The sequence below is a fragment of the Crinia signifera genome, chromosome 3 (assembly GCF_055691185.1).
Source record: "Crinia signifera chromosome 3, ASM5569118v1, whole genome shotgun sequence".
Classification (NCBI taxonomy): Eukaryota; Metazoa; Chordata; class Amphibia; order Anura; family Myobatrachidae; genus Crinia; species Crinia signifera.
The window spans coordinates 236,722,152-236,972,952 of NC_139219.1; the positions used below are offsets into that span (position 1 = coordinate 236,722,152).

Here is a 250,801-nt window from a genome sequence, read left to right on the forward strand (position 1 = left end):
TTCACACAACTCCAGAGACCATTTTATTACTTAGAACTAGCCACAGATAAATAAAAGAACTCACAGCGCGGTCATATATTTTATTCGATTCAAAAGAGTGTATATAATAATTCACAGTATCTTATTGTAGATGCAATCTTTTATCAATTTAAAATCTGGTAATCCCATATAGTCTAATTTGTAATTTATTTCCACTACAAACGGTTATTCAAACACCACCCAAAAAAAGTCTCCATCCAAAAGGAAAAAAAATATTTTCAAATCTGGAAGGTTAGATATATTCCACACAATTGAACACGTCTCTTCATTAAATATATTCCATAAACCATACTACACCAACATACATATCTTCTCTTATCTCAAAAGATCTTCCAAAAAGACCTCTACGCTCCTCCCAAGATCTGCGTCTCTCATCCACATTCATTACACGCTCCCATTTCCGACTGCAGGACTTTCTTCGGGCTGCACCCACTCTGTGGAATGCCCTCCCAAGCACAGTAAGACTCTCCCCCAATCTCCAAACCTATAAGCGTTCCCTGAAAACTCATCTCTTCAGGCAAGCTTATCAAATTCCAGAACCAGTCACAGAACCTTGCATTCTGGTGGAATCGATGCAATAAAGAATACAGCTTGCGAGCAGGGCCCTCCTACCTTTTGACTGTCTGTAAATACCCTGTTTGTTGTCTCCTTTGTAAATCACAACGGAATATGCTGCGCTATATAAGAAACTGTTAATAATAATAATAAAAGGATTCAATTATACTTACGATAATTCCGTTTCTTCTGAGCTTCTCCATGGCAGCCATTACTCTGGGTATTCCCCTCTCTCTCCAGATTTAGACAGGTAGATTTGAAACTCCTGCCACATTGGGTATATGTCTGCCTCCTCCCCTTCCTCTCCAGTCTTTTGAGTGTCTCTAATATATATTATAAACAGGGAGGGAAAATTATAGGCTGCCATGGAGAAGCTCAGAAGAAACGGAATTATCGTAAGTATAATTGAATCCTTTCTTCCTCGCTCTCCATGGCAGCCATTACTCTGGGATGTACCAAAGCATAATAACAGGGGGGGACCAGTAAGAAAAATGACATAACGAAGATGATGCTTAAGTATATATATATTGTATCATTTCATGACAGCATGTTGTAGCACCACCTTCCCAAAGTGGGTAGGAGATACGTTTACATTATAATGTTTTGAAAAAGTATGTAATGAACTCCATGTAGCTGCTGCACAGATATCCTTTGCTGAGAGTCTCGCTTTGTTGGCCCATGATGTAGATATGGCCCTGGTAGAGTGTGCCCTCAGCTCTCTTGGAACCTCCAGGCCTCCTTCCTTATAAACGAACGCTATAGTTTCTGTTATCCAGCAAGCTATAGTCACCTTGGAAGCTGCTTCGCCTTTTCTTGCACCTGAGTGTAAGACAAATAGTTGCTTGGTTTTCCGATTTTCCTCTGATCTTTCCAGATATAGAGTAATAGCCCTCGGCATATCAAGCATATGCATCTTCCTTTCCTCTTCTGTCTTTGGAATTGGGAAGAAGGCTGGCAGAATGATCTCCTGATTCAGACTAAAGTTGGAAACTACTTTAGGGAGGAATTTAGAGTTTGTTCTCAACAAAACCCTATCATGAAGGATGTTGAGGTACGGTTGTTCCGCCCAAAGGGCTTGTAGTTCACGCACTCTACGTGCGGATGTGACTGCTGTAAGGAAGACCACCTTCCAAGTTACGAATTTCATGTGTACCTTTTCTAATGGTTCAAAAGGGGGTATCATGAGAGCATTAAGGATTAAATTTAGGTCCCACGGGGCCACAGGTTCTTTAATTCTAGGACGTTCTCTCTTTATTGCCTGGCAAAACTTCTTTATGAGCGGGTCATCAGACAATTTGCTATCCAACATAACTGACAGGGCTGAGATTTGTACCTTCAGAGATGAGGCTGCCAGACCCTTAGAGAATCCTTCATATAGGAATTGAAGTACACAAGGGATACCAGCTCTTATATTTTCTGGATATGATTTGGACCATTCCGTAAACTTACTCCATACCCTATAGTAGATTCTAGATGAGACCTTCTTTCTTGCTTTCAACAGAAACTGTGCCACCTGTTGAGATAAGCCCTTCTGAACTAGGATTGTCCGTTCAGTATCCATGCCGACAAGCTCAGGGTCTTGATGTCTGGATGTAATAACGGTCCCTGTTGAAGGAGATTTGGAATGATTGGTAGCCTCCAATGATGTCTGACTGCCATTCTCAGTAACGTAGGAAACCAACTTCTTCTTGGCCAGAATGGAAGTATGATGATTACTGCGGCTCGCTCTTCTCTGATCTTCCTCAGAATTCTTGCGATCATGGGGAAAGGCGGAAAGACATACCCGAGATTGAACCTCCACCTTTGATCGAACACATCTACGCCCTCTGTCCCTGTCACATGTTCCCTTGACATGAACCGATTCACCTTCCTGTTGTGTTTAGTTGCCATGAGATCCATTTGTGGATACCCAAACCATCTTGTGACTTCTAGGAACACATCTTGATTCAGTTCCCATTCGCCTGGTACAACTTGTTTTCTGCTCAGGAAATCCGCAAGCCTGTTCTCCTTCCCTGGGACATGTAGTGCCGATATGGAACGTAAATTTCTTTCTGCCCATGGTATAATGTCGGAGATTTCTTCCCAGAGTCTTACACTTCTGGTTCCTCCCTGGCGATTCACGTAAGCTACCACTGTCATATTGTCTGATCTTATCTTGACATGGGTGTCTCTGATATGTTCCTGAAAGAATCTTAGCGCCCTTACTACAGCTCTCATTTCTCTCTGGTTTGTGGACATTGCTCTTTCCTCTAGAGACCACAGACCTTGACAATTTATGTCCTGGCAGTGAGCTCCCCATCCTGTCGCACTTGCGTCCGTGGTTATAACCTGATACAGGGGTTGACTTAGAGATGTACTTCTTAGGTTCAACTGAGGGTCCAACCACCAGTCTAGGGATTGTCTGCTTTTTTGACTTAGTTCTACTTTGTACTCTAAGTCTGTATCTCTTCTCGTGAGGGGCCTCACTTCCCTTTGCAGAGTTCTCATATGCCATCTTGCCCAAGGTATTACCCCTATGGTTGATGACATCATACCCAGCATTCAGAGAATCTGTCTTAGTGAAGTCTTTTTCTGTGATTGGATTAGTAAAGCCAGATCCAGGATTCTTTCGCATCTGTCCTCTGATAAGTATACCGCGTGATCTACTGTATCTATAGTAACCCCTAGGAATTGAATTCTTTGACGAGGTTCCAGTTGGCTCTTTTCCTCGTTTATCAGCCATCCATGTCCTTGAAGTATTGCGATTGTAGTTCTGGCTGCTTGTCTTACTTCTCCTTCTGTTCTCCCGCATATCAGTAAATCGTCCAGGTAGGACCATATTGCTATTCCCTGCATTCTTATGAATGCTATTAGACTTGTTAAGATTTTTGTGAACACTCTCGGAGAGGCTGATAGACCGAAAGGAAGACACTTGAACTGGAGATGTTGATTTAGAACCATCAGTCTGAGGAATCTTCGATCTCTTATTGATATCGGAACATGAAAGTAGGCATCCTTTAGATCTATTGAACACATGAAGTCCATCTGATTTATGCCTAGAAGAATGACCTGTAAGGTATCCATATGAAATTTCTTTGCTTGGATGTTTAGATTCAGGTCCCTCAGATCTAATATTGCACGATAGGTTCCTGACGATTTCTTCACTAGGAATAGCTTGGAATAAAAGCCTCTCCCTCTTTCGTTCACTGGTACTCTTTCTAGTGCTTCTGATCTTAGCATTTCCTGAATTATAAGTTCTAATACTTTTATTTCTTCTGTTGTTGCAGGAGTTCTTGATTTTAGAAATTTTCTCCTTGACGGGATTTCTTGGAATTCTAGACTGTATCCTTGAGTAAGGATTGAAAGCACCCATTTGTCCTGAATTGACAGCTTCCATTTGTCCACAAACTTGGCCAGTCTTCCTCCTACTGGAACACACTTCTCTAAACAATAATTGTCAGAATCTCCTGTAACCTCTTCTTGTGGGCTGGCGAAATGACTGCCTTGTAGTACCTGAGTTGAACCTTCCATACGGTCTTTCCAGGCCTATAGCTCTTAGCTTCTTTGAAGTGTTGTTTGGGTGATTGACCCCGAAACCTCTGTCTTCTACCCTGCGGTAGTTTAGCTGATTTCCCTCCTGACATCCTATGAATAATGGAGTCCAGCTTACTCTCATAGGGCAGGGCTATAAGGCGATTTTTAGAATTGGAATCTGCAGCCCAGCTTCGCAGCCATATGGCCCGCCTAGCTGCTATACCTGCTGCCATGGATTTGGCTGAATACTCGACCACGTCAAGTGATGCCTCACAGAGGAAGTCTATAGCCTTCATCATAATGTTAAGATTCTTTATCAGATATTGTCTAGATATCCTTTCGTCTATGTCCGTCGCCATGTTGGTACCCCAAACTCTAAGTGCTCTCGAAGTTGAGGCCATAGCAACTCCCGCTTTTAAAGAGACCGTTGAAGTATTATGTAACTTCTTTAAGGCCATTTCTACCTTTTTATCCATACTGTCTCTTAAATTAGCCCTGTCTTCCAATAGTATAACATCGGATTATACTTACCGATAATTCCTTTTCTTCCTAGAGACCATGGCAGCCATCACATTGGGATATCGTCCCATTCCTTGAGTTAGACAGGTTACCTTTTTTCCCAGGCTCCTCCCCTCTTGGGTATATACCACTGCTCCTCCCTTCCACTGGTGTCTTTTCGAGTGTCTCCTTCTTCTCTGGGAAAAAAGAACATAAGGGAGGGCAAATAATGGCTGCCATGGTCTCTAGGAAGAAAAGGAATTATCGGTAAGTATAATCCGATGTTTTCTTCTACGATCCCATGGCAGCCATCACATTGGGAATACCAAAGCTAAATACACGGGAGGGCCCAGTCAAGTTATAATTCTTTTAATTATCCAGTACACCATGTAATACTTGACCTCCAAACTGAGGAACAGACACATTTAATTCATAATGTCTAGAGAACGTATGAACTGAGGACCAAGTAGCAGCGTCACATAAGTCCTTTATCGACGCCTTCGCCTTCAAAGCCCACGATGTCGCCGTAGCCCTTGTAGAGTGTGCCGTGACAATTGCCGGAACTTCTCTTCCTTCCAATTTGTACACGAATATAATGATCTCCCTGATCCACCTTGAAATGGTTTGCTTCGTAGGAGTCAATCCCTTTCTTGACCCCTCAGGGATTATAAATAAACTTTTTGTCTTCCTGATTTCCTCTGTTCTCTTCAAATAAGTAGTAATCCTTCTTACTACATCTAAACTGTGTAAGGCCATTTCTTCCTCGCTCTTGGGGTCCGGATAAAACGTCGGCAGTGAAATTTCTTGGTTCAAATGAAATTCGGAAATAACTTTGGGAAGAAAATGTGGATTGGTTCTAAGAACAATCTTATCAGGAAGAATCTTTAGATATGGCTCTTCTGCCCATAATGCTTGGAGTTCACTAACTCTTCTCGCCGAGGTAATGGCGACTAAAAATACAGTCTTCCAATTCAAGTACTTCAATGAGATTTCTGTTAACGGCTCAAAGGGTGGATTCATCAGAGCCTTTAATACTAGATTCAGGTCCCAAGAGGCTACCAGAGACCTTATTGGAGGTCTCATCCTCTTGATCGCATTCCCGAACCTAATAATCAATTGTTCTTCCGCCAGTCTTCTCTCTAATAGGACACTTAAGGCTGAAATCTGAACCTTCAATGTTGAATTGGCCAGACCATCCGCAAACCCCTTGTAGAGGAACTGTAAGACATCAGCAGTTGGGACCTCTTGTATCGCCTCCATCGATCCTCTCCAGTCGAGAAACGCTCGCCAGACTCTGTAATAAGCTACCGAAGAAACCTTCTTTCTTGCTTGGAGCAACAGAGAAATTACCTGGTCCGACAGACCCTTCTGCCTCAGATGACTCCGCTCAATCTCCACGCCGTCAAAGCTAACCCTGCGGGATCTGGATGTAGCAGCTGTCCCTGCATCAGGAGTTCTGGAACTACTGGCAATGTCCAAGGTTCTTGAACTGCCATTCTCAGCACTGTCGTGAACCATGCCCTTCGGGGCCAAAAGGGAAGAATTATTATCACTTCTGTCCCATCGTCCATAATCTTCTTTAGAACCTTGGGGATTAATGGAAATGGGGGGGAACACGTACCCCAAACTGCACGTCCATTGGACGGAAAAAGCATCTATCGCTGCTGTCTGAGAAAGAGAGTATCTGGAGAAGAATCTGTTCACCTTCTTGTTTAAGTGCGTCGCCATCAGATCTACTTCCGGCACCCCAAAACGACTGGTCACTTCTTTGAAGACTCTTCCATTCAGCTCCCATTCCCCTGGGTGAACCTTGTTTCGGCTGAGGAAATCTGCCAGTATATTCTGCTCCCCTGGGACATGAATGGCTGTTAATGACTCCAAGTTCTCTTCCGCCTAAGATAGTATTCTCGAGAGCACTGTCATGAGCGACTTGCTCCTGGTGCCCCCCTGGTGATTTATGTAAGCAACTACTGAGGTATTGTCGGAGAAGATTCTTAAATGCGTCCCTTTGATCGTCTGGGAAAAGTTTCTTATCACTCTCCATACGGCCTCTGCCTCTCACCAATTTGACGAGTTTGTACTCTCCTTTCCCTTCCACGTGCCTTGGATTGTTTCTCCCTCGCAATGGGCTCCCCAACCTAGTTGACTTGCGTCGGTTGTGATTAACCGGAATCTTGGTGACTGCAGAGATGTTGTTTTGTCTTCCAAAGCTCCTTTGGCCCACCAGTGTAGAGACCTTCTTGCTTCCGAAGACAGATTTATCTTCCTTGTTATGGACACCCTTTTCTTTAGAAGTGGCAGGATTGTCCACTGTAACTCGCTCATCCTCCATTGAGCCCATGGAACGACCCCTATTGTGGAAGACATCATCCCTAGTAATCTTGTGCATTCCTTCAAGGATGTTATTCTTGTTTTTGCAACTGAGTCTGAAAGCCCCTTGATCTTTATGCACCTCTCTTCTGACAGTGATATCTCGAACTTTCTTGAGTCTATTATCACCCCCAGAAACTTGATTCTCTGTGTGGGCGTCAACTGGCTCTTCTGACGGTTCACTAGCCACCCGTGCGTCTCTAAACAATTGATCACAATCTGTACATGCTGTGTCAACACCTGTTCGGATGGAGCCGCTATGAGTATGTCGTCTAAATACGGCCAAATAAGAATCCCTCTTCTTCTTAATAATGCCACCAGAGTTACTAACACTTTCGTGAAGACCCTCGGAGAGGCCGCAAGACCGAAGGGCAGGCACGTAAATTGGTAAGGCTTCCCCTTTATGCAAAACCTGAGGTACTTTCGATGCAGCGGATGCACTGGGACATGATAGTAAGCATCTTTCAGGTCCAGGGACACCATGAAGTCCCCCCTTCTTATTCCTGCCGTAATGGTCCTCATGGTCTCCATACGAAACTTTTTTACTATTAAGAATTGATTTAGTCTTCTCAAGTCTATAATAGTTCTGAACCCCCCCCCGTATTTTTTTCTACAAAGAATAGATTGGAATAAATCCCTGTCCCCCACTGGTTCCTCGGCACCGTTTCCACCGCTTTGATGGACAACAAATTGGTCAGAATCTTCTCTAATTCTCTTGACTCTAGGGCCGACCTAGGTCTTCTTGATACCTGGAAAAAATCTGTGGTGGGAATCTGGCTGAATTCCAAAGAATAACCCTCTCGAATTATCCTCTGTACCCATCTGTCCTGAATTGAAATGTCCCATACATTTGGAAATTGGGCCAGACGGGCTCCCACCGGGGGAAATAGCTGGTTGTCATTGTCTTCCACTTCTTCTATAATTCTGCCGAAAGGACTGTCTGGAGCCGGAAAAGGAGCCTCTCTGACTGTATGGCCTACCCGGCCTGTATGCTTTGGCATCTCTAAAGGCTTGCTTATAGGTACTTGGATACGGGAATTTATTCTTTTTATCCTGAGGAAGCTTTAGGGATTTGCCCCCCGTAAGCCTGTGAATCAGAGCATCTAACTTGGTGCCAAAGAGGAACGATCCCTCAAACGGTAACGAGACCAGACGGTTTTTGGAATAAGAATCAGCCGACCAGGATCGCAACCATAGAGCCCTTCTCGGTGCTACTCATGCTGCCATAGCTCTGGCCGCAAAGGAGGTAACATCCAGTGACGTTTCACAAAGAAATTCAACCGCCTTTTGAATAACCTCTAGATTCTTCATGATGTATTGTCTCGAGATCTTCTCCTCTATGTCTGTATGAAGTGTAGTACACCACATCCTCAAAGCCCTTGTGGCTGAAGCCATCGCTACCCCTGATTTCAAAGATACCGCTGTGGAAAGATGCAGCTTCTTCAATGAACTCTCCATTCTTCGATCCATTGGATCCCGGAATGAGGCCCCATCTTCCAATGGTAATGTAGTGCGAGATGTAACCTCTGCCACAGCCGCGTCTATCTTGGATATACCACACCATTTAAGAAATTCCTCATCCTTTATAGGATACATCTTATCAACACGGAATAATTTCCCTTGTTTTTTCTCCAAATTTGACCATTCTTTCACAATAGTCTCCTTCATAACACGATGGACCGGGAAGGAACGACCCTTCTTGGATCTGTCCTCAAACAACAAATCTGCCCCTTCTACGGGTGTGACAGTCTCTTTATAATTCATAGATTTATAAATATGCTTCAGCATATATTCCACTGTTTCAAAATTGAACGCTCTTGTATCCTCTTTGATCTCCCCTGGCTCATCCGAGGAATCCTTAAATTCCTCCCCATCATCAGAAGTATTATTCCCTTCATACGCCAATCTTGCCTGGTCTCTTGTTCTCTTAGACCCTTGCTCTAAATACTCCTCTTTGGCCACAAAGGATTTCTTCATCCAGTCCATTAACTTCTCCAGCATTATAGACTGATTATCAGAAGCTTCAGGCTGTGGTTCACAACTGTCACATATAGTTTTGTCAAGTGCAGCATCAATCACTTTATCACAAGCCATGCAGCGTATCTCTGTATGCTTCTTCTTAACAACTTTCTTCCTTGCTTCAGAAGGCACACTATAACAACAATAAAACCCTATTACTAATCTGAAAATAATACTCTAAAACTCCCTATCACAAAAACGAATAAGGCTCACCTCACAGAGGCACTGTTTTCTCTACTGGGGGAAGGCAGATCCATTTCACAACACCAATATCTGCAGCAACATAAAAGCCCATAGGTATATACAGATATACTGCGTTTAAAAATGATGATAGCAGAAAGTAACCCAGCGTCCTACCTTACAGCCGTTACACAGAACTCCACTGCTGCTTTGCCTCACAGCAGACACTGACAGGCTCCATCTTTTATTCAAGCAGAGCGCGCTGGGAAGCGTGCAAACGCCGTCTGGCGTACCGGAAGTGCGCAATAGCGCAAAGCATCCTGGAGCCTGTAGTCTCGGCGCATACTGCCGAAACCGGAAGTACGCTACAGGAAGACGCGACGCAAGGGATTCTGGCTCCTGTAGTCCAAATCCCAGCGTCCGCGCTGTAGCATCACACGCTGAAGCCAGAGTCCTGTAATCCCTGCTGTTGGAAGCGTGCACACGCTGTTTGGCGCTAGTGTGCTGGTGTCATGAAGGAGAGAGGAGGCTTACCAACTGCTCCCTGCTGTACTCCAGATGGCATGGACAGGAACCCTACAAGAGTCACGCTCCCAAGCTGCAACCACCCTGAGTGACCCCTGTATCTAAAGGTGAGCCCAAAATAAAGTAACCTTCCTGCCCTAACTAACAAGGAGACAGGAAAAAAAGACACCAGTGGAAAGGAGGAGCAGTGGTATATACCCAAGAGGGGAGGAGCCTGGGAAAAAAGGTAACCTGTCTAACTCAAGGAATGGGACGATATCCCAATGTGATGGCTGCCATGGGATCGTAGAAGAAAGTGGTTTTAGAAACAACTTCGGATACGGCAGCATCCAGCCTTGGGCATCTTACAATACTTATCCAGTAACTCATCCTTAAAAGGAAACATCTTTTCCACTCTTTTGTAATTGCTGAATTTTTTATCAACATTCTGCCATTGATCCAGCATTAAATCCTTAAACACCTTGTGCACAGGAAAACTTATATTCTTAGAGGCTCTATCCTCAAATAAGGAATCAGGTGTCTCTTCCTCCTTCTCCTTATAATCCATAGCTTTATATATGTATTTTAATAGGTTCTCCACCAAATCTAGGTTAAATGACCTCTCCTTCTCAGGTATTTCACCTGACCCTGGATCTGATGTGTCTGTGTCATCCACATTAAGTATGGGCTGATCTGAATCCGCATCACCCTCCAGACTAGCTTGGGATCTGGTTCTCTTAGTTCCCTGGATGTCTTTAAGATCATCCTTAGTGACCAAAGAATCCTTCATTCATTGCATTAGCCGAGTTAAGTTCACAGACTGTGATACTGTAGCTTGTCTGCACTGTTTGCATAGATTGATGCCTTTTACTGCAGGAAACTCCTTATCACAGGACATGCAATTACTCATAACATTCTTAGTCTTCGCTTTCTTCTTTGCAGGAGCTTTAGACACACTAAGAAAGTCAAGCAGAAAAAGACCTATCACTAACTATTCTAATACATGTGCTAGCAGGACCGCACCTCAATGAGGGCTTACCTCTCCACGGCAGTTTCAGGCATGCGGGGAGAAGGATTGGCCTCTGGATCCATGACCGCAGTAGCGCTGCTCTGGTGAGTACTAAAACCAAGATTCCAGGCATCTTTTAAACCCAGCGCCTGCTGTCTGCAGCTGCGCATTGCGCCCTTCCGGACGCCGTGTGTTTACTTCCGTCCACTAGCCGAAGTGAGAATAACTACACTTCCAGCTGACGGCTACTCCTCGCTTAAGTAAAGGGACCGCCGCGTCACTTCCGTCCTCCAGTCCCGACTTCAGTAGCCGGTTACCTTCCTCCATGAACACCGCGCTTGGACAGGTAAGCATTGGGGGAAAAAACGGAGACCACATCTGTAACTATGTGCCGCCGAAGATCCCAAAGGCAACTCAGAGCAGGACGCTGCCTGATGAGCACCCTCTTCTCCCCTGGGAGCCACCCATAACAGCCCGGCCACGCAGGGACGTATGGCTGCAAATACTTAGATAAGCCCGGACAAACAAAATAACAAACCTATCCTACCTAGTCTAACTTAGAGACAGGAAAAAAGACTGGAGAGGAAGGGGAAGGGGAGGAGGCAGACATATACCCAATGTGGGAGGAGTTTCAAATCTACCTGTCTAAACCTGGAGAGAGAGGGAAATACCCAGAGTAATGGCTGCCATGGAGGAAGAAAACTAGATTAACTTCATTAATCCATGACCATATGCTTATTTATTAGTCACAATAGTCTTTCAACAAAATTCGGGACAAAAAAAAGGAAAAGTGAAAAACTCATATCAACCTTTTGACTATCGAAATTCCCATTTTCGACCTAATGTTTTTGTCGAACTTTAGTGGTTGACCAAGTGTATGTCACCCTTCATAGTGTTGACCCGATGACCCATACCCCATTAGAGATCTATGGAATTTGGAGACTAAATCAACACCTTCATGTTCCTTAAACCATTCTTAAAAAAATATTTGATTAGTATTAGGTATTTGGGTTAGTGTTTTACAAGATGTGGTGTTATTTATACCACACTCACACTGCCAGTGTGAATAACCCAGCATTTACCAGGCAGTTAAATGCCAAGGACTGCAGCACAGAACCCCTGTTCTCACTGCTAGGCAAATTACCAAGTGAAGCAGTTCTACCGTGTAATTTGGCTTTCAACACGGGTCCTTTTTGCAGTGTGAATGAGTCAACCCGGGTCTGCATACCAGAGTTGTTCCGTTACCATAAAAAAAAAAAAAACCCCACGTGTTGAAGTCAAAGTGATTTGCTTGGCAGTGTGAACGAGGTAATAGTAATAAATTTGGGCCTTTTTTTTTTTTTCTTCTTTTAAGCTTTGACATATATTCATTTCTTCTTCTTCCCTTTTTTTATATTATTGTTATATGTCACTTTTCATGTCTGCCTTAACTACTGTTAGCTACTGCCTGTTTCTATCTCTGGGTGTAAAACTTGAAACTGTTCAATAAAAATTAAACACACACACAAAAAAAAAAAAAGTATATAATTTAAATAGGAGAGAGCTACATTGCTCAGCACCCTGCTGCACAGAAATATGTCAGCTCTGTTTTCTGAGCGATCTGTAAGAAGATTTATCCAGAATGCTGGATATTAATCTCCAGGCGATAGCAACACATGGGGTCATGCATTGCTATTGTTATAGCCCAGGGCTGGGCAACACTGGCCCTCCAGATGTTGATGAACTACACATCCCAGCATGCCTTGCATCAGTTTCAGCATGGCCACATAGCAAAACTAATGCAAAGCATCCTGGGATGTGTAGTTCATCAACATCTGGAGGGCCGATGTTGCCCAGCCCTGTTATAGCCCCTGCACACCTGCACACGGAGCGATGTAGGGGCATTTTCTAAGCGATCTAGTGAGATCACTTATAAAATGCCCTGAAATTGGGCGTGTGTAGTCCCCTTTTGGGAATCAACTTATTCAATTGTCAGTGTTCGTGCACCGATTCCTTGGCTAAACCATAAAAATAGTGTCACAACCCTGTATGTTGGTTGCCGCTAGAAATTTGTCCTGTCCCTTCTAAACAAAAATCAGCCATCATCGCTAGACATGCTGGTAAAACCAGCCGACGGGGACCTCATTTACAATGATGTGTGGGCCATACCCACTAGGAGATTTTCAACTGAAGGTCTCTCAAAACAGCCAAAATGAGCGATTTTCAGCTGAAAGTCATCTAGTGTGTATGGGCCTTAAGTTTTCCACAGTAGTTCATAAATATTAAAGCAGATTGATTGCTAAGAGCATCCTTAATTCTTTGGACCGTGAAATGTCTCCCAATGGGTTTAGCAGTAAATAAGCCAAGTCAATGTTTTTTTTCTTTTGTATCATAGGAATAATTTAATTTCTACAACAAAAAAGACTAATATAAAGTTTATTTGAAAACAGAGAAGTCACTTATGACAATTATTGTGATGAGAGTGGGTAGGTGCACTAATAATCAGGATTACTTCTTGGCGAGTTATCAATGAGGTTTTTATCGAGGGTCTCATACTGATACCATGGACCATCTCCGTTCTGCCTCATGTGACGGCGCGCTTCATTTTCATACAGTCTGATGAAGAGTTAAAAAAAAAAAAAAAAACAGTTAGAATATTTAGTCTATGTTCTACAAATATCAATGCACAAAAGTTAAAGAACAATTATGTTATTAGTTACATGGAATAACATGCCATGGGCACATATATAAGAAAAGCACCCATGAGAGCAATGGTGGCTCTCCTAAGTCCCAGAAAAATTACTTGTACAGTTAGCAAGTGCACTCATAAAAAAGGATAATGTATGGCAGCCATCTTTTTAAAAGCATTCCTACAGGTATCACAGCTTCTTATACCCCTTTCACACAGAGGCCCTTATTCAAGTCTGAATGCAGTACAGATTTGTTCTCAAAATGGGCAAAACCATGTGCACTGCAGTTGGGGCAGACGTAACATGTGCAGAGTTATATTTGGGTGGGGTGTGTTGAAACTGAAATCTAAATTGTAGTGTAAAAATAATGCAGCCAGTATTTACCCTGCACAGAAACAAAATATCTCACACAAATCTAACATGCTATACATTTTACATCTGCCCCACCTGCGGTGCACATGGTTTTGCACATTTTGAAAACAAATTTGTACTGTGATCAGATCTGAATAAGGGCCAGAAAGTGAAATTCCTGGGTGAAGCAGTTCCAACCGGGAATTTCATGGAATACACGGGTCCTTTTTCCGTGTGAAAGGGTAAATCCGGATCCTAGACTCAGGGTTCTCCGACCCTGCAAATGACCAGGGTCGGAGACCCGGCATTTAAGATCCGCACTGACCCTTTCATACAGGTGAAAACCCTGTGTAATAGAGCAGATTACCAGGTCAAATATGTTAGACCCGGAGATTAGCTGGCCTATGTGAAGGGGGTCGGACAGCGTGCGGCCGTATAACCCGGCGCTTCAAATGCCTGCTAATTGCAGGGTTATTCGGCCGGAGATGTCTGAAAGTGGTATAAAAAGGTAAAATTCTCACAATCAAAAGGTGAGGAATAAGTGGCAGAGCAGTTACCTGCAACAGCACATTAAATAGTAACAGTAAGTTATAAGTGGCTGTATCCTATAGATTGTAAGCTTGCAGCAGGGCCCTCCTACCTCCAAGTCTGTATGTTGTTACCCAGTTTGTTTTATCACTGTCTACTATTGTAAAGCGCAACGGAATCTGCTGCGCTATATAAGAACCTGTAAATAAATAAAATAAATAAGTGGCACCAGGAGTAGGATTAAATTGAAGAGCTACTGTATAGAGGAGGAGAATTCCTGGCTTAAGCTGCCCATACACGCTGCTATGAGGGCGTGCTTTCCGTGCTGTACTAGCACGGATCACATTGCATTGTGATGCAATGTGATGAAACCTAAGTACAAAAAGTATGTGCAAGCACATACTTTTTGTACTGTGCGATGAGGTGCCGCGGGAGTGCGCACCTCAAAGCACACATCGGGACAGCACTCATAGCAGCGTGTATGGGCAGCATTAGGACTGAGCAGTTTCAGTTGGGATGCAGTCACTTGTTTTTCTGTTACATAGGCTATGTACCCTACCATACTAAATTGTCCTCTGTCTCCACTACCCTCGCATTGACCTTCTTATGAAGATGTATGGAGGAGCTCCTCTATGTAACCGTAGAAGGAAAACATTTTGGGGGCAAATGTACTAAGCCCCAGAAAAAGAAAAAGTGGAGTGTGATAAACTACCAACCAGCTCCTGTGATCTTTCAAATATGGAGCAGATGACCTAGTACTTTATCCCCCTGCATGGCTCAGTACATCTGCCCCCTGGTGATCATGTCTGAGTAGGACATGATCACTGACCTGCAGAAATTAAATTGCTCCTTCTCAACCATCTATTTGGAACATCCTGTAAACTAAGTGTTCAGATAAAATAATCAATGTCGTAGGGCCCCGTGATTCCAGCAGGGGGAAGGGAGGAACCATGCTCATTATTTATTTAGTCATGTATTTTTTTTTTTTTTACCTTGATAGTAAGTTTAATTTATATAGCGCGGCGATTTACTGACACTTAAAAAAAACAGACAAAAGAAACCATTGAGCACACAGTAAGCATAATGCAGGAGGGGTGCAGCATTTTGGGTAATAACTTCCATGGGTTGTGTACTCCACCCTGACAAGGTACCAGGTGCGGCAGCCATTTTTGGCGCTCTGTGTAGGATTACCCTGGGTGGATTAGATTACCCCTAAAAGAAATTACCCAAAATGAGTGATTTCAGTGTATACTCAGGTCCATCTATTTTGCATCCCATCCACAAGTGCACCAGATGAGGCAGCCATGGTGGGCGCACTACGAAGGTTACACTGTAGGAGGCCACTTAATACAAGGACCCAATGCACATATTGGAAAGCAAATATTTGTGTAGTAGTATGATAAACCCTGTTCAGAGACATCCATGTGACCCACATCCTGCCCGCAGATAAACCATCTGAGGCAACCATCTGGGTGTACTGCACAGGTCAGCGCTGGCAGGGTGTGCAATCTGCGGAGGTACACATTACTGGAATAGCACATATTGTGGTAGATACATGTTGAAAGTGGTGGGGAAGAGGGAGAGGTGTGGAAGAGGGAGAGGGTGGGAAAGAGGGAGTGGGAGAGGGAAAGAGGGGGTGGGAGTAGAGGGAGAACATGAACACAGCTTTGCCGGGGACTGACAAAATATTTTGAAATCATTTTCAATCATCAATGTCCAGAAATGATCCCAGTAATTAACACACATTTCATAGACCTCTACAGACAATATGTGGAACTATATTTCCATTGCTGTTAGTAATTTACCTGAGCAAACGTTTTTCTTGTTCAATGTTTAATATAGCCATTTCCTTCTCGTATGTTTTTTGATACGAGTTATGCACATATTTGGAAATACAACGAGTTATTGGGTGCTGAAAAAATACATGAAAACTCATTACCTTGTAAGAAGTACAATACACATAGCACAGGTAACTAAAATCATAGAACAAATATAATTTCTAAATCAGAGGGCTGGAACATCTAGCCACATAATGTTACAAATCATTGAATAACACACAACATGAGTACCGAAGATTTTTCCTGGTACAATGGCACATTACAGGTTTATACTTAAATGGCCAATAAATATGAAGATTTTCTTGAGAAACCACCACAACTAGATGACTTATTTTTTAAAAGAAAAAGAGTGAGAAAGGAGTAAAATGTACTAAGATACGTATATGGTCAAGTTTGCATTTTAGGGAGAATTTACACTATTTTATCAGTTATTTATATAGTGCACAATTCTGCAACGCTTCACGGAGAATATTTGCCCATTAATCCTATTAAGCACGCCTAACACTTATCTTGTAAATTTGCATGTTTGATCTTAGAAAGAGCGAGAAGGTAATGGAGGGAGAATAGACCATCGCTCTACCATAACACAAAATTATCTGCCCAGGTGCCCTCTGGGAAAAGAAAGCGAGCCAACTATACATTGTGCAGTCTATTTACCTGAACCAAGTACCGTGAGTGCCACCTCTTCTATCTACATACATCCTGATAAGGCAGTATGCCATAGAAAGCAAGGATTATACTCACGATAATACCTTTTCTTCGGAATACTTCATGGCAGCCATTACATTGGGTTCATCCCTCTCTCCTCTCCAATTAGACAGGTAGTTTTTTCCCCAGGATCCAGCCCCTCCTCTATATAATCTGGCACCTCCCCATAGACCATAGTCTTTGACTGTCTCCGTCCTGATCCTAGGGAAAAAACACAAATAGGGAGGGCCAACAAATTTTTGGGCTGCCATGAAGTATTCCGAAGAAAAGGTATTATCGTGAGTATAATCCTTGCTTTCTCCTTCATACTTCATGGCAGCCATTACATTGGGATGTACCAAAGCAGTAGGGTGGGTTATACTATACTTCAAGCCAAGACTTGCTTAAGAATTTTACTTCCGAAACTAGGGCTTGCGACATCCAATGCATAATGCTTAGAGAAGGTATGCAAGGAAGACCAGGTGGCTGCTTGACAAATCTCCTTAGCAGAAACTTTGGCCTCTCTAGCCCAAGAAACCGCCATTGCCCTTGTTGAGTGAGCCTTAATACCCTCAGGAACTTCACGACCAACTTTTCTGTAAGTGAATGCAATTACTTCTTTTAGCCACCTTGACATTGATTGTTTTGACGGAGCCAACCCTTTCTGTGCCCCCTGGGGAATCACGAATAATGCTTCTGACTTCCTGAACCCCGTTGTCCTGTGTAGATATATCTTGATGGCTCTCAAGACATCTAATGTATGCAACTTTTCCTCTTTCTTCGTCAGAGGATCTTGAAAAAAACAAGGCAAAACAATTTGACTTAAATTAAACGAGGAAACCACCTTGGGTAGAAAGGACGGTCTGGTCCTCAGCACCCCCCGATCCGGGAAAATCTTTAAATATTGTTCTTTAATGCACAGAGCATGAATCTCTCCCACTCTTTTTGCTGAAGTTATTGCAACTAAAAATAACATCTTCCATGTTAGAAACTTTAACTTCGCTCTGTCCAACGGCTCAAACGGAGCCTCCATAAGTCCATTCAAGACTAAATTAAGATCCCACTGGGGGATTATTGACCTAACCCTAGGCCGGATTTTCTTGATAGCTTGACAAAATCTCTTACTTAAACTATGCTCTGCTAGTTTCTTGTCTAGTAGTACACTCAGCGCCGATATCTGGACCTTGAGCGTAGAAACCGAAAGCCCCTTGTTAAGCCCATCACAAAGGAACTGTAACACTTGGGGGATGTTTGCTTTAGGAAAACTGAACCTGTCCTTGGACCATGTTGCGAACACCCGCCACCTGTAGTAGATTTCTGATGATATCTTCTTCCTTGCTTGGAGAAGCACCTCAATGACCTCTGGAGATAAATTTTTGTCTCTCAACTGTCGCCTTTCAATTTCCAGGCCGCTAAATTCAATTTGTGAGGCTCTTGACAATTGACTGGGCCCTGCCTGAGCAAATCTTGAGTCACTGGAAGAAATACTGGGCCCGCAAATCGCCATGCTCTCTAACATGGGGAACCAAGCCCTCCTGGGCCAGTAGGGCAGAATGGCTATGACTTGGACCCCTTCCGTTCTGACCTTCCACAATGTCCTGTGAATGAGAGAAATTGGAGGAAACACATACCCCAGGTGAAACTCCCATCTCTGAGATAGGGCGTCCACTCCGCTTAGGGCGTCCACTCCGCTTGACCCCCAAGTTGGGTAACGGGAGTAGAATTGTGGAAGCTTCTTGTTGACTGCTGAAGCCATGAGATCCACCTCTGGTTGACCGAACTGCTCCACTATTCTCTGAAAAACTGAATCCTTCAGTTCCCATTCGCCCGGAACCACACTTGTGCGGCTCAAATAGTCTGCGAGCTGATTGTCCTCCCCCAGCACATGGAGCGCTGATATTGACAGCAGATTCTCCTCGGCCCAACACATGATGTTTCGAACCTCTTCTAAGAGCACGTGACTCCGTGTACCTCCTTGTCTGTTGACATAGGAGACGGTAGTAGCGTTGTCCGAGAAAATGCGCAGGTGCGCACCCCTGATATCTTCGCTGAAGAACTCTATTGCTTTCCACACGGCTCTTAGTTCCTTGTGATTGGAGGAAAACTCTGACTCGCGAGGGGACCATAGCCCTTGGCACGTTTTGCCCAGACCATGAGCCCCCCAACCCATGGTGCTGGCATCTGTGGTGATCACAGTGTAAAGGGGGCTTGCTAGTGAGGACTTCCTTGGTATTAGCTGATCGGCTTCCCACCAAACTAGAGATTCTTTCACTGGCTCTGAGATTTTGATTTTTCTTTCCAGCGGTACCAGCCTTTTTGTGTAACCCAGAAGGGACCACTGCAGAGGCCTCATCCTCCATCTGGCCCATGGGACTATGTCCACCGTAGATGCCATCATACCCAACAGGCTCATTGCTGACCTGAGTGGTATGCGATCCTCCTCGTATATCGTATAGATTAATTGTTGGATTTTCTCGCATCTCTTTGTGGATAAGGACATTTGGAACCGTACAGTATCCACCAGAACCCCCAGAAACTGAAGACTCTGTGTTGGCCTCAGACAGCTCTTCTCCCAATTCACCAGCCACCCGTGTTCCTGAAGAAACTGAATGGTGTAGTCTCTTGCTGTGATCACCTCTTCTTCTGATGGTGCCACAATCAATAGATCGTCTAGATATGCCCATATCACGACTTTCTTTTTTCTCAGTTCTTCTATCAATACCACTAGAACCTTGGTAAAAACTCTTGGTGAAGAGGTGAGGCCGAAGGGCAGACAGGTGAACTGGTAATGATCGTGACCTATGCAGAATCTCAGATATTTTCTGTCGTCTGGGGAAATGGGAATATGGAAGTAGGCGTCTTTTAGGTCGATGGAGACCATATAATCGTTCTTTCTTAATCCCATCAGAATAGACTTTGTGGTCTCCATGTGGAACTTTCTCTTCTTTATGCGCAGATTTAATCTTCTTAAATCTAATATAGTTCTGTAACCTCCAGAACTTTTGCTGATTATGAAGAGACGGGAATAAAAACCGGCCCCTTTCTCTTCTTCCGGGACTTTCACCACTGCTCCTGATGTGATGAGTCCTTCTAAACTCAAATTTAGAGCTTCCCTTTCTATCTTCGAAACTGGGAGCTCTGAAACACAAAATTTTGCCATACTTGGCCTTGACATGAATTCCAGCCGATAGCCAGTCTTGACTACCTCCAGAACCCATCTGTCTCGGACGGTTTGTTCCCAGATGCGAGCGAAACCCAACAGCCTTCCAGCTACCTGGGCCTGCTCCACCATGGGACCACCGTCACTGCTTCTGTGTGGTTCCAGAACTTTCACCTTTTTTCTTGACGTATTGACGAAAAAAGGCTCTGGATGTCCCTTGAGCGTATCTGTCCCGGACAGACCTGCCTGGCCTGTAGGACTTGGCCTGTCTAGAAGAAAAAGAGGAAAACCTCCCTCTTCTATCCTGTGGCAATCTCACTGATTTACCACCTGACATTTTTTGAATCATTTGATCCAAACGACTGCCGAAAAGGAAAGCACCCTCATAAGGCAATGTCGCTAGTTTGTTCTTTGAATGGGAATCTGCCGCCCATGACTTAAGCCACAAGGCCCTACGGGCCACCACCCCTGAAGACAGGGATTTCGCTGCAAAATCTAGACCATCTAGAGAGGCCTCACACATATAGTCCACCGCCAGCTGAATCTGGGTAAGACTTTTACAGATTTGATCACGGGAAACCTTTTCCTGTATGTCTTCCTGTAAGGCCGAACACCAAATCCTGAGTGCCCGAGAGAGCGAGGCCATGGCCACTCCAGATTTTAGCGAGACTGAGGAGGAAATATGTAATCTCTTTAGAGCACTTTCCATTTTTTTATCCATTGCGTCCTTCAGTGACGCCCCATCCTCAAGGGGAATAGTAGTACGGGTCGTCACTTCTGACACTGCTGCGTCAACTTTAGGTATATTACACCATTTAATGAATTCTTCATCCTCAATAGGAAACATTTTTTGAATTCTTTTAGTCGACCCAACTCTCTTGTCGACACCCTGCCACTCCTTAGCTAGGATGTCCTTCACTACTTTATGTACTGGAAACGATCTCCCCTTTTTGGATCGATCCTCAAACAATGCATCAAACTCAGACTTTACAGGCTGCTTATAGTTAAGTGTCCTATAAAGATTCTTTAGCACTGCTTCTACCAACTCCACATTAAACAGACGCTCGTCCTCCAACACTTTGCCTGACTCTGCTGACGAGCCACCAGACTCCTCCTTGTCCACATCATCATGCACAGACACATCCCCGTCATCTTTATCAAGGCTAGTCTGCGACCGGGACCTTTTATTCCCCGTATATTCCTCTTTAGAAATAAAATTTTTCTTCATCCAGTCTCTCATCTCAGCTAATTGTGCTGATATATTCATTCCAACATCCTTTTTTGTTAGACACTCTAAACACAGCACAGTCTCTCCGTCAAAAGCTCTATCACATCCTGGACAGACTTTAGTATTCTTAGCCACTTTCTTCTTGGGCACTGAAGGCACACTACAAAACAAGAAAAGATACTAACTATCTGACTAGACAAAACGATATGAATAACGTGTCCTCTATGAGAGGACTTACCTGGGCGGCGGTGTAACGTTTTTTTGAGAGGCATCCTCCATGGTTAAACTCCTGGTCAAAAACACAGCCCCGCGCCTGTAACACCGACCAGGCGCTTTTAAATGAATGCTGCACGCGCAGCCGGCGTCTCCCCCTCCCTGCCGGAAGTAGCCAGACTAACGCGTACTTCTGGGTAGCTGGAACGCACGCGGCCGTGACCCGCACGCCGCGTGCATCCGCCGGAAGTGACGCGCGCCCCTATGCGCAGCCCGAAGTCGGAACTGCCGAGGGAGTCTGCCCAGCGTGACCCGCTATGTATATGCCGGTGTATGCACCAACCGGACCACCGGGAGTCCGCAGCAGAAGACGGCCAGACACCTGACTTCCAGGTGACTACTCCTTAACGCGCGCCGACCACCATAGCGGGGAGGGGACGGGGAAGGAATGCCATGGGCTACCAGGTCACGTCCTTGCCACCGGCCCTGGACATACATAGGCTTAAGGCACCGCCAGCCTGACCGCCCAGGTCCCCGGTAGCATAACCAGCCTCCCGGGTTTCGCTCTAAAAACAACAAAGATAATACTAACTAACTACCTGTCACAGACAGAAGGAGACAGGAAAAAGACTATGGTCTATGGGGAGGTGCCAGATTATATAGAGGAGGGGCTGGATCCTGGGGAAAAAACTACCTGTCTAATTGGAGAGGAGAGAGGGATGAACCCAATGTAATGGCTGCCATGAAGTATGAAGGAGAAACCTAGACTTTGATGGCAGATAAGAACCACTTGACTCACAACTAAACCCCTTTTGAACCATTACTTCTGATGGAGGCTATTCCACTTGCCCACTAACCTTTTTGTTAAGTAAAATTTCCCCTCAACCTACCTTCCTAAGTTTTAAATGTATGTCATGAGGAACATACCTGGTAATACTCCCAGTGATTAGGAACATAGCCTTCTGGAGTCTCTGCAAACTCTGCCGGACCTGGTAAAAACAATATTGGTACCCATGAGGGAGACAAAGTCCAAGAACAAAATAGAAGAGTCACAAGTTTAGCTTTAAAAATAAAACCAGAGTCTCTGACCCCATATTTTTCTATATCACTAGGTAGGACTATTTAGGCAGATAATACAAAGATATGCGAGCAGGTGCCACCAGAACTATCCTTTGAAAATCCGAGCAGCAGAAGCGCTGCTTAGTGTATACAGAAACCTTGTCATGACCAAAGAGGCACCCAGTGTTTCTGATAGTAAGGCTGAGATACTTACAAAAATAACAGCTCATCTATTAGAGAAGTGGGGCTGGGTACAAAATACCGACCCACAACCCATGAAGACAGATCACAAAATCACCTTGTCCTCTCTGCCGCATCTTCTCCCTACCTGAGCAGGACGCTGTACCACCCCCGCAGCCATATATGGACTTTCTTTTTAGAAAGACACGAGACCGATGGGTCAACCACTGGTGGAGTTTCAACTCTCTTCCTGCCTTCAGCAGGTAAAGGGTAAGTAGCCAAAACCCTATGAGAGGTTTGGAATTTCTTATCTGGGTGACTTCAAGCCAATACTTACAGTCCTGTCGCTAGCTGTGCGGTGGGGCTTAGGAAGGATCACAACGTACGCGGTCAGCAGTTACATCTCCAGAGACAGGGGTGGCTTGCACCCAGGGACCCAGGCGCAAGCCACATGCATCTGCGGCCAGGTCCCGCCGGCAGCTCCCACGATGCTGGCAGGCAGGGGCAAGTTGCTGCCTGCCTGTCCTCACAAGATAACTTGCTGTTTTTCCTTATTAGTAACATTGTCCTTAGGAGCATCCACTAGGGCGTGCTGGGAGAATAAAACAGTGTCCCGAGCGTAGCGAGGGGACGCAGTGCTACGTTTCAGTGTCGACAGTCAGGATAAAAAAATTGGAAAAACCCCATGTGCACCTTTTGACTATCGACCTACCCCCCTGTCGACCTCATGATCCATACCCCTCAGCAGATACTGTGGGGCTGGTCGATATGTCTGCATTACAAATTAAATCTTACTGGAAAAGCACTAGAGAAATTGAGTATACAACACATCGCATCTCACACAGACAGCTAAATATTTCTATAAATCAGAATGGAAAAAAACTGCAAGGTAAACTTCTCATATAGCAGTTTCCCCCATCAGACAGCACAGGTGGTACATCACAGAAATCACCCTATACCTTCTTGCACTATGCAATCAAGTCGGAGCTTGAGAAACGATTCAGTGTACGAGTTTGTAGTATTAAGTTACTGCAGTGTTTCCCAACCCCTGACCTCAAGGCATACTAAGAGCCCAAATTTTAGCAATATCCATGCTTGAGCAGATGGTTAAATCAAAATAATGGAGGGACCAATTAATACGCAGTTCTCACTGCAGGCAAATGTCCGGGTCTAGCATGTCAACCCGGGAATTTGCCTTTTAACACAGGTTTTTCTGCAGTGTGAACGGGTCACATACCCGGATCTCATACACGGGTAAAACCCTTCTTTTTATGGGATGAAGTTAAAATCCCGGCGGTCGGGATCCCGGCGTTCAGAATGCCGACCGCCGAAATACCGACACTTTCTCCCTCCGTGGGTGTCCACGACACCCCTAGAGGGAGAATAAATTAGCGTGCCGAGCGTAGCGAGGCACCTGGCCCACTGCGTGGCGAGCGCAGCGAGCCCGCAAGGGGGGGCAATCCATGCCCCACCCCTTGTCGGGATTTTGGCGTCGGGATTTTGAACGCCGGGATCCCGACCGCCGGGATTTCATACTGAATCACTTTTTATCTGTGTTTGAGATCCGGGTATGCAGACACTGGTTGACCCGTTCACACTGCAGAAAAACCCGTGTTAAAAGGCAAATTACCGGGTAGAACTTCTTCACCCGGGAAATGCCTTGCAGTAAGAATGGGGGTCCGTGCCTGCAGTCCCCGGCATTAAGCCATGTATTTCTCACTGGCAGTGAGAACATGGTATAAGTCACCTGTTCCCAAGCATAGCTATTTCTAAGGCTGGGTACAAACGGACCTGGTGGGGTGCTGTCATCAGCAAGTGCATATACACACGCCGATACTGGCCACCACAAGCAACAGCCATTTTGCAGTCATACAGGTGAAGGAGGAAGTCGCTTGAGAGTGTGCATCGTCAGAGCACCATTGTGCTTACACACGGGAAAACCATTTCATTTTGGTTAGTCCGACCAATTCAACATTTTTCTTACAAAAAAAAAAAAAATCGGCAAAATAGTTTAACCCCTTCAGTGGCAGTTTTTTATTACCATCTCAACCCTCCCAGGGTGGGTTTTTAAATAAGTTGATCATGAAACTTCATCTTCCAAAAATGTACTCAGAATATTTTGCCATGAAGGCAGAGTATATAAGCAAAATTATATAAACAAATTCTAATACTTTCTTCTGAAAGGATAAATGAATCTACAGATTCATCTTCCATAAAAGCAAGAATTGCCTCAGCACACATTTTATTTGCTTTTTTTCTGGACATTATTCAGCTGGATACTTTGTATTGCACACACTGCTGGCTGTGGTAATGATACATTTAGCTACTTCATAAAGATACCTTTAGCTATAATAATGGTGCACACTGAGCAATACTGTTGAAAAGCCACAAGATGGCACAATAAGCACATTTATGAGGTCTCAAGACAATAAGCTCAGTCAGTTAATGAGTGTTAAGTACAGCTCGGAGAATTTCCGGGATTACAGAGTTCAGCATTTCCACTAAAGTGGTTAAAATGTTGTCCAGTGTGTACCCAGTTTAAAGGCGGTCAGCAGATTGCCTGTACACACAGCACAATGCACCAATATATCTTTAGGTGTTTTGCACAGACGCCGCAATATATCTGAACTTTGTTCAGACATATGGTTGGTACACACTGGCCAACAGACCAGCGATATATTGGCTGTTCAATTGAATGCCCAATATATAGGCCAGAGTGTATGCAGCATTAGTGTAGTGTACTTTGAAGACCATGTTGGGGAACCCCTAAGTTACTGCCTATAAAGAATACATAGGATGACATAATACACACATATATATATATATATATATATATATATATATATATATATATATATATATATATATATATACATACATACATACATATACATATACACACACATATATACACACATATACACATACATATAAAAAGAAAGAAAGAAAGAAAGAAAGAAAGTTTATATGGGGTGATCCGGCTCTCCCTGTATTTAGTATATCTGCGCCGGGTGCCCGCTCCAGTATTCATACAGAAAGCGGGGGGGGGGGGGGGGGGGGGGGGGGGATGCCTGATGAAATTGCTTATTAAAGAGCAATGAAACGTTGTCCGTAGAGGATGGCCTGAGAGTTGTATTTATTCAAGTCGCCTGGAGTGCTGATTTCTCTCCCCCCCCCCCCCCCGATTATATATATATATATATATATATATGTAGTAGCGGGGGTTTGGCGGCACTCGCAGGTTTTTGAAAAGAAGACACAACGCCTGTTGTTCGCTTAACGTTTCAATTCACCAATAGAATTTTCATCAGAAGCAATAAACATAAGACATGAACATACCTTTATAGACACCCATCACCGTCACCCTCTGTGCAAACAGCGCAGGTCCTCCTCAGACGCGTGCGTGCGTCTAGCCAGGTCGCATAGTAGCTGACGTCACGCTCCAGCGCTTTGGTGGTTGCCTGGTTACTGAAATAAAACAAATGTGTAAATAACTCAGAAAGAAAAATAACAAACAAACGAAATATAGCAGCTGGAGAAGGCATAAATCAAATAGACAAAATAGGGAAATGAAAACCGCAGTATGTGGATATTAAGCCAAATGATGCGCTATAAAATCATTGATAGTGTCCCGGAGACTCTGAGACGAGGCAACCGTGATAAAATCCTCTTGCAGAAAGAGGCAAGATGGACATATGAGCTTAACACGGTCAATCCAGCGGGACTCAATGAGCAGTTAAACTTAAACTGCTTTTTATGATCTATACGCCTGCTATTTTTGTATCATTTGGCTTAATATCCACATACTGCGGTTTTCATTTCCCTATTTTGTCTATTTGATTTATGCCTTCTCCAGCTGCTATATTTCGTTTGTTTGTTATTTTTCTTTCTGAGTTATTTACACATTTGTTTTATTTCAGTAACCAGGCAACCACCAAAGCGCTGGAGCGTGACGTCAGCTACTATGCGACCTGGCTAGACGCACGCACGCGTCTGAGGAGGACCTGCGCTGTTTGCACAGAGGGTGACGGTGATGGGTGTCTATAAAGGTATGTTCATGTCTTATGTTTATTGCTTCTGATGAAAATTCTATTGGTGAATTGAAACGTTAAGCGAACAACAGGCGTTGTGTCTTCTTTTCAAAAACCTGCGAGTGCCGCCAAACCCCCGCTACTAAATATATATATATATATATATATATATATATATATATATATATATATATATATATATATATATATATATATATATATATATATATATATATATATATATATATATATATATATATATATATATATATATATATCTCCTTTGCTGAAAGTAAATACCAGACAGGAATCCTTCAAGGATTAAGCACGTCACTGCAGCACATTCTTAGTGAAGAATTTCAAGTTTATTCGCCTCGACGGGCCGTTTCGGGGCACAACCCCTTCATCAAGAGACTTCCAAACAAGTACTTGTTTGGAAGTCTCTTGATGAAGGGGTTGTGCCCCGAAACAGCCCGTCGAGGCGAATAAACTTGAAATTCTTCACTAAGAATGTGCTGCAGTGACGTGCTTAATCCTTGAAGGATTCCTGTCTAGATAGATAGATATACATACATACACACACACCCACCCATACTTACCAATAAAAATATTGACGAGGGCGATAACCACACCTGCGGGTATTGCAGTAAGCAGCACATAATATTTCTGCAAAATAAAATAGAACTTTTATTTTCTTTAAAACACATGATAGATACAAATAGAGTGATTGCACACAATCCTGTAATAAAAGTATCATCAAATATCCCTAATTCTTTATGTAGTTAATCATCCTGCCATACTACTGCATAGTTTTGCATTCATTGGAGTATCTATATTTACTGCAGATGTTAATGTGCTATTGAAACACGAACAGATCATTGGAGAAAGGAGTGAAGAACATGTCAATTCTCCCTTTGTGTATTTCAGACACCAAAAAGTTATATATTTTAATACCAAAAATAGTTTTATAAAAGTAAACGGTTTACTTTTATAAGTAATAAAAATTATCAGCATAGAAAACAGTATGCATTTTCACAAGTGGGAGAGCTGTTCTTCCCTACCAAGGTAACGTAGGGTAAAATATCAGCCAAGTTACCACTGAATGGTCAGATTATGGGTGTCCACGACACCCATAGAGGGAGAATAAAATAGTGTGCCCTCCCTTGTCGGCATTTCGGCGTCTGTATTTTGACCGTCGGGATTCCGACCGTCGGCATTTCATACCAAATCCTGAACACTGCGAGAAGTCATCCCATGCACACTTACAACTAGCTGGAGGAATCTTTTGTCATAGTAGGTTGAAGGTCTGACCACGAACAGTCTAGGTCCATGGCTGTCAAATCGCACAGGCACTATGGAAATAGAATTACAGGGATTAACATTTTCGTTGACCCACAATAACATTTCCATTAAAAAACTTTGCAACAAAAGCATTCACCAATTCACTTGGAAAATGATACATGATAGCTGAATGAACAACATCACTACAGTACACATTTGCATAGCTGTTTGTGATACTTGAGAAACAAGCAAATTATTAACATTACATGGGTTTTGTTTAAAATACTCCATGGAAAAGCAATTCCCTCTTTAACATGTGAGGGGATGTGTACTGAAAACACCTCCCCTCGCAGGTCTCTGAAGCAGGAGAAATCATTTTAAGGCTGCCAACCATCAAATGATTTCTCCTGCCGTCGCATATAAAAGTCAGTGGAAACTTCCTGACATCAGCCGCCCGCTCCTGGCAAGCATCGGCCCGCCCACGTAACCACATATTATGCAATAAAATCATCCTGCTACCTCCTGAATGTAATTATGTAGTTGGTGGGTTCATATTATGACCCGTATTCAATGCGGCCAATGAGGGGGTTAAACGGTGAGGGATGGCTGAAAACAAGACAGCGAGGATTCCCCCAAACAGCGAGGCTCGCGGCTAATGGAGGGTGCCCGCTGCATTTAGCCCGCGAGCCTTGTTGTTTTAGTGGCCGCACACGCCATTTCCCCATCACAACAAAAACCTAGCGAGGGGGAAACGGTGTGTGCAGAGGGGGGGGGGGTCAGTTAAATACTGACCGTGCAAGCTATGATAGCGAGCAGTCCCTGCCACAGTGGAGCTTACACTCTATTGCCCTCATTCTGGTTGACTTGGTAAGCTGCAAAAGTCACAGAGGGCATACCCCGCCAAATCGCCATCGTATTCCCTCATAACCACATGAGGGGATGGGTCACAAAGACACATCCCCTCGCAGGTCTCGCTAGTGGAGAATCCATTCGATGGTCGCTGACCATTGAATGATTTCTTCAGGCCACGCAAATATAAATCAGTGGAGACCAACTTCTATTTGCAAGCAGGCATCCAACCACCCCTGGCACCACCACCCCCCCCTCCCGCCCACAATCCCATGGGAACGCCCAGCGTTTTCACTGCGACGCCCATGAAACGGTGGACATTCCCATGGGCACGACAAGGGACCCCCGACCACACTGCTCGGTGCAAACGGGCCCCGAATCGTTTTGCCAAGTGAGCCTGCACATAGGCTCAAGTCATTTGATGAGATCATATTGATCAGTCGTGCATGCCACAGGGCTACTCTGGCAGCCAATGCGGTTGCAGAGGACCCAGATTTGACACAGCAGCACTCACATCTTCGATGGCGGGAGGAATCTTATGTAGGAATGGCCATTGACTATTGCCGATTCAAAATCAATCATCGATGGCTTATGGCCAATGTCATATACTGTTGCAATCGATGGGAGAGAACCAGATGGTTTGCCTCCATTGATGGCACAGCAAAACTGATGTTTTGCTTCTTTTTTATTTTTAAGTGCTGAGACACAAAACATAGCGCCGCCCCCCAATACCTGTGAAGCCCCGCCCCACAGGCCAGTCAGTCAAAGAAGATGGATGCCCATCGATAGGAAAACTATTGATGGTCATCCATCACAGTTTATTAATATCGATGGCCTGTTGCAGTATCGCCATCGATGACAACTGCACCGATGGCCATCCCTAATCTTATGGTGCCCATACACTTGTGAGATATAGGGTACAATCATACAATTTCGATAAATTGAAAAAACAAAATTGCATTGATCGCAAGCCAATCGCATGTGTCAGCCGACACGATGCACGGGCACGTTGGTTAAATTTCGCATCTCAAGATATTATGTGCAGCACATAATATTTATCGCATTGCATGTGGGATTGCATGTGGTTTTTAAACACATTTGATTTATCACAATGCAATTTATGCGATCTGCCTGTTTATATACCGCGAGTAGCCCAGCCCTCATTAGATCACCCAATTTCAGGTCTCAAGGGGCATGCGATTTAGTGCATGATTGAATGGGATATGGTCATTGGCTCACCACCCAGTAGGTAGACAAGCATTAGGTCAGCACCACTAGGTCGACATGCAGTAAGGTCGACATGGGTTAGGCCGACAGGGTCATTAGGTCAACATGTGTTTTACATTTCGGCATCCATGTCGACACAATATGTGCCGACAGGCGGTATTTCATGCCCTACCATCCACTAGGACAGGCATGTTCAAACTGTGGCCCTCCAGCTGTTGTGAAACTACACATTCCAGCATGCCTTGCCATAGTTTTAGCATTACCTAATAGCAAAACTTGGCAAGGCATGATGGGACTTGTAGTTTTACAACAGCTGGAGGGCCATAGTTTGGACATTCCTGCACTAGGACATAATGGTAAAAAATAAAAAGCCATGTCGACTTTTTCACTGTTGACCTAATGACCCTGTTGACCTAATCCCTGTCGACCTAATGACTGTCTAACAAGTTGCTGGTGACCAACTGATCCACACCAGATTGAATGAGGGGGAAAAAAAGCACTTCAATGTGATTTATTGCACAGGGAGCTTCAAGGGAAATCATAGCGCGATATTGCATACAATCACACATATGTATGCACCATTACTCCTGCAGATGCCTCCTGCAACAAACATACCTCCCAACATGACCCTCTCCAGGAGGGACACAATGCTCTGTTTCTGGACTTCCCTCTTCATTTTTTATTGCTATCACCTGTGTGGAAACATCTTTCTTACCCATTAACCTGTTTAAAACAGGTGATGGCAATCACACATTACCAGGGAAGTCCAGAAACAGCATTGTGTCCTTCCTGGAGAGTGTCATGTTGGAAAGTATGACATTAGCATATTTACACATAACGGCATCATGACCATCTCTGAATTTGGGGGCCCATTGCCATATTGTCAATTGCCTCCATTATGGTATCCTTGGTGCCAGTTGTCATGCCCTGCCCATAGCTAGGCTGGCAGAACGGTGAGCGGTGCACCCCAGCAGCTAGTTATGGGCTAATGAGAGAGCCCAGCTGCAGCCTCTGCCGTACACACATGTTCAGCAATGTCACCACCAGCCCGGGACACCTCAATGTCAGGCGCCGCTCCTCCGGCCACCAAGGTCACCCCGCTCCCAGCCTCCCTCGGGCCTACCCGGCACCTTACCAGCAACCGCCGGCGGCGCTCTCCTCTGCAGGGCGCCCTTCCCGACCACCCCGCGTTGTAGCGGCTGCAGGCGGCTGAAAAACGCAGCAGCCGAACGGAGGAGGCTCATCCCCGCCATCTTAACTGAGGGCAGGAATTGTGGGCAGCGTCATCATCATGACATCAAATAGCAAGCGACTCACATTTGGCGACGCTTGCCTATTGGCCAGCTGATTACTGCACTCTTACTCATGTGCAGCTCACCGGGAGCGTAACCCGGCGGCTATGGCACTCAATACCCCCACCTAAGTATCTGTGTGCTGCAATGTATGATGCAGTCACTACCAGTGTCTACCACACACACACCCCGCATATCATCTCCGCCTGCTACGGAAGACATAACGGGTCCTTGCCCTCAATACACTACAGTACTAATCATGCCTGCACGGCTTGCGAGCGTCACTTCCTGTCGCAGAGCAGTGAGTGTAGGACATCTGACCAAGATGGCGGCGCCCGCAGTGAGGGGGTTGCTGTCTGGGTGCAGGCGCCTATGCGCCGTGTCAGCGCTGTCGCTCTCCTTGAGGAGCTTAGGGAGTCTGCCCAGGTAGGAAGGGGACGTGTGAGAGTGATCCGGCACGTATCGGTGTGTCAGATGGCGCAGTAGAGTGTATCTCCCGCCTGCCCTCTGGTGCAGGGTGACAGGGCTGTGTGCACTTAGTTTGCGGGCTAGAACCACGGGCATTTAGCACAGATGTAAGAGGGGCAGTTAGTGCAGCCTAGGGTGGAGTGTGGAAAATAGTAAGTGGACTATTCGACTTGAGCCATAGTTGCCTTTATTTCCAGAACGGCTTTCACTCGGAGTCTCACAAAAATTTGGTGGTGCTCCTGGAAGAGCGGACAAGTCTCCCAAAGCCGCCCTTAACCCTACTGCAGCCACATTCTTACCAAGTCAAGTGGGGAGTCCGTGTGGTGGATGATGCCATTTGTGTAAATGGCATCATTGTGGCATCATCCTCTGCTTCACATTTGTTAATTGTAACTTTGTGGGATGGGGCCATAAAGTGGGTATGGGTAAAAACCGGACAGAACAGGACCCCGGAATGCCAAACTGGACAGGCTCCATTCATCAATATATGTAATTCTGGAGCTTGTAGTGTCTTGTCCGGTGGGCGCTGGGTTGTCCCATCTGGTGGGGCCAGTGGCGGAACTTGTGAGTGGTGGGCCCAGGTGCAAAAGTACAATTTGGGCCCCACAACAGTGGGTGACAGAGGCACAAGCTGTTGGTCTGGGCAGTAGTGGGCCCCTTAGTCCTCAGGGGCCCCGGTGCTTATGCACCTGCTGCACCAATGGTAGTTCCGCCTCTGGGTGGGGCTGCTCTGACACCTGTCACCAGGGAGAGGAGAAGGGGGAGAATACAGCCTCCCTGCATGGTCTGAGGGTGTAATAAAAACCTGAATAGTCCGGACCACACGGGGAGGCTATACTCTCCCCTTCCCCATGTCCCTGGTGAAGGTTGTCACAGGGGCCCCCCGGACAAGACAGGCCCCCCCCCCCAGATGATGGCAGTCCAGTTTTTACTTAGTCCACCATAAAGATGCTATGTTGTTGCCGCAACCCTTACATCCCCTCCCTGCTGAGCTGACCTGGAGGCGTTCAGTATAACTGGGTACACGCCTATATATTTACCGGTCCAATCTGTCTGGTGTGGTCAAAAATCTGCCATATGCTTTGCTTCCATATTTACCAATCAGCCATTTCTTTCCAAATGCTGGAAAATGGACAAAAACTATTATTTTGACAAATCTGTCGGATCAAATTGATTTAACCAATTTGTTTTATTGACCATTGTCTATTTTCCAGCATTTAGGGGCATCTGGTTGATTGCCATTTTTCACCAATGCATTACAAGGTTTTTGTTCCCACTTGATTGGACAGATAAAGCTTTAGGCGTATACCCAGCTATAGTATGCTTTGAACTACCCAAAACAAAGTTTCAAATATCGCTGGATAACAGTACATAAAGCTAGGGTGCCGGACGGGTCCCGACAGTCGGGCATTCACCTGACGTCGGGATCCCGACTGTCAAAACACCGACAGCCGGGTTCCCGATGGCCGTCTAATATTTTCCCTCGTGGGGGTCCACGACCCCCATAGAGGGAGAATAGGTGGCTAGCATATTGAGCCACCATGCCCGCAGCGTGGCAAACGCAGCGAGCCCGCAAGGGGCATAGTTGCGCTCACCATGCTGTCTGGGTCCGGCCAGTCAGGAAAATGACTGTCGGGATCCCGACTGTCGGACCCCTATATCACACCCAGAAAGCTATTGGTGCCAATAAGTATTTTAGTTTCTTAAAAGGTGTCAAATATTTGACCTTTTGCTTTTTATTAACCGTCACAACATGATCGTAAGCAAGAGTCTAAATTAAAGCCTAAACTAATTCAGGGTATGAAAAATTGTTTATACTTGTGATTTTTTTTTTTTTCATTGGCATAAAGCTAATTTTGTTTTTGTTTTTTTATATATCTCATCTTTATTTAATTTTACATATAAACATTCATGTCAACATTTAAAAAAGTAAAGAAAAACAGAGAAACAAAGACATAAAAGGAAAAAATGCAAAGAATAAAGCTAGTTTTAATAATATCGGGGAAACACTCATAATGCTACACATATGCTGTCAGATTAAACTCCAAATCAGACAAACAGACCAATTATCTTATATGCTAAAACCATCCAATATCCTTACTATACATTGCTACACTTAAGCTGGGTACATACTATATCATTTTTCTGAACGATATGCATGATAACGATATCATTTTGCATATCGTTCATCGTGAACCCAGTATATTGTTAACGATGCGCTGTCTCGTGGACTGTCTCTGTTGAAATGCTGAAAGATTTTTCATGATGCGTAATTGGTGCTCTGATGCAGTTACACTGCAATTATTGTCCTAATCAGCTGATAATTGTTATAATTGCACCTGTTTTTTAGATTTTTTTTTTTTTATTGTCCTGTCATTATTGCCCATATTATGCTAATTAAATGCTTTCAAGTGCATGATTATTCATTGGGACAGGCGTATCAGGGGTTCTACATGGAGTCCCAACATTTTTACCTTAAAGCAAAATTTTTTCCTAGTTTTCACTTAAACCCCTTTTCCATCTACAAGCTGGATGGCACCCAGGATTTTGTACCAGCTTATGAACCCTTTTACACTAGAGTCCTCACCTGGTATAATGCGGGCCGGTGATGTCATCGTGAGGCGGGGTTCAGGTGGTGCTGGGAGATGAGAGCGTCTTCCAGCGCCGGCTTTTGCATTGCAGTGCATCGACCCAGGTTACCCGTTTACACTGCACAAAGACCCAGGTTGAACCTGTGGTTAAAATGCCAGGTCATTTCAACTGGGAGTGTATCCACTTGCCTACAATCCTGGGTTTAGCATGCTCCTGTGCAAAAACCCAGGATATTTAGGCTCGTGGAAAAGGGGTTTTACTCAGGGGCTACAAATCCATGTTAACAGTTTTCTAATTAAATAGCAAAATGTTGTAGCTAAATGTTTGCTGAATACATTGGCTAAATACTGGATGCACTGATAATTGTCTGTAGGTTAGCCCTAACAGCTTGTTACATGCTTTCTCCGTTGTCATTTTATGTTTGCTGGTATCCTAGCTTTCTGTTACATTGCCTGTTTTATTTTCCAATGTGCTTTTTTTCTGCCAATGTCACAGTGATGGTTTTTGTTCCTGCAATCATTGTTTTAATAAGCCTGCTCCCTGTGGTGTAGAAAACTGCATTATGCTTTCTTCTCTTCTAAACTGCACATGCTAAGCTCGACAAGCCATTGTACATGTTACAGAAATGAAAGCAAAATGATCTGTTTCAAACTCACTGGATGTGGAGAGAGTGAGATATAAAGACAGATTGGAGGTAGGAGCAAATAAGGACTAAGCTATCATTTTGATGGGATTTTAACTAGTCTCTCCATAACAGGAGAGCTGTAATATAGAATGATTTGTAGTGTTCATTCTAGCACTCGCCAACTTTGAAAACCCATGCAGTTCCTCTTACCTGCTTGGGGTGTCGCTGTATATCAGCACTGATATGCAAACCAGTCCTGTGCTAGAAACACCACAGCAGACAGCGAAACCCCAGGCAGGGAAGAGGAATTGCATGGGTTTCCAAAGTTGGCGGGGGCTAGAATGAACACTAGTTAAGGAGTAATTTGGTCCATGGAGAGACCTCTACTGGTCACTGACTGTACTTCACCTCAGAGGTGAGGTGCATTTAGCTCTATATATAGGCAATTTGCAACAATAGAAAATTACCTTTTCTGAATTACCACAGGATGAGTATCTTGTGCGGATTCAGTACTGAATCCCGGTGGTCGGGATCCCGGCGTTCAGAATCCCGACGCCGGAATCCCGACAGCCGAAATGCCGACAAGGGGGGGACGTGGATCGCCCCCCCTTGCGGGCTCGCTGCGCTCGCCACGCAGCGGGCCCGGTGCCTCGCTATGCTCGGCACACTAATTTATTCTCCCTCCAGGGGTGTCGTGGACACCCACGGAGGGAGAATGTGTCGGTATTTCGGCGGTCGGGATTCCGGCGTCGGGATTCTGAACGTCGGGATTCTGAACGCCGGGATCCCGACCGCCGGGATATTAACTGCATCCCTCTTGTGCATGTCATGTTTTTTAAATGATGAAAACCAATATTCATTCATTCAATGTCATGGGCCATGCATATGTGAATTTGACTAATGTAAATGGGATTGAGCTATTAGGAGAATAGCTATTTCTAAGTAGGACTTGTGTGTACTAGGTTTATAATATGCTAGAGTTTGATCAGCTTTTATTATTTCAGTGAAAAAAATACCTTCATGTCTTTTCAGTGTAATTCTCGGTGGTTTGGGTAAAAGAACACCTGAGAGTGCTTGGCAGCAGCAGCGCTTATATGTCCACTCATCTGCACCTCGAAGAGGACTTGAGGAGTTCTTTGATGACCCTAAGAATTGGGGAGAAAACTTTGTGAAGTCCGGTCAGTCAGCGTAATTATATATATATATATTTATATATATATATATATATATATATATATATATATATTAGTGTGTCTTGTGTTTGTGTGTCTCCATCTGTTGGCAGTGAGTGAAACTACATCTCTTTCATTCTCACACATGCACAATCACAGAGGCAATCACAAGGTAGCAGACTAGCTTTCGAAGCATTTGCTTTGAGCAGGCTTACAAGTCATTTTATATGATTATTATCCCATCATATGTTATTCATTGTAAAAATAAATGTACATTTATTTCCCAAAACACTAAAGCAAGAAACAGATGGCTCATCCTGTGGGAAAGTTTTCCTATAAAAGAATAGGAATAGTGAAAGTGCTGCTTGGGTTTAACATGTTCGTTCTTGGCAAACATAAGTTTGACATTTTTGTTAGATCATTCAGTTCTCATATATGGAGCAATTTGGGAAACTTAAAATATTTTAATTATTCCAACACATTTAAATGCATAAACCAACAGTGGGTGTAATTGGTAAATGTTCAGTCTGACTTGCAGAAAAGTATGTTGGCATCAGCCAGCAGAGGGCGCCGTGAACAACAGAATTGCACGTAGATCCAACACTGCACTATGAAGAATCCTGACTGGGGCTCACCCTTCCACTATGCTTGGGCCCTATTTAAGCCTCACTGGAGGCAAGCATTGCAAATGCACAGCCTGCCCCTCTCCTACCCAGACAGTAAGTGAGATGGATGGTGGGGGCTCTCAGTGTGCTGTGATAGGGTTCTGTCAGCCTCCTCTAATCTCTCACTCAAACCCCTCCTAGTTACCTAATAATGCTGCCCGGCAGTGAGCGGACTATGACAACATGCTGAAAATAAAATACTTCTGACAAAATGATCTAATATGGCACTATATTCTACTGGTAATTATGAAAAGGTCTGGGTTCACATTTAATATTACACTTTACGCAGGTATAAAGCAAAAAGTATATGACCAGTGTTCAAATGCTCTTCAGAGGATTAAAGACATATGTCACATGCTTTTTAACCAAAGCTGAAAGGCGGAGGCCTCCATTATTAGCCCTCTCAGTGTAAGCTCTTTGTTTTGTGATCTATATCATTCAGGTTATCCACTATCAATATGTTATGTTTATATTTGGAGGAAGATTCCTATTTCCCGTTAGTTTAGGCTCGTTAACTAGTGATGAAGCAGTTATACCTGAGAGAGAAACATCTGGTGATAATGAATGCACTCCTCCATGTGATATTTTACCCTCATTAGCACAAAATGTATCCTGTACTGTACCACAGGTGTTTAGCACCACCCTGTACTAGCTGATGAAAACAAGGTACTGTACTTGTAGCTGACTTGTAAAATTCATAGGGTGTGATATCGTTTCATCTCAAACAGTTCTATCACTTCAACATATTTATGTCAATTCAGTTACAGTAAATGCAAGTTTGCCCATAGTTCAGCTTTTTAGAGCAATTCACCCAAAATATTACATATTTTAAGGGGTGTACTAGAGGTTCTGCACTTTTTTACATGAACATAAACATGTTCCCTATCTCCTTCATGTGCTGGGATTGGGGAGGGGGTTCATGCATGAGTTCGGCATTGAATTGCAAATTACATTTTCTGTGCGAATTTGCAGTGAAAAACGTCGCACAGGTTCCAACGCTGTCATAATTGGATTGACCCCTTCAAGTGGAAAGAACACATTTAAAATGGAGAAATATATACATGCATATTGCTTATTTAATATGAACACTTCCTGGCATTAGTCTTGTCGTTAATCTGTTATAATATTTGTGTAAGAAGTCACAAATTCTACTAAATTGTTGTTCTGTTTTATTAAAGTTTGTTCAAAATATAACCAGTGATACTGTTTATGTGCTGAGAGTAAGTACATTATACAGAAATGCAGAAACATTTCCAACAAACTGAAGGTAATACTAGTATAACAGAATAGTTTATAGATTCATGCGTATAAATAGAGTTGTTGTCAGCAGGCAACTTCTGAGGGAAACTTATAACAGGGGGTCTCATTTCACAAGAAAGATAATACATAGTGGATATGAAGTACAGGTATGAGGTTGTTATATGGGATTCTTGGGACTTTGGGCCAGATGTGTCACGCTTCAAAAAGTGATAAATATGGAGAGTGATAAACAGCCAGCCAATCAGCTCCTGCCTGCCATGTCACAGACTGGGTTTGAAAAATGACGGGTAGGAGCTGATTATCACTCTCGACAACACTTTTTATACATCTGGCACTTTTTTTTGTTTTCACTTTAATCATTCCCTTCCGTTCCTCTCATTAATTTGGGTACTCTTTACCTAGCACGGCGCCCACGATCTTGATCGTGGGCATCGTGAGGTAAAAAATCGCGTCGGTCGCGTCGTATGCGGGCTAAAGATGCCCGGACGCGACGCGACCGACGCGATGTCCACGATTTCCCCATTGAAAACCATGTTAAACATGGACATCGCGTCGGTCGCGTCGCGGCCGGCCATAAATGTGCACACGATGGCCGCGACGCGATGCCCACGATTTGCCATAGGAATCAATGTTAAAAGGCCCGATGGACACGATTTTCATGTTAAATGGCTGAATGGACCCGATTTTACCATAGGAAACAATGTTAAATGGGCCTTAGAGCCCAAATAGTTACCCTGAACTCTGAAATGGCCCCCCCAATTGTTTACGCCACCCCACGATCAACGTCAACCCGAAGCGTGGCGAGCGGCGGCGGTACGCGTCCTCCGACCTTTTCATACCCCCACTATCCACGTCGGCGTGGAGTTGAGAATAGAATAGTGTGGCGAGCCACCGAGCCCGAAGCGTGGCGAGCGGACGCGGATACCTTCACAGGTAAACGCGCCCCTTCGCGGGCTTCACAGGTGTCCGCGTCGCCATGGACACCTGTGAAGCCCGCGAGGGGACGCGTATAGCTGTGAAGGTATCCGCGTCCCCTCGCGGGGCTCGCTGCGCTCGCCACGCTTCGGGCTCGGTGGCTCGCTGCGCTCGCCACACTATTCTATTCTCAACTCCACGCCGACGTGGATAGTGGGGGTATGAAAAGGTCGGAGGACGCGTACCGCCGCCCCTCGCGGGCTCGCTGCGCTCGCCACGCTTCGGGTTGACGTTGATCGTGGGGTGGCGTAAACAATTGGGGGGGCCATTTCAGAGTTCAGGGTAACTATTTGGGCTCTAAGGCCCATTTAACATTGTTTCCTATGGCCACATCGGGTCCATTGAGGCATTTAACAGTAAAATCGCGTCGGTCGGGCCATTTAACATTGATTGCTATGGGAAATCGGGAGCATCGCGTCGCGGGCATCGCGGGTACATTTATGGCCGGCCGCGACGCGACCGACGCGATTTCCATGTTTAACATGGGTTTCAATGGGAAATCGCGGGCATCGCGTCGGTCGCGTCGCGGCCAGACATAAATGTACCCGCGATGGGCGCCGTGATAGGTAAAGAGTACCTTAATTTGTATAGTGCTGTCAGTAGTATATACGTAAACCATGTTTGTGCAGATAACATTGTCACTAAGCAGCATGAAGAGTGTTTTTCTGTATGAGAGATGCAATTATAATATTTAAATATCCATGGCCACTTTTTTTTTCCCCTCTAGATAGTTATATTTGTAGCTCCGTACTTTTGCACCTTGCATATTTTGGTTGCATCAGTTTGTAAATCAGTGTTCTATGCAACAGTAATAATGTGTACGCCACCATTGCTTGGTCCGGTATTGTGTATAATATTTTTGTATTCCCATTATTTTGTGTAATATGTCATCTGTTACACAAGTTATGCATCAACTCTGTAGAAAAACATTACTTAAAATGGAAATATTTAAAATTTACTTTAATGATGTTTAAGATTTTTATGAAATAATAATAATCGCATATTTGTTGTCTTAACAGGTGACCTATGGAGCCTTGGCCATCTGAGAGGAAAAAGTAGTGAAGATTTACATAAACTTTGGTTAGTGACAGACCGTTATAGCATTGGCAGCTAATGGGAAACAATTCACATCCGTTAATACAAATCTTTTCAGCAATTAATTTAAATTTTAAGGGAACATTGTAAAAAAAAAAAAAAAAACTAAATATTATACAGAAATTTCTGATTTTTGATTATTATTATTATTATTATTTTGCCATGTCTTCTAATGGAATCTTAGTCAGAACACAGAAAGGTGCCAATATTCTGCAGGTGTTTTGTCGTGTTGCACGATGTCTAGGTCAGTCAGTGCTGTTTTTGCTAGAGTAAGCCATTTGACCTCTGTGATGTGTTCTCTGTAAGGTGAAAAATTTGGGAAGTCTTCATTGGTATCAGAGTATCCAATGATGCTTGCAACTCTGAATCGGCCAGAAATACAGGAGCTTTTTTCCTTAACCACATCTATGCCGCATTTGCCAATCTTTCCCCACTCCTATTGCTGCTACTGGCATAGTTTGTTCTGATTCGCTGGCGCTTGTGTTTGAATGCAGGTTCATTTAGAAGCTGTTTCTGCTTTACTTTACCTGGGGCTCTTCCCCATGGGCAGCTTCTGATTGGTTGTTGGAGCTTACAACAGTAGAAATAACTTTAGCGTTGTACCCTGATAGCATGCAGGATGCTTATAAGTCTGCTCATGAATCCTTTCACCTGTGAACTGCACCAGCAGCAGCATCAAGTGAGCGAACAGGAGCTGAACTGTCAGGGTGAGGAATGATGGTGGGCTGCATAACCTATTGTTCATCAGGGAACCCAGAGGGCTGTACATAGAATGAATTGGTAGTAAAGTTAATTTTGTTTTCATATACTTTAATATAAAATGTAATAAGAAAATAAGTTTTAAACGGCAAGCAAATTCATTATTTTATCCTGTACTTGAGGACTTAAGAATGAAATAATTACTTGAAATAAAATATATATATTCACAGTATATACTTGAGACAATGTATTTGTTTTGGTATTGCCTATACACAGTTAAAGTATACAATACCACATATGGGGGAATAAATTAGCCGAGGCTAATTTTTCACCCCAACGGTTATTCAGTTGTCCCCAATTGCTGGCACTTTCAGGGATTCTTTTTCACCTGTCCGGGGGCAAGTGGAATAAGTTCCCCGATAGGTTTCGTTTTTCCGCTGCCGTGAACGCAAACAATAGGTAACAATAAGGGGTAATTGATTAATAGGATTACCCGTTTGAGTGCCAACAGCTCTGTGCAAAATATACGCTGAAAATGCCAGCGTTGCTCACATTTGTTATATAAATTAAAATAAAAAAATGTGTAAAAAAAATAAATAAAAAAGATATTTCCTATATATAAAGTAAACCGTACAGTTATTATGATGAATAAAAATGTTTGCTTGCCAATTTTCACACCTATTTTGACTAATTTACTTGGCACTCAGAGGCTTAAACTCATTCTGTTTCCAGTACTCATGTGGAAGGTTTTCTTGATAGGCTCAGGCTTCTGGCTTTCCTTAATTTTTATCAAATGTTTTTAAATGATACGCTAATCTAGAAGTGTTCTAAAGAATTAGTATTTGTCCTTGAATACTCAGTAACTCATATTACAGAAATTACTTTCTTTTTTTGCCCATTTGTTGCTAGAATATAGGAAATAACTATGACGTGGTATGTATTGCAAGTGCAGTAATGTTCTGTTGTCTTCAGGTACGTGTTACTGAAAGAGAATAACATGCTGATGACTTTAGATCAGGAATCGAAGCGACAAAGAGTAGCTACACCAAGTCCTGAGCGGCTATACAAGGTATTCACATGGCACTTATCACATGCATTCTTGTCTCCATCCTCCACTTATACATATTTAGGAAACATTTCTGGTTTGAAAGTGAACCTTTATTTTTCCAATCATATAAGTTTAAAGCATAAACATCAAAGGTTTATACATAACAAGGAGATAAATGAGAAATTCAGACCAAACCTCATATTTGCATAAAATAAAAATAACATAGTAAGCAGGACACAACAATGGAATGTATGTCAGCAATAGCAAGTTCCTTTAAAAAAGTGAGAAGAAGAGAAAGAGAAAAAAGAAAAGGACAAGCAAATGGAAATGACACCACCATCATCGGCCTAATGAAGGAGGCAGATGAGTCTGCATACAGACGGGAAGTGGACAGACTTTCACAGTGGTGCGGCAGAAACAACCTGGACCTAAACCCCATCAAAACAGTCGAGATGATAGACTTCAGAAGAAAACCAAATGTCAAGGTCCCACTGGTAATTTCCAACAGAGTGGTGTCATGGGTATAGACCTTCAAATTCCTTGGGACAAAAATCTCTCCCAACCTCAGATGGGAGCCCAACATAACTTCCATTGTCAAAAAGGCCCAACAGCGGCTGTTCTTTCTGAGGCAACTGAAAAAATTCAACATTCCGCAGGAGCTGCTGCGGCTCTTTTACACCGCTATTGTGGAGTCCGTTCTATGTTCCTCTATTACAATCTGGTATGGAGGTGGCCAATGAATCTAACAAACGAAGCCTGCAAAAGAGTGGTGAGGACAGCAGAGAAGATTATTGGGACGGACCTCCCCCTGTAAGGGAACAATACTTAAGTAGGGTCAAGAAGCGAGCTGGGAAGATCGTGGCGGACAAACTCCACCCTGGCCATCCCATCAGGTAGACACTTTAGGTCCATTCATGCCAAGTCGTCAAGAACCGCAAAAAGCTTCTTCCCAATAGCTATTCAGCTATTGAACAATGTACTGTAAGATACTGCTAATCTAAACACCTAACTGCTCTATCTATCCTTGCAAATCCTAACATGTGAATTATCATTTGTATGCACAACTGATGCAATGTATGTATGTCCTGTTATCCCTCTTGTACCATGCTTGAAGCTGCACTGTATCCACAAAAAAATTCCTAGTATACGAGAGTATACATGGCCAGTAAAGTGATTCTGAAACTGACATGGAGGGGAATTCAGATAAGGATGAAAACCATGATTAATATAGTAGTATACAGATTGGGGATAAAGGAGAGGGAAGTGAGCTGGGGGAACTGTTGAAAGTAGTTACAATATTGGGGGTGGGGGAGAGCAGTAGAAGGGTACAATAGCAGAGTCTGGGACTGAGGGATTAGGAAACGGGGGGGGGGGGGGCGGCACACCTTGAGTACTACAACATCTTGACCATACCATGTAGAACTTGTTCACCATATTATTTTGGAGACTTTTTATGTACTCTGTTTTGGTAATAAATATTTATTACCAAATAATGTGTTACCTAACCAAAGATTTGGCTCTGATTTGCTATCTGAAGTCTTATTGGCTTGGTTATCATTTATTCTGTATCATTCAATTATAGTTTATTGCACAAAGAATTTTATGTTTTTTATGTTCTCTTCAGTTTAACACCATTAAAAGGAGACTAGAGAAATAAAAAGGGGTAGGCAATCTCCAATGGAATATGGAGGAGTGAGTGTGTCTTGAGAATGTTTTTGATGGGTCATTTTGAGAGGCTGCACATCAGCCATGCAAGTATTCAGTGTGTTGATAGGTGCAGTAAATGGTCACATTAAATCCAATCATGCAATAAAAGTACAACCACGCAAATGTCTGACCGCTTTACTGAATGTTTTCTATACCTTTAATATCTGTCTCAGGTGACCAAATCTATGGAGAATCTACACCAGGTATTAACTGAAAGAGAAACTGCCCTGCGGCTCCTGCAGACTGGTCAGGAAAAGGCAAGACCAGGGGACTGGAGAACAGACTGCTTTGGGGAGACAACATGGTATGAGACTGTTTGTTGTATATTCCAGCACACTAATAAGATCAGTTTGTGGTCAATGAGAGGCACAACTGTACACTGCCACATAATTGACCCTAAGGATGAAGGTACTGTAGGCACAATTTACTGAATTACAGTTTTGTTTCCAAATCTCTCTATAATAAACATTCTTCTTCCATCACTAGTGGAGTGTACAGGAAGGGTTACACTACACTTTATATTGGGATTGACTACCCATATTTCTTAATCTGCTGCTTGGCCTAGGCACACTCATATCAAAGCGCCTTTCCACGATATCTTGATATCCAAATTAACCCTAGAATGTCTGCGTGAGTGTGTATATGTGTGGTAGGGAATATAGATTGTAAGCTCCACTGGGGCAGAGACTGATGTGAATGTTCAACTATACTCTGTAAAGCGCTGTGGAATCTGTGTGTGCTATATAAGAAACTGTTAATAAATAAATATCCATTCTATTTCTTCCATCACTAGGGGCACTGGGGAACAACAGGTATAGCTGGAGATTTGGGCATCAAATAGATATAGAAATCTTTCTCCTAGCAGCCCGACCTGCCTCTCCGCTATACCCCACCACCAGTCCCGGCTAGTCTATTTTAGTCTTGTCTATTTTTCTATACCTTCTGCACTAATTTAATCAATGGCTGGTATGGAAGAATTCATACAAATACACAATTCTAAGCTTACATTTTTTTTTTAATTATTATTATTATATGGGTCAATGCATTAAATAATGTAAACTGCTCTATTAATACAATATGTTCACCTTTAAAAACATAATTATGATAGAGGAGTATAACTATGCTCCCGGCAGAGTGGACCCTTTGATAAAGCTCCCTGCTAGGAGCGAAACACGGATTACATTTTTTAAGGCATTGACCAGTATAATTAATTGATAAAAATAAAAATGAAGTTTATAATTGTGTATGTGTATGAATTCTTCCATACCAGCCATTGATTAAATTAGTACAGAAAATATAGAATTTTTTTTTTTTTTTTTAGTTAGGACTTGCTGTAGTCCATTATTATGCAATCACAAGCATATTAACCAGTCCAATACTGGAACATATTTCGATCATAGAAAAAGTATTATATTCGCACTGGATTATTTTGGAATGTGTGTCCCATCTTTAGGTGTGTGTCCCCTCCCCCCAGTAATACTCCAAAACATGCCCAATATTTCTAGTGCTTAGTAAGGTTCCCAGTAGTTAGCAATACCTGGTACTACTATTGGTCACCATGGTATACAGTAGTGTTGACTCTTCTGTTATTCTCCTGCTAAAAATCTGTTGCTACAAAACCCGGGAGCGACTCAGTGGAAAAGGGTGTTAACCCAAGGTTCAGTGACCTGGAAATCCAACCCGGCTAGCTTGCATGGTCAGTCCTGGGAAGGACACAGCTCTTGGTGCAGTGTAAAAAGGTAAATGGATGGGATGGCTTTACCACATACAGGCGCAGCTAACACCATCATCTCCCCCGTTCCCCAACTCCGCTGCCTGGGTGTCACTCTTGACTCCTCCCTCTCCTTTGCACCCCACATCCGAGCTCTGGCCCATTTTTGCCGGTTCTAGTTACGCAACATTGCTCCCCCCCTCTGCCGTTTTCTCTCACAGCGTGCAACTAAATTATCATCCACTCACTGGTCATCTCACAGCTCGACTACTGCAATGTTCTCCTCACTGGCCTCACTCAATCCCAACTGGCTCCTCTCCAATCTGTCCTCAACTCTGCAGCCAGGCTGATCTTCATCTCCCGACACACTACTTCTGCCACTCCCCTTCAACAAAATCTGCACTGGCTCCCATTCCCCTACAGAATCTTCTTCAAGCACCTCACACGCACATACAGGGCCATCTCTATTTCCATTGCTCCATATATCTCTAACCTCATCACCATTCATACACCCTCTATGGCTGCCGACGACTGTCGTCTCCTCCACCCTGATCACTGCTTCCCACGCTAGAGTTCAGGACTTTGCCCGTGCTGCACCCCTTCAGTGGAACACACTCCCTCGCTCCATTAGATTCTCCCTGACCCTGCAAAGCTTCAAACAGGCACTGAAAACTCGCCTATTCACCAAAGCGTACCCTTCCACTGCATAAACTAGTCCTGAGGCAGGTTCTCCAACCCCCTGCCTGCTTACATCCTGCTATCAAGCCACCACCCACTTGCTTGCACCTCATGTAATCTGTCTGTCCCCCTTCCTACTAGATTGTAAGCTCCTCAGAGCAGGGCCTTCTTCCCTCCTGTTGTCAAAGCCCACTTCTCTTTACATTTCATTCACAGCTCTCCCATTCTCAAACACTCAGTGACTATCATTGCCCACATACTCATCTACATCATTGGCCACAAGCCTCTAGTAGTACGTTGATCACTACTTATATTTAAGCTGTAATGTGTATTGAACTGTGGCGCTCTTTATCTGTACTCTATTTTTGTAATTTATTCAATGTAATGCTAAGTTTTTGTCTCCCTGTACTGTTCCTTTGTACGGCGCTGCGAAACACTTGTGGCGCCCTATAAATAAAATTGTAATATTAATAATGTATTAAGCCGGGTGAAGAGATAAAGTAGAAGGTAATAACATACCAGCCAATCAGCTATGTTTGGCAAATGACAGTTAGGTGTTGATTGTCTGGTGCATTATCACCACTTCATCTCCATCTTGTTACCAGGCTTAGGCCTAATGAGAGCTGGCACTAGGAAATTCTCATCTGGGTCACACCCAAGTTGGACCTGTATACAAAATCCCGGTGTGGTCTGGCATTTTAGTTCAAAAGGGGTAGAAGGTGCCCAGAAGGAAACCAGCAGCATTCCCTTCTTGTCTTTAGAGACACTACTTGCAGTGCTTTGAATGGTTACATATTAAGTGCTCAATGACTTAGGTCATCACCAGTGACCATAACCATGTGTCTTTGGGAAAGTTCTGATTTAATATATTATTTTCATGTTCAATTAAATAGTAACCCTATAGTTTCCTCCCTTACAGCTGATCTGTTTTGTATACTTTGATCTGAGTTATTACTGCCATTTGTCTTCAGTAGACAGAAAGAGGCCAGTATTCAATGAGATTTTCAGTGAAAAGATTCACCGCTGAGTGATAACAGCCGGATTCGCCCCCAAAAAAACTGTGAATCTGGAGCATTGAATACTGGACAGAACAAAGCCCACTGACACTTAGTAGGGAAATACCACGTCATCGTCAGACTCTCCATAATCACAACCCAAAAAGAAGATGGCATTTGATTATCGGGACAGTTCATGAAAAACCACCTGTATTTAGTTTGTGATCGAGTAATCTATAACAATCTGACTTTCATTTTTTCATTTCACAGGCATAGGCACAAGGAATGGCCAATTCCTTGGTATATGAACAGACGTCACGTAAAGCAGTCGTTTTTTGCTTTGCCATATGTTGATCATTATCTTAGGTAAGATTACTGAGACACCAAATGTCTTCAGAGTGTTATTATACAAGATGCAACTGTTCATTGTTACATGGATGCCTATAGATTATACTCCTCTGCTGCTGGTTAATCTGGATGTCCAGAACATTAGAGGTACACAAGATCAATCACACATTCTTTTTAAAACCTCATTGAATCATTAAAGTACATTCTGGCCAACCGTGTAGTCTTATAGCAGTGATGTAGTTTCTGAGGATCCATCTTACTGTTTCTATAAATCTGCATCACACATCACCTTGCAGGGTTGTACTTAGTGTTAGACACCATTAACAATGACTTTGCTGATCACCCTGGTGTTTTCTTTCAGGTTGAAGAAGGAGAAAGAACTGAAACTCGAGAGAAGGAAATGGAATGCTGCAAAGAAGCAGCGACTTGACCTAGAAAAGAGGTTCCCACACATAGCTAGCAAATCCTGAAGTAAAATGTTTGTGTAATTATGAAATAAATATTAGTTATGTATTTGTACCTAAACAACGTTTTTACATTCATTTTATTTTTATGCTGAAAAGGCCTATAACACACAACCCTTGCCTTTCATACATACGAGTACACTAATCTGTATGTATCTGGCTATCCATGTATCTGCATATATAGTAGTTTTCTGAAAAATGGTTCTTGTCACCAGTTGTGCATTATCTAAGCTACACTGTTAACACACTTACTATCCTTTAGTCCTGTCACAGAAATTTTAGTAGCTGGATTACCAAATAAGTTGGTCATACCCTCTTCTGTGTTAGGATAAGACACATCAAGCTGAACTTCTTCCCAGCAGATGCAAGAGACTGGTGCATCATTCTAGGGGGAGGGGTATGCAATGAGCCACCGCTATTTCCGACGGCGGCGGCTTCCTATTTATTGCCATTAACAACAGCATTGATGCGAGATCACAGCAGAACGGGCCCGACTTCAGAAACTGTCGGGCCGATAACGGACGGGGATTGTCGTTATCTGGGCCGCAGATCGACAATCCACGGCCGTTTTTGCGGCCATGCCCCCTTTGCACTCATTGGCAGGCGGGGCATTGAATCCCGTCTGCTGTTAAGCCGCAAACGGGCCAGGATCACGGCTGTCGGTGGGGATCAACAGCCATGATCCCAGATTGCATACCCCCTAGATCAGTGGTTCTCAAGTACCCCCAACAGTGCACGTTTTCCAGGTCTCCACACAGAATCACAAGTGCTATAATTAGCTCAACCTGTGGATCTTTTTAAATGTGCCTGAATAATGAGTGCACCTGCCGGGTGACCTGGAAAACGTGCACTGTTGGGGGTACTTGAGGACCAGGGTTGGGAACCACTGCCCTAGATCCATGGAGGGCCAATTGTTACAATTACCCATATGGAGCAATATACCCTATGTGTGTAGAAATAGTTTACTATTTAGAGCTGCAGTGAGATGTGGGTACTTATCCACATATGAAAAATTGGTACTTATATATTAGTTGGGCGCTCACTATAGTTAGTACGCTCATACGACCACTATCCATGTTGCCGTGGAGTGGATTTTATATAGTGTGTCGAGCGGACGTGGAAAACTAAGCAAATAGCTTAGTGGGCGCCTAACTAACATATAAGTACCGAAAAATTTGCCAAGCAGAAAGAGACACTGTGCTAAAATACTAAAGAACAATTTAATAATTCATAAGAATATAATAATAATAATAATAATAATTATAATAATAATACAAAACCGTTACATACAATAAAAATAAATAATAAAACGAATCCTCCAGGAGAAATATTCTGTGGATGCTGACGGGAGAACCCCTGATGATTATAATGCTACTAATTAAAGCAGTTATAGTCCCAAAGAGTGAGGTTATTTACAATTAGAGAAATAATGGATAAGATGCAGTTCATGCAGAGGCTCAAAAAGTTTAAGCAAGCAGAAAGGACAGTTGTTAGTTTTAGTCTAGCCTGCTTAGGCTGGAATTATTGCAGCATTAAGCAAATATGAGCAGATGAATATAGGTGCTATAGTTACCACTCCTTTAGATGATATTTGTGGTTATAGCAACGTTAGCACCATTATAAAATGAATACAGATGGACACCTGTTGTTTGGAGATAATAGTAGGCTCCTGTCTCCCGGCTTTCACTGGTTAGCACTCCAGACTGGCCATATCAGGGTCTGCCTACCGGAACGGGGTCTCCAACAAGATTTCCAACAACTGGTGCCTGAAAGAAAACGATCCAACACGTTTCTCCGGCTTCTTCAGGGACTATAGCTGCTTTAATTAGTAGCATTATAATCATCAGGGGTTCTCCCCTCAGCATCTACAGAATATTTTTCCTGGAGGATTCGTTTTGATATTTATTTTTATTGTATGTAACTGTTTTTTATTATTATTATATTCTTATGAACGAATTATTAAATTGTTCTTTACTATTTTAGTGCAGTGTTTCTGCTCTGTAATTTAGATAGCTATGCACAACTTACATGGAAATAATTGTCTATCTCCCTGTCTTTCCCAATTCACACACTTTATCCCCAGACTGAGGGGGGGGGGGGGGGTATGCAATCTGGGTCACGGCTGTCAGCCCCCGCCGAATCCGTGATCCAGGCCCGTTTGCGGTCTGATCGACCGCAGAAAGACAGACTGGATTCAATGTCCTGCCTGCCGCTCAGCGCAAAGGGGGCATGGCCTTTCTGCGTCCGAGATGTTGATCTGGCGATCTGCGTCCGGGATCGCGACAATCCACGGCCATTATCGGCAGAACGGGCCCGACCGCTTCTAGGCTGTTCTGCCGTGATCCCGCTTCAATGCTGTCGCTAAAGACAGCATTGAATAGGGAGCCGCCGCTATTTCCCACGTCAGAATTAGCGGTGGCACATTGCATACCCCCCTGAGACTTTATGTGGGTGCAATTAGTCTCATTTTAGATTGAATGGGTGACATTTCTCAATCTACTCTCTGGACTGTGCTGGAACACCTATCAAACAGGTTGATCCAGTCTTGTAAGGCTTATGGATTTCATAGGGGATTTTTTTCATCACAATACAGCAGTGTCCTTTTACTTATTATTAGTGGGGACATCTGCTGCTAAGCCCCTGGGATGACTTGTAAACTCTGGAATAGCAGATACATTTATAAATGACTAGGTGATGTGGCCTGGTTTTAACTGGGTAAAGGTTTGCTGGGAGGAACATTTTGACCCTTTTCTCTCCCTTAGCACCCTTTTCTATGCGCACAGGGAGTTCACCAACTTTCATATTTTCAAGAGCACAATGGTGATGCATTGTAAATGGCGACAGACATTCACCACGTACCTCCATATGTCAATCCCGAATCCCAGGATTACAAAAATGGGGTGGAAATGGCTTCTCTAATTGACAGTTACTGGGTCAATGTGAACAAAACAAGGATATAGCTCTACAGGTACAAAAGATAAACACCAGTATGATCAACACACTATTTTATTTTTTATTTTTGTACGGTTACAAAGCTTACTGGAGGGTTGGGGGGTGGGGGGAATCAACAATTTTTTGGTGTTGAACTAATGAAACCTGCCGATTTCAAACAAGATTCTTATTACTGTAAATCAGTAAATAGCCTGAGAAATATGCTTTTTATCAGTGACTAATGGTTTCATAATCTAGATTTTTCATTTATGAGTATCCCCTCCTCTCAATTTGAAATATCCACAGTACTTACGAGTGGAGTGGGAGTGAGCGGTATGTCCTTATGTGCGTCCTAATATTAAGGAGTAGCGGAGAAGTAGTGTGCAGTCAGGAATCGGGTCCCTCTGTGTCTGGCTGCTGGCTGTGTGCTGTCTTTGGGGTTCCCATTAATGCCTGTAGGACTGTTTCCTCCACCTGTGTCAGTACAGAGCAGATGAATGCTGAAGTCTGTGGGCAGTGTGGGTAGCTCCCAGTGGATTGCTGGTGGGGCAAAAGCATGAGGAGATGCTGATGACCCTGCCGATGGAACCGGAAGTGACACAAGGTGGTTAGTCTCCATGGCAATGGGAGACTTCTTTTTGCGCCATTTCAAATATTATTTTCAAATACCCCCAACCGGTCTGTGGTGTACCCTCCAGGGGTAGGAGTACCTCAGGTTGGGAACCGCTGCTTTAGGCCAAGACTACAGATCTGTTTAAATGCTCTGGTTGTTGGAGGAATCATCATCTTTTTATTTGAAAAGTGTTACAGAAATCTGCATCCCCGGACAACCAGCGTTCCAAAGCACTCAAAATACAGTTGCACATAAAACAAGGGAGGATGTACAGATAAGAGTCAAGGAATAGGGACGGTCCAGTCTATTCAGTCTGAATTTAGTGATGAGGTATTTAATCCATTTTACATTTTATTTATAAAAGATGAAAACAAAGGTTTGACTAGCGTGAGAGGGGTTGGGATATTTGGTCAACAGCATGTTGGTCGACAAGCATTAGGTCAATATGGGGAAAGTTCGATAGGTCAACAAAAGCATTAGGTCGATAATCAAAAGGTCGACATAGGGTTTTTAACTGTTTTTACCCGAATGTTGACACAGTCGACATGGACACAGTTTCCAGGGCACCGCATAGCTCGCTTCGCTCGGGATTCTTCGGGCACGGTGCCCACACTATTTTATTCTCCCACCACACCCTTGTGGATGGTAGGGCATGAAATGCTGCCTGTCGGCTCAAAAAACTGAAAAACCCACTGTCGACCTAATGACTTGACGACCTAGACCCATGTCGACCAACATACTGTAGACCCAATGACCGTATCCCCGTAAGAGTGCCAATGGCATTAAAGAAAGACGCTTCTAGAATGTTCCAGAAAACTCCTCATTAGTCAAGAAACAATGATAATCAGGGCACAGGTTGATATAAAAAAAAATTCACCCACAGGAATAAATTTTGAATTTTATTTTGTTTTATAAAACTATACAAGAGACTACTACTACTGAAAATGGATATAATTTCTAAATAGATTTTGATTAAACCACATATTAACTAAATTAGAACAATGCTGATATGCTGTGTAAACTACAGAAGTCATTGCTTGGTTTCCTATACAGCTATAAGGTGTATTCAATGCTATGGCGGCGAGCAGTGCTACTCCCTTCACTCGTCGTTTCCACCTCACTGGTTCCTTTCAGCGATGTGGAGATGGCGAGTGTGGCCATCAAAACGGTGGGGCTCACCACAAAATGCAGCAGACTCTCTGCATTTGTGGTGGACCTCGCTGTTTAAGGGGATCGGCGAGGATTCTGTCAAAACATTGAATACAGCAAGGGGGTCGAAAATAAGCCATCCTCGCTGTAAAAAAAACCCCTTGCCATCGCACTGAATACTTCTCTATGTCCGATAAGAAGCCACGAGAACTGTGTGGTGGTTTGGAAGAAATTAGGGGAATTTTTTGCCCACACACTGTTTGCCTCCTTCTTCATAGTCCTGCTTTGTAATCCAGTTCTCACTGAAGGTTTCCTGTTAAAAAAAAATAAAACATTTAAATACATAGGATAATAATTCATACAATAATATAACAAGGTTCTTTTATATGAGACCTGTTGTGGTAGTGAGAGAAGATCTTACAGAACATTGCCTTTTAGATCCTGCAGCCTGAAATGTCTCTGTACACTGCTTATAATGCTCAATTCTAATCATAATCTGAGAATAGTGACATTACTAATCCTCTATGCTAGATGCCATGCTCAGCATGTGTTCTTATTCTATAAGTGCCTCGGGGCAATTGCAGGGTTGCCCTGGGTTAGTGACTCAGGATTCTTAAGTGCATCGGTTTTGATCTGGTAGTTCAAACCCATTGGCAATTCCCCCCTCCCCAACAGTAAACTTGCTTGAGGTAGGCAAGCTTGGGAGAAGTGCTGCAGAGATTACTATGATGATCTATGCAGTTTTCTTAGGTTTAAAAGGTTAGAAGAATAAAAAAAAATAATAATAATTGCATGGATCTCTGCTCAAACAAGGCGATAATTGCACTTTATGGAGGTTATTCTGGTTGACTCAACCGCCCACCCCCCCTCCCCTCCCTCACACGCCACAATCCCCTGCACGGCTGCAAATGGATGTTTAGCATAAACATCCGTTCGCAGCCTTGGGTGCGGGGGAGAAATAATTCTGTGGTGTCTCATATCTACGGGCACCCTGTGCGGGAAGTTGGCAGGCAGCTGACCGCACCCATGTCATGGGGAAATTATCATGAGAACGCCCAGCATTTTCATGGCAACGCCCATGAAACGCTGGTCGTTCCCATGGGCGGATTCCCTGGCCCGCCCCCTGATGGCTCTGTTGTGTACGAGCACCCGGCTAATCATCGTGGCTGCACATAACTAACTATGCGCATGCATGGAAAAACGCTCCCCTGTGAGTACGCGCAGGGGAGTGTGTCATTCAGAATATAAGCCTATAAGCACTGAGAAACTGAATATGGGTTCTGTGTATCCAAGAGCAGGTTCACAAGGAGAGCTTACTTGTGAAACAAAAATGAAAGTAGTACCAAGAGTGAGTAATGTCAGTGAACATGTAATATATACAAATTAAGAGTTTGAACAAGAAGACGTGTGCAGTAGGGCATGTTAAGATCAAAATTCCTTCCAATGAAGTCTGAAAGTGTCAACACAATGAAGTAGCAGCATTATATATTACAAAACTAGTCCAAGATTGGCCACTATCCCACACGTCTAGCAAACATAAACCCTGTTACATATGCCACAAGATGCGCAGACTTCTACTGTACGTTTTGGTTTTAATCGATTGTCATCAGGCAGCATTTAAATGAAATAAAAATAGGAACTAGCTGGTTAGTCCAGGGTCTCACTGGTATTACACATTGGGGGTTATTCAGACCTGAATGGTTTGCAGAGACCTGCAATCATATAGCCGCTGCCCCACCATAGTGAAATCCCGCCCTGTGCAAAGCTGCAACTGGCTTGTGAAAATATTGCAGGTTTTCGATTAGCTGCAAATCGATTCATAACTTACCATCAAATGATTTTCCCAGTCTGTGCAGTTTGAAAGGAGACTTACTCGTACAGTACAGTAGAAACAGGCTGATCAGGGCCAGAGCTGATATCACACGACTTTCCTTCAAAAGCCTGGGCACGTCTGCATTTTTACTGACAATCCCAAAAAATGGACAGGTGACACCCACAAACGCTGCCTTCCTGTCAATCAACTTGCGTACAACCAGCATTTAAAAAATATGCAGATTATATCACCGTATGGCCTCGCACATGCATACTGCAAGCCGTATGCATGTGCAGTCATTCGCTTATCGCTCAGCCTGCGATTTTGCAGCAAAGCTGTCAGGTCTGAATATCCCCCACTGTCGTCAGGAATACAAATTGCATAATAAAACAATACCGCGCTCTTTATCCTAAATACACTATATACTGTATAGCTATACTCTCACCAAAGCAGCTATGGTAGAGCCGCCACGCCAAACACTAAGTCTTCTCCTTTGTACAGCTATCTCGTTTGTGAACATCCTTAGCTTCACTTTCTGAAATAAAAACAAACGTTTTATAGTGTTAAGTATATTGCAGTTTTGCCATTTATTTTTGTGAGGATTAAAGGTGCCCACACACGCACCGATCCCGGCGATGCTATGCGATGGGGTGCGCGCTCCCGCGGCACCTCATCGCACAGTACAAAAAGTATGTGCTGCACATACTTTTTGTACTAGCTTTTTATCGCATCGCATGCACAAGGCATACGATGCCATGCGATGTGTGCTAGTTAAGCACAGAACGCACGCCGGGATCGATGCGTCTGTGGGCACCTTAAGAATACGTAAAGTACTGTACATAGTGAAATAAAACTGCGTATCATCTAGTCTTATGTATAATTAACAAGGGACACTGCCCTGGCTATGGTGGGCTCAAAAAAATATGTATTTTGTGCACTTTCCGCATGGGGCAGCGTTACATTTACAGTAAACAATACTATAGATATGAGAAATGGATATAAAGCAAGTAGTGATGCATCTCCATTATGCAACCTGATTTAAAAGGTAAAAACAAACATTGGAATTTTAAAGGATACGTGCACCATTTATATAAATGTTCTTGGTTACATTTGCAAAATAGACCCCATGAGTTTATTTTCCTACAGAAAACAATGGGCAAACACATACCGGTGGTATTTTGCTTGAGAGTTCACTTGTCAGTCTGGCAGTAAACCCCTGTAACAAGCTATTTCCTCCTGCTACCATCACAGTGCCATACAATTTCTGTAACATAAAATGCATTATTACTATTACGATACATATTAAACACACTGTATATTATTGCAATATGCACGGCCATCATTTCATTAGTTATGTTCCAATCATTCAGACATATGAGAACATTGTATGTAACCACATATCTGATATTTGTCATAAACCACAGTGCAGAGTGTAAGCTGGGGAATGCATAATATACCACTCTCTTACATGCAACTCTGTATTACCACCCCCTCTATGTAACTCTGTATTACCACCCCTCTATGTAACTCAGTATTACCACCCCCTCTATGTAACTCAGTATTACCATCCCCCATCTCCTCTATGCAACTCTGTATTACCACCCCCTCTATGTAACTCTGTATTACCACCCCCTCTATGTAACTCAGTATTACCACCCCCTCTATGTAACTCAGTATTACCATCCCCCATCTCCTCTATGCAACTCTGTATTACCACCCCCTCTATGTAACTCTGTATTACCACCCCCTCTATGTAACTCAGTATTACCGCCCACTCTATGTACAGTAACTCAGTATTACCATCCCCTCTATGTAACTCAGCTTTACCGCCCCCTCTACGTAACTCAGTATTACAGACCCCCCTCTATGTAACTCAGTATTACCATCCCCTCTATGTAACTCAGTATTACTGCCCCCTCTACGTAACTCAGAATTACCGCCTTCTCTATGTAACTCAGTATTACCACTCTCTTACATGCAACTCAGAATTACCACTCTTACATGCAACTCAGAATTACCACCCCCTCCACGTAACTAAGTATTAACACCCCTTCTATGTAACTCCGTATTACCACCCCCTCTACTTAACTCAGAATTACCGCCCCCTCTATATAACTCAGTATTACCACTCTCTTATATGAAGCTAAAGGAGCCCATACACGGTCCGTTGTGTATGGCTCCGTTCTGTACTATGCGATGCGCGCTCCCGTGCATCACATAGTACGGTACAAAAAGTATGTGCTGCACATACTTTTTGTACTAGCTATACATCGGATCGCAGTGCATGCACACTGCATGCACTAGGGATGCGATCCGATGTGTGCTGTTTAAGCACACAACGGATCCGATTAACGGACCGTGTATGGGGGGCTTTAGTATTACTAAAATCGGTACTTGTGTAGTTTCACAGAAGCACTGACCGTGGATCGCATTGCATGCAAATCGATTGCGATTTGCCTACAATTTGCATGCGATGCAATTTAGCATACCCCCACTATCCATGTCAGCCCAAAGCGTAGCAGGCTGACGCGGTACGCATCCTCTCGACCTGTTCATACCCCCACTATACACGTTGGCGTGCAGTTGATTTTATAAAGTGTGGCGAGCCACCGAGCCCGCAGCGTGGAGAGCGGACACGTAAAACAAGCCCGAAGCGTGGCGAGCGGACGCGGAAGACACGTCAAGTAATCCACGTGCGCTCGCCACGCTTCAGGCTCGGTGGCTCGCCACACTTTATAAAATTAACTCCACGCCGACGTGTATAGTGGGGGTATGAACAGGTGGAGAGGACACGTACCGTGTCACCTCACGGGGCAAGCTTCAGGCTGACTTGGATAGTGGTGGTGTGCTAAATCGCATTGTATGCAAATCACATGTGATTTGCATGCGATCCGTGGGCAGTGCCACCGTGAAACTACACAAGTACCCTAAAATCATATGTTTTTTTGTGTTTCACGTGATGGGACATTTTATAAATAGTCTCCAAATAAATTAAATGGCTTTGTACTGTAACTACGGCAGCTCCTGTGTATAGAAGTGTCATACGAATACCTACAATGTATATTGAAATGTGGCATATATATACATAGTAAATAAATAATAGAAGCTATGTATATTAGACATTCCCTTGAACTCCCGAATAAACTGTATAGTGCAAACACATTTTACAAAAGATATCATCAGTGGCCACATCCAGTAGTATAACTGTCATTGATGATATCTTCAGACTGAGCTGCACGCACAGACAGGACATCGCTAACGACCCACGAGGGAGCACATCGGTAACGATATAGTGCATACAACACTAGATGATATACTGGGCTGAGTTGCCCGGAATGGGTAAGGGTATGGGAATTTGGAGTTAAGCACAATGTATAGTTAGTTTAGGTATAACAGATGGATTCAGTATTGAATCCCGGCGTTCAGAATCCCGACGCCGGAATCCCGACAGCCGAAATGCCGACAAGGGGGGGGGCGTGGATCGCCCCCCCTAGCGGGCTTGCTGCGCTCGCCACGCAGCGGGCCCGGTGCCTCGCTACGCTCGGCACGCTAATTTATTCTCCCTCCAGGGGTGTCGTGGACACCCCAGGAGGGAGAATGTGTCGGTATTTCGGCGGTCGGGATTCTGAACGCCGGGATCCCGACCGCCGGGATTTTAACTGCATCCCATAACAGATATGCTGCAATCCATAATGACAAGACAAATTAGGTCTGGTAGATACATTTTCACAATGTCCTAAATTACACTTTATATAAAATAATACACTTACTGATTCAATGTTATTGTCACACTTTCCAACACTTGTCTTCACAATATGACTAACACCAAGCGCAGTGTTGTCAGACAAACCCTGAGAGTAAAGGAAATGCTTGTTACTATTACTTACATATAATCTTATTGGCTCTTAATGCTATGTGCCCACATCTTACATTTATCTCTTGGCAGCTCACATTTTGAAACATAACTTTACCATAACACATAACCTAATAAGGTAATCACATCATACATAACCAAATAAGGTATATACACCTCCAAATACATCATCGATATACTTCCTTGCACTTTAGAAGTAAGGTAAACACATCATACATCACCAAATAAGGTATATACACCTCCAATTGCATCATAGTCATCCTTCCTCGCACGTTAGAAGTCACAGGTAATTACTATAGCTTTATAGGTACAAATTCCATGTGATAAGGAGATCATTAGTAAAGCAAATACCACCTGCTTGTGTTTTACTCTCAGGTTACAATTCTAAGCGGTTGAAAAACCTGTCAATTCTGACTATCAATAACAAGGGCAGAATAGGATTATACAATGCACTGGTTACCAGCCTGTTAAATTACAGAACATCATAACAGCGCTGGCGGCTGTATGTACATAACCGAACAAAGCAACACTTGGATTGCTCCATTGGCCGCCATTTATAACAGAGGATGATGGTAAATACTTCAATTTACTAGTATATGACAACTGAGTAATAATAAGTGAGAGGATATATGGCTAGTTCACATCCCATATTGGCACACTGTACCCAAACCCCCACAGCCAGGGCTGGCTCTACCATTAGGCAGCTGCCTAGGGCACCAGGATCTGGGGGGGGGGGGGGGTGTCTATGAGGATCCTTGTTGTACTTAATGCAGGTGGCATTAAGTACCCCCATACTTTCCCCTGAGGCATACTTCCCTGCTTTGCTATCCCCTCCTCATTGTACTATATTGTGAGTGTCAAATGGGGCCTCCAGGGAAAGCAGGGGACTTACCCACCTTCCCAAGGTGGGACTGGGAGGACCACCCAATTTTTTGAGAGCTTCCCTGCCATTCCAGAATATTTGTCAAGTATGCCTTGAGGGGTTGGAAAGTGGGTATTGGTGGCAATATTGGGGAGAGGGGGTGGAGTAAGTTGAAGTTTTGCCTAGGGTGCTGTGAAGCCTTACACCGGCCCTGCACACAGCAGCATGACTCTTGTCCATTGAATGGGCCCTAGGAAGTGGGGCCCACTGGGGGATTTCCATGTGGGCCAATCCAACCCTCTATGAGGATCTTGCCCATAAATAGCTCAAACCCTTTGTCACTTGTCATTAGTCATTATCTACCTTTCAGGGGGGAAAAAAGAAAGAAACTGACCTTAGCAGCGGCGGGATTAAATAAAACCTCTGGGATTCTTAGTCGTTCAGGACCAAATTTATAGTTCGAACCATTGGGGAACTCGTAATGGACAGCGGGCAACTTGGCTGCTATACTACAGAAATGTGACAGGAGAGCTGGCATTCAGTAAGACTGTCATTAATACAATGTAAACCATGCACATTAAAGACTTTCAGATCAAACTTACTTCTCGTGGTAAACAGTATTTGAAACTTGGAGTACAGATGCCTTGAAATCCTCTATGACATGCTAAAGAGAATTATACAAGTAAGTTAATATTTTATTTTCTGTAAGTAACAGTGTTCTATGTAAGAGCCACATTATACTTACATTACACATATAATTATGCCAGGAATTGGTGATATGCGGTAGATTCTCCTTTCTATTCCAGTTGGCTGCTGCACCCACCGGTACTGCTTGCTAAAATATCCCAAAACAAGATCACATATGGGGTCAAATGTAATAGAAAGAGGGAGATTTTAGGAGAGGTTTCCTTTTTTTTTTTTCAGCAGCAATCATTTACACTGAAAAACCCCGCATGATTTTGCCATGCAATTGAATAAATTGATTAAATAGGAAACCTCTCCCAAAATCTCCCACTTTCTGATTCTCACACTCTATTACATTTGGCCCATGGAGTGTGTACGGCCAAGATATAGCCTCATGGTATTTAACAACAAGCTCATCTTACCTTTGAAGCAATCATATATGTGGGGATCAGGTCCACATTCATCTCCTTAAATAATTCTCTACACTGCTGAGTAATGAAGTCCCCACCTAGCTGTGATTTTACAATCCCTGACAATGGAAATGAAATGAAGATAAATAAAATATAAAAAAAACAATCTGCACGGATTAACATCAGTATTTTCTTTTCACGTTAAATCTATTGCAGTTATTCTGTTTAAATAACAATTCTGTTGAAGATAGTTTTTATATTTATGATTTTTAAAACACTATGGGCTCACAAGACAATGTGCCAGTAATATACACAATTCCTAATTCACAATCTCTGTATTTCCCAACTGCTCTTATTTGGGTGGAATTATCCCAATTTGCTTTCATAACAGCTTTGTCCTGTGGTTGGACAGTTGGAAGGAATCTCACAGAACAGCAGAGAACAAGTGGTATATACCAATGGGAAAATGAATGGGTGTTTAAGGGAAAAGTGGGCCTCCTAGCTTTTATCAGTTCTAGGAAGTGGCGGCTCCAGAGGAAGGTCTGCAGCACAGCCAAAAATTCAAATAGGGGAGAAACACCAACTGTCAGTGAGTCAGTTTGGAATGGCAGTGCGTGTGGCTTCGCTATAATTTTGAACTGTGCTGCAGCCCCGCCTCTGGAGCCCCCCTGGTTCTAGGCATAGGCAAATGAAGCCTGCTCAGTGGCCACTTTCTGCAGAATAAAGGGTGGATTGGAGCTGCTTCATGGGTTGGTGACAAATGCTCTCACCCCCCCCCCCCCCCTCCAGAAATCCTGTATTTGCCCCTGCAAGACATGCCCCCAGTGGCAATGACTAAAGCTCCATCATGATGTAGACATGTTGACACCCCTTGACCCAAGTTCTAGATCACAAATGTTGTTAGGCATTGAAGCTGGCAGATACTGCAGCCTCAAGTCAGCATCAATGTTCAGTTTAGCCTTAAGCAAAAAATACTGAAACCAGGTTTGTCACAGGGATCAGTAGTTCACCTCCTGGAACACAACATAGGACAACATAACAATGGTGGCTCAGAGGCTGACAATAAACAAGAACCTTCAGTTGCTTAGCCTTAAGGAGCCCAATCTGTGACCAATTTTGCATTGGAGAACTGCGGACAGCTGTCCAGAATGCTGGAGTGCCCTGGTACAGCACTGCCCTTGAGCACCTGAAATTTGTTGACTGCAACTTCCAAATGCACATTTGCTCTCACTTATAGCAATATTACAGCTCACTTGCGCAACGGAGAACATCAATGCATATGTTTGTGTTTTGTACAGATTGTTTTACAAAGTACATTTGTCATAATGGTGTCATTATCATTGTCAAAGGATAATTCTAATTGTTACCTTGTTGAATAACACGGCCATCATGTACAGGCGTGGCTGTAGTATGAGTGGAGCCACTATCCAACACAAGACCTGTAGATCGACCATTCGCAACACTAATAGTAGGAGTAAAGGAGTCATGTTGTTGGCAGAGCACAGACTTAAAGGGATCCGATACGTAATGCCGGCGGTCGGAATCCCGACCGCCGAATCCCGACATGGGGGGGACGTGGATCGCTCGCCACGCAGTGGGCCGGTGCCTCGCTACGCTCGGCACGCTATTTTATTCTCCCTCTATGGGTGTCGTGGACACCCACGGAGGGAGAATGTTTCGGGATTTCGGCGGTCGGGATTCCAGTGTCGGGATTCTGAACGCCGGGATCCCGACCGCCGGCAAATTGACCGCATCCCACTTAAAGTACAGATGGTTTGTACAAGGGGATACAAATATAAAACGCATGAAGTAAGGGAAGATATTTCATTTGTAAACCTCACACCATTACATATATTGTATTAAACTGTATGTATTGTATTATACTGTATTACATTTTTTTCACATAATACCCCTTTCAGACATGTGACCGGGCAATTAACCAACATTTTAAGGGCCGGGTCATTTTGCCTGTTGCAGTCTGACCCCCTTTCACACACAGAAAATTACCGGGTTAAAAACTGTGAACCTGGTAATTTGCTGAATTACAGGGGTAATTTGTGTAGTATGAAAGGGTCAACCCGGGTCACAATCGGGTCGATGACTTTGGTATAAAGCAGGGTCAGTGACCCGGGATTTAAGACCCAGGATGACGCTTTCACACTACACAAACTACCCGGTAGAACTGCTTCACCCGGTAATTTGCTGTTATGTCTGAAAGGGGTATTAGAGATATATGTAAATGAAAATAGTGGGCACTGAGAACTGTGGCAACTGCTGATATTTTGGCAAATTAGCTGCAAGATTAAATTAGCATTTTTTTTTTAACGGTAAACCAAGTTGCTTTTGTCTTTAAAAATATATGCTTTTATACATGCAGCTATTAAGCTCAGGTGCAGCACACATTTTAAAACTTAATCGATGGTGAGCAACACTACAATGTATGCTACTGTGATTATACAACTCTAATAAAATACAGAAAAAGCAGAGAACCTAAAAAGGCGAAGCGAAAGTAAGGAATGCCTAAAAGAAAGAAAAAAAATACTATAGTAAGCTAAATAAATATTATAGATGCTCAGCAAAATCCTCAGCATGTACTTGTATATAATTACTTTTGATCAGCGAATGTAACCAAGAAGTATTCACATGCCCACTATTCTAATTAATGTTCTGAAGTGAACACGTACATAATATTACACATGTAAGATCTATATATATATACAAATACTTAGGGGTCTATGGAGTATATTTACTAATTCTTGGCAAAAGATAAAGTGGAGAGGTAAAGTACAAGCTCATCAGCTCCTAATTGCTATGTCACAGACTGTGCTTGAAAAAAATCACAGGAGCTTGTTGGCTAGTACTTTATCTCCCTCCACTTTACCCTCTCCAAGGTTTAGCAAATAGACTCCTATGTACTAAGATTTGGGGACTAATACTTGAATGGCAACAAAGTGGACAGAGATGAAGTACCAGCCAATCCGCTCCTTTAATGCCATGTCAGAGGCTGTGTTTGAAAAATGACAGTTAAGTTGGGTACACACTGAGTGATATATTGACCAGTCAATAATAACGGCTAATCTATCACGAGCCCGTTGGTGGGCATATAGCTTTATATGACGTTTGCACTGCAGCACAGCTGATAGCCAAAACATATACAGATATCTTGGCATATCTTGCTGTGTGTGATTTGAAGGGACTGCCAGAGACTAACATTTCAACATGTTTAAAAAAGGGGCAGACTAGATGGGCCAAGTGGTTCTTATCTGCCATCAAATTCTATGTTTCTATATAACTCGGTGGGCACATATAAATGTACGCCCAGCTGTGACATCAGATGGACAATTGGTAAGTGTGTATGCACATAGCAATCGTTAGATAGATCAGTGGATTCACTAAAAGGCTATTGGCCAGGTATCTCTCTCCAAGTCATAGAACCTTTAATAAATAAAAAGGATACGCAGTTAAGGCTGCGGTTTTGCCGAGGTAGAACTCTGGAATATTATAATGCTCAAACATCAGCTCTGTCAGTTTCTCTCTTTTTTCACGAGTATTCCACTAAATAAAAATAATATAACAAACACATTCATTCACTGCAACATAGTAACACAAAGTCTACAATTGTTTGCTTTAAAAAAATATATATACAATTTGCTTACTATGCAAAGTTAACTTAATGTACACTTCTTTTATACGATACCTTATTTGCATAAGTGTAACATACACTGTAATGTATATCTTACGTTATCAGCATAGCTGTGCAATGTAATACAGTAGGGATTCCCCATGGTCTGTCACAAACAATGGGAAACCCCAATTATAAATATAGAAGTGCTAGGGTACGTCTGAGTCACTTGTTGGGTTCTGTAGTAGTTGTAGTGTTATTTTCTGTGTATTGTGTCTAGCCAAGCCAAGGATTATGGATACCTACATGGAATGCAGATGACCCCCTCTTGCCCCAAGACTTATGCCCCATTCAGATGGTGCAATCCAGGGCCACTTTCAATTCGATTTTGACTATATAGTCAAAATCGAATCAGAATCGAACAGTTTTCTTTCGCATTCGATTCCAATTTGATGCTGATGCACACTCCCGTTCAGTCTATATCTAATAGAAAAATAGACTGTGCAGGCAAGACTATATAGTACAGATCTGTTCTATATAGACAAAATCAAATGGGTACACTGTGCCGTGCGTTTTGATCCCGAGGAAAAGAAATCACACTGTGTGTACGGGGTTTTAGTTATACATAATAAACTGGAGAAAAAAATAAATGTGTTTTAAAAATGGATGTGTGCGTATTGTTCCTTAAAGCCGGGTCCACACTAGACTACATCATCTATGAGTGATATGGTAAAAGGATTTCACTTGAACTCTCAGGCGAATGTTATAATGCATACACACTGAGAAACGTCAGTGATATCATCCTGTCCCCATTCCGTATAGTTTATGTTAGCAATACAGGGGCTTACTGTCCCCATTCCGTATCGTTTATGTTAGCAATACAGGGGCTTATTATAGCAGCATCACTTCCTGTACTCTTGGGGACTAGAGAGGCCTGGGTAATCTGTAACTGCCTTGGTAGGGCCCTTCCACATCAATTATATATAAAATCACCCTACCTTTCCCCTTTTCTCTGACATTAAAGACAAATTCAGAATGAAGAAGCACTCTGGATATAGACACATCATGCCTATTCCTCCATGAAGAAGAGGCTTTGCTCCAGACCTCACAACACTTTGGGGTATATTTACTAAAGTTTTTAGAAGTGGAGATGCTGCTCATAACCAGCAATCAGTTTCTAGCTATTATTGTCTAGAAGGTGTTAGATAAATTATAAGTACATCAGAATGTACAGTATGGGCATTATTTCCACATGTACCCCGTTTGTGTCTCATACAATCTTTCACCAAAGGGCTTGTATCCCCTCTCTATAAGGAACTCAGATTATTTCCTGCATACGAGGAGACCTTTGAGAGACACTTGATAATGAAGATTAGTCATACTTACCTACCTTTCCAGGATGTCGGGTTCCCATCCTGACACCCCGGAAGGTTGGGTAAGCCTCCCGATAGCCCCCATCCATGCACGCATCCACCCCACATCCTCCTACCCCGACATGTCAAATACCATAATATTGGGTGTAGGCTAAGGGGGTGGGGTAAAATGATGCAAATTTGCTCATGGGGAGGTGGTTGGAAGTTCCTAGTGTTTTCACCTTGTAAGGGTATCTTTCTGCCATTTTAATATCCTGACTTAACCGTTATCTTGACTTCTCTCTTCTTCTATCTTGACATTCCTCCCATACTCATAAGCCCTTATTCAGATCTGATCGCAGTACAAATTTGTTCTCAAAATGAGCAGGTGGGTCAGATGTAATATGTGCAGAGAGAATAAGATTAGGATGGGGTGTGTTGAAACTGAAATCTAAAATGCTGTGTAAAAATGATGCAGCCATTATTTACCCTGCACAGAAACAAGATAACTCACACAAATCTAACACTCTAATCTATAATGTTACATCTGCCCCACCTGCAGCGCATATGGTTTTACGATTTTGAGAACAAATTTGGGTACTTGTGTATTTTGGCGGCGCCCATCGCATCGCATACCATAATGAATGTGATGGTATGCGATGCGACGCGATTTCGTGCCATAGTGTGCGATGGCATACAATTTTCAAATTGTATGCCATTGTACATGGCATACAATGCCATACGATGCGATGCGATTAAACATTGTATAAGCACCCTAATGGGTGCTTACAATGTTCAATGCACCCCCACGCCCCCCCCCCCCACTATAAACGTGAACCCGAAGCGTGGCGAGCGGCGGCGGTACGCGTCCTACGACCTTTTCATACCCCCACTATCCACGTCGGCGTGGAGTTGAGAATAGAAAGTGTGGCGAGCGCAGCGAGCCACCGAGCCCGAAGCGTGGCGAGCGCAGCGAGGGGACGCGGATACCTTCCCAGGTATCCGTGTCCCCTGGCGGGCTTCACAGGTGTCCGCGTGGCGAGCCACGCGAGGGGACGCGGACACCTGTGAAGCCCGCCAGGGGACGCGGATACCTGTGAAGGTATCCGCGTCCGCTCGCCACGCTTCGGGCTCGCTGCGCTCGCCACACTTTCTATTCTCAACTCCACGCCGACGTGGATAGTGGGGATATGAAAAGGTCGTAGGACGCGTACCGCCACCCCTCGTGGGCTCGCTGCACTCGCCACGCCTCGGGTTCACGTTTATAGTGGGGGGGTGGCGTGGGGGTGCATTTAACATTGTAAGCACCCATTAGGGTGCTCAAAAGCACCCTTTAGGGTGCTTATACGATTTTTGATCGCTTAGGGGGTCAAAATCGCATCGCATCGCATGCCATCGGGTTCATCGCACGATGCTGAAATCGGGCGCCGCCAAAATACACAAGTACCCAAATTTGTACTGTGATCAGATCTGAATAAGGGCCATAGTGATCATAATCCATTATATATGCAAATTACACACCACTTGTTGGGAAAATAAATAGAAGGCCAAGAAACAGTTACACATATCAGGCATATTGGTAACTGACTGGAAATTGAAGCAGTGGAATATTAATCAATTACTTACAGAGGCCTCAGACATCAGCACCGGATATAACTTTGCCACTGAGAGACTGTTATATGTATAGTCTATAATGGCCTGAAAACTGTCCCAATCTTCAACTTAAAGAAAAAGAGATAAGCATGGTGATATACATTGCAACAAAAGGGAAACAAAAATCAACAAAGTTACATCATCTTATACAAACAGAAGTTTACTGTTATCTTTTTCAGTGCAATAAAATCAATGCATGTTGTCTACATCTTATCTCCTGCATAATCACCACATGGAAACATTCTTATAACAGCAAACATTACCCAGCCATAAATCTATGTGTTCTGTTTAGAAAGCATGTGACCAGTGGCATAATATAACCATGTAAGGCAATATGCAATTCAATACAGATCTAAAACTATATTTTACAGAAGTCTGTATACCTTAAAATAAAGTTTATCAAGAACATTGTGATAACCAACAAGCATGCAATCAATAAATTAGGCCGTTATTTTATTCCCCGGGTGTCACCTTAAAGGCCTCCCCCCCCCCCCCCCCCCCCCCCAATTTGATCATAAATAATTTGAATTGGTCCTGGACCACCAACCCTTGGCACCCCTGCAAGTGTCCCGAGGCCCCTAGGGAGCAACGGCACACAGTTTGGGAACCATTGCCCTAGGCTATTGGTAGATCAGGCACTGCTATGACTAATTCCCCAGACCTTGGGTACATCTCAACTGCACTACCTCTGTGGGCAGGACCTTAGGTAAGACAATAGCAATCAGTGCTGTAAATTAAGTTTGACAACTTACTCATTCCATCTTTAATCGGTGAAAATGCCTCAATGTTTTCCTGAGGTACCTCATCAGTCTTAGTATCTATGTAATATTTGGTCTCCGTTGGTGTGCTGCCATCTTCTCTTTCCAGTACTGCACCAATTGTAGTAGGAAAATCTACCTGTTATATGTGAAGGATTAGAAGGATGATGGGTTCCAATTTATAGGACAACAGTTATAAGGTTGACAGTCAATAGCTCAACACCACTTGGTCGACTGGTTTAAAAGTTCAGCAGGTAAAATGTAGGCAGTACTTAAGGTTGACAGGTTCAAAAGATCAACACTTTTTTTTGTGGGGGGTAACCGAAGTTATTCCAACTTTGGCTTGATTGAATGTAGACTTCGATTATGTCTAGTAACCTGTTTCGAGCCCAGTGGAAGTGGTGTGAACCACCTTGCCCGAAGCATGCAAGGGTACAGGTTTCCATTCATTTAGCTCACATATGGTTAAACATACAAAAATACACTAAAATTTACATCAATTTCTCTTTTGACCATTTTATCTTTTCCATGTCGACCTTTTGACTTTGTTGACTTAATGAATGACAACAATGAAAGCAACATATTTCAGTACTACATCCCCTACACTCCTAGAACACTCCATGTTTCTGCGAAGCCACCTCAATGTCACCACCCACATAATACCTACTACATTTTCCAAATGCATGTGTCTATGCATCATAGATGTGCCATAGGGATGGGTATGCGTGCAGTTCTATGTGCCCTGGGTGCTGCACCCTTATAGCCCCAAGGTCCTTGCTTCTGGCTAGCAGGCTGACTGGAACAGGACGCACTGCACGCTGCTTCCATGCTGCCCTGAGCATGCACCCAGGATTACGTAGATCTACCCAGAGCATCCGGTCAGCTCTCCACTTTCTACTACCGTCGGCCCCACCTCTTGTGTGACATCACAGCTGTGGTAGTGAGTTACGCTCCACCGGTGATCTCCTGTACACTTCCATTGTAAATCTGTGCGCACACTATCTGGAGGCATACTTAGCAAAAGGCTCCACTGCCATCAGAATCAGACACAATCTGTCCATCCATATTCCATTAACAGGCTTGCCTTTAGCAATATTCTCTTTATTCATTTGTTTTTATTCACATGATTATATGGATGCCCCAAGACCAGGAAATGTGTCTGGTAATGTTATTATTAGGAGAAATTATATTCATTGTGTGCCATACGGAGATGCTTGCCATATAAAGATTTAAAGAAGGATTTTTATTAGTTTGGTCAGAAATCCAACTTAAAAAGAATGTCTCCAATGCTGAATGTCCTCTCTTACCTTTGGATAATCCTCTCTAGCATAGCCGGCACGTACCGAGTATGAACCAATATCAAATACCAAGGCCGTAATCTCATCTAACACAAAAGAGGAAAAGTGATATTAAAATAGCAAAACATGAAGCTCTCAACTTGCCAGCTGAAGAGGCATTACAGCCTGGCTAATAAGCTATAACTTGAAGAAGAAACAAGGGAGTTATACCCTTATCTTACGGGAGAAACTGAGGAGCTTCTGGATCTCAAAAGCAATCCTGGAAATTATTTAGTTAAGGTCCCAGAATTTATAGCCCAGCTTTGCAGGGGGAAGAGTATGGACTGGTAGGGATTCCTCTTGGACTACTATAGTCTTTGTAAGGTTCTATGTGCTAATGTAGATTGATGAACAATGCAATAGAGGACTTTGGGATCTCCTTGGTGGAAGTGACAGCTGGCTCAAGAGATCTTAAATGCCTGTGGCTTGATAAAGGTCAATATAGTACTGAACTGCAGTGGCATACGCAGAGCCGGTGCCACCACTAGGCAAATCTAGGCATTTGCCTAGGGCGCCGGCCACTGGAGGGCGGTATTTCGCCCCCCCCCTTACCGCCTGGGTACCTGTCCTGCGGCGTATATGTGCGTAAAAGCTGGCAGCGGGGGTCCCTGCAGTCAATAAGAAATAACGAGCGCGTTGAGATTCAGCCAATCAGCGTGCACCATGCGGCCAGTGTTTCCAAAACAGAAGCGCTTCCGCATAGCCCGGCGGATAGCGCTCGTTATTTCTTATTGACTGCAGGGACCCCCCGCTGCCGCCACCACCGCCAGCTTTACAGCGCCGCAGGACAGGTACCCGGGTGGCAGACACCGGGGCGCCCCCACCCGACTTGCCTGGGGCGCTCTGGTGCCTTGCACCAGCCCTGGGCACACGCAGGCTTTTTAGAGGGGGTTTCCAAATGTGATTCAAAATCTCTCTATCTGCAGCATATTGGAGTAAGTCTGGGGGAGCGTCCTGAAAATTGGTCTTTTTATACATTGGATAGTGTATGGAATACAGTATTAATATTTAACTGTACAGATGGTCTATAGTACAGGCTGTTTCAAACATTTAAATAAGATAAGTGGTTAGGAAAAGGTTAAACATATAAATAAATACACAATCATAATAGAACAAGTACTGTATTTTCTAAGCTCACAATCTCCCACTTCATGGTAAGATTCCTGACTCTTCCTCCTGACAGCTACTCTCTGGTCCATTGCGATGTTTGAGGTCTCAGTCCACACATACAGTAAATGTGGTAGAAGAAGATGGTACACTGGGCATGTGCAGCAGCTCTGCTCTGTCCCTTACACTGCATGATGTGGTGGCAGCTCAATTGATCATATTATATACCAGTGCTATTGTTGTCATAATTTAAGGCACTTGCCAAGAGGAGGGGGGTTTCCGTGCAACCAGAAAACCCCCCTGCATTTGCCTATGAACTGTATGTAGGTATAGTTAGATTAACTATATGCGCTGATAACCTGATTGCTATGGCTTCCTTCCTCATAACAAATCACTACCCTGTACTGCTAAGGCATGCAACCAATGCAACCCCAACACTGTTATATAGCTTTATTTTACACGTGTAACAGCCCGCTGTCTATTTACAAATGAACAGTAACTTAGCCTTGTGAACTGAACAATCATATCATTTGTGTTCTATGGTCTAGCTCCATCCCACTGCTCTACAGAGTTTTAACAAACAGAAATAATAGAATTACAATACATCATACTCTAGCAGAAAGACATAATACAATTTATACGATAGGACGCATTGTTTATTGCTATAATGCAAAGCTACATGTATAACTATCGTTGCTGGTGTGCATTTGGCAGGACATGCTGGGAATTGTAGTTTCACAACAGGAAAGCCGTAGGCTGGCAACCTTGGGTCTTTTGCAAAACAAATATTGTCTCTGTACACTCGCAGTTGGTGAGTAAACAATATGTAATGTGCTTTACGTATGTAATTAGTTGATATGTTAGTCTTCTCTGCACATAATTGGTATAGAAAAATGGTTGTTCAAAATCTATGTAAAAATATATCTGTAACGAATAAGCCAACATAATAGGGAAAAGCAGCTATGAGAGAAAAAGGGTTGCATTAAGAGTTTATGGCACTACATAAGAAACATATTATAAGCAAGCGTCTCTCTTACCGTCCATGACTGTACACTGTAATAGTCCTGAGATACAGAGTCACTGCTTCCTGGTAGATCATCCACTGTATAGCACACAAGCCAGTTATATAGCACTATAATCAGGGTCACTCCCACACTACTTTACCATACAAGGACTGTCAGTGAATACACTATATATGGCAAATAATAAAGGCCCTTATTCTGGTTGGTGCGGTCGAGCCGCATATGCGGCTCCGACCGCACCAGACGAATCCCCGCCTACAAGACGGATCGGCACGGCCGTCCGTACACGGACGGCTGCCGATCCGCATGAAAATGGTGGAGGCGTACGCCTCCACCATAGTGGGAGCTGCCCCCTGCATTCGATGGTCGTCGACCATCGAAGGCAGGTCCGCACGCCGCGGCAGCTCCCGCAAGCTGAGACCACACGGACAATCGTCCGTGTGGTAGCTTGTATGGGGGCTGAAAGCTGACATCCGGCGACGTCAGCTTTCCGCCCCCATGAGTTGCGTCATGGCCTCATTACCATGCGTACGCCCCGCGTTTGCATGGGAACGCCCATGAAACGCGGGGCGTATACATAGGGAAATGAGGGCATGAAGCCCCTCATGCCCCTATACGCCCCCTTTGCGGCGTACAAACGTTATGTGCGGCGAATTCGCCTGCACATGCGCAGATTGACCTCTGCGCATGTGCAGACGGAAAACATCGGCGGTACGGCCGCACGCGGGCCGTACCGCACGAACCAGAATAAGGGCCAAAGTCACTGATAAGATATGACGAGGTTCCAAAGACAAAAAAGCAGAAAACATAGTCTAGAGATACAATGTATTATCTGTACAACTCAAGGAGTGTAACTACACAAGAGCAGCAGTAAGCGCGTCTCAGCTTGCTGCATAGTCACAGATGGTAGGGACGGTACCTTAGTTCTGATTGGCCCCTGCGCCAGTTAGACAAAGAAATTGGAAGGAAATCAATGGGTGAAACCATCGATGGTCATCCATTTAATAGTATGCGGACATTGATGGATATTTTTCAGTACCGACTGTGACCATCGATGTTGAGCACACCGATGGCCATCTGTACAGTCTGTTCAGAAGTGGACAATGGAGCAATGGTAGCAGTGGTAGAAGGTGGTCTGGTCTGATAAGTCACAATTTTTTACATCATGTGGACGTGTGTGTGTGTGTGTGTGTATGCTTTACCTGGGAAAGAAGGCAAGCTAGCTGATATAGGGGGTCATACTGGTTTGCGAACTCCCTTGTGCGTTCGTACGGGGAGTTCAATGGTGAAGATCTGTGCATGCACATACGTGAATATGCTTATATTGTTTATGCAAAACATCCATTTACATCGCTGCGGGCATACTCACCGTGTAATGGGGGTGGGTGTTCACACGGCCAGTGGTCGGTGTTACACGGCTCACAAATCGGCAAATTACCACTGCTTTGTGAGCTGTCAATACCTAAATACTATCAAACCGATGGATAATAAGTGAAGTGCGCAGTTTACGTACTGTGTCCGTAAACTTACAACCTTTTATTTCTAGCTATGGGCGAACTAAAGCGTAGCGCCACGTAGCGAAATATATATATATATAGAATTTTGTTCATTCTGCACTCACGACCAGCTTTTGAAATTTTTAGGGGAGCTCCTTTAGAGTAACAAAGTGTGTCCCAATAATATATATAGGGCTAATTCAATGAGGCTGATTGGCCAGGTTTTTATGGCGATTTTGTGCTTTAAGGCGAATTTCTGACTAAAACGGTGAATGACCCTATTCAATGACCAGATGGCGAATACATTTCAAGGTTTTTTTCGCCATGATTCACTGAGTAGCAATCGCTATCTTTTTATGGTGAAGTGGAAGGTGAACTTTTAAAATAAAGTGTTTTGTTTTTACAATTGGTGTAAAAAAATCTGGAATTTTATTCTGAGGGGCATGCTATTTTTATTCATGTGCTGTAAGCACATGAATATATATTTAATAATAAAAAAAATAATAAAAAAAAAAAAATATATATATATATATATATATTTTTTTTTTTACACAGACCAGCCAGCAGGGGGCCGGAGCCGAGCCGCTCATTAGATATTCATATATTCACTTCACCCGATCATTACATATGCATGATCGGGTGTAGTGAATATACCCGGTCCCCTGCTGGTACCCCTGGGGGGCAGCCTGTGCTACCTGGCACCCGGGGAGCCCACCTCCCCCCCACAAACGTTCTGGGGCAGGCAGGGAGACTTCCATCTCCCTGCCTGCCACCGTCCTCAGGCTCCCTGCAGTGTCCGCCGCAGGAGCTCAAATTCGCCATTCAGGGGCAGCGAGCCCCTGACTCGTTAAATACCGGAGCCGGCGAGGCTCCGGAATGCGGCAACCAGTGGCGAATGTGCAGCGAATCCTAAACAGGATTCGCTGCACGTCGCCTGTATTCACATTGAATACCGCCCATTGTGGGAAAAGAATCCCAATAAGGGCACTCATCAAAGTTCACATAATGACAATTATTTATTGGTAATCCATTACCAGTTAAGTTTCATGTAGGTGTACGTTTTGGCCACCAGGGGGCCTTTCTCAAGACACAACAGCATTTGATGTCCACACAGCTCAAGAGTCAGGAGGTATATATGGAGGTATATATATATATATATATATATATATATATATATATATATATATATATATATATATATATATATATATATATATATATATATAGCATAACCATGGGACAGGGCTGCACACACTTACTCCATAAATGGAAGGGAGTGCTGAAACTCACAAAATGGTATAACACAAAACTATGTATTAGAGAGCCAGCAACATCAAAATAGAAAACATTTTATTATAGGCATATAGTGCAAAAATTGGACAAAAAAGCCATTTAAAAAGCAGAGGAGACACTACTTATCAAGACCGCAGGAAGAAAGGTCACTGGTAACATGCATGGTCTCACTCCACCAGTCAGTCAGTCATAGCACCCAGGTTATTTATGCCCGACGGCCGTTTCGGTTGTGTGTCACCGTCGATGCTCCTGATTGCACCTTTGATCACATGGATTGTCCACATGTTTTTCTTGATTGAAATATAAAATACTATTTTTCATTGATGAATTGAATGTGCTGGCCTCTGATTCCAAGTCTGCCTAATAACATATATGTGGCCTAGCACTTCCAAGTTGTTATCAAGGGGTGTGCAGCATTGCGCTCTACACTATATATATATATATATATATATATATATATATATATATATATATATATATATATATATATATATATATATAGTTTTTGTTTTTTTGTTTGGCACTTTCGGCTGCAGAAGAGGTCTCACGCCGGGGTGCCTTCCCACTGTAATTGAATACAAGAGCTGAAGTTCGTTGGAACGTAGAATTAGAGATGGTTACATGAAAGCACCCCACGAGATTTTCTCATTGAGTCCGTTTGGGACCAGTGTATTTAATTTAAAAATCCACTCAGACTCTGGAGGTCAGTCCCGGCAACACACCCCCAGAAGAGAGGCACACAGCACTATATGCACTTTACTTGTAAACCCGTCCTGATGAAAAGGCATATCGGCCTTGAAACGTTGACGATGACCATGTAACACCCTTTATTTCACTAAAGATTTACCTGCTTTAGAAGTCCGTAGAGTGCCGCTCATCATTCCTAAAGCTTGCTTGGGGATACTCTGCCTGCTATTCATTTACAGTGGGAAGGCACCCTGGCGGGAGACCTCTTCTGCAGTCGAGAGTACCAAACAAAAACCCTCTATAATAAATATACATATATACACATACACAAATAACAGGATATACAAATCACGGTACACTAAAAAAATTGGATTTTCTCGTAGTCCATATGGGATACTGGGTTCACTACTATGGGGATTGAGACCTCCGCAGGAGAGACAGGCACATAAAAGAACTTTCAGTGTGGGTGCACTGGCTCCTCCCCTCAATCTCCCTCCACTAGTCAGTTAATGGAAAAACTGTGCCGAAGGAGAGCATGTGAGGAGTATGTGATAACGTATTGTGGTGAGATTCATCCAGCACACCCAAACGAACAAAAAACATATAAAAGGTGAATCCTAACAACTTCAGAGAACACCTGTAACTAGAAACATGTCTATAGACATATTCATTCTATAGAGAACAAGGCAATAAGCCTAACAATGAAGTAGGATCTGACAGCAGAAAAGCCGCACCGAGGCGGGCTCCCAGTATCCCATATGGACTACGAGAAATGGATTTACCGGTAGGTACCCAAAATCCTATTTTCTCTACCGTCCAATGGGATACTGGGTTCACTACTATGGGGAGGTCCCAAAGCTACCAGAACGGGCGGGAACGTGCGGAGTCTGCTGTAGAACCGCATTCCCGAACTGGGAATCCTCCCTGGCCAGGGTGTCAAACTTGTAGAACTTCACAAATGTGTGTTGCCCTGACCAAGTTGCGGCCCTGCAGAGTTGCATTGCCGACACCCCTCGAGCAGCTGCCCAAGAGGTACCTACAGACCTGGTTGAATGAGCCTTTACTGAAAAAGGAAGCGATAAACCAGCTGATGCATAAGCCTGTTGGATAGTACATCTTATCCACCTGGCAATGGTACGCGTTGAAGCAGGTAAACCTTTCTTCTGCGCATCATAAAGCACAAAAAGGCTGTCCGTCTTCCGGATCCTAGCTGTGCGCTTGACATACCCCTTAAGGGTGAGGACCACATCCAAGGAATCTGGTATATCCGGGTGTGCCGCGCTAGAAGGGACCACAATAGGTTGGTTTAGGTGGAACCCTGACACCACCTTTGGAAGGAATTGTGGTCTAGTCCTGAGCTCCGCCCTATCGTTGTGGAACACAAGGTAAGGGCTCCGACATGACAAGGCCCCAAGCTCGGACACCCTCCTGGCCGAAGCTAGAGCCAGCAGAACAACAGTCTTCCAAGTGATGTGTCGCAGCTCAGACTCCTCCAGTGGAACAAACCGGGCTGATTTTAAGAAAGTAAGAACTACTTCCAAATCCCATGGTGCAGTGGGAGGCACAAAGGGGGGCTGGATCCTCAGAACCCCCTGTAAGAAGGTTTGCACTTCCGGCAAGGCCGCAATCTTTCTCTGGAAAAACACAGACAGCGCGGAGATTTGGACCTTTAAGGAACCCAATCGGAGTCCCTTATCCAAACCAGCCTGAAGGAAGCGTAGCAGGTTGTTTAAACGAAAACTGGCCGGAGGCAAGTCATTCTTCTCGCACCAGGCAATATATCTTTGCCATATTACATGATAATGAGAAGCCGTCACCAGCTTCCTGGCTTTGAGCATTGTAGTGACGACAGAGGGATGGAGACCCTTGTAGACTAAGATCTGCCACTCAACCTCCAGGCCGTTAAACGTAGCCGCTGTAAGTCCTGAAAGACGAACGGGCCCTGGAGGAGCAGGTCTTTTCTTAGGGGCAGACGCCACGGGTCTTCCACTAGCATGGCCTGAATGTCCCCGTACCAGGCCCTTCTTGGCCAATCTGGTGCCACCAGTATGGCCTCCATCCCGATGCCGGAGCCGCTTTAGCACCCGAGCCAACAATGGGAGAGGTGGGAACAGGTACACCAATTGGAAATCCCAGGTCCAGGTGAGAGCGTCCACCGCTATCGCCCCTGGTCCGTGCACAGTACATCGCTACCTTGTGGTTCAGTCGTGAAGCATTCAGGTCGATCTGAGGGAGCCCCCACAGATCCACTATGGCATTGAACACTTGAGTGTGAAGGCCCCACTCTCCTGGGTGAAGATCGTGATGACTCAGGAAGTCCGCCTCCCAATTGTCGACCCCCGGGATAAAAATGGCAGACAGGGCCTGGACATTCTGTTCCGCCCAAGACAGAATCTTTGATGCTTCTCTCATGCAAGGCATGCTCTTGGTACCACCCTGCCGGTTTATATAGGCCACAGTGGTGGCATTGTCCGACTGGACCTGGATCGCCTTGCCCTGTAACAATGGAGCTGCCTGTAACAGGGCATAGTAGACCGCGTGCAACTCCAGCTTGTTGATATGAAGGCCTGACTCCAGTGGAGACCATCGACCCTGGAGGCGGACTCCCTGTGTCACAGCCCCCCAGCCCCTCAGGCTGGCGTCCGTGGTTACCAGAATCCAGTCCTGGATCTGGAACCGTCTGCCTGCCAACAGATTGGATGAATCTAGCCACCACTGTAGCGAGATCCTGGTTCTTGTTGCAAGTCCAATCCTTCTGCGCATCTGCAGGGGGGAGCCGGACCACTGTCAGAATATCCAATTGAAGGACCCTGGAATGGAAACGGCCAAATTGTATTGCTTCGAATGAAGCCACCATCTTGCCTAGAAGCCGGAGGCAAAGATGGATCTGTACCAGAGGAGACTGTAGGACCTCCCTGACCAGCTGTTGTATTGCACTGACCTTTTCCATCGGCAGAAAGACTCTTTGTTCCGATGTGTCCAGGATCATGCCCAAGAAAACCATCCTCTGGGTCGGAACCAGCGATGATTTGGACATGTTCAGGATCCACCCGTGGTCTCTTAGCACTTGTATGGACAGATTGAGAGCACTGCTCAAAGCCTCTGCCGACCCTGCCTTTATTAGCAGGTCGTCCAGGTATGGCACGACATTCCTCCTTCGAAGCCCGAGTAGTGACATCATTTCCGCCATTACCTTTGTGAAAACCCGCGGGGCAGTCGACAGGCCGAAAGGCAAGGCCCGGAATTGGTAATGGTCGTTCCCCAAGGCAAACCGGAGATAGATTTGGTGTGGGAGCCAGATAGGGATGTGTAAATAGGCGTCTTTGACGTCTATAGAGGCCCGGCGATCACGGAGCGCAAGGACTCCATCCTGAACTTGAACACACGCAGGAAGGGGTTCAGTGATTTTAGATTCAGGATGGGCCTTACTGAGCCGTCTGGCTTCGGTACCAGGAATAAGTTGGAATAATATCCCTGGCCCTGCTCCGTGCTTGGCACCGGTACAATTACCTGAGACTGAAGCAGCCTGGTAATGGCCCCCTGAAGGAGAACCTGATCCTCCTGGGATGCTGGAAGGGCCGACCTGAAGTATCTTCTGGGAGGGAGTTTGTCGAATTCCAGCCTGTAACCTAGAGAAATGAGACCCCTGGCCCAGGAATCCAGACCAGAGGCGTCCCACACATGGCTGAAATGCAACAATCGCGCTCCCACCGCGAGAGAGTCTCGTGGCGGGAAAACCCTGTCATGCTGCAGGCTTAGAGGAAGCCGCGGCATTGGGACGGTCCTGGGTGCTGGAGGAGTTAGGCTTCCTAAACTTGCCTCTCGTGCCTCTGTTGGCATTGGAGGCGCCCCTAGCTTTGGGGCGAAACCTGTTCCCACGAAAGGACTGCTGGGAAGTACCTGTGAAGGTACGCTTTGCTACTGTGGGAGCTGATGGAAGGAAGGTAGATTTTCCTGCCGTGGCCTTGGAAATCCAACCGTCTAATTCACTTCCAAAAAGCCATTCTCCTGTAAAGGGAATACCCTCCACACTCTTTTTAGAGTCCACATCCGCAGACCACTGATGCAGCCACAGGGCCCGTCTGGCTGAAACCGCCATGGCTGAATTGCGCGCGTTTATTGCGCCCAATTCCTTTTGCGCCTCGCGCAGGATCTTAGCGGTATCCTGAATGTGACGCAGGCTGTCGCCTATCTGGGCCACAGTCATGTCACCCAACAACCCTTCCTGAATCTGGGTTGACCAGGTATGAATGGCCTTAGCCATCCAGCAGCTGGCTAGAACTGGGCGCTGGGAGGCCCCACTAGCCGTGTATATGGACTTGAGGGTAGCTTCCTACCTCCTGTCCGCCCCGTCCTTAAGGGTGGATACACCTGGGACTGGTAACAACACCTTTTTAGAAAGGCGGGAGATAGATGAGTCCACTACAGGTGGCTCCTCCCACTTCTTCCTGCCCAAAGGTTCAAAAGGATAAGCATTAGTGAACCGCTTTGAAAGAGTAAACCTCTTATCAGGGTTTTGCCAAGCAGCCCTGAAAACAGTTTCTAACTCCGCCTGCTCAGGGAAGTATACTGGCTGTTTCCTCTGAGTCATGAAGAAAGGATCTCCTTCTGCGGATGCCTCCACCGGGAGATCTAAAACATCCCTGATGGCCCTGATAAGCGGTTCAGGACCATGCACTGCTGCCTCAGGGACTGGTTCCTGCAGAACCTGCTCCTCACCCTCCTCCAGTATATCCTCATCATCATCATCATCATCTGAATCAGGGGCCATCGCAGCAGCCGGCCTTTTTTGAGGCTGTGCGGTAGGAGGAGGTACATTAAGAGTATGAAGAATATCCACCCTGGCAGCTAACATGGACAATTCCCTCTGAACCCTCTGCATTTGCTGAGTGTTAGTGGAAAGCTGTGAAGCCACAGAATCCAACATTGTCTTTATGTTGGAGGCCCAAACAGGCTCCTGCTCGTCAGCCTGAGATGGCCCCACAAGCTGTGGGGGCACCCCACTGATCTGAGTGTCAGCACTACTGGGCTGTGGTGACATACAAGCCTCACAAGTGACTTGGGACTGTGATTTGGGCACAAACTTGGTGCTACACACCATACAAGTGAACTTTTTCACCATGATGAGACAGTACTACAGTGTACAGCAGTACAACTCAACCCCCACGCAGTCACACACGTGCACACACCACACCGCTGGATGTTAAAAAAAAAAAAAAAAAAGACTATGTGCTTGTTTTATGTGTGTCTGTAACTAATCAGTGGGGGGAAAACAGAGCAATTGAGGAAACCAAGTGCACCCCTAACCTGAACTCACAGATCTGGGTGAGCTGGTAACGCTAAACACAGTGATATAAACAACACAGTGTCTAAAATAAGCCAGATAGCGCAGCAGCGCTAAATCGCTATAAAACCTGCTGTCTCTGCCGTGCTGCAAGGACCCGGATCCACCACGCCAGTGAGGAGCCCTCTGTAATGGAGTCTGGCAGCGTGTGAAGAAGCAGGAAGTGACAGCGCGCGCCCAGCAGAGCTTGGTACCGCTCTGAGTGAAGCCCCGCCCCCCTGTACACGGAGCTGGCGCTTACATACGTTTATACTGACATATAATAAAAGGTATAATATTATATACATATACCCTGAGGGGTGTCCCTGGTGGTCCAGCGGCAGCACCCCTATGCCAGTTACCAGACGCAGGGTTCACGCGGTCCCTGCTAGAAGGCCGCCATTACTGCCCTTCGTCTTGCCGCACCAGAAATGGCTGCGGGGTCCCCTTGTGGGACCCCCAGCCTGTACTCACCACTTGAAGTCTTCAGACCTGTCAGGGGGTGTGCGGCGGCTAGGAGGCTTGCTCACCACAGCGCAATGCTGTGCGGTGACAAGCCCCACACAGGACCGAATTGTCCTGTAGCAGGGTCAGCTCTGCACCTGAAGAGGTCGGGGACTGACCCTTCCCCTGACACCCACGAAGCAGGACAGCTGTGTGGTCACCACAGCGCCCCAAAATAACAAACTTTGAAAATAAATGTAGAAAAACTCTGGAGCATCCAGAAGCACTGCCTCTCCTGAGGCACATTTTTCAAAACTGACTAGTGGAGGGAGATTGAGGGGAGGAGCCAGTGCACCCACACTGAAAGTTCTTTTATGTGCCTGTCTCTCCTGCGGAGGTCTCAATCCCCATAGTAGTGAACCCAGTATCCCATTAGACGGTAGAGAAATACTATCTAATTACAAAAGGGGAAATACAGATATAAATACAAATCAGCTCAAATACAAATGCAAGGAAATTAACAGTGACCGCCTAGCAACACGCGGGCACAACTCGGATCAGAGTTTCCTGTATTCTGTCCAGAGTATAGTCCAAGATTGAAGATAGTAGAGGGGAAATCAAAGAGCTTCCTTATGCTGGATTCAACCTTATATAGTTTCCAGGCAAAAGGGGACAGTTAAGTTCTACATTAGCCAAAAGGTCAGAATTCACTTCCTTTTTTTTGTCCACACGCATCGTCATAGGTTTGGAACTCAAGCTGTTAAAACCTGTTAGATCCAGATCTTGTAATTACACTGTCCTTGTGGCAATGTGACAATTAAATATGTTTTTGTCCCATAACTTTCAGCTGTTACAAGTTGCGTACTTTAGACAAGAACCGGAGCGCTGCGCATGAGAGACGGAACACACAGATGCGAAATATATTTGGAAAAGATCGTGTTTTACCATTGAAGCTATGTGCTGCGAATTAAAACCATTTATCTATATTTTATTATTTGTGAGTGTGGGATATGAATTTATGTGTAGTAGTATAGCTGCGCACGGGGTTTGCATTATTATTTCACCCGATTCACAATCCATTTACGCAACTCTACGAACCAAGATGGCGGCCATACCATTCTATCGTGGTGTATATGCACCTCGACTTTGACAATCCACCATTTGACAGTAAAATAAAACGGTCACATTTCAAAATAAGAAATTCATAACAATAATAAAATATTTGAAATACATGATTATACAAAAAAGGGGAATTAATCGTTATGTGCTATGACCAATCCTAGATTATGGATTAATGGGGGAAATCATTTACCTAACAATTTATTAATTGGTGACAAAGGGCAGCAATATACAGATTTATTTACATTTTTCAGATATGGTATCCCTCAGTGGCTGGTGGCTTTGATAATAGGGTCATATACCAAACCCTCATCCTCCTTGGTGTCTCTCGTTCTTACACATATGGTTTATGTACGATTTTATCATCACTATAACACTTCTTACCAAACTCCGGTTCAGGGTAACGTATCAAGCTTACTTCGAGATTCTCTCAACCTGACCTGGGTTGGTTAATACACTCTCAGAACCCTGTATCACCTGCCCTATAACTTGGCAGCAATAAAAAAAAACAACAACAACAACAACCAATGTTCTGGGAAAAGAACGGGAAACAAAAGATAGAACCAAAGGGGGGGGGGGGACAAAACTGTTGATAGTGGTGCCTCCACCCTTTTTCTAGTGGTGCTTTGTCACAGTCCTTTCTGTAGCCTGTACAGGTTGCTTGACCTTGGCTGCTCTTCAGTCCTCCCGGAATAATGGGCCTTATTCTAGTTCACTCTGACAGAATCCTTCTTAGATGGACAAAGCCATGTGCACTGCAGGGGGGCAAATGTAAAATGTGCAGAGAATTAGATTTAGGTGAGTTATTTTGTTTCTGTGCAGGGAAAATAGTGACTGGTTTATTTTTACACTGCAATATAGGATCTCACTTTGATGTAAAACCCCACCCAAATCTAATTATCTGCACAAGCTACATCTGCACCACCTGCAGTGCACATGGTTTTGTCCATCTAAGAAGGATTTTGTCAGAAAGAGTGAACTAGAATAAGTCCCAATGTCTCACGATATTTTCTCTTTCGCTCTTAATACAATGAACTTCCGGGTTTCTTGCCTTCTTGCAGTAGGAAGAATGTACCCAAATCTCTCTCTCTGTGACTGTTATAAAGGTAGAGCTGGTCAACAAGACTTGGTATGGTCCTTCTCAAAGGTCTACCAAGCCACCTGTGTGTGGCAAGTTATGGGAAACAAAATCTCCTGGTTCATAGTTATGACAGTTCTCAACAGGCATGTCAGCTGTCAACAAATTCCTATTTGCTGCATTTTCAGATGTTGGTTCATCTTTAATCCGTGTTGCAAAATCAGTTCATGTTTATGTCTAAGATCTTCCTGTGGAGCTATCAGAACGGGTGGCTGCTGGCCAAGCAATGTGTCGATGGGGACAAATGAAGTGGAGCTCTGAGAGTGATTCTACTACTATACAGCACAATAGGCAGTTCCCCTGGCCATAGCAACTCTGTTTCAGCCATAACTTTACCTAGTTTGTTCTTGATAGTACTAGTATATATGTTTATGATCACCCCATTCCAATTACACTAGTTAAACTAGAAAGAGACTTATCAACGCAGTGTTATTCTCCTGCTTCTTTCAGTGTCAGCATTCTTGGCCTCTCTCAGGTAAGCTTCAGCATCTTGGACTGACAGAAAATCTGCAAATGAAGAACCGCTGTATATTCGGAGCCGTGACGGATAACGTAGAGCAAATTTTTGCGCAGTTGAATCAAACACAAGGGTAAAAATTCCTTCCACCCAATAGTCCTGGAAGAGCAACAACTTTGCTCCCTCCCAAGTCAGGGTGCGATATTTCTTGGACGCATTCCATAAAATCTCCTTGTGCAGGAATTGGGGTTGAGCTTCCTCTTGCTGGCGTGGGGCTCCAAGCCTGTGTGCTATTTCAATGACTAAATCTGCACACTCGCTTTACACTTGCAGTAACATAGTAAGGCGCACAAAATCAATATAATAAATCCAACAAATAGGGCCATTTGTTTCACAGACTCTAGAAGCCCAACTAAACTAAGGTTACACCTGCAGGATCTATGCTCAGGATCTTCCAGCTTGTTTAAAATTTGATGCCTTGCCTTGGTGTTTAAACCTACAGCTGGCTTGAGTGTGGTAATGTCAGTGCTCAACAATGGTGCTCAACAATGCACCACTCTTCTGGTAAGCTGGGAAATGTGCTTGTTTATGTCTGCAGTCTGTGCTGCCAGCATGAGACCCATGGCTTTACGGATGGCACCTATCATATCCCCATATGTGACTGGAACACTGGGTGTAAATAACTGTTGTTCGTAAGCGCTTCCACGCTCACCAGCATCCTCAGTCACCCCTCCCAGTATTACTTGTTGTGTATGTGGCGGGCTGGCCGGGGCTCCAGAGTCTGGCACCATTTTATCAATTAATAATCCAATAAACATAAAAAATGCTCAATATAAAAGCTGCTGTAGGCTTTACTTTGCTTTTTTTATTTTAAATATTTTACATATATATAAAAAAAAAAAATGAAAATAAAAAAACAACATTTATAATGCAGGTTCTAAAAAATATCTAGAAGTCAATCTATAACTTGTGTATCACATTGCCAGAAACTGCATTTACAAAAGGAGTCCATCTAAAAAAGGAAGCTTCACGAGCAGCTTAAAAAATAGGTTATTGCTTGGAAACAAATGCAACAAATGCAAGTGTGTAAACCAAACGTCTAGGGAGGAATTAAAGGAACACAGGAGGACATTAACTACAAAAGAAGTCCGTCGGTTTCCTGAGTACTCTAAAGCTATTTCAGATAAGGTCACAAGAACCGTGCGGTGGCCTGGAAGAAACTAAGGGCATTTTCTCTCCACACATTGTTTTCCCCCTTCTTCATATTCCTGCTTTGATATCCACATTTGTTGAAAGGTTCCCTGTAGGAAAATAAAGAAAAATCTTAAATTGTGAGGGAACAAGTTCAATCAATTCTTGACATTAGTTATCCCATTCATTTAGCTTGATCTAGACATTTGTCTAAAATCATCTCTTCCAACTAGCTCTGTTGTTGCTGACAATTAAGTGGAAGTATGCAAATCTATGAACTTAACAGGGCCACTTACAACCACCCTATTGGCTTAGAGGAGTGAGGAATACTGTAGGAATCCTACAGTTATAAGAGGAGGAAAGGAAACAACGCACCATGCTATATAAAACCTCCACACAGAACATCCTAAAATCTTGGGATTGTGCAAGACCTTTCTGTTTCTTCAACCCAAAACATCAGCACATTTTCACTTGTCTAAAATGGGAAGTTGGATATTCAGGTGCCTGGTTGTATGGGATACGGTCATTTGGTCTACAGCATGTTGGTCGACAAGCATGGGTCGACACGGGTCTAGGTCAACAGTGAAAAGGTCGACATGGGGTTTTTCAGGGGTTTTTTAGCCAACGTGTTGACAGGTGGTATTTTATGCCCTACCATCCAATAGGGCGTGGCGGGAGAATAAAATAGTGTGCCGAGGAAAGCGAGGGACCATGCCCGAAGCATAGCGAGTGATGCGAGGGGATGCTGTGCACATCAAACTGTGTCCATGTCAACTGTTGACATTCAGGTCAAAAAACAGTGAAAAACCCCACGTCGTCCTAATGCTTGTTGACCAACATGCTGTAGACCAAATGATCCCAACCTGGTGGCATAATAGAGATGGAAACTGACAGACAGAATTCGTTGTGGATGTTTATAAAAGAACATATCTAGTCCGCAACATTACATTTTTGATGTCTGAACACATATGCTTTTGTATTGTACTCCAGTAATAAAGGGGAGTATAGAATGTAAGCTCCAACGAGCAGGGCCCTCTCTCCTCATGTGCTTTTCTAAGAATAGATCTCTGCCACTGTTATAATTGCCAAAGTGTCCACTGCTGCAAGTATCTTTTATTTACCATGTACTTGTCCTATTTGCATTTGTACTGTAAATCATTTTATTTTGATCATTTATGTATTGTCAGGTAATGTGGAACCATTTTGGGACCATATAAATAAATGAGAATTATTAATAATAATCAGTGCTCGGACAGAGGGAAAATTGTGAGATGAAGCTCTAATAAATCAGCTTCTGTGTTACATTTTACAGGCTTTTGCAAAAAAAAAAACAAAAAAAAAACTCTTATAAGCCTTGGTCACATTTACAACATGTAAAATCTGCTCTTCTAAATTAATTTTAACAATGGAACAGGTAAAAAAAATAAAAAAAATCTGCTGATAAACCCACACCTATTACATCATGTGTGTTTCATGACTGCCCAATGTGACACATAAATGATCACTCACCAGAGAGGCAAGAATAGAGCCGCCGATCCACGAGCTAAACCGCCGTTCTACGGTTGTGTTGTTTGCAATTAACTTTAACCTCATGCTCTAAAATAAAGAAAAATAAAAATGTTATTAATACACACACACACACACACACACAAATATACACCCAGTGCTCACTATATTAGGAACTCCTCCTTAATGCAATTCTTATCCATCAATCATGTGGCATTAAGACATGGTCAAGATGTGCACTTCTGCCCAAACACCAGAATGTGAAAATATGTCATCTAGGTGACTGCCAGCAGAACCTCTGTGCCTGAACAAACAGTTTGAGTATCTCAAACTGTGATCTCATCAGGGGACAGAAAAGATGATGAAACAGAAAAATAACAGCGCTGAAGGTCAGCTAGGGTGAAATATAACACGTGGTGACCCCGCACCACAAAAACACAATGTGACAAAGAAATGTGCACTAGACACATATAATTCGCTATATTTCTTCCTGCGAGCCAAAAGATTAAACACGGACAGGGACGTTCCTATCTCACTGGGAGCGGTCCTCTTCTCCGTCGTATATAATACCGGGTAGGTAGTGGGTGTAGACACTTTCCCTTCACCAGATAATTCTTAAACATGAAAAAGAGGTACCATACGCCCCTTCAGTGTAATGGCGTCTCCTCTTCTCCGATTTGTGAAATTTCTTAAACACACCAGAACGGCCCAGGTATTTCGTGTATTCTAAGAGGTCTCTCCAAAGGTCAGAAGTACATGTGGGAAACACAATATGGCCACCAATAGAGTAGTACAGTACTTTTATTTTTGGCAACATAAAATAGACACATTGGGGTAAAAATTAAAAGATATTTTCCAAACGCCACACAGGAGAAAAACTAAACAATTACCGGAACAGGTGGAGAACAAGATGGACCAAGTTCTCAAATGCGCTATATGTAAAGAGTCCCGGGAACCCTCACGTGGGCACTGTCCACCAAGTCCAGGCAAAAGGGGCTTCTCTCAGGTGGGCGTCTGCAGTAGGTCCAGATCCAACGCGTTTCGACCGTTCGCTACGGTCTTTTTCAAGGATGTCATCCTTGAAAAAGACCGTAGCGAACGGTCGAAACGCGTTGGATCTGGACCTACTGCAGACGCCCACCTGAGAGAAGCCCCTTTTGCCTGGACTTGGTGGACAGTGCCCACGTGAGGGTTCCCGGGACTCTTTACATATAGCGCATTTGAGAACTTGGTCCATCTTGTTCTCCACCTGTTCCGGTAATTGTTTAGTTTTTCTCCTGTGTGGCGTTTGGAAAATATCTTTTAATTTTTACCCCAATGTGTCTATTTTATGTTGCCAAAAATAAAAGTACTGTACTACTCTATTGGTGGCCATATTGTGTTTCCCACATGTACTTCTGACCTTTGGAGAGACCTCTTAGAATACACGAAATACCTGGGCCGTTCTGGTGTGTTTAAGAAATTTCACAAATCGGAGAAGAGGAGACGCCATTACACTGAAGGGGCGTATGGTACCTCTTTTTCATGTTTAAGAATTATCTGGTGAAGGGAAAGTGTCTACACCCACTACCTACCCGGTATTATATACGACGGAGAAGAGGACCGCTCCCAGTGAGATAGGAACGTCCCTGTCCGTGTTTAATCTTTTGGCTCGCAGGAAGAAATATAGCGAATTATATGTGTCTAGTGCACATTTCTTTGTCACATTGTGATCTCATCAGGGATTTTCACAATGGTCAGGATTACGCAGAGAACGATATGCATCCAGCCAGCAGCATTTTTGTGGTACAAGAATTGGTCAAAAATAATTGTAAAACACAAAAAGGAACATATGCTGGCACTATGTAGAAATCATTAAAATAGATAAACTATTATATAGACTTAAGCGGACCAGATTGCAACAGTAACAAATAACTATGTAGTACAGCAGGAGAGCACCCTGAAACACCGGGCATGTCGAACCAGGAAGTGTATGGGCCACAGGAGACCATGTTGTTTATCACTCCGGCAAAGAAACCGGCTGTAGTGAGCACAGACGCACAGACCACCCCCCCCCCCCTCCCCCCCAAACCTGGACAGCTGAGGAGAGGAGAAGTGTTGCCTGGTCTGGAACCTCTGGGTTTCTGCTGTGATAACCAAACAGTATGACCAGAATTTATCAAAAACAAGAATCCATCCTGCTTTTTGTCAATGGATTAGGCTAGGGGGTGTAGTGAGCGTTCGATACATTTGACGTTATACCTTACCGAGCACCCAGTTATCCTTACTTACATAAATTAGTTACCTCCAGCAGGATATTGTACCATGTCACAATGCATCATGTAATCCAAGTAAAAAAAAATCTCAGTCCTTAAGAGCACATTTTGCATGTGGCAGAATGTTGGGCAACTACAGGATAATAACACATTAACCCTTTGAGTGCCAACATCTGTGAGAGGGGTGTGGTATATTTGCCCGACAGTCGGGATTCCAACAGTCCATTAGTCAGACATCGGAATCCCGACTGCACAGCGTGGGGAGCGCAATGAAGCCCCATGTGGGCTCGCTGCGCTCGCCACGCTGCTGGACCCCCTCGAGGGAGCAGTCGGTATTCCGACGTCGGAGGAATGACTGTCGGAATCCCGACTGTTGGGGAGCCGTCCGGCACCCCTGTGAGAGATGCAGATTCTCAGATAAAAATGACAGCGTTTGTCATAGAAATTCAAATAAAAAAAATAAATTAAAGGAATGAACCAGACCCTTGAAGGTTTGGTTAGATTCAACAGCATGCAACCATCTTAAAATGTGATTTTCTAAAAATGACAGATCATAAGGAGAACATCAATCAAATAAAGAAATGCAGTTTTGAGTGGCGTGCAGTACAGTTTTACATCTCATATTTACCAATTACAGATAGATAGCTGTAACTGTGCTGCAGCTCCCTCCTGCTCTTTTTACAGGAAGACTCATTTGAAACATGCAAATTGATTCTTCTGCCCTGTCAGTGCCCCACTTATGTGAATGCAATAATAGTGTGGCGAGCGCAGCGAGCCCCGCGAGGGGACACGGAATGTATTCCACGGAATTGCATGAAATGCCATGCGATATCGTGAGTCGCTGTGAAACACCACAGGTAGCGTAATCCGTGTCCGCTCGCCACACTATATAAAAACTACTCCACGCCCTAGTGGATAGTGGGGATATGAACTGGATAGTAAATCGCATGCGATTTAGTGGTGCTGTGAATCTACACAAGTACCGAAAACACCTACAATTCCTGTATTAAACAGATAACCAGCAAGGGGAGAAAGTATTTCTGGACCACAAGAACTGTCCTTACGGGGACTATACAACGTTTGTTATATAATGCAATTCACTGAAATTGTAACATTTTGCATGGAGCTTTTATTTAATAGCTAGCATACAGGTTTCCTTGATCCACCATATTATATTCTGCTTACAACAAACTCATTCCCAAAAGGACACTTCACAAACTTACCGGCGGTGTTTTCTGTGAGAGTTCTCTTGTCAACCTGTCCGTAAATCCCTGAACCAAGGTATTTCCGCCTGCTACAATTACACTACCATACAATCCCTATAGAATAGAAAGGAATACAGAATTGACTACACTTAAACAGAAATAGTAGCAAAAGGTACTGGATCTCACCCAGAAAGGGATTAAATAGAATGAATTTTGACTATATAATATTCTCTTCATGTACTTCTACGGTACATCATAACAATTATAGGGGCAGATGTATTAAGCCTTAACAAGAGATAAATGCAAGGGTGATAACGAGAGATAAACATCCAGCCAATCACATCCTAACTGCCATGTTACAGACTGTGTTTGAAAAAAAGTCAGTAAGAAGCTGATAAAGAGAGATAAACATCCAGCCTATCACCCTTGTATTTATATATTGTTAAGGCTTAATACATCTGCCCCAGTGTAACAGAGTTAAGGGAGATACTGTTCCTGTAACAAAACTTTTCTTATAGCATTATTGATTTGCTGTAATGGGAACTTTTCTCACTTCATATTTTTGTTACTTTGAAGAGTGACCTCATTATAGCAGTGATCACAAATATGCGCTACATCGCGTATTTCACCCAAAATGTTTGTCCGGTGTCTCAGTTTACTGAGCGGTTGCCCATCACAACCAGTAATTTTATAGACTGTGCTAGAGGATAGCTAGATGCTTATTGGTTGCTATGGTAAACGTCAGTTTCACCTCTCCGCAAATTTAAAAATCTTACCCCTGTGCTTCAATACAGAGCTAGAAACGGTTCTTTTAGAAATACATTTTGTAGAATATACACATGGGGTATTTAGTCACATTTTACAGTATGTGGTGTCAGTAGGGGTAAGAAAAATGTGAGAAGTGTAGGCATTGAACAATATGTACCATGTTGTTCAACAGGCCATTATGTGGGAGACACAAACTTACCGGCCTGATATCAATGTCGCACATCCCAACACTTGTGGTGACAACATGACTAACACCAAGCATAGTGTTACCAGACAACCCCTGCAGATAGAAGAAAAGAAGTAGAAAATTAGTAGTGTACTTTTAGAAACTCACGTACAAGATACACTTTGACTCACTTCAAACTCACCAATTCCTCAACAGCCTCATCTCCCATGATAAAATGGATGTCATGGCATGAGTATGTAACAGACACAACTCCCCCATCTTACTTAGTATGATTTATATCTAGTTTTCCTTCTGATATTGACCTTCAGCTCTGTTAGATACAATATCCCTTACAACTGTTTGTCTAATGTACTTAGGAGTTTCATGTCCCTACTATGTTACAATTCTCTATGTCTATTTGATTCTTACACGTCTATATTTAATGTGTTTGTTACTAGGTCTACATCCCATGTCCCTGTACCCCCATCACCCCATTCCCCTTTTTTTTTCTGTATCCCATCCCTATTTAAAAAAAAATATTAATAAAAAAAAAAATTAAGTTTACAATAAAAAAAAAAAAAAAACCTTCACCAACAATAAAGGTCTGATTTGACAGGAATTTGACGGATCAGGCAGAGAAATCAACACAAATCGAATGTGTTTGACAGGTCTGGACCACGATTTGGGTATCCAGATGGCTCGCTGACCAAGGGGTCTACATTGACCAAAAAATAAACCTGAAAGACGCATGTCAACCTAGACAATGTCTGTGAGCTAATCTATACCCCATAATTTGAAGAATGTAACCACACAACCATTTATTGGAGGCAATGGTCATAAAACCATAGCTCAAATGCTGCTAAATGATTAATACAGGACACATTATGCAGGAAATGAAAAATAGGAGCTAAAATAAGTTAATAAATCTGACCTTAACATTTGACGGATCAAACAATCCTTCTGGAATTTTCAGACGTTCAGCTCCAAAATCACAGTTATAACCATTGGGAAACTCGTAATGGACAGTGGGCATCTGAGCTGCCACCCTACATGGAGGTCAAAGATTTATTCTTAGGTCAGTCGACATTACAAATGCAAATAACAGACTAATGACCTCCAGGGCAAACTTACTGCTCATCGTAGGTGGAGTCTGAAACCTGAAGAACAGATGCTTGGAAATCCTGTATCACACTCTGTAAAAGAAAAATTATATATATATATTTTTTCTAATTCACACAAAAAACATAACATGCTTCACAGAGTAACATTGTACTTACACTACACATATAATTATGCCAGGACCGAGTGACCTGAGGTAGTTTTTCTTTTCTTTTCCAATTGGCCGGTGCACCCTCACGTACGGGTTCCTAAAATACACCAAAAAAAAAAAAAAAAGGCTGTACCATCAAGTATGCACTAACATGTTGCACACTCCCATTGTTTATCAACTAACCCAAGCTCACCTTTGAAGCAATCATATATGGAGGGATTAAATCCACACTCATTTCTTGAAATAGTTCTCTACACTGCATGGTAATGAAGTCTCCGGCAAGTGGTGATTTTACAATACCTATAAATAAAATAATGTTTGCAAGAAAGCTTGAGAAAAAAAAAAAAACAACAAGTATACTTCACTATAAAAAAGGAGCGATTCATTTGTTACAGCCCAGCCCCACTAGGTGGTGCAAAACAGAGCAATTCAATTGTTCCACTTAAACACCTATTAACCGCGGGGGTGACATTTGTTTTTGCTACCCCCTGAGGCAGCAAGAGGAGATGTGCAAAAAACACCAAGGTCTAAGCCTTCTAAGTATTAGCCACTGTTTGTGCACATATAAAAAGAAATGTATGCCTGATAATTGATTTGGTCATCTAAAATACATTAGAATCACCACACAAGATGGACCCATTTTGAAACCGCTTTATAAGTTAAAATGCAAACGTTTGGCAAAATCCTTTCTTTCACATTGTGCATACATATGTTTCTAAGCTAATTATTAAGGCTTTCAGTTGACATAAAAATTCAGTGCGAAAAGAGTCTTAACAAAATTGGAATTCAATCAACTTAAAAAGTGCATACACACTGGGGGTTATTCTCGTTCATTCTTTCTGACAAATTCCTTCTTAGATGGACAAAACCATGTGCACTGCAGGTGGGGCAGATGTAACAGGTGCAGAGAGAATTAGATTTGGGTGAGTTATTTTGTTTCTGTGCAGGGTAAATACTGGCTGCTTTATTTTTACACAGCAATATAGATCTCACTTTGAAGTAAAACCCCACCCAAATCTAATTCTCTCTGCACAAGTTACATCTGCCCCCCTGCAGTGCACATGGTTTTGTCCATCTAAGAAGGAATTTGTCAGAAAGAGAGAACTAGAATAAGGCCCACCCTACGATGCCGGAAGCGTTCCAACATCGTTCACGAGTGCATGCAGGAAAGAGTTAACGATCGGCTGGTGCGCACATTGTTAACTATGCACGGAACGATTTGAACAATTAGTTGTTCCCATAGACCGGGAATGCCCACATTGTCCTTCAAATCGTTCCGTGTGTACAGTGCTCCAGAAAGCAAGACTCCAGAAAGCTAAAGTGTCACAAAACGCCTACAGACATCTCATACATATGGTAGCATTTCTTTTTTTAATTATTTTTGTTCGCTGTAAGTCTAATGACAATCTGTACTGTAGGGTTAGAGAGAATTCAACAGATTTTTGAGAAATTACTAGTTTTGCACATCTCATGCTATCAGAAAACTATTTGCATTTGGTAAAGACCGAGGAAGACCTTTGAGTGTAAAGGCCCCCATACATTAGGCCGACTTGTCCTTAGGACAAGTCGGACCCAATTCTCCTGTGAGCCGCCCGGCAGCTCCCCGGGAGGCTCACATAAAATTTGGCACTTGATGAGCCAGATTTTACATGTGATAAATCGCATGCGATTTATCACATGTAAAACAAATGGGGAGCTGCAGGGCGGTGAGGAGCAGTGGGGCGGGCGGCGGCAGTAGTGGGGGCGGGCGTCGGCAGTAGTGGGGACGGGCGGCAGCTCACAAATAAGTTCCCGGCGGGTGACGCTGACCTGGCCGGCATGCTGTGGTCTCAAATACAGTAGTAGCGCTGCCGCTGCGGGACGCACAGCGGCGGCTATTAGATTTTCAAAATTCCTGTCAAATGACCGGCCGTTCTGTGATTGGCTGAGAGCTCTCTCAGCCAATCACAGAACGGCCGGTCATTTGACAGGAATTTTGAAAATCTAATAGCCGCCGCTGTGCGTCCCGCAGCGGCAGCGCTACTACTGTATTTGAGACCACAGCATGCCGGCCAGGTCAGCGTCACCCGCCGGGAACTTATTTGTGAGCTGCCGCCCGCCCCCACTACTGCCGCTGCTATTTCTGATCACAGCTGCCCAGTGCCCAGCCAGGTCAGTGTGTCTGCCCGCCGCGCTCCCCCGCCCCCCGGTGTCTGCATGCATATGCCTGACAGGTGGGCAGGCATATGCATAGCATACAGGGAGGTCGGATGATCTTATGTGCTGACCGTCCGACCTCCCTGATCCGGTCCGATGCGCACGGGACCGTGCATCGGATCGGATCATACATCACACACCTGCGATTTTGGGGCGATTTCATCCGGTTATCGGCCCAAAGTGCCGAAATCGGATGAAATCGTCCCAAAATCGTATAGTGTATGGGGGCCTTAACAGAATGACAAACTGCAATACCACTAAACTGTAACATGCTGAGTGTGGCCAGGCAATTATTTTCTGCTGATACTGTGATTGGAAACTGGATACAGTATGACTCATCTCTTTGTACCTATTCCTCACACTGGGCCCGATGCACCAAGCTTCATAAAGTGATAAAGTGGAGTGTGATAAACAAGCCAATCAGCTCCTGTCATTTTTTTCAAACCCAGCCTGTAACATGACAGCTAGGAGCCGATTGGCTGCTTGGTTATCACACTCCACTTGATCACTTTTTAAAGCTTGGTACATCTTGCTCCAGGACAATAATCCAACTGGCAGCAAGATTACATGATGTGCTGCTGGGACTGGGAGAAGAGACAATATGGCTGATGTACAAAACCTAAACCTAAGGCCTTGTACAGATAGGTGTTCATCTCATTCCCTGAACTCACACACCTAAATCCTGTCAAACACCAGCACAGATCGCTCATGGAAGAATATATATTGCTTTTTAAAACTATTTTTGTCACTTGTCTGGAAAAACCTTTAGCCCGCTAGAAGACTGATAGTACTATATGACCAAAGGTCATCATCAGGCTATCCAATTACTGCCCCTTTTGGGTGATAAAAACATGGGATCTGGGATAAGTTCTCAGACCCATTTCTTATTGCAGATCTGATGGCTGCTTATTGCTTCAGGTGCCCAAGGCAATCCCTGATAAGTGCTGACATGGGGCGATCAGAACGCCAGCATTACGACTAATAGGACAGCCCAAGGGCGTACCTATTAGCAGCGGAAAAATACCGGTTAGGGTATTCCCCTAAACCAGCAGAATACAGGAACTATGTACTGCTAATGTTCTATTCAGGCATTGTAATATGAATTAAAATGAGTTTATATTTGTAGTTACAGACCACCTCAAAGCATACAAGTCCCAGTTATCACCACAACAAAAGTTCTGCAGGTTCATTGTTATAGGGCGTACGCATGTTGATTTTTTGACTATTTTTCTATTTGATTTTGCTGATAAGCAAAATCAAACACATTCGATTTGATCCTGATGCGCGGCCCCAAAATCGAATAAAAAAAAAACTGCGGAGGCAAGACTATATAGTACAGATCTGTACTGTATAGTCTAAATCAAATGTGTACATGGCGCTGTGCAATTCGATACATTGCACCGTGTGTACACCCCTTTACACTAAACAGAAATAAACATATCTGTTTGCTTACCTTGTTGAAGTACATAGCCGTCATGTACAGGAATGGCTGTAGTATGTGTAGAACCACTATCCAAAATCAGACCCGTAGATCGACCATTAGCAAATCTATTTCCAGGAGTCAAGGAGTCATTTTAGCAACATACAAATCATTGTATTTAATAGCGATGTCCTTGTTAACAAATGTTTTGTAATAAACAGCAACTTTATTTTCTGATTTGTACCCCAAAGGTATCAAGAAGGACTAGTCATGCCTAACCCATAGTTATAAAGAGTTACACTCGGTGCTATTGGTAAGATATACTTGGGATTAGGCAAAAACGTTCAATAGCTGTCTGGCACATAAGATGAATGCTAGCTCCACTGAAAGGTTTGTACATGAATACAGAACCGGTTAGAAGACAAAAAATATATAAGTGGAACAGATCCCTATTGGATCCAAAAAAAAAAAAAAAATCCCAACAATTTTTTATTGTATTTTGTAATAAAGATGCAATAAGGTTACAGATGGATGTAGATAAACAGAAATATCAGTGAATAAGCAGAGATGATCAGCAAATGACATTTCAACTGTCCGAATATATTCTAGAGCTATATTGCTTAGTTATAGACATTGGTGATTCACAAATAAATATGCAGCAATAAATCCTATTACAAATCTACATCTCAGAATTATCATTGATCCTTTAGTGCTACTGCGGGCTTGTCATTGTATAAAAGGAAGCCTATCATAACGTAACATATTAGCTCAGACTCTAGCATTCTGCAGAATGTAATCCGCTGCACATCCATCCATATAAACATACAAATATAATATCATAACATTACTAGATTATATTGAAGACCAGGGTAGAGGGGGTGGGTAGGATAAGCAGGGAAGGGGGGGGGGGGGAATGGGGGCAGAGACAAAAGACAGAACCATACAGAAGTAATAAAGTTCGTATATCTCTGGGATCACAATATTACTCATTTGGGGTCAAGTAATCCCAAAATTCAGGGTGTTTTTCCAGGGAAAACGACAATAACATAGCATCTAAAGCAGTTAATCTCACTAAGTGGTAATCCGTCTCAGAAGATACCAGGTGGTAGACTCAAAAATGTTTTGTATACGTGTTTGGTCCTGCAGGTTCAGGTCCAGGCTTAGAATATAGAGTTCCCAGGATTCCTCCGCCAGGTAGGCCTCAGCGCCCGGCATGGTTGAGAAGTCCTTGAAGGAGGACCCAGAGAAGAGGCAGAGACGGGCCAGATATAACAATGCAAATTTCCGGAGAGGAGATAAGAGGGGTAAACTCCTTCAGTGCTCTAGCTACTTCTGCGGAGTAGTCTTTCTAAAATAATGAGTCTAGAGTCATTCCAGGAGAGGTCACGTTTTCTCCGCGATGCGGATATAATTAAGACATCTAAATAATACCGGTCTGGGACGTGCATCAGTGGATGACCGCTGGGGTCCAATTCTGTGTGTGCATTCCACAATCAATCCGGCGCATTCATCCGTGACAGACAGTAGCTCCGGCAATGTAGATTGAATATAAGTGAATAAGGCAGGGCCCGTAAGCATTTCAGGAAGGCCCACTACCCTAAGATTATTTCTACGTGAACCGAACGTGAATTTTCAAGATCCTCCAACTTAGACTGCATCTGATACTGTGACTTCTGCATAGCTGTGAATTGGTATTTCAGTGTAGTGACCTCCTGAAATCTCTCACCCACAAGGTGTTCAGCACTGGTAACTTTTAGATAATTGCTCGAACTGAGATTTAATGCCCTGGACAGCCTGTGTGACTATTAGAATGGGCTTCCATAATGGGGCTAATGGTGTCCTGGATAGCCTTAACCATTTCAGAGTATGTTATGGGTCCCTCATGGTGTTGTGGGGAGTGAGGTGGGAGTGCCCAAGAGGGGAGAAGGGGTGATGTAATGCCTGAAGCAGGAGAATGCATATCTGTAGGATCCATTTCTGGGTCCATGTCAGCACTTACAGTTTGTGTGGAGTGGGGCTGCGGCTCTAGGGTCTCTCCTCCCTTCTTCCCTTTGCCTGAGGAGGTCTGTTTGGGCTGGGAGTGAGGGGCAGCGGCAGGCTGCATCTTGTCCCTGGCGTGGCGGCTGTATGAGCGGTGCCATCTGCGGGAGGAGCTGCCAAGAATTTGTCCCTCTGGGGAGGGCTGAGCAGGGATGGTCTGATCCAGAGAGCAGGAGCGGTAAGCCGCAGCAGCCGCTCAGCAAGTGAGTGCGGCAGACCGAGTGCAGCAGAGGCCGGGGAGTGCAGTCAGAAGGCGCCAGGGGGGCACGTGTAGTGGGTCCTGACAGCGCCGATCTGCTGAGCAATGATGCCCAGTCAGCTGAGGGAAGGTTTGGGCGGGTTTTGCGGATGGTAGCAGCGGTCAGTGGGAGTGAGAGGCTGGAGAGCACACGGAGCCCTAGGCGGGTGCCGCTGCTTCCTCCAGCGTCGGACCCATATTGGATCAAATTTATTAGCTGTGCACCCATGTCCTTTTAATGAGCTTTTCAATGGTCTAGTAAATAGAAGGTGGATTTCCCTGATGATACTTAACTAAATATGTTTATTAACAAAAAGCACCGGCGCTATACGAACATTTAGCATAAGAAAAATGTAATGTGGATTAATGGTAATTTATAAGAGAGATACATAGAGATACATATAGAGATATAGAGAGATATATATATATATATATAGATATATAGATATACATACATACATACATATATATACACACACACACACACACACACACACACACTAGGTGATTCATCGCGCCCTACGGGTGCTCTTCACACCGTCGTAAGGGGCTGCGCCCCCTTAATTTGTGAACATTTGTATAGGAGAAAGATGGTTAGAATTGTATGAAAGTTGGCCTGTATTGGAACTTGAGATAGGTGAAATGTGTTAACTAGAGAGCATATGATATGGAAGGGTGTGTGTATTGTTTTGTTTAATTAAAAAGCAGTTACAGAGTAAGATGCACATTGATAGTGTGGAGGGTACAGTGACATTTGTGGGTGTGGGGGGGGGGCTGTGTGTGCGCATGTTGTTTAGGTGTGTGTGTGCAATAGTATAGTAGGGTGTTTCTGAGTCAGCGGCTCCCCACTGGCGGAGGTCACGGCACAGGAAAACAGGAGGCTGGGTAGTGATAGGGGTGTGTGGGCATAAGGGGGACTAAAGAGAAGGGTGGGAGATACTGTGCAGCTTCTGCCAGTGGGTGAGGGTCCAGCGTGGCAGTACAGGATGGTGGCCCTTAGTCAGTGTCTCCTCCTACTGGGTGGGAGTTAGGGTGCATGAGAGCAGGAGGCTGGGCTATGAGGCATGATAGGGGCATGTGGGCAAAACAGCGTCAGCGACTCCCCAGTGGTGGAAGTTCAGGAGAGCAGGAAGCTGGGTAGTGATAGGGGTGTGTGAGTATACGGGGGACTAAAGAGGGGCTTAGGGGTGCCGTGAATTGCGGGAGGGGCGCGGGGGGGTGCCGTGAATCAAGGGAGGGGGGGGGGAGCAGGTGTCGGCGAATCACGGGAGAGGGCGGGGGTCCGCAAAGCGTGGGAGGGGGCGCGATGAATCACCTAGTTGGTTATATATTCTTGTAGAAGGATGGTAGGATGTTGCTGTCATTCAGAATGCATTTACATAAACAGTAATAGTAGCAGTAAAAGGTCTGACTTAAAACACCTACAGTAAGACAGAACAGGTGTTATATATTATACAAAGAATTGGTTGATGAGGTGTAGGTTGACGTGCACATAGTTCATAGTTGTCACTAGAAAAAAATTGCTACAAGAAAAAATCAACACAGAAAGTTCAACACATGTAAATGTTGACATAAGTGTGGCACTTCATCGGTGTCCATGTCGACACATGAGAATGAATATGAAAACATTCAAAAAAAGAAAAATAAATCTTCAAAAACTCATGTCAACCTTTTTTATTGTCGACCATAGCCGTGCCAGTGTTTTGCATGTGCCATTTAATCCTGGGGTTGCCGTGAATCGCGCGCGGGGGTGTGGGGTGTCCGCGAATCACGGAAGGAGGGGTCGTGGGTGGATGCCGTGAATTGCGAGAGGGGGGGTCGCGGGGGTAGGGGTGCCGCGAATCGTGGGAGGGGGGTTGCAGTGAATCGCGGGAGGGTGGGTCGCGGGGGCGGGGGGTTGCCGCAATGACAGGAGGGGGGGTCAGGGGTGGGGAATAGCGGTAGGGGGGGTTGTGGGGGGCACCGTGAACCGCGGGAGGGGGGGCCCGGCGGGTTGGTGCGAATCGTGGGAGGGGGGGTCGCGGGGTGCCGCGAATCGCAGGAGGGGGGGGTGCCACGGGGTGGGGCCGCGAATCGCGTGAGTCACCGGGGGTGCCGCGAATTGCGGGGGGTGTGCTGCAAATCGCGGGAGGGGGGTCGCGGGGGGTGCAGCGAATCGCCACAAGAAAAAAAATCAACACAGAAAGGTCAACACATGTAAATGTTGACATAAGTGTGGCACTTCATTGGTGTCCATGTCGACACATGAGAATAAATATGAAAACATTGAAAAAGTGAAAAATAAATCTTGTCAACCTTTTTCATTGTCGACCATAGCCATGGCAGTGTTTTGCATGTGCCATTTAATCGTGGGGATGCCGTGAATGGGGGGGGGGGGGGGGGGGGAGGTGCATACCTCCCAACATGACCCTCTCCAGGAGGGACACATTGCTCTGTTTCTGGACTTTCTTCTTAATTTATAGATTACCATCACCTGTGCTTAAACACCTTTCTTATCAATTACCCTGTTTAAAACAGGTGATGACAATCATAAATTAAGATGAAGTCCACAAACAGAGCATTCTGTCCCTCCTGGAGAGGGTCATGTTGGGAGGTATGGAGGTGTGGGGCGCTCACCTGGTGTGTCTGGTGAGTAGCTGTGTCTTTGCTGTGTAACATGGAGAGGCAGAGGGTGTCTGGCACTGTCTGTGGGCTCACTGGGCTGGTTCTCTGTCATGTGAGTCAGTCATGTGAGTCAGAGGCTCCACCCAGCGTTACAGCTCCAGACACACTTTGAGTGACAGATGTAGCCAAATATATAAGAGATATGGGGGGGGGGGGGGGGGGGGGGAATGTTTTTTTTTCATGGCTAATTGAATACCCCCAAATGCACTTTTTTTTCATGATATTTCTCTGATGGGTTTTTTTTTATTTATTGGCAATCTCATTGGTCTGCCCAGAGGAATATAAGCCCCAACAAAAACACTGGTTCAATGAAAGCTGCTGCTTTCGGGAATTTTGCTGCTAAAACAAAAAATTCCTGAAACCCTGGTACGCGCCAACTTATTTAAACTAACTGGACAGCCCTAGGTGAGGCAGTTACCCCTGAACAGTGATCACAGGTAATTGGATACAACCCATTGGGGCAGATGTATTAAGCTTAGTGAAGTGATAAAGTAGAAGGTGATAACGTACCAGCCAGTCAGCTGTGTCACCTTCCTCTTTATCAGGCATGATAGGCTTTATACATCTGACTTATTATAAGGAATAACATTTCTTTAAAAAAATAAAAAAAAGGGAATGTTTTGTAGGTGTTAAAATTTGGTCTAAAAGTAATTTTATATTTTAAAAAAATCATTACCCAGAAATATGAGCACACTTAATTATGTAAAAAGGATACGCAGAAAGAACTGCAGTTTTGCATAAGAAGAAAGCTGGAATATTATAATGCTCAAACATCAGCTCAGTCAACTTTTCCCGTTTTGCTCTAGTATTCCACTAAAAGGAAGAACATGTGAAGTAAAAAAAGACAACACCCACACACATCCACAAAATTGCAGCAGACATTTCTTCCTTAAAAGACTACAATTTCCAGGGTTTGTGGATGAACAATATTTAGAACAATGAATCAAACTAACGAAAGTAAGATATTTATAAGAAACATTGCTTCATTTGGTGCTTGCACCCCACAGAGGAGAGAAGTAAGTAATATTCTATCTGAATTTAGCTCCCAGAGAGGCACATACACAGCTGCACCAACTGGAGACTGCAGCTAAACGCAGTCTGCTCTATACCATTATTGCTATAGATATTATAGAAACATGAATATGACAATTTTGGTAAGTAAGATAACAAGCTATGTCATCTATTAATGAACAGTTTATGTTTAAACATTTAATAAAAAATTAATAAATGATAATTAACATTAGACATTATATTTTAAGAAAAGTTACTTACAGCTGCCTCAGACATCAGCACCGGATGCAAACTAGCTTCTGACTTGATATGCATTTTATAAGTATGGTCTAAAATAGCCTGAAAACTATCCCAATCTTCAACTAAAAGAAACAGAAAACAACGGGAACAAAAATCAATACAAGTATCACTGTTAAAAAAACAAACCACACTTAAAATGTAAGCCAAATACACTGTTTATGGAATATACAGATACTAGCATCAAAAGTGTAAAACAGGCATCAACTGCATATTAAATAGCACCATATGCTCTATGTTGAAGGCAGGCCTAACCCCAATCTGGACTACACAAGAATGTGTGTATGCTATGCCTGCCAGAACTACTTATGACCTGAGGGATGGCAGAACCCTGCTCTAAATGACTGATTCGGAGCCCATAAGGTTGGTTTCCTTCGCTTGTGTGTCCTCTGTAATGCCAGATCTGTCTAACAAACTGATCTCTGAGCTGGTCATCTCCAACTCCCTGAATCTCAGTCATTATGGAACCTGGATTTCACTCTGACCCTACCTCATCCGCAGTCCCACTGGGGTTTCACATTCTTGCACACACACCACAGGGTGGTAATGTTGGAGTCTTTCGGTCCTTTGGTTACTCCTTTCAACTCATACCCTCAGAACTGTCCCTTACATTGTCCACTTTTAAGGTTCATGTGTTACACCTCTTCCAACCCATGCAACTTCAAGTTACTGTCAATTATCATTATCCCTCCATCCAAATTTGTTTACAACTTTTCTGACTTAATTCCCCTCCTCAGATCTTCCCTCTATAATCATAGGCGACTTCAATATCGATTAATTAAGGGATTCCCGCACTAAGGTCATAACCCTTAGTTGTAGTGATAAGGGGCCAGATGTACTAAGCTTCAAAAGTGATAAAATGGAAAGTGATAGGGGGGCGTGGCCCGACGGACTGGGGGGGGGGGGGGGGGGAGAAGACGTGCAATCTGGCTCTCCCGCCTGAAATCCTGGAAAATACCCCTAACAGCCGTTTTCTCCCACTGTCCCAGGCTTCTTGAACCTAGGGAACATCTCCTGAACCTCCTGCGGCGGTCGGGTGTGTCCTCCCGCTGGTCTTTCCGCGCCTGTGATCCGCTGTTCTCGTCGGTGGGGCCCGCCGGTGTGGCGCTCTGGACTGTGGTGCATCATAGCCGAGTGTCCTGCTCGGCTATACTTCCTATGCGCCCAGCAACCGAGACTCCCTTTGCCCGCTGGAATAATCAGGTACCTCCTGGATGCCCTTTGCCCTCTTGTCGCCAGAAATTGAGATCCTAAGGAGACGCGCAGCCATCTTGGGGCCTCCTGAATGAACATTTCCGTGCGGTGACAGTGTAAAGATAATAGCAGTGATCTGCTGTTCCATCCACCGCACGGCTCGTAGACACACAGAGCTTTATTCTCCTGCTACCGCATTATACATCTGTCAGTGAGTTGGATCTTGCACTTATTCTACTACTAATTGTTATAGAACTATTTGATTTCTGCCGATTTATATACCTCCATAAACATGGATGTCTCTCTAATTCTTCAATATATTCAAGATTCAAGTCAGAGGCTCCTCCACAAAATTAATCTACTGCATACTGATTTAACCCCTGATACCTCCGATCCCTGTATCCAAGATGAAAGGGTTAATTCTACTTCTGTCGACTGCTGCAGCTATGCTACTATTAAACACCCGGCTAACATACAGGGGGACATTGCTTTCTATCCATCTGCTACACAGGAGACTGCTACAGGTGGGAATGATTATATACCTGTACACTTCCTGGTCCCTGAACGAAATACTTATATTTCATTGCCCACTCAAGATTTGTCCGAGCCTGTGGTGGGGTTACCACAACCCTTTATGTTGGTCTCAATACTACTGCTGGATGTGTGGCTCACGGGGCTGGTCACACTTTGGGCTATGTATGTCCTCTGGATACCAAAACTCTGCAGGCTTCTGACTACTGCATGTTTAAGCTCTGTGGTAAGGATGCCTCCTTTACACGGACATTGGGATTTCATCAGTTGATTACTGGATCACTTCAACCATCTGCGTACGAGGAGCTTGCTGTGAGTGCACCTAAATTGCCCTGGCGTGGGAACAGAAATCTCATTTTGCTTCATAATGGGACTGAGAACTGGCCAGATTAGGGATTTGTCTATATTGGAATGTTGATCTTGCTCTTATATATCATACTAAATAATTTTATTTCTTGTTCATAATATTATTCTGTGCTGTGGAAAAATCGTGACACACTACATTGTGTTGCTAAATACGATTATATTCCGTTTATATATTTTTATCCTGTTACTTTATATGACAGACTTTCTGCTTTTGTATATCTGAACAGCATGAAGGTGACACCCTGCTATCAGTGCTGTTTATTCTTTCGGTGCTGGCCACATTGGGTCCTATTGTCTCCAAACATGCTGGATTAGTTTGGGCTGGGATTGCCACCCTACCTAGGTCCTGTTGGGTTATACAGGGATGGCCGGTCTGATACTTCAATTTATTCTATTACTGTGGAAGTTTTGTTTCCAATCCTTCCGTTTGCTGTTTAAAAAAATGTTAACCTACCTCTCCTCTACTAATTTGACCTAACACGGAATATTCTGTGAAGATCCAATTATACATCCTTATGGCGGGAGAGCCAGATACACCCTGGTCGGGGTCATTAGTACTTTGTCCCCATAGGTGGATGGGTGGGTAGGGGTTTTTGTAGTTAGTGGGGTGGGGGGGTATGTTTAAAGCTCCAGGTATACCTAAGTTGGGGATAGGTCATACAGGGTGGGGGGGTTTTCAGGGAGAGTTGTTTTAGGACTTTGACTTTTCTTTTTTTAAAGGAGGGACGCCAATTATGCTACCATAAGCTAATGTGATCTATTTTCTTGATTAACCATATTTGGGCGTGTGATATTTAACCAATCATATGGGGTTTCTCCCATTATTTATTCCTTATATATCTGTACCACTAAACACTACTGTACAAAGTGAAAAATATGTATACATGTCTCACGGTACTATGGCTAAGTTTGATAAAATTTAGAACAGATGGTTGGAATCCCCACACTCTTCATTCCATTCATAATATCACTGGGTCCGCATTCTAGTAGCCACTTTGGGGATTAGTAGTTGAAATAGGAATGTGTCTGGACTAGGTTATTACTATTCGTATTGACCGTCTCCTGCCTATCTATTCGTTGGGAGATATTGTTTCAATGTGATGCTCTTTTTGTATGTGGGATATATCCCCTTATCGATGTTTGCATGATACCCTCTTTTCTTGTATTCCTTCTTTTTTTTTCCTTCTTTCTTTAAGTATTAGAAATTTATATTTTGGCATAGATATTTCAAATGTACAGAACTCAGACATTAAGTGTTTAATGTTGTCTTTATTTCTATAAGTGCATAACACCATATATTTTTCATACATTGTATGCAGATTATATTCTTGTTTCGAAATGGATATGCATAAATATCTTTGTATGTGATTGATCACTGTGTTACAATGATCTGTACAGTTTTTATTTTATTGTCTAATAAAAAGACTTTATTTAAAACAATATATCCGTACCACTATACCCAAATGGCACCTTTGGGTAGCTGCCTAATTACCTAAATTGTGCTTGGAGTAATATGTATGTACCTATATGAATATTCTCACCATGTCTTTCTACATGCTCATCTGGTCTTCATGTTGACACATTATAATACATTACTTTGATTGTATCCTATTTGTATACAACCTATCTTATATGCAACACCCTTCTTCATTGTCTGTTTTGTTATGTATGTCTTTTTGTGTTGGAAAACTCAATAAAAAATATTGAATTTAAAATAAAAAAATGGAAAGTGATAAACCACCAGCCAATCAGCTCTTAACTGCCATACTCCAGGCTGTGTTTGAAAAATGATAGGTAGGAGCTGATTGGTTGGTAGGTTTTCACTCTCCATTTTAACACTTTTCAAGGCTTAGTACATCTCGCCCAATGAGAGATATATGGGTTCTACATCTGTTTTCAAAAAGTGTCAGTTACAGTTAGTGCTGTCCAATAGTTTCAAATGTATAAGATTAATCCAAAGAAAGCAGGGGAAACCAAGAGGACTCATCCCTCCACATAATTGATGGTTAAAATATAAACTTTATTAATGGGTTATTATTAAAATAAATCCTTGAATTTTGTGTCACATATGTATATTGAATTGAGGGTGTATTAACCCTATCCGTTTCTAAAACGAGAAAGTGCCCTATATTAGGGCCAATCAAGGAGACCTTAATATGCCCTTCGATATTCCTACAAATACCTCCGCTTCTGAAATCCTTACCCGCACATCATTGTTAGGTTACCAATGGAACTTTCTTACCATACATTGTAAGTGGTCACTCGCGTAATCTGGTGTTATCACTGTTGAGATATCACTAATTGCACCCATTCCCCCTCTCTGACCATCACCTTCTCTAAACATATCCATCACTGACTCTTAATGCTACCAATTAATCCACATACTCTTTGCTGGACTCGCTTCTCTCAACAATTGTCTCTCTCCCCTGCCCTGAACAAGCAACTTCTTTATACAACACCTCCCTTACTTCTGCTCTTGACTTGCTCCGGTAATCACTACTCATCCTGTCAGACCCACAACTTAACTCTGGTATTCCAAAACGTACCAGATACCTGCAAAAGTCTTCATTTACGGCTGAGCATCAGTGATTGACCTCTCCCTCTCTAAACAGCTGTATTTCAAGGACCTCTCACCCTCCCCATTCCTCATACCCACGGCATCTATTGAGTACTTTCAACTCCCTCGTCTGAGCACCCCACTTATACTCTTTGGCCATTACTTCACACTCAGACTCTTTATGACAGGACATTACACACCACCAGACGCTCATACCTGCCCCTCCTTTGCCAGCCTACATCCCCTCATCCATCTTGTCAACTTCTTTCACCCACTTATCTGAGGATTGAGTCATGGCACTCATCCAGCCGATCTATACCTCCCACCCTTGCCCTTATCCCCCTTTAGCCTCCTCTACCACCTCTCCTGCTTGCCCACCTCATTAATCTATTTCTTTTAATCAGGCAGTGTCCATTCTGCATTAACCCCTTGAGTGGTAGTTTTGATGGGGCAGGACAAACCTACCAGGGCAGGTTTGTCCTGCCCCAGCAAAACCCACCACAGAGTTCTGGGCCACCCCCGCGTCTCTCTCCCATCCTGCCGCTCCCCCTCATCTCTGCTCCAGCGCCGTAGCTCATGTGCCCTGCCGCCGATCATAATAGGTGGCAGACTCGGGGATGTTCAAGGCGGCTCGGGCGCCCGAAATCCTGAGTCCCCCTGAGCCGCGCCGAACATCCCCGAGCCTGCCGCCTGTCAATTACTAGAACTAATGGCGGCAGGGGAGCTCCAGCATACAATCGCGAGAGCGGAGAGGGATTGATGGGAGGGGATAGCAGAGCGGCCACTGGGGGGGGGGGGGGGGGGGGTCCAGACAGGTGATGCACACCTGGACACCACACCTTAATTTTAGTGGTATGCCTGGAAATTTTCCGGGACAGCCCACAGCGGCATACCATTCAAGTGGTTAAAGCATGGCTAGGTCTTCTCCATTCTTAAAAACACCTACCCTTAATTCTAACACACTCTACAAATAACATTACATCTATAACTTCCCTTCCTTTTCCAAATGCCTGGAGTGTGTCGTCTACAACTGCCTTACTGCTGTTCTTTCCTCCCACTTCCTGCTTGACCCATTTAAACATGATCTATAAAATAGGCAAATGCAGTCTAACACTCTAATGATACTGTGAAACAACTTACTCATTCCATTTTTTAGTGGTGAAAAGGCCTCCATGTTTTCCCGTGGTACCCTGAGTGTGTTAGTATCAATGTAATATGTTGGACCTCTTGACTTGCTTTGATCTCCATCAGTTTCCATTGGTGTGCTGCCATCTTCCCTATCAAGTACCATACCAATGGTTGTAGGGAAATCTACCTGCAAGGTTTAATGTAAATTATTAGAATAATTATTCACACTATAGGAGCATAGAAAGACACATTCATTTCATACTACTAGGACCAAGTTTTAGAATATCTTAATTTGTGTTAGACATTGAAGACTTCAAAAAGTATATATACATGTATTATATTGTGATCGAAACTCAAGTTCCCACAAATTAGCAGCACAAAAAAATAAATATATATATATATACACACATATACATATATATATATATATATATATATATATATATATATATATATATTTTAATAATAATCTTCAACATTTAATGAAGTAGTGCTCAGAAAGTGTCTATTCCAATATCTGGTACATATATAAATGCCAGTTTAATTACTTACCTTTGGACAGTCCTCTCCCGCATAGCCAGCACGTACGGAAAAGGAGCCAATATCAAAAACCAAGGCTCCGACTTCATCTAAACAAGAAAATTATAAGACTTAAATCCATTCTTTCCAAATTCATTTGGAATTATAAAGACAGACAAAGAATCAGCCTTAAAAATATGATGCAATCCACCCAAACGGGCAGTGGCGTAACTATAAAATTTGCTCCCCCAAGCCAAAAAAGTTTCCTGCGCCCCCCCCCGACTCTGTATGCCACTTGTTTTTACATTTTATATATATATATATATATATATATATATATATATATATATATATATATATATATATATATATATATATATATATATATATATATATATATATATATATATATATATATATATATATATATATATATATATATATATATATATATAGTCGAAGTAGGAACTGGGGTATGTGTCACATTGAAGCAGTCATGTTAGTGCCCCCTGTTCACATTATACTACACTGCCCCTTACATACATGCCCATAGTAGTAGAAGAGATTAAATGCACAATTCCCACAGTAGTAGAACCACTAACATGGACAATACCAACAGTAATACCACTTATACACAATGCCCACAGAGGTAGCATCCCTTACATATAATGCCCAGAGTAGTAGCACAGCCTACACTTAATGTCCACAGTAGTAGGGGAAGAGACTGCTCTGCTGCAGGTACTTCTGTGCAGTCATCACCCACATTGAGGGCATGGTTATCCCAGGAAGGTCATCATTGCTGCAAGGGCCAGGGCTCCTTTATGGCACAGGAACTACTCTGCCTGGGGCTTCTCCTCATAGCTCCATGCGGCATGCACTGGGCATGATAAACACTATAACCTGAGGGGGGGGGGGGGGTGTTTATTTAGGAATGCCGGAATTGGGAATTTTTCAAACTGGAATTCCGGAATTGAAAAAATGCCCCAGGATTGGCATCTACCTTCAATGTTGAGCACACATCTTCCTGGCACCTTGAGAGCACAAGAGAGAAAAAAATAGGAATTTGGTACCTACCGGTAATTCCGTTTCTCTGAATCCGCAGGGGACACTGGCGATCACTGTGGGTAATTAGAGCTGGCTTGCTGGGAGCTGGCACACTATAACTTTAAGAAGCTGGCTCCTCCCCTCTAATACCCCACAATCCCCAGTTAGGAAAATTGGTAACGAGAGGAGAAGACACCAGGCTACAACAACATACACACATAAATCATGAATACCAAACAAAAACTGGCAGGCAACACGAGTTGGGAGGGAGGCCAGTGTCCCCTGCGGATTCAGAGAAACGGAATTACCGGTAGGTACCAAATTCCTATTTTCTCTTACATCCTGCAGGGGACACTGGCGATCACTGTGGGGAGGTTCCAAAGATATCCCCCTGGGCGGGAGAACTCGTGGGAACCTGCAAGACCAAACGACCAAAGTCCGCAGAGGACGAGGCGAATGTGTCAAACTTATAGAACTTGACGAAAGTGTGGGCGGAAGACCAAGTAGCCGCCCTACACAATTGCGAAGTGGAAGCCCCTCGCCTGGCCGCCCAAGAAGTTCCAACCGACCGAGTGGAATGGGCCGTAATGGAAACAGGAGGGATCCTTCCCTCGGCTAAGTATGCTTGCTTAATGGTCAGCTTAATCCAGCGGGCAATAGTCTGCTTGGAAGCCGGCCATCCACGTTTCAACGCATCATAGAGAACAAAAAGATTATCCGACTTCCTTAAGGATGAAGTTCTGGAAACATAAATGCGAAGAGCCCGTACAACATCCAGAGAGACAGAACCCTGGTCCGTATCAGGGAATGACGGAATGACGATGGGCTGGTTAACATGGAAAGATGTAACCACCTTCGGCAAGAAAGAGGCCTGCGTACGAAGCTCGGCTCTGTCAGAATGAAAGACGAGAAAAGGAGCTTTACACGAGAGAGCCCCAATCTCCGAGACCCGCCTTGCAGAGGCTAGAGCCAAAAGAATAACCGTCTTCCATGTCAGGAATTTCAATTCCGCCGACTCCAGAGGCTCAAAAGTCTCCGACTGGAGAAAACGTAAAACAAGATTCAAGTCCCACGGAGGAGTAGGAGGTATAAAGGGCGACTGAACCCTGGCCACCCCTTGAAAAAATGTCTGAACCTCCGGCAGAAGGGCTAATTTCCTTTGAAAAAGAACAGATAGGGCCGAAACCTGGACCCTTAGTGAACTCAAACGAAGACCTCCGTCTAAACCTGACTGTAAAAAACTGAGCAGGCGAGGCAAACGAAAAGACCTGAAGGAATAACCTCTACCAGAACACCAGCGGCAGTATGACTGCCAAATGCGGTGATAGTGGGCGGCCGATACCGGCTTGCGGGCCTTGAGCATTGTCGGAATGACTGAGGAAGGGATCCCCTTCTTCCTCAGGACATCGGTCTCAATAGCCACGCCGTCAAACGGAGGGGCCGGAGAGCGGGATGCAAGAAGGGACCCTGCTGCAATAGATCTGGCCTGTCCGGAAGAGTCCAGGGATCGTCCCCGAGAAGACTCTGGATGTCTGCGAACCACGTCCGTCTGGGCCAAAACGGGGCTATCAATATCGCCTGAGTCTGTTCTCGCCTTAATTTCTTGAGAACTCTTCCGAGAAGAGGAATTGGAGGGAACAGGTAAACCAATTGGAATGTCCAAGGGATTTCCAACGCGTCCACCGCCCAAGCCCCTGCGTCTCTTGTCCGAGAGACGTAAAGTGGGAGCTGATGGTTGTGGCGAGAAGCCATAAGGTCTACTTCTGGAAGACCCCACCGACTGACAATTTGTTGGAAGACCTCGGGATGGAGCGACCACTCTCCGGGATGCAACTCCGTTCTGCTGAGAAAATCAGCTTCCCAATTGTCGACTCCCGGCAGGTAGACGGCTGTTAGAATTACGCCCTGTCTTTCTGCCCAACGAAGGATCCTGGAAACCTCCTTCATGGCGTTTCGGCTCTTTGTCCCCCCCTGTCGGTTTACGTAGGCGACCGCCGTCGCATTGTCCGACTGTATCTTCACGGGGTGACCTCTCAGAGTGTCCTGAACCGCTAGCAGAGCATTGAAAATCGCCCTTAGCTCCAACACATTGATCGACAGGCTGGACTCCGCCTGAGTCCACAGCCCCTGCAGCCGATGCGTTAAGACGACCGCCCCCCAACCTGTGAGGCTGGCGTCGGTGGTGAGGACTATCCAATCCCAGACTGCGAAGCGACGCCCCAGAGTCAAAGTCGGTTTGTGTAGCCACCACATGAGTGACAACCTTGTGACTCTGGACAGCTGCACGCTTCGGTGCATGAAGAGGTGCGAGCCCGACCACTGACTCAACAGATCCAGCTGCAGAGTCCGCGAATGGAACCTGCCGAACTGGAGGGCTGGAAACGCCGCCACCATCTTGCCTAAAAGGCGAATGCAAAGAAGGATCTGAACTCGTCTGTGTTGAAGCACCTGACGCACCAGAAGCCGGATAGCTTCCGCCTTGTCCTCCGGAAGGATCACTCTCTGATTCTTTGTGTCTAGAATCAGACCCAGGAATTGAAGAGACTGCGCTGGAACGAGTGCGGACTTCTGATAATTGATTATCCAGCCATGTTGGATCAAAAACTGGATCGTCAAGCGTAAATGTTCCTGCAGGATTGCAGGTGATGGGGCCTTTATCAGCAGGTCGTCTAGATAAGGCACTATATTGAGACCCTGAAGCCTCAAGTGAGCTATGAGTACCGACAACAGCTTCGTGAACACCCGAGGGGCTGATGACAAGCCAAACGGGAGGGCCCGAAACTGGAAGTGTTCGTGACCCACTGCAAACCTGAGAAAAGACTGGTGATGAATCCAAATGGGAACATGAAGGTAAGCATCCTTTATGTCGAGGGATACCAAAAACTCCTGCGGCTCCAGGGAGGCTATCACAGAGTGAATAGATTCCATCTTGAACCGCTGATACTGTACAAACAAGTTGAGAGCCTTGAGATTTAGGATAGGCCTGACCGATCCGTCTGGCTTGGGCACTACAAAAAGATTGCAATAGAACCCTTGTCCTCTTTGTTCGAACGGCACTGGAATAATCACCTGAGACTGCAAGAGCTTTTGGATTGCCTGCTGAAGATGCAACCTTTTTTCTGGAGCGTGCGGAAGCCCGGTCCTGAAGAACCTGGAAGGAGGACGGCCCGAAAACTGGATCTTGTAACCTTCCGAAATGAGAAGTCGAGTCCAGGGATCCGAAGTCGTGGACAGCCACTGCTCTCGGAAATCCAGCAACCGGGCCCCGACCTGAGAGCTTCCCAGCATCGCTGGTGGATAGTCATGCTGCAGGTTTGTCCTGAGGCTTAGGCTGCTGGGGTCTCGCGGCAGCCTGACCTCTCGCTCTGCCTCTGCCGCCTCGAAAGGAGAAGGCCGAGCCTCTACCACGGCCCCGAAAGGACTGCTGCGGCCGAAAGGACTGGAAAGACGGCCCCGTGTACTGACGCCTGGCTGGAGGGGGTGCTGACGGCAAAAATGTTGATTTCCCACCCGTGGCCTGGGAAATCCACTTGTCCAGTTCAGGACCAAAAAGCATGTCCCCGGTAAACGGCAGAGCCTCCACCGCCTTTTTGGATTCCACATCAGCTTGCCAGGAGCGTAACCACAATGACCGACGAGCAGCAATAGAATTGGCCGAAATGCGCGTAGCAATCATAGTGATATCCTTAGAGGTATCCGCTAAGAATTCAGCCGACTCATGAATGTGCTCCGCTAGTAAACGAAGATCTTGACGGGGAGTACCATCATCCAACCCCTGAATAAGCTGAGCAGACCACTTGGATATGGCTTTATTCACCCAAGCTGAAACCACTGCCGGACGCAACTGAGTGCCCGCAGCCACATAAATAGCTTTAAGGGTGTTCTCGAGCTTCCTGTCGGACGGATCCTTTAGCGTGGAAGCCCCCGGGACTGGAAGAGTGGTCTTCTTGGACAGTCTAGAAACTGAAGCATCGACCGGAGGCGGAGTTACCCACTCCGACAGAGCAGCTGGCTGAAACGGGTAGACAGACAGGAACCGTTTTGGAACCTGAAATCTCTTATCAGGATTCTGCCAAGCCGCTGTCAATTGTTCCTGCTTTGGAAACGGGAACACAACTAGCGGCTTAGACGGTAGAGCAAACAGGTCAAGCTCCTGCGAAACCACCTCCGGTTCATCTGGAAAATTAAGCACCTGTTTAACCGCTATGATGAGGGCTTCCACTCCCGTAGACGCCTGATGCTCCGGCTCCAGCGGAAGGGCATCATCGTCATCCAAGTCCAATCCCTGATCCAGATCCTCATCTGGATCCGCAGGGTCGTCATCATCTGAATCCTGTAACTGGGCCAAGGTACGCTTATGACGCACCGGCTGGGCCCCAGGGGCCACCATGGAATTGACCAAGGTGTCCATGGACCTAGAGAGGGTAGAGACCCATGCCGGCTGAGCTGAGCGGGTCTCCGCCAGCTCAGAGGACAACTTCGACATTGCCCCCACCAACAAATCTGCCCACGGCGGGGTAACTGCCAAAGGGTTGGACTGCGCCTGGGACGCCGCAAGACAGGCATCACAGGTGGTGGCCTTACCCTCCGGCGACGACTGGGAAAACTTAGACCCACATGACGCACAAACAAAAGCCTTCTGAGAGGCCTTGGTGGAAGCTGCCTTGCCAGTCATTGTAAGGCACACAGAAAATATAGAATACACCACAACCAAGGGTAGCCACCCAAACCCACTCACACAACAGCAGAAGTGATGGGCACTGGAGACTGCAGGGCACCAGAGGGAAGACTAAGCCTGACCCCTCAAATAAATCCCCTTCACTTAATCACTGGCTATCAAAAAACAATGTCAGTGAAAAATACCTCCCCTGCTAAACGCTGGAGGCGCTGAAGGGGTTAAATAGCACAGTCTCCACACACAGCTGTACACTCCTAAGGGAAAGGAAGTGACAGCATAACTATCATAACGTTTATGATTAAACAAGCATGCCTTACACATCCCCCCCCAGTGGCACTGTAAACTAAAATGGCGCCGGCCACGCGAACGCTACCGCGCCTGAGCTCCGGCACTGGTGCGCACACAGACGCTGCAATGTCCCACTAGCCGTCTCCCTTCCAGCGCTGGCCGCAGCAGCAGCAGCTGAACACCCGGCGGGAGGAGGCGGCCGTGCAGACTAACAGCGAGTGTGCAGAAGCGCTCTCGCAGCACCCGCTCAGAGCGCCACGCTGGGGGAGATAATCTGTACTCACCGGATCTCCGGTGACCGCAGGCAGCTGGAGGTGTATGACGGTCCCTTTGGCGGGGGTCCGCAGGCACACCAGGAGGTCTGGGCAGGTGCCTTTGACGGAGGCCCTGACAGACAGCTGGATAAGAACCAGCGGCGCCCAGCTCCACAGCCTAGTTAGAAAAAGCTATGAGGAGCTGACAACACTAAAAGTTTTAGCAAGTTAGAAAGAACCTAAGGAGTAAAGAGCAGGAGCAAAACCCCTGCGTGTCCAGCTCCCTCGGCACAATTTTTCTAACTGGGGATTGTGGGGTATTAGAGGGGAGGAGCCAGCTTCTTAAAGTTATAGTGTGCCAGCTCCCAGCAAGCCAGCTCTAATTACCCACAGTGATCGCCAGTGTCCCCTGCAGGATGTAAGAGAAAAGTCTGTATTTGCTTCTATAAGCCTCTATAGTGGGGTTGCTATGTTGTGCATTAATAGTCTGGACGTAGTAGGGGGTACAGCTAGCGCTCTTGATGGGATGACTTAAAATACTGCAACAGATATGAGGAAAACTGCAACAATTAGAATAGCCAAATTAGTGGTTCCAGTGATTGCAACACATCATTATAAATACCAATATTCAGCATTGCTCCATAAATATTGGCAGTGCAATTGTTTTTCTTTTTACCCTACCACAGCATCTAGGAACAGCTATACGGCGGAGAATACCCTGTTCGTGCAGATACATAAGGGTGCATCGACTGAGACACTCACCCCGACTCCGGCGGCAGACGGGGCTCAGCTCCAGGGACCAAGTCGTGCCGGGTTCCATATCTCCCGCGCCCGACGTCACTTCCCCGTCACAGTGCATTATGACATCCGGCTGTGCGGAGTGCCGCTGCCAGTACCCGGTGCCTGCGCCCGTACATTGCCGGGGTGGGCGCAGCGCTTAGGTCACACTGGTCACACGCAACTCAGCGAAGGGCGGGCAGGTGTGATGGAGGAGGAATGACGCACCAAAGGGTGTACTACAGGAGAGGTGGCAGCAGTAGTCAGGTTGTTCCTAACAGGCACCGGCGCCCACCACAGACCCCGCAGGCGGTAGCGCCTCCAAGCGACCGCGGGGGCTGCCTCACGGTGGCTACGCCCCTGCAAACGGGGGAATAAATTTGACGAATATCGAATATTATAACTTGGCCTGTATTCTTTGCTTTGTGGTGGATTGGATCGGAAACTGCAGTATATTTACACACGTGGTACTAGAATCCCAACTGGGTCTTCCTCTCACTTAGCCATTTGCTACATGCACGATCTACTTTAACATTAACAAAATTTGATAACCCAGTTGCCCACTGTCCAGGTTTGGAGACGGGCTAGAAGGTTCCTTAAACTTCAATATTTTTATTCTTTGTCACCTCCCTTTGGCTGGTAACTTGGAATACCAGGGTTCACCTTTTACAACCTGGCATTTCTATGAAGTATTCAATAAATTAAGTCAACAGAATTCCAAACACTCCGCTTACTTTTAAGGCTCATACACACAAGGTTATTTTAGCAAAAGTAGCTCACTTTCCACATTTTAACATAGAATAGCTGGAGACTGATTTACATGAGGAACCTTTGACCTCCTGCATTGTTTAGATGCTGGGGGAAATATAGCCAGACCCTTCTGCCTCAAAGTAAATTGGTGGTTAAACCTTGTTTCCAGTCCACCTCATAAAACCTCTACCAACTGTTCGATAATAGAAAGTCACCCTCTGACCTCTCCTTTGCCTTGTTTCACTCCACATTCCTCCCCCTTTACTTTTCCTGTCACTTGAATGGATCAGTTCATGGATGGATCAATGGCTTTGGGTAGACACTCATTTTTTTATTTTTTTTTGTGTTTAGCCTTGTTAGATTTTCATTCTGTTTTCTATCTTACTGTATATCATATCAACAGTTCATGTGTATGTTGGAGAATAAGCATCTCTATTTGCCGAATAGGTGTCTCTTAGTTGCATATTTTTCTTTATCCCTTGGTCTTGAGACCTTTATGATATGACTTTGCCTATTGTGGCCAGTCCCCTGTGTTTATTCCTGCTATGTTTATGATGTGAAGAAAATGTTTGAAGAAAATTGCTTGTACCTCTTATTTCGCTTCAGTTAACAATGCCTTTTTCTGTAGATGATTTGAGGTTCAATAAAATATATATTGGGAAAAATCACTTGCATTATTTAATGTACTTTTAAAAATATTTAACCTATTCATTTTAGTACCCAGCTCCTCTTAAAACCCACACAGTACCTCTTTCCTACCTGGGGTGTTGCTCTCTGCTGTGTTATCTTTATCACGTTGGGGTGTATTCAATGGTTTTTGCAAGCTGTGACAGCAAGCAGTGCTACCTGTATTTTTCGACTGACCCCCTTGCAGATGCAGTTTCCCCCTTGCTAGGTTTTTAGAGCGATAGGGAAATAGCGTATGTGGCCGCTAAATCAGCGAGGCTCGCAGCTAAATGCAGTGTTTGCAGGCAGGATTCAATGTCCCCCCTGCCATGGGTCAAGAAGGGGTGTGGCCACGAGAAGCATCCAGGAATCGGCGAGCTGAGGCCAGGAGCTCGTCAATTCCCTGCCGTTATCGGCGGAACGAGCCCGACTGCTTGTGAAGTTGACATCATTGAATAGGATCCCGAACAGATGTCAGGAATGGCTGCAGGAGATTGAATACCCCTAATACTCTCCTGTGGTGTGAGCAGATATCTAAAACAACTAGGTTAGCAATCCTATTTTGTACCCTAGTACAACGAAAACAGCCTCGCAGTGGGGTTCTTAAAACAGAGAATGCCAGTTCTTGCTACTAAACATCCATACGAATCGGCATTCTCTGACATAACAGCGCTCAGATTTGAATAGAACTGGGGGCTTCCTCCTAGCTCTATTCATAGGGTGCTTAAGTAAATCGACCACTACGGACCACACTGGTGTATGGTTCAGGATCTAAAAACGAAATAAATATGTAGCCAATTCCACATTGCAAGTCCACTTTTGCAGTTTTAAAGAGCACACAGAAGAAAAATACACAAGAGTCATGCAGATGGACTGTATTCCTCGCACCAAACCTCATAGCACGGACTATGGGTTGACATGTTTTAGGCCAACAGTGAAAAGATGTGCTAGGTCAACACAAGTTTTTATTTTATGAACTTTTGGTACTTATGTAATATCTGGGCTCCCGTTTTTCTTATGAGACCGTGTCCGCTCGCCACGCTTCGGGCACGGTGGCTCGCTACACTATATAAAATCAACTCCATGCGTAGTTGGATAGTAGGGGTATGAAAAAATAGGGTGCATTTAACATGGGAGCCCAGATAATACATAAGTACCGAACTTTTTCATACTGTACAATCCATGAGGGCTACGATTGGGGATGGTAAAGTGTACTAAGCCAAGGACAGCGGTAGCTTAGTTAAGAACCGGGCAATGTCAACCTGGATACTGTAAGTCTTATTATGGACCTAGATACTGTAATCTTATTATGGTCTTCCCTAGGGTCCACACCCAGGACATTTGCCCGGTCTATCAAGCAGGTAAAGTCTGGGTCTTCGCTCTATGATCTAGTCAGTAGCAGGGTTGTGGACATGGAAATCCAGGATTGATGCACGTTCACATTGAAGAATCAGGGGATTCCGATGTATGTGTGAAAGCGGCAGCAGAAAACTAATGGACCCTAAAGTTAGTCCGGCTTTGCAAACTGCCCATTCCTACAACTGCTGTTTTTTTTTTTTATTGCAGGCAGGGAAAACCTGCACGGCTTTATTTAACAAAGTGATGACTAAGAGTACAGTTAAGGAGATATACAAAGTTTTAAATGATTCACCAACTTAATAAGAAATGTAATCTGTGCTGGGGTCGGTTTCCACTCAATAGAAGAAAGACTTGTATAGAAATCGGTGTTCTATTTATTTTATGTTTTTACTTGCTGGAACTCAAATGCTATTGACCACATTCTCTTTTATGTATTGGTAACCATTTGCATTTATACAAGTCTACTGTATGTGCACAAATCAACATGTTCCACTTCACTGGAGCTCAAACACTTACACCAGTGGGGTACTATATATTATTTTTCATTATATCAATGGCTTTTCATTTCAATGGAGGTTGTTTGCAACATGTAGAAACCCACTGAAGTGAAAAGACCATTTAAATGTAGTGCCAGCATTTTGTCGTTTTGGCACTACAACAATGCTGTTGTTTCCCTATACACCAAAAGAGAACAGGCCACTTAATGGGGATCAAAGCAGGGGTTCAACACCAGTCACAACATTGCCAGCATGGGAAAAGTCAGTCACTAAAGCTAATCCACGAAGTTCAGTCATTGAGTAATAAGCCTATAGCAATTTATTGTATATCGTGAATTACAAATGAGTACTTCGCATGGATTATTGCAGCTCAGAATACCAACCAATGACAATTTGTCATATGCAAGGACTGCGGTTACTTAAACTGGGTAAGCTCCTAACATCTTGTTCATTTTTTTGTGGCAGGAGACAGGTCAATCTCAGGACAGACCATATCATTATATAGATGTTAGAATAATGAAATAGACCAGTGGTTCCCAAACTGTGTGCCGTGGCTCCCTGGGGTGCCTCGGGACACTTGCAGGTGTGCCACGGGTTGGTCGTCCAGGAGGAATGCAAATTATTTATGATCAATTATTTATGGACAAAACCAGTGCTGGTGGCTGCCAATCATAAAATATGTACAATCAGAAGCAAATCCTGCTCTTTCCACATAACTGAACCTAAAAATCACATATAAACACAGTCTACTTAATTTTATATATTGTTGGGGGGGCCCAGGGGTGCCGTGGAAAAATTATGATACTCTAGGGTGCCGTCATTGGAAAAAGATTGGGAACCCCTGAAATAGACTCTTAATACCCAGTACTATATCTAATGTCAATTTTTTAAAGTGGAATCGAGAAAGAGCACTGGATATTTTTAAAACTGACCTGGTAGTCTCCAGGTGAGAACTATTATTTCCCCATATGCCTTACCATCCTGGCTTCAACACTGTGGGTGAAAGTTACTAAGATGTGAAATACACTTCACAGGTCATGTTGCAATGGGCAACCAATAACAATCTGTCTACTATCTTCTAGAGGGTGGTAAAGAAGTAGAGTCTGATTGGTGGCCCATAGCAACATTACCTGTGAAGTGTATTTCACATCTTAGTAAATTTCAATAAGCCAGGAACTGGATTCTAAATTGACAGTTTTATTACTGTCACATGCACTGTTGAGCTGGACACACACTAGACAACACTGCCGACGTAAAGAAACCACTCATGATTTCCCCTCGAACTTGTGGACAAATGATATTCGGTACACAAACTGAGCGATTTTACAAACTATAATTTAGAGGGTAGAAAAGGATTGGCCATGCACAGCAGGGATATACAAAATAAATAAAAAGTACAGTGAAGCAAGAAGTGCCAGCCAACTACACTGCTGATGCATCAGGATTTTTGGAACAATTCATCTGTTAATACATTTTGATTACAGTACTGAAACAACAATTGTGGTACAGCAGGCAGGAATATTAATCTTTTAAAATATCAGAGATCAATGACCATGCTCAATACGAATCAATGCTCCCCTAAACAAGTGCAGTGCCAAAATAACAAACCTGTTAATGGACTCTTTACAGACCTGGTAGAAGTAGGCACAATGAAGTAGGAAGATAACGGTTGCTGATGGCATTGCATGTGGTTTACAAATGTTAGTGTAAAATGACTGATTTTTTGCACGTCAAACTCTAGAAAGTTTCTTAAAGCATGCTTCCTACAATGGCATATATTCAATGCCGTGGGCGAGCGGTGACTGCGAGCAGGACTTTTTGCTCGCAGTCACCGCTCACCCTGTCAGTATTCAACTGACACCCCTCATTCGCAAATTCCCCCTCGCTCCGTTTTTTGAGCGAGGGGGAATTTGCGAATGTGCCTCCAAAAGCTGCGAGAGCCGAGGCTAATTACAGCGAGTTTGCTGCACTAGCCGCGGCTCTCGCAGTTTAGGGGAATCCTCGCCGTTCTATGTGCAGTATTCAATGCCGGTGCGAGCTGCCGGCGAGGGGGTTAAACTGCGAGGATCACAGAAAACCAGTGATCCTCGCAGTTTAACCCCCGCGCCGGCCGCTCGCACTATGCAACGTTCCGGGGGAATCCTCGCAGTCACAGAACTGCGAGGATTCCCCTTAACTGCGAGAGCCGAGGCTAGTGCAGCAAACTCGCTGTAATTAGCCTCGGCTCTCGCAGCTTTTGGAGGCACATTCGCAAATTCCCCCTCGCTCAAAAAACGTAGCGAGGGGGAATTTGCGAATGAGGGGGGGTCAGTTGAATACTGACAGGGTGAGCGGTGACTGCGAGCAAAAAGTCCTGCTCGCAGTCACCGCTCGCCCACGGCATTGAATATATTCCTGTGACTGCGAGGATTCCCCCGGAACGTTGCATAGTGCGAGCGGCCGGCGCGGGGGTTAAACTGCGAGGATCACTGGTTTTCTGTGATCCTCGCAGTTTAACCCCCTCGCCGGCCGCTCGCACCGGCATTGAATACTGCACAATGTCTGTGTACAGACTTACAGGACTGAAAGAGCCGCACTGACATATTAGGCATACCTGGAATGTACTAAAACAGACATACAAAGACGTTCTAATTAGTGTGTTACGGGAATCCAGGCTTTAGGTCGACCAGTATTGGCTCACGTGCAAATAGTCGACATGACTTTTTCATAATTTTTTACTTTACCACCCCTGTAAACTACGACTGGGAACAGAGCAGTGTGTTAAATGCAGCGGTAGTGGCGTGAGGTACCTTGCACATAGCATGGTATGTGAGGGGTGCCATGTGTGGGGACACGGTAGACAGGTGTCCATGTGCTACAATTTAAACATGGACACACCATAAACCTGTCAACCTAGACTCTACCAACCTTTTGACTTTCGACCTAATGAACCAAGGGTTGCAGAAACATGACAGCACTCGTTGGAGGACATATTCTGACAGAGATTATACACCAAGAATAGGGGTGCTACAAATGTGAAATCGTAGATATACGAAGTGGATGTCCCAACAATCAAGGGAGTTATTTCTAGCATTAGCATAACGTCACAGATGTGTCTGCTGCAAAAGATGCTAAAGCAGTAGTGTGCAACTCAGAATATGCACATAACCAGCAGGGATATATCCTTTCAAATGCAAGATGCATTATTGCGCTTACTGGTTTATTATGCATTATTGTCTAATAAGACCACGATACGTGCAACACCGGCACAGATTACCTATATCCCGGGTACCCTCTCCCCACAGCTGACATCGGTAAGGGTCTAGAGAACCAGCATCTCCATTCCTGCGTTACCGGGGTTACCTGGGACACCGGGGCGCTGCAGATAGCACTGGAAAGTGCATATTTCCAGTTTCTCTATTTGATTTGTTGTTTGAAGTGTATACTGGAATACGGCGCAGCTACTCACCCACCAACCCCTGAGGGGGCAGGAGACCGCAACTGCTCTGTTATAGCATTGCCCTAATACCCGGGCTCCCTGGCATTGTGCAGAGTCCGATAACGCGGGCTGGCTATGGAGCTGTCACTTACCCCCGCCGTACACGCCTCCGCTCATCTCCAGCTTGACACAGACGTACGTAGAGCGGCACCGGGCACTGGGAGGGAGCACTGCTGCTGCGGATGCCGGGGATGAGACGCACGCTGCTACGCGCCAACAATGGAAAGCGCTCGCCGTCGCACGCTACTCTACGTCCCAGCAGCACAAACCAATCATATCGCGGCATACACTGTAATCCCGCCCCTCCATTGCCTATAGGCGTTGCCAGGGTCCTCCGAGATCGTGTAACTGCGCATGTGCAAGTAGCTTCCTAAGGCAGCGATAACAGCAGCGACTCTCTCACTCCCCCTAGTGCTGCTGACTGTTATGGTGCTGCTTGTAAACGGCGGATTGCCCTTGATGGTAATGAGTACTAAAATGGTCCCTCGCTTTTTTCCGCTTTAAACATTGACAATGAGTCCCATCCTCCTTATCCTAGGGCTTTCTAGCTATTCTAGGTCGGCCTCTGCCGCAGTGCTTTCGCTCAGCACACAGCGCTGCCGCTGACAGCCCACACACAGCGCAAGCTCTCAGCGCTGTATGCTGGTCAGCGAGATTGATACCATTGACTATATTTACTTGAGATACTGACAATAATATTTAATTGAGATTTTGTTGATTGAAAATGTTGACTGTACTAAAACACTAGACTGTATACATTACAATATAGTGGAAATTGGCTTGCCTGCACAGTCTATTTTATCTTTCAATGCCGTTCCCACAGGGGTGCGCCTCGTCTGCTAAGTTTTCATCCGATTTTGACTATATTGTTTAAATTTTACAGTGTTCATATTTGAACAGATGTGTAGCTATTATTTACTGTCATGTAAGTATATTGGGTTTTATTTCCTGTTATGTTTGAAATGTGCATACCTCCCAACTTTTGGAGCTCTTCAATCGTGACGATGGCCTAATTTAGGGGCGTGGCCTATACTCGCGGCTCCCCGCGAGGCCACGCCCCCATTTTGCCGCTATGGGGGCATGACCCAGAGGCTCTGTGAGCCTATAGCCATGCCCCCAGCCCCCTGGCTGCGGGAATAGACGCTGTGCGCATGCGCACAGCGTTTATTCCCCGCTGCTTAGCAGCTGACAGGGGGACTCCCAACAGCCCCCCCACACCGCGGGACACTGCCGCCCGCGGGTGGGACAGGCCCTGACAATCGGGACTGTCCCGATAAAATCGGGAATGTTGGGAGGTATGCTATAAGCAGGGGTTAAAGTGAGGGGGAACGGGGTGGAACTGAGTTCCACCACCTCTAATGGTGAGGTGGAAAATGTAAACTCCACATTGACCCTGCACAGTAATTCTTACAGGAAAGCATTCTAGTTTGCAGGGTGATGCCAAAAACCCTACCACTGGCCCTGTCTCTGCCTAATGGGGGGAGGGATGGGGCAGTGCCGTCTTTCCCATTGGGCACGATGGGCAGTTGCCCAGGGGCCCTAGGACCTAACGGCCCCCGGCCCAGCCCAATGGGAAAGATGGTGGCCGGGGTCCGGGAATCCGCTCACCCTCGCTGGGGGATCCGGGCAGGGGGATCAGGGCGGTGGCGGCAGAGGCGTAGCGAGGGCGGTGCCTGTGGAGCACCAGCTCCGGGCGATGGAAGCTATCCTGGCGCCGGAGCCGTCCCAGCACCGCCAGCTCGCCCGCTCCATCTCCCCCGCTAGCTCCCACCGCGGCTCGCTGTGTGCGGGAGACGTGATGCTATTTAAAATTCACATCTCCCTCTGGACCGCCAGCCAATAGGCGCTTGCGGTCCAGCAGCCAATCAACTGGTGGCTGCTGGACCGCGAGCGCCTATTGGCTAGCGCGGTCCAGCGGGATATGTGAATCTTAAATAGCAGGCGCAGCAGCACACACTAGTGCACTGTTACAGCGGGGACTGGGAGCGCCTGGGCAGCGGACAGCTGGGGGGTCCCCACTGTCAGATGTCGCGCGCAGGGGCGATCCGCGGCACTGCTCCCCTCTCGTGACAGCCATCACAGCCGCCGCAGCTAACATCATCATCCCGCCCACCCGGCTCCCAATGTGCTGGTAAGTTGTGGCCATCAGAAGGGGGACCATGCTCGAGCTCCAGTATAACAAACCTAAAAGAGGTCCAGACTCACCACCCTGGTGTTGGATGGTATGGGTATGTTGGGGACAGTGAAAGAGTAGGGTGAGTAATTGGGAGTGGTGTAGAGGAATAGGGAGTGAATGTGGCACAAACAGTGGGAATAGGGTGTATATGTGAGTAAAGCTTTATAGGGGGTCTGTGGATGGAACAGGGTGTTTGTGGTGGGGATAGAGGGTTATGGGGTGTATGTTGGGGGACAGGGACCTGTTTGTGGTGGGGATAGAGGGACGTGGCAATGAGGTCTCTCCTCTTATATGGAATCAGTATGGGAATTCTGTAAGGGGCAGTAATATGGGCAATGTTTAAGGGGCACTACGTTCCCGGACCGTCCGTTTTGTACTATGCGATGCGCGCTCCCGCGCATCACATATTACGGTACAAAAAGTATGTGCTGCAGATACTTTTTGTACTAGCTAAACATCGTATCGGATCGCATTGCATGCACTAGGCATGCACTAGGCATGCAATCCGATACGATGCATGCTAATTAAGACCCAAACGGATCCGTTTAACGGACCGTGTATGGGCACCTTAATACAAATATTTCTTGAGGCATAGTATATTTTATATTATGTTGTGCTTAGTTTTAGTATTTTTATAATGACATACCTTCCAACTTTAACCCTTTGAATGCCAACATCTCTGAGAGATGTTCAAAATATCTGCTAAATATGCCAGCGTCGCTCTAAATTGTTATATAAATTCAAATGAAAACTGTTTTGTAAAAAGAAAAGAAAATTTCCTATATAAGGTAGAAATTACAGGTCATAATGAAACATAGCAATGTTTGCTTGGCAATTTTCACACCTATTTTGACAAATTCACTTGCACTCAAAGGGTTAAACGATACTTGTGTAGTTTCACGGCGGCAGTTACATAGTCAGCGTAGTGTCCCACATTGTGTGGGAACCATTGACAATTTTTCACCTGCCAGACATGACAGGTGTGAATGTGTTCCTGAAACACCCCCACTATCCATGGGATAGTGATGGATAGTGGGGGTATGAACAGGTCGGGAGGATGCGTACTGCGTCCCCTCGCTGGGCTCGCTACACTCGCAACGCTTCGGGGTGATGTGGATAGTGTGGGTTTCAAACAGATGCACTTGCCAGCAGGGGCGCTGGAACGTTTTTAGGTTGGGGGGGGCAAGATATAATCTCATTTTGGCGCCCCCTAAATTGCTATATGTTAACCCCGGGCACTATACACACTGTCAGCGGCATATACACGTGGGCATTATACACAGGGCAGCGGCATATATGCATGGGCATTATACACAGGGCAGCGGCATATATGCGTGGGCATTATACACAAGGCAGCGGCATTTACGCATGGGCATTATACACAGGGCAGCGGCATATACACGTGGGCATTATACACCGGGCAGCGGCATATACATGTGGCCAGAGACACCAGGACTGACATTAATCCAGGGGTTGTCATTTACTCGTAAAAAGTGGAAAAAGTGGCAGTGTCACCCCCAAACAGATTTATGTGATTATGTCTGATTATGATAATCAGACATAATTACATAAACCTGTTTGGGTGTGAATCCAGGGGTAAATGACAACCCCTGGATCTGTCAGTCACTGGGGAAGGGAGGGTGAGAGGAGCAGCATTTACCTTTAAGTTTTAGTTGTGGCAGCACAGCGTGATGGCTGCTGCTGCGGCTGTTGTTGTAGGATGCTCCCGCGGCTCCCACCCATGCACTGATCCACGCGACCAGTCTCCCTCCCTACGGCCCGCATCACGCCCGCCAATCACTGTGGACGCATCACATCCACAGCCACTGTGATTGGCGGGCGCTGGTTCTCAACATCTCCCCGCAGCAGTCATCCATGTGGGCGGACGGCTGCGAATAGGAATCGGATTCTTGCTGAGGCGCTAAAGCAGCTGTGCGGGCGTGCGGCTGCGATTAATCAGTAATATAGGCGGACGGGCGGGAGGCTGGATCAAGCTTAATCAGCCCACCGCCCTCCCGACTATATTACTGATTAATCAGCCGCCCGCCCGCACAGCTGCTTTAGCGCCTCAGTAATTTTTGGGGGGGCAAGCTGCCCCCTCCCCCCCCCCGTTCCGGCGCCACTGCTTGCCAGTATGTAATATGGAGTGCTGGCAGAGAGGCGTCTCATGCACAATATAGGAAGCATTTGCCAGTGTTCCATATTACATACTGGCAAGTGCATCTGTTTCAAACCCACACTATCCACATCACCCCAAAGCGTCTCGAGCATAGCGAGCCCAGCGAGGGGACGCAGTACGCATCCTCCCGACCTGTTCGCCAGCGCAGGGGATCTGGCGGCTACCGGCGCTGTGTGATAGTCGCTCACTGGGCTTGCCACTGACGCCGTTGACAGAGCTGCAGCTCTCGGGTACAGTACGGTGACTACGCTGCCTGATGGGGACACTACGCTGACTATGCAGGGCTGCCGCTGGGACACTATGCTAACTACGCTAGGCTTGCTGTTGGGCTACGCTGACAGTGTAGCATAGCCTGCCCCTCATGAAACTACACAAGTAACGGTTAAACTTCTGTGAATTGGGACCTGCTGGTTGCAAAGGGGGCGAAACCATGGGATGGTGGGCATGACTCTGATAAATTGCCCCCCCAGTATTTGTCATTTGGGGAGGCGCCCTGCCCTCCCTGAGCAGGTAGGCAGCCCCCAGCTACCCTTCTTGTACTAAGAGATGCCTAATTTATTCAGTGATCACTGACTGCATTGCAGAAGAGCAGTGATCACATTCTCTATCAACTGTCCCCCCCCCCCCCCCCCCTTGCAGGACACTGTGACCCATGGATGGGACAGCATTCAATTTGTCCTCCTGTAGTCGGGAGGTTATGGTGCTATATTGATTCTGTGACATTCACAGCCTTGTACAGGGCAGGATTTCCCTCTGGCAGCACGTGGCTATCTAATCTCAGGTCTCCGCAAATTAGCCGTAAACCGATCAGGTCTGAATAACCTCTCCAGGAAAAATACTATAGGAGCATCTTTGCCATCGATGGAGGAATGAATGTACCACATGTTTGAACATGTCATAGTAATGACTACACCAGTATATAGGCTAGATGGCAGTGGAGTAACATTAGCCCCTCTATGGGCTTGGAGGCGCTGTATGGCACTTGGGTGATGGGGTCCGCGGGGGTTATTGCTAGACCGGGACCTGCAGATAAAATGGCTGCAGCCTCAAATAAGACAATTATTATGTATGTTAGATGAGGCAGCAGCCATTTTGGGAGGGATCTTAATCAAAGGTACGGGATGCAGACAAATTATCTGCAGGTCCCGGTCTATCAATAGCCCCATAGTCCACCAGTGCCCACATGTTAACCAGCACCTGATGGGAGCAAGAGACCCACAATGAGAATGACGATGGTGGTGGCTGGAGAGGGGGGGGGATTCCCCTAACAAGTAGCAGGACAGGTGGGGCAATGGTGCAGTAGCCCCTGGCAATGAGCTTAGAGGGGAAGTGGGAGGTGGAGAGTGAACACTTTTTGGCGGTGGGGTGCTTTAATCCTAGTTACGCCACTGCTGTTTGGTCTGGAGAACTTGAACTGTTGGTAGATCTCAAGGACTGGTTTGACCAGCTCTAGTTTAAATCATCAATGGCCATCACTTTTGTTAGTCACAGGAAGATGACTTGCCAATCAGGGAAAGGTGCAGAAATAAATTAACACAACATGTGGTTCAATGCAACAGGGCACGGCCAATAGCAGCAGGCCAGGAAAGAAAATAGAGGTGCTTCTCTGCCATGCATGGTGGAGAACCACTGAATATCATTAGTAAACCATTGATGGTTGCTAAGCATCGATATTTGATGGCCATCCTTATGGCTCACAGACAGAATACAGACGTTTTGTGCTGTACAGTAGAGAAAGCCAAAGTTTTAAAAGCCAGTAAAATATGCAGCTTATTGACTACTGAGGTATACAGCAGCGTTGATTAACTGCTGCTTTGCTGAAACAGCAGAAATCCAGAATACAGCAGCACTTTTTGTTGGAATACAATATCACACCTACAAAACGCACACTCAGCAGAGACTAGAACTTCTGCCCTGACAGTATAATAAATGCTTCAATCTTTTACTTTAGATTTGAAGTTACTTACTTATTATCATCAAACATTGGGGCCGATTCAGACCTGTTTGCTAGGCTACATGTGTTCGGAGCCTAGTGAACAGGTTAACGCCGACCTACTGAACCCCTGCCGTAAAAGAGCCCCTGTGCAGAGCTGCAAACGGATGTGTATGGGAACACATGCATTCGCTAGCGCCCGCACAGAGAAAAAATTATTCCATAGTTACTTACCACTAAATGATTTCTTCTCCTCTGCCCGGCGCTTGCAGTCGCCGCGTGACCCTATAGCCACTTGGCGGCTGCACAGATCAATGCGAAATCAGTGTGAGAGGGCAGCAAGCAGGCAGGGGAATGCCTGTATTTGCTGGGGCCCTCCCAATGTTTCTATGGCAGCACTCACCGTTTCTGTGGGCACGCCCATAAAACACTAGGGGTCCACCCAGGAACTCCCCCTGCCTGTCACTCAGGCTGTGAGCACCTTGGCTAAGAAAAACTTACCCGAAGGCACTGGCAGCCGGGACTGCACATGCGCATTGGCGACAATGGGCATTCACAGACCCAAACATCGACAGAAGATGCAAATTTAGACCTGCTGAAGTCGGAATCGGCCCAATTGGCAGGACCACTGCTTCCAAGTACTTAGGTCCAAGGATCAAGTCTTAGAACACCAGACTTTCTACAGTAGGTTATAAGAAACCAACTATTGTGAGGTGCGCAAACAACTGTGCTTGGTAAGAGGGTAGTCAGGCTCCAATAAAGAAACAAGAAACACCAAAATCTATGTATTCTCTGTTTATTAATGTGACATGTCAGATTGCCATAATAGGTTTTATACATTTTTTGTTTTGTATATTGGTATTCTTGCTTGCTCACCTATGAGATGTGGTACCTCATATCTAATTAGCTAGAGGCAGTGCTTAAAGTGGGGAGGAGGTGGAATTCAGCTGTTTTAGCGGTATGCAAATTCGTATTCCGGAGCGGAATTTACAAAGCAGTCAAATACGACTGCTTAGTAATCCCCGATGTCGTATCCATTCGTATTAGCGGCCGTATATACACTTTACATTTTCTTCAGCCTGACCAGGTAAGTCCTGGAGGGGGGGGGGGCTTTATTGAGGGGGTCCCCACTCCCCCAGGACCCCTGGTCAGGCTGACTGGTTTGTAGGATTAATGTTTTGGCTGGGGGGACTTGTATAAAAAGTCTCCCCTGGCTGTGGCATTACCCTGCTGGCCGGTTGGGCCTGGGGCTGGTTCTTAAAATACGGGGGACCCTTATAAATTTTGTCCCCCGTATTTTGGGAACCAAAATACAGGGCTTTCACTGATCCGTAACTTTTATGCTCCTGAGGAAGCTGGAGCATACCAGAGAAACGCATTGAGCCTACCATTGGGACACTTTCCATTATTATTGGGATACCACATGCCAGGTGAACTATAAAAAACATTAAATGTGAAATGTGAAAAATGTATTCTAAGTCTATATTATTATACTATTAGACATAGTAATTAATTTAATTATATAAATAAATGATCTTTCTCGGTATGGCAGAAAACACATTTTGGTACTGCGCCACCAAATTCACCACTTCCTGTTTCTGTCCAGGACTAAGGGGGTGATTCTGGTTGGCTCGGAATGGGGCGAATTTGGCTCTATTCCAATGTTTGGCACTTTGCGCATGTGCAGGTCCCCTTTGCGAATGACTTAGATGACTGCAGTCACAAGTATCGGGTATACTGGGGGAAGAATGTGGCGGGGACTGGGTTTGCCCATGGGAATGCCCAGAGTTTTATGGTCATCCCCATGAAAACGCTGTGCGTTCCCATGGGTACGTGGGCGGGAAGATGCCTGATGTCACAGGAAGTCAGCCGCAAAAATAAAATTTCCACTGACTTTTATTTGAGAATGCAGGAGAATGCAGCGCTATGCAAAGCCGTCCTCAATTCCGATCATCTGCTGGTAATACCAGCAGATGAGCAGCTTTCCCGGCAATGATGCAGGAGCGAGCATTGTGCTCACCGCCAGGCCATACACACTAGGCGACTTTGAGCTTAAAGCTGCTCAAACTAGCTGTTTTAAACGGCTTTCAGCTCAAAGTCCCCCAGTGTGTATGTGTCTTTAACAGTGGCGTAACTAACTTATTTTCGCCCCCCCCCCGCAAATTTGTCACCGCCCCCTCCCCTCCCTCCCCTTGGTGCCCTCCCTCCCCTCGGCGCCCTCCCTCCCCTCCTTCCCCTCGGTGTACCTGCAAGCCGCATCTGCGGTCACCGTCCCGTCTCTCCCAGCTGTCGGCTACTGCTGCTATAATGAAAACTGACTCTTAGAAAATGGCTGCCCCCATACTGTCTGCAGTACGGGGGCAGCCATTTTCTAAGAGTCAGTTTTCATTGTAGCAGCCGAAGCCGGAGCTGGGAGAGACGGGACCGTGACGGAAGGGCACCAGAGGACAGCAGCGGGTAAGTGGTAACTATAGCCCCGCAGCCCCCGGCGCCCACATATTCTCTGCACCTCCCCGCCACCGCGGGGGCTGCGGAGCTATAGCTACGCCACTGGTCTTTAATATGACTTCAATGGGTACCTTGCATTCTGGAACCTTTTTTTGCTACCAAAGAGGGCTGAATTGCACTTTCCTTCTAAGCTTTTAACAGATTATTGGTGGATTTGGACCTCCTTTCTTCTACCCTCCTGTCAAACCTTGTAATTGACTGGTCCCCCCGCTTCTATGATCTCATAAGGGCCTAGCAATTGAGCATACATCTTACTCTCTGTAGTGGGTACAAGCACTAGTCTGTGTCTTGGGTACTTATGAGTTATCCGGGCGCCCGATTTCTAAATCGGGTCGGATCGGGCACATCGCATCGCATCGCATGCGACCATCGGATGCGATGCGATGCGATGACCCGATTTTTCCATAGGAATCAATGTTAAAATGGACAGAGTCCATTTTAACATGGAATTCAATGGGAAAAAGGGGTCCTTTTCATACCCCTACTATCCAAGTGGGCATGGAGTTGGATATAAACCTGTGGCGAGCGTAGCGAGCCACCGAGCCCGAAGCGTGGCGAGCGTAGCGAGCCCCGCGAGGGGACATAGAATACCGTCCCCTCGCGGGGCTCGCTTCGCTCGCCACGCTTCGGGCTCGGTGGCTCGCTACGCTCGCCACAGGTTTATATCCAACTCCATGCCCACTTGGATAGTAGGGGTATGAAGAGGACCCCTTTTTCCCATTGAATTCCATGTTAAAATGGACTCTGTCCATTTTAACATTGATTCCTATGGAAAAATCGGTTCATCGCATCCGATGGTCGCATGCGATGCGATGCGATATCGCATCGCATCTGATTGTATGCCTTAACTTAAGGCATACAATCAAAAAATCGGGCGCCCAGATAACTCATAAGTACCGTGTCTTGTCTCCTGGTTTAAAGGACTGATTGACTGCAGTGATGTCAGAACTTTGTTTCTGATGTTGTTGAACCCTTTCCATGAATTTGTTCAGGAGTGGCACAATCTGCCTTAAACAGCCGTACAACTGGGACACATACTAAATGATGTTAGGATGCTGACAAAGTTGTTCTTCCCACCCTTCTTTTAATACATCTGGGCTGTCTCTCATAGAGGAAGTCAAAGGGACTAAACCCTGCAGAAGACTGGGGTACCTCTATGACCGCAAACTGTCCTTATTACCGTCTGTTTGCGGGTGGTACACAGAAGTGGTAATCCTGTCTACCTTTAACAATCAGCACAAGTCATAAACTTAGAAACAAAAGGGTCCGTTAAGACCTTCTTCGATATTCCCAGGCAATAGAGCCAGATTTCATATTACGCAGGGGTATAATCTTCTGGTATCTGGTGGCATAATCCACTACCACTATTGTGTATTGGTGCCCTCAAGCAGATTTTTCCACTGGCTCTATCAAATCCATACCAATTCGCTCAAAAGACATGGAAATAATAGGGAGGGGTACCAGTGGAGCCCTAAACTCTGTCCGAGGGGCCGTCTTCTGGCACACTGGACATTTACAACCATGTACGTATCATTTACAAAGCTGATGTATTTCTGTAATTCATATTTTCAAATGTTGTATACGTTCTTAATCATTTGAAGACTGTACATATGTATTTGCTATCGAATGGAGGTTCACATACTTATTTCATACAATTCCTAATAGTGCGTATCTAAAAAATACAGTCGTCGTCATTTACATTTTGATTTTGGATTGTCTTAAATTTGCAGACATGGGATTGACTTCACACAGGCATATATATAGCCCCCAGCCCCCCCATGCTCCTTGTGGGTTTAGTTAGGAAAGGACAGGCGAGAGTGAGGTGTCTTGGAACTGACATGGATGTGTTTGTGGTTTAGGTGGTTTGGATTGTGATTTCTTTGAATAGTATTGTGTTTGATAGTTGTCTTTTTTAAAAATGTTTTATTGATCCTCATAAATTACAAAGTGTACAAGTGAAAAAGACATGAGAGTGGTATTAAATGAGGAGCAATCAATAATTTTTCCAAACTTGATAGTTGTCTTTTGTATTTGTATAGTCTTGGTATAGTTTATACGTTTGTCATATTATTGACTTTGGGTGGGATGCACTAAAGCATAAATGCAGTGAAAACCCAGTTATCAGGGTTTTCACACATTTTGGTATGAAATAAAACCCGATCGCCGCACCCCACCTCCCTCCTGCTGTGCTGCCCGGACCAGTGACCTCCTCCTCCCTAGCCCTATACTTCCCCTTCTGGTTGCAGGGAGGAGGAGAGCCCTGCAGTAGCGGCCGGGCACAGCAGGAGGGGGAGATCTGCCAGAGACCCGCTGCAACATCGCTAGCTGCATCACAAAGGGCAGCTCTTAATGCAAGAGCTGTCCTTTGCGATAATTATTCATGTGGTACCCGGCGATGTGTGGTTGAGAGGAGCTGTGAAGGGTCCATAGTCACATATTTTATTTCTGTCTGCAGTGCCTGTTTCTGTGTACTTGTGGGGAGTGTGGTGTGTATGTGGGAAGGTGAGGAGAGTGTTATTTGTTTTGTAGTGTTTTTTTTTCTGTGTTGAGTGTAATGTAGGGTACACACACCAGAACAATCACGATCTGTTAGAGCACATGATCTGCATATGATCAGATCACAATCTGTACCCAATTGAAAGGATCTTTTAAAAAATCCTGACTTCAGTAGGTGGGATCTCCAAAATTACCAAACAAATAGTGGAGACGCACATTGGATCAGAATCGGATCTAAAACATGCCAAACCATGCCCAATTTACATATAATCGGTCGAAATTGCATCGAAATGGAAGGGATTGAGGCCAAATTGTTCTGGTGTGTGCCCAGGATTACGTTTGTGAGTAGACTATGCATAACTGTCAGGTTAGTCAGGGTGGGAAGGGTGAGGTGCATGTTGAGGAGCCATATGAGAGTGGAGAGGAGAGTGCTGTTGTTAGCCGCTCTGACAGGCAGCAGTACCGTCTGCCCCGCCATCCAGTCTGATGAACTGCCTGGCACTTCCTGCTCCCGGTGTTCGCGTCCCTGGGGCCGGTTGCTTTGCAACCAGGGATGCTGATCAGAACTCCCACCCGGCAGTGCCTGGCCGGGTTACTACTTCTGCCCAGTGGTTGTCGGAGAAATGAGGGATGCCGGTCAAGTGTACAAAAAACAAGAATATGAAAAACTGCGCTATTTGTCTGGCACCATGTAAGAACACACCTTTACACAGGTTGATTTTTGAAATGATGGTTTTTGTAAATCATCAAAATTTATTATTTAATATGCACACTATAGCTTTAAAATATTTATCCACTTCAAAACGGGATGCATGGACACCTTGGGAAAAAATTGTTTGTCAATTGGACAATTGATGGTAAGTCTTTGCACTTGTATTTTGCAATAAATGAACAGCTGTGAATATAATAATTTGGAATAGGCACAGTCTTGTATGTTATATTGCGCCAATTGTGGCGTTTCTCACCTGCGCCTCCGTGCGCTGTGACTCCGGGTGATGTTGTAGCCTTTGAGTGTCCCTCCGGTACGGGTGCGGGGAGGGGAGCTGACCGGCGGGGATGATGAAGGGGTCTTTGCTCTTACTCTCACGGGAGCTCTCACTGATAGTTGTTTGTACCAACAGCGCTTCTCTCACAAGGGCTGGGGTAATCAGTGAGAGTGCACGGGAGCTGCGGGCCTGTGATGAAAGGGTCCGGGCTGTGTTCTTGATCTCCCTGCTGTCACTGCTGTGTGAGAGGGACTGGGGTGTCTCTCCCACCGAAGATACCGTCACCCGTACACTCTGGAGTTCTCAAGACCACCGGAGATGCTGGCGCTGGAGGAAATAGTTGGTATCGCAGGTGTGTCGACCTTTTTCAGAATGTAGACTGGAATGCAAACAATCGGTCCAAGGTGTCTCTGGCTGGGGCTTCCTCTAACGCGTTTCGCCCCTAGCAATGGGGGCTTTTTCAAAGAGTGTCTGCCATTTGTTTTTTTCTCAGTTGATATACCCAGCACTTAATTGTTTTTTCTTTCCAATTGGAATGAAGATAATGGATCAGGTGTGAATAATTTGTAATCCTATACAGGTGCGCAACTTGCATTTGCTTTGGTTTGTTTTTTTAGTTTAAAAATTCAAAGTCCAACTGCATATCTTTTTTCATAAGATCACAAAATATAAAAATAGAAATAAATAAATATCACATAAATGAAAATAACAAATTCATAAAAAAATTATAATAAATGATAAATAAATAAATAAACACAATTTATGAAGTAATTGTTTACATCGAATAGTTCAAAAGAACATTTGTACACAACCATTCATTTTTACATAGTTTGTTAGAATAAAGATACTATCAGGAGGATATTTGCACCGCATATTTAAATGATATCATACTCATAGATACATTGGTTTTATATAGATTCAAAAGAGAGAACTAATATATTAAAGAGTCATTCAAATTCATAATGTTAAAAATTCAGTATATATATATATATATATATGGATCCATTTATTACTAAAATTAGTAAATAATAACCTATTTTTAACGTATCTTCCTATCGTTGTGTTTGAACCCAGGACCTCTTACTTACTAAGCTGCTGTTGTAACTGCTAGAGCCACAGTGCTCATATACTTTTTTTTAAAGTCAGTTTATTCAATTGATTTGCGTGTGTGATTTATAAGACAAAAGAAATGAAAAATGCCGGTCAAGTGTGCCTTCCCACAGCTGGCAGCATTAGGTCCGGGGGGGGGGGGCTTCTCTTTATGGCAGTTACCTGCCTCCCTTTGGCTCTGTTTACTCCTGCAGAGTTTGTTCCATCGGTTCCTGGGATTCCGGTTTGCTTCCAATCCCGGTTCTGGTACTACCGTAAGTGTTCCACATTGGAGCCCTGATATTACTTATTTTTTCATATATCAAAAACGTTGTGGAAAAAAGTCTTGTGTTGCTTATTTTAGTCTACACTTGTTACTTTCCCTCTGGAATTCCCAGAGTATTGCCACAGGTCCACGTTATTTGGCTTACTTTAACCCTGGCTGGGTTACCTCCTGCTGACAGGAGTTATCCGTACCTTTGTATGGCTTGCAGTGTTTTAGTGTGTCATGTATCGTCTTTAGTACTTGCGAAAGGGTCTCCTGCAGTTTGAGACTAGGTCGCTCATTCCGTTTACCATCTCCCATGAAGTTGGCCAGGTGCCGTTTGTTGTTATTCATGCAGGTTCCCTTTAGCCACTTTTTCATTTAAAGATCTCTGGTACCTTGTCCATGCTCAAGACTTGGTGGCACCGGAGTTGGAGTGGACCTAATTTGCCCTTCAAACGTGGCTATTCTAGTCAAAGTCCTAGTTGTTGCAAGTACCAGCCATCCTTCCGGAAAGGCCAACAGAGGCAGTATAGGGTTCGCTGTGGCCGTCCAAAACAGCGGTCACAGCTGTGGGTGCATACCCAAAACTCATAACAGCTGTGGCTTCTCACCCTGCATCTCAGCACCAGTCAGCTTCTGGCACTAAGAAATCAGGGAGGGATGTGAAGTTCACATTCCCTGAAAATATGGCTCTGGACACACAGTTCATGCGCTACCACATGCTGCTCAGGTGACCGCCAGGAGAAAAAATCTCCAGTGGAATCGAGCCGTTTGAGATGTGCCGCAAATGTTTCTATGACACCAAGCACCTGGTAAAGGACCAGATGGCCAAGGAGGCCAAGTCTCCCCGGCGCTCTGGTGGCCACCTTATGTATGTGGCCACGTATGCTTAATATGAGGCCCCACTCTAGGTCCTCATCCCCCAAGATGTGGTGTCGCCCACTGGGGTGGTGGATTTGGCTGCTCCAAGGCCAGGTAACAATTGTAATATTATAATGCAATGTGTTATGTTATTTTCATGATGTGCTCGAAACTGTATGGATTGTACATATAATGCTGATATTATGATAGATGATGTATTTTGGCTTTGTAGTTTGGTGTAGAATTTTATATATATATATATATATATATTTGGCATTAGTTGCTGGTAATTTTTGTGTGTAATTTCTGCCACTGATGGTTTACTTAGGTCTTGTTCAAAATGGCCTGTGTAGTGTTTTGGGAAACCAACTTTGCCTGTTTTGTTTGCCCTTTAAATGATGACATCAGTATATTTGTTTTGCACAGCACTTGCCATTATTTCACATTGCATTCCATTTAATGGTCTGGTTTTCTCATATGTAAGGGACATGGAAAATGAGTGTTTAACAACCAATAAGGGTAAGCAAACCTTTTGTTGCCCATAGCAACGTCAAATTAAATATAGTGTGTACATCAAATTAAATATGTAGTCCTAAATGTTTCATGAAGTCTGCATTATCATATCATGTGTTGCATAACATTTATGTGATAAAAAATATTGGTATACTAATGGAAATAATCATTCTGTACATATAAGTAAGGCTACAGTACACTGGACATACAGTAAGATTGAATACATTTGAATGAGAAACTAGCTTAAAGACGATAAATGAGGTGGAATCAGATGCTAAGATACAGTATACAGGCAGGAATTCGCTATCATGTTATAAATTAGTACATATGTCCTATATTCTCCTCGGATGTACACATGATGTTTGGAAATGTGGGTAATATAAAGCCACACACACGATGACCCCAGCTCCTTTCTGCTGTAGCGGATGCAGACACCATTCTGTAGTGTAGCAGCATCATCATCACAGCACAGAGGATGGAGGATGCCATATACAGGGGGGTGGCATTTAAACTACAAGTCCCAGCTGCCTGTGCGGTATGGGTGGGTGGAGTGTGAAAGCATCCATTCCACAGCCTTCTTCTATCAGCTTCCCTTACAGCAGACAGAGAGACAGGACAAAAGGATCTCAGCTGGAAAAAATACAATTACATGCGATCCACAGCGCAGCATTTATCCTTCGGTAAGTGTTCTCATTGTACTGTGTTCTCGGTAGCAGCATCTAATCTGTCCATATTCTGGTACTAATATGTCATCAATCGCATTATGCATCAGTCACATACAGTATGATGTATCTATGTTTTAATGTTCAGACACACGCACATACCTCTGTGCGTGCGTGTATATATATATATATATATATATATATATATATATATATATATATATATATATATATATATATATATATATATATATTTATATATATTATGTGTGTGTGTGTGTGTTGAATGATAGGCATTTTATACGGATGGCTGCATTAGGGCATCAGGAAATGTTGCACAGGGAGGGACTGCAATGCTGGCTCTGATTTATGTAACAGGGAGGATATCCTTGCAGGGGGAGAAGTAATAGATCTTTCCTGCTGCTTATCACAGTGACACAGTGCTGGAGATCCATAAGGATGCTCTGTGTTTTGTGTCCCTGTGGGTGTGCCTTATGTGGATGGTGCCACTTTATGAGGCTGGAACACAGCAGCAACTGAATGAGAATTACATATTGAGTCATACAATTACTTATTTATTTCTTGCCGCCAGGCCAGCCTATCAGTGCACAGGTTAAGGTGAGCTCCATAGGATTGTTTTTTATCATTGATATTACTTTGTCCACATTGTGCAGTTAATATTCAAATTAAATATTCATTCATCAACCAATCCTATTGTGCTTGGCGTACCATTATAATGATCTTATTCATATGATCCAAGTATAATAGTACAATGCGTATAATGTAGGGGGCTATTATTATATTTTTCAGCTGTTAATTAAGGTTTTGAATAAATTCTAAATGTTGTGATAGTTGGAATCTTAATAGAAAATATATAAAGAGGCTTCTTTAAAATATCTATTTTTAGAAAGAATTATATAGAATGCCAATGATCAGATCACGGAGGCAGGCATTCTAACATACACACAATTAGATAAATGAGAATTCAAAATTGAAAAATAAAGAAGGCTTATCAGGTGCAAGAAACATAGAGTGATTCTTCTCTCAATTCAGTATAAAATTACCATTACAGATAATGAATTCATTTATTAACAGTTTCTTATATAGCGCACACATATTCCGCAGCGCCTTAAGAGAGTATTTGAACATTCACATCAGTCCCTGCCCCAGTGGAGCTTACAATCTATATCTACCACATGTACACGCGCACACACAGACAGTCTAGGGTTAATTTGTTGGGAGTGAATTAGCCTACCAGTATGTTTTTGGATTGTGGGAGGAAACCGGAGTACCCGGAGGAAACCGGAGTACCCGGAGGAAACCCACGCAAGTACAGGAGAATATACAAACTCCACACAGTTAGGGCCATGATGGGAATCTAACCCATGACCTCAGTGCTGTGGGGCAGCAATGCTAGCCATTAAACCATCTGCACTGCCCCATAATTAATATTTATATTCAGACAGAAAGACAGAATTGCAGAAATATTCCTTAGTGGAAGAATGTAGATAATATTTAAATGTTATAGTGTAACTGGGAAAGTTTGTGATAATTTTTGATAAAGAAGTCAGCTAGATAAAATGACAAATGAATGATAACGCATTATAGGAAGTCATTATGGTCATTTCTATCATTTTCACTTAGGAAACATGTTTAAAAGTGGTTCCTCAACGTAAACTAAGAAGTGGATTATATCACTATACTAAGCGAATACTGTCACACAAATACCCTAGCACTCACACTTTGCATTAAACCAACATAAGTCATATAATACAGATAAAAATATCTAGAAGAAAGTTCAGAATTACAAAGGACATTGCCTATTATATAGATATCTCCCAAATGCGTAGTAAGAGTACATTGTGTTCCTTGTTCTAGAAGACACATGATGTACAGTACGTCTTTTGAGCGCATACGTTTATAGAAATATGGTGTTATAAATGTGATGCAGGAACTACTTGTATTGCAATTCCTAATAGTGAACATGGTGTCTGCACACCTCTCCATTACCCCCCCCCCCCCAATATCTGCCACCGTAGTGTGTTGCTATGTATGTATCACAGGCATGCAACCTCTATTTCTACCAGGTACAAGCAGACTGCCCAGCTCCACAAGCCCAAATTTCAATGCAAATAATATTAAAATATATATTAGTAATATTAAACACATGTGACTGGGCCAAATTATGTGGAATAAACTGCTCTTAAGGGAGAATTGCTCATTTACCTGTTTGTGCATTACATTTGACAATTGTATTTTACTATATATATATATATATATATATATATATATATATATATATATATATATATGTATAGTCACTATAATATTTATGTATTTATTATTCCATGTATGCTGCTGATACATTAAAGTGTGTATGTGTACCTAAAGCTGGCCATACATTAAAATGACCTGATCATATGCAGGTCGTAAGAGTGATTGAAAGAGTGATTGTATGTGCTTTAAAAACACATACGATCTGCTTACGACTGCAAGCCAATGGATCATACGATCAGCACATACGATCTGCTTACGACTGCAAGCCAATGGATCATACGATCAGCACATATGATCTGAGGATTGAGCTCTTGACCCGTGGGACCGCGCATCGTACCGATATACCTCAAAATTGTGCGTACCGTTCTAGTGTATGGCCACCTTTATACTCACCTTTCAGGAGAAATGGATGGGAGTTAAGGCCCATGCACACTGGGCAACTTAGAGCTGAAAGTCGCGCAAACCAGCAGGTTTGAGCGGCTTTCAGCTCAAAGCCGCCCAGTGTGTATGGCCCGGCGATGAGCGGTGAGCGCTGCTGCGTGCTCCCGCAACATCGCCAGGAAAGCTGTTCATCTGCTGGTTATACCAGCAGATGAGCGGCTTTCAGGACAGCTTTGCATAGCACTCCACTATGCAATGCCGTCCTCCCCCCCTCTGTAGGCCGCCAGGCAGGGGGAAAGCCGCTCAGTGTGTATGCACTGAGTGGCTTTCCCTGCAGCGATGACAGTGGTCATCGCTGTCCATACACGCTAGGCATAGCCCAGTGTGTATGGACCTTTATAGTGACTCTAGCGCCTATCCTTTATGTAGATGCATCACAGCAGGGATCCTGTATAACTTAGTTATGCTGTAGTAAAAAGACTATTCTGGTTTGGTCTCAATTGCTGATCGTGCTCCATTCCAGTGGTTCCCAAACTCGGTCCTCAGGACTCCATACCGTTCATGTTTTCCAGGTCACCTGTGGATTTTTAAAATATGACAGTTGGTGATACACAGTGCACCTGCTGGGTGATCTGTTATATGTTACCTGTTAGGGGTCCTGATGGTCCAATTTGGGAGCCACTCCTCTCTATTCAGACTCTTTATTATATGTTTTCTGTCTGTTCACTGTGAAGGCCCAATCCCATGATTGCTTTGTTTCTCCATTCATGTTCCATGGTTGACTGGAAACCCAGTAGCATAAGGTAGAGCCAAGCTCTTGCCAGATCCCCCTAGCTGGCGGGCACAGGCAGAGGGTGGATGGCTCACTCACTCGCTTGTACGTCCCCGTCAGCAAGGCGGCGGGGACAGGGTGCTTCCCTACCATTCTCCGCTTCAGGGAGACAGGCAGGGCTTCCAACAGAATGGGGAGCGCAAGCATCTCATGCACCCCATTCTGTAGGACTCTGCGGCTCGCGGGGGACAGCGCATGGCCAGGCAGCTCCATCTGTATAAACTGATGCCAAAAACCTCAGACAAGCATGCTGTGCACTTTTGTCTATAGTGCTGATGTGTACATGCACCGTTACATCGCTTATACCCCTTCCACATCGCAATAGGCCAGGTCGCTGAAGTCATTGGGGGGGAGGTTGCCCGTTCACTCTGCATTGCAACCCGGGTCCAAACCGCGATTAACCCTTATTTTATCCCGAGTCGTATTGCCGTTGGACATTTTTGAAAAGGCCCTTTCACTGCACAGTGACCTGGGCGACCCGGCAACAACCAAGCTCGGACCCGGGTTATTTGTGCCATGTGATAGGGTTATGATATGTAATTAGAAACTACAAGTGTACTAGAGATTGCAGTAAGATTTGCATATTCATCATCAGCTCAGTGCTCTTTATCTTTGTGTGTAACTCCTCATGAAGTCAGACCCAGCCCCCAGCAATATATCTGGAAGTACCAAAGCTACATGGCTGATGAGATTTGAAATACTGATCATATGCAAGATATCCACTGATGCTAAGCTATGTTTTATTCTTTCTTTTTCTTATACATCCTCCTCACTTGCATTTATTTATAGAAAATCTCCAGAAACCCCCATAGAAAAACATTGTAAATCACTGACACTTGAGATCCATTCTTCCCATTAAACCAAAACCCGAAGAACTTGGTCTTCAACATAGAGAAACATTAATTATAATGGCTTTCTAAGAAACCGCAGCTTGCATACTAGATGAGAGACAAGCGGTAGATTGTTGACAAGAACACAACATTAAATGCATACTGTCTCCTAATGTGCACAAATGCTCGTCTCCTAATGATCCAGAGGCCACTTCTGCAGCCACTCCCTAGTTTTATACACTTCTTACTTTATTTATTATTTATTTATCATTTCTATCTACTTCCTATAGTAGAACTCATATTCCTGAAAACTGCTTAGCGGAAAGCTTGGATTCGGCTGGCGAATGTGGACAGAACGGCACAGTGTTGAAGCCCGGTATTGAATATACCCATATATCCCTTTATATATTTTTAACCTACCCTTTTGCACCGCTACTAAAATCTGGGTTATTGCCCAGGTTGCGGCTCAGTGGACATGGCTTCCTCAAAAATAACCTGGGTCCAGTGACACAGGAATCCAAACTAGGTAGCGACTATGGTTGGATACGGGAAGGACCTGGGTCAAGGGGCAGTGTAAACAGGTAACATGGGTCATAGGTCCCATTTACAGCATGGGGAAATCCAGATTTGGATATGACATATTCCGGGATCTGGCTTGTGCCGTTTTTTTACCCAATTCTAAAGGGAAAGACTGTACCTGTATTAAATGTAAATGATGCCCTCCCAGAAATAACCAGGGGCGAAGCCACAGTGTGAATGGTGACCGTCTCATGTCCGACCAGGTTTGGCACCCTGTTCCAAATCCCAGGTCGGGATTAGCTATTGAGACTGATGTTGAGTCTTTTGCATACAATCTGCCTCCTATGTGTCTAGAATGCATATTTATTTATTAGTTATTATCTTGTCATTGATAATCCTGATGATGTTGAATGGGACTGGCAAGCATAGTTTAGGTACTGTAAGGCTGTTTTCATATAATCCCAGCACAATTATATATAAAAGCATTGCCTTTTGAGTCGTGTATCTCTTGTGGGTGCTTGAAGGTTATTACAAAAAGAAAAAAAATGCAATAATGATACAGGTCGAGTCTCCCGTATCCGGATTTCTCTTATTCGAAATATTCCAAAAACCGTGTTTTTTTCGATTTTTATTTTCACACACAACCCCCCCGCCCCTTTTTTCATACTTACCAAGTCCCACAATGTCCGTGGCGGCCTTTAGGATCTTCTTCAGCATCTTCAGCGGTCCTGGGAGTGCATTGGGCAATGCACCCCCGGGACTGCTGAAGAAGATCCTGAAGGGCACTGTGGACGCCGGGGGATGTTACTCTTATAATATATACAGTGTATATATATATATATGTATAAATATATATATATACACAGGTACGGTATCCAGTTTCCGTACATCCTGTATCCGAATTATTCCAAAAACCGTGTTTTTTTGGAACAATTCAAAAAAATCCCCCCCCCCCCCCCAACCCTTTTTTATACTTACCAAGTCCGCCGGCGTCCACAGCATCCTGCTCGTGGTCCCGAGCATTTCGGATAAGGGATACTCAACCTTTATATATATATATATTGGTGTACAGCGGGTGGCACTCCAGAAAATAACGACAGCAATCACAGTCTGTGTTCCAACGTTTCAAATGTTATTTCAACATTTTCCATCAGGGTGAATATATAATTCCGAAGTGTTTATTATTTCTGCATACTTCTACTAGGGTTTGACCCCATATGCACAATGATTTAGTGCCCACTGTGCATCAGGCTATTGGACCACGACCGCTCTCTCACTTGCTCTCTCTTTATCCCATGTTCTTTTGTTACATTTATTGTCTCTCTGTTCTTTGTCTTTCTTCTCCGCCCTGACAAGCCCAGCTGTAATGACTTCCCAGCAACCTCATGGGGTGCATAAGGACTGCTAATACAGAGTTGCTAAATCATATTTTGTTATGCCCCTGTATTCAGCAGTGCTTTCCGTGTAAGGATCAGAGCAGGCAGCATACTCAGTGCTTGTTTTTGTATTCAGTTGTTTCTTATGTACAGTATATTGTTTTTTTCTGTCCCATTCTTAAGAAAATGTCTCCCATGCTCCAGATTTTGTTGTTACCTTTCCCTGTTGCTCTGTTATAGTCTTGTCAGCTTTATGCTGGGTACAATGTATTTTATGTATTATTATAATAATTATTATTAACAGTTTCTTATATAGCGCAGCATATTCTGTTGCGCTTTACAGTTGGAAACAACAGTGATTAAACAAACTGGGTAGATACAAACTGGCATGGAGGTAGGAGGGCCCTGCTCGCAAACAATCTACATTTGAATGGATGATATATCGCGAGTGGGCTAGCTGGAGTACAGCCAATGCCATATATATATCTGCATGTATATTGGTGCATCTAGCTATATTTATACCCCAACTGCATCCCCTTCAACATCTAAAGAGCAAAAACCCGGGCCAAATTCGGAAGGGGGGTGAGTCCATGGGTAAAGAGGGTGTGGCCATGTCCCCTTTCCTATACTTACAATGAGCAGTTGGAGACCCCAACAAAGGTACAGGCCATAAAAAAAGGTACAGTTTGGGGGTATGCCACCATGTGTACCCAATGTGCACCCAAATTTAGCTCACACTATTGTAGTTCTAACCACTCTGAGCAAAGACATTTTGTTTGGGGGCTTTGTATGCATTTCTGATATGTACTAATCCCTGGATGCTGGGTCTTCAGTGCAGAGGTTAATTCCAGCTTCTGCTGGCATACCCTATAGATGCAACAACCTTCCATCTGAGCACCCCCTCGGCCACTGTGGCTCTCCGCATGTGGGCAGAAACTTGGAAATGCCGGCATCGCACAGGGCAGCTCTTATCGGAAGAGCTGCCCTGTGCGATACTAATTGCACATATTAGTACATATGCAACAATCATCAGCGCGGTAAGTTGCAGGATGTACCACAGATGGTTAGTAAATCCTGCCTATAAAGCTAACTGTCATGATACAGGCTGTGTTTCAACAATGACAGGAGGTAGTTCGTCGTAAGCCTTGGAGAGAGATAAAGAAGAGAGATATAGACCTTTTGGTTTCAAATTAGCGGTTTGAGTGTCAATCCTTCCACATCCTTGTTTATGATCTTGTTTATGTTTCCATTTTACACACACACATATACATATATATATATATATCAACCAGAAGGATAAGAGGTGCGCTAGCTCTTAGCCTCACAAGTAAGAAACCTGCTTCAGCCTTTTGGTTTCAGTCCCCAATGCGTATTTCAAGACAGTCCAGGGTATTAGGCACTAGATCTTTTTCTCTCCAAGACGGCCGCTTTCCAACCTTTTTTAGTGGGAATTCCGGGACCCCACGGGATTAAGACAAATCTGGGAAAGAAGACAGAAGGAAGCGCTTCATAGTGCAAGTATTGCTTTTATTAAAAGGCATCAATCGCTTGTAAAAATCAGTTAAAAAATGTACAACTCGTACCCTGCTTTTCAGCAGCGTGGGCTGAAATACCACGTGGTTTTATATATTACCGCATCCACAGTCAGTATCTCCTTAGTGTAATATAGAGGTATGGCTGCCGCGTCCTGTGTCACTCAGACACACTGGGATTGCTGGCGCACTTTCCCCTCTCCGCTCTCCTGGCTTGTGGTCGGCCAAAGGTTTGCATCTGGTAGTAATAGGATGATAGCAGCACTCGGAGTCTGTTCTCAGTGTCAAAAATTAATTTAATGAAAAAACTGGTGCATGATAAATCCCTACGTTTTGGGGTGCAAAGACCCCTTTGTCAAGGTGCAGAAATATATATATATATATATGTGTATATATATATATACACATGTTTGTTATGAAATTTTGTTATGAAATTCTCTATTTCAAAGCTAATTGTACATATATATATATATATATATATATATATATATATATATATATATATATATATATATATGTTTGTATAATAAATGTAGATTTTGATTATTAACGAGTAGTGGAGATGTTGCCCATTTTAACCACTCAGATTCTAGCTGTTATCTTCTATAATGTGCTCGATAAATCATAGGAAGAATCTTATTGGTTGCTATGGACAACATCTCCACTAAAAACTTTAGTAAATGTACCACTGCAGTAAATAAACCCCTTGGTATTTTCGTGTTGACCATAACATATTTGTCTCCCTGTTCTGACACTGGCCTACCAGACTATTTTCGGGGTGATTTTCTGGTTGGCTTGTTGTGTCACATGACCCCTCTGCTGGATATTCCGAGCTGCCCACCATTCCTTTTAGGTTAGATGTGGAGAGAACAATAAATGGCGGCATTATGCAATATGTCTCCAGCAGAACCCTGCCTCCCATTGCAGTCACTTCTCCACAGATGTTCTTCTGAGCATTTCTTTTTCCCTCTGGCACGTGGGCATACCATTGTTTTCTTGGAAACGTGTAATTAGTGGGAGCTGTCATCCCTTCTTCTGCCTTCCTTCTTCTGTCGTTCTCACTAAAAAGGAAACAAATAGGTCTATATGCAGGGCATCCAAGTTCTAAAAGACAAAAAGTACACAGTAAGAATAGTTAATACACACCAGTGAGCACATGGTTTTTAACCTTACCTTTTAATGCTCTAAAAGACAGCTAATACTGTGTTCTCATTGTGAGTTATTAAAATGCCGGGGACTACAGGGACGGACCCCCGTTCTCACTGCAAGGCAAATTCCCGGGTGAACAAGTTCTACCCGGTAATTTGCCTTTTAACACGGGTTTTTATGCAGTGAGAATGGGTCAACCCGTGTCTGCATACCCGGATCTCAAACACGAGATGAGATCCGGGTATGCGACCCGTTCACAGTGTAGAAAAAAAAACGTGTTTAAAGGCAAATTTCCGGGTCGACATGCTAGACCCAGGAATTTGCCTGCAGTGAGAACGGGGTATAAGAGTTTATTGCCTGTTTAATTGGAGTATGTCCTCTGCTGGAATACAATTTACTTAATTCCCACACTCCGTCTACATTGTGACATTTCATTATGTATCTGTTTGTAGGTTTGCAATGTGTTTGATTCTTGCAGCCAAAGCTTTTATTGTTCCCACAAGGGCCCTCATTCAGATGTAGTTGGAGGAGCACCCTGATGGGCAAAGTACCAATGGCCATTTTATTATGAAACTGTCAAAGTTCACATGATCACAGTTAAGATGTTGACATTGTGAACCTGTCAACAGTTTCCAACATGCCAAGGTTGTGGTGTACCTGTAATTAAACACTACCCACCTTGACTTTAAACACCTGGCTTGATTCTTTCTGACTCCTAAAATCTAAAATATGCTGGGGGGGGGGGGTATTCAATCACCGGCGACCATCTCCTGAGGGGGAGATGGCTGCGGGGCCCTATTCAATGCCATCTTCCCCAGCATTGAACAGGGGAGCTCGGCAGAACAAGCCCGACTTCACAAGCTGTCTGGCTCGTTCTGCCGAGAACGGCAGGGAAGTGACGAGCTGCCGGCTGTAGCTCGCCTCTTCCCGGCCGCAACTCGTGGCCACGCCCCCTTCTCTTCCCACTGCAGGCGGGGCATTGAATCCTGCCTGCAAGCTTGACAGCCATGACCCCCAGATTGAGTACTTGAGTACCCCCCTGAATATATGAATATATATATATATATATATATATATAATCAGGACAGATAGGCGGCACTCACAGGTTTTCTTAGTGGTCAAAAAACGTGAAGTTTTATTCAAACACGATCCAACATGTTTCGGGTCTAGCCCGTCCTCAGGAATCCCTGAGGACGGGCTAGACCCGAAACATGTTGGATCGTGTTTGAATAAAACTTCACGTTTTTTGACCACTAAGAAAACCTGTGAGTGCCGCCTATCTGTCCTGATTGTCTACAAGGGTATAACATCCCATCGTGGAGGGCACCAGGTATTATTGAAGTATTCAACAGCGAGTGCCGGGCAACAAGAATCTCTATATATATATATATATATATATATATATATATATATATATATATATATATATATATATATATATATATATATGATATTGAAAGTATGACAGTCTGAGAGAGATCTGTGGAACTAAAGGGCCAATATTATTGGGGATAGTAAACATGTATAAAAATCCTGACCCCCAGTTCCTAGCAGATATTGCGACTTTTATCCATGCTTAATTTCCCCAATCTGCTGATGGATTGGCAATCATTGATGGCTGCCTACCGGTGCACCTGGTTGGCAGATTGTATCATCCAGCGGATTTGAGGTTCACCCCAACTGGTGTATGAGTCCCCTAAGGCTGATTGCTTTCAGAAATCTAGTCTAGAAATAAGACTTCAGATGTGTCTGAAATGATGGTGCTGTTGCCTGCAGACAACAAAGAATCCATCATCTAAGAATGCTTTCCGTTATATTAAAATAGCAAATTTCTGTAACCAATACAGTCATAAAGTGGATGCAATAAAAGCATTAATATCCTTAACATGCCATGAGGCATTTAAAGTTAGAACTAGAGGGACTGATGTTGAGTTGAACTTATGCCAGTTTATGTAGCAGCAAAATGTGTCAGCAAAATTGTTTTGCGCACTCCCAGTAAAGAAGCCTCACACATATCCATTTATGCAGATTACAGTAAAGGTCACACTAGGTTGGGGCCATGGAGAGACAGGATGGGGGACAGAAGGAGGGCACTAAGGTAGGCCAAATACTGCTAAGTGCATGTAATTGTGACCAGGTGCAATATAGAGCAGAGATAACAAAAGTGTCCTTCTGCAAAGGAATAAGGATCAAAAAATTTGAAGGATAAAAAAGGGGCAGACTAGATAGGCCAAGCAGTGCCATAAAATTCAATGTTTCTCTGGCAGATGCAATTAGCCTGGTAAAGTTATAAAGTGGACGGTGATATTGCACCTGCCAATCAGATGTGTTTGAAAAATGACAGTTAGGAGTTTATTGACTTTTGGGTTATCACCTTCCACTCAGTCAATGCTTTATCACCACTTTAACTCTTTACCAGGCTTAATACATCTGCCCCTATGTCCTGACTGCTCATGCATCTTTGCTGCAGATGCAACAAACAGCCCCTCTTGGAGTGCCAGATCGGGCAAACCTAGTTTTAGGCAGCTTTTTTTTTGTAAAAAAATGTGTCTTAAGGGGCCTACACTTGGGACAAGTTCAGGGCATTTTCTAAGCGATGTCACTAGATTGCTTCGAAAATGCCTCTACAATGCTTCATGTGTAGGGGCCATAGCGATAGCAATGCACGGCCACGTGCGTCACTATTGCCCGGCGATTAATATCCAGCATGCTGGATAAATCTAGTGAGATTGCCGGTCAGGGCCAGGCCCTGAAAAATCGCTGTGTAGCGATGTGTGCTGAGCGATCTTCATTGCTCCGAAAGCTGAGAAGCGTCACCCTGTCTGTGGGCCCCAATAGTTGCAATGGTGTAACTACCGAGGGTGCAGGGGGTGCAGCTGCTCTGGGGCCCGAGCCGTCCCCAGGGCCCGCTGCTCCCCCTGCACCCAGTTACATCGCACTGCAGAAAGGGGCACTGATCTGAGCCACTTTCTCCCCGGGATGCCGGAAATCTGAGCTACTCTCTCCCCCCAGATGCTGGGGATCTGAGGTGCGCTGCGCTAACCCTTCCGTCTGTATAGTGTATTCAAGACCAATAGTTAGCATACATTATGTCTATGATGGTCCAGGTTATTAAATTGAACCTCAGTGGTACTTTGTCAATATAATACATATATAAATATACTGTATGTATCCAGTAAAATCCAAGATGGATGAATGATGTTATCTCCACTGTCTGATAGCAGGAAGATATACTTCTTCCCTTCACTCTTTTCTCCCAATGTCATCAGTTATTTTATCTGCATAGAAGTACATTGCTATGTACTAAAAAGAGACGTTGTACTTTTTAAACTATGCAACTCATTCAGGTCTGTTGAATGTGTGCCCTGATCCACAGATCACAGATGTTCGGTACATTTTGTGAATGTGCGAACAGGTGATGCGACACAAGACACTGGGGCGGCATCAGACTGTCACTAACTGACAGTCTGATGCCATTTAAGGGCTGGGATGGGTGGTGACTGCCTCCTTTTTTCAAAATGAAAGCAGCAGTGATAGCTATTCGGTCGCCATCCCAATGACCCTCTCTGTGCAGATAAATGTTATGTCTTATAAAGTAGGCGCACTTTTAACATGATGTATGGAGATAATGTGCAGATTTATAGTGAGGAATATGGAACCATTCCCAAACTGCTCCTATACCTAATGAGCCTTTTCTTCATGATGCTCTTTCTTGTGCAGTGAGGTGTATAACAGCCATATCTTGCCAGATGACTACCGTAATTATAAGATTCATGGATAACTAAATATAATAGTTTGAGCTGTGGCTTCTGTGTCTTGAATAGTAGATGTACAGGTATGTAGATGACAGACTTCCTTAGAATCAGTTATGTTGTATTAATAAATATGCTTGGCATAACAGCAGGGTGTACACACGGTGGGATTGCCTTGCTATTCAATCGGGATTGAATCACACAAAAAGGTAAACGCATTTGATTTGGACTATATAGTTCAGAACTGTACTATATAGTCTTGCCTGCACAGTCTATTTTCTATATGATTTCGAAGCTGTGGGCCACACATTAGGATTGAATCGAATGCATTCGATTTCAATTCGATTTTGCTTATGTAAGCAAAATTGAATAGAAAAATACACCAAATCAAACCATATGTAGAGTCAGATCTTATACAGCCTTGATGTTTTTACCACATATATTTAATCCTTATGCTAATACAAAATGAATAACGTTACACTTGGACTCAAGGTTGCTTTATTATCTTTTATTATGTCTATAACTCAATGATATGTACAGTACATGTAGCAATACCTACAATGTAAACACATTTTATGCTGTTATTACTTGGACATGGGAAGATATTATAATTTATTGTCATTTGTGAAATGGGTAAGTCCAATTAATGCATAGAAAAATGTCAGAAGATAAATGAAAGCTTGTTAGATGTGATCTCTACTAGTGATTGTCAGGAATTGCGCCCACGTCCCTTATCTGTGACGCAAGTATCTTGTCAGTGTTGTAGCCAGTATCTCTCCATGGCGTGATGTTCATGGCGATCCCCTGGGGCCAAGTGGGGGTCTCACGCTGATCCCAAGCCGGTCCCACGCTGCATGGGCGCTGCCATGACACTTGGAGTCACATGACAGTTTTGCTCTAATGATTTCCCTGTGACCTTGCTACTCTGACCTGTGCACTTGATCATGTGATCAAGGTGTGCACAGGTACTTCCTGGGTTTAATTGATGCTGTGACTGGCAACCAGATATAGGTCAGGCCTCTGGCACTTTCGCCTTGCCTTGAACAACTTGTCTGATCCCTGAGTACTCCCCAGAAGTCAGCGTTCTAGGCTCCTGGTTCCCTGTTCCAGCGATACCTGTGTTAGTGCATCTGTGTTCTGCTGCTGCTGCCAAACAGCTCCCTTGTTAACCTTTAATCTGCCAGACTATCTTCCAGCTATAACCATCTACAGCTTCCATTAGAAGTAACCCGTGCCTTCCAGTTACCACCAGCAGAGATCACTACTGGCTCCCAAGCCATCTAACATCATCGACTCCCTAGTCGACGCAGGCGTTGACTCCCAAGTTAACAAAGCCCACTGTTCTGAGGCCATTACCATCCTGGTTCCCAGGCCGACACAGTCCACGGCTCCCAGGCCATTACAATCAGGCTCCCAGGCTAACAGTCCATGGATCCCAGGCCAACACAGTCCATTGCTCCCAGTTCGACGCAGTCCGTGGCTTCCAGACTGACACCGTCCACAGCTCCCAAGTCAAAGAGTATAAACACTACAGTATTCAAGTTCACCTGCACTTATTCATCACTACTCATTCCTTTCAGGAGTTCCTGGTGAAAACCATCAATGGGGTAAAGGCCCCCATACATTAGTCCAACTTGACCTAATGACAAGTTGGACCTGATTATCCGACAGCTCCCCTGGAGGGGTCACAGGCACTTCATGTTGCAAATTTTGCATGTGATAAACCACATGCGATTTATCACATGCAACTCCCGGGGAGCTGCAGGCAGAGGGAGAAGGGGGGTGGTGGACACCGACAAGGGGACCAGGGAGCAGGGAACAGTAGCGAGGGGGGTGCCCGCGACCAGAGAGTCAGGCGGAGGGAGTAGGGGGGGGGACAAGAGAATCAGGGAGCCGGGCAGGGGAAGTGGCAGCGCCAGTGGGAGCACTTACAAAAAAAAGCCCATACAATTCAATGGGCAGCCACTGATTGGCTGAGATCGCACCTGTTGATATAGCGCTTGTCCCTACACCTGTTCATGTAGGACTATCTTATATATATATATATATATATATATATATATATATATATATATATAAATATATATATATATATATATATATATATAATATACAGATGTAGCCGGGATCATCTCATACAACAGATTTTACAATTGCATACATGAGTGCCAGTACTTACAAAAATTACAATGAGATTACAGATAAGAACAATGCAATACAGAGAATTGTTTGGTGGTGGAGTGGGTTAGGTCGGTTTAGCAATACAGCCGGGCTCAACCGACATCCCCCCCCCCCCAGCGGCCGGCTACCACCAGGGGCGCGCGCATGAGACACTTGCGCGCCCGTGGCAACGGAGCTTGGCGGGGGTCCCTGCTGCTCCCCCCCGCCGTTGCCGCCGGAACATACAGAAATACAGAGGCAATCACACATACAGAAACACAGGCAATCACACATACAGAAACACAAAGACAATCACACGTACAACACACAGAGACTAGCTTCCAAAGATTTTGTTTCGAGCGGACTTAGCTAGTTGCCTCTATAAGATGTATGGAGTTTAATTAAGAGAAAAATCCATGTATAAACCAAAGGTTTGGAGCTAACAGAAAAACAATTGAACTTTGACAGAAAGTACGCGGGATGGGGTGGGCCTTGTGTGAATTTGTCGGGCGATTTGCCTTCATCATGGGCTGGTTATTTTTTTGCCCTGATGATACCTCAATAAATGTTGGTAGGTATGCTTTATTGTTCCTCAGAGATTTCTAATTGAACAGTTTATTATTTTGGATGTGGCAGCATATACTTCTGCATTATACATTACGATAGAAAAGCAAACACATTTAGTAACTGGGCAGAAAAACACGGCCACCTCTAATCCATTTACTACAATTAATATTTCATAGGTTTGTAGGGCGCCCAAGCACTCTATCATTGTGCAGGAGTAAAACAGCCTACATAAAGCAGGGATATAGAAGGCAGGCAAAGTAAATGAAAAACAATGGGAATGGAGGGCCTTCATAAGAGTGCTGACATTCTGACTCGCAGAAGGTTCAGCTGATACAGGATAGCAAATGTGGCTCAGACTGGATTGTGACACTGGGGAGATCGTATACTTTGGATCAGGGTAAGCTCTAATAAAGAAATTGATTTTTGGATGACGATGAGGCTAATAATATATTGAATCTGAGGAACCTACCTTTTTCTGTAAAAAGGTATTGGTGGTTCTATTTTGCTGTATTGACATCATGCAATTAAAAGGGAATTTGTATTTGAGGTAATTTTTTTCCTGGCTTCACTGTACTGCTAACTGCATGGTGCGGCTATGTTAAGTATATCAATCTTTGTATCAATTACTGCTACTGCTGCTACTACTACTAGTACTGCTACTACTACTACTACTTCTACTACTTCATCATCATCATCATCATCATCATCGTGGAACTGCCAAAAGGTACATTATATTAATGTTTAATGAAAAGTTAATACAGGTTGAGTATCCCGTATCCAAAATGCTCGGTACCAGGAGAATTTTGGATAACGGATTATTCCGTATTTCGGAATATTTTAATATTTCAATTATGTATTTTGAAGTATCTTGCATGTATGCTGTATAAACACATAAAATACACTCAAATGTATTTTATTACCACATAAAATACACACAAATATATTTTATTTGTTCAAAAAACAAGGTTTCAAAACATGAAACAAAATTTGTGTACTATCTCAGATATTCAATTTGAATGCCAAGCAATCATTTTCTTGCACATATATAGTGCCAGTTACATATCATGTCACCAGTAGTGCTGTTACAAATGTCCCCAGTAAGTTTTTAGCAAAAAAAATATTTTTTATTCACTTTCTGGAATGTATGGTTTTCGGAATAATTCAGATAACGGATACTCGGATACGGGATACTCAACCTGTATTGTTGTAGTCACAAATGAGGAAATACCTATTTTTGAATACAACGTTATGGAAAAAAACTTTTTTGGTCTTTTAGTCAATATGCATTTTTATACCATTTTGCTTTATTAAAAAATAATATATGAAAACTATATAATTTTTTACAAATATCCATATATAATAAAGCAACAATGAAAAATGGATAAGCCACCTTAACAACAACTGCTCAACTGTTATATTATATAGTTGTGTTTCACAGAGTGATTAACTAAAGTAATGATTTTACAAATTATAATAATTACTTTAAAGTGCAAAAACAAGTACGGTATATTAAATACTCATATTATGTAGACATTCATTAAAAGATTTGCAATTGATCAAATAGGAAATTAAAATTAACCACTGCATGGTTTGTTTAATAACAATTTTTCAATCTTTATGTTTTTCTTTATGGGTAGGGGGCATTCTTGTTTTACCAGTTGACCAAAGTAATTATTGCCCTACTAAACTATTCAGTTGTTGCTCCAATCGGGTGCTCATTACTTACATGAGCCCAGAATCACTGGGTTTGCCAGTGCATAATGGCTAAACCCATCTAAACGTCTGGTTAGGACAAAACAATTTTCTTCTCGTATCTACCATGTTAAACAGGCGCCCAATTGGAGCAACAATTGAAGTGCTCCATCGGGTGCCCATTGGTTAAGGAGCCCAGAAAAAAAACATTTAATTAGCCCCCATTTTATGATAGTGCCATCCGGCACTATCAGGCTCCAGGGGTCTGACTACCAACATCAGAGTTGTGCTTACTGTACTGGGACAGACACAGTAACAGAGATCCCTCTTCCATCCTTAAGATGCAGGGAGCTATTTGGAAGGTGAAACATTGCAGAGAAGGTAGTGTCAGCTTAAGGGTTGAACTTGAGCTGTTTGTGGTTCAACCCCAGGGGCAAGCTTGTAGAGGTAGTTGAAATTCTTAATATGTCTAACCCACATCAATGGGAGGACCTCAGGTAGTAATGAAGAGTCCTTGACCCGATCCGTGGCAGGAGAGAAATGATGTCAGCAAAGAGTTTCCCAGATTGGCTGTTGAGCGTCATGTGATGGCAGGCAAGATGGCGGCACCCATGTTTTGGAATTGGAGGGAAATCGGCGTACAGTAAAACATGGCTGCGGACTGTGACTTCATCAATGAGAATGGAGTATGTGGAGTATTGTCAGAGGTAGCGAAATGCTATATAGCGGTATGCACAAGTGTGACATGATCAGTACTGATGGAGATAGTGGAATGCAGCATAGTGGTATGCACCAGTGTGACATGATCAGCACTGTTAGATGACCGTAGGAGACCCCGGTCAGATGCCTGCCCTTGATAGACTGTTTACTGCACCATGACCTTCTATAGCACTTCAGAGCAAGTCTAGAGTAACACATTTAGAAGGTAAGACTGTGTCTCAGACACCGGATCATAACAGGTAGATAGAGAGTGCAGACTGGACTTGTGTATACCAGTATGCAACACTGTGTCTCTGTGTGCATTGCTGGACACAATTATAAAACCGCAATCAGGCATGACCAGCATTGAGGGAATAATTAGAATTATTTGTAAAGCTCTTAAAACTGTAGCTCCCAAAGAGTTACTGGAGTCCTCGGATAACAGATGTACAATCGATTAAGAGAGCGCACTAAGGTGGGAACACCAGTAAATAACTTCAAAATTGTAATTTAAACACATATCAATAATAATAATAATAACAATAAAATAATAAACTTTTTTTTTTTAAACAAAAGATGTCACTTATTTATTTTCAAACACATATATAGCACAAATACAGGATCAATACACTACAATCAATATTTTATGGGTCAATCGCTATGCTCATCCTCCCCTGAATACAACTATCAAAGTAGGCTTTAATTAAGCTTGTGATATTCTTTGACCAAAAAATGTCAGTGTGAGCCAATGTAATATGGGCTGAGATACAGCCATAGCTTTGTTTGTTCTAACCCCAGAGAATGTCCACAATTAAATAGATTTAGATTAGCAGCTGTAGTGTTTAACGGGGAAGCCAGAGATGACCGTAATGCAATAAGGAGCCTTTGTTAGGAATTTCTCACACTTCTGTGCTGTATTGATCGCAAACTCTGGTGCCGGGATGCTGATCTCTAGTGGCATCTACCCATGAAGATGGACCACGGTCTCCGGTGAAGTAAACGATCACTGGATGCTGATATCAGTGTGGATAAACCGCAATCTCCCGACTCAGCAACAGGAACAGCAGTCTTTAGATGCACCTGTCAATAGCGTCGTAGGCACCTAGGAGAGGGAGGGCGCTTGTACAGCAGTAAATTAGTGTTGGAAGTGACAAATAGCTCCAAAGCTTAACACGTTCCTCCATCACTAGCTTTGGACAGTTTCCTTAGAAGATTGATAGTGCTTAAGTCTAGAGTATAAAAAGGGTATCTCCACCAATTGTTTCAGAGCATGAATTAAGTTACACCTGATTATTCAGGTGTGTTATATTCATCCATTGTGCCTACTTATTCATCAATTTATAAATACATACCTATCAACCATAATTTACTTGCTTATAATTAGTTTTTACATATTAAATTTAAAACAACTTATTCCATATAAACCAATAAAAAAAAAAAAACAGAAGAAATTGAAATGGCATTGCTAAACATTCTTAGAAACATCATTAATGAGGGATCGGTAATTAAAGTATTATTCAGATTCTCTTTCTACCAGACACTGAGTCTGTGGCTCAATGGTTGAGTTCAAAAGGCCACCTCTGGTGGGATTTGAACCCAAACAAGTGGAATGATCGTTAGTTGTAGTCTACAGCTGTACCATTAAGCTACAGACTTTTTTGGAAGTTGAAGTCTTCTGAATGGTATAGGAATTGAATGTTCAAATCCACACAGTGAGATGGTGAATGACTCCGAATTAATAGTAGAAATAATTGCAGACACTTGGACCATATTTAGGGAGCAATACAAGAATAATGAAATATATATAAAAAATAAAAATGTATAAATAATCTTGGTGCTACCTCTAGTGGGAATTGAACAAACACCAATGGAGTGGATGTTAGTTGTAGCTCTACCATTGAGCCACCGACTCAGTGTCTGGTAAAAAAGTAATTATAAACAAGTAAATTATGGTTGATATGTATGTATTTATAAATTGATGAATAAATAGACACAATAGATGAATACAACACACCTGAATAATCCGCTATCAATCTTCTGAGGAAACTGTCCAAAGCGCCGGAAAAAAAACATCAGCATCCAGTGACTGCTTACTTCAACACTGGAGACCATGGTCTGTCTTCACGGGCAGGTGCCGCTAGAGATCAGGATCCCAGCACCTGAGTTTGCGATCATTACAGCACAGAAGTGTGAGTAATTCACTCTGCACCATCGCCGAACAAAGGCTCCTTATTGAATTACGGTCACCTCTGGCTCCCCCGATATACATTACAGCCGCTAATCAGCTGCATATATTTAATAGCGGACATTCTCTGGGGTTAGAACAAACGGGCCTGTGGCTTTATCTCGGCCCAAATTACATTGGCTCGCACTGACATTTTTTGCTCAAAGAATATCACAAGCTTAATTAAAGCCTCCTTTGACAGGTTGAGCATAGCGCTTGACCCATAAAATATTGATTATAGTTAGTGTTTTGATCCTGTATTTGTGCTATATATGTGTTTGAAAGTAAATAAGTGACATCTTTCGATGTAATAACAATTCTTTATTATTATTATTATAATTATTATTATTATTGATATGTGTTTCTATTAGAATTTACAGTATTTACTGGTTGTCCCACCTAAGTGCGCTCTCTTAATCAATTGTACATTTGGACACAATTATACCTGTGTCCATCTACTAAATGGCTAATATGTACAAGAGTCTTCAAAAATGATATCTGTGTTTAGTGAGATGTGCCCACATGAATACTTCTTCATACTGGCATAATTTTTCTGTAGGAAACACTGCCATCCATATTTACAATACATGACCCCTGGCTTTTCTGTAAAAAGGGCTTTTGAGTAGAAAGCAGCTCAAAAGACAAAACTGAGCTGCTTTAAGCTCAAAATCGCCCAGTGTGTATGGGTCTTTTGAGCACTTTTCAAAGTTTCATGGTGGGGTGTGTATGTCTTATGGAGGGTGCTGGGGAGGTACCATATTCGCTGTATTTAAAGCTTGCACTGTAGTGCCATCACTAAGGGTTTTTGGCTTTTATAATTACTGGTATGCATTTTTGCTTTTAAGCTTGACTATTTTTTTCTTGTAGCATAACATATAACTATAGTTGTTAAAGATTGTTTTATAACTGCTGTATCATCTATATATATTTCTAGTGTATTTTAGTCTCTGAAACACTGCCATCTGCTGGCAGAGAGTGAAACAACACCTCTTTCTCACATATGCGCAAAAACAGAAGGGAGCAGACTAGCTTTTGAAGCTTTCGCTTTGAGCAGGCTTACTAGTATACAATATATGGGGAGATGTATGAAGCAGTGATAAAGGTTGAGAAGTGAGCCAGAGAAGTGGCCCATGGCAGCCAATCAGCTGCTCTGTATAATTTTATATTATGCAAATTATAGATGCTACATCAGTGCTGATTGGTTGCCGTGGGCCACTTCTCTGGCTTACTTCTCCTCACTTATCACTGCTTCATACATCTACCCCATTGTCCTCATTCATTTTGGTATTCCATCTCTGCAGTACAGTAACTCTGCCATCCAGTGATGCTGCCATGGCTACACCGTATGTTATAACTCTGGTGCTGCCCATGTCGGGTCACATCTACTCAATTTTAAAGGCTACTTTCAGTTTATAATCTGTCCCTGAGGACAGCCTTGTGATTTATAGAAATGAGCGAGAACTTGTTCAACAACCCAAGTAAATACAGATGCAACAGTGCAGGTTTTATTTATTTGGCTCCCATATATTATGCAGCAATTTACTGCCCCAGTTGATCTCAAAATCTATTTTGCCTACAGCATGGACACCCCAACTGGGTAAATGATGCAAAAAAAGGCAATAAAGCTACCATTGTACTTTTGTAGTATAAGTAGGAAACCCAGGCATACACGTTGAGTACATGCAAAATGTTTGTGCTGGCCATACATCAGGACGACCAGCATCCGATCCAGATCGTGTTGCGATTTCCCTTGAGCTCCCCGGCAGCTTTCTAGACACACAATAGATCTTATGTGTGTAATTTCACATAAGTGCAACTCCATCATATTGATCGTTAGTAGCAGCTTCAGATAATTTTGCAGTACATAGGATCATACGATCCATCTCACGACCCAGGCCAGCTCATCAGGTCGTAATTGTACCAAAACAACACGCGGTGTGCAAAAAAACACACACGAGACGTCAAAATCATGCATTCCTGCCTGAAATCGTTCTAATGTATGGCCAGCTTTATGTGCATCACTTAAGATCTGAGGATTGACCTCACGACCTGCGGGCCCACGCAAAAATACACAATGGATCGCAGGAGCCTTCAAAATCGTGCATTCATTCCTCAAATCGTTATAATGGGTATGGATCATTAGCTCTACAGCAAGTGGGTCGACACCATTAGGTAGACATGGGAAAGGTTGACATGGGGAAAGGTCGACATGGATCTAGGATGACATGGGTTTATGTTGACAGGTCATTAGGTCGAAATGAGCGTCCGTTAAAAGGTCGGCATGGGGTTTTTCACAGTTTTTTTTACCCAAAAGTCAACACAGTCAACATGGACATAGGTTAAAGTGCACCGCGTCCCCTCGCATGGTTAGCTGCACTCGCCATGCTTTGGGCACGGTGCCTCGCTACGCTTGGCACACTATTTTATTCTCCCACCATGCCCTAGTGCAGTGGTTCCCAAACTGTGCACCTAGGCTCCCTGGGGTGCCACGGGACACTTGCAGGGGTGCCTCGGGTTGGTCGTCCAGGACCAATTCAAATTATTTATGAACCCATAAAGACATATACAGGGGAGTAATTTATTTATCATTATTCTTAAGCGCCACTGTCAGTGACATTGAGATTCCTTTTTTTGTAATATTTCTGGACAAAACCAGTGCTGGTGGCTGCCAATCATAAAATGTGTACAATCAGAACCAAATCCTGCCCTTTACCACATAACTGGACCTAAGAAGCACATATAAACACTATCTACTTCATTTGATATATATTTTTTGGGCCTAGGGGTGCCTTGGAACAATTCTGATACTCTAGGGTACCGTGATTAGAAAAAGATTGGGAACCCCTGCCCTAGTGGATGGTAGGGCATGAAATACCGCTTGTCGGCACATGTTGACTCAAAAAACTGAAAAACCCCATATCGACCTTTTGACTGTCGACCTTGCCCATGTCGACCTATTGCTTGTGTTGACCTAATGACCCGTCGACCTAGACTCATGTTGACCTAATGATGTTGACCATCATGCTGTAGACCTAATGACCATATCCAGTTCTAATGTATAGCCAGCTGTACAGTTAGGACCCAGCTCCCAATGGAACCCACGTTCATGTAAACCACTGTTGATCTGTATGCAGTGCCATATGCACATTCCATGCAGATAGCCACAAACTACCAATCTTTTGCTAGAACACAAGAGATACTTATTGTTCTTTTTGTTTATTAACAGTTTCTTATATAGCGCACACATATTCCACGGGAGGAAACCGGAGTGCCCAGAGGAAACCCACGCAGGTACGGGGAGAATATACAAACTCCGCACAGTTAGGGCCATGGTGGGGATCGAACCCATGACCTCAGTGATGTGAGGCAGCAATGCTAACCATTACACTATGTTTCTGGCTTGTGCATTGCAATATGAGGCTCAGCACAGCAATCCATGTATGTTCTGCCTTGTATTTAACCAGCGTCACGTTCTGCTTGAAGCGAGATACTGGATACAGTTTTCATGTTTCATCTAGCATTCAAATACTATAAATCATGAGTACTTGCACAGTACTAACAGAAAACAGTGTTAGTAATTGCCAGATAGTTAATGCTCCATTAAAAAAGACAAATGCTTGTTAATGCAAATACATTTCTTTTTAGCTGTACAAGAATGAGATTCTAGATAGCAGCATCAGACATTTCTTCACTGTAGTAGAAATGCCGAATATCAGACATACATCACATGAAATGTAGGCAGGTTTGCTGCATATTCTATCACTAGGGCTGTTTATGAGGGGGAAGAAAGCAGGCAATTTAAATTCAGACTGGGTAGCATCTCTAGGCTAAGGATCTATTTTTAGCTGTAGCTGTGGCTTAATTTAGAAACGATACACTTGTGAAGCTGGAGCTTATTTTACGAGTGGGCATTTTTTTTTGTTCTTCCTAGATGTCCATATGGGTAAATTCCCACTGAACGCTTTCTAGGTCACTGGTATTAAATGGACAGACAAACTGTAATATTTAAATCTACATGTGTGCAGCCTCTACGGATAATGTCAGTTAAATCATGTTACATTATATTTTAGCTATTCATTAAATCATTTTCCAGATATATTGCGTTCCTCCATTTTGTGTGTTCGATTTTATAAAGTGTACTCTTGAAGAATAGCATTAACATTACATGAATATGGTTCTTAGTGGCAGAACGTGTGAGGATGGGTACATGTGAAACAATATGATTCGCATTCCTTCCTTCGTGCAATGGCGACACTAGGGTTGGTGTCATAGAAACATAGAATTTGAAGGTAGATAAACACTTGGCCTATCTAGTCTACCCTAAACACATGTGCACACACACACACACGTGTAAGCCATGTACACACAGCGCTCAAGGTTATCTAGAATCGCACCATGTACACTATGCACCATGTACACTATGCACCATGGGCGATAAAAATGCGAGGTCCAGCAAAATAGACTGTGCATCAGGGGTGGATCTAGACTGTACATCTAGGGGGGGCAATTTGAATATACCCTCTAATCATTATCCCTCCCACTTTTTGGCTCCTTCCATTTTCCCACACATTGTCTCCCGTGCACCCAGCCCCATCCTTCTGTGCCTGGCTGTGAGCCCACTCCTTCCCCTGGAAGGCTTCGCAGGCAGCAACTTCGCGGTGAACCAGTGCAGAAACCTGATGGGGCACCCGGCATCCCTGGACCACAGCAGTGCCTACCCCAGCGCCGAGGTGCCAGTGTCCGGCATAGCTGAGCCTGCCAAGCAGTGCAGCCCCTGCTCAGCGGCGCAGAGCTCCTCCGGTGCCAGCCTGCCCTATGGCTACTTTGGCAGCGGGTACTACCAGTGCAGGATGAAGCACCACAGCGCTATCAAGTCCTGCTCGCAGCCGTCCTCCTTCTCAGACAACTACTCCTGCTTCTGCAGCCGCTAGCAGCAGCAACAATCCTCCTCCTTGCTCCGGTGCTCCGTCCTCCTTGCCAGTGACATCACTACACATGGTGTCCTGACTCCTGGCTGACAGCAGACCTAGGGGAGGCGATCGCCCCCTTCGTCCCCCTCTAAATCCGTGCCTGCTGTGCATGCTAGGCAATTTTGACTAAGCCGCACACTCAGAGTATTTAACATATGGTCAAATTGGCCTAGTCCAAATGTCCCAATGGCTTAATCAAAATCTCCCATATCTTAGCCAAAATCGGCTTAAGCGGTGCACACACATGTATCAAGTCATGAGATGGCTAATTACATCCTGCCAGCCTGTGAGCCGCAGCCAAATACACAGTGGAGCAAGAATATTCTTGCCTGCGTTGTCTATTTGGCCATGCGATAGCAGTTACACTGCTGTGTACACACAGGGCAATTCAGGCAAACCTTATAAGCGATTTTGATGATGTAGACAAAATCGCTTAGAAGAATCGCCCCCCCCAGTGTGTGTACACCCCTTTACTCAAAATTGCTTTGCCTGCCTTCTGTGTGTACACCCATTTGCACATTAGGGGCACTTTTTTTAATTACCAGTATTGCCAGAAAGAATTCACACAAGTACGGGGAGAATATACAAACTCCACACAGGGCCATGGTGGGAATCAAACCCATGGCTGAAGTGCTGTGAGACAGTAATGCTAACTATTACACCAACCAGAGAAAAGAAGAAAATAAAAGGATTGTCTTTTTTGCTGGCGCACTATAAAATGAAGAAATAACGAGTAAAATATATATTTTACTATTGTATTAGTTAAAACCGTTTAGGTGAAAATATGAAATACATAAACACATTGAACAAACATTGAACAATGAAATGAGATGCACACGTTGTGTGGATAATTCTTGGTATTAGCAGGGCCGAAACTAGGGTTTCTGGTGCCTGGGGCAAGTCATACATTTAGTGCTGCCCCCCCCCCCCAAATATTTTTTTATATATATATTTTGTTCAGAAGCAGGCACACAATTGGCATTTGGTTTTGCACAGAAAGAAAAACATTAATCAGAAGCCATTTATGTGCTTACAGACAGCAGAAGGGTGACATTAAACAGGGACAGTGCGCGCCGAACGCTTGCGCTAAAAATTTAGGGCATTTTTTTTTTTGGGGGGGGGGGGAGTGGTGTGGTCACATAGTAGTATCAATTCACATTATAGAACACACCGTAATGCCCAGTACACATTCCAGCACACACCGTAATGCCCAGAGCAGATTACACCACAAACCGTAATGCCCAGAGCAGATTACACCACAAACCGTAATGCCCAGTACACATTATAGCACACACCATAATGCCCATTACACATTATAGCACACACCGTTATGCCCAGTACACATTATAACACACACCGTAATGCCCAGTACACATAATAGCACACACCATAATGCCCAGTACACATTATAGCACACACCATAATGCCCAGTACACATTATAGCACACACCGTTATGCCCAGTACACATAACACACACCGTAATGCCCAGTACACATTATAACACACACCGTAATGCCCAGTACACATTATAACACACACCGTAATGCCCAGTACACATTATAGCACACACCGTAATGCCCAGTACACATTATAGCACACACCGTTATGCCCAGTACACATTATAACACACCGTAATGCCCAGTATATAGTATAGCACATAAGTGCTGCTTACCTACATGCTTGATGCCAGGGGTTATATGCTCCTTGCAGGGGTTACATGCTTGATGCCAGGGGTTACATGCTTGGTGCCAGGGGTTACATGCTTGATGCCAGGGGTTACATGCTTGATGCCAGGGGTTACATGCTTGATGCCAGGGTTTATATGCTTGATGCCAGGGTTTAAATGCTTGATGCAGGGGTTACATGCTGGTTGGGGCATGGGGATCGCCACAAGGGGCGGGGGCATTTTATGGCTGTTGCTGGGGGAAGGGAAGCATTTTGTGCTCGTTGCCCAGGGGTTGGAGAAGCTGGCATGTTGCTCAGCAGGCTGTCAGTGCGGCGGGGGGACTGGATGTGGCTGGAAGAGCTGACAAGCTGCTCTTCTAGCCACATCCAGTCCCCCGCTGCGCTGACAGCCCGCTCACATCTTCTTCTGAGAGCGGCTGGCAGCTTTCATAGCCGCATCGCGTCCCGTCCCCCCGCACTCAGCAGTGGCATAGACTTACATTGTGGGGGGCGGGCGGCCAAAGGACACACGCACGAGTCTGTGTGTGACTGTGACTCAACCCGCTCAGGGCGCGCAGCGGCAGAAACTAGGAAAACCTGCAGTGATTGGCTGCCGGGCGGCCACTGAGCAATGAATGGGTCCCCGGTTGCCGCTGCAGTGATTGGTTCAGGTGCAGCACAGCGTGTCCTTGGGGACACAAAACACAAGATGTGGTGTAATCCTCGTAGCGCTCAAAGTTATAGGTACATAAAAAAGAGATAATAAAAAAATTATATTAAACCGGTAGTTACGTGCTTATATGCTTCGTATGTCCCAGGTATGGAATGTATACCATCCGCAATTCAAGGATGAATCGTACATAAAAAACAGAAAAAATACATATATAGCGTAATTTGTTTCTCAATAGTTCATATTGGGACTGTTTTCCCCAAAAGGACACAAATGAGGTTCTCCTCTGTACAGTGTTGTTATTCTTTATGGGTTCACCGTCTGTGTGCGTAGTAATGGATAGTGCTTACAATAAGCTTACATTCAAACAGGTGATATAAAACACATCAAGGTATCTTTCAAACGCTCACTTGTATGCTTACATTATCCTCGTGGTGGATCCTCATATAATGGTTTCTTTTCCAATAAGATCACGTCCAGGCAGAAATGTTAAAAAATATTTTTGGAAATTTATTTGAAATAAAATAGTAAAAAAAGGGAGGGACTTGTTTGATGACAAATACAATTCAAATAGTCTCCTCCAGCATCATAAAACACCATAAAACACCAACGCGTTTCAACAATATCTGTCTTTGGGGACCCCTTCAGTTTTAAAAACTGAGACCCCGGTGACGGTGACAGTGACAGTATTGCGCCCCCCCTCCCTCCAGCGCCCGGTGCGCGTGACCCCCTAGCCCCCCCCTAGTTACGGCCCTGGTATTAGTCAAGTATTTGGGGATTTGTCTAAGTGCTGCGCGGTGCCCCAGTATTAATTGCGAAATGTCAATACTGTCTATCAAGGATTTTCACACTAATGAAATAAATCCAGTTAGAACATACATGTAACTCCAAAATTAGGCACTAAATTGGATCTTTTCATGTTTACTGGAAATAAGGACATTTCTAGAAACTATATAGTGATGTCCAGACAAAGAAGTGTTGATATCGATATAATTGTACACCATGTACATACCTATTCAATGCAGATGTTTTTGGATGTGTTTTTTCCCCTGATGTAGGTACCACTGAAACATGTGGATCGGCGAGTAATTTACAGATCCACGTGTTTTATGAACATGCCGATTTTTCCAACAGATCAAAAAATCATCACTTGAATTATATTAAATCGTCGAAAAGTTTAAAATCAGCACAGATTAAATACCCCACCAAAGGGGTAAATTTACTACTAAACAGATTCTATAATTTCTCTATTGCATCCTAGAAAATGATAGAATCTGGTTGGTTATTCTGGGCAACATCACCTATTTTCATTTTTAAAAGCGTTAGTAAATTTACCCCTTAGGGGGGTATGCAATCTGGGATCACGGCTGTCGATCTCCGCTGACAGCCGTGATCCTGGCCCGTTTGTGGTCAGATCGACCGCATAACGACAGACGGGATTCAACGTCCTGCTCAGCGCAAATGGGGCGTGGCCAATCCATGGCCGTTATCGGCAGAACGGGCCTGACAGCTTCTGAAGTCGAGCCCGTTCTGCTGTGATCCCGCATCAATGCTGTCGTTAAAGACAGCATTAAATAGGGAGCCGTCGATATTTCCCACGTCGGAAATAGCGGCAGCACATTGCGTACCCCCCTAAGGGGGGGAAATCAATCACTACTGATTTTTCCAACAGTTGAAAAATCAGCAATTTAATTAAATAGGTTGTATGTAAATTTGACAGAAAATCATTGAAAAGTACTGATTTTCCAACTGTCACATTTTAGTTTAGTTATTTTCTAAATAATAAACGAGGCCCTTCTAAGCCACACTGTTTCTATTAGACCACACCCATTTTTGGGCACTGGCACCTCAGATGTGACAGAGCATTTGGGTGTTAATTCATAGTGGGCACTGGGTATCACCACACCCAAGGACTACTCTTTTCCAACCCAAGCAACCTTACCTGACCACTGAACAAACCACTTATAGTCACCTTATGAAATTCATCCAGTCACATACTAATAGGAATTAATGAATAGAACATAAGTTATTATCTTAAATAACAATTTATGGACCTTCGTTATTTAGTACACTATTCTGTGTACTAGACTGCAGCTATTTGGGAACAGGATGGGTTGGCAATCTCTGTTTTGGGGAGTGCCAAGGACAAGATTTCCATTGGAAGGAGATTTCCTGGCTCTTGTTTGGAGCTGTGGCAACCAGCTTGCGGGACACCATGGGTTGTGCAGTCAGCCAGTGATGTTTAAGGTGATCCTATGCATCCTAGGATAAAGCACTGGATCACAAATGCATGAGGTCATCTACTTATACCAGATGCCTCCTGCTGTGTATCACTGCCACTTACATGGAAAAAACTTCCACTACTGTACATATGAATCAGGCCCATTGTGTGGCTCTCTGCGCAAATATACTGTCTTGTATAAGCACAGGTGAGTTTGTGGTTATTCAGCACTTATATAACTTGCACAAAGCCTGTCAGGTTTAGCTTGTAGGCTTCACACACTGCAGTTAGTGCAATAACTTTGTTGCTTCTCTAATGCTGCTCTGTGTTGGCTATACTGTGGCAAACAGTAAACAGGTTACAGCATGATGTGGTAACAACAGTCACAAAGAGGCCATGTGGGCAGAGATAACCGACAATAACAAAAAACCTAATAACAGAATTTTAATAGGCGTATGCTATAGACCACCGAACTTAAACGAAGGGGACGAGTGTCTTCTTTTAAACCAAATCAAACAATCATCAGATCAGGGTCAGGTATTAATTATGGGTGATTTTAATTTACCTGATATTGATTGGAAAAACGAAACATGTAAAACAACAAGAAGCAGTGGGTTCCTAAGCTTACTTAAAGACCAGTTTATCACACAAACGGTAGAAGCTCCAACTCGTAATAAGGCATTATTGGATAACATAGATTTAGTTGCAGACACAAAAGTAATTGAACACCTAGGGAACAGTGACCACAATATGGTTTCACTGGAAATCAACTTCAGTAAATGACATCATAAAGCAGGGGTGGGGAACCTTTTTTGTGCCAAGGGCCGTTTGTATGATGAAAAAAATCCTTCGGTGGCCATATGTAAAAATTTATCTTACAATTTGGCCTGCTGCAGCCGTCCCATGCTCCGGCGGCTGCTGCTAAATAGGACTGACAGTCTCCGGCTGCTGTTAATTAAGAGGAAACTCGCAAAAACTACCAATTTCTCGCGAGAATTCCCCTGTACTTGACTCCTGGCAAAGGGTGGGAGGGCCACTCAAACCGGCTACGGGGGCCGCTTACGGCCCCTGGGCCTGAGGTTCCCCACCCCTGTCATAAAGGATCGACAAAAATACTAAACTTCAGAAAAGCTAACTTCGAATTATTCAGAGAAGCCCTAAAAAGAATTGTGTGGGAAACAGTTTTTGAGGGGATAAATGCTGAGTAAATGTGGGATATTCTAAAAAATTTACTCGAATTATAAACTAATAAATACATTCCTAAAGTAACTAAGGGTAAATTCAATAAAAACAAGCCACCATGGTTGGACAAAAAAGTTAGGTCAGTAATCAACAATAAAACAAGAGCATTTAAATTCTATAAAAATAACTTAAATGAGGAGGCGTTCACTAAATACAAAGAATCAAACAAAATTTGCAAAGGGGCAATCAAAGTAGCTAAAAGGGATTATGAAGAGCGCATAGCCACTGAAAGTAAAACTAACCCCAAGAAGTTTTTCAAATACATAAATAGTAAACGTATAATTAAGGACAACATAGGCCCACTAACCGATATCAATGGAAAAAGTTTTACAGAGGACAAGGGAAAAGCAGAACTGTTAAATGAGTTCTTCTCATCAGTGTTTACTAAGGGAGAGCAGACTGTGGAACGCACACATACCACAAATGGGATGAACAAGCCAGACCTCTACCGAGAAAATAATATTAAGGCTCAGCAAAATCAAAACAAATAAATCACATGGGCCAGATGGGATTCATCCTAGGGTACTAATGGAATTAAGGGAGGAATTAGCTTCCCCTCTACATTATATCTTTGATAATTCACTATCATCAGGAAAGGTACCAAAAGACTGGAGAATAGCAGAGGTAGTGCCATTATTCAAAAAAGGAAAAAAGGAGGATCCCGCTAATTACAGACCTGTTAGTTTAACATCAATAGTGGGTAAACTATTTGAAGGATTTTTAAGAGATGGTATCTTGGAATATTTAGACCTTCATAGTTTACTCAGTAATAACCAGCATGGGTTCGTGAAAAATCGTTCATGCCAAAATAACCTACTTGGTTTCTATGAAGAGGTTAGCAAAAACCTTGATAATGGAAACGCTGTAGATGTGATTTTCCTAGATTTTGCTAAAGCCTTCAACACAGTACCACAAAAGAGGTTGATAAATAAAATGGAGGACATGGGACTAGGGGCAAATATCTGTAGATGGGTATAGAATTGGCTGTGTAATAGAGAACAAAGAGTGGTCGTGAACAGTGCCGTATCAAATATGATACCAGTACTAAGTGGAGTGCCACAGGGTTCGGTTCTTGGGACCATTTTGTTTAACATTTTTATTAACGATATTGGGATGGGGTTACTCAGCAATGTATCCATCTTTGCAGACGATACAAAACTGAGCAGAGTTATTAAATCATCAGAAGATGTCACCAAGCTTCAAAATGATCTTGACAATCTAGATGAGTGTGCAAAAAAGTGGAAGATGAGGTTCAATGTGAACAAATGCAAGGTCATGCACCTTGGGAGACATAACCAGTGTGCTAGTTATAACCTAAGCGGGGATGAATTGGGTACATCAGTACTCGAAAAGGATCTAGGAGTCCAAATAGACAACAAACTGGGGGAAAGTGCTCAATGTAATATAGCAACAAAAAAGGCCAACAAAATTCTCGCATGTATTAAAAGGGGCATGGAAACTAGGGACTCAAAAGTAATTATGCCTCTATACAAATCATTGGTTAGACCGCACCTCGAATACGCAGTGCAGTTCTGGGCCCCACACTATAAAAAGGACATCATAGAATTAGAAAAAATCCAAAGAAGAGCAACAAAGCTTATTAGGGGAATGGAAAATTTAAGCTATGAGGAAAGATTAAACAATTTGGGACTATTTACACTAGAGAAAAGACGTTTAAGGGGGGATATGCTTAACATGTATAAATATATTAGGGGCCAATATATGGAACTGTCAAACACCCTTTTTTTTACTAGAAAGGAGTCTAGGACACGGGGGCACGAGTTTAGATTAGAATAAAAAAGATTTTGTTCATCTAGAAGAAAATATTTCTTTACAGTCAGAGCAGTCAAACTTTGGAACTCTCTTCCTGGAGAAGTGGTGTCGGCAGACACTATAAATACGTTTAAAATAAGGTTGGATAAACATTTATTGGTTAAAAACATCCATGGGTACGACATAATCTGTAACATAATCTGTCTTTAAAATATCAGAACATACTGTACAACAAGGGATAAGCTACTATAAACATAGGTTGAACTAGATGGACCCAAGTCTTTATTCAGCCTCACCTACTATGTAACTATGTAACGAAGGGTATTAAACTGGGCACAAACAACTAAGTACCGGCCACTATGATAATTCCATAGCCTTTGGCTCTTCTAAGGCTTTGGGGCAGATGTATCAAAGCTTGGCGAAAGACAAGTGCTATCAATATTCATAACAATATATTATAAATAAATGGCTTGGTTGAGTTAAATTTAAGACTGTAGGTATATAGCCAGCACCAGAGCGGGTGTAGCCCATCCCCATAGAGGCTAACCATTTCAGTGTGCATGGTTTGGGCCACTTGATAAATATACAGAGCCGGATTAACAATGGGCCTGATGGAGCTATAGCTCCAGGCCCACTCTCCAAATAGGCCCATTTTGTAGCTGAGGGTCAGGGCTTTCCAACTAGACCAGCCCCGCGTCGCTAGCCCCCCGGGAAAAGGAGATACCGCCATGCAAACCTGGAACGTTTTCCCCATAGGATAACATGGGACCCGCTAATTCCGACCTCCACTCGGTTCCAACGGCTGCCAGTTCCCCCTCCGGCATTACAGAAACTCGAGGTTGATCTCAGTCGAACCCAAATCGCTGGGCCTTCAATCTGATACCTGGTCCATATGGGTTCATTAATTCTAGAGATATTGCAGGTAAAACATTTTTTTTTTTCATTTCTGAAATGTAATTTCATGGCTGTTCATGTTGTTTGAGGACAGATTTCTCTGGAACCAAACGGCCCAGTTTCACAGGACCAAAATCATTCGAAGGCTACATGTAAATGGGTCAGTTGGTTCCGAAGATATAGCTGGTTGTTTAAAGGGGGGCGGGGGTGGTTTTCTCTCCCCCTCACACCAGAAAAGGCAGGTGTAAAAGGGGCCAGTCCGAGAATGTCCCTGCATGATCCTGGGACCATATTCCCTGCATTTTCTGGTATGAAAGGGGTATTATTTCAAATAGCCGGGACATGCAGTGCTCTGAATACAGCCGGGCAGCCCCCTGCTCTCTGCCCGGCGGCGACTGTCCCCCCCGTTACCGCGAGCATGTATTCCCCCTTGGCAATGAGCATGTAATCCCACATGGCAATAAGCATGGAACCCCTGGCAATGAACATGGAACCCCTGGCAATGAACATGTAGGTAAGCAACACTTATGTAGCATAATTTTTAATAGGCATTATGGTGTTTGGCATAATACGTAATGGAGATTATGGTGTGAGGCTTAACATGTAATGGGCATTATGGTGTAAATCTTTAATGTGCGCCTTTGGCACGCAATGCCCCTATTTATGAAGCATATTGTGCATTATTGCTCAATCTGTTTGGTATAGTGCAGGCATGTCCAAACTATGGCCCCCCAGCTGTGAAACTACAAGTCCCGTCATGCATTGCCACAGTTTTGCAATTAGGGAATGCTAAAACTATGTCAAGGCATGCTGGGACGTGTAGTTTCACAACAGCTGGAGGGCCACTGTTTGGACATGCCTGGTATAGTGTGTATTTTTGCTCAATCCATGTGGCAAAATGTGAATTTTGCCTTAATCTGTGTGGCATAACGTGAATTTTGTAATAGAGGCAAGTACAGTATAATGGGGTTACTATTGTGTTGCATGATTTGTATAAGGGCTATATGGTGTGGTAAACTTAGGTGACCACATAAAAAAAGGTGCTGAAATGTTGTCTACCAAGTTTCGGTTTTCAGTATTTTTTTATGACATGAGTGCCGCCTCACCCCGCAAGTATTTTAGGACATTGGTGTCCTGCGGGTGCACCTTTGGAGTGCACCCGCCAATATATCTCCCTACATTTTTCCTATGCCAGCCCCCTGCCTTTTCCAGGCATATATAATTAGTTGAAAGTATGGTACTTATGTATTATCTGGGCTCCCATGTTAAATGCACCCCATTTTTTCATACCCCTACTATCCAACTACGCATGGAGTTGATTTTATATAGTGTGGCGAGCGCAGCGAGCCACAGCGCCCGAAGCGCGGCGAGGGGACGCGGTCCCATAAGAAAAACGGGGGCCCAGATATTACATAAGTACCGAAAGTATATACACAAATAGAGACACACCTGTGAGCAGACCACCCAAACAGAACACTGTTCACGCCCCCCCCCCCCCCCCACCCCACACACACACATTATTAGGTGCTGACCACAACCCCTATTATTGCGCATAATAGGCCCGTGATCATTTTCAGCTCCAGGCCCATTTAGACCTTAATCTGGCTCTGTAAATATATATATTAAAAACTACCAGTGCCTGCATGATAATGTACCAGATTAATAACCGCAATGCACTTTAGTCTTGAGCAGTATAATGTAGCATATGTATAATGTATTATCTAAATGCACAGTCTGGAACCTGTTTCATAGAGGAGGAGGTGCGCCCTCTGGCAGTGGGGTCCTCCAGGGGGGGGGGGGGGGGGGGGGGAAGAGTTAAAATGGTTGATAACAGCATGTGATAAATGCATAAGCAGTAGAGGAGATACAGCTGTACTGAATCATGGGAACTGCCACTATAGATTTGTCCAGTTATTTAGCACTTACACAATACATGTAGCTTCTGAATGGAAGTGTACAGGCTGTATGCATTTGTATATAAACAGCCTCCTACAATACATAATGCACATACCATGCTTGAAACCAAGTGTCACACTCTCAATGCCATATACACATGTAAACAGTGATAAAAGGTTTCAAAATACATGGCTGTATTTAATGTGCTGATGTTTGTACGTTTTAACGAGAGTGCGTCACATGATGAAGATTTATTTATGCACATAAAGACTGGACAGAGCGGTTGAAATTACGTTCACACTTCATTTATCCAATATTTTACCTTGGAATTTGATGAAAATGAAACTCCACATAAAACTGATGTTCAGATGCTATCAGTTGTCTTCCTATAAGACAGATTTATTTATTTATTATTTACTTACAGTTTCTTATATAGCACAGCAGATTCCGTTGCCCTTTACAATTGTAGACAGTGATAAAACAAACTGGATAACAACAGACAGACTTGGAGGTAAGAGGGCCCTGCTGCACGCTTACAATCTATAGAATTGAAGGTACATACTCATGTTTAAGATATCATATGGTTGGGAATTAAAAGAATGACTCAGCAACTACATAGGTGCGTACCTAACTTAAGTCTTCCAGTTTAATGATACTGCAGAAATGTTGGGTTATTGGGGGCGGAGTGTAGTATTGTGGGTGCTGCCCTTTAAGGTGACCATACACTTATCCGATTTGGGACGATTTCACTCCATCCCAGTGGATCGGGCCGAGCAATCGGCCCAAATTGTATGTATTTGACATCCCCTCCGACCCGATGCGAGGTCCCGTGCGCATCAGACCCTACAGATTGAATCTGCTGGAAGTTCAATCTGTCGTATTGGACCCATCAACGGCACATTGTGGGTGCTTTTTAGCACCCACGATGTGTTGGGTCCAATCCATAGGTGTGTACCAGTGGTGAAGCACCACTGGCACACACCTATGTGCAGGGGCGGGGAGCTGGCAGCAGCTGGATCTGGGTGGAGTAGAGATGGTAGCGGCATTTGCTGGGCAGCGGGGTGCAAGGCTGCTGATTGGCTGAGAGAATTCTCTCAGCCAATGGGGGAGATTCTCTAAGCTAAAAATGCAGTAAAAACCCCGTTATCAGGGTTTTTACCGCATTTTGGGATGCTGTAATTTTGGGTTACCGCGGCGGGGGGCATCGCCAGAAAATCTGGCTATGCCCCATAGAAGCCAATGGGATTCTACCGCATCCCACCGCCGCCCCTCAATGACCCACCGCCGCCCCGCACGGACCCCCGCCTCCCCGCATCGCCCCCTCACCTGTGTCCGGGCAGCACAGATCTGTGCTGCCCGGACCTGTGACCTCCTCCCTGCACTGATCCTCTTCCGGGTGCAGGGAGGAGGAGAGCCCGGCGCAGCAGCAGCAGCACCGGGTGTGTGAGTGAGGGGTGAGCCGCCGGGACCTGCTGGGACCCAGTGACTCTCACCGCAAAGGACAGCTCTTTACGCAAAAAATGTCCTTTGCTATAATTATCGCATATGTTAGAACATATGCGATAATTATAAATGCGAAGAGAGGCGAAGGGGGGCGGAGATTCTTAGAGAATCTTCCCCAATAACCGGCCGGCCAGTCTTTTTAAAATATTTTTGTTGAATTCAGCAGCTGTTTTGGGCCTCGCCGCCTGCCAAATGCTGCTCCCCGCAGCTACTAATGATGGAGGGGAAGTTTTTTGGGGAAAAAAAACTGTCATATTTATATATGGGCAGCTCCAGACGATAGAAATTCCATAATATTTCATATAAATATCATAAAATAAATCTAAAATTTAAAAAAGAAAATACTAATAATGTTTGTACAGTTCTGCACATGTTTTTACCTTATAATTGACATAATATCAGGATTTTATTCTGTATTAATGTCATTCTGATTCTCTTTAATTCAGTCCTTGGTGTGTTCGCACCGGGGACCGATGTTTCAGCACTGCGCATATTCACATATGTGCATATGCAGGGCTTCTGTGCAGACGCCTTTGGCGACTTATATAATCGCCTTGGTGCTCGCACAGGGGGGGGGGGGTGGTATGTATGCGGGCAGGGGGCTTTCACATGAGTTCCTTGGTGTACCAGGAAAACGCTGGGCGTTCCCAATGCGAATGCAGATGGGCAGCTACCTGCCGGGGCCTGGTAACATCACAGGACATCAGTCATCTGCCCAGTTCTGGGACCAGGACTCCGCAAGTCTAAAGGTGGCCATTCAGAAAGACATTGTACCTAATCATACAATCTCAATGGATTGTAAAATGGATTGTATGCAGATTGTGTGTACACAATCATACAATCACACAATCTCACGGCCACGAGAGACTGGAGGATTGGTCCTCTGATCTGACGTGCTGCACGTCAGATCAGTTGCGATTGGTAGCAGATTGCATGTGCTTTTAAGCTCCCTCAGCCAATCAGCGGCTTCCCATTTTAAATGCAATATATATTTTTAAACTTCTAAATAAGAAACTTCTGGGGTAGGGGTTCTGTGAAAAAAAGTTCTGATACAATAGGGCACGATGGTTCAAAAAAAGTCTGTCTGTGGGGTCCAAGCGAGACTGTGGTAGCCAAAGAGCCCATTGAGCAAGGAGTCCATGCTCGGGACCAGGAGCATTTTGGATAGGAGATAATTTTGGATTAGGGAATAATTTTTTTCATACTCACCTTGTCTCCTGGCGGTCCCCCGGTGACCCTCAGCATCCATCCTGAGAGGCATCCCCGGTCCCAATGATGCATGACGTCAACGGTGCACCTGCGCAGTGCATCATTGGGACCAGGAATACCTCTTGAGAATTATACGCCGTGGATGCTGGGGGACCAGGTCAGTAAGAAAAACGGTGCAGGGGGGAGCAAAAAAAAAATGAGAATATACGATGTTTGTATATATGGATGAGGGATACTCAACCTGATTCACATAAAATGTATAAGAGGAGTCCAAAAAATAATACATGCATATATATAGGTGTAGTGGGTGCGGCATTCACGGCGTAATAAATAAGCAGCAGACAGTAGTAGGATATCAACGTTTCAATTTCATTATGGAAATTTTCATCATGAAATTGAAACGTTGATATCCTACTACTGTCTGCTGCTTATTTATTACGCCGTGAGTGCCGCACCCACTACACCTATATTCGTCTTCACCGGACTGTGAGGGCACCGGCTGCAGTTTATCTATGCTATAGGAGTGCCAGACCTTGCCTCTACTATATATATATATATATATATATATATATATATATGGTACTTGTGTACTATCACGGCGCCCATCGCATCGCAGACCATATCGCGATGCGATATCGCACGATGTTCCACAATGACATACAATTTTAAAATTGTATGGCATTGTATATGGCATACAATGCGATGGGATGCGATTATAACTTGTATAAGCACCCTAATGGGTGCTTACAATGTTAAATGCACCCCCACGCCAACCCCCAAGTATAAACGTGAACCCGAAGCGTGGCGAGCGCAGCGAGCCCACGAGGTGTGGCGGTACGCGTCCTACAACCTTTTCATACCCCCACTATCCACGTCGGAGTGGAGTTGACTTTATAAAGTGTGGCGAGCGTAGCGAGCCACCGAGCCCGGAGCGTGGCGAGCGAAGCTAACCCTGCGAGGGGACGCACAGAACTTCACAGGTATACGCGTACGCTCGCCACGCTTCGGGCTCGGTGGCTCGCTGCGCTCACCACACTTTATAAAATCAACTCCACGCCGACGTGGATAGTGGGGGTATGAAAAGGTCGTAGGACGCGTACCGCCGCCCCTAGCAGGCTTGCTGCGCTCGCCACGCTTCGGGTTCACGTTTATACTTGGGGGGTGGCGTGGGGGTGCATTTAACATTGTAAGCACCCGTTAGGGTGCTTAAAAGCACCCATTAGGGTGCTTATACAATTTAAAATCGTATATGGGGCAAAATCGCATCGCATGCCATCGGGTGTATGGCATGCGATGCGATCAAAAATCGGGCGACTAATTATCGTGGGCGCCGTGCTAGTACACAAGTACCATATATATATATATATATATTATACACTAAACATCGGCACTCACCTTTCCTAGTTTTGGGTTGCCCTATGGCTTGTGACCACATTGTTTAAACAGACATTGTAGGGGTTCTGCACTCACAAACTGATATTAATAAAAAGTGGAGATTTAGTTCATGAATTGATCAATGCATTTGAGCCTGCAGCCCCCTTCACGGGACCCCACTTTTCTGCAGGTCCTAACACTATCACTCAAAATGGCTACAATACACATAGCTATCACATCAATGTTTGATTCCAGGCATGCTATCTGTTCTAAAGCTCACAGTGATTTATTAATATCAGTTAATTTAGTGAGCGCAGAGCCCCTACAATTTCTTTTTATTTTTATATATAATTGTTTATTAAGAGTTTTACATTACATGATAATATTTGATGTTTGTCTTATTTAATAGTCAAAACTTATGTAATACAATACAAAAACAGATAAAGAAAAGAAAAAGGGGAAACAATACAAGAGAAAGTGACAAAGGGAAGGGAACAGGTATTATACATCAAGCCTATATACTCTCACTGCATTATATTTAAACATACACAGTTCATAGGAGAATGCCTAGGGTTAATTCCACCGCCTCTATACTCTTTCCTTTTTATATCCTAACAGGTCCCATTTTCTTGCATTTTTACTTTACAGACCAACCGAGAATGGGGATGGGAGGTTGTGGTGTATTAACCATGGAGTCCAGATATCCTTGAAGGCTGTTGAATTCTCTTCAACGATACTGGAAATATATTCCAAGTGGTACAGATCCCAAATTACTTCCCTTATTGCATTCTTAGATGGACTAGTTTCTGATTTCCACTGAGAAGCTATTTTTATTTTAACTGCACTGGTCATAAACCATATAAGTTTTTGAGTGGACTTTGTAATCTCAGGTATATTTTGTGGGAGTAACAAAAATTCAGGAGAGAAGGGTGTGTTAACCCCTGTAACTTGATATATTAAATTATGAATATATTTCCATACTCCTAGTACTCAAGGGCATTCCCAAAAAATTTGGAATAGAGGGCCTCTTCCTCCGCATGTCCGCCAACATTGCTCTGAGGAACCTGGGTAAATACGGGATAATCTGTTAGGTGTCAAATACCAACGGGTATATAATTTATAAGCATTCTCTCTATATCGAATCGAAGGGGATATAGAAAACAAATTTTGTTTAATCTGCTCCCACGTCTCTGTGTCTAATTGTTTCCCGAGATCTAATTCGCAGGCCAATTCATATGGTGTCCGAGACGGCTTCCCATGATTGAGCAAGAGTTGATAAATGCTTGAAATTAAACCTTTAGAATTTACTCTTTTCTGACATAACACTTCCAATTTTGTTTTAGTCAATTCCTTATGTGACTGTTGAAATGATGTGTAATAACTACAAATCTGTAAATATTGATAAAAACATTTAGTTGGAATATCATATCTTAATTGCAGATCTGTAAATGACGGAAAGTTGCATGCTAATTCTAAATCATTGCTAAATAATATTTCGGTTTTTGCCCAATACTTAAGAAATTGTCTTTCTTTACTAACAGCAAACTCTAGATTCTCCCATATAGGGGTCAATGCTGGGGGAGAGGATAACAGTTTATAGTATTTATTTAGTTTATCCCATAATGCTAATGTAAATGCAATTACTGGAAAGCTCTTTACCTTTATAGGTCTATGATTTTTTGGCAACCAGAGTAGTGCCGATATGGAGTGTAGTTGAAGGGATTCTGTTTCCAATTGTACCCATCTACGAATAGGTGTGTTTGAATGCCAGAGAACCGCCTGTGCTATGTGAACTGCATAATAGTAAAATTTCAAATTTGGTACTCCGAGTCCCCCCTCTTTTGTACCATTTTGTAATATTTTCAACCAGACCCTTGGTCTCTTTCCTGACCATAGAAATCGTGAAAACACGTTATGTAAATTTAAAAAAATATTTGATGGTATCGTTATCGGCAATGATTGGAATAAGTAGAGGAAATGGGGCAACACATTCATTTTCAGGGCGTTTGCTCTGCCTGTCCATGATATATATTGCCTGGACCATCCCGTTAAATCACTTGTGACTTCATTATTCAATCTCTTATATATTTAGCCAGATCTGTCACTCATCCCCTGTGTATATAACGGCCCCCGCCCAGCAGGATACACAAACCTGCTCCCCAGGGAAAAGTGTTCTATGTGTATAACGTTCTACACACCCCACCCCCTTGACATCACCTCCCCCCGCCCAGCCAGGGCTACAGTACACGCACTTTGTCAAGAAGTGCCCATCGTGGCATGAAACGCGTTGGAGACTTAAGGAGAGGAGAAGCTATCTTGCCGCTACCCGAAGTACCGATACGTCAACCGCTGACGTCACCAAGCCGCGTCCCGGGACCGAAGCCATTACAGAAGATTCTATCCAGCGGACAGCATTGCGCTGAAGAATACCGCTGCGTCTGTAAGGTTAGGGCAAGTAGGGTCAGCGCAAATTTCTCTTCCTCTCCCACCCTATATCCTCCAAAAGGAGTGTAAACATTATTTTACTAACATATTTTATTTCCACAGGTGTCACTCGAAAAAAACACTATAGCGCTCTCTTTTCACCCCCTAGAATCTTTTAACCTATGAGAGCTGCTCGATACCATTAGCGCAGTCAATTTAATATTTTATATACTATTGCACACACCTAAACAACACGCACACACCCCCACACCCACAAATGTCACTGTACCCTCCACACTATCAATGTACATCTTACTCTGTAACCGCTTTTTAATTAAACAAAAGAATACACACCCCCTTCCAAATCCTATGCTCTCTATTTAACACCTTTCACCTATAACTCAAGTTGCAATACAGGCCATCTTTCATACAATTCTAACCATATGTCTCACAATACAAACGTTCACAAATTAAGGGGGCGCAGCCCCTTACGCTTGTGTGAGGCGCGATGAATCACCTAGTCTAGGATAATTAGCTTCATATAATTGATGATAATGTTTCGTAAGATTAATTCCTAAATATTTTAATTGGGATTTTTTCCAGTCAAATGTGAAGTTGGATGATATTCTCTCCTTCATTATAGAGGACAGATAAAAGTCCATCACTTCAGTTTTTGCAGTGTTAATCTTAAAATTTGAAATGACACTGAATTCTTGTATCCTCTTAAATAGTTTTGTAAGAGAGGGGATCGGATCTGAAAGGGTAAGAAGTATATCGTCTGCATACAATGACTTTGATGGGGGCATCACACTGCCCCCTGCACTGCTGCTGAGCTGTCGTGTCATGTTGACCAAGTTCACACCAGATTGGTGATGTATCAATACATTTTTATTGCTGACTATTGGAGTGTGCCCTGTTGGCTGATCTATTTCCATCAGCCTCTGGAACTATGTTTGGTACACTAGTGGTACTTTAAGTGGAGCACCCCACCGTTGACATTTGTCCTGATTAGGAGTGTGGACTCTCCTGCTATATATATATCTATATATCTATATATAGATATATATATATATATATATATATATTGCATTTGGAATTTATTGCATAGGCATCACATTTATCATGAAAATTAGTGAGAAGAAAATAAATATCACAGAGAATAGATGCAAATAAAAAATCCAGTATTGTGTTGCAGAAATGTTAGTAATAATAATAAAAAATATTTTTTTTTCTATATGTAGCAACAAACCTTTATGTTTAGACACGCCCATATGTGGAGCTAGACACGCCCTTTGGGTGGAGATGACATGCCCCTCAATGCCAATCAACATTTGGAGCGTGACAGAGTAATCTATCAGAATCTAGGGCCTGATTCACGTTGAGGAAGGCCAGTATTATAGCTTCTCTAATGAATAAACCCATTTTCAGCTGTGCTAACATACTTGCACAAGGGTTTTCTAATCATCAATTAGTCTTCTAACGCGATTCCATAGTACACAATGTACTATTAGAACACTGCAGAGATGGTTGATGTAAATGGGCCTCTATACACTTATGTAGATATTCCTTTAAAAAAACAGATGTTTGCAGCTAGTATAATCTTTTACCACATGAACAATGTATATAGTGTATTTCTAATTAATTTAATGTTACCTTCATTGAAAAAAACAGTGGTTTTCTTTTACAAATAAGGACATTTCTAAGTGACCCCAAACTTTTGAATGGCAGTGTATGTCTTGTAACAGATGAGGAAATAAGAGGTTCAGCATCATACAAACTTGTGCCTCGATATACCTATTAAACATGCATTTAGGTCCAATTTTATTTCCTTTCAATGTAAATTTCTTTGTTATGAAATACTTTTATTTTCTAAAGACATATTTTTAATTCCCAAAATAAAGTTTAGTCTCAACATATCAAAATAAGTAACCTTCCTGCGATAGCAACTGCTGTTCTATATCTTGTTTAGTTGCCAAATCTCCATAAAAGCAGGGTGCAGTGACATCACACTTCCTATGGTGCTAATTATCAGCTCCTAAGAATAGTATCACATATACACAGAATGGAATATAGAATGTGCTTTCATCTCCCCGGCACAAGCGATCCAGCTTTGCTTGCTCAAATTATGCAGATAGAATTCCGCCACTCATTTGAAATTAGGATGGTTTAAGTATTAGGATAACACTTAGAACATTTAGCTATTAATTATTTAAGCACGATCGGCTAAGGGAGCACAATGTGATTGCCACATGTTTTTGTAGCTTCTGCCTTCTTTGTCATCCTGCATATCATTTGCTTTATTCCACAAATTTGGAAATATTTGGCCTGTGAGCAGTTATGATGTGGCCCTGGTCATGTAAATGTCTGGAGAACTCTGAAGTAAAGTTATCACATACCTTATAATATCTTTTATATGGGAAGACTCCTCCCATAAAGTACAATAGCAGTAATTCCTTGCCTCATACTCCTGTGTTTGCCATTGCCAAGATAGAATTAAATGCAAACTGTGCAGCACCGAGTAGTCCAAAATTGATGGGGGTGTGTTCTAGTAATTAAAACCTACCGATACTCTCAATTGCGAATGTTAGAAAAAAATAGGTCCAACATTAAAAGCTGAATTCAGAGGTGTACACAAACTTGATGTACGTGCATGCACATCATATGTACTAAGCAATTGCTGATTTGTTTCTGGCCCCTGCAGTGCACCCTAAGCTGCACCATGTCGTGCTGACCACCGGGCAGGGCAATTTTTTCAATCGGGAGAGCACATTTTATATTAGAAATATACATTAGAAAAACAAAACAAGAAAACATACAGTATATAAAAAATTGCACACTGCACTAGGATTATGCTCATTAAACATTGTCATACTCTGTCGTTATACTTACTCTGTAAGTACTCTGCTATACATACTCTGACAATTACACATTATGGTACACACTGTGATGTCCATTGCACATTATACCACACACCATAATACCCATTACACATGATGGCATACACCGTAATACCCATTACATATGATGATACACACCGAAAGTTCTCGGCGGCATGTCAACGCGGTGGGTGTTTGCGTAAGGGCGCAGAGTGCCACACACAAAAAAAGGCAGGGTGTATTTTGAGGTTTGAAAAATGGGTAGGGTGCGGTACCCTGCACAAGAAGCTTAGAGGGAACACTAAGCATGACTGACATGCTGCTTCTATTTGAGGGTCGGGAAAGGGTGGCGATAGCTTGTGTGACAGAATATGTCGGTGCATCGGTCCCCCTTTCTAGGCATGTATTGGACGCAGCTTCACTGGCAGCAGTGTGAAAATATCAGCCATTCTGAGTAACCTGAGGGTTAATCAAATGGGTGATTAACGCCACAGCAGCTGATCAGTGATGACGGCAGGACACCTCATGTGGTCATAGCATATTATTGCACAGCCGTAGTGTACAAAGCTGCAACGGCTGTGTTATAGCGCCCATCTTTGAATCAGGCCATACGTTTTAAAAAATGGGCCCAAAGTCCTACTAAACAGTTGTTTATAATATGTGTAAATAGTGACTTCTGATATCAATACTTTACTGTTCATTAGGAAACCGTGTATTGCAAGGAACAATGCATTTCCTACGGCAAAATGTAAGGGATAAAAGTCATCTTAGATTTATGTGACCTGAATGGTGTAAAAAGTAAGGTTCAAAGGTGCTGCATGGCTTAGTAACCATCTGAAATTATTCTTATGATAATTATCGTTTATTTAAATGGCACCACAAGGGTTCCGCAGCGCCTAAGAATACATAAATGAGCAAAAACAAGAAGAAGGACTTATAATAAAAGGCAAATTAGGACAAGTACACGGTAAATAAGGATGGTGGCATCAGGGGACAGGACACTGGAGTAATTACTAGGGTAACGGAGACCTAGGGTTTGGTGTTGTTGCATGGAGTAAGGGGTAAGATATGTACACACACACACATACACACATATCTATTCTAAGGGAGGAAAGTGTGCATGGCATGGAGCATGATCGCGGTGATGTCCGTGGGAGGAGGTGGAGTTTAATTGGAGGCAGAGCCACAGAGTTTCAGGGGCGGTGTTTCAGCCGGGGATGGAGCCACAAAGTTCACAGGCATGCCTTTTGCCAGGGCTGCGGCTGCTGCTTCTATCATTGGGGTTATATAGTGTGGCGAGCGCAGCTGGCCACTGAGCCCGAAGCGTGGCAAGTGGAAGCAGATTACTTTACATGTATTCTGCGTCCCCTTCCGGGGCACGCTGTGCTCGCCACGCTTCGGGCTCAGTGGCTCGCTGCACTCACCACACTATATAAAATCAACTCCACGCCGACGTGGATAGTGGGGTAATGAAAAAAGTCAGAGGACGCATTCCGCCGCCCCTCGCGGGGCTTACAGCGCTCGCCGCGCTTCGGGGTGGCGTGGATAGTGGGGGGGTGTGTTAAACCTATTTTTGGGACATACAATCATTTTATTGTATACCTAATGTCATGGCATCGCAACACCCTATAAAATTGCATGCGATCACATGCGATTAAAATCGCATGCGATTTGCAGCAGATGCGATGCCCTGGGGCTGAGAGAGCAGTGAATAAATTACATAGGAAAATCGCATCGCATTGCACATCGCATTGCCCATACGATGCGATGCGATTTCCCTACGTAGAATAGCCCACTAAGCAAATTGCTTAGTAGGCGCCCAACTAACATATAAGTACCGCTTAGGTTTAGGCCATAGTGCCTTGGACAGTCAGGATGTGGCTTCGCGATCGTGGTATCCCCATTGGCACCGGAGTCTCGATCCACAAAGTTTGAAAGTTGGGATGTATGTACTTGTGTCTGATTAGCCCATGTCACTCCTATAACACTACGTTACATTTGCGTCTGATTAGCCCATGTCACTCCAATAACACAATGGGCGGTATTCAATGTGGACGGCGCAGGGGTTTGGACGGCGAGGATGGCTTTTCCTCTCCAAAAACAAGCCATCCTCGCCATCAAACCCCCTCACGACCCTCGCCGTATTCAACCTAACAGAGAAGATGAGGATAGCGAGGATCCCCTTTATTGGACGAGATTCGCCGCATTTGATCTGCATTTGGTTAGCCCTTGTCACTATAATAACACTGTTTCATCTGCGTCTGATTATCCCAAGTCACTCCAATAACACTACGTTAAATCTGTGCCTGATTAGCCTACCCCCCCATGTGAGCAGCAAGAAGAGGGATGACATGCAGACAGACCACTCTGAGCATAGTTGGTGGTAGGTTGCCTGGTCCCTATTGTCAGACAATATGAAATAATGTTGGCCAACCCCAATACTTTTGGTGACTTTGCTGGTCATATGTTTTTGTGGCTTGTGGCACAGCTGGGATCACCACCGGCTCTTTCTTGAATGAGCTCCTGCATCCTTCTGCCCTTGATCATTCATGTCCTGCACAGCACCCACATAAATCACCATCACAGGAGGAAATTTGGAGTACACAAGAATTTGTTAGGAGTTTGTTGTCAGAAGGAAGTAGATGCAGCTGTCTGGGCACTTTGATTTGTATGGACAGTTAGTAGAATCCATACCTAGTAGAATCCAAGCTTTATTAAGGTGGCAGAACAAAGTACAAAACTAGTGGGTGTATAATAATTTGGCCACACATTGTAGAATTATGGGAGGAGAAAGCAGAGAGAGTATAAATGACAGATCTAGGGAGACAAGGGTGTGCAGCTTCAAACATAAATCCAGTGAAAAAAGAGTGCTGGGGTAGGAAGCAAAAAGACTTTAGAAAGTGGGTGAGAAAAGTGCTTGTCGGTGGAGAGGGTTACGGTATAGATGATAGACAATGTCTAGGTCGACAGTAGGTTGACCACCAATGGTTGACAGTGACTAGGTAGACACCTAAGTACCCAGAACCCCCCCCCCCAGGATTCTAAGGGCCCTAAGCTGAAAGCTGAGGGTCCCCTCTTTCCATGGGTACAAGTATTTTTTAAATCGGTCCTTGGGAACCGGAGATATCTGACTTCAAAGCAGTGGTTCCCATCCAAGCCTGTTAATTGCTCTTCCCAGTCAGATATTTCAGGGTCTGTCTAACTTAGAGTTTTTCTGAGGATATATTCCAAAAGATGGGACTCTTCCCCTTTGATAAACACTAGTAGCTTGTCTCTACTTTTCCCAGAACCAGAGATCTCAGCCTTCCAGCACCTGGTTACTGCTCCAGCTCCACACACCTGGTATATAGTTTTATATTCTCGTTGGCAGATTGCTCTGCCTCCTGAACTCTGATTCCTAGTCCCCAATACCATTTGGTAGGTGGGATTCTCTAGTTTTTAATTCCATTAAAATCTAAGAAATCTATTTCCGGGAACTGGAGATATCTGCAGTTAAGCAAGCTGTCCTCCCACCAGAAAATTATTACAGGTTGAGTATCCCTTATCCAAAATGCTCGGGACCAGCAGAATTTTGGATAACGGATTATTCCGTATTTCGGAATATTTTAATATTTCAATGATGTATTTTGAAGTATCTTGAATTTATGCTGTATAAACACATCAAACACATGAAATGCACACAAATATATTTTGTTTGTTCAAAAAACAAGGTTTCAAAACATGAAACAAAATTTGTGTACAATCTCAGGCACTGAATTTGAAGGCCAAGCAATCATTTTCTTGCACATATATAGTGCCAGTTACATATCATGTCCTCAGTAGGGATGTTACAGTTGTCCCCAGTAAGTTTTTAGCAAAAAAAAAAAATTTTCCCCACTTTCTGGAATGTATGGTTTTTTGGAATAATTCGGATAACTGATACTCGGATATGGGATACTCAACCTGTATTATTATTATTTATATACATTTGGTCTATCTATAATACTTTAACTGACCCGGCATATACTGGGTCACCTAAGTGTCCATCTCCGTGCTTTGCTCGGCCCCTCTGGACACCTCCTTCTGAAAATCCTGTGTTTGCCCCTGTGGACAGTTCTTTTTCCTGAAATCCAGCATTTACCACAATCTATAATGTATGTATAAATCCCAAAGTGATTTTTTTGTAAAATATTGACCATGTTATGCTGGTTAAAATATGAACAAAGGGGTACATTTACTAAGTTCCATATCATTCCAGGAGTGCCCCATGTGTGCCGTATAATTCCGGGCGGGCTGCCATTTGTAACATGAAACTCAAGTGGAGGGAGGGGGTGCAATGTGTCATTCCAGGGGTACCGCCATATGTTGTGTATAATTCCAGGGGTGCTGCCATGTAACGTGTATAATTCAAGGAATTCTACCATTTGTACTGTATAAATCCAGGTGTGCTGCCATGTGTTCCATATAATTCCAGAGCTGCTTTCAAGTGTGATGTATAATTCTGGGGGTACTGCCATGTGTGATCTATAATTCTAGGTTGCTGCCATGTGTGCCGTATAATTCCTGGGGTGCTGCCATGTGTAGCATATCATTCCAGTGGTACTACCATGTGTGCTGTATAATTCCAGTGGTGCCCCATGTGTGTCATAGCAGTACATGGGTGTTGCCATATGTGCTTTATAATTCCAGAGATGCTGCTATGTGTGCCATATAATTCCAGGGGTGCCGCCATGTATGCTGTATAATTCCAAGGGTGCTTCCCCCTTTTTTTTTTCTTTTACTGCTGTTAAGTGTGCCGAATCAGTCCATGTATGCTGCTAAATGTGCAGCATCAGTCCAGGAGTGCTGCTAAGTGTGCAGTATCAGTCCATGGGTTCTGCTAAGTGTGCAGTAACAGTCCATGGGTGTTGCTAAGTGTGCATTATAAGTCCAGTTTTTGTGCCGCCCACTTGGTGCAACCTTTTGGCCTAAAAGCAATATTGTGAGGTGTTCAGTATAGACTGAACAGGACTGGAATGAATGTTATTGGTGTTAATAATACTGTAGGAACAAAAAAAAAAGTGATTTTACCAGTTTTATGATTTAAAAATAAAATAAAAAATAAAACAGATCGAAAACCAAAACTCGAAAGGGTGGTTTTGGCAAAAAAACTTGAAAGGGTGGTTTTGGCAAAATCTCCAGATCCAAAACACGAAGGGAGATTCCGATCAAAAAAACAAAACACATGGGGGAAAGTAATTCATTTTGGCAATTCATTGTTCTCCACACGATGTTCTGTAGAGCCATTAGCTCTTCTGTGTGTTAATTTTGACAATTTACAAATAACCCACCAGCCACAAAATATTATACCTTTTGTTAACTATTATACCCCTTTCCGCACTTGTTAAACGGTATATTGCCGTTTTTTCCCCATTTCAAAACGTTTAAGGCTGACGTCGCCGGCGAGCCTGGGAACTCGTGCAATGCACACCTGGGACCGCCGGAGACGCCGGAGATGAAGCTGAAGGCCTGCCGTGGACGCCGGGGGACTAGGTAATTATAAAAAAAGGGTCAGGGGGGGAGTTTCAAGCTCGCCACACTATATTAAATAAACTCCATGCAAACTTGGATAGTGGGGGTATGAGCGTACTAACTATATTGGGTGCCCAACTAACATATAAGTACAGATAATCTTGTTTACCATCACTTGCAAAATAATACATCTGTCCAATTTGGATACTCACATATTTTGTCATCTATGATTATGACAATAGCTGCCCTGGTCTTGGAAGGCAACAATTTATGGGTGGATCCTTTCATTGGTTAGATCAAGCATTATTCACAAGCCTTAGCACCCAGGTCTGCTGTCCACCAGTGGTTGCTGTTGTCATGTCCTATGGAAGCCCTCCTTTGGCCATTTTGAGGGAAATATAAAGAACAGCTCTACATCAAAGTTGCAGAGCTATTTACATCTGTAGGGTTCTGTCTGTAAAAATCAGCTTTCTGATCTTTGGTCGCAAACAGTAACAATTTATGATTTTGTGTCAATGTTGGCAAATTTTCTTCCCTGTGCCCAGGGCTTGCATTAAACTCAGTCCCCATTGACTACTGTCCATCCACATACATGGATGGACGGCAAAGCACTCTACTATCTCCACAGTGGCTAATATTGCTGCAGGAACCCGGTCCAGCAAATTGCAGTTTTACCCAATTCAATCCCGAGGAATCCCGAAGGAATTTGGAATTAGACTAGACTAGGGGTGACATTCTATGGAATGAGAGTTGTGTTTTTTGGCGATTTTTACTCAAAAAAACCGGATAATTCACATTTTTCCGTGAATTCGCATATTTAATCTGATGCGAAAAGGTCCCTAAATCGCGTATTTTTTGCAATAAGTCATGCGTACTGAAAGTGCGGTAAAAATTCGCACTTTTATCACATCCAGATGTTTTCCAATAGAAAAGTATACAATTCGCTTATTTAATGGAATGGGATTTCGCAAATCGCACTTTTAAGGTGTCTAATAATCGCTATTTTTTCAGACCAGGTTCTCATATGGGAGTTGGCCAGAACCCTGCACAGATCATTGAGATCTGTGCATGGTTCTGCGGTAAAAAATGTGTTTTTTTTAGAAAACAATTGCGTGGGGTCCCCCCTCCTGAGCATAGCTAGCCCCAGGCTCATTGAGCCGGACCTGGTTCCAAAAATAGTAGGACAAAAAAGTGTAGGGGTCCCCCGTATTTCTGAAACCAGCCCCGGACTCTTGGACCGGTCCTGGTTCCAAAAATACGGGGGACAAAAAATCTGGGGATCCCCCGTATTTTGAAACCAGCCCCGGGCTCCAACAGCCCGCAGTGTCATGCCACAGCCGGGGGACACTTTTTACATAAGGTCCCCCGACCGTACCATGAGCACCGTGGCTGGTCAGCCTTGGACGGGGTACCTGGAGGAGTGGGGACCCCCCCAATAAAGGGCCCCCCCCAAGGCTTCACCCGTCCAGGGCTGAAGCCCGGGGCTGTCACCGGCGTCCCTGGCCAGTGGACGCCGGCCTGATGGTGTAAAATCTTTCAATCCTAACATTGCTTTATACAGGAGAACTACAAGTCCCAGCAGACCTCCCCCGCAGGCTGGGACTTGGAGAACCACAAGTCCCAGCATGCGGGGCATTAATGGGCCCGCTGGGACTTGTAATCCACCTGTAAAAAGAATGTTAAAAGAAAACACACACACAGAAAAGTAAAACTTTATTACATACACATCCACACACCTCACTTTTACAACCACATACTTACCGATCCAGGATCCAGCACTGGTCTCCCTTCTGCTGCAGAGCCGGCTACCCCCGCACTGACAGCGGGGACAACCGGCTGTCTCCGATGCAGCTAACAGCTTCTGTCGCGGTGTCCCAGCGCGACACAGGCTGAGAGCGTGATTGGGCGACGCGTCTCCATGGAGACGCATAGCTCAGCCCTGAATGGCTGAGCTATGCGTCTCCATGGAGACGCATAAGCCGAAGACGCTCTCAGCCTCTGTTGCGCTGGGACAACGCGACAGAAGCTGTTAGCTGCATCGGAGACAGCCGGTTTTCCCCGCTGTCAGTGCGGGGGTAGCCGGCTCTGCAGCAGAAGGGAGACCAGCGCTGGATTCGCCCATTATCGCACTCAATCGCACTTTTTAGCCTCTAATGCGCATCCCATTAAATATGCAAATTATGACTAAAAAATGCGATTTCTGAAAGTGCGAAGAGCGGCGATGTGGAGTGCGAAAAATATATGCGCTTTTCTCTCAGCCCATAGAATGTCACCCTAGATGTCTAACCTGAGCCATGTCTAATTGTGTTTTGATCCTGTGCAAACCGTTTACTTTTCTATATTTTTTTCTTCAAATATTTTATTGTTCTTGTTTTCATTTTTATTACTCTTGTATTTTTTCTTCATATAACTTGAGGGTTTCATTTGTTTATATTTGAGATGCCTCTATATACAGTATTTACAGGATATATACGGTACTATTAAAGCATACTACATTGCCATACACATTGCACAAACCAGATTGTTGGAGTGAACTTGAAATGAATCCACCATAGTGAGAAAGCGGAAAAAAAAAACCACACACATCTTTTGTAATATGACATGTCATATTGCTGACACAATTCTACTCCCAGCATAGGTCACCCAGCCTGTGCCAACCTTCCAGGAGGGAGGAATGGGGACCCACTGAATATTTAACACTTGTTTTGCTTGCAGTATAATTCACTTTCAAGTATAGCTATTTTGAAATGTAACCTCTATAAGGCACGTAGAGAGACCAATTGATTTTTGAGCAAACCAAATGATTCTGGGTAAACACGATGCCGATTGATCCATAGACAAAACAGATGATTTAGAAAGCATACACACTTACCAAACGGCCCTCCATATGTCTATATAACAAAAAAGGTGGTTTAGAGATCTCTGCGCTGCTTATCCTCTCAATTGGTGATGGTCAGGATATGTGCCTCCATATGTCTGCCTACACATTACAAACTTTTGCCTTTTCCTGCCAACTTTGATGTTACCTCCTGCCGCCGGCATAGGGACAGTCAACAGATCGGTCGTACACTCAGCCAAACATATCAATATATCAGCATTGGCTGTGCTGCAGGGGTGACCTGATCTGACTATGAACGATGAATGTATGAACTGCTATATTGTTCATCGTCTGAACAAATGTCATATTATTCAAGGGCGGGATGCATACTTGCCTACCCTCCCGGAATGGCCGGGAGGGTCCCGCAAATCGGGTCCCCCTCCCGGTCCCCCGGGAAGGGGGGCAAGTCTCCCGCATTTCCCTACAGCCCCGGCTCCCCCTCTCCCCGCGGTCTAAAAACTATGACTTTCGCGGGTCCGCGGGGAGGGGGCGGGGCTAAATGACGCAATTCGCGGCATTTCGCTGCATTTTTAGCCCCTCCCCCCACGGACCCGCAAATTGAGGCTTCAGCCCGTCATGGGGGCGGGGCTTGATGACATCACCCGTGCCCCGCCCCCAAAACTAAGCCTCTACCCGCCCCCTTTCACTCCTCTCCGGGCTTCTCCCGGAAAGGAGTATGCCAAAGTCGGCAAGTATGGCGGGATGTTCTAATATCCATCGCCCCACTCCGACACTATTCGCCGGCTACCGCATGCATACTAACTGCATATGCACTACCATATGCGAATAGTAATGCAAAGGGCGGCTCTTTCGATAAGAGCTGTCCTATTAGATTCCCTGGACTTCTGGGTCTGAGACCCGTGAGTACCTCTGTGCATGCGCACAGTGACGGCACCGGAGGTCCCTCTACGCATGCGCAGTGAGACAGTGCTGCGGAGAGAAGCCCATAGGCTTTTATAGGGTGTCACCAGCAAAAGCTGGTGATTCCCTCCGCAGCGCAGCCCTGATGGTGAGGCTTCACTGCATACGAAAATGCGGTAAAACCCAATAACGGGGGTTTTACCACATTTTCAGTTTAGAGCATCTGGCCCTAAGTGAGGTACAAAGCTTTAAGCATATAAACAGATATAGTGGTACTTGACAGGCAGCTTCATTATGATACTGCAAAAAGTCAATATTATAATATATAGTACTATATAGGTCACATGTACTACTAGCCATTGGATACATATAAAGTACCATCCAATCAGCTCCTAACTGCCATGGTAGGTTATCCCTCTCCACTTTATCACTCTCCAAGGATTAGTACGTCTGCCCCTCATATCTAATAGTTCATCTGAATTCATAGGGGATGTAGTGACTAGGGTCAGCAATAACCATATTGCTTGTTTGCTCTGTCCTGGGTTTCAGGATAAACATTCACTTTCTGCTGTAAGGCCTTGCATTGCCTTAAGACTATTCTTTGCCTAGAGGCATACTTTCTTTCATATGGTTTAATGCTTTGTGGAGCATTGTAGGCAACGAACTGGTTAAGTTTCCTTTTTTACTGACGCAGGCCCGTAAATCCCATGGCAACTGTCTGTCATGTGGGCTCAGCCTGTGTTGCAAGGGAAGAAGCTTCCTGCTGCTGGGAGTTGCTAGGCTTCAGTGTCAGTAAAGCAGGATGGAAAATCTTTTACTGCTGAGATGACCTCTTCTATTTTGTCCATGTGTTTTATCTTTAGTGTAACATCCCGGAGGGGATGGGCCTGGCCCCTATATTCGCAGTGATAGCTGCTTTGATGAGAACAGGCATCTTGTGTAGGTAATTATGCAACTGTGCTGTCTCCATGAAAAACTAGGAAGATGGTATGAACATAATGTGGGGGGTGGGGTTACAGTGTAGCATACAGATTCAAAATGACGCTAGTAGTGACAAAATGTATTACCATCTAAGCATCATTCTTCTTGTCAGTAGTTATGGAGAACACGTTGCTATATAAGAAGACAGATTAACTCTTCAGATATTGGCTACTTTCATTTTAAATACAATGCAAGATGGCAGTGCTGCAGATTATTATATATTTATTGTTGTGAAATAATGCTTTGTAGGGGCTGTGTTTTTGTGTGTAGCTTCTTGTTGAATATGTCATAAATATAATGTGGAACAGGGAGTATTAAAGTTCCATACACACTGGGCTTTTTGATGATGGGGAAAATCTCTAGGATGAAAAATGCTCAGTGCGTACACACTGAGTGTTTTTCGGCTGTTCAGCGATTTTCCCGGGGGTGGACGACTTTCCATAGCAGGACGCTATGGAAGGTAGTCCACTCCCTCACTCACATTAAACCCGGGTTGCCCATTATATAGAGGGATACCTGGGATTAAACCAGCTTGTAAATCGTGTCGAATTGCCAGGTTGGTCAACATGGGTTTTGGTGCGTTCAAACCGCAACTCAACTCAGGTCAACACGTCAGCAACCCGGCTATTTCCTGGGTCTGAGGTGCTGTGTGAAAAGAGTATGAGAGAATCAGTATATTTGTTCATGGCCAAACATTTCTTAATAAGAAATTCAGCAGAAATGATTAAAATAATTCAGATATGCTTAACTGCTATCAGGAGAAGATGTATGGTGGTGGACAGGGTTCTGCTTGTTTGTCCACACATTTTATGACGGCCACCAGCACTGGTATGCAGTGGTGTAGCTAGGTGCCGCGGTGCCCGGAGCAAGGGCATGTTTCGTGCCCCCCCCCCCCCCGATTTATAGTAGGTGGGGTGTGCGGGCGACAGAAGTAAGCTAGCATGAGGGCGGGTGGTGCCGGCTGGCAGGAGTAAGCTAGCGGGGTTGGTGGTCGGCATCTTGGGCGGCAGGAGGAGGAAGCTAGCCGGTGGGTTCAGTGGGCGTCAGCCGCCACCAGGAGGAAGCTAGTGGGTGCGCGGGTGGGCGCCAGCAGGAGGCTAGCGGGTCGCACAACTCACAGGGAGTTAAAAAGTGCTGAGAGAAAAAGGAGCAGGATAAGAGAGAAGAGACGGTGTGAGAGAAAAAGAGACGGAGGGAGAGAAAAAGAGATGGGGCGAGGGAAAAATACGAAAAGTCGTGTGTGAGCAAAAGATAAAAAAAGACGGTGAGAGAAAAAGATGAAAGAAATGAGGGAGGGGGATGAAATATGGGGGTGGGGCAAAAAAAAATTGTAGAAAGGTGAGACAGAGGGGGTGTGAGAGGCAGGGGGGAGAGAGAGAGATATGGAGGAGGTTAGTTAGGGGAGAGGATGGAGAGCAGGTGTTTAAAAGGGACTGCTTTTTCCCCTCATATTCCCTACCCGCCACCCAGTTCCAGTATACAGTAGAGACCTGTGTACATCTGGCACTGGCAATGCAGCGGGTCTCACTCTCACCAGCAGCGGTCCCGGGTGTCCTGGAGAGTTGTCTCCCCCTCACCAGCAGCGACCCCGGTCTCTTGGGCAGCTTCAGCTCTGGCTGGGTCTCCTGGGCAGCTTTGGCGCCGGGTTTACCACACACACGCGGGTCTCCATTCATATGCAGCTGCAGCGCCGGGTCTGTCTCTCACTCACCAGCGGCAGCTCCTGTCAGCGGCGGTGCTGGGTCTTTCGGGCCGCGGTACATTGATTCTAACTCCTGGTGCGCGGTGCAGGCAGTGGTGAGTTTTGTGCGGCACCTGGTGCCCTGCTCCCACGCAACCCATGCTGTATTATTTTAAAAAAAAACTGGAAAACAAAGCCGGGCACAGCAGGCGAGCAGGGCGGGAGAGCCGGCAGCAGAGAGCACAGCTCCGGCGCCAGGTGACAGTCCGGCGCCAGGAGCTTGTGCTCCACCGGCTCCACCCTAGCTATGCCTCTGCTGGTATGGCCTTTTGCATTGAATATCAATAATTTGGGGGCCCATTTATCAATGCGTTTTAGCTATTTAAAACTTGTTGTGTATGATAAATGGTGAGCAATCCAATCAGATGTTAACTATCATGGTTTTTTTTTTTTTTAAATGACAGTGTGAGTTGATTGCCTGGAGCACCATTTATCATACGCAATGAGTAAGTGATTGCTCCTTTAAAAATGTCTGAATTCGGCTGACATCCTGCATGTCCGCCGAGCTCAGGCAGCATTACATCCCACCACTTCAATCTGCATTGAATAGCCATCAGAGATCTGGGGGAGCTTTTCTAAAATGAAAAGAGCTGATTTTGTCTATACATTTTTTAGAATGCAATTAAGAAACGATGGACAGAATCTGATGGTTGCAATGGCTAACATCACCTCTTTTCTGAAGATTCCCCCTGAAATCTACCGTGTATAGCCATATATCTGTAATTGTCAATATATACTCACCAGGAATCTAGAATCTGCATTATCAAGAACATACAATTTGATGTCAGATATAGCATATCTAGTTTACCCAAAACACATGTACACATTTATACACTTGGGTTCATTTTTGTCAGTAGCCACTTAACCTGCCAGGATATTTTGGAGTGTGTGAGCAAACTCAGAGTACCCGGAGGAAACCCACACAAGCACAGGTGGTATATACAAACTCCACTTAGTTAGGGCTGTGGTGGATATAAAACCGATCCCCTCAATGTGACAGTAATGTTAAGCATTAGACATCCCTTCTGTCAATTATATAGCCACTAGATCTGCGGGTATATTTATTAAAGATCAATTTTGGTTGATGTAGGCCCATTTTGATGGGGTTGATGTTGATCTATTTAAAATAGTTCTTATTTGATGTTGGGTTACCAGAGCTAAAACACATATATAAAGATATTTCCATTTTTAGATAAAAAAAATGTTTTACCAAACCAAAGGAAAAAAAAATAATGAATAGATACAAACATCTATGTTGAGATATGTTGCGGAACAATTATACAAAATGATCTGTATTCCACACAAACAATTCACTTAGGACCCGATGTAACAAGCTTCAAAAAGTGATAAAATGGAGAGTGATAAACAGCCAGACAATCAGCTCCTAACTGCCATGTTACAGGCTGAGTTTTAAAAATGACAGGAAGGAGCTGATTGGCTGGTTTGAAGTCTGGCCCTTAATGAGAAAAGATGGGAATACATAGAGCAAATGCTGACAAATTCAATAATGAACATATATAAATCATTGACATTAAAAAAAAAAAAAAAAAACAGAATCCCCACCCCCCTTCAAGTCTCGGAGCGGATCCACTCTCATACAATAGATCTAGTCAAGAACCACAAGTTGGGGGGGGGGGGGGGGGGGGGGGATTGTAGCTCGTCTTTCTAAATGCAGAAAATTTGTCAATGCCAGTTTTACCAAATAAAAAAACGGGGGTTTGAGGTTGTCCAGCTTTGTATATCCCCCTTTTTTTGGCTACTGTTAAAGTTATTGTTAAAAATAGAAGTAATTCAGCTTTACGTTCCGGTAAATGCCAGTTGAAGAAATTTGCACACAACAAAGCAAGTGGGTCTTTAGTTAAGCGAAGATAGCATACCCCATTAATAAGTGACATAACTTTGGCCCTTATTCTGGTTGGTGCGGATATTCCCGCTTGCGTACGGGCCGCCGATGTTTATCTTCTGCGCATGTGCAGAGGTCACTCTGCGCATGTGCAGGCGATTTCGCCGCAAGGATTCTCTATACGCCGCACAGGGGGCGTAGAGGGGCGTGAGGGGCTACTTATCCTCATTACCCTATGCATACGCGGGGCGTATGCATGGTAATGAGGCCGTGACGCGTTGGTACGGGGCGGGCATCTGACATCGCCGGATGTCAGCTGCCCGCCCCCATACAAGATTTCACACGGACAAGTGTCCGTGTGGTCTTGTGTTGCGGGACCTGGTGGAGCGTGCGGCCCTGCATTCGATGTTCGGCGACCATCGAATGCAGGGGCTGCTCCCACCATGGAGGAGGCGTATCCCCGTCCAATTTCATGTGGATCGCCACATATCCGCGTACGGACGGCCGTGGCGATCCGTATGGAAGGCGGGGATTCGCCTGCACGGTCGGAGCCGCATATGCGGCTCCGGCCGCACCAACCAGAATAAGGGCCAGAATCCCAGAATTTTTGAATACGTCCATAGTCCCACATATTGTGGAAAATGTAGAACTCGATCCCTTACATTTCAAACAAATTCCCAATTCTTCAGGAACAAATTAATTCCTTTGAGCTTGGGAGAATATATGCTTGGTGTAATATTTTAATATGCACCTTTTGCATCTTAGCCGAGTTCAACATTTTCAGGGTGTTTTTCCATGGGTTTGAGGAACACCAGAAGATGAGCGGCTTTGTGGACAGCTTTCCATAGCGCTGTTCTATGGAGAGCTGTCTGCCCCCCGCTGACCGCGATCATCACTGTCCATACACGCTGGGCAAAATCGCCCAGTGTGTATGGACCTTTACCCTTTTAAAAGGATGGGTTACCCAACAATGGAGCAAATTTAGTAACTGCGTGTCTGCGTCCCAACTGTTTATTGATGGATAACCACATAGAACAAGTGTCTGCAAACAGAAACTTATCAAAAACATTCGGTGCCAAGGAGTTACGTGGAATATGTAGGAGAGCAGCTAAATAGTATAGAGCGATCAACTCCTCAAGAGACCTATGGCTATAAAATTCACGCTTTTAAAGCTAATCTAGAATGTACTAGAGAAAGACCGACTGTGAAAATATTATAATAATAGGTATGCCTAAGCCACCCTGAGCCCATTTAATATAACATTTATATTTAGAAACACAGATTTTTTTTAACCTGCCAGAAGTATTTAAACAAAGGCTCTGGTGACTTTACTGATATCTACCTTGGACATTGTGGATACAGTAGGATAACTTAGGAAATATTGTAGACTGTAAAACTGCGTCTCTGCCCATAAAAGATAGCGGTAAGGTATTTCAAGTATCAAGTAGGCCTAAAATATTCCTAGCAATAGGGTCAAAATTAGAATGATATAGCTTAGATAAATGGCTAGGGATTGCAATACCAAAATATTAAATAGATTGATGTGATACCTTTAATTGTCAAATTAAATGAGGTGGTAATCTAGGTGTATGGTGTCCCGAGACCTGTAAGATATAGGACTTGCCTATATTGACCTTGTATCCTGCAAAGAATCCAAAAACGAAAAACGTATCAAGTATAGCCGGAAGTGAAACCTCAAGATTGGAGACAAAAAGCAACGTCATCTGCAAATAAACAAATTTTTAAAACAGCAGATCCATCATTATACCCTCAAACATTGGGTTATTACACAATGCGGTAGCTAACAACTCAAGACTCAAGAGCCAGAGCAACTAGCAGAGGAGAGTGGAGGAAGCCCTGCATGGTCCCTCTTTGAATCTGGAATGGTGAAGAAATATACCCATTACATACAACTTGGGTCTGCTGCATCCAATACAAAGTCCGGAGCACAGTAACAAATAAAGCCGAAAAACCAAAGTTTCTGTTTGTTTCTGGGCATGGTACTGGATACCAGGGAGCAGAAAGTCTTCCTGCCAGGGCACAAGGTTCAAGCGCTCCAGGTACCGGTGAACGATCTATTGACTCCAGTGCAAGTCTCAGTCCACAAATGCATTCGGGTCCTGGGAAAGATGGTTGCCTCTTTCGAGGCAGTCCCATACGGGAGGTTCCACTCCCGTGTGTTCCAGTTAGACCGCCTGAGCAAATGGTCAGGGTCTCATCTGCATATGCAGAGGAAGATTTTTCTGTCCACGAGATCCAGGGAATCACTGAAATGGTGGCTTCATCCTCCAAACCTGCTTGCAGGCAGGAGATTGGGGATTCAGAATTGGATTCTACTAACAACGGACACCAGTCTCCAAAGATGTGGCGCTGTGATGCTGGGAGTGACCTTCCAAGGCAGGTGGATGCTTTTGGAATCCAAACTACACATAAACAATCTGGAGTTGAGAGTGGTGTTTTATGCTCTCCTGCAAGCTGCACCTTGGCTGAAAGATCAGGCGGTAAAAGTCCAGTCAGACAATGCGACGACAGTGGCTTTTATAAACCGCCAAGGAAGCACGAGGAGCAAGTCCTCCATGAGAGAGGTCACCAAGTTGGGCAGAGGCTCATCTGACTGTGCTGTCGGCCATTTTTATCCCTGGGGTGGACAATTGGGAGGTGGACTTCCTGAGTCGTCACGACCTTCACCCAGGGTAATGGAGCTTGAAAGAACAAGTCTTTGCACACATTGTGGATCGGTGGGGAAACCCACAGATAGATCTGATGGCGTCCAGACCCAACAAGAAGTTGGCCCAGTATTGCTCCAGGACCAGAGATCCTCAAGCGGAGGCAGTGGACGCACTGACAACACCTTGGTGCTACGACCTGGTGTAAGTATTTCCGCCAATTCCATTTCTGGCAAAGGTCCTAAAAAAGATAAGATCCTACAGAGTGGAAGCAATTCTGATAGCTCCCGATTGGCCTCGCAGGGTGTGGTATGCGGACCTTCAAGCCATGCTAGCGAACGACCCGTGGTGCCTCCCTCAAGAAAGAGACTTGCTCGCTCAAGGTTCCTGTGTCTGCCAGGCCTTAGAGCAACTACATTTAACGGCCTGGAGGTTGAGCAGCAGATTTTAGCTCACAAGGGATTGCATGCGTCAGTCATCTCTACGATGACTCAGGCCAAGAAGCCGGTGACTTCTACACATTACCACCACATTTGGAGGAGATATGTGGGCTGGTGTGAGCAGCTGAAATTTCCACCAGCAGAATTTAAAGTGGACCGCTTCCTTTATTTTTTGCAGTCTGCTTTGGAGTTGAGCCTTTGTTTAGGTTCCTTAAAGGTACAGATTTCAGCCATATCCATTTTCTTCCAGTAGAAATTGGCTTCCTTGCCGGAGGTCCAGACTTTCCTGCAAGGGGTGCTGCGTATTCAACCCCCTTTGTGCTGCCTACACCTCCATGGGAATTGGAGGTGGTCTTAGCCTTCTTACAGTCATCTTGGTTTGAACCCTTGAACTCAGTGTTAAAATACCTGACATGGAAGACAGCAGTTCTGTTAGCTTTGGCTTCAGCACAGAGGGTTTTAGAGCTGGGCGCTCTGTCTTGCAAGAACCTTATATTCCATGAGGATAGGGTGGAGCTCAGTTTCTTTCAAAGGTTGTTTCGACCTTTCATTTGAACCAACCTATTGTGGTTCCAGCAGGTGGGCCTCACTTGGACATCCCTGCTACTTGGATGTGGTTCGGGCTCTCAGGTTGTACGTCCAGAGGACGGCTAGGCTTCGCAAAACAGATTCCCTATGCTGCAGCTCCGCCCGTCCTTGAATCCTGGATATACTTTGCATACGTTATGTTGAAATCCCCAATATCCCATATGGATGACAAAGAAAATAGGATTTTAATACCTACCAGTAAATCCTTTTCTCGGAGTCCATATGGGATATTGGGCGCCCGCCTCAGTGCCGGATATTGATTGATGGATCCTGTTACTGTTCTCTTAAATTACAGTTATACTGTTACTGTTTTCTTGCCTTCCATTATATTGGCAATCATGTTCTTGGCCATTTGTTGTGTTATGGGTGTGCTGGTTGCATGTCACCACTTTAATACATTATATATGTTAACACATAGTTATATCCTTTTCTCATATACTTTCCATTCCTTCAGGCACAGTTTCATATTAACTGGTCTGTGGGGAGAAAGTAGAGGGGAGGAGCCAGTACAGCCAGTCAAAGAGCTTCTATGTGCCTGTCTCCTGTGGATACCTCTCTTCTCCCATAGGTTATGATGGAATCCCCAATATCCCATATGGACACCGAGAAAAGGATTTACCGGTAGGTATTAAAATCCTATTTTTCTAAAAATGTCGAATATCCTCTCCATTATGTACCTTATCGTCAGACGGTGCCTTGAGTGATGTAGTAAAAGCAGAGGGTTTAGTACATGGTATCAGATTGGAGAGAAAACATCCATTTTTATTCCCAGGCATATAGAATTGAAAGTAGCATTAGAGACCGATTGTGAAGTTTCTGAGTCTAAGAGGGATTCAAATTGTGTTTTTGCATGGAGGAATCTTAATTTTACATTATTGAACAGAGATGCATTGAAAGCTGCATAAGAAGCTGTTAGAGCTTCCTGGGCCTTCAAAACCAAGCCAGAGTGTTCCTTACAGTATTTACCTACAAACGACATTGGGCCAGAATCTCTAAGCTTCAAAAGTGATAAAATCCAGAGTGATAAACAGCCAGCCGATCAGCTCCTACCTGCCATGTCACAGGCTGTGTTTGAAAAATGTCAGGCAGGAGCTGATTGGCTGGATGTTTATCACTCTCTATTTTATCACTTCTGAAGCTTAGAGAATCTGGCCCATTATCTCCCCCTTATAACAGCCTTTGTCATATGCCACAATATCAAGAAATCAGATGACTTTTCCTTGTTATTATGTTTGCATTGCAGAGCCACTACAATTTTAGAATCTGCACTTTAGAGCCCTTAGAAATATAGAACCTAGATTATTTTTTTTATTACCGGTTATTTATATAGCGCACACATATTCCACAGCACTGTACAGAGAGAATATTTGAACATTCACATCAGTCTCTGTTTACAATCTATGGGGCAGATGTATTAAGCCTTAACAAGAGATACAGATAAAGAGAGATAAACGTCCAGCCAATCACCTGTTAACTGTCATGTTATAGACTGGGTTTGAAAAAAGTCTGTAAGGAGCTGATTGGCTGGTTGTTTATCTCTCTTTATCACCCTTGCATTGATCTCTTGTTCAGGCTTAATACATCTGCCCCAATATTCCCTAACACATAGTAAGTACATGCACGCACATTAATTCTAGGGTTCATTTTTTTGGGAGCCAATTAACCTACCACTATATTTTTGGAGGAAATCCACACAAGCATGGGGAGAATATACAAACTCCACACAGTTAGGGCTATGGTGGGAATCTGACCCATGAGCTCAGTGCTGTAGGCAGTAATTCTAACCATTACACCGTCCGTGCTGCCCTATACATAGTCGTCAGAGTTCAAGGGGGTACATTTACTAAGATGGGAGTTCAATTGAAGATGGGATGTTGCCCAACATCCTGGGTGAAATGTAATAGCGTGAGTGAATCAGAGAGTGATAGAGTTTGTAAGAAATATCCAGTCTTTTTAAAGCAACAATTATTTACACTGCAAAACCAGTTTGATTTTGCAGTGTAACTGATTGCCGCTTTAAAAAACCTGATTCTCTTATCCTATTACATTTCACCTCCTATCTTCAATAGAACTCCCATCTTAGTAAATGTACCCCTAGAATATGAGTGGTACAGTAGAAACTGCATTATACAATTATCAGAGATCTAGGTCCGGATGTAATAGCATCCATGTTCAGCATCCGTGCTGCAGAGTATCAAGGCAAAATGTCTATGAATGTATGAGTGAACGTATTTGACCAGTGTTCAAACCAGTTTTCCTCCAAGAAGTGTACACAGAAGGGCTCAAATGCATCCTGTTTTAATGGAGAAAAGATCCTCCTGTTGCCAGTCAATATTTAACACATTGGCCTAGGGATTTATCAGCACAGCGCTTACCTGGATGTGAGCATCATGTGATCAACTTATTTCATACCATGAACTCCCCCCCCCCCCCCCCCCCTCAGTTCGCAAGTGTGGGTGTGTGCACCCAGTGCACAGAAATGCGCATGCGCAATGCAAAAATATCATCCCTGTGCAAAAAGGTCCATCATACACCTGCAGATATTGCCAGTACTACTACTAAAAAATACACTTTACTGCTTTATACCACTTGCTCTTAACTTGTGCACTGGAATTATCATTATATTTAGAAAGGCTACTGATAAAGCTGAATATAAAAATAATAATAATAGAATCTCAAACTTTAGATTTTTGCACCTGATTAATCTCCTCTTGAGAATATAGTTGGGCATAAAATAAAATTGTATGTAAAAAATATTAGTAAAACTATTTTACTGCAACTGAACAAACCAACCAACATTTCTAGATGGACATACATTTTTGTTTCTTGTGGTTCTAGATGGAAAGATGATCCTCAGTAGACTTTCAGGTGCAAAATGGGAGATGTAAGATGTGATAAGTGTGAAATTAGCTATATAGCCAGTGCTAGCTGACACCTACTGTATACATGACCTCTAAAACCTGAGTTATTAATGAGTTGTGGCCTGGTTGACCCCTGTCATGGTGCGGTCTAATAACCCAGGTCCACCAACTGGCAATTCAACCCAGGATATAAAATGGGTTAATCTTGGATCACCCTGTGTATAATGGGTGACCCAGGTTTAATTTGAAGGATCAGACCCGGGACCCAGCTTTGCTATGTGAAAGCGCAATTACATACAACTTCCGCATGTATGAAAGGAAATAATGGAGATAATGATCTTGAAATATATACTGTACATTAAGCATAGGTTTTATGTTTATAGTCTGAGCTAATATTAATTACTGTACATTGTCCATGTTTTCCCTGTGACTAGGGTTTCAGTATGTTTTTGATTAAAGGTAAAAGCCCCCATACACCTGAAAGACATTGCACCCAATCATACAATGCGTGGTCCCGCCGGTTGGAGGATTGGTCCTCTGATCAGAGGTGCTGCACGTCTGATCAGTTGGGATTTGGAGCCTATTGCATGTGCTTTTATGCACATGCAATCGGTTGTTTGACGGCTCATATAACTGACATCCTTTAGGTGGCTATACATCAGATAGACCTGCTTACAATCATGATTGTGTCCAACTTTCCCTTCAACTCCCTAACAGTCCTTGGTGGTTTTTGGACACACAATGTACTCACAATCCGTCATTCAATCCATCTGCTGCATGATTGTATTATTAAAGGTTCCTTTAAATAGAGGGCTGGCCTACTAGGATCAAAAGTATAGGAGTACCAAAAATACTGTTTTTTTTTTTTTTTTTAATTTAAAGGCTGCCAGCAACTACCAATCTGCTGCACCACTTCTGTGGCTCCCAGAACGGATTGTATGATGGATTGTGAGTACATTGTATGTCCAAAAACCACTAAGGACTGCCGTGGAGTTGAAGGGAAAGTTGGACTCCAGGGCCAGTGCTAGGGTGTCTGGCACCCTCCTGCAAACCATAATTTTTGCGCCCTTTCACATTTCCATTGCAACAAGCTGCAGCCCGATTGTGGGAGTGTATGCAACATGCGATCCTATCGAGGATCGGTACTTGTGTAGTTTCACGGCGCCAGTATGGCGCGGTGCGTCTGAGTCCCCTTGCGGGGCTCGCTTTGCTCGCCCACGCTGCGGGCTCGGTGGCTCGCTACGCTCGCCATGCTATTTAAAATCAACTCCATGCCAACATGGATAGTGAGGGTATGAACTATCCATGTTGGCATGGAGTTAAGTTACTTTTTTTGACATATTTCGTGGCGATTGTAGAACCCGGAAGTAGCACAGGGCCATGCTGGTGCCGTGAAACTACACAAGTACCGGAGGATCTCGGGTACATGTACATGTATGCATACACCATCTCAGTGCTGTATCCGCAATATGTTGCAGGCACTAAAGGTGCCCATATACGCTGCGAGAATCGCATACGTTGTGGGCTAGATCGCATTGCACGGCATGCATGCAATGTGTGTGTGATGCGATCCAAAAGCAGTACAAAAAGTATGTGCAGCACATACCTTTTGTACTGTGCGATGCGATCCCTGTGGGAGCGCACATCGTATCGCACGCTGCTATTGGAGGAGGCAGTGACAGTGAGGGCTGAGGCAGCTTTAGCAGAGCAGGGAGGGAGACAGCGCCTTTTCAGCATGGCGCCTCCCTGCTTTGCAGGAGCTGCTGAGTGGGTAGCGCCGGCCCTGTTGGACACAATCATGATTGTAAGCAGGTCTTTCTGATGTATGGCCACCTTTCTTTTTTCATGTGTGATTGGTAAGGTTAAATTGTAACCAGCTGGATCCTCAAAATGTTCACTGTAGCACACTTTATTTAAAAAGATATGCATGCTTATGCTAACAATGGCAAGTCTGCATTATGACTAGCCATTATGACTACCCCCCCCCCCCCCCCAGGCGCGCGGGTGATGCAGCCGCTGCGCTCCACAGGGGGGAATGGGTGATGTGGCTGCCGTTCTTTCTTCTGAGGGCAGCCAGCTAGTGAGGCAGGAGGGCGAGGCCATCGCCGGGAGTGAAAAGGGGTGGGTTGGGGGCGTATCCATAGACTGGATGATCTGTTTGGGGTGTGGCTAGAGTAATTGTGTCATTTTAGCCCTGCCCCTGCCATGCAATGCCGGTATTTCATACATTGCAATGCGGGGACAGGGCTAAAATTACATGATCGCATCATTTGACCCACGGATCACCCTCCGAGGGGTGGTTCATGGGAGATGGAAGGCTTTGCGGGAGGTTTGCCCCCCTTTCCGGGGGGCCAGGAGGGGGACCCGATTTCCAGGACCCTCCCGACCATTCCGGTAGGGTAGGCAACCCTGGGTAGCCCATGGGCTACAGACCAGTGCTAACCACACATGCGCAGACCCCCGGCACCCACCTGAGTACATTGCAGGGATGCTGCATGTGCAGGATGATACATCCCTGCAATAGGATTGCATATTACAATGCGATCCTGGGTTTTAATTAATATTGTATATGCGATCCGTTATAATAGGCCCCATAGAACCTCTAGTAATTCTACCCCTTAATGTCTGCAGGTTTACAGGGGCTTTGTGATGGTGGCTTCTGCAGCCATGTCGAGCTACTGCAAGTGTGTAGCAAACATTACGGTTATGATCTTAACTGCCACTTATCAATTTATCTATATATTTAGATATTAGTGTGTGTGTAGAGTATGTGTGGATATCTATCTATAGACACACACAGTCACACACCTATATCTGGGCGTGTGTGAAGCAGGTGTTGCAGTGTGTGCTGACTGCTGAGTGAAGCCTTTTTTTCTTCCTGTAACTGTACTGACATCTATGTGTATATGTCACTGCTGTTGCTGCTGGCAGAGCGTGATGATTAGAAAAAGGAAGCAGCGTTCTGTACGGTCTCCCCTCCCCTTCGCGTTACTTGGTAGCGTCCATGCTCTTGCTGCGGGTTATACCATTGGCCTGCGGGGGGTGATGAGCATCCGGGCTACGGCGTCGTGTGTCAGTGCTCGGCGTTACAGCGCTGTACGAGCGGGGACTGTGTAGCGTCCGTACACCGGGGCAGCACTACGGTGAGCGAGCTCGGAGCACCGTTGTGGCTGTCACGACCGTGAGGTGTTGGTGCAGGATACCCCTTTTCTCCGGTGTCGGTGGTTGGTGTCTGGGTGTGGCGGATCTAGGGGCCGTGTGATACAGGCTGCCAGAGGCCGCTCCTTCTAACGGGATCTCGGGCTGAGGAGGCGGCGGGGACTGAGGATCACCGAACCGGAGGCCGTCGGCCAGAACGGGTATTGTCACCGGCATGTACTGTACCCCAACCCAGGCAGTAGCATAGGCCTGTTCCGCCCTCCACCCCCATCCTCTCCTCTCTCCCCGGACTCATCCTCCCCTCCATCATCCTCTTCACCCACCGGCCAGATCCTTTCAATTACCACCTTGCTCCCTCTCTCCCATCCCGACCCCATCCTCCCTTCTATCACTTTGCTCCTTCCCTCCCCCGCCCCATCCTTCCCTCCATCATCCTCCGTCCCCCGGCCCCATCCTCCCTTCTATCGCTTTGCTGCTTCCCTCCCCCGCCCCATCCTTCTCTCGCCCAATCCTTCAATTGATGCCCCCCTTCCCATGTCCTCTACTCCTCACCACCCGGCCCCATCCAGACCTCCCATCAATTTTTCCCCATTCTCCCCTCCAACATCCTGGTCCCATCATCCTCTCCTCCCATCCTCATCCATCATCCTCAACTCGCTCCTCTGCCCCATCCTCTCATCCATCATCCTCAACTCGCTCCTCTGCCCCATCCTCTCATCCATCATCCTCAACTCGCTCCTCGGCCCCATCCTCTCATCCATCATCCTCAACTCGCTCCTCGGCCCCATCCTCTCATCCATCATCCTCAACTCGCTCCTCGGCCCCATCCTCTCATCCATCATCCTCAACTCGCTCCTCGGCCCCATCCTCTCATCCATCATCCTCAACTCGCTCCTCGGCCCCATCCTCTCATCCTCAACTCGCTTCTCAGCCCCATCCTCTCATCCATCATCCTCAACTCGCTCCTCGGCCCCATCCTCTCATCCATCATCCTCAACTCGCTCCTCGGCCCCATCCTCTCATCCATCATCCTCAACTCGCTCCTCTGCCCCATCCTCTCATCCATCATCCTCAACTCGCTCCTCGACCCCATCCTCTCATCCATCATCCTCAACTCGCTCCTCGGCCCCATCCTCTCATCCATCATCCTCAACTCGCTCCTCGGCCTCATCCATCATCCTCAACTCGCTCCTCGGCCCCATCCTCTCATCCATCATCCTCAACTCGCTGCTCGGCCCCATCCTCTCATCCATCATCCTCAACTCGCTCCTCGGCCCCATCCTCTCATCCATCATCCTCAACTCGCTGCTCGGCCCCATCCTCTTATCCATCATCCTCAACTCGCTCCTCGGCCCCATCCTCTCATCCATCATCCTCAACTCGCACCTCGGGCCCCATCCTATCATCCTCAACTCGCACCCCGACCCCATCCTCTTATCCATCTTCCCCTCCATCATCCTCAACTCGCATCTCTGCCCCATCCTCTCATCCATCATCCTTAACTGGCTCCTCGGCCCCATCCTCTCATCCATCATCCTCAACTCTCTCCAGACCCCATCCTCTCATCCATCTTCCCCTCCTTGCTCCTCGGCCCCATTTATTTGTTTATTTACAGTTTCTTATATAGCGCAGCAGATTCCGTTGTGCTTTACAATCCTCCCGTTATCATCCTCTCCTTATTCCCCAGCCACATCCTCTGTTCCATTATCCTCCCATCCATCCGCCCCCCCCCCCCCCCCCCCAGCCCCATCCTCCTCTCTTCACTCACTGGCCCCATCCTCCCAATTATCATCCTCCTTCCCTCATCCCACCCTGGCCCCATCTCCCCTGTATCGCTCTTCTCCCTCCTTCACAACCTGACCCCATTCTCTCTACCATCACACTGTTCCCCTCTTTCCACCCGACCCCATCCGACCCCATCCTCCATTTCCCCTCCCTACACCCGACCCCATCCTCCTTTCCATCATCCTCCTTCCTTAACACCCTGGCCCAATCCTTCCCTCCTTCACTCACAGCCTGGCCCCATTCTCTCTTGCATCACTCTGCTACTTCCATCACTCCCTGACCCCATCCTCTCCTCTATCACCCTCCTTCCCTCACATCCCAGCCCTATCCTCTCCATTATTACTCTGCTCCCGCTCATATCCCAGCCCATTATGTCTACCATTCTGCTCCTTCCCTCATCTCTTGGCCATATCCTTAACTCCATGACCCTTTCTTACATACAGACCCCATCCTCCCCTCCATCACCCTGGCCCCTCACTCCCTCATTGACCCCTTTATCTCCTCCTCCTGACACATCCTCTTCTCAATCACCCTTTTTTCCTCACACCCTGGCCCCATCCTCCCCTCCATCATCTCCACTTCTTGACCTTATCTTGCCATCCATCAGCCTCCTCCATTTTTTTACACCTCAGCCCCATCCTCCCCTTCATCACCCTCCTTCTTTTCTGACAACCTGTCCCCTCCTTCACTTTTTATATGTCTACACGCCAGCCTCTTTGTCAGTACTTTAGCCTTCATATCCCAATAGCTTGCAATAGTGATTTAATTTTTCCTTACGAGCATTACTGCTACACTATCAACTTCTTTATTATTGTTCCCTTCTATTCATGCTCCATTATGTCTCCATTATTAGCGAGTATTTCTAGTTCCAATAAAAATGTTTGCACAAATGCCTAAAGCTGTGTACAACAAGGGGCAATATCGCTGGCAATAGGGTTGCTGAGCGACCATATTGCCAGCGATTTGTTTGTGTTGCAGCGATAAATCGTGGGGTGCACACTCTCGTGTTCAGCCTCCTAATGGTCGCTGCGATAAGCTATTTCCCTCTGCGGCTCCCCCGGCATCTCTGGTCGCTGATGAAAAGGAGACACTGAGCAATATATTGCACCGTGTGTACACAGCTTTACTCCCAAAGCATCCTTAAGGTGCCCATGCACTGGGGCAACTTCTCTGAAAGGCTTGACAGTGCGATCTATGTATCGTGCAGCCAGTGGGATCCTCCAATGCACTGCTCAAGTGACCTCGCATCGGACCTGATGTCAAACACATGCGAGTGTGACACACTTCTTCGTCTGATTTTCCAGAATCTTATGAAAAGGGACCAACTTGCCGTGGAATCACCCTAGTGTATGGGCACCCTTACTCTCACTCCAAAATACAGCTTTCACCTTTCTTAAATAGCAAAAACTCATTTCTTTTGTTAGTAACAGATTATCTGTCATTTCTGATCAGATTGACTGACTGATTGTTGAACAGTGTGCCATCATCCTGTATGATCATGAATGGTGTGATTTGTAAAATGTATGGGAGCTTCATAGAGGTAGCCATATAGTAGGTGATATACATGCGATTTGGTCACTTTTATGCGATTGCGCCAATCAATCGATTTTAAAAGCATTTAAATTGCATGATTTTAAAAGCATTTAAATTGCATGTCTTTGACATCAGGTACGATGAGATAATAAATGAAGAAAAAAAAATATATATATATATATATATATATATATATATATCAAAGTTTGCGGGCGGCACTCCAATGATTTTTATAAGTAAGTCAGACACAGACTTCAGCTGTAGCCTAACTACCCTAATCCCTAGAATCAAAACAAACCATCATCAATTTGAGCCCTGTACTTCATTCCAAGATCAATCTTCATGGCTATGTTTCGCTTCCACTCTCTCCTAACCTTTTTTTTTTCTTTGTCAGCTTTATCCTTTGTATTGCCCATTACTCTTTCCCCAAATATCCAATCATTTCAGCTATGCTACAATTTCTACTTTTATCACCCCATCATGCCATTCAATACTTGCAAATATTTTTATTTTCCAAATCGAAAGTGTTAAGCCCTTTCTCCATCATTTCTAGGACACATATTTAGTGTTTGTTTCCACTCTTTCCTCCTTACTGTAGGTATAGTTGAGACTTAAACATTCTCTTAATTGTCTTCCCATGTCAAAACATTGTATATACCTGTGTTCGTACACAATCCATTTTCTGATTGCACTCAAATAGCAGTGGCAAAAGTTCCATAAGCATTAGTATCTAGGCCTTAAGAGGACCATATTTCTTTATAAACCTGTTATCTAAGAAATGTTATCTTAAATATTAATGTTACTGAGCTCTACACACGGTGAGAGATTGGCTAATGGTCAATTTTGACAAGATGCACTGGATATTTTGACTAAGCGATTTTGTCTACGAAATGATAGTCTATGATCTAGTCAAAATTTTCTTGCCTGCACAGTCAATCCATGCTGGACAATGAATGACTAAGCAGGAGAAATCTATCTAGTCAAAATATCACCATGTGTACACCCCTTTTAATCAAAAAAAGGAAGAAAACATTGCCAGCCTCTGCTGAATGGAACCATAGACCTCTACTGTTCTTCACTACATATGTATCCGTTGAACTTAAAGGCTGCTAAACTATGTTCACATAGATTTTTTTTTTTTTTCCCCACATCAGGATTTGCAATTTTCTAAGGGAAAAGGGTCATGTTTATTTGTGGTTTCTCTAAGTTCTGAGGTCAGTCAGGAGATACATTAAGGCAGGGGTGGGGAACCTCAGGCCCTGGGGCCATATGCGGCCCCCTTAGCCGGTCTGAGTGGCCCGCCCACCTGCCCGGCGGCTTTGCCAGGAGTCAAGTACAGGGGAATTCTCGTGAGAGGTCGGTAGATCTCGCGAGATTCCTCTTGATCAACAGCAGCCGGAGACTGTCAGCCATATTCAGCAGCAGCCGCCGGACCGTGGGACGGCCGCAGCAGGACAATTTGTAAGATACATTTTTACATATGGCCCCCATAGGAATTGTTCCAAATACAAACGGCCCTTGGCACAAAAAAGGTTCCCCACCCCTGCATTAAGGGGTCAATCCTATTTATCGTGCAATGGGCCGCTGCCATGGTATTTTAACGTCTTCAGCGGCACCTGAATTCATACCACTTCTGTTTAATATAGATCAACACATCCCATGCCAAAGTCCCAGCTTAGAAACCATGTGTTATACACAGCTATATGCATTGAAGGAAACTGGGTTCTATTGCAAAAAGGGGGAACCCTTCAAGATGTTTGCGTACGGGAAAAAAAATATATAATTCATTTATTACACAAACACACACTAATAATAGTACTTGACCATTAAAATGTACTACAGTGTGAATATAATTGTAATCTTTGAGATTGATTGATATTGGGATACAAATAAATACCCTTATTGTGTATTTGTTTTAGAAAAGTTAACAATCAGTTGTACATTAATAAAGTTGCGTTTAATGTGCTGAACTAAATGATGGTTAATGAAAAGATACATATTATAACTTTTATACCTCATGTCCATCCATTTGATGAGATAGGGTTTATTTGCAAAAACTTTGCTGGTGGATATGCCAAAATACACTGGAAAGGATACATAGGGGGACATTTACTAAGATGAGTATTCTACTTTACAGAAGTGATGTTGCTATGGGTAACCAATCAGATCCTGTCTACTATCTTCTAGAGGGTGCTAAACAAATAAGTAGTAGATTCTGATTGGTTGCCCATAGCAACATCACATGTGAAGTAGAATGCACATCAGTAAATTTTTCTTATAGTCTGCCTTATGCGTCGACCAGTGTTAGCGACTTGTTCAGACATATTGTGTTGGCGGTGTAGTTCAAGATATATCTGAGCATTCTGCTGTGTGCTCCGCAAACCACCAATACACTTGCTTTACAAGTAGGCAGTGATTGACAGCGAACGTGGGTGGGAACATGTAAATGCCTGCCTAGTTATGACATTAATCATGAGCGATTGAGCAGGGTGTATGCAGGACACACTGCCCGATCCTTCGAGAGATGTATCTGTATATAGATTGATCTGCAGATCTTCACCATTCCACCAACCAGGTGCATTCACAGGCTGTCACTATGTATTCAAATACATATACTTTGCTATGGAGTTGGTTTCCATTTTTTCCAGCTTCCACTTGTGGAAGACTTTCAACAAGATTTTGGAGTGTTCCTGTGTGAATTTGTGCCCATTCATACTGTAGAACTATGAGGTTGGGCATTGATGTTGGATTAGGTGGCCTGGCTTGCAATCTTTGCTCCAGTTCATTTGAAGGGTGAGTGTTGAGGTTAGGGCTCTGTTGGGGCCCTCGATGGGGTTGAGGTTAGGCCTCTGTTGGGGCCAGTTAAGTTCTTCTAAACCGAGTTTTTGAACTCTTCAGCTACATAATCAGAGTGCTGGTGACTTTTACACACCATGGAGGGTATTCAATCCTGGGTGAATTTCTCGCAAGGTGGAAAATCTGCAATTCCTGCCTGCTTTCTTTGGGCACATTCGACTAGCCCTATTCAATCCCAGAGCTAATATTTTCATCTGTTGGACTACTGACACTCGGAATTCCGATGTAGGAGACACTACCATCGGAATCCTGACTGTTGGAGCGCATACCACACACCCCGTGGGGATATGCACACCACAGCATCACCTCTTAATTGTGTATATGTAGCTCTGCATCAAGCCTGCCGTGTCTGTAAACTTCGGGTCTGATTCTGAACTGAGAGCAAACAAAAAATAAGCCAATAACTGCACCTTTCCAAAACCATGTTACATTTCACATGGGGCAGATTTAAATTTGAGAAGGGTGTGTACACACTGGGATCTAAATTGCAGTGTTAAAATAAAGCTTCAAAGTACTTGTGGACTAGGGCCCTTATTCTGGTTCACTCACAAAGGCAAGTTCCTTTACAAATGGACAAAACCATGTGCACTGCAGGTGGGGCAGATGTAACATGTGCGTAGAGAATTTGATTTGGGTGAGTTATTTTGTTTCTGTGCAGGGAAAACACTGACTGCTTTATTTTTACACTGCAATATAGATCTCACTTTGAAGTAAAACCCCTCCCAAATCTCTCTCTGCACATGTTACATCTGCCCCACCTGCAGTGCTCATGGTTTTGTCCATTTGGGAAGGAATTTGCCTTTGCGAGTGAACAAGAATAATGGCCTATATGCAAAGCAGCCAGTGTTTACCCTGCATGCAAAATGATAAATGTGTTTGCACTCCTTTGTAATATAACCTAGTTTGTCCAGGTGAACTGTTACTTGTTTTTTTTCTCTTCCTTTTATTTACTCAGTATCCAGCTCTTGGTGATGTATTTTACTAAAGCTTCTAAAAATGAAAGGAGTTGGTGTTTCCTATAGCAACCAATCGGATTCTATAATTTTCTTAGATGCAATAAAGAACTGATAGACAGAATCTGTCTGGTTTCTATGGGCAACATCACCTCTTTATTTTTAGAAGCTTTAGTTTAGCTTAATGTATTAGGAATTGATGTGCGGTGAGTGGAGAGACAGAATTAGATATCGGAACCTCTCGCTTATATAATGTGAGCTATGAGTCAGCAGAACGTTGCTCGTGTTTTACTCGCGTCCTATACAGAAACACTTGCCCCTGATTTCCAGATGCGCACCTACTGTGTATGTGCCTGCTGGGTAGTCACTCCTGTGAATGTGCATGCTGGCTACACTTAACCCATGTACACACAGACTCAGCCCCGGTGATTTCAGCGGGGCCCTGAATGTATAAAGCACTTGGAGAGATGGCTAACTACATCCTGCCAGCCCCAGGAGCCACGGCCAAATACAGTCTAATAAGAATATTCTTGCCTGCAAAGTCTATTTGGCAGGGTGATAGTGTGACACTGCGGGGCTATCGCCCGCTGTGTCCACATGGGGCGATTCAAGCAAGCCATCTAAGCTATTTTGAACACAGGTTCTCAAACTCGGTCCACAGGACCCCACACAGTGCATGTTTTGCAGGTCTCACAGAATAAAAAGTGAAATAATTAGCTCCACCTGCGGTTCTTTTAAAATGTGTCAGTATGTAATGAGTGCACCTGTGCACCTGCCGGGTGACCTGGGAAATGTGAACTGTGTGGGGTCCTGAGGCTGAGTTTGATAATCACTGGCTTAAAAGAATCACCCCATTTGTTCTCTCTCTCTCCCCCCCCCCCCCCTTTTACCCTTTACTGTGCTGTGTCCGCAGGGCAAATATTAATCCAGATGGTAATACCTGCCCACCAGAAAAACTTGCACTCTGGTGCATCTACCACAGGACCGACTTTAAGAAGCTGTGGACGATAAAGGTGCATAGATGGAGTTATTTTCACTCGTACAAGCGATTTTTGTGACGGTGGGAAGCTTTCTATAGCAGGATGCTATGGAAAGCCATCCCCTCCGTCTGTCATCTGGTGGCAATACCAGCAGATGAGCACCGGCAATGATGTGGGAGCGTGCCTCGCCACTCATCACCAGGCCATACGCACAGGGCCACTTTATAGCTGAAAGTAGCTCAAACGGTAAAAGTGAGCTGCTTTTAGCTTAAAATCGATATTTAAATGCCTGCTTTGAGTGCACTGATTGCACCCATTAAGGTCGGGTTTAGGCACACAATACCTCATAATTGGAGTATATGGTTACTATTTTAAAATGGGTCCTATGAGTAAGTAGTTCCACCTGTTGACCACGGTCATTGCCTTCCTCTCCTTCCTCTGCATTGGCAAACATGTGCCAATGTTTTGTTGTGTTTTCTGGTGTTTCAGCCAATAACTGAACTATTGGCTTGGCAAGAAATGTAGCATTGGATCTACCATGTACTACAATGGATCAGCTTCCCCAGTACTCAGGAAGAATTTCCTTTCGCTTTACATTCCCCTCTTTACATGAGGACACTGCTTACAAAAAAAAGAGTAGACCAATCGCAGTGAGCAGGACATTGATCTCCTGAAATAGTGCTGCTGTGACCAGTCCCCCTACCTTCAAAACTAGGAACATTTTAGAGGAACAGGAAATGAATGATGACTGTGCTCTTTCTTTATACATGTCATGTTGTGAACAAGGCTTCATACCCTTCTGTTTTCCATAGCAAGGCAATACCTGTGTTCATCACTTTTTTTTAAATCCTGAACATTTTTTTCATTGACTGTTTGGAGAAAACACTAGTGAAATACAAAGCATCACATTCAGTGCTTTCATACGTTGTTTTTTTTTTTTTTTTTTTTTTTCTTTTGCAAAACAAACAAGAAATAAATCTAATACTAATACTAAACAGTAAAAGTTGAAATTGAGAACGAAGTGTCACCAATCACCATGTTCCTCTAGGATGAAATGAATAGTAAGTGTCCGATAATGGCAAATTACACCATAACCAAGTGCACTTCTCACATACATGAGATGTCACCAATTGTATGTACCAAATATCTTGCTTTCGGCCCCCGAATTGAGCCATTGCGTTCTCTCTAGTTGGTGCCCTTGAATGTTAGAAGCCTGGATGGGCAGGACGCTGCCCCCAGTGGATGTGCTCTAAGAGCTTGGACTGTAGTCATGCTTCATACCATTGCAGGAGTGCTCACCTGCACTGAAACCTTGCTTAACTTCTCTGCTCCTCTCGCTGGCCACCATGGCTGCTGCTGCAGCATCATCATCATCATCAGTGTTTCCCCTTCAACCTGAATAGCCTTCTACATCCTCCCACACAGCTGTCCCCATTGCTCATCCTGTGGTCTGATGCCACTTTTAATGCGATTCCGATGCACTGCTGCCACGGATATCGTGAAAAGTGACACATGCTTTTCTTGCAATATGGGGTGCATTTCCGCGTGTAGCTGCAGATCCTACGAGCTGCCATGAATATTAATTGTAGCCCTTACTGGGATCGCATACCTTGCCCTAGTGGGTGGGGGAATTAAGTCCTTCTCTACTGTCCAATGACCGATTCCAATATAAATAGTGCTTGCAATCTTGTGTAACCTCTACATAGATGCTGATTCCCCAGGAATTATTATATTATATTATATTGTTCACTGTGGGGCATTCTTAGCGCCTTATTGGCAGTTATACAAGGATAGTTGCTGTAGATTGCAGATGATCTATCCAGATTGCAGACCTTTTTAGTTGGCTACATGATCCAGTGCCACAGCAGTGCTGGCCTCAGGTTAATGGGTTATGTGAGTAAAAAGAAAACATCGAGTTATGTGTGAACTGTATTAAGGTGAACTAGTTGGCTATGATAGCTTACGGATGATATGTAGGTAGTTCTGCGGTTTGATAAGCTTGCCTAAAGAGGTAAGTTTTAAGGTGGCACATGGGTTTGGAGGCTAGAGGAATGTCCTCTGTGAGGGAGGGTGTTCCGCATAGTGTAACCATGAATCAGAGAAGGTGGTAGTGTGTGTGTGTGTGTGTGTGTGTGTGTGTCTGTGTGTGTGTGACTCGGATCTTGGGTTGAGCTTGGAGTACTCCCTTATCTAATTTTAATTCATTAATTAATCAGTTAAAATAGGAGCAGTAGATGGCAAATATTTCCTATTCACACTGTAACATTAATGCTATCTATACTAGGTTAGATGGGCAATAGCGGACACCATTGTATTCATGCATGTATTCATAATGCTTGCAGTAAAATATACATAGGTGATTACACAAAGCTCATCATTATATGGGGTAAAGGAACCCATCATTTAAAATGTTTGGGAGCCTATTACCTTGTTCCTGGGTTCCGTTATAATTGATAGATTTCATGCACACAATGCTTTCTTATGCCCATCCGATACGCTGTGTACCCCCAGACCTTCCCATACCATTTATATGCCCAAAAGATCTACCCTCCCCCACACACACATACATATATGCCCCCTCATGTCCATCAAAACCTCCACATGTGTTTTATATGGCATCAAACACTCCTCTGCCCACAAGCACTTACAACATTCTGCCAAAGGGATCAGGATGTAATGTTATTAGTAACTATGTTGATGCCAGTTTTCTGACATGGTTCTAATGCTCCATGATGCATTTTAACTGTGGGCATAATAACTTGAAACATGGTAAAGTGGCAAGTACTATACTATGCTTCTATCCTCGTTCATTATTATTATAGTGTTCGCACAAGGCTGTTTTAGTATGGCGCCGCACCTGCCTGGTTTTTAGAGGGCAAAATGGGCCCTGCCAGAACAGCCTGCTTTCAGTATGCTCGGGGGAAGCCCAGTACCACTGTAGATGCTGGGCCCGTCCCCAACAGTGACGTGGCCAAGCCCGGTCAGCTGTCCCAGTCCCCTGCCCTGATTCTAGAAGGATCACTAATTTGCCTATGTTTTGCCACTTCTTGGACCATTTTCAAATATTTGTGCTGCTGGCAGCCACTAGAGGGCACCCAACAGAACAATTGTAGCTCATTTCAGGCACTGCAAGCGTCCGCATTCATCAAGGCTGGGTTTAGTGGAAATGCCATCAGCGCAAAAAAAAAATTATTGCATGCTACCCCACAATCTCCCATCGTTTTAGACTGGAGATCAGATGTAATAGGACACCCATTGACTTGTATTCTCTTTAGGATGTAGTAGTCCCTTTTTGTTCCTGTGTATATTTTAGTAAAATGTGTTTCATCCAAAAGACACTTCTCCTGATATAATTTACGATGTGACTTTTATGTACTGCCATTGTAGCAGGCAGTCAAACATTTTCTTTGTTTGTGTAATTTGCACTAGACACTTTGGTTTTTTGGGGGTGTACGTTTTGGAGCCGTTTTTCTTTTTTTTTGGATCAGGGGCGACTGCATTGCTTCTGCTCCCACCCTCCCGAGGCGGTGAAGGTGCACTGCTTGGTACTTTACATCGGACAACATTGTTAACGGCCATGCGCACGCAATCGTCGGTACACACATTAACATGAAATTTTGTTCCAATTTGCATCCAATAGATTGCCTACTGTATTTATATGGTGCCAAAAGGGATTTATAGCACCTGACAATACATAGATGAGCGAAAAACAAGAAAATAACTAATTACAATACAATGCAATTTAGGAAAAGTTGCATCAGGGGACAGGACACTGATGCAACTATCAGGGCGGCAGAGATATTCTAAGAAAAGGAGATGCCCTTACACTCTAAAGGATATACCCTACCCTACTGTATACCATACATGGCTTTAAGCCTCTTTTTTTTTTTCTGTTCATTTGTTACTGGTTTTTAGACTATGTTCCCCATCAGCTGCTACTAGAAGCATATCCTGCACAGCAGAGGCTCCAGAACAGATGCACATGACCGATTATTATACAATACAAGCTATGCAGCTCGGCATTTGTAATGCTAGGTATAGAGCAACAAGACAGAAGTATTTTTTCGCAGTAGTTAGATTGGAGTATACTAGAATGAGCGATGAGGAACACGGGGCTACAGAACTATTGTTCTCATCACGTGATGTGCCTTCTATTCAGTCATATTTAAGTTCTAGTTTTCATGGTGCTGACAAACTGTCAACAAGCTATTACTATGCAACACAGTTTGCGGAGCATCTGGAAGTGCAGGGTAAGCTAACATTTACTTCCCTAACAGAGGCGTGGCTGGCTGTTTCCTGTTGTTGTGCTAGATGTCTGATGGAGGCAAACACTTCCAGAGCTGCAGAAGGGGGGAGACAATAGCCAAGTGACCTCACATCAAGGTTGCACTCAAGATCATTTCCTGTTTTGCCTCCTGGTGGGGATGGTCTTGAGCATGTCCTGTAGCTACTCCAAGTGTGTAGTTGTAAAGGTGTCTGGAGATAATGACACTGATATATGAGCTTCTGGCAGTCATTTCAGTCTGCTCTAGAGTCTACCTCATGCCTGTATGTGTGTTTATGTATATATAATGTAATAACATTTTGGAGATGGGGGGGGGGGGGGGGGGGGTGTAATAAGGAATTAGTTTGAAGTTGCTGGTTTTTGTTGTGCAACCACATTCTATCCATATTATCCCTCACAAGTTTTAAATCTAAATATTGAGATGAGTAATTTTCTTTACACATCATTCTCTTCCTCACCCTTTTATAGCACCGTTGTAGAACAATAAACTGCCATCACACGCTACTTGCAATGTTTTCCCTTTTTTAGATATGTAATTCATCTTTGTCTTGCAAGAAAATCACTCCAGTTATTATTGGAATTATCAGCTATACTCCTTTCGCCTCTTTTTCACATACAAATTATGCGACATCTTTCCTTTTATATTTTGTGGTAGAAAGAGTTTTAAACAAAATATATAATCAGTGATGTGCTTACTGATGTTAGAAATTAACGTCCTTCATTTGTTTTCTTTTTCAGATTCGTTCTTGTGCTTTGTGGCCACGGTGTGAAATAGATCTACGTTGTCAAAATGAGTGAGTTGGAACAGCTACGGCAAGAAGCAGAGCAGCTGCGAAATCAAATCCGAGTAAGACATCCTTTGTATGCTTCTACACGCTGACCTATAGGGGTCTCCTGGAGCACTATGATCTAGCACAGTGGTTCTTAAACTGTGGGTCCTGACCTTCTCAGCATGGGGTCGCGACTCCATGTTGCCGACCATCAGGCTGATGACTTTTCTAATCTGTCAGTGATTCAAGGAGTCTAAAAAATCTGTTGAAATTGTCTGTTATTTTAGACTCCTCCCATCATGTTGTGCCTCCACAATGCTGCCATATAGGTGCTGTCTGCTGACTACACATGTGATGTGATGACCTTCTGCAGTAACTTGCTGGGGTCCTGTAATTATTTTTATTGTCTGATGGGGTCCCAGAGCAAAATAGTTTAAGGACCCCTGGTCTAGCTTATCTGGGGTTGCTGGTTTGTAGTTTGATAGAGATTAGCCTTTCATTGTAAGATATTTGGCTTGTCCTTAGGAGTGGCATATTACAGGTAGAGTATCCAGATATATCCGAAAAAAACGAAATATTCTGCAAATTATAGGTTTACAGAATATTTCTTTTGGGGAGTGTTTCACCCTAAATCCCCCTCCCCACACACACCCCCTGCACCGTTTTTCATACTCACCCGGGCCCCTGACATTCACTGCGGCCATCGGGTTAAGGGCCCCATACATCAGCAATTAATTGTGACAATTTTCAGATATGGAGATGATTGCCACAATTAATTTTAGATGTGTGGGCTCCCCCATTTGGCAATCCCAATCAAAATCGCCAATCGATTGCTTAATCAGGTTTTTAAACATGTTTAATAATCTGGTATTATCTGCAGATCTTTTTTAGATGTGTGGGCATTCCCAATTCGTCGTCTTCATCTATTTACATTATGAACAGCTGAAATGACAATCGATTGGGGCAATTTCCAGATATGAAGATGCAATCTTTAGATGGAAAAATCTGCCAATCACTGAAGTAAATCTGTAATGTGTGGGCAAAGTCAGATAGATTGGAAAATCCATTTATCTGGGCAAAAAATCCCTGTATCTGGAAATCCATAAATTGTGATTGCTGATGTATTGGGCCCATTAGTCTTCAAAGGTATCCCCGGTCCCAAGTATGCATTGTGCAGGTGCGCCAGTGACTTCACCGGCACAATGCATTCTTGGGACCAGGGATACCTTTGAAGACTTAAAGTGCCCATACACTAATAAGATTTATCTTCAGATCTGGCTGGTTGGAACAAAAACATGGTTATGGATGAGTGACAGTTTGTCAGTTTTCCAGCATTTCCAAGCACATGGTCAACTTTCATGTGCTCTCATCCATAACAAGGATTTTGTTCCAGCTAGCCAGATCTGAAGATAAATCTGCTTGTGTATGGCCACCTTAACTTAAAGGCCGCCGTTGATGTCAGGGGACCAGGGGAGTATGTTAAAAAAAAAAAGGTACTCTTTACCTAGATGGGCGCCAGCGATTGAAATCGCGGGCGTCGGGGGTAAAAATCGCGGTCATCGCGGGTAAATCGGGATGCCCGCGATGACCGCGATTTTCCCATAGGGAACAATGTTAAAAAGGCTGATTGACCGCGATTTTACTGTTAAATGCCTCAATGGACCCGATTTGGCCATAGGAATCAATGTTAAATGGGCCACAGAGCCCAAATAGGCACAATTAACCCTTAAATGTCCCCCCCAATTTTTAACGCCACCCCACGATCCACGCCAACCCGAAGCGTGGCGAGCGCAGCGGTACGCGTCCTCCGACCTTTTCATGCCCTACTATCCACTAGGGCGTGGAGTGAGAATAGAATAGTGTGGCGAGCGCAGCGAGCCACCGAGCCCGAAGCGTGGCGAGCGGACGCGGATACCTTCACAGGTAGACGCGTCCCCTCGCGGGCTTCACAGGTGTCGGCGTCGCCACGGACACCTGTGAAGCCCGCGAGGGGACGCGTATAACTGTGAAGGTATCCGCGTCCCCACGCGGGGCTCGCTGCGCTCGCCACGCTTCGGGCTCGGTGGCTCGCTGCGCTCGCCACACTATTATATTCTCACTCCACGCCCTAGTGGATAGTAGGGCATGAAAAGGTCGGAGGACGCGTACCGCCGCCCCTCGCGGGCTCGCTGCGCTCGCCACGCTTCGGGTTGGCGTGGATCGTGGGGTAGCGTTAAAAATTTGGGGGGACATTTAAGGGTTAATGGGCTCTGTGGCCCATTTAACATTGATTCCTATGGCCAAATCGGGTCCATTGAGCCATTTAACAGTAAAATCGGGTCCATCGGGACTTTTAACATTGATTCCTATGGTAAATCGGGAGCATCGCGTCGCGGGCATCGCGGGTACATTTATGGCCGGCCGCGACGCGACCGACACGATTTCCATGTTTAACATGGGTTTCAATGGGAAATCGCGGGCATCGCGTCGGTCGCGTCGCGGCCAGACATAAATGTACCCGCGATGACCGCGACGGGCGCCCAACTAAGTAAAGAGTACCAAAAAAAAATTTCCAAAATCCCTTATCCAAAATTCTTGATTGTGATCCCGAGCATTTCGCATAAGGGATACTTAACCAGTATATATACAAAACTGATCTAGTGTCTTTAATCCTTTTATATAACCCTGTCCTGTAAGTCACACACAATGTCTGCTGGATTATTTGTTGGCCTACTGAATTGAATGGGAAAATACAGGATAAAGGAAGCACAGATTGGATAATAGAGAGGGCACTAGACCTATTTTTTATCGTGAAGGTACAGATATTGGGTGTGGTACGATATGTTGACATTGACCATGTCGGCATCTTTAATACAGACACTGATTAAATGTTGACATATTGTCCCTGGTGGACCAGAGGTGACTTGCCTGCTTCAAACCTCTGCAGTAGCTTCTGGGTTCCTGATGGTTGTGACCATCACTTGCAGGTCAGAACTACAATGTGTAGGGTGCCGTTGTTGGCATTGAATTGTCATGGCAACTCGCATCCTTCGCATTTAGTTAGACTGACCTCATTCATTGAGTTCTTTATGTTGCCAACTTAAAGACAGTGTTTAAAAAGGGAATGAACATATCAAGGCAAGTTGGTACCTAGAATTGTACATATGTAATCTGAAAGACATAAATAAGTCTAGTCATGTTTGGGGTATAAAGTAGTGTAGCATCATTAATGTAGCTGGAAATGTAATGTCTGGCATAACTGTCATTTTAAAGATGTTATGGGACTAACAGAAATCATAGACCACACAATGCTGCCCCTAAAGTTATTTGTGATCAGTAAATCTCTATACAAAATAGTTGAAGACAAAAAATCCTTATTTTCTATTGTATAAAGAATGTATTCCTGGCCTCTGCATCCATCCTAGTTCCCAGTATGTGGGAGTATGTATTTTGGAGCACAAACCTGTCTTGGCACAATTTGCCATTTTCATACAAAGAAAGTTTGTCAAATAAGCAAAATCCTACTTTATTGTATCCCATGACCTCTTATCCACAATACGGATTTCTCTATTGGGTATAAAAGTATTCGGCCCCAAATCACACAGGACTTATGTATGCACGCAGTTTTTTTCCTTGAGCCATAGAAACCTTAGTATATGTAGTGTTCCCTTCAGCATCGAAAAAGGGGAGGTTGCTAAAGGAATATTGGCACTTTCAATGCGGCGGGCCATGAATGTGGGTGGGGGCACGTCCACTGATGTCGCAAATGAGGGTGGGACAGCCGAAGTCTGTTAGGGGTGTACTCGGCACCTACATGGGTTCTGGGCTTCCCCCTAGAGCTCTAGAAGCCTGCGGCGGGGACGGACGGCACGACTATTTTAGCAGGGCTCCGCAAAACGGCCAGTGTGCATTTTGCCCTTTAAAAATTGGGCATGGCGCCCTGCTAAAACAGCCTAAAATGAACACTATAAATGATATGAAGGGGATACATTTACTAAGCTCCCATGTATCGGCTGGGTACGAACTGACATGGGCCTGTAGTGTTTTTTTTTTTCTAATTCTGGTTATTTACTAAACCGCATGGTTCTCAGTATTTGTGTTTTCCGATGGTGAAGTGATTAGTGTTTAGCTGCCAAACGTGAAGCACGAGTGGATCAGAAAGATGCGTGAAGTGCTTCTTTGTGTAAAATGTAAAGAAAGCTAAAAATAAAAAAAAAGCTGATGTAGATTTCTCCCTCCTATGCATGACCAGCCCCAGGCTCTTTCAGCCAATGCTGGTTCCAATAATACAGGGGATAGACCAGCGGAGCCATTGCCTGCCTGACTAGTGGCTGTATTTTTTAAACCAGGACTGGTTCAAGAGCCCATTGCTGGTTCTGTAAATGTAGAGGGAACCTACATCCCCCTTTTTTTTTTTTTTTACCAGTAATTTTAGAAGCAGCATTGGATCAAAGAACCTGGGGCTGGTTATACTGAGGAGGGGGGACCCCACACGTCTGTTTTCAATCTTTAACTCCTTATTTTACACTAACAAGCACTGCAGGGATGGAAACACTAGTTCTATTTGGGAAGTGCATTTTTAGCTGAATTAATGGCAGTTTGCAGATAAGAATTATAGTAAATTCTGGTGTTGTGGTGCCTGTGGAAGGTCCTGGTGAGTTTGGCCATTGGGCTATTGATTCTTAGATGTGAGTTCTGCTGTGATTTTTAATTCGTATATAAGGAAACTGCCAGGTTTAGTTGAATGAATTTCTGAAATCAAATTCCTGGCTGAGATTGCCTCCTTCAGTTCGCTCTGAAGTGTCCTATAGGGTAGTGACTGCAAACTGTAAAATTGCATTAACCCATTCCCTTCTATAATTTTGATAAAACCATAGCATTTCATATTTCCTTTTTATACTATCGGAACCCGTGCTTATTGAACCTCTTGTGTTTCCTTCCCTCCTAGGATGCTCGGAAAGCATGCAGCGACACGACCCTTGTTCAGGTAAGCAGTAATCGCAGTGTCATTCTGTGCAGGCTTCTCTGTTGGTTGTAAAATGTCCTTGATGCAGGTCTTTGCTGTTTCCACTAGATCACAACCAGTTTGGACTCCGTAGGTCGAATCCAAATGCGAACCCGACGCACATTGCGGGGCCACTTAGCTAAAATTTATGCCATGCACTGGGGTTCAGATTCAAGGTATGTACGAGTCTACCACTTCAGTGACACTGCGGGGGTCATTCAGTCCTTTTCGCTGCTGTGCTAATTCTCAAGCCGACGGATTATCGAACAACTGCGCATCAGCGTGCATGCAGGACGCCAAACAGCCCCAAAAACCCCAAAGATGAATTTAATCGCAATCCCCCATAATCTAACAGGAAATTGCCATTTGAGGGTGGTGACCAACGTTTTCTGGGAGTGACAGGAAAAACGCAGCAGGCTGAGGATGTGTGACTTCCGATCCGGCCTCCATCAGCCTGGCTCTGTCACTGAGGTGTGGAAGGGTCAGAGTTATGCACACCCGCACAGACCAGGGAAATCATTTGACGGCGGGTGAGGTGCGAATTGATTTGCAGCCCAGCAAGCCGTTCGCAGACTTGCGCGGAATTTGACTCTGTCTGGGCGCCAGCTCTCTGATCGCCGACCTCTGCAAATTCGCACAGCAGCGACCAGGTCTGAGTCAGGCCCTATATGTATAGTTATGTGCAGATCTCTAACCGTTGAGCCAGTGCTGGTGTTTTCCTGTTGCAGGATTCATAAAGTGTTGCATGTTTATTCAGGACTACATTTAGATTGTAGATATGTGAAGTCCATTGGGAAATGTTTAAAATGTACCACATTGTAGCTTATGAATGTATGTGTCTTTTCCTAGGCTATTAGTGAGCGCATCTCAAGATGGAAAATTAATTATTTGGGACAGTTACACAACAAACAAGGTACAATTCGCTATTCGCTTTAGATTTGTGCACTTGGATTTTCCGAACTCTTTTATAAACACCATTGCGTTTATGCAACTGTCATAGATAATTCCATGTGCTTTTAAATATGTTTACAAATGCATTTACAGTATACTTATTATACATAGCCGAGTTTAAGCCAAATGTTAGTGGAAATACAAATGGCCCCGCTTCTCAGTCACGTCCCATTAAAAGGAATGACATTTTGAGCTTTGACGTTCATCAGGCGCTGAAATGAAACCAGAAGTGTTTTTTTTTTTTTTTTTAAATCTATTTAAAAGTACATGAGCGTACACATTGCTGTCCTTGTTTTTGTCTTTAGAAACCATGTTAAATTTAGACCTAACATGCAAGTCTATACCAAGCACTTGTTTTGAAGACTTATTTACTGTTTTTGTTCTCTTTTGCTGGTTTATATTCTGTTGCCTGTCACAGTACTATTTCTAGAAAATTACCTTTTAGTTATGTTCAATCATGTTTAATTTATGGGTTGGTGCATACAATTCTAAATTTTAATAGGCAAATTTTTTTTATTTAATGTTTTTGTTTCTGGTGAGGGCTGAGCACTGTCCTTAAGTGTGAAATTTAAAGAACCCTTCATTTTACTTAACTTCATTAATCCATTATTACTTACATTTTTATAAATGGGTATGGGTAATAACTTTTGACAGTCATAAGGTCAACTGTCCAGGACGGCATTGGAGGGTATTCATTGCTAGCCAATATTTCCACTACTCGGAAATATCGGGCAGGACCTATTCAATCCCAGACATTTTCATCTGGGACCTGCAACTGGCAGGTTCAGAAAAGCCGAATCTGCATTTGTGGAAACAGACTCTACATTTGCGCATTAGCGTCCATGGGAAAAGACGAGGGTTCGCCGAACCACGTCTTTTCAGAATTTTGGAATGTTTCCGAAAGTCAGGGGAACAATGAATATCGCCATCAGTGCGACAAATCTAGAAATAAATCCCTGCGGTTTGTTAATTTTTCTGTTTCCTCTAGATGCATGCCATTCCTCTGCGGTCCTCCTGGGTGATGACTTGTGCTTATGCTCCATCTGGAAACTATGTAGCTTGTGGAGGATTAGATAACATCTGCTCCATTTACAATTTGAAAACAAGAGAAGGAAATGTACGTGTGAGCAGAGAGCTACCGGGCCACACAGGTAAGGACTTGTGACCAGTAATATGCGCTCCCAGAGGTGTATCCGGGGGGCTGTGATGCACAGTTTTCAGAAATCATTATGTATATGTGTGTTATGTATATGTGTGTAGAGAATGAGGACAGCCCTGTACTACATCCTCCTTAACATTTAATAAGCAAGCATAGTTCTTATGGGGAGAAAAAGAACTACACATTAAAGCTCTCCTGGTAATAGCTTCTTATTGAACAGATATTTCTATACATTTATCTCTTTTTACTTCTCAGGTTACCTATCGTGCTGCCGCTTTCTAGATGACAACCAGATTGTCACAAGCTCCGGAGACACAACCTGGTAAGCAAGTATTTCACACGTTGCCAGTGTTTGTGGGCCTAGAATAACTGGCTGAGCAGTTGCTGTATGTTACTGTAGCTTTCCTTCATGAAGAGCCGCTTATATACATTTAGATGCTACTGCTGATCAGAGCCTGTACTGTAAAGACTGCCAAACGCTACAGTAATTTGGGCCAGTTTCCGACAGATGGGACTGGGGAACAGGGGTCGCAAACGATAAATCACATGTGAAAGGACTGCATGCCATCCTGCTATCCAGGAAGGCCCTGGGCACAAATCGCTGTGTGTATGGCCGATAGCGCTATCGCGGGGATGGATATTTCAAGCATGTATCTAGTCATCGCCTGTGTTCTCTCTATTGAGAACATGGGCAGTGACAGATCGCTCAGCACACGTTGTTGTTGCTGCTCGGTGTGCTGATCGATTCAGTGCCACTCAGCACAAAGCTGAACTTGCCCAGTGTGTATGGGGGTGTGAGCCATAAGGGATCCCTTGGGGTTGAACGATTAAAGAAGCCCCTAGGCTTCAAACTGCCATCTATAGATCTATAGTACAGACTCTGGGAAAGTTTTCCCTCATTTGAGATGATGTGGTATGCAGTCAGACCTCAGGGGAGGCAGATTTCAGAGCTTTGCTGGCATATTGCTATTTGGACATCACACTCTTTATATGAAGTTGGCGGTGGTCCTAGCTAAGGAAGACTACCTCCACCTCCTGGGTTACATACCAGGGAATGGAGTGTGGTGATTGTATTTGTGGTTATGGATATTTGGAACATGGACAATACAGTATATGCAGCATATAATCTTACATTATGTTCTATTTGGAGTCGGTTGTAATATTTCACCACGTTTTGGCACATTATTTTATTATGTGCATCCATGCGGTGTCAATAAATCCAATGACTTGGCCATAGAACTTGAGCTATGGTTATCTTTGTTTAGAAATCAAATTGAGTTATGGAAGGACTATTGCTGAAACTGTAGCGCCACAATACTCTCTCATTTATGTCACTTTCCTTTCTAGCAGTTTGGGATTATCTGTGCTAAATGCAGAGCATGTGTGATCTCTTTTCTACCTGGTATTAGGTCATGTCTTCCAGGAATTTACCAGACATTGATTTTATTTCCTCACATCGCACCAAGTAATTCCATGATCATTTTTGAAGAATGTGACCTGCATGATTTCTTTTGCAGTGCATTGTGGGACATAGAGACTGGGCAGCAGACCACAACCTTTACCGGGCACACTGGAGATGTGATGAGTTTGTCTCTGAGCCCCGACATGAGGACTTTTGTCTCTGGTGCTTGTGATGCTTCTTCTAAGCTGTGGGATATCCGTGATGGCATGTGCAGACAGTCTTTTACTGGGCATGTTTCCGACATCAACGCTGTCTGTGTAAGTAATGCCCTTACCATAATAATAATACTAAAATAGATAGTATCTATGTGGCTTTTGGGGACTCCTGACACTGAATATAGGGGTGCCCTAAAGGGCATCATTTAGGTCACTAGGTCCTTTTATGCAAGTCTTGTATATGCACACTAAATAGGTAAATGGCTGCACTTCCTACATTTGCTCACAGTTGGGACAGTACCGGAAAATGAGGATTATACACAATAATATATAGTGTGCCCCACCCTATTTCTAAACACTAGGCTGGTATACTGCTCACCTCAGGCCTTCTATGCTGGCACTGACTGCACAGTGCCATGTAAGTAAGTTTTATTTATATAGCGCATTTTCTTCAACAGGACTCAAAGCGCTTTACAGACATTAAAAATAACAGTGCACATACTGCAATACAAAGGGTTATCAGTACAAGGAACAGGCAACAATTGCAGTACAGATGTGCATCACACATACAGATATGCGCAACACGCATTCTAATAAGGGACACGGACATGGGGAACATATGTACCGAGCTGTGCAGTACCCAGGCAGCCATTCAGCAGCGCCACATGGTGATTGCACAGCCAGATAGGTAGACAGTAACAGTACAGAGACACAGACATGGGGAACATATAATTACTGAGCTGTGATGTACAATCGGTGCCCCATATCCCAATTTGGCTCTGCAACCATGACCCATGCTTTGGGTGTCATATTCAGCAGGCAGACTTGTATAAGAGAGGTTTTTTTTATTTAACCCACATTCTGTGTATTTCTTCAAGAAGACCATGATCATTTCCAGCAGCAATTTTAATGTAAACAACAAAACACTTCTTAAGATGCGAAGGGGCGAAGGGGCGAAGGAGTTGTTGCCACAGTGTTTGTATGCCGGCAAAAGTAGGCGTCTCATCTTAAAGTGCTAGCTGCCAATGGGGTAACAAAGATTTTCTTTAGTCAGATTCCCGCTGCCATAAGGTGCAAACTTGCTGGGTGAATGCTGCCAGCACCTATTGAAATCCGCCTTTCCTTTGCATACTGTACTTCCAATTTCCTATGACCATGACTGTACCCACTAACCACTGAACCCCTAACATTGGTCCTAAATGTAATAGTCTGTGAGTTGCAGTCTTACAAATAGGGGTGGAAGGCGGTGTCTCCTTTTCCAATCATGATAACCTATGAAAAAATTTAAGAATTCTGAGGATTGGGTCATCAGAACAAATACCATACTGTAGGTCTGGTTGTTTACAGCTTAGTTAGACTAATGTATTTATTTATGAAGAGACCTATGTGCAGATGCCACCACTAACGGATGGAACATTCTCAGGGCATTTGCTTGGCGTGAGCTAGAAGGTACCATTTAGAGACCACTTTAGATGGAAAATTGCAAAGGGGAAAAACTATCGCTTATCTGTATCTTGCAGTTCTTTCCCAACGGACATGCATTTGCCACCGGCTCTGATGATGCCACTTGTCGGCTGTTTGACCTGCGTGCTGACCAAGAGTTGATGATGTATTCTCATGACAACATCATTTGTGGCATCACATCTGTAGCTTTCTCTAAAAGTGGCCGTCTGTTACTAGCGGGATACGATGACTTCAACTGCAATGTGTGGGACACCTTGAAGGGCGAAAGAGCCGGTAAGTGCCTGCTGACTGTTCTATTAGATTGTCATAGACCAGGTTGCACTGCTTCCTAACCATCCAGGCTTAAGTGAAGTCTGAGGTGCTATTTAAATATGTTTATGTTGTTGGGCCAATCCTCCTCCAGCACTGGCTGTCAGTGACCTGGCCAGGAATTTTTTTCATTCAGTTCCTTCATCACCTAGTTGACATGACAGAACAACTGTAAATAACTCTGAACTGATAAATTACCACATGACTTAGTCACTTTAGATTACTATTCCCAAAAATCTGTTACCTTGGTGCATAAGAAGCATACTGTATATTAAAAAGTATTAAATTCTGCATTCAAGCCTTTGCAGTTACATGCATTTTTAAGACCCCATACACCATGCGATTCGTTCACGATTTTACCCAAATCCGGAGGATCTAGCCGAGAAATCGTCCCAAATAGCAAATGTGTGACAGCCGATCTGTGGTCCTTGTGTTAATCGTATCGGATCCGATCATACATGCTTACATGTAGGATCTCCAGGTCGGACCCCCTCCCGGCGACAGGGAAAGGGGATCGCATGCGGTACATCACATGCAAAAGTACCACATGCAATGTATTGTATGCGATCCTGCCCTTTTTACTAGTTCATATTGAATCATTTTAAAGTAATGACAAAAATATAATTATGCATAAATGTGATACTTTTTTACACTTTTGCATAGTTGGCTTTCCTTACGTATTTGTTTCTGATGTTTCCGCAGGAGTCCTTGCTGGTCATGATAACCGCGTGAGCTGTTTAGGTGTAACCGATGATGGCATGGCTGTAGCTACAGGGTCTTGGGACAGTTTTCTCAGAATCTGGAATTAACTTGGGCAAAGATAAATGATCTTGTAAATTCTCCACCGAGATCTGGAGAGGTCAATGCTGCAGCCTACAGCTGTGAAATAACATTTCTACCTTGTATTTGCAGGTGAAGTTTTTCTATTCACTGATAATTATTACACAAAAAAAGGCTTTCTTTAAACTAGTAAAAATCAAGTGAAGTCATAAGGGTTCAAAGGGGAAAGAGCATCGGTGACTAATTTAAAAGGGGCTAGCACACAGGATCATGGTGACCAAGAGTCTAGGAGCCAGTCTTTATTTTGTGGTTTGGTTAAGTTGTTTTAACCCTTTTGCTGCTAGAAAAGTCAGTTTTGCATTGTAGACCTTTAAAGCAGCCACATGGTTAAAGGATTTCTGCTTTGTGCTCAAAGTCTGCTGAGTCTGTACGTATTATTATTTTTATTATTTTTGTACATAACTGAATGTACACACTATAGCAGCCGATCATGTAATGTTTGTATGTAAAAAAACAAAAAAAAACAAGAAAAAAATACAAAAAAAAAAAAACAGGAAAAAAAAGAAAACAGTTAAATAATGCCTTTTTTTTTTATTTAAAGAATATGAATTGTAGCTTTTTGAACGCCACAGTAATTTAGTGATAAATATACTGTTTATTTTGTTTTTCTTTATTTTTCTTTGTGAATTTGCTGTGGATGAAATGAAGTCATTGCTCTGTTTTTGTATCCATACGGTTGTAGTACATGTTCACGTTAGACAGGCCAGTTTTATAAATCTGTTCACTACTCCCTTGTATGGCATCATGGAACGGAGAGATGGTAGTGTTATGTACTAATCCCATTGTGCAGTACCAGAAATATGCAGGAACATTTAAACCCACTATTCTAGTGTCTAACTTGAATGCACTAATGTAAATTGCTAAAATTCCCATCTACCTGCACTGAAAGAAACACAAAACAGAAAAACTTGAATCTATTCTTTCATTTTGTCATTTGTCACAGCCATTTAGTAGAATTTGGGATAATTGGGGACGATCAAAACACTTTAAGCCCTTTATATTAAATATAATAATGACAAAGATGTGGCTAGAAAACAGTCATTTTGAGCACACTGGGATTTGCCGTCACAAGTAGCTGGAAAATCGTAGGTTGCTAAATACCATCCTGACCCAACACACAAGCAATAAGCCTTTTTTTTTTTTTTGGTTTTCCCTCTCTGCTGTAACAACATCCCAACCTACCAGGGGACGTTATCAGACTGGTGTAGGTAACCGCACACTGTACATTTGCATACTATTAAATAAGCCTTACGCTTGCTTGAGTTGTATATAGTCTTTTGGATGCCAAAACAAATCTAACATGCCAACAAAATGCCACATTTTTTTTTTGTTTTAATACTTTAGCAGCACAGTAATTCTGTTCTAGGGCCATTGCTTTCATTACTTTGCAATTGCATGCAACATTCCAGAAATCTTTGGCTTTGTAGAGGCTTTCAGCCTAAATAATTGTGGAATGAGACAATTCTGCAGTTTCCCAAAAAAAAAAAAAAAATTCCCTGGCCTTCATTCTGGAAAACAAAAATCGCCATTAAGCAGGTGCATTCATGTGCTTTTGTGTACATCTGTTCCAGACCGCTGGGAGGTTTATCTCAATGACCTCACTTGCACCGTTCGCTTGAAGTCTCTACAGTTTCTAGAGGAGAATAAAAGATATCACTTAAAGCTGCTCAGTGCCAAAACTGTTTCCTAAAGTGTTTAATGCGCAGTCATCTCCAAAACACAGAGCCGAGTGACCAGTTTATTTGCTGAATTAATCAGAGAACCCAGCCTGTCAGGTTCCTAAGGAATGTCCTGTCACTGGCTGCTAATGAATCTATAGGCCGCATTCATGGCCCAGTGATCTCGTCTGCGAGCTGATAAACTGCTGCCTTCTGTCTGTTATTTGGGCCTACATAATGGCTACTGCCTAGCATGCCTCATCACAATCCTTCTAAAAGTGCCAATAAACATTCAGTGAAGAACACCAGATTCTAGAGCCATTTGCTGCACACGTATTCTAGTAAGGAGGACCAAAGGATGACCATGGTGTGATTTGTATTCTGCATAGTTCAGGATTGTTTCACTTTCCCAACAGCCTACTTCACCATGGGTTTTTGTTGCTTTTTTTCTCTCTCCTTTTGATGTCTATGGTATGAATTGAGTTGCTACTGCACACATGGGGAATTCTTTGCAGACTAGATTTATCAAATACAATAATAGCGTCCCCTTTGAGCACAATTTTGAGATCAAACAGAACATACAATATTTATTTGCTCCTTGTTTAATGTGACTTCTTAGTACGCTTAACCATGCTGCAAAGTGATGACCCGTATGCCATTGTGGCATGTAAAGATTGCAGCCCCCACCCGCCTGAGATTATGACATTAAAAGGTAGATCTGTGTTGGGAAGCAGCTGGGAGTTCTGGGAAATCAGATTCTTGTTCTGATCAGGTTTTTGTACGATGCTTGTTAAAATAGCCAGAGCACTCTTATAATATTTTTTTTAAGCTTGTGTTGTTAAATGATTGGGAGTCTTAAACAGAATTTCCTAGGTTTCTAAATGTGAATTCTATTCTAAACAAACTTTTGACACCATTTTGACAGTTGAGTAAATATTTTAATTTACTACTTTTTTTTATTTTTTTTTCTTACACTAAATGTACCAGTTGTGTAGTATAGGTTGGGTATTGTAGATTAAATAGATAGTACTTCCTGTATCAGCAGGATACCCACATACTGCTCGTGTGCAATGTTGACACCTAAGAATTGATATTATATTTGTATTAGCTGATATTAGTTTGGTTCCTTTGATAAATTTGGGAATTTTACAATGTGCCAAGATTTGAACCATTGTATTATCGCCACCTGCAATGTGTTTTTATTTGTCTTCCTTCCCCCCTTTTTTTTGTTATTAAATAAAGTGAAGTGGCTGGCTTCAATAAGGCAGCCATTTTGCAGGTCATTAGGAGGCAGCATTGACATTGGCTAAGAAATGGCATCTGTTGTGAAGGGGTGGGAGGTCTTAGGATCGGCTGCTTTGTGGAATAACCAATTACTACCAACTAGAGACCTGAAATAGCAGCATGATTAAATGGTCAGCCTGCAGCATTGCTGCCTGACGTATGAGCCAGGGGGTAATATACTGTAGAAGGAGGGTATAATGTGCCACAACTATAAAGTCACTGTGTACCATTTGCTCTAAACGTTGCTTCTGATACACAAGTAAATATTGCCTTTCCTTTACAAACAAAACTATTTGTTCCTGTGCAAATAGGCTGTTTTATTACAATTTTTTTGTTTGTTTAATATATACAAATGATTGCCAATTTCCTTGAACTTGGCCTTGATAACCGTGTCTTGCAAGCCCATCCATCTGTGACATAAACCAAAATGAAACCAACGGCCAAGTGGGTGGTTTTGCTGCTCCTTAGCAGGGTGGAGATAGGGCCACCGCTGCCTGACTTATACATTCAGAACGATGCATACACTGCGCTTTCCCCTGCCAGAATGAACTGCTAATTGCTCAGTACATTCCACCATGTTGCAGCTACAGGTATTAAGTACTGTGTTCTGGCTCTTCTGTAAAAGAACTCCGACTACTTTTAATTCCTGAACATTTATTTGTATCTTTGATTTTTCTTTATTTCTTAAGTTGAGTGACAGAATCTAAGATTGCGTTTCATGTGCAAGTAATGAAGCATGGGTAATGGTGCACCTTGTATACTCTGGCATGCATGCTAGTGAGATCTCTTCCTGACGCTCAGAGGCATCATCAGCCTTGTCTCTTCTATTTTTATCCAATTGCTGGTTGTATAAAATACATGCAGAATGTTTAATGCCGTGTTGTATGGTAATATGTGCAAACAGTGTTACTGATTGGTATAACCTGATAACACATTACATGTGCCTCACAAATTCTTCTACCACACAGTATGCTAGGGTTCGAGTAACATGGACTTCAGTGGAGACTAGATCTAGATCTTTTACGGCCTTCTATTGCTTTCCTAACATAGTGGTGCTTACTCCTGTGTGATTCTCCATCCTGGGGGAAAAAAAGGCAAAAACAAAAAAACTGAGAAAAAAAAAATTAAAAATGAAAAAAAGAGCATCTTTTAACATGTGAGTTATTACACTTTATATCCATAGAAGTCCAAGGTTTAGTTGCTTTTGAAGAAACATTGTTTTGTTGCTGTAATATACACTTTAAAGAGGACAATTCTAGCACATTCATTTTATAACATTTTTACTCCATGTGTTGCTGACTTTGACAAAAGGCTTTATAAATATCGATTCTGAATTTAATTCTGCACTGCCTTTTGGATTGTGTATGTATTAAGAACTGTCTTAAAGGTTTTAAGCCAATTAAAAACCAGGGACATGCCATGTTTGCTTTTTAGGTTTTTTTTCCCCCCCTTTTAACAGTTGCTGTTGTATAAAAATATTTCCCTGTGAAATAATCACTTGCTATAAACGTTTTGTTTATATTTTTCCACAATTGATTTTTTTTTTTCTTTGTATTTGTACAGTGGCTCAGTGAAACCAATATGTTGCCATGAATTGATATTGTAACCAATAAACAAGTGCTTTTAACCAGATATTTGTTGTATATATTTTTTTATTGCGGTTTCCTGAACTTGCTCTACAAACACTCCTCAGTCTGCAAAGAGACCTTCTGATTTAATTTAGTAGGATGAAACCTGGATATTTATAGTAGTAGGTTTTTTTTTCCCGCCATAATCCTGTAGTGTATTTGATTGGATTTTATTTTGATGGATTTGATCATATGTTAGCAGCTGTTAGTGACACATGCCCGACAGAGCAAAATGGGCCTAGAAATGTTTTTTTTACAGCAGATCTTCAAGTAAAAGGTACAAAATGTCAGCCATTATAATTATAGGGATGAGATTTAATATCCAGACCTCACGAGGTGGTGGATTATCAAATGTTTTGATCAGTATTACAAACAAGAGCCCCGCTACAAATTGGTTTGGTCCGAATTAACGGGCCGATTGGTCGCAATTGGCCAAAATCGCCTCAGTGTTTGGGCACCTTAAGAGGTTAGAGGAGGTGGAGGGGTTCTTGCAAACATTGTAAACGCTTACAGCTCACAGAAGCCACCATTGGGCTTCCCATGCCTGTGCTTCATGTAATACATAGAGCAGCAGTAGGAGGTTGGCCTGGATTGTGTTTGGGGTGGCTGTATGACATCACACGCAGCATTGCGAGCTGGAAAATGGCTTCCCTGTCTATGCCTTCGCAGCCAGGGGTTACTTTTAGTATTGTGGTTGAATCATATTTTTATGGTTTGATCACATTTCTGTGATGCAATTAGGATTGCGATTGCATTATGGGGAGTGCCCTTGTATGCTGGGATGCCCCCATGCAAGAAACAGAAGTTACCGTTTGAAGCTGAATGAGCCCCATTGTGCAGATCTTGTAATAAGGATTTGTCCAATGGGTACAAAAATGATTATACATGTTATGACCCCTATTCATTCGTTAAACTGGGGCAATGGCTGATCTTACAGGAATTGGGAATAATGTTTAAAAATCCTGGTTGGCATTGGCAAATTGGGCATGTATAATTTCCACAATTCATTAATAGATCACTGAACATTGCTGGGTGCAGGGTGCAATTAGTCTAGGCATGCTCCAACTGAAACTACAGCATGGGACAGAGAAATATGTACGGGCCAGTGCCTATTCTGTTTGTGACTATCAACTTCATACCAGATACAAATGGCCTAGTCAGCCTGCCTCATTTTGGGTACACGCTAGGCCAGACATTCCCAACCACGGTCCTCAAGGCACACCAACAGTGCAGGTTTTGTAGATATCCAGTCTTGAGCACAGGTGACTTAATTAGTTCCTGAGTGATTCTGATTAAACCATCTGTGCTGAAGCCTGGATATCACTAAAACCTGCACTGTTGGTGTGCCTTGAGGACCGTGGTTGGGAATGCCTGCACTAGGCAATATGATGTACGATTCAGCAAAGCAGTCAGACGTTTCATTGATCCATATGTACGGACTATAGTGTACTCCAGGGGTGGCCAAACCTGTCCTCAAGCTCTACCAACGGTGCATGTTTTCCAGGCAACCTGTGGATCTATAGTAGGAATGAATGCAGCAGGTTTTAAAATGTGACAGTTAGTAATGACTAGAGCTAGGTAACCTGGAAAACATGGACCGTTGGTAGATCTCGAGGACCGGTTGTGCCACCCCTGGTGTACTCCTACACATTGTTCTTCATGTCTTCTGATCTCCCCGGAATCCTGGAGAATTTGGTCAATGATACCTTCAGATCTGCCTGCATATTGCCACAGAACCACAGTGATGTAATCTAGTGTGTACAGACAGCTGAGATTCTGTTGCTCATGCAATCAGCCATAACCTGGGATTGTCGTGTGTGTGAGTGTGTGCGTGCCTAGTTTTAGACCTGTGCAATGAAATGCAATGTGGATATGAGAACGGAAACTGAAAACTAAACCATGAAGCTCTCTTCCTGATTTGTAGAATATATCCACAGATGGATACAGCAGTAAGTGAATGATACACAACGTATGACCCTTAGTTGCTGTTACAAACACTGGACATTTGATCCTTTGGAGTCCTAAACAACTGATCTGTTGCTGGCAATATCTCTACATATGCTGTCCATACAGTCCGATGAGCTGCACGTCCCGTACAGCACTTTCTGACCTAGATTACATACAGTTCAAAACGTGCGGTGCTTTAGCACATTGCATCTAGTTCAAAACACATGCAGTCTAGCTTAAAGTGCACATCGCACTGTGTATGGGTGCCATTATAGTCAGAATTATTGCAGTCCAACGTATCCACACTAACAAAACAAGCTGAGACCGGACTAACTATAATGGATATAACTTTATTGCCTTTGTGCATTATGCCTCTGTTACCATTTTACATGCGGTTATTTTTAAATTCTGACTTGGGGAAAATTGTACGTAATGTTCTTTAGTAAATCAAATTGTTTTCGATTAATCTTTACCTTTTACCATATTGTGCTACTAACCGTTTACTACATCTGTTCTTTAATTCAAGTAAATTCTAAAACAAATGGCATGAACAAAAATAAGACCCATAACCTATTATGTTACACCATTATTAAAAGATATCTGCAATAAAGTAATTTCTGTATCTCACAATAAGCAAGCCGCTCCAGCTGTCTCGGGTTTGGTGGGTGATCATTCTGACTGCATGTTCCAGCTCTTTCCATAGATGTAGGATTCAGAGCTGGGCTTACAGAAGGCCACTTGGGAATAGTCCCATGTTTATCATCCATTTTTGGGTACTTTTATCTTTCTTTTTTGGGTCATTAGCTTGTTTGAGAACATGTGACAGACAATTTTCTGATACTGAGAAGTAGGTTTCACTTAAAAATGTCATATGTGCCCTGCGTAGATTCAGCATCCCATGCCAATTGCAGCTGCAGCATTTTACAATAAATGTGTTTGTTTGAAATATTATTTTTCTCATCTGTGATTGAGACGTTCCCAAAGAAGCGGTTTTGACTCTGTCCAAAGAAGCATTGGGACTTGTCCATGCATTTAAGAAAATTCAAGTCTGGCTTTTTATTTTCTCCCAAAAGTGCAGTCGTCGGCCTTCCTCAAAAAGCATCATATTGTGTGATCAGACACTGAAGTACCTTGACCTTACGTTTGTAGCTTGTTGTTCTTTTCTACTATTCTCTCACCCAAACCAGCTACATTACACCAACCCTGAGCACGGCATTTACAGACTGCACATTGGTAAAAGCACTGTGAATGGTCCTGAATAAATGTATACAATTTGTCCTTTTTAGAGATGATTTCAGGGTCCCCTGGTCGCTGTGGCCTGGCTGCTCTGGGACATCATAATTTAACCCTTAGTGGAGTATTCAATGTTGTCCGGATCTTTTTGGCTAGCTGAAAAATCTGGACATTCCTATTCAATGCAGCTGTTTCTGCCTGGGTTTTCCACCAATGCATGTGTTTAAATAAACACATGAGTAATTCACATATCAACATGTTTCCTTCTCATCAATGTAACATGCGACCCATAGCTGTAGCTTCTGTTTAATGTAAAACTGTAAACTGTCTTTAATGTGATACCTCGCAGCGGTTGGCTTGGGCTGGCCTGTTGGTCCCGTGCCCTGGCCTTAAACCATAGTGTTGGGGTCCCACTAAATGAGGCCACCAGATCAAAGATGGCGGGCCCATATTTTTATCCAAAATGATGCCAAATACCTCTAATAATAGGTTACTCTGCGACACAATGTGGAAGAGAAAGTGAGAAACTGATGTGATGAACCAAGGAAATGATGTATGCAGATCATTATAAAGATACCACAAGCCTGTTCCAAGAGCTCTGTGCGTGGCTGATGTGTAAATATACCTAAGAGCAAGCAGCTCGTGAGGCAGTGGCCGACCGTGTGCCAGGGTTTTATGAAGACAAACCAGTCCGAGCAGTATGAGAGGAATGGGCCATGAACCGCTGCAAGGTATGTTCTTGTTTAATTTGCAGAGTTTACATTAGCGAGGGTTCCTGTGAATGGAAGAGGAAGCATTGCCTGACAGCGAGGTAGACTTAAGTTGGAGCGCATATGCTAGATATGAGAGACTTTTATATTACCACTTCAGAGCACATTAGAACAGAACTGCAGTCTGCAATGATAACAAGCACTGGGCTCGCCACTGAATTCCAGTCAACCTGTTGTTGCCCTATATATAGCCTACGTTCAATGCCTAGTAGAGTCAGCATTCGTTAGAAGACTGCCCCCATTCTGTTTAAAAAGTCATCAGTGCCCTATTTATAAGTCACCCTACGGGATACGGTCAATTAGGTCTACAACAACTAGGTCAACAAGCATTGGGTCGACATGTTTTTTTTTTTAGCCGAAATGTGCCGACAGGCGGTATTACATGCCTTACCATCCACTAGGGCGTGGTGGGAGAATAAAATAGTGTGCCCAAAGCATTGCAAGCGACGAGGGGATGTGGTGCACTTCAAACTTTGTCCATGTCGAACTGTTTTCAGGTAAAAACAGTGAAAACTCCACGTCGACCTTTTGACTGTCAACCTAGCCCATGTCGACCTAATGCTTTTTACGACCTAGACCCATGTCGACCTAGTGGTGTCGACCCAATGCTTGTCAACCTAGTTGTTGTAGACTCAATGATCCCAACCTCACCATACATGTACTAACACATTACTGCTTATATTACAATGAACCAACCAAAACACTGCTCTGAAATAGTAAAGAATTTTAATACTCCATTAAAAGCAAAAATATGTACCCAAATAAAACAAATACCCAATTGGAGATATCAATATTCAGCAGGTGCAACCCTAAAGGTTTATCTTAATATTTGTAAAGCCATCTAAGATAATTATATATAGATGAAATGACAATTTATATAGACAATTCAAATATAGACTAATACGGCCTACACACATGCCAATATTACGGCATTTTGTAAGCGACTTTGCTTAGTTTGGCAAAGTCGCTTAGAAAATGCCCCCACATCGGTGTGTGTGTGGGGGCTATATCGACAGCAATGCGTGTCGCTGGCCAAGATTGATGAACCGTGTCCATCAATATCGGCATCGGCAGGGTTCTCTCACCGGAGAACACTGGCGCTGTCCGCTCGCTCAGCACACAGAGCTGACAGCTCGCTCTGTGTGTGGGCTGTCATCTCTGTGTGCTGAGCGACAGCCCGACCTAGAACAGCTAGCTCGCCCTAAACACATCGGCATATGTGTAGGGCCCATAAACATCTAAGCAGATAAAGATCAGCAGCTGTATTGCGGTAGCTAGAAGTAGTCTGGTTAGTAGCTTAAAGTTTTATAACAATTGCCGGTACTCTTTACTTAGAAGGGCGCCCACGATTTTGATCGTGGGCATCGTTAGTAAAAAATCTCGGGCATTGAATGCACTAAAAAATCGGGTGTGATCAACCGACGAGATGCCCGAGATTTCCCATAGGGAACAATGTTAAATGTCTCAATTGACCCAATTTTCCTGTTCAATGCCTCAATTGACCCGATTTTTCCATAGGAAACAATGTTAAATGGGCCACAGAGGCCAAATAGGCACCCTGAAGTGTATAATGGCCACCCGAATTGTTAACGCCACCCCACGATCAACGTCAACCCGATGCGTGGCGAGCGCAGCGGTACGCGTCCTACGACCTTTTCATACCCCCACTATCTACGTCGGCGTGGAGTTGAGAATAGAAAGTGTGGCGAGCGCAGCGAGCCACCGAGCCCGAAGCGTGGCGAGCGTACGCGGACAGCTGTGAAGCCCGCGAGGGGACGCGGATACCTGTGAAGGTATCCGCGTCCCCTCGCGGGGCTCGCTGCGCTCGCCACACTTTCTATTCTCAACTCCACGCCGACGTGGATAGTGGGGGTATGAAAAGGTCGTAGGACGCGTACCGCCGCCCCTCGCGGGCTCGCTGCGCTCGCCACGCTTCGGGTTGACGTTGATCGTGGGGTGGCGTTAACAATTCGGGTGGCCATTATTCACTTCAGGGTGCCTATTTGGCCTCTGTGGCCCATTTAACATTGTTTCCTATGGAAAAATTGGGTCAATTGAGGCATTGAACAGGAAAATCGGGTCAATTGAGACATTTAACATTGTTCCCTATGGGAAATCTCGGGCATCTCGTCTGTCGCATCGCACCTGATTTTTTAGTGCATTCAATGCCCGAGATGGCCGAGATGGGCGCCCTTCTAAGTAAAGAGTACCCAATTGCCAAGATGGTGAGCAGCTGTTAGTCCAGCAAGTTTTTTTTTTTAATCGAGTATTTTTTATTGAATTTTTTCAAGTTACATGTATTACATATACATGCTTAAACATACAATAAAGAAATCAAAACAAAAATAAGTAAAGAAACTAATTAATAAAGAAAAAAAATTAAACATTACTTGTGTGTTGCATTTTTCCAAAAATATAGTATCATATATGTACGTATGTGTTGACAGTTTAGCATTAGTCAACAGGGCTCTCAGGTAGTTCACAAAACGATATCAAAGAAAAGAAGAGGTGAGGTCAAGGTGAACAATCGGGCAGGTTCTGGACACAGACATTAATCCAACATCTCTAGGTGTACAAGCACTTCCAGTGAATTATGTGCATGGGTCCTGTAAGTACAGCGCAAAGGTCTGCCATAAGCTCCAGACTTTATTAAATTTCCCCAGGCAATTTCTTTTAGTATACATAAAGCGCTCATGTGAAAAAGTAGTGTTAACCAGCGCTACCCACATGTCAGAAGATGGAGGGGAAGGGCCCATCCAAGCTCTAGCAATGCATACACGGGCCAGGGTAAAAAGATTATTAACATAAATTCTGTGATACTTAGGGAGCAGTTCCTCCAGCTCCAAACCAAAGCTACAGATGCGAGGGCCAGGAAGTGGGACCTGCACACCCGTGTCTCGGACACTAGCCAAAACAGTTTCCCAGAAAGAGTACACCAGCGGGCATTGCCACAGCAGATGCCAGAAGTCAGCATCCGGGCCACGACACTTAGGACAAGCGTCAGACCCGGTGCCACCCATCCGCATCAGCCTATGGGGGGTCCAATAAACTCGGTGCAGGATGTACAACTGAATCTGTTGGAACCTAGCAAATGCCGTGGCACCCCTAGGGGAGCTCAGCATATGAGACCAGTCCTTGTCCTCAATGGGCCCTATATCCACCACCCATCTAGCTCGCAGAGCATTCAGCTGGTCCACACCAGAAAAGGTGAGGAGAGGAGAGTACAGAGCAGAAACCCTTCTCCGATCTGGGAGCTTACGGATCATCGCACGGACTGGACATTCAGCAAGTTTAGGTATATTCCCCCTCCATTGTGCACCTATTGCATGTCTAAGCTGAAGGTATTTATAGAAGTAGTGTCGTGGTACTGCATACTTAGTCACCATTTGTTCAAAGGAGTAAAGTATTCCGTCTTGAAAAAGGTGGCCTATCTCAGAGACCCCAAAAGGCACCCAGTCCGGGCCGGCCCTAAGTTTGTGAAGCTCGGGAAAATCCCTATTCCTCCATATAGGAGAGCAGGAGTCCACCACTGGATTACCTCGTATGGCCCCCACCGCCACCCACACTCTACGGGCCTGCTGCAGAAGGGGGGGGGGGGTGCTGCCAGGGGGGTTCTTGCTAGCAAAAATTGCAAGGGCGAAAAAAGTAAGCCCGCCTTACTTAAAAGTGTGATAGGTAAGCCTCCGTAGTGCGCCGGCGCTACCCATTCCACTAATTGGGCCACCTGGGCCGCCAAGTAGTACAGTCGTAGATCAGGGAGCGCCAAGCCTCCATCATACCGAGACCTGCACAGGGTTTTGACTGCTATTCGTGAGCATTTGCCTCCCCATATAAAGGAGACAATATACCAAACGATGAGCTGAAATTGGGAGATTGGGATATATACGGGTGAATTCTGAAGAATATATAAGAATTTGGGTTGGACTGTCATTTTAATGAGGTTCACTCTGCAAGTCACTGACAGAGGGAGCGTTTGCCAAATACGGGTCCTCTGACGTAACGAGTCAATTTGTGGGGTCAGGTTCAGAGTTATAAAATCAGTAGGGGAATGGGAAACCTGTATGCCCAAATATTTAAATTGTGTGCACCAGCGTAGAGGGCAACTATATGACAAGGGTTGTTGTGTGGTGGGGAGCAGGGCAAACACGACTGACTTATCCCAGTTTATTCCTATCCCTGAGAACCGGGCAAATTCCGTCATCAGGGCGAGGAGTGCTGAAAGGGAGGAAGCTATATCAGACAAATACAGGATCATATCATCAGCATACAACCCAATTTTCTCCTCGTTATTCCCAATCTGAAATCCTTTAATCAGTGGGGATGTCCTAACATGGCATGCCAATGGTTCCACCGCAAGAGCGAAAAGCAGGGGAGATAGGGGGCATCCCTGCCTGCTTCCCCTCCCCAAGTCAAAGGAGGCTGTGGTAAATCCATTAACCATTACTCGGGCGGCTGGACCAGAGTATAACAATTTAATCCATGCTAAAAAATTTGGTCCTATCCCAAATTTGCTCAGTACATCTCATAGGTAGACCCACTCCACTGAATCAAAGGCGCGAGCCGCGTCTAATGAGACTATGACCACGTCATCCATTCCCTCCCTAGCCCATTGTAGATAAGTAAAGAGGCAACGTAGATTAAGGGTCGTCGACCTGCCGGGCATAAAGCCGGTTTGGTCAGCATGTACCAGTTCTAATACGAACGCATTTAAACATATTGCTAGTAATTTAGCCAGTATCTTAATGTCGGTAGATAGTAAGGAAATGGGCCGGTAGGAGTCGGGATAATGGGTCTTTACCAGGTTTTGGAATAAGGACTATCAACACCTCCGCCATAGAGGGAGGCAGGGAACCCTGCTCCAACAGATTATTAAAAAGGGACAGTAGTTTGGGGGCAAAAAAGGCTATATGGGTTTTATATAGTTCAATAGGGAGTCCATCTACACCCGGGGCTTTAGAGTTGGGGAAGGCTTTAATTGCCGCCTCCACCTCCTCCAGCGTGAAGGGGGCATCCAAGAAACATCTGGAGTCAGCATTCAAATTGGGGACAGTGATACTATTCAAATATTCAGTCAGTTCTGCAGAAGTGTAGGCTACCCGGGATCTGTACACCCCCTTAAAATGATTATAAAAGGAAGTTGCCACCGGAAGGGTCCCGGTGCATATCACGCCATCCTCCTGTCGCACACTGTGCACAACGGTAGGGTGTATAGAAGTCATGGGATTGAAACAGAAGGCGCCTTTTAGATTTGTCCAATAAAATCTCATTCCACTGTTTATGAACAATGAGCCACTCCACTCGGTCCGCTGCAAGCCCAGAGGTCAAATATCTTTGTTCAAGCTCTGTACTCTGCCTCTCCAACTCAGCCTCAGCCCTGTGGCCAAAGACCTTTAACTGAGCAACACGGGAAATCAGTGAGCCACGCAGAAATGCCTTGAACGCATCCCAGATCAAGGAGGTATCATCCTCTACAGGGTTATTAACAAAAAAATCCTCCCACATTGCCAGCAGCTCGGAGGCCGCCCCCATCTGTGTCAGCCAGAAAGGATTAAAACGCCAGAATTTTGCTCCTCTAGGATACTCCAACTCCACCGAAAGACATAACGGGGAGTGGTCAGAGACACCTCGGGGTAAATACTCAATGGCAGTCACAGAGGGGATCAACTGTCTAGAAATCAGGGCCATATCAATACGGGAAAAAACTCTATGAGTGCTCGAGAAGCATGAAAAACATCTGGTTGTTGGAAACCTGAGTCTCCAAACATCCACCAAACCCACCTCCGCAACAAGGCGAGCAAAGGATGTAGCCCCCCCACGCCCTCCCCCGGGGGTAGGCCTCCATCTATCCAAAGATTCATCCATGACAGCATTAAAGTCCCCCACACATATAACTGGATATGAGGTGAAATCTTGCATAAAAGTACACGCCTTATTGATTATAGTGGGCTGATAGGGAGGTGGATTATAGATCGCCAACAGCACAACGGGGGAGTCACGTAGGGTGCCTGCCAGAAATATATAACAGCCCCTAGGGTCTATTTGAACTTTTTGACATCTAAAGCCCATATGCTTATGAAGTAGGACTGACACATCCCTAGAATTAGGATGAAAAATGGAGTGAAAAGACCACCCCACCCAAGGCTTTTTAAGTGCCAATACCTGGCTACCCACAAGATGAGTCTCAAAGAGACATGCAATACCCGGGGAGCGAGTTCTGAGTTGATTCATTACCAAGGTACGTTTGACCCGGTCATTAAGACCTCTAACATTCCACGCTATGACATTCACCATTGTATGATATAGGGGAGAGAAAGAGCAGGATTAAACAGCACACTGGCGGTCCTATTTTATCCAGAAACACATGTAAAGGAATAATGCACACACTTCAATAAAAACAAAAAACACAACATAGAAAAGAAAACCCCAACCCACCCAAACATAGGTACACTTCTTCCCTAACAATAAACCCGGGACAACTCCTCTAAGGAGACGTTTCAACAGAAAACAATGAAAAAAAAAACCCTTACGGGGCAACTATTACTATGACCTAAAGAACATGGTGGTCCTGACCGAAATATACTTTCTTTTGGTCAGGAAGGGGAGTAAACCTCTCAGTAAAGAAATATTCCTGAGGGAGCATATCCCAAATATGACATTTCCATCAAGGGTACCTGCAAAAGAGAATTGTTATACACAAACTGGGCATATCCCTGGAGAGCGTACTACAGGGGCAGTTCAAGGAGGAGGCTCCTGCGGAGCTGGCTGTGTGTCCATCCATGTCGAGGCCGCTTGTGGTGAATCAAAGAAGTGGGTACGAGTACCAGCAACCACTCGCAGACGTGCAGGTTAGAGCATAGAATATTTCAGCTGGAGGGTGCGCAGGCATTGCTTAACACCCGTGAACTGCGACCGGGATTTCTGGACCTCGACTGAGAAGTCCTGGAAGGCCGCCACCCGCTGCCCCTCATATTCAAGGGGACCATTTACTCTTGCAAGCCTAAGAACAGTGTCACGGTTTTTATAATGGAGAAATTTTGCAATAAACGTCGTGGTGGTGCACCAGGGGGTAACGGGCGCGTGGGCACCCTATGCGCTCTTTCCACCGCAAACTGGGGGGGTGAAGGCATCCTTCCCAAACAGGGACACCATCCAGGATTCAAGGAAGGATTCAGGGTTTGTACCTTCCGCCTTCTCAGGAAGACCAACAATACGTACATTATTCCTCCTTAGCCTCCCCTCCATATCCGTCAGTTTCTGCTGACATGTTGACATTTGGGACTCTAGTGTGGAAAGGCGATTAGGGATAGGTGCCGTGGTGTCTTCTAACATAGAGATCCTGGTCTCAGTCTCCTCAACCCGATCTCTCAGTTTCTGCATGTCTTGTCGTATAAAAGATATATCAATCTTCACCTCCGCTACCTTGCCAGTTAGTCTTTTCTCCGAATCAGTAATGGCTTGCAAAAGCTGTGCCAGAGTCACTTCAGGTGATTCTGCCATCTCGGACACCGGAGAGGAGGGCTCAGCACGGGCCGACACACCAGGCGAGCGGGGTGCCACTGGAGGTGGGGGGGCCAGTGCACGGTCCTGTCTAGCAAACTTGGCCAACTTTGCCGCAGCAGAGGGGCCGTTTCTTCGGGGCATAGAGTAACAGGAGATTTCCCAAAAGGGAAAGGCACAGCAGCCTCTTGCAGTATCTTAGAGGCTATCGGCAGTTGGGGTGCAGTATTAGGTGTCTAGAGTACAAAAACAAGGGGCTGACCCACAGTCAAAGTCACAGCGGGAGGGTCACAATTATAAACCCGTTATGGAGGAGTAAAGGGTACAGCACATGTTCATCAGTGACAACAGTAACAGTCCATTGTACTAGTGGATCTCAGTAATAGGGCTGGGTCTCAGGGTCAAGCAGCTCCAGAAGGCAAAGCAGTACACTCCACCTGCAGTCCCAGTCTAGCAGCTTTTCACAGGGGGGTAAAACAGGTATTGTTCACCATCAGGCAGCACAGGCAGGGCAAAGGTGCTGCAGCTTCCCTGTCACAAGATGGCGGGGGTTGCTCACTATTTGGCAGGAGCTCTTTCCCAACACGTGCAGACAGCCAGGCAGGAGATCCCTAGTGTAGGGGCAGTAGTCAGCCACTGTATCCCCACCCGCCCTCACTTCTCAGGGGGGCTCCAGAGGGATCACAGGCCCCGGGGTAATATAGGGAGTGCAGGGGCATCTTAGCTTTCCCTCCACAAGATGGCGGCGGGGTACTCACTATCTGTCAGGACCCGGAGCCCTCCGGCAGCCAGGCAGGAGATCCCGGGCACCAGGGCAGCAGCCGTCGCCTCACCTCTTTTCCACCCCTCAGGCGCGGCTGCTGTCACAGGAAGGAGGCTTGGTGAGGGGGGGACCTTTTCAACTGCCGCGTCCCACAGCCGGCGGGCGGGTGCACGCCGAGGCAACAGGCTCCTCTCGGCGCACCTTAGAAGGTCACAGACGCCGCATCCACACCAGCGAGGGGAGCAGGAGGCAGCAAGCACAGCGGGGTTTGCAGATGTCCTTACCCAGGCGATGCCGCACAGCAGGCGTCGGAGCAGCCGTCACTGTCCTCTGTCCCAAGATGGCGCCGGACAGCGCGCCACTTAGGGGGGGATCACCTCGGAGTCAGGTACAGGGCAGTCCAGGCGGCGCAGGCACCCCGCTTCAGGGTCAGTACAGTCAGGAGCATGAGGGTCACTTATGCCCACCAAAAGAGAGGCTCTCCCCACCGACACAGGATAGTAACAGGAGTATAAGGTCAGGAGCTCAGCAGGGACACGTCCTACTCCATATGCCGCAAGGCCACGCCCCGTTAGTCCAGCAAGTTATGGGGCAGATGTATTAAGCCTTAACAAGAGATAAATGCAAGGGTGATAAAGAGATAAACGTCCAGCCAATCCCCTCCTAACTGCCATGTTACAGCCTGCGTTTGAAAAAAGTCAGTAAGGAGCTGATTGGCTGGACATTTATCTCTCCTTATCACCCTTGCATTTATCTCTTGTTAAGGCTTAATACATCTGCCCCTATGTCAGTTATGACTTTAAGCAAGCAAACAGCATATAGATTAATTATAATTACCACTTTCTCCTTCATCCACTAGGTGTCACTGGAGTTAAACTGGGGCATAGAAGGCAACCACAAGGAGCATGGGGACGTTGAATATAAATTAGTGCGACCAACTCCTCCCCTTCCAGCCAGTCTTAGATTGTGTCCGAATGGGAGCAGGCCACACTTTAGCTCACTCTTGGGCTTTTTTGTAATAGTTAGCTTAGCAACAAGATTTGCCTCTGAGGACAGGCAGATAGTTGCTGCTACTATCTGCCTTCGATGCGGGAGCCGGCTGCTGCTACGGTTTGTGCCCGGCTCCCTGGAGGAAGAGACCACCGTCACTGGAGATGCAATGGGCACTGCTCACACGAGGCGCACCCCACGATCCGCCCCCAGCCACATCACCAACGGCAGTGCCGCAGCTCTGGAGACGGAGATGCCGGGCAAGGCGCGGAGTCACTGTGCAGTGCTCCCAGCAGCCCTGGCATTCCCCGGCGTTACTGCATGTCTACGGTGTCCATTTTCTTTGTACTTTGGCACTGCTGAACACGCTGCTGGAGGCTCCTTGTTGCGCTGTAGCTCTCATCAAAGACTACAACTGGGAGATTCCGTGTCTCATGGTGACCGTCCTGCTGAAAGCTCTACCCGGTCTGTGAGTTACAGTGGGGTTTAGCGCTCGGTAAAGACAGTTTGGGCTGTGTTTCACATAGGGCTATAGTGCTTCCTGTATTATATACCATAGCGCTGTTTAGGCCCTGTGACAGCTCTTTTCTTTCACTCTCTCTCCCTTCCAGTACTTCTAACCGGCAAATCTATACCTACTCTCTGTTTAAGTGTGGTAGTACCTGTGTACATTACTGTCTGCAATCATGTCAGGGGGTAACTCCAAGGGAGTTGCTTGTAAGAAGTGTAATGCAAAATTTGCACCTTCTACAGAGGGTGTTTTACTTTGTTACAGATGCACTGTTAACCCTCCTCCTAACTCCCCTCCCCCCCCCTATTGCATGCGCGACTTAGGTGATTATGATGATATGCCAGATTTTGAGGAGGGTGAATTTGCTTCTCCAGAGGAGGGGGAGCAGCATGCTTTAGCGTTTGATATGCATGAACCTGAACAAGCCTCTCAGGGCTTGGAGGTTTAATTGAGATGGTAAAGCTTGCTGGTAATGTGACAGAGGGAGAAGAGGCTCCTGTCCGTCCTTCTCTTTTTGGTTAAAAACTGGATGACCATGAGCTGCAAGCCTGGTGTCATCCAGATAAAAAATTTCAAGTACCTCGCAGGTTTTTGTCAAATTACACCCTTCAACCAGAGGGAAGAAAAAAGCTAGAGATACCACCAATGGTTGACTCACACAGCCCGTGGGGGTGGACGGCTGGTCGCTCCTTAGCCTTTTCAGTTTGTGTACCCTTTTCCTCCGTTCCCATTGATACCTCGGGTATTACAATCCATACGGAGGGAGTCACGGCCCTTCTAATAGCGCCGGACTGGCCTCGTCGCTCTTGGTGCACCAATCTGACGGCTCTGCTAGTTGACGAGCCGTGACCACTGCCTCTTCAAGAAGACCTTCTCAGTCAAGGACCCTTAGGACATCCTCATTTGACAGTGTGGCTGCTGAAAGGTCCATCTTAAGATGAGCAGGTATCCCAAGAGCAGTTGTACCTACCATGATGCGGCCAGAAAACAGTCACTTCAAGACACTACCACCCGAGTCTCGGACGCCTCCTACCATAGGGGCGCACTCCACTAGATCAGTGTCCCTCATGGGCAACTGCCCGTGGGGTTTCTCTACAACATCTCTCCTGGGCTGCTACGCGGTCAGGTCGTCAAACCGTTGTCCGTTTCTATAGGTTTGATACCTTTGTAGTGCCAGCTTCACAGTTTGGCCGCTCTGTCTTAAGGGGTGCTCAGAGCTCTCCCACCCGTGTTGGGAGCTCTGGGACGTCCCTAGTGTAACTCCAGTGACACCTAGTGGATAAGGGAGAAACAGGGATTTTGTACTTACCGTAAATCCTTTTCTTCAAGTCCACAGGTGACACTGGACGCCCGCCTCAGCGCTGTTCACCATAAGTTTCATGGTTAGGTTCCTATAAGGTAACCTTGGCGTTTTCCCTTCTCAGGGTTCATAGTTATATGGTTATTATACCAAATGGTCTGTTTGACTCTGTATGTTATTGTCCTTCAGTGTTTTTCTGACTGTTCCTTTTTCTACTATATGTATTGAATGTTGTGATTAACCTCCTCTTTGGAAGTGTGTGAGTATCTTCCTGCTCCTTCCGGGCACAATCTTTATGACTGCCTGGGAGGGAAAGTAGAAGGGGAGGAGTTGGTCACACTGATTTATATTTAAAGTGCCCATGCTGCCTGTGGTCGCCTTCTATTCCCCAGTGTAACTCCAGTGACACCTGTGGACTCGGAGAAAAGGATTTAAGGTATGTACAAAATCACTGTTTTTGATTAAATGAATGAATGAATCCACAGTAAACAGTGTTGCAGATTTGATACAGGTGGCCACCTGTTGGAAGGAGATATTCAGTTAGGCTCCCGGAGGAAGCCGCCGAGCTAATACAGGCAGAGAAATGTGTTGGACTTGGTACCATTTGCTTTATCTTGTGGAGATTAGCTGAATTGTCTAAATAGTCATTTCATCTATATATATATATAATGATTTTAGTTGGCTTTAAAAATATTAAGAGAAACCTTCAGGATTGCACCTAATGAATATTGACATATCCAAATTGGGGATTTGTTTTATTTGCATATTTGTTTATTAAAATCTAATACAATTTGGAATATTACAATTCTTTACTATTTCAGCTCAGTGTTTTGTTTGGTTCATTTTTTATGTGGATAAGTACCCACATCTCTCACTGCAGCTCTAAATAGTGAAAAGTACATTCCCTTACACCAGGGGTGGCCAAACCGATCCTCAAGATCTACCAACGGTGCATGTTTTCCAGGCAACCTGTGGATCTATAGTAGGAATGAATGCAGCATGTTTGAAAATGTGACAGTTAGTATTGACTGCAGCTGTGCAGCAGCTAGGTGATGTGGAAAATGTGGACTGTTGGTAGATCTCGAGGACCGGTTTGGTCACCTCTGTCTTACACCGAGGGTATACCTAGCACACAGCCACTACTCTTCTTTCTTATATTACAGTGGTCAGGGAACTCGGTCCTCATTACCCCACGCAGTGCATGTTTTGCTGGTAACCCAGCAGGTGCACAGGTGTACTAATTACTCAGACACATTTTATAAGGTCCGCAGGTGGAGTTAATTATTTCACTTGTGATTCTGTGAGGAGACCTGCAAAACATGCACTGCATGGGGTAATGAGGACCGAGTTCCCTGACCACTGTTCCATTACAATGGTCTTATTATTGATTATCTGTGCTACAGGACCTTCTTTTACTATTGGATGGTCTCCATATTTTCAGAAGTACAGTGGGTAATTACTTCCTTCAATAAAAAATTCCCCCCCACCAAACGTAGTCAGACTGCTGACTAGGTTCCCAATTCTCATTAAGATTTTCATAAACAATGCCTACGTTATTGATGTGCAGCCTGTCTATGAAGCAGGTAATGTGCATTGGCACACGTGTAT

The 250,801-nt window shown here is 44.2% G+C and overlaps 5 protein-coding genes across 6 annotated transcripts; 2 read left to right on the plus strand and 3 right to left on the minus strand.

Moving 5' to 3' along the window:
- Window positions 1–13,086: 13,086 nt before the first annotated feature.
- NDUFB5 (NADH:ubiquinone oxidoreductase subunit B5) lies at window positions 13,087–31,282 on the minus strand. The gene is made up of 6 exons (XM_083177704.1): window positions 31,124–31,282; window positions 27,898–27,983; window positions 27,231–27,297; window positions 22,289–22,350; window positions 16,041–16,147; window positions 13,087–13,282 (listed from the first exon to the last, which is right to left on the minus strand). Exons 1-6 carry the CDS (start codon window positions 31,239–31,241, stop codon window positions 13,162–13,164), a joined length of 561 nt encoding a protein of 186 aa, XP_083033830.1. The 5' UTR covers window positions 31,242–31,282; the 3' UTR covers window positions 13,087–13,161.
- Window positions 31,283–31,357: 75 nt separating this feature from the next.
- MRPL47 (mitochondrial ribosomal protein L47) lies at window positions 31,358–47,846 on the plus strand. Its single transcript, XM_083177703.1, has 7 exons — window positions 31,358–31,706; window positions 35,998–36,143; window positions 40,057–40,117; window positions 41,804–41,900; window positions 43,760–43,890; window positions 47,241–47,336; window positions 47,680–47,846. Exons 1-7 carry the CDS (start codon window positions 31,432–31,434, stop codon window positions 47,786–47,788), a joined length of 915 nt encoding a protein of 304 aa, XP_083033829.1. The 5' UTR covers window positions 31,358–31,431; the 3' UTR covers window positions 47,789–47,846.
- Window positions 47,847–51,726: 3,880 nt separating this feature from the next.
- On the minus strand, window positions 51,727–71,040 carry LOC146062677 (actin-like protein 6A). The gene is made up of 14 exons (XM_083174741.1): window positions 70,985–71,040; window positions 68,811–68,887; window positions 67,498–67,642; window positions 66,719–66,813; window positions 63,576–63,673; window positions 61,486–61,580; window positions 60,131–60,237; window positions 59,770–59,859; window positions 59,627–59,688; window positions 59,419–59,533; window positions 58,059–58,139; window positions 55,457–55,552; window positions 54,734–54,823; window positions 51,727–52,788 (listed from the first exon to the last, which is right to left on the minus strand). The coding sequence occupies exons 1-14, from the start codon at window positions 70,989–70,991 to the stop codon at window positions 52,708–52,710; spliced, it is 1,239 nt and encodes a 412-aa protein (XP_083030867.1). The 5' UTR covers window positions 70,992–71,040; the 3' UTR covers window positions 51,727–52,707.
- Window positions 71,041–83,771: 12,731 nt separating this feature from the next.
- On the minus strand, window positions 83,772–121,491 carry LOC146064332 (actin-like protein 6A). The gene is made up of 14 exons (XM_083177705.1): window positions 121,332–121,491; window positions 107,482–107,558; window positions 106,942–107,116; window positions 101,118–101,218; window positions 100,561–100,658; window positions 94,937–95,031; window positions 91,481–91,587; window positions 91,295–91,384; window positions 91,149–91,210; window positions 90,949–91,063; window positions 90,051–90,131; window positions 89,102–89,197; window positions 85,627–85,713; window positions 83,772–84,227 (listed from the first exon to the last, which is right to left on the minus strand). Exons 1-14 carry the CDS (start codon window positions 121,354–121,356, stop codon window positions 84,147–84,149), a joined length of 1,290 nt encoding a protein of 429 aa, XP_083033831.1. The 5' UTR covers window positions 121,357–121,491; the 3' UTR covers window positions 83,772–84,146.
- Window positions 121,492–136,771: 15,280 nt separating this feature from the next.
- GNB4 (G protein subunit beta 4) lies at window positions 136,772–234,186 on the plus strand. 2 transcript variants are annotated; one of them, XM_083177706.1, is made up of 10 exons: window positions 136,772–136,928; window positions 218,257–218,365; window positions 223,216–223,254; window positions 223,342–223,448; window positions 224,122–224,185; window positions 225,212–225,374; window positions 225,638–225,704; window positions 226,900–227,101; window positions 228,520–228,736; window positions 229,475–234,186. In XM_083177706.1, the coding sequence occupies exons 2-10, from the start codon at window positions 218,309–218,311 to the stop codon at window positions 229,579–229,581; spliced, it is 1,023 nt and encodes a 340-aa protein (XP_083033832.1). In that variant the 5' UTR covers window positions 136,772–136,928; window positions 218,257–218,308; the 3' UTR covers window positions 229,582–234,186. The 2 variants fall into 2 exon arrangements, with proteins under 2 accessions (XP_083033832.1, XP_083033833.1); XM_083177707.1 differs by lacking the exon at window positions 136,772–136,928 and adding an exon at window positions 205,013–205,326.
- The last annotated feature ends 16,615 nt before the right edge of the window (window positions 234,187–250,801 follow it).

Coding starts and splice junctions, on each gene's coding strand:
- NDUFB5 (XM_083177704.1), bottom strand. CDS start 31,241: ATGGCGGGGATGAGCCTCCTCCGTTCGGCTGCTGCGTTTTTCAGCCGC. Junction 27,298..27,897: donor AAAGATTCCTCCAGCTAGTT/GTAAGTGTGCAT, acceptor TTTATTTTGCAG/AAATATTATGTGCTGCTTAC. Junction 22,351..27,230: donor CCTCGTCAATATTTTTATTG/GTAAGTATGGGT, acceptor TGTTTTTACCAG/GTCCGGCAGAGTTTGCAGAG.
- MRPL47 (XM_083177703.1), top strand. CDS start 31,432: ATGATGCAGTCACTACCAGTGTCTACCACACACACACCCCGCATATCA. Junction 36,144..40,056: donor AGAAAACTTTGTGAAGTCCG/GTCAGTCAGCGT, acceptor TTGTCTTAACAG/GTGACCTATGGAGCCTTGGC. Junction 43,891..47,240: donor TGCTTTGGGGAGACAACATG/GTATGAGACTGT, acceptor TTCATTTCACAG/GCATAGGCACAAGGAATGGC.
- LOC146062677 (XM_083174741.1), bottom strand. Junction 61,581..63,575: donor AAAACCGCAGCCTTAACTGC/GTATCCTTTTTA, acceptor TCCTACTATTAG/TGTTGCGAATGGTCGATCTA. Junction 52,789..54,733: donor GCTCTACCATAGCTGCTTTG/GTGAGAGTATAG, acceptor TTTTTTTAACAG/GAAACCTTCAGTGAGAACTG.
- LOC146064332 (XM_083177705.1), bottom strand. CDS start 121,356: ATGAGCGGAGGCGTGTACGGCGGGG. Junction 95,032..100,560: donor AAAACTGCAGTTCTTTCTGC/GTATCCTTTTTA, acceptor TCCTGGAAATAG/ATTTGCTAATGGTCGATCTA. Junction 89,198..90,050: donor GCGACATTGATATCAGGCCG/GTAAGTTTGTGT, acceptor TCTATTCTATAG/GGATTGTATGGTAGTGTAAT.
- GNB4 (XM_083177706.1), top strand. CDS start 218,309: ATGAGTGAGTTGGAACAGCTACGGCAAGAAGCAGAGCAGCTGCGAAAT. Junction 223,449..224,121: donor CACTGGGGTTCAGATTCAAG/GTATGTACGAGT, acceptor GTCTTTTCCTAG/GCTATTAGTGAGCGCATCTC. Junction 225,375..225,637: donor AGAGCTACCGGGCCACACAG/GTAAGGACTTGT, acceptor TTTACTTCTCAG/GTTACCTATCGTGCTGCCGC.